Source organism: Ochotona princeps, chromosome X (assembly GCF_030435755.1).
Source record: "Ochotona princeps isolate mOchPri1 chromosome X, mOchPri1.hap1, whole genome shotgun sequence".
Lineage (NCBI taxonomy): Eukaryota > Metazoa > Chordata > Mammalia > Lagomorpha > Ochotonidae > Ochotona > Ochotona princeps.
In genome coordinates this window covers 11,692,585-11,980,942 of record NC_080865.1, presented here as the reverse complement: position 1 = coordinate 11,980,942, position 288,358 = coordinate 11,692,585, and the positions used below count along the sequence as shown (strand labels likewise).

At 40.8% G+C, this 288,358-nt stretch overlaps 1 protein-coding gene across 1 annotated transcript; it reads right to left on the bottom strand.

The window, feature by feature from the left end:
• Positions 1-62,286: 62,286 nt before the first annotated feature.
• EFHC2 (EF-hand domain containing 2) lies at positions 62,287-233,407 on the bottom strand. The gene is made up of 15 exons (XM_058658995.1): positions 233,254-233,407; positions 210,650-210,838; positions 169,420-169,570; positions 157,167-157,390; positions 153,473-153,724; positions 151,986-152,117; positions 151,457-151,595; positions 145,741-145,906; positions 139,715-139,857; positions 136,285-136,481; positions 133,184-133,314; positions 97,207-97,404; positions 94,832-94,924; positions 79,851-79,956; positions 62,287-62,745 (listed from the first exon to the last, which is right to left on the bottom strand). The coding sequence occupies exons 1-15, from the start codon at positions 233,293-233,295 to the stop codon at positions 62,647-62,649; spliced, it is 2,262 nt and encodes a 753-aa protein (XP_058514978.1). The 5' UTR covers positions 233,296-233,407; the 3' UTR covers positions 62,287-62,646.
• Positions 233,408-288,358: the final 54,951 nt, after the last annotated feature.

Genomic DNA, 288,358 nt, shown 5'->3' with positions numbered 1-288,358 from the left:
TCCCACTTTCCATAAAAATTTGCCTAGAGTAGGGTCTCTCAATTTCAGAGCCACTGTCATTTGGTGCTGGTTGGTTCTTATATGTGGGGCTTTCCTGTGTATTCCACAGAAGCAAGTATGCCCTGTATATCCTGTATAGTCCTGTATATCCTGGAGGAGCAAGATCACCTCTTGGCTGCAACTTGGGGCCAACTGAGTTGCCTGGACTTCCCCAACCCCAGAGCATCTGATTTGATGGGTCTGGGTCTCTTGGTTTTTCAATTCTCCCCCACAAGGTTTAATCTAAGATCTGTCCTCTAATTCTGACTGTGACAGGGTCCCCCCACGCAGATTTTATGTCTCATGCTTTATTGATCTGATAACGAGCACTGTTGCATCCATTTAGGGTCACGTGCTTGGTGTTGACATCAGGCCATGTACCCAGCACCTGACCTCTGATCAGCCTGCTTTAAGCTTCCAAGTCCGAACATTACCTTCCCTACCACTATCTTGTCATTGCTTTATCATTTCTTTCCCAAGGAAATTTACACAACAGACTCAGGCCAATGGGGGTTTTAAGAAAAAGATTTCTCCTTACAGCCATCTTGTAAGAGTGAAGGCCACACCCTGTAGTGCTTGCTTGGGTGTGTATAGCAGAAAGCGCTGAGAAGTAAGAACAAGGGAACAAGCCCACAGCTTTGTCACTTCTTTTCTTGAAATATTCTTGGGCTAGTCCTGAGATGTCAATATGCCGAAATAACCCGCATCCCTGATTCTACTTCTTTTAAGCAAAAATTCTCCTGAATGAATTAAAGCAAACACAATCTACTGTCCATACTCTCTGATCTAGTCTACTCCCTGGTTCAACTGTCAACAGTAAAACCAGGAACCACAAAAATGCACATCACTAGCACAATGGACACAGAGGCTTAAAAACACTCATGGAAAATAAAATTCAAAATTATAAATTTCAGCACAAAAATTTTTCAAACCTTTGCATGGGGGTATTTCCTCAAAAAGTTCACAGAAATACATATTTTGAAAAAAACTAGATATGGATTTCAAATTCTTTGCATCAAAATAATTCTACTTTCCATGAATGTTTTGAATGTTATATGTTTTGAACATATAAATATGTTGTGATGTACTGCCACAAAGGAATACTATACAACCATAAGAACAAATGATGTATAATTAAGCATGATATATTGATAAATTTAGTAGATACTGCCGGAAACAGACCAAAAAAGATGCACAGATGATTAAGTTTATGCACGTTTCTCCAAATGGGCAAAACTTATGGATACTGTTAAATGTCAGAACAGAAATGACCCTGGAGGGTGGGGAAAATGACTGGAGGACATGAAGGGACTTCTGGGATCGGCAAATCATGTTTTACTTCTTGATCAGGGCACTGATTACATAGACATGTTCAATTTTAAATCATTGACCAAACCATTCATTTATAATTTCTGTGCTTTCCTGTTTGTGCCTTATATTTAATAAAACATGCAAAACTAAAAAATTGCCTGGATCCTCAGTCTCAAGTTGGGATACTGGGGACCCTGACATATTGCTGCTGAATCAGGAAGTGGGTAAGTCCCAGAAAGCCCTTCTTGTCCTTGTCATCATCCTTTCCATGCCACTGTAGGCCTCTGTTCAGGTGCATAGGCGAAGAAGCAGCCTATTCAAGAGTGAGAGGAATTGGGTGTCCCATAGCCTGCCTTGTGGCACTGGTACAATTCCATTGACTACTGACTTCCCGAGACCATGTAGTCCAGTCCCAAAACTGAGCAGAGAGCTATGAGAGGTTTTCTTAATATCTATGTTGTTTACCCCCGAGTCAACAATCTAGCAACAGTGACAGAGTTAGGCTGTGTCTCAAGGGTAGGATCTACTGGTGTGGCCTTTTGGCATTCACCACCCCAGCACATCTGATTCCAAGCTGTCCACTGTGTCTATTAAGGGCTTTGGCTCATCTCGGAAGCTAATGCATTTTTCCCACAGACGTTCGATCCCCTTGTATCCATCCCAACATCTGGGTACTATTCTTAATCATGTGCAAGAGTGAACCAAGGTGTTTATTTTACTAGCAAAGTACACCTGCAGTCCAAATAGTGTATGCTAAGCAGCTGTTGATGACTCTAATTTAAGACCTGGGTGAGGAGTTAGAAATCCCAGGGGTTCATGCTTAAGCAAGAGGAATCCAAGACTTTCAAATTCAATAAATCTGGACAGTGTGGAGAAAAGAGAGACATCATTATAGACAGATAATAGTTTGAAATCTCAGCCAGTAATGATTGGGGAAGCAGATGTAAGCCAGGATGATTTTTATATGTTCCGATAGCCCCTGCCGGGTGGGAGATTAAATGAGCAAAAGGTCTGATTGGTAACCACATTTGGGCCACTGAGCAATTGCTGAGAGACAGAAGCAATCATAGGCCCTGAGCTTGCCAGAGGAAAGGAATGGGGTGAAACTGCTAAAGGCAATCTGTTTTGTCACATAGCTTTATGCACTCAGACATTCTAAAGCCCAGTTACATAATGCACCTCAGATGCTGTCCCCTGGGGTGAACATTGCCCCTCCCACTCCCTTCCTCTATGTACACCATCATTCAGCCAGTCATTCTGACATTCACAAAAAGGTGGGGTATTCTAAAAAATTTTATGTGTGAAGTGCTACAAATACAATAATGAAACAGAAGACATTTTCCCTCAAAGAGTTCATCATCAAGTTAGCCTTTTTGCTGACTGTTGTATAATAATCCACCATGAAACTTAGTATCCCAAATATTGGCATAGACATCTTACTGTGGGCTGATGTAACAAATGCAATAGATTGAGAGGTACAGCAACAGACATGTATTTTTTTTTCATGTTTGTGAGGCTGAGAAGTCCAAGACAAGGGTATTGGCGAATCTGGTTCTTGATGAGGGCTCTCTTTCCACTGTGTACTTACATAACCCTTCCTTGATGCACCTGCAGAACCGTTCTTACAGAGGCACAAATCCCATCATGAAAGTCCCACCTACATGATCTCATTTAAACCAGAGGCTCTATCTCTCTATCTTCAGATACCATCACATTTGTGGATAGGACTTCAATACAGGAATTTTGGAGATACAGTCTGTGACAGTGCCCAAATGGGTTGCAGTATCTACCACAGCTTAATGGCTTAAACAACAGAAGTTAATTTCCCCATAGTTTCAGAGGCTAGAAGTTCAAGGTCAGAGTATTGCCAGAATAGGTTTCTTTGGAATCTCTCTCTCTCTGACTTGTAAATCACCTGCTTCTCACTGCGTCGTTGCATAGTTGTCCCTTGATTTGTGTATGTTCTGTCTTCTATTAGTCTTTTATTATAAGGGTAGCACTGAGACTGGATTAGGGCCTACCCTAATGACTTCATTTTTAACTTAATTATCTCTTGAAAGTCTCTGCCTCAAAATACAGAGGTGCTGTGAATTGGGAATTCAACATGAATTTTGGAGGATATGTAGTTCAGCCTATAACTCAACCACCCTGGTTCTCTAGTGTTGAAGAGATTCTTCGGATGTGAAACTTTTGGTGCTAAACCAGGAAAAAACTTAGGCAGACCAGGACAAATTGATCACCCTAAGAGCAGCATTTATTTCGCTCACACATCTCAGCATGAACAAGACTCAGAGGAAACAACTTGTATCTGCTCTACCTATCATCAGCTCAAAGACCAGGTGCTGAATTCACCCCAGGATCACTTACTCACATACTTGGAGTTTGGTGCTGGAAAGACTGCAAGGGCTAGAAGCTGAGACAACTGGATCTCATTAGGTCTCTTTCATTATGTGGCCTCTCCATGTGTTGTCTTTGGCATACTGGCTTCTGGTGTTCAAACTTATTATAGGATGGCTCTAAGACCCCAAGACAGGTGTCCCAAGAACAAGATCCTGACAGAGGTTATACTGCCTTTCATGATCCCATGGTAGAGAGGCACATAGCAGCCTTTCTTTCACATTCTATGCATCCAGACTTGCCCATGTTCCAAATAGACTGCATCACTTGATGGGAAAAGGACAGAAACATGGGCCCAGAATTATTGTTACAGCTATTTCTAAAGAAGTTCTGTTCTTGGTAAGATACACATACATAAAATTTACCATCTTTATCATTTTTAAGTATATAGTTCAGTAGGACTAAATACATTCACATTGTTATACAACTGATGTCCAAAATGGTTCATCTTATAAAACTGAAATTCTAACTTCATTAAATACTAATTACCCATTTCCCCTCACCCACTTCGCCCACCTGCCCAGCCTCTGGAAACTAGCATTCCACTTTCCATCTTTATTAGTCTGGCCACTTTAGCCACCCATGTAGGTAGAGCCATTCCATATTTGTCCTTCTGTGACTGGTTAATTTGATTGAGCCTAATGTCATCAAAGTTCACCTATGTGGCAGCCTATCTTGTCACAATCTCCTTCTTTCTGAAATTTGAGTAAGATTTCATCATATGAAATAGTAATTTTCGACATAATCAACCACACTAGAGAAGAACAGAGACCAATCAACCTAGGTATATCACAATCAGTGATTACCATGGCCAGAATACAACAGGATGCTATGGGGGCACAAAGAACAGTAAAGAACTTCCTAGAAGAGATGATCAGCTTTATTTTTATGGTTTTTTTTTTTTTTTGGCCTACTTGAAAGGATATGAGAGAGAGAACAAAACCTTCCATTTACTAAGTTCACTTACCAACAGCCAGGAGAGCTGGTCAGGCCAAAGCCAACAGCAAAGAACTCGATTCAGGTTTCCTATGGGGGTGGCAAGGACGCAAGAATTTGAGCCATCCTCTGCTGCCTCCCAGGGCTTACATTATCAGGAAGCTGGATTAGAAGCAGAGTAGCTGGGACTAGAACAGACACTCTAATATGGCATGTGGGCAACACAAGTGGTGGCATACTATGCTGCATCCAACACCTGCCCCAAGTTGATAAGTTTTAGATAGGCAGGCTTTATGAACAACAACTTCCAGACAGAGTAAACAGAAGGCACCGGGCCCTGCTGGACAAGAACAAGCAAGGTGTTAGAACTGCTGTTCCAGTTGTACGCTGCTAAGCTCAAAGAGGTAGGTGTTACCAAAATGTCAGTGGTGCCCTACAGCAGCTCAAATACCCCAATCCCTGCCACACACACACAGGAAACCCTGATGAGGCTCCTAAATTTGATCTGGCCTAGCACTGTCTGTTCAGACTATTTGAGAAGAGAACCAGCAACTATGAGATTCCCACCCCTTGCCTTTCAAATAAATACATAATTTCTTACAAAATTCATTGAAAGACAGAATTAGGGCATAATTTGGGGGCAGATGTTTGGCACAGTGTGTAAGATACCAATTGGGGTCACTGCATCCCAAACTGAGGTGCCTAGGTTCAAGTCCTAACTCCACTCCTTGATCCTTCCTGCTCATGCATACCCTGGGAGACAGAATGTAATAGACCAAGTCTTTGGCTCCCCATCACCTGCGCTGAACACCTGGATTGAGTTCCAAGTTCTTGGCTACAGCCTGGTCCAGCCCTGGCTGTTGTGAGCATTTAGGGAGTTAGTCCATTAGTGGGCAATCTCTTTCCTTTGTCTCTACATTTCAAGTAAAAAGGGGGGGAGCTTTAAAGAGCTAATTTTATTTGCATCCAGCTTTTGAAATCCATACATTGTTTTTCCATAATATACATTGTCCATAAACTTTTTGAGAACCCCAAGTGACATGATTTCAAAATGTTTTTGAACCAAAATAAATGTATGTTTCAATTCTATTTTCTATGAACTTCTTGAAGTGTTCCTCAGACAATACTGAAGGCTGTGAAATTCATCCTGAAAACAGGGGTAACTGCAAAAAGGATAGCAAATTGAGAGGAAAAAAAAAACTAGAGGTCACTGTTATGCATGGAAATAAATGTGCCAATGTGGCCGGTGGGAGGAAAAGGGGTGTGTTGAATGGCTTTTGGTTCTTTTGTTTTAACTTCAGAGGGTCTCCTTGATTCAATAATTATCATCTGGAAGTCTCAAGAGGCCTGGTCCTAAAGTGAGATAAGAACAGGTTCACTCACCTTCCTCCTGAATCTTCCAGTCTTCAGAATCTCCTACCTGCCAGCTCTAAACCTACCTGGCATTTGCAGTCTGATCACAGGAGGCAGATGATGAATGTGTAAGCAAAGGGATGGATGGGGTAATTAAAGATGGAGATAATGCTCGGGGGAGGTGGTGTGGGGAATAAACCAGATGACTTGGGCCCATGTTGTGGCATAGCACTTTAAGCGGCTGCCTCCTAGGCTGACATCTCATATTGGCACTGATTTAAGACCTGACTGCTCCACTTTCAATCTAGTTCCCTAGTAACATGCTTGGGAAAGCAGTGGAAGATGACCCAAGTGCTTGGGCCTCTGTGGCCACTGGGAGACCTGGGTGGAATTCCAGGGCCCTGTCTTTGGCCTAGGCCAGCCCTGACCATCACAACCATTAGGGGAATGAACTAAGGGACAGAAGATATATCTCTCTCTCTCCCATCTGTCTATCTCCCCCTGTTTCTGTAACTCTGCCTCTCAAATCAATCATGAATTATTAGAAAAAAGCCAGGTGACATGGTAGAGAGAGCCTAGGGTGGGGGGTTGAGGGTGATGGGGACAGGCTCTCTAAGGAGGGCGCTTTTGGAGTGAGATGTCCATGACATGCAGATAGCAGCTAGGTGAATCTGAGAGCAGATTGTGGCAGGAGGAGTGCACTAGATGTGAAGCCCCTATGGTGGCAACAAGGTTGTACCATCCAGTATTAGTGAGTGTGGCTGAGGTGAATGTGAGAAGGGGGAAGAAGAGATGAATTGGGGAGCAGCCAGGAGCCTTGCAGGCCAGCAACTGAGATGAAATGGAGAGGAAGTCATAGGAGGGCTTTAGGAGGAACAGTGATACCCTCCAAGGTGTTAGAACTGCTGTTCCAGTTGTACACTGCTAAGCTCAAAGAGGTAGGTGTTACCAAAATGTCAGTGGTGCCCTAAAGCTTAAAGTCTTCCCCAGCCTGACTTGCTGCCTGGGTTCCTGGGCTAGTGACTCTGCCCTAGCGGCCAGGGTGGCCGGTGCCTGAGGAGCTCTGTGACATACTTCACAGAAACACATAGCAGCCTCATCTGCTCTTATGCTTCAGCCAGCTGCTGCTTGCCTGTCCTCAGGACTTTCCCAATTAACAATGAGGCAGGGGCTGCTGAGCTCACATGTGTGCAACTCCTAAGTGCGAAGAGTCAGTGTCTCCGGCTGGACTCTCCTTTCCTCCCCTGGCATAGCCGGTCTTGAGATATAGACCACATGTGGCTTCTCTGGCACCAGCCCTTGAACTGGAACAGTGACTTCCACTTGACACTGACTAGTGGCTTTCTCAATAACAAGCCTCTTATTGGCTCATCGGTCCTCCATGCCTCACTTCCTCCATCCTCACTCTAACTTTCAGAGCATGCAACCCCTCCAATATAACCATGAGATTTGCTTCAGGTTCTATTTTCTGCGGGACTACAAGGGAAAGGCAAGCATGTTCAGATTTACATGTGGGGAGAATGACTCTGAGATCTGAGTGAGAGGATGATTATGTACAGACAGCTGGGGAAGTTGGGAGAGACACATTCAGAGACTCCTGCACATGCCCATCTAGGAGACCCCTGAAATGAAGGGATGGCAGAGATGGAGAAGCGAATAGACACAGCTAACCAGAATGGCTAATGGACTGGATGGAGGCCAAGAGGGAAATCAAGGCTGAATCCTGGGTTTAGGTTTTGGGCAAATAACCACTGACAGTGGTTTTCTTCAAGAGGAAGAACACTGGAAATGGAAACGATTTGGAATATTTGTCTTTTAAATTTTCTTACAGTGCTATTTTAATTCTTTGAAAAGGGGAGAAAAAAAGAGATTTCCCCCATTCGCTGATTCATCCACCCCCCCCAAAAATGCCTGTAATACTCAAGAATATTTGTTCACCAAATATTTTTTGGAACATCCACGATGTGCTAGTGGAAGGGGTCTGAAATACTCTACAAGGGAATGCAGATTATTTTGAACTCAAGGCATCTGAGAATCAGCAGCTGCAGGAAGAGATTTTTTTCTGCACTTCCCTTATCTTTCTGGAAGCAGAACCTCCCAGAAGAATTTAATTGTCATAGATCCCCTCCCCCAGAGTTTCACAACCCAGGAAAATGGACTCCCATCACCAAAGAGCAGAAATCAGCACAGGTCAGAAAAAGAAATGATCGCATTTCCCATCTATTCTAGTAAGAGTCCATTTATTTTTTTTCCAAATTGCTTGTTCTCCCAAAAGCGTTCCTTTGTGCCTCCTCACTCCTTATTAAGAGGGTTAAGATGGTATGTAAGTCCAAACTCTAACACTTCTTTGAGTCATATTTCAGAACTCATGTGTGTGTGTATAATTAAATCTTGTTTTCTTTCTTGCTCATCTGTTGTCAGTTTAATTTGCAAGCCCCCACAAACTAACGTAAGAGAGCACAGAAAAAGGTTTTCCTCCTCCAGCCTTAGCTTGCTACATGCTTTGGATTCAGAGCTGAGAGGCCTAGCTCCTAAGGTGTGCAGCAATGACAATACTGTGTATCTGGGTGCAAGGGACCATGAACACAATCACGAGGGAAATGTCACATCTAGGGAGGGGATGAGGAGTCAGGGAGACAATCCAGAAGGATGAGATAAAGTTACTCAATAAAAGGAGCAGGGAAAAGATGACTCTGCTAGCAGATGCACATCTGTAAGAATACAAGAAGCCCTGGTCCTTGTAGTAGTTGACATGTTTGAGGTGAAGCTCAAAGGGAGGCGCCATAACAAACAGCTCCCAAGGCTGAGAGACAATAGCTAAGTAAACGGCTTTGCAAATAGTTTGCCCTTTAGCATGATGGTTAAGAGGGGGCACTGAGGGGGCTCGTCAAAAAACCTTATAAACATATGAGGGTACTTCCAAAAGGTTATGGGAAAAAATGGAATGAAAACATGTTTATTTGGTGTAAAAATTTGGGAGGGGGGAATCTAGGCAGATTTTTCATAATATTTTTGTGGACCTTTTTCAAGACCACCTCATACGCTTGAATTTCAAAGTGTTTTTACACAGTCCCTTCCTTCCCCTGTTTGGTGCTTTTGTGTGGGAGTTGCCCTCAGCCCCACTCACTCTCACTCCCATCCCCATTCCTGACCAAGTCCTGTTCATCATTCAAGGTTTTCAGTCTTTGTTGTTTCCTCCTGGCTGTAACTCCACCGTGGCCCCAGGTTGTCATTGACTGCCTCACCATGGTTACTCAGCAATAAGATGCCATCAGCTAGGTATGGTCTGGCCCTTCCTTTCCTCTACCCTGTCTCCTCCCCTCTCCTCATCTCATTCACATGCAAGTTCCTTAAGACCTGGATTTCCTCATTCAGATTAGTGACCAAGCCAAAGCCTGGAAGATGTAGAATATGCTCAGTAATTAGCTGAATTAAATGCTTTTGCAATGTGAGAGAGGATTGAAATCTCAGAGAAAAGACACAGACGGAGGAAACTTAGATTTTGCAGTCAGATGGGAGGAGGTAGCGAAGACTCAAGTTTGTTTCATTGATTGGGTGCAAGCTGGAACTTGATAGGTCAGGAACGGGAAATGGGAAGCCTTGATTAGAGAGGTTTAAGAACCTCCCTCATCTGCGCATGCTCAGGCCTAGATCTGGGTTCCATCTGCACACACACCGCCATTATTAAAGCCTGCAATGTGGAGACGTTCAGGAAAACAAAGGGGAGCAGAGCTAGAGGTGTTTGGACAGGCCAAGGACATCATCAGAGGCTATGCCTCCTGTGAACCTGAGTCAGGGGCATGGACCATGGTCTCTGAGTCCAATCACTCCTGTAGCATTTGAGCCCAGGAGTGCAGCACGCACTGCTGAGCTAGGGCTAGTGAAGCAGGCGGTTGCCCACACAGAGCCACTGGACCAAGACCACCGGCCTTCTTTCCACAGCATAAGAAATGGCACTCATTGAAAGGCTGGTATGGTTTACCAATGCAGACTTGGGCTGGCCCCCAACCCAAGGTCGCAGGGGGAAGGTGAAAGTTTCCGTGTCTTATTTTCTGCTATTGTTCCCTCTTACACGTATGGGATTTATTCTTTACAGGTTTAAATGTTACATTGAAAATAAACTAAAATGACCAAAATGTTTCATCGAACAATTCATAACAAAGATAAAAGCCACCTGCACTGGGGGAGGCAGCCACGGCCAACTCTAAATTGCTCTAGTGTTTGGAACTTCCTGAATGGAATTCTCAAGCGCTTTTCCAACAATTTGAAGAGCTCATCTGTCCAGGATTGATTAGAACTGTCCAAAACTAGGGTCACTATTTTTCAATCAAACAAAATAGTGGAGGGAAACAAAACTTCCTGGGAAGGCAGAAATGAAACTAAAACAAAACGAAATCACAGTTGTGTTCAAAGGATTCAAAGAACATGAAGTTCCCTTATGCTTGTACAGAAACCAGTATATAGACAAGGTTATTTCAAATAGTTAATGGGATAATGCAACTAAATGTAAATTCATCCTAGTGCAAAAATTTTGAAATTCATGTGCATATTTTTACAATCCACATCTCCACACGTGTGTGTATATATATGTATGTGTGTGGTTCTATGTATAGCACACATGCATATATATTTCCATTTATTCCACTATAGAATCTCAATCTATGATCATGATCCCTCAAAAAAAAAAAAGCAGCAGTGTAATGGAGGGACTTTTATGGTCATCTCTGCCGCTAGATTGACCTCATAAAATAATGCGAGTTATATACATGCATGTACACATAGGTCAGATTCTCAACTTACATAATTCTATGGGAATTCACACAGAGTTATATTGGTTATGAATTTGGCTTAAGTTTCTCCTATTATATAAATCCCATCAAGTAGCATGAGATGAGCTCCCCACACATCGCCACAAAGCTTCCCAGGCTGAGCATCTGGCCCATACAAAGCAGAATAATGTCCATCCAAACATCAGCTTGCATTTTATCTGGCCTTGCTTTTCAGAACATGATGAAAAGAGCAAATGTCTTTGGCTGTTGGAGCTCTCTGCATCAGTATGACACAGTCTGGGAAGCCCTAGACCCTCCATCCAGCCTGAAGGCTACTGTCCCAGCCTTAGTCTCTTTACCCATGAGTTGGGTGGGAGAGTCACCTGCCTCTTCCCTGTCACACTGAGCATTCTCTGCTGTTTGTTTATAAAAGTACAGTTTGTGACTAAGATGCCCAGGAAATAGGCATTAAGTGCTGGAGCCAGGCTTGGGTTGCCAGGGAACATGCATTTATTTGTTCGGTTATCAAGTGCCAGTACAGCTCATTGAATTTGTGCCAAAACATGCATTTTAAAACATGCTGTTCTCTTATTCATTATTTATAGAACATCACCTAGGGGCAGTATGTGCTACAAGCTAAAAATCTCATCTTGCATTTTACAGTTTATCAGAAACCCATTTCAGGGCAGAGGAGAAGGCAGAGGAAAGGAGGCAATAAAATGAGATTTCTGGAAAAAGCTAAAGGAACCTGTCTGGCGTGTTTTGTCTGGCCCAGCCATGCCCACAGGGTGACTAGATGATATTAATCTCCAAACACAAGGAGATTGGAGAGCAGCTGCTCTCTCTGGACACTCAGGACCCAAGAAGCAAAAACCGGCACTGCAGCAGGCAAGATTTAAGCTAGTTTGAAGGGAGAACTCCATTCACAAGGAATGTAATCAAATGAAATGGACAGCAGAGGAAAATATTTAGATGAGAAAAGGGTCGCGTGTGTCCCAAATCCAAGAGTAAAAAGTCCATTCGCCATTTCTTCAACCTTGAAGCAATAGGTTATTCCCGAGGGCAGGAACATGCCAGGAGACTATCCTGGCTCAATAAAGGTGTGTTCTCCAGGCAGAATGACATGTTACATCTGCAGCAGCATGAAATTTAATGATAGACAACTAGCTTTGAATGTCACACTTGGGCAAATTCTTAAGCTCTCCATGTCTGCTTAGGCACCCATGAAATGGGGCTTATCTCCTATTCAGCATACATTAAGCAGTGTCTTAGGGATGAGGATACATCCATGCATACCAGACACACACAAACACACACACATGCACACATACACAAGTCCTTCTCACTATAATGGAACAAGTATTCTTATTGCAGTAATAAAGAATAAATAAATAAATATACAGTATGTCAGATGTTATAAATGCTATCAGGATACATTAAGCAGAGAGGCAAGATAGGGTAAGAAAGTTTCCATTTTATTATTAATATTTTTTTAATTCAAGACTCAGAGAAAAAGACAGACTGACAGTGAACTCTCGCTAACTAGTTCATTACCCAAACACTCACAATGGTTAGGACTGAGCCAGAGATGGAGCCAGCAGTTGGAAACTCAGTCTGGGTCTCCCATGTGGCTGGCAAAAACCCAGTTACTTGGGCCCGGCGGCGTGGCCTAGCGGGTAAGGTCCTTGCCTTGAAAGCCCCGTGATCCCATATGGGCGCCGGTTCTAATCCCGGCAGCTCCACTTCCCATCCAGCTCCCTACTTGTGGCCTGGGAAAGCAGTTGAGGACGGCCCAATGCCTTGGGACACTGCACCCGCGTGGGAGGCCCGGAAGAGGTTCCAGGTTCCCGGCTTCGGACTGGCGCAGCACCGGCCCGTTGCGGCTCACTTGGGGAGTGAATCATTGGACGGAAGATCCTCCTCTCTGTCTCTCCTCCTCTCTGTATATCTGACTGTAATAAAAATGAATAAATCTTAAAAAAAAAAAAAAACCCAGTAACTTGGTTACTTGGGCCATCATTTTGACTTCCCAGGACCTGCACTGGCAGGAAGCTAGGTCAACAGTCAGTGCCAGGAATTGAATGCAGCCACTCCAACGTGGAACAGGGACCTCTTAAATCATTAGGCTGTTCACATGCTCAGAAGCTTGCCCTTGAAGGGCGAAGGGCAGTGAGTCATACAGTCAGATGACATCTTCTACAGAGAGATTTGAAGGAAATGAAAACATCAGCTAAGAGTTTGTCATGGGTTGAGTAATGCCTCCAAAAGGAAGTGTCCACATCCTAATCCCCTAGATGCAGCAAATGCGAATTCAGTTGATTAGATTAAGGCTCTCTACATGATCATCCTCAATTATCTAGGAGGGCCCTAAATCCAATGGCAAGATGGTCTTGTAACAGACAAAAGAGAAGGGCCTGGCACGAAGGATCAATTGGCTAATGTTCCACTTCAAAGCATGCCATCCCGTATGGGTACCCCTTCATATCTCAGCTACTCTACTTCCCATCCAGCCCCCTGCTTGTGGCCTGGGAAAGCAGTAGAGAACAGCCCAAAGCCTTGGGATCCTGCACCCATGTGGGAGACCTAGAAGAGGCTCTGGACTCCTGGCTCTTGGTTTCAGATTGACTCAGCTCTAGCCAACCCGGCCATTTGAGGAGTGGACCAGCAGACGGAAGATCTTTCTCTGTGTCTGTCCTCTCTGTAAATCTGCCATTCCAATGAAATTAAATAAAATTTTTTTAAAAAGAGAGAGACAGAAGAGAGACAGACTCAGAGGAGAAGACCACATGAAGGTAGAGAGATGGGAGTGATGTGGTCACAAGCCAAGGCATACCAGGAGCCACCTGAAGCTGCAAAAGGCAAAGAGAGTGCCTCCTAGAGCCATCAGAGGAAGCTCCTTGCCCTGAAACTCTTTGATTTCAGACCTCCAGCCTTCAGGAACCCAAGAGGGCCAATTCATCTTGCTTTAAGCTACCAAGCTCATGATAATTTGCTGTGGCAGTCCTCTGAGACTATTTCAGAGGGTATATAAGGGAAGACTTAAATGGAGAGAAGGTAGATTGCAAAGGCTCTGAGGCACATCCCTTCCCTGCCTGCTCGGGAATGAGCAAGGAGGCCTGTGCATGTGAGATGCAGGGAGTGATGGGCTTTCTGGGACAGGCAGCTGGAGTGGCATCCTCACACCTCATGTAAACCATGTGCCTAAATGAATATGCTGTTGCAAAATGGTGATGGCTTCGGCCAGCCTAATACAAATAGAAGTAGCAAGAGTCTGAATATGCTTCTGTATCATAAAGGCAACTGGATTTACAATGGACAGGACATGGAAATTTAAGATAAACGGGGCAGGGGGTCAAGGAGAACTCCAAGCATTACGGCCTAGATAATCAGAAAAATGGAGCTGCTGTGAACTGAGATGGGAAAGATTGTTGGTTGATGGGACAGGTTTGGAGAGAAAGATGCAGAGCCCAGTTTCATATAGGTTAAATTAAAGATGCTTATTAAGCATTCAGGTACAGATATCAGATGGTCAGAAATCAAACCAAAAGGGAGATGTCTAATTTGGAAATACAAATCTGGAAGAATTTTTAAGTTTAGTTTTAAGGTTACAAACCATTAGCTGTTTTCATTTTATAGTAAGAGTTTGGAAAAATGCACAGAATCATGTAACAATCACCACAATCATGATACAGATTTGTTGTATTATCTGAAAAAAATTTCCTCTTGTAATCCATCCCCCCCACTTCCCAAGCCTTTGGTAATTACTGATCTGTTCTCTGTCCATATAGTTTTGCCTTTTCCAAGATGTCAAATAAATACAATCATACAGTAAGTAGCATTTTGAATCTGGCTTCTCTCACTCAGCATAAAATATTTGACATGAATTGTCTTTTTGCTGTTATCCATAGTTGAATATTTTTTGGCTGAGTTATATTCCACAATAAGGCTCTACTGGACTCTGCTCAGCCATCTACTCAATGAAAGACATCTGGGTTGTCTCCATTGGCTAGCAATCATGATAAAGCTGGTATAAAACATCCAAACACGGGTTCTTATGTGAACAAAAGTTTTCAGTTTTCTTGGGTATCTATCTAGGAATGGGAAGGTTGGATCAGATGGTAAGTGTGTGCCCTGCTCGTCCAAAGTTACTATGCTGCTTTGTGTTTCCAACAGCAATGTCAAGTTTTTACACATTTCTTTGCCATTCTAGTATGGAGGGCCTTCAAAAAGTTCATGGAAATGCTTATGACAAACCAATCATGAGGTTAAAAATTATTCTACTTTAAAACAAACTTTGCTTTTCATTTAATTTGAATCCACAAACTTACTGAATTCTCTGTAGGTTGGTAGGAGTATCTGATTGTAGTTTTCATTTGTCTTTTCCTAATGAGTAATGATGTTGAGCATCTTTTCAGATGCTTATTTTCCATCCAAATAGCTTCTTTGGTGAAGTACCCATTCAAATCTTTATCCATTTTAAATTGGGTTATTTGCTTTTATTGTGGTGTTGATGATAGAAAGTTCTTTATAGAATCTGCTTAAATGTTTTTTGTCAGACATGTGATTTGTAAATACATTCTCCAAGCCTGTAGCTTGTCTTTTTATTCTTTTAAAAGTGTCTTAGGCAGAATTGGTGTTTTAAATTTTGGTGAATCCCAGTTTATCTTTTTTTGTTTGTTTGTTTGGTTTTCCTGTTACAGATCATATTTTTGGCAATGTAGCCAAAAAATCGTTGCTTAATTCAAGGTCACAAATATGTTCTCCTTTATCTTCCTGTGAAAGTATTATAGATTTAGATTTTACAATTAATCACCTTCAGTTTATCTTTGTGGGAGATACCATCTAGGCGCTTTTTTTTGGCACACAGGTATTGTCTTTGTTCAGGCTGCTATGATAAAATATAATAAGCTGAGTGACTTATACACCAGTGAAATTTATTTCTCACAGTCCAGGAGGCTGGAAAGTCCAAGACCAAGGTGCTAGCATCTTGAGTGTCTGCTGACATCTTGTTCCTCAAAGGCAGCACTTTCTCATTATGTTCTCGTCGAAGGGATGCCAAGTAGCATTATGAGACCTCTCTCTTTTTAAAAGCTTTTTATTTGAAATGGAAAGAGAAGGCCTGGTGATGACTCAATAGCTAAATCCTTGCCTTGCACGTGACAGAATCCCATAAGGGCACTGGTTCCTGTCCTAGCTGCTCCACTTCCCTTTGAGCTCCCTGCTTGTGGCCTGGGAAAGCAGCAGAGGACGGCCCAAGGCCTTGGGATCCTGCACCCACGTGGGAGACCCAGAAGACGCTCCTGGCTCCGGCTTTAGACTGGCTCAGCTCTGGCCACTGTAGACACCTGGGGCGAGAACCAGTTCATGGAAATGTTTCTTTGTGTCTCTTCTTCTCTATGTAAATAAAATGAAATTAAATGAAACCAAACGAAATAAAATAAAATAAAATAAAATAAAATAAAATAAAATAAAATAAAATAAAATAAAATAAAATAAAATAAAATAAAATGGGGGAGAGAGAAAGAGAGAGTTCTCCCATCCCTGATTCACTCCCCAGATGGCCAGGACTAGACCAGGCCAAAGCTAGGAGCCTGGAACTCCCATCCTGGTCTCTCAAGTAGGTGACAGAGGTCCAGGTTCATTAGCCATCTTCCACTGCCTTTCCAGTAGGGAAATGGGTCAGAAGGATTCTAACTAGCATGCCAATACGGGATGCTGGCGTCTTTTACAAGGACACTAAACCTATTAATGAGGTCTTATGACCTAGCCCCCCTCCCCCTCTGATACTGTCACCTTAAGGTTTCTATTTCAGCACAGAATTTCAGGGCACCACAAGCATTCAGATCATAGCCAGTATCCAATTATTCCAGCACCACTTGTTAAAGCTCACATATCTTTTTCAATTTCTGCCTTCTGTTTTTAAAAAGTCCTCTTTTCTCTTAGCTCTGCAAATCGAAAAATGTATATTTATCTATTTTTCTTTCTTTTTTATTTATTTTTATTGCAAAGTCAGATATATAGACAGGAGGAGAGACAGAGAGGAAGATTTTCTGCCTGATGATTCACTCCCCAAGTGACCGCAATGGCCGGAGCTGAGCCAATCTGAAGCCAGGAGCCAGGAGGTCCTCCGGGTCTCCCATGCGGGTGCAGGGTCCCAAGTCTTTGGACTGACCTCTACTGCTTTCCCAGGGCACAAGCAGGGAGCTGGATGGGAAGTGGAGCTGCCAGGATCAGAACCGGTGCCCATATGGGATCCCGGCACATTCACAGCGAGTGTGTTAGCTGCTAGATCACTGTGCCAGGCCCTATCTATTTTTTCAAGTGCTTTTTGCTTCTATCATCTCAATTCTGTTGCTGAACCCACTTAGTATTACTTCTATTTTTTAATTTTTGTTTTTCAGTCCCATTTGGCTCTTTTCTCACAGGTTCTGTTACTATCCTGAGAGCTTTTATCTTTTTTTATATGAACACTCATTTTTTATAACTTTTAGCTATATTGATATTGCCCACCCAAAATGTGTAGTTAGTTATCTTCTCATTCCTACTTTGAACTGTTTTTGTTTTTTTTTTTTTCATTTTGTGACACAGTTTCATAGGTTCTGGGATTCCCCCAACCCCAACTTCAGGCTCATCCCCCATGTTGGATGCTGAGCTTTTATCTTTTGATTCGTTTCAAAAATGTTTGCCCTGGGGTCATCATTGGAGCACAGTAGTTTGAGGGCAGGGGCGGGAGAGATACTGGCATCCCCTATCAGGAAGTTGATTCAAGTCCTTGCTACCATAATTCCAAAATCCAGCTACCTGCAAATGTGCTTGGAAAGCAGCAGGTGAGGGCCCAAGTATTAGAGTCCCTTCTGCCCATATGGGAGACCCAGATAGAGTTCTTGTTCCTGGCTTTGGCTACAGCCCTGGATGCTATAGGTTTTTGGGGTAGTGAATCAGAGGATGAAAGATCTTTCTCTGTGTGTCATTCTGTATTTCAAGTACATTATAAAAAAAAACCCTCAAGAATTCATTGAGGCAGACATTGTAGCATAGTAGGCTAAGTTAGTGCCTGAGATGTCAGCAGCAGCTCATATAGGTGCCAGTTCAAGACTCAGCTGCTCCACTTCTGTTCCACCTCCCTGCTAATGCACCTGGGAAAGCATCAGACAGTGGCTTAACACCATGGGTTCCTTTACTCATGTGGGAGACCTGAAAATAGTTCCTGGCTCCTGACTTCTGGCAAAGCCTTGGCCACACCAGCCATTTAAGATATGAACCAGTAGATGGAGGATTTCTTTCTGTGTGTCTCTCCCTCCCTCTCTGCATCTCTTTCAAATAAATAAATATGTCTTTAAAAAAATCTTCAACGGACACATAAAAATTACACATATTTATAGGATACTATGTGATTTTTTTTATTCTTTGTTTTTTTTATTAGAAGGCAAGAGTTATAGAAGGAAGCAAAGACAGAAAAACAAAGTCTTCCATCCACTGGCTCACTCCCCAAATGGCTACAACTAGAGCTGAGCCGATCTGAATCCAGGAGCCAGGAGCTTCTTTTGCGTCTCCTACATGGGTGCAGGGTCCCAAGGCTTTGGGCTATCCATCCTCTACTGCTTTCCCAGGTCATAAGCAGGAAGTTGGAATGGTAGTTGAGCAGCTGAGACATGAACCAGTGCCCATATGGGATGCCGTTGTCATAAGTGGAAGCTTAGCCTACTATAACACAGCACCAGCCCCATGATGATTATTTACTTAAGGATTTGTTTATTTACTTGAAGGGCAGTTACTGAGAGCATGTGAGAGAGGCAGAGAATGTTTCCATCCAGTAGTTCATTCCCCAAATGGCTTCAATAGCCTGCACTGGAGAAAACCAAAGCCAGAAGCCAGGAACTCCATCTGGATAGCTCACTTGAGCGGCAAAGGCCCAAGTATATGGATCATCTTCTGCTGCTTTCATAGGTGCACCAACAGGGAGCTGGACTGGAAGTGGAACAACTAGGAGTCAAACTCTCATGGGGTGGTGTCATTGTGGCAGCACAATGTTGGCTCCAGGTTTCAATACATGGAAGCATTGTGTAATGCCCAATCAGGGTTACAACAATCTATCTGCTGATACTTAGATATAGCCATCTCCACATTTAACAATTCTGCATGGTGAAAACATTCAAGATGTAGTCTTCTTGCTCATTTTTTTTTGTAGGTAAACATACAGTGCATTTCCATGATAGTCACATTACTGTGCAACAGAACCTCAGAATTTCTTACTCCTATCTAAGTGCAACTTAGCATCCACTAATTAATCTTCCCCCTCTTTTTCTACCTCCTTCACTTTCCAACATCTGACAACCACCATTATATTTTTAATTTCTTTGAGTTCATCTTTTTGTCAGACTGCATGAATGAGTGCGTTCATGTAGTACTGGGCTTTCTCTGTTTAGATGCTCTCACATAACATAATGTTCTTCAGGTCCATCTAAGTTGTTGTGAATGTCAAGCTTTCACCCATTTTTATGCTTGAATTGTATTCCATTGTGTATATGTAACACACTGCATTCACCAATGGATCATTAGGTTATTTCCACTTTCTGCCTAATGTGAGTAGTGCCACAATAAATATAGGAATGTAGATGTTTCTTTGACAGACTGATTTCATTTTCCTTAAATATCCGATAGTGGGATTTCTGAATCACTAACTGGGTAAATATTCTTTCTTTTCCTCACATCCTTACCAAAACTTATTCTTTTGTCTTATCCATAACAGCCAATCTAACTGAAGTGAGGTGATATCTCAGTATAATTTTGATTTCTGATTCTATGATTAGTGATATTGAGCATTTTGTATGCACCTGTATGTATTTAAGAAATGTTTCTTTAGGTCTATTGCCCATTTTAATTGGATTGTATGTGTGTGTCTGCTGTTAAGCTGTCTGAGTCACTCTTATATTCTTCATATTCACCTACTTGCCAGATATATGACTTGCAATATTTTCTCCCTCTCTGTAGGTTGTCTCTTCATGCTGATGATTGTTTTCTTTGCCATGCCACTCACTCATTTTAGATTGCATTCTGGAGGTATTGACTATTATGTGGTGAGACTGGGGCCTGCAAAATCCTCTTGGGAATGTCAGAAGATTTATTTGCGTTAGCAGGAAATCAGTATGGTTACGTTAGGACCACAAATTGTGTCTCACTTTCTGCGGGCAGCGGTTCACATGTCATTTCAGGATTGAATGCCATTGTTTGTATTGTCCAAGTCTGTATGGCACTTAGGAGTTTGTATGGGATTTGGGGTAAACCACTCTTGTCATAGCTCAGTTCTCTAAGACTTTACTGTGCATCTCCTGGTCCACACGGCTGGCTTGTGGTGAGTACGAGACTTGTGTCAGTGCATATACAGAATTAAGAGAATTCCTTTTCTAATTCCTTCCTTTCAGAATTTTCTCCTTACTCTCTGGCTCCCAAGGTCTCTTTTTTCCCAGTTTCTTTCAGTTTCAATCCAGGAAACTGGATTTTGCTGGCAGGTTTAACTCTCTCCTTCACTGCCCTATCAGACAGTTATGCATCACAGGAACTGTCCCTGGGATGAGGCAGGGATAGAAAAGAAAGGAAAAAGTGACAGGGATTTCCTCTAAACTCGTCATACACAGTTAGACCAGTCATGGAGACAAGTATTTTGTCCTTGAACAACCAGCGACATAGCACAGCAGTGTAGGTCTCCAACTGAGAATGACAGGACAGGACCAAAAAACAACAAAAAAAAATGTGTGTCAGGGTATTCCTGAACCATGTCTTTTCTATCGCATGCCAAAACAAACAAGTGGAGATTTCTACTGGAGTTTTGGATGTCCATTTCTGTGTCAAAATTCTGCGATTCAAACCACCAGGCCATATTCACACAAAGGCAGGAAATACAAGAGGAATGAAAGAAACAGTAATCCCACTGGTACTGGTACTGAAAGTGCTGGGAAGAGTGTGTGTGTGTGTCTGTGTGTGTGAATAAGATCTCCACCAAAGAAATGGGTCCAGATAGCAAAGAGAAGAGAAGGGCCGGCATTCTGGCATTCTGGCTTAAGCCGCCACCTATAATCCCAATATAGAGCACCAGTTTGAATTCTGGCTGCTCTACTTCTGATCCAGTTCCCTATCAATGCATTGGGAAGGTGGCAGAAGACAGCTCAAATACTCTGCCACCCACATGGGAGACCCAGATGCACTTTCAGTCTTCTCTCCTTGTTGTGGCCACTTGGCAAATAATTCAGCCAATGGAATGTCTCTCCCTCTTTTTCTGTGCCTTAAAAATATAGTTTTGAAAAAGAAGAGAAGAGATCCTAGGACTGAGGCCTGAAGTACTCCAACAATTGGAAGTCATGGAATTGATAAGGAGGAAGTAGAAGGAAAGATGGAATGAAAAAGGCACATTTATTTTGATGCAGAAATATTTTGAAGTGCATGCATGTGAGGGGTCCTTAGAAAACTTCTAGAAAATAAGCTTTATGAACAAACTACAAGTGGAAGTCAAAGTTGTTTCTTTTTTTTAACTAAAATAAAGTTGGGTTTTTACTCTATTTTTCCCCACACTTTTTGAAGCTCCCTCAGATTTGTGAAAACATTGGGTTCAGCTGACTGCTTCTTTCTTCTTTCTTGCTGACCAACTTAGCGTTGTTGCATAGCTGCTACTCTGGCCTTACTAATAAACCTCCTGAGGTTAGGGCTTGGACCTGAGGGTTCCTCTTTGTTCCCAGTTACACTGATTTCATTGGTTCCATAAGCAATTGCTTGGCTTCAGGAGTGTCTCCTAGCCCTGTGCATGACTTATTACTTGTTCTAAGGAAACACTCAGCTTGGCTACTTGCTTCACAGGTAGCAAGTCATCAGGAAAGCTTTGCATGTTTGAGTTGTTTCACAGTATGTCTGAAAAGATAATCTATTCTAGATTACGTCCAAGGAAATTTCCCATCTTGGTTTGATGACAAGAGTGAGCTGTTGAATTTCAGACAGCAAGGGAATGGAATATATAAAATGTACAAAGTAACATAAAATTAACTAATTTCGGTTGCTATAACTTGGTGGCTGAGGCATTATAAGGTGGTGGAAAGGGTACTGGGTAGCACTGTCTGGGGCTTCATTTCTGGCCCTCAGCATTTGGGTAGTTTGGATTGAGGTGATAAGTCACTTCCTTTCCCCCATTCTTCTAGTTTCTTCCCCCAAATTGAAAAGTAGAAGCTGACATGGATGATCTCTGAGCCCCTTTCCAACTCAGGGACTCATTCATTCAAAGACGCTGTGAATATAGAAAAGAAAGCTATCAAACTTGATGGTCATGGTTTTGGAGGTAGACAATCAATTTACTAAATTTCATGCCTTACATCCTCTCAATCCACAATCAGTTGAAGCTGGTTCCTATTTAATCCATTTTTCCTGCAATGTCCAATTTCTAGCCTGACCAAATGCAAGCAGTGCAATGATGATTTTAAAGGAATGGGCTCCTTTCCGCCGGTCTCTGTTCCATCAAGACATAATCACACTCCATATAGAGTCACCACCCTGAGAAACACCAGGTCTATGGCCTGAAAGATGACTTGTCAGCTTCTTTATATACCCTGATCCCATTTTCTGAAAGCTGTGTCAGAATGGTTCTGGTAAAAGCAAGATTCCTTCTGGGAGATGTTGTCCTTTTCAGAGGAAAAAAAATGAAATTTATAGTAAACCCATTTTCTGCTTTCTTTCCAGTCTTTATCAGCCTCACCTCTGGAGTGAAAATGAGCCTGGACACACTGAGCCATTACTGCAACTTATGAGCCGATTGTGTGGTTCACTGCTCCTTTACTGAAGTCAAGTGAGAAAAATCTAAGTGACCCTGCATTCGGTCGAAGATACTCCAAATGGCAGTTCCTCAATACTCACAGGAACACCCTGGGCAGCCCAGTGAGCCCTCTGCGTGACACAATGGCCACAGCTGCCTGTCCTTCAAGGACCCATCACACTTCCAGTCATTTTTTGGTTTCTCTGCAGCCATGTGGGGGTGCAATCATGTTTGGGAGCCCTGGGCTGCTGCGATCAATCACATTCCCCTAATGCCGGATGCAGGTTCATCCTTCAGCATTAATTTACTTCAGGCACTGATTATTATCATTTGCACACACGGAGAGACTGTGTTTATATTCCTAGGTGAGGAAAGGCAGAATCAAACATTTAAGTCTCCGGAACAAATGTCCTAAGGGCAGGGAAGCTTACAAGAAGAGTGGGGAAGGCATGGAGGTGAGAGGAAGGCTTGGGAACCGGCAGCGCACACACGTGTGGCTTGGCTAGAGACACAGGAAAGCAGCACACACCTTCAGTTCTCAGACACACTGCCTTGCTTTTCTGATTGCACAAACTCATTGCCAGTCTGAGACCTGGATTGTCAAAATGGCTGTATTTCTAACCAGGAATCTATAGGGGCATATGGTTTGTCTGTTATCCAAGGCCTCCTCCAGTGAATTGCTAAGCTCTAAGCTCCGCGAAGCCTTACTTGGCAACCTCGGATGACTGGGGTTGGTGGGTGGGGGTAGGGGGCAGGCTTCTGTCTGATTTTATCAAACGCCTGCATTCCCTAAAATTCCCTAGATTTGTCTTTGTCACACCGAGAATTAGAAAGATTCTGAGACATTCTTTTGTTTTTAAAGATGTATTTTATATTTTATTGGAAAGTCAGATATTCAGAGAGGAGGAGAGACAGAGAAGATCTGTCCACTGATTCACTCCTCTAGTGGTCACAATGGCCGGAGCTGCGCTGACCTGAAGCCAGGAGTCAGGAACCTCTTTCGGGTCTCCTGTATGACTGTAGGGTCCCAAGGTTTTGGGTCATCCTCGACTGCTTTCCAAGGCCACAAACAGGGAGCTGGATGGGAAGCGGAGCTGCCCATATCGGCTCCCAGCGCATTCAAGGTAAGGACTTTAGCCGCTAGGCTACTGTGCCAGGACCCTCAGACATTCTTATACACTAAAGAGGACACTCATACACATGCTGATAATGGCTTACCAGTCTGAAAATATGTTTGCTTGTGTTCTCAACACAGAATCTTGACTGTGTACTTGAAGTATTTCTAAGAGGGAAGAACCAAGTGTCAGTTTAGGGAGTTGTCTTAAGAGGGGGTCTATCGCAACTCCTTGACAGCCATTCCCAAACTCCTCTGGATAAAGCATCCTGGGAAATATGCTTATTGAGAAAAGAAATGGCCTGGTTAATATATTAGAAATGAATATACCTCTTAGGGGACCAATTTTGTGACAAGTATGTTGTTTGTAGAACTGGTTGGGGGTTGATACACCATGGCGGCCATTCACTTTCTCAGGTGCTAGTATATTCCCCATGAGAAAGTCTTCATCCACCGTTAGCCTCATCCCTAATGGCCTGTATTAATTTATAACTGAGGGGAATTGCAAAAATGCACTATGTTTCACAGAAGCAAAGCAAGTTTCAGCGACTCTTTTTAAAGTCCTAATAAATTAAGCTACAAAGAATGCCCATATTTATCTTGCATAATTTTTATAGTTATTGCTGCTATCTTTCTTATGTTAGCTTAATTAAGAAATGCCTTTGGGGAATTAACTTCTGTCGAAAAAAAATCCAGAATATTTTTTTAAAAAATAGCTTTGTTTAATTTCTGTGAATTAAAAGAGTTGAGGATATTAGCTAATTAGATGGTAGAGAGAAGGGACAAAGTCCAGCCTGGGAGGCTCATCTGAGTTCCAGCACGTTCCAGCCATGTGACCTGTGCATCACCTAGCTGCTTCTGGGCCTCAGATTGGGAGGGGGAGTAGGAATGACCCATCTCTAACGCCTTTTCCCTGATTCTTTTATCACCCTCGGGTTGATAACTAAGCAGTCAAGCTAATTGCTGTCAGATTTGTTCACGTCAATCAGGAAACTCATCACAATCACGAAAACCTGTTAGCTTTTAATGACTGAACTGGACAGGCTGCTTGCGATCCACATCTATCAGTCCGCAGTTGGTTGCCATGACAACCAGAAACATAGCTCGGCAAAAACCAAGGACTCGTGGAGACGAATGGACTTGACCAGAGGCTTTTCTGCTATGAGAGCATTAACAGCACTGAGCGAGCCCCATGGATTTATTCTCTCCAGGCCAGAGCCAACAGCTCTCCCATCGGTCTTTCTATCTGAAATGAGATTTTGCAATTATTTTATGACAGCTCTGTACATAATCTACAAAGCAGCCCTGGTTGACTTGAGAAGTTCCTCGGTGTAGCCAACCATAGCCTGCTTTTCTAAGTAATTATTTTCGTGTGGATAGAAAAAAAAATCATATGCTTAGTAAATTCTTGTGCCTGTACATTTTTAAAAAAAGATTTCTTTTATTTTTATTGGAAAGTTAGATATACAGAGAGGAGGAGAGACAGAGGGAAAGATGTTCTGTCCAATGATTCACTCCCCAAGTGAGCGCAACGGCCGGTGCTGCGCCAATCCAAAGCCAGGAGCCAGGAACTTCCTCCAGGTCTCCCACAAGGGTGCAGAGTTCCAAGGCTTTGTGCTGTCCTCAACTGCTTTCCCAGGCCACAAGCAGGGAGCTGGATGGGAAGTGGAGCAGCTGGGATTAGAACCGGCGCCCATATGGGATCCCGGCACATTCAAGGCGAGTGTGTTAGCTGCTAAGCCACGCCGCCGGGCCCATGCCTGTATATTTTTATTTTTCTGCTAGCCTTAAATGACATGGCAATAGCTCAGTCTGACTAGTTCAGAAAGACATTAAGATTTTGCCATCATAAAAGATTTGCTGGGCCCTGCACTTTAGCCTAATTGCTAAAGTCCTCACCTTTCATGTACCCACATGGATGCCAGTTCTTATCCCACCTGTTCCACTTCCCTTCTAGCTCCCTGCTCACAGCCTGAGAAGGCAGTGGAGGATGGCCTAAAGCCTTGGGACCCTGCACCCATGTGGGAGACCCGGAGGAGGTTCCTGACCCCTGGCTTCAGATTGGCTCAGCTCTGCCCATTGTGGCCACTTGGGGAGTGAATCAGTGGAGGGAAGATCTTTCTCTCTGTCTCTCCTTCTCTTTGTATATCTGCCTTTTCAATAAAAAAAAAAAAAGATTTGCTTTCTTGAGTTCCTCTTGAAAAGACATACTCTATACTTTTGTTTCCAAAGATAAATAATGCAGTCTTCATTCCAGTCACGTCTCCTCTTCAACAGGCCGCATTGCGCCAAGCAGGACACTGGCCACTGTCACTTATGGTAAATCACCAGACGATGGAGCCATCTTTGCCAGGCAGAAATATTTCCTCACCACTCTAGCTTTCTGTGACTGGTCGTGGGTTTTTTGCAGTTCCTGGCACAGGGAGAGCCTTTTCCGCCTCTGCCAGGTTTCTTTCAGACTTACTACAGCCTAGTTTCAACAAATCTGGCGCAGAAAGCAACCCACAAAACTACCTTTCCAATTGTGCCTTTTGGCCCAGAGAAAGTCCTCCAGTTTCCTGTGAAGGCCTCCATGAAAAGCCTTGTTGTTCCTGGTGTTGATGCCCCAGTGGGATAGATGGCTGCCAACTACGTCTCCCTCAGCCACCCCAGCCCTGGGCACTGTTGGAGCACTTGGAGTTCTCACAGTCCCACAAGCAGGCACTGAGATTCTAGGATGCTGTTGGACAAGGTTGAGGGGCATAATTATGGGATTCTGAAAGTCATGATTTAGAAAGACCCTGGTCAAGTGGACTCTAAAAATAAAAGGTTGTCAAACAAATAGCAAATACTAATGATATGGATTAGGTCTCAAACTGATTTGGGACTTCAGGCTACTTATGTGGAGATGTAAGTTTTACCTCCCTTCTCATATTCTGTCCCATCTGCTGTACACACACACGATGTTCCCTTTCCCAGGAAATAATTTCTTCTAAAAAAGATTGCCCATTTCATGGAGCTTTCATTTTCAGATTTACTGTGTTTCTCAGACTCTACACATAAGGCATGAGATCCTGATCTTTAAAGAGGAAGTAAGCTATTGGTGGTTCAAAAAAAGACATCAGATTGGGCCAGTGCTCCAAATTCTTAGGAGGGGGCTTTGTCTCTATCATAGAGAAACGCATGATGCACTAAATGTGATAAGTCCAGTGGGGGACTGAACCTCCCATGCAGGATGCCATGTCAGCATGAAGGTTCCTCCTCACTTCACCACTCCCCGGCCACGCTGTTCTAGCTACTGCTTCCAACGTGCTTGATAATGGCATGGGACACCTCAAACCAAAAATATTATGAAGCACACTTGGCATGCAGACCATATATGGCTCAGGGCTAAGAGAAAGAAGAAAAGCTCAGGCTTTTACAGTTTCTCATCACAGCTCTATTATAAGAGGACTTCAAAAAGTTCATGGAAAATGGAATGCAAAGGTTAACTTCAGTTAGCTATAAGAAAAAAAGTTCTGAAATACATGCAAACTTTTTTATAACACACATTTTTCCATGAACTCTGAAAGTGTGCTTTTAATTATTGTTATTATTTAATGATTATTTAATTTACATAATTTAATTTGTTATGATTTTTATTATTATTAATATTAATAATTTGATTATTGTTGATGATGATGATGATGATGATGATTAGGGAGAGAAAAAGAAATGGAGAGCAATCTTTCATCTGCTGATTCACTCTCCAAATGGCCACAGTGGCCAAAGCTGGACCAGGCCAAAACTAAGACCCCAGAACTAACTTCAGATCTCTTCAGGGTGGCAGGGACTCAAGCACTTGAACCATCACCTGCTGCCTCCCAGAGTGTATATTGCCATGAGCTTTTGAAAGACCCCTTACATAACCTGATATCCAAGCTTTCAGTTCTCCTCCACTCTTGAATTCAGCGGGTCTCAAATTTTACGGGGAGAAGTAACATAATCACCTGGAATGCCTGCATGCCTCCAGACTGTCTGATATAATGGGTCTAGAATAAAGATTAAGAATTATCATTGCTAAAACATTCTCAGGTCATTCTTATAGTCATGGCCTGGAGGCAATACTTTGAGACCCATTGCGCTAATGCAATCTTTTCTCTCTCTCTCTCTGTCTCTCTCTCTCTCTCCCTCTTTCTCTCTCTCTCTTTCCAGGATATTTCTCTAGTACAGGATTCTTCTCCAATGCCCACCGTGCAATCACCAGGAAATAAAGTCTCACCTCAACATGACATTTTGGGCCTCCAGAACATGGTCTCAGCTGATGTGCGCAGCTACAACATTGTTCATCCCATGTTCTAGCTCTTAGATTGGGGTTCCTCAACAACAATGGCTGAGGTAAAGATTTGAAGAGAAATGCCAGGAAACAGTAGTACGGAAGGTAACACATGATATAGGGAAGATGAGATGATGGCTGTTGACACGACAGGTTTAATCTTCTTGGAAGTCTCTGAAGGCTGTTCAGAGCCTATTTGAGAGGTATCCTGCCTGATACAGTGGGAAAGAGATCACAAGATTTCTCCACTGGTTTCTGCCAGTTGTTAGTTTAGGTCTATTTCTAGACCCATCACATCTAGTGTGCCTTAAAGGACAAATCTAGCATGCTCACCGAGCCAGAGAAAGCTTGCAGAGTCCCATGCACTCAAAGTAGGGAGCCTTCAGGACAGGATCCATGGAGATGGTGAGAACTAAAGGTATTTTGATAGTACATGCACAGTTCCCACTCCACCCTGCCCAATCTCTTCTCTTCATACTGAGTTTTTTCTCACGCCTGTTCTTCCACATAGCTGAAGTTCAGGCTATTTTCTCCTATGCTGGCTCAGTTGGGTTGATTCTTTGGAGCTTGAGCAGGGAACAGTTTGGGCTACCCAGATGTTCAGGTGACCAGATGAAGTCAAGGAGTCCAGGGGCAGTTGATGAATTGAAACTCCAGCCTCAAGAGGGCCCTTGGCTTTAGGGAAAGAAGTTGCAGAGTGCTAACAAAACAACTGAGGTGTCTCCATGCGCACTCTTCTGAGATAATCAATTTGGGGCAAGATATGAGCCCCTTTGCCTTCTTTGTAACAGTGGTGGTGACTTGCTCTGCCCTGCAGAGAAATGAACAGAACAAGAGCATCCTGGGTCCAAATGTGAAGCCTTAAGGAATGTTGACTGGCAAAGAAGGGCCTGCACATCCTTACAAAGCTAGTTCCTACTCCTAGACATCTTTCCAGGCTCCTGAAGATGGTCACTGCCACCGTACTCAGGTACTTAGGTGCAATGTGGCCATTTAAAATGCTGGTAGAATGCCCTCCCTTCTGTCTTTCCCTCTGACTTTGGGTCTAAGGAATTTGTAATCCCCTGAGAAGCCATGACATGGAGCACTAGAACTGGCAAGTTGAGCACGTCTCTGCCTTGATTTTCAGATAGACATCGTGCTATGCTTTTATGTTTACACAAGTTCAGGTTTAGGACTCTTCAAGTGATTCAGCACAGTGACTGTGTGTGCCATTGATCACTTGGGTAGGCAGCAAAGGTAGGAATAATAAGCAACTTCCATTGACTGTTACACGGTAACTTGACATTTCACCAAATAAAAATAAAATGTCTTCTCTTAAAAAAAAAATCCAAAACATTTTCCCAAGGAAGATTCTGACCCAAGCAGTCTTACGCTCATCAAATGTTACTGAGTGGTTGGTTTATATTCTTATTTTTTTAATCATCTTATCCCTTTTAATCATGGGTGAAGTGATATATGCATGAACTTTGCAAGGCATAAGAAAACATAATTTACTTGACATGATTTGGGGAGAGAAAAACTGAAATATATTAAACAACCCTCAACCACATTATTTAGAAAGAAGAAAATCAGAGACACTAATTGCCCATGATGGCTATTTATACAACACACCACTGGAGTGAAGGGATGCTGGCTGTTCTTGAAATAGGCAGTTTAAATTCAATCCAGAAGGCAACCAGTGGAGCCAGTAAAGACACATAATCTGGGAGGTGAGATGTTTTCTCGGTTAAAGTTCAGCTATTGAGGGTAAAGAAACAACATGGACAGAACCTAAGTCTACTTTAGAAACCTCAAGTCAAATTGCGGAGTAGGAGAAATTTGTTTCCTTTTCTAGTTCATTCTCCTGCTTGATGCCCTTCCTCAGATGCCCACCATCCAGCAGATGGTCCCTAAATATCCACGGCTCAACTGGCAGGGACTGTTTTTCCAAGATGGTGCTTTCTTTTCTCTGCATCAGCCAACACATGCCTGCTCTGTGCCTTAACCTTCAGGAGTTTTCTGTGTGATCAATTACCTACCAGCTGTAATATAATAAACATATCCCCATGACGGAGTCAGGCCTAATGGTGGAATAAGGAGAACTGATCAATTCTCTTTCTTAATCTGATATCACAAAGGAAGTTGCAATGTACTGTGTTTATGGTATGGTATTCAAATTTAGAGAATCCCTATTTACACAGAGAAACAGAGAAAGTCTACATTAGTGTTCTTTTTTTTTTTTTTAAAGATTTATTTATTTTTATTACAAAGTCAAATATACAGAGAGGAGGAGAGACAGAGAGGAAGATCTTCCATCCGATGGTTCACTCCCCAAGTGAGCGCAATGGCCGGTGCTACGCCAATCCGAAGCCAGGAGCCAGGAGGTCCTCCGGGTCTCCCACACGGGTGCAGGATCTCAAGGCTTTGGGCCGTCCTCAACTGCTTTCCCAGGCCACAAGCAGGGAGCTGGATGGGAAGTGGAGCTGCCGGGATTAGAACTGGTGCCCATATGGGATCCCAGGGCATTCACGGCGAGGACTTTAGCCGCTAGGCCACGCAGCCGGGCCCCATTTGTGTTCTTTCAAAATATAAGAAGGGGTGTTCAATGAACTGGGGGCAAAGTATGGATTAGGAAGAACAGTATGTACAGATTTCAAAATTTTTTGCACTAAGATATACTTAACCTTTTAAATATTTTTTTTCCCACAAACTATTGGAAATATTCTCATTCAGGCTAGCATGAATTTCTTCACTAAAAAGCCTGAAGGAGTTGACTCTGGACTTCCAGTTGTAATAAATTAGAAATATATTTTTATCTTTCCTTGGTGGAATGTCAGGTCTAGTTGACATTTCTCAAGTCATTCCTTTAGGCGACATAGCTGGAATGGCAGCAATCCCTCTAAGCCTTCAGGTGTCTTTGTTTGGACTCACTGCCAGCTGACATGAATTGTCATCAGAGTAAAAGATGGGTAGACACCATCACACAAAAGACAGCATGTTGTGTGTGCCAACAGTATGGAGGACTCACCCCAGGCTCTCCAGAATGGCACTGTGCCCACTTGAGTGTGATCCTCACACCAAAACATTGCACCCAAATATGTCACAATTAGTGTTGTCAGGTAGAATTACTTTAGAGGAGAGAATGGAAGCTAAGTTAAGCTGTGGGGCACCAGCAATCATTGCACTAGGCAAGGCCCTAAGGGATTTGCCTAGGTCTTAGTTTCGTTAATTGTCTCAAAATATGTATGATATCTATTAGGGGAGTACCTCATTGACAAAGCTCATGAAAATGGAATTTCAAAACAAGTTTATTTTACTGACAAAAACTTCTGAAATCAATGCATAACTTTTTCCCAACAGGCATTTTCCACGTGTTTCTTGAAGACCTCTCACATGCATGGAGTTCAAAAACATTTTATATCCAAATAAGCTTGTGTTTTCATTCCATTTCCACAACTTTTTAAAGGGACCTCATAAAATAGTTCAGTTCTCAAAGAGAAACCTCAGGAAGAAAAACTTCCTTGCTACCTAAGTAAGTGGTGCAAGCAAAACTGGCTCCAAGACCCAGTCCACCTTTCCAAAATCAATGCTTTGTCAAAATGTGGACCCAGATCAGCACTAGCACCATAGCCAGGTACTTGTTAAAAACACGTTCTCAGGTGCACGTCAGACCTTCTGGATGAGAAACTTAGAAAACCTCGGAAACTCAGCGGTTGGCATTCTAACAAAGCATCTCAGAGATGCCAATGCTCCTTGATCTGGCAGAACCAGGCAGGGACTTTCAACAGCGCGGGATGGTTGGGCTGGAATTTCTGCCAGCTCTGCATTGCTACTCCATCCTCTTGCCTGTCAATCTAGAACACCCACTTTCCCATGATGCACCTGTGTTTAATCTGGAACTGGGAAGGAGGAGATACCCCAATGGTGGTGAGGAAGTTAAACTATCTACGTGGAGGTGCCACGGAAATCCCAGAAAGCCTCACTCACACTAAGCTCTACCCAGTCTCCACCTTTTAGCTTATAAAAGAGATCGACAATATTAGAGATACCCTTCTTTTGTTCTTGATCATGCTTGGTAATTCTTCTTGTACCCCACCCTCCTAGGTAGCTGTCTGACCCACTCACGACTGGGGTAGGACTGCCCACACTCAGGTGTGAATGTGTGCTCACTCTCACTTTTAAATAAATATTACTCTCACCTGTGCACTATCTGTCTGCTTTGAGATCTTAGTTCTATGGGAGCAAGAAGCGAGAGAAAAGTTTAGATGCTTGGGACCATAACACACCTTACAGTTGAGAACCCTTGTCCCAGACCCTTTTGCCTCTCAGATCTCCCATGACCATACGCAGAGATGAACCGGCCACAGTCTAGCTCCTACCTTGAGTATTTCATCCTTACCAACTCAGACACCAGCCCACTCCTCTGAAGCCACCTATTCTCAGATAATCGCTTTTTCCTCTAAGCCTCAATACATGTCATTGTCTATATAATCCATTTGCCAATTTATCATGAATGTCTTATGACAGCTCTTCCACTGAGGCCTGAAACTGCTAGACCTTTGCAGTGATTCAATTTTCATATTTGTCTTCCACTGAACAGTAACTGACAAGAGGAGTTCAGAAAGCAACAAACTCCAGAAATATTAGCTTCCATGGTGAATGCATATATTAGAAGCTTTAGCAATCATTTTGTGTATCACAAGGATATTGGGATATTCTTTAATCTGGAGAGTGCTTATTAAATCAAATGCCAACAAATGAAAGTGGATCCTCTTGGAAACCACTAATATGCACATAGGCCATCTGAGGACCTTGCTGAAATACAGCTCCACTCTGGACATCTGAGGCAGAGCTCAAGAATCTAAATTGCTACCAGCTCCTAGGTGATACCCATATTGCCAGTCCACAGATCACACTCTGAGTAGCCTGGCAAGGATGACCATGATCTTAAAGGATCTGAGAACTGGGCCACAGAAAGAATGGCTGCAGAGAGAAGGCATAGGGAAGAGGGAGAAAGCTATGTGGCTATTTTTGTATATTTGTAGGTAAGGAACACAGTCACCCATAGTTGACCTGACAGCAGTGAGGAAAAGTGCTATTACGTTTATCGGACTTCAATTTCAACTCAATAGGGAAGATGTTCAAATAATTACAATTATCTCTACGGTGCGCAGGTTACTTTACAGGATCCCATACACATCCTCCACCTTTACGCTCCCAGCCCTAGAAATGTTACTGCAAGGGAGGGACAGTTGAACAGAGATACTGCAGGAGGGAATCCCACCTAAATGGGACAAATTAAATGAGACAAACTTAGGGCCAATTCAGAATCAAGACTTAAGTACAGGTCTTCCCTTCCCAACCGAGACCACACTCATTCTTTTAAAAACAGTATTGCTGCCTCAACTGCAAGAGATATATTGCAAGACTACAAGTGAAAGTCAGCAACCGTCACCATAAGCGAACCCCACATCTACTGTTTTCTTCCTATACACACATATCTGTTATACAATTTAACCTACCAATTGGGCAGACTAAGAGATTAACAACAGACAATAATGTTATAGAAGAATTACAACAGTAGAGTATAGTAAGCTATTTAAAATGTGGGTTGCTTATTTCTAGAATGTTCCAGGCAATGTCTTCAGACCACAGTTGGATGCATGGGGTCAAAATCACAGCAAGTGAAACTGTGGAGGATGGGGACCTACTGCAATGCTTCTGTCAGTGTTCCAGCTTACAAGAAATGTTACAGAGCAAAACAGGTTTGATGCCTGCTGCATACTAAGAGCAATCTGTGACATCAATATTTGGGGGGAGAGGGAGAGAAATAGATTTGATTTGAGAGGCTTACCAGCAAAGCACAAAGAAGGTGGAGTTCAAGTGTGTCTCCCTAAATAGGGAGTCTGGGACAGGTTTTTTTATGAATTAAGTGGGAGCAACTTCTGTGTAGATGCCACCATTAAGGAAAATTGTGATTGGAGGGACTCAGAACCAGGTCATTTATGGTTAGTTTAGTAAGATGGGTTTGGTCAATGGAGCCCTTCTTCCACAGGGCTTCAAATATTTCTTCTCTTTCCTCTGCAGGTTAAAGTCTATTTTTCCTTCCGAGCATGCCCAGCTTGCATGCGTTGCAGTTTTGCACTCTGTGTTCTCTCCATGCCTGCACAACTATTCTCAAATAGCTCTCCTAAGAAAACAGGAACTTGGAGAATCGACGATAGACCTCATTATTAATGCATAAGGTGGGGAAATTTCAGACTGGGAATGGGGAACTCCAACAAGAGGCTTTTGAATTTTAGAGAATCAAAAGGAAACCAGGGAAAAGAAGCAGTCTGATATCAAGTCAGAAACAGATTCAGAAGAAAATATCAATTTATGAAGAAGTAAAGGGCAAGTGAATTTAAAATCTTTAAAAAAAAAACCTCGGTGAGCTTGTCAAACCATTTCCTTTAAGCCCTTTTTAAAAAATGATTCACTTACATATTCATCTGAAAAATAGAGTGATAGTGGAGCCAGCACCATGGAGCAGTGAGTTAAGCCTCCATCTGTGGTGCTGCCATCCCACCCATATAGACTCCTGTTACAGCCGCAGATGCTCTACTTCTGATCACACTCTCTGCTAATACTCCTAGGAAAGCAGCGAAAGATGGCTAAGCCCTTGGGCCCCGGCATCCACGTGGGAGACCTGGAGGAAGCAATATGCTCCTGGTTTGGACGGGTCCAATTCCACCACTGCTATCATTTGGGGAGTGAGAATTCTCTCTCTCTTTTTCTGTAACTCTGTCTTCCAAATTAAAAACAAAAATAATCTTTTAAAAAAGAAAGCAAGAGAAAGTAGAGTAAAATATTGAGTGAAATCTTCCATTTGCTGGCTCATTTCACAGCCAGGCTTGGGCCAGATGAAAAGCAGGAGCCTGAAATTCCATCCAGCTCTCTCACTAGGTGGCAGGAACCCAAGTGCTGGGTGATTATCCATTGCTTCTCAGGTGCATTAGCAGGAAGCTGGCCAGACTTGATTGACATGCTAATATGGGTTACAAGCCTCCCAAGCAGTGGATCCACGCCTTTTTTTTAAACACATAATTTTAAATAGTTGAAATTTTTTCTGGGTATAGAATTTGAACTCCAATCTTTTTCCTTTACTACTTATATCCTTAGTCCTTAATAAACGAATTATAATGTATCTTTTAATAACTGTATCATATTACTTCCTTGTGTGTACTAAAATGTATTTAACCAGTCCCTTATTTGAGCACATTTTTGCTATTTCCATATATTCACCCTTTTACATAGTATTATAAAGATTTACTCAGTGCATAAATCTTGGTCAGCCTCTCTAATTATCCCTTAGATTGTCATACTAGAATATGAATATTTTAACATTCAAAATAGATCTTCCTTAATTGCTACTCAGTAAGACTACACTAATTTGCATTCTCACCAGAATAGAAGGTACAGATTCCTCATTTTTCTCAGCAATCATGGAATTGTCCACTTTTTAAAGTTGATGACAATGATTTCTTTTTTTCTTAATTTATTTTATTGTATTGTTGTTGACAATCTTTACATAGTTAATTACGGTTAAAAAAAAGGTTCAGGGGGTATAGGGAAGTGGGTAATACTATTATGTCCATATTGTTTCCATCATGTATCTGAGATAAAGGGGGATATTGAGGGAGAACCCCCACCCAGTTTCCCACCCACCCCAAGTCCCGGATGTGGGGCATGCCCTGAGATATGTGCTCAAGTGGTTTTAATAGTTCTCCAGTTATGAATCGCTGCCAGTTTCGCTCGATGAGGTCGTCCACTGATTGCTATGGTCCATCATAAAGTCTCCGTTTGCAATGACAATGATTTCATGGCAATATAATCTTGCAACACAGAGGCAACGGTTTCTTCCCCTTGTAAACTTCCCTCCCAACCCGAAGCCTTCCCCACTGTCTGCAATTCCTCCCTCTTATCCATAGCCAATATGACATCAATGCAAATAAGTCAGGCATTCTTTCCCGATTTTCTGGCTTTTTAGATCTAGCACACATTTTCCATGTGCTGCTAATAGTTGTAGGAGCAGAGCTTGAAGGTCCTTCCCTCTCAACCCCCTGGTTAGCAACTGTAAGAGCTCAATAAACCCTTGTATTTCAGATTCTTTGTTTCAAGAGTTTTGGTGTGTGTGCTGTAGTGCTTAAGATGCCACTTTGGATGCCAACATTCACAGCAGAGTACCTGCATTCAATTCCCAGCTCTGGCTCCTGACTGCAGCTTCTTGCTGATGCAGACCCTGGGAAGCAGGAGGTATTTGAGTTTCTGCCAACCACATGGGAGGAAGGCCTAGACGGAGAGCCACACAGCTGGCTTTGGATCCACACACCTGACTGTTGCAGGCACTTGGGACATAAACCAGCAGATGGAAAATCTACTCGTCTCTTTCTGTGCCTCACTTCTGTGGGCTAAGGAGTTTATTAGCGTTTGTTGAGCTAGGCAGGAACAGGTACTGGGCTTGTGGCTAAAAAACACCTAGACTAATTGGACTCATCTGTATCCAATATCCTGACTAAATTAGGATGTGGGGGGAAGAGTATATAAGGAGAGGTGAAGGAGCAATAAAGCGAGACTTCGCAGAGACTTCTACCATCACTGGTCTCCTGTCAGTGCTTCATCTCCAGACCCTCTCCCTGTCCACGATACTGGCTCTGCTGGCCGGAGCATCTCACTACCTTTCAAATAAATTAAAATTCATACTTTATCAATTATTAATATTTTGCTGTATTTCCTTTGACTCTGGTCCCTGTGTATCTATTTGTGTGTTTGTTTTGTTTTCTAAAACCACATCTTAGCTACAGTCATCTTGATACTTTTAATGTCACACAAAGGAAGGGCATTCTTAAATAAACAAAATAGTTGTTTTCATACAACACTGTTATCTAATAGTCAGTCTCTGTATAATCAAATTTCCCTATTATGCCTTCTACAGCTTTGTTTTTCTGAGCAACAGTGTAATCAAGGCTTACACGTTGTATTTAGTTATTGTGGCCCTTTAGTCACTTTATCTTTTTTCTTTAATGATACTGACATTTTTCATATTTTAGATGTTTGCTTACTCTGAGAATTTATTTTAGAATGTCTTGATATACATCTAAAATTTCATCTATTTCAGAGGCAGAGAGAACTCCCATCTACTGGTTGACCCCCTAAATGCTCACAGTAAACGGGGCTTAGGAAAGCTGAGAACTGGGAACCTGCTCTATGTCTTCTCTATGGGTCGCAGAGGCTCAACTGCCTGAGACATTTCTACTGTTCCCCAGTGTCTATATTAACAGGAAACTGCAATTGGGAGTAGAAATCTGACTCAAACCTAGGCCCTGATCTGGGATGCACGTGTGCCAATCAGCATATTAATTATTAGTTGCATATATAATTGGTGGATACAGTAAATTAATCCTAGGTGCATATATTGCTAAATGCCTGTCACTCATTTTTTCAAGAATCAGCTTAGTAGAAGCATAATTTACAGGGCATAATTGAATGAATATGGACAAACATATTGTCATGTAACTACTTTGCCGAATGTCTCTCCTGTCTTTCAGTTTTCTTAATCAGTTTTGAAGGATAAAAGTATAAATTTTGATTGAGTTCAATTTATTTAATTTTTGTGTTTCATGCTCACTAAATTTTTCTTCTGTATTATTTAATGTATTAATTCCATCCAGTGTGGATTTTTTGGTCTATGAAATACATTCTTCATCAAGTTCATGGTTTCTTCTTCCTTCTTAAATATATGGATATATTGATATATTGATATTAATGCTTTTAACATTACTGCTGGTTAATTTCATCATCATTGGTCATTTCTGGTTTCATCTCTAATGGGTGATTTTTGTCCTAATTATGTGACATCTTCTTGTTTTCATGTGTGCTTGAGAAGTGTTGACCGAATGCTGGACAGTTTGGATTTTGCTTTCTTGAGTGATGGATTTTCTTTTTTCTCAGTATTCCTTTAAATAGTATTGGATTTTATTTTGACATATCATTAGGTTCCTTAGAGTAATTTACAGCACTTTGAAGCTGTTTTTTTCTTTTTTTAATTTGTTAGGGTCACTTTAGCCTTATCACTAAAATGATAGCCAACTAAGGTCTCTACTGAAAGCTCCGCACCTGCCACAAGGTCTGTCCATTCTGGCTGGAGGAATTACAAGCTATTTCCAGTCCTTGAGGATCTCTGAAAACTCTTTGGCCTAGTTATTTCTAATGGTTGTTTGCCAGATTTTATTTTTTTCTCATTGATTTTTTTCTCACCCATCGGATCAGCAGTATTCAAGCAAGCGCTAGATCAGACCCCTCTGCAGATAACCTGTGCTCCCTCTCTGGGCTGCCCCCTTCTCCTCAAGATGCACTTCCACAATTTCCTGTCTCTTCTTGTTTAATTTTAGTTTATTTGGGATTCCCACCCCCCACAAACTCCCACCCCCCTGACAGGTTTTCCCCACTTTGCTACAATGGTATAGTCCTTCATAAGGAGCCGAGACTGATGGAACTGTGATTTCTTATGAATTTTCCTGCCTCTTTAGCCTCCCTGAACTTCAAACTTAGTCTTCTTAATTGGGTGAGATCAAAAGGCTGTCTTGCAGATTCCCTCTTCCTCAGGCATGGAAACTGCTGCTAGGCAGTCAGCTGGGACAATCATGAGCCTCAGGTCACTTGTCCGTTTTCTCAGGAATCATAGTTCTGCTCCGGTTACTGAGATCAGCATCTCAGCATCTGAATGCCATTGCGTCAGGAGTTTGCTCTTTGGTTTTTCAACCATTTAAGGTAAGAGGGTAATTCTAGATCTTGCTACTCCATAATCATCAAAAAAGTTGTAATCCTCTCACTAACTTTTATTGCTGCCGTTATAGACAACACCCTCAAATACACATTCAAGTCTGTTTTTTCTTTCATGGTTATGCATTTTCTCTTTATGTTATTGCCACACTGCTACAATTATTATTACTTTAAAATATGTGGAGGATGAGGCTGCTCATCAACTTTTGTGATATTTTAAAACTAGTTTTACATTTTACATTTCCAGATGCTTCAAAAATCATTTCGTTAAGTTCTTGCTTCAAATTATATTGGGATTTTTAATTCATATTATGTTAAACTTACACTTTAATTTAGAAAAAAATGTTATCTTAGCCATCTTCAAATCTCCTACTCCCAAACATAGTATTTTTCTCCATATATTCTCATTTTTCTTTCTTACTAATTTTTAAACATTTAAAACAATTATTTCTTTAAAGGCAGAGCAACAGGGAATGGGTGGAGAGGAAGGGAAAGAGAGAGATATCACATCCCCTTGCTCATTCCTCAGTCACAACAGCCAAGGCAGAGGCGGACAGAAGCCATTAGAGAAGCCTGGAACCTTCCACAATGAGTAGCAGCAGCCCAAGCATGGGCCGTATTCTGCTGCCTTGCCAGCTGCATTAGCAGGGAGACAGATGAGAGTGGGAACAGCTGGGACTCCAGTCAGTGCTCCCAGATATGTGATAGCATCAGAAGCAATAGCTTAACCATTACACCCGAACGCGAGTTCCCTGTGCAATTCTTTTGAGTAGATGTTTCATGTTTCATATTAATGGTCTTCCTACACGTTTCAAAGAGATTTTATTTTATTACCAAAGTGATTTTTTTCATTATATTTTCCAAACAGTAATTGCTGATTTACCAGGAAGCTATTACTTTCTATATACTTAGCCTGCATACGTAAGTTTTTTTGAATCGTAGCATCAATTTGCTTGAATTTTCTAGCTAAAGAAGACTTTCTTAAGATTTAAAAAAGAAGAATTGGGCCCAGCATGGTAGCCTAGTGGCTAAAAGTCCTTACCTTGCATGCGCTGGGATCTCATATGGGTGCCAGTTCATGTCCCGGCTGTCCCACTTCCCATCCAGCTCCCTGCTTGTGGCCTGGGAAAGCAGTCAAGGACGGCCCAAAGCCTTGGGACCCTGCACCCGCGTGGGAGACTCAGAAAAAGCTCCTGCCTTGTATTAGCGCAGTTCTGGCCATTGCAGCCACTTGGGGAGTGAACCAGCAGATGGAAGACCTTTCTGTTTGTGTCTCCTTCTCTCTGGAAGTCTGACTTTTCAGTAAAAATAAATATATCTTTAAAAAAAAATTATCAAAGTAATCTTATCAAATCTGAATGCACTAATTCTTTTTTTTTCTTTTTTTTAAGATTTATTTATTTGAAAGACATAGTGACAGAAAGGGAGAGAAAGAATAAAAGAAACCTTTCGTCTGCTAGTTCATTCTCTAAATGGACACAACAACCACGACTGGGCCAGGCTAAATCCAGGAGCCAGGAGCTCCATTGATATCTCACTTGTGGGTGTCAGGAGGCCAAGCACTTGGGCCATCGTTTGCTGCCTCCTAGATGCATGAATAGGGAACTGAATCAAGAGAGAACTGGCTGGGAATTGAACTAGTGTAACAATATGAAATGGGGGGCATTCTATAGCACCAGCCTAACCCACTTTGCCGTACTGCAGACACTCTTAGTACTAATTCTTATTTCTGTCACATGTTTTATGATCTCTGCCATAAATCACCATAAATCAAATCAAATAATTATGGGGTCCGTGCTGTCATTTAAGAATCATCGTTTCCCTGGCCAGGTTTGGTTGCGATAAAAACAGTGCAAAACACAAAATGCCAAGGTGAAATGGCCTGTGCCAGTAGGGAATGCAGCACCCAACCAGCACACCTCCCACTGGTTTAGGTGAGGGACGAGTGTGTGTTGGGCAGAGCCGGGAAGAGCTGCAATACTCATTGGTTCCAATGGAGGTTGGGGCTCAGAATAGAACCAACCCAGGGGTTACAACCACCAGCTGATTGGAGTGATGGACTGTGGTGGGTACTGTGCTTACTAGTAGTACATGTAGGAGCCTGGACTGGGAACACCTCAAAGTTTCTTTGGGGATTCCCCTGAACAAAATGGAGGAATCAAAACATTAACCAAGAAAAGATAGAAGATGGAGTAGATCAATCAACCACCTCAGCTATATGTTTGCAGTGAAAAACTGGACAAGGGGAAACTCTAAGATAGACTATGTCAATCAGTGGACTCTGCACCAGCCTCATCATACCTGGACTGTTGCTGATGATATGTTGGCGCTTCTAATTGATCGAGGTGACGCTCTGCTGGCTCTGCCCTCAACCCTGAGAGGGCCTCCCTAAGAGGCTGTTGAACTTGACTGGACAAGTGGGATGCTGGACTCTGTATGGTGTGAACTTTTAATTAGGGAATCTCAACGGAACTTGACCTGTGGTTATGCATCAAGGTGAAGGAATCCACCATGGGGGAAGGGTTTGGGGTGAAGGGGGAAGAATCCCAGTACCTATGAAATTGTGTCATGTAATGCAATGTAATTAATGAATAAATGAGTAGAAAAAAATGAATTTAGAAATAAATTTAGAAAAAGTAAAAAAAAAATCATCGTTTCTTTAAAGGTATAACATGAATACCTGTCATTGTTTCACTGTTAAGAATGACAACTATTAATCAAAATGAATCTTAATGTTACTAAGAAACCATTCAGATATTGCTACCTTTTACATGCTTTCATGAAAAACAAGGGGAGTTTATGTAAAAGAGTACTGGTTTTCAAGGTGAAATTCACGTACCTAATATGAGGGTACTTGAAGAAGTTCATGGAAACTGAATTTAAGAGGTCAGTTCATTTTGTCATAAAAATGTTTAAAATCTATGCATATAAAGGGTTCTTAAAAGTACATGAAGACGCATATCATTAAAAACTGTACTTCAACTTCAAAGTTTTTGTACCAAAATAAACTGATCTTTTAATTCTATTTCTACAAGCTTATAAATTACCCTGGTATCTTAATTGATTCTAAATATTAACTATTTTTATTGCTGTGATGGAATCCATTTGGTTACAGCAAGTTCTCTTTTAATACACTGTGCATTTAATTATATTTTAAGATATTGACATGCATATTTATAAGTGATATTGACTATCACTCTTTCACATATTTTTATCAAATCTAAAATGAATGCTATGCAATTTTGACAAAAAAAAAACTAAAGTAGCTTTCCATTTTTGCTGTGGGGGTTAGAGGGATAGACTGTGGAGCCGGATCGCCTAGTTTGAAGCCAACATTCACCACTTTATTAGCTGGATGATGCCAAGTAAGATACTTAACCTCCCCAGGCCTTACTTTGCTCAACTGTAACACAGTTCACAGCTGAAAATAATTGTAAGAGATTAAATGAATGAATATGTGTCCACAGTTTAGAATAATGCTTATTTAATGCAAAGTACCTAACAGATGAAGTGTTTTCTTAGTATTATTCTAAATCTAAGACATTCTGAAACTTCAAAAATGAGGGGGGGGGGCAATGTGGTGGCTCAACAGGCTAATCCTCCACCTTTCAGCACCAGCATCCCATATAGGTGCCAGTTCTAGTCCTGGCTGCTCCACTTTCAATCCAGTTTCTTGCTTATGGCCTGGGAAATCAGCAGAAGATGCCTCCCAAGTCCTTGGGACCTTGCACCCACGTGGCAGACCCAGAAGAAGCTTCTGGCTCTAGGCTTCGGATTGGAGCTCAGCTCCAACCACTACAGGCTTCTGGGGAGTGAGCCAGCAGATGAAAAATTTCTGTCTCTCCTTCTCTTTATAAATCTGCTTTCAAATTTTTTTTTTTTAAGCCTGTTATCTTGAAAGTTTGATCTGGCTCTATGAAATAGTGGATTGAACTAACCATTTACGATGCTCACATTCTATACTGAAATGCCAGTTTGAGCCCCAGCTGCTCTACTACTGCTCCAGCTCCCTGCTAATACACCTGGGGAGGCAGGAGAAGATGGCCCTAGTGCTTATGCCCTGAGTCCTTCGGGGGAGAGGCCAGGATGGAGTTCCTGGCTCCTGGCTTCAACTTGGCCCATTTTGGCTGTTGCAACTATTTGATGAGGATGGAAGATCAGCCCCCTGTCATTTTGTCTTTCAAATAAACAAAGCTGGTTTTTCTCAAAAAAAAAAAAAAAAAAAAGAAAGAAAGAAAGAAAGAAAAAGAAAATATTGGTCCAACGCTTTGCTGCTTTACCATTCATTTGGACATAATAATTTAAAATTTGGTGAAATTCCTGCTTCTATCTTCTGTTGCAAGTATGAGTTTCTATTCCATTGCATGCAGTTTACATGTCATAATATTTTGAGAATGACTCTGATTTTATTATAAAATCTTACTGTTTGCTGTTTCTGGTTTATTTGCAATTTTGAATCATGCTTTACTTTCTCCAGCTTTTGATAGTTTTTGGTCTGTGTCTAAATGCTTTACACTCTTCTAAAACTATAAATTTGTTTCTAAACACAACTTTGTTCATAGATCATAAATTCCATAAATATTTTTACAGTTTTATTGAAGTCTCACTGATACACAATAAACAACACTGCTTGTAATAATATTTGATGCCAGCATAAAATGTTAGCGTTCTTTGGAAATTCATGGAAATGGAATCAAATGGTATATATGCTTTTAAATCTGGCCTTCAAAAGCATTCATTCTATTATTATTTGAAAGGTAGAGTTATAGAGAGGAGGAAGAAGAGGAAGAAGAAAAAGAAGGAATGAGAGAAAGGGCGGAGAGAGGAAGAGGAAGAAAAAGAGAAGGAGAGGGGAGATCTTCCACCTGCTGATTCACTTTCCAAGTTGCCACAATGACCAGAGCTGGGCCAGTCTGAAACCAGGAGCCAGGAGCTTCATTCATGTCTCCCATGTGGGTGCAGAGGCTCAAGGACTTGAGCCATCATCCTCTGCTGTTTTCCCAGGCCATGAACAGAAGAAGTGGAGCATCCGGGACATGAGAAGTCACCTTTATGGGACACTTACACTGCAGAGTGAGGATTATCGTTCTATAACACCATGCCAGCTCTATCTGGATGTTTTTCTTCCAGTATATTCATTCACTTAATTGTGTGTGTGTGTGTGTGTGTGTGTGTGTGTGTGTGTGTGTGTTTATGAGAGAGAGAGAGAGGGAGAGAGAGAGCTTTCATTCACTGGTTTATTCCCCCAATACCTTCCAGTAGTAGTTACTTGAGCCACTAGTGCTGCATTCCAGGGTTCACATTAGCAGGGAGCTAGAGTTAGGAACCAGAGCCGGGAACCGAACCCAGGCACTACATTATAGGAAGTGAGTGTCTTAACCAGCAAGTTCAATACCTGCTCTTAATATTACAAAAAACTTCTAGTGTGTCCTTTATCCAGATATTCTATGAAAGTTTTATGGCTTTACATTTTATACTAAGTTCCATGATCCAATTATAAGTTAAATTTGTATCAAGCATGAAGTTTTAGTCAAAGTATTTTGGATTTTGTCTTTAGATTCAATTACTTCAATAATATATGTTGATAGGCAATCCTTCCTCCACTGATCACCTTAGTTATTCTAGTTCCATTTAAATCTGTTATGAATTTGGAAAAATTCATGTGTTCATTATATTGAGCCCTCCAGTCTATGGACAACAAATATGTTTGTTTTTAAAGATTTGTTTATTTTTATTGCAAAGTCAGATATGCAGAGAGAAGAGGAGGAGGAGAGAAAGATCTTCCATCCACTGATTCACTCCTCAGATGGCTTGCAACAGCCGGTGCTGCGCCAATCCGAAGCTGGGAGCCAGGAGCTCTTCCGTGACTCCCACACGGGTGCAGGGTCCCAAGGCATTGGGCCGTCCTCGACTGCTTTCCCAGGGAGCTGGGAGCTGGATGAGAAGTGGAGCTGCCGGGATTGGAATCGGTGACCATATGGGATCCCGGCGCGTGCAAGGGGAGGACTTTAACCGCTAGGCCACAGCGCCGGGTCCAACAAGTATGTATTTTTTAAAGATTTATTTAATTGGGCCCGGCGGCGTGGCCTAGCGGCTAAAGTCCTCGCCTTGAAAGCCCCGGGATCCCATATGGTCACCGATTCCAATCCCGGCAGCTCCACTTCTCATCCAGCTCCCTGCTTGTGGCCTGGGAAAGCAGTTGAGGACAGCCCAATGCATTGGGACCCTGCACCCTTGTGGGAGACCCGGAAGAGGTTCCTGGTTCCTGGCTTCGGATCGGCGCGCATCGGCCCGTTGCGGCTCACTTGGGGAGTGAATCATCGGACGGAAGATCTTCCTCTCTGTCTCTCCTCCTCTGTGTATATCTGGCTGTAATAAAATGAATAAAATCTTTAAAAAAAAAAAAGATTTATTTAATTTTATTGTAAAGTCATATATAGAGAGAGGAGGAGAGATGGAAAGGAAGATCTTCCATCCATTGATTCATTCCCCAAGCGGCCTCAATGGCCGGAGCTGCGCTTATCCGAAGCCAGGAGCCTGGAGCCCCTTCCAGGTCTCCCACGCCAGTGCAGATTCCCAAGGCTTTGGGCCATCCTCGACTGCTTTCCCAGGCCACAAGCAGGGAGCTGGATGGTGAGTGGGACTGCTGGGATTAGAACCAACACCCATATGGGATCCTGGCTCATGCAAAGCGAGGACATCAGCTGTTAGGCTACCGTGCTGGGCCCATGTATGTTTTTTTGGTGTGAAATTAACATAAAATAAAATCAGTTATTTCAGGGGCTGACATTGTGATGTAGCAGGTAAAGCTGCTCTCTATAACACCGGCATCCCAAAGGGACTCCAGTTCATGTCTGACTATTCCACCTCAAATTCAATGTGCTGTTAATGACCTAGGAAAGGAGCAGCAGATGCTTCAAGTGTTTGGGCCCCTGCACTCATATGGGAGACCTGGATAAAGCTCCTGGCTCCTGGCATCTGCATAGGCTCAGCTCTGGTCGTTGTGGCCATTTGGGAAGTAAACCAGGGGATGGAAGATCCCTTTCTTTCTCTCTCTTTCTCTCTCTCTCTCTCTCTCATTTCAAGTAAACAAATATATCTTAAAACACCATTTTAAAGAATAAAATTCAGTGGCATTTAGTACACTCATGTTGAATTGTGAACTATTGCTGTTATTTAGTTCCAAAACATTTTCGTTACTCTCTGTCCCAACACTAATCACACTCCATTCTTTCCTCTTTTTGCTTCCGTTCTTGATGATTTATTCTACATATTTAATACACATGTATAATCAAACAGTAAGCTATCTTATGCATCTGGTTTGTTTCGGTTAACATGTTTTTGGGATTCATGCACATTGTAACATTCACCTTGATGTTTGAATAATATTCCACTGATTATGTATACTATAATTTGTTTATAAATCTGCCTGTTGATGGACATTTAGATTATTTCTGTTTAACTGCTCTGAGTAATTCTGCTATAAAGATTTGTTTCTAAATATTTCAGTACCTGTTTTGCTTCCATTCTAGAAAAATATTTGCACTGAATTCTACATTTCAGTTTTTCTTTTTCAATACTTCAAAGATGTTGGTCCATTTGCTTCATTTTTTTCTGAGTAAAAATCTGCTGAAATCTTTTTGTTCTTCAGTGCATAAAATACCATTTCTTACTGTATCTTCTCTGTAGATGTTCACTCAGTATCTAATTTTTAAAATACTTGTTTACTTCTCTCTCCTTGCAAGACAGAGTATTGTCTGTGTGTGTGAGGGAGGGAAAGAGAGAGAGAAAGCTCCCATCATCCACTGGTTCACTCCTAAAATGCCCACAACAGCCAGGGCTTTGCAAGGCAGAAGCCAGAAAGTCAAAAGCCAGGGACTCCAACCAGGATTTTCATGTGGGTAGCGAGGCCAGAAACAGCTGGGCCACCATCTGCCGCCTCCCAGGATGCATCAAAATGAAGCTGGATTATAAGCAAATGCATTATGATATGGGATAACAGCATTCCAAGCGGCAGCTTAACCTATTGTGCAACAATGTCCACGGCTAATCTGAACCGTTTCAGATGCTTCTTAGTCGGTTGGAGGTCTGAGTCTTAGTTTGCTGTTTTTCATTTTTATTTTCTCAGACTCATACATTACTATTTTGAATAAAAATTGGACAATTTTTTATTGTGTTTCTTTTCCCTCTGCTCCTGTAATTCCTCTATTAGAATGCTTTAAGTTATCGCACAGCTCACCAGGCACTCTCCATTTTATTCTCAGTATTTCAACTCTCTGTGCTTCGCTTTGATTACTTTTGATTTCTATGTTTTCAAGTGTACTGGCCTTTCCTTCTTCAAAGCCTAGTCTTTCCATTAATCTCATTTGTTGTATTTTTTCATCTAACCTCAAACATTGCAGTTTTTAACAATAGATGATTGAAGTGGGTCTTTTCAAATCTTTCATGTCTCTTAATTTTTTGATCATTTGAAGCATTGTTACAATTCGTGTCATAACGGCTAACAACTTGTTGGATTGTCCTTATGCACTAATTATAACACCTATGTCAGTTCTGGATAAGTTTCTTTTTTTCCCAATTGTGAGTTAAAGTTTTCTTTCCTTTCTGTGAACCTTATACATTTTTTGCTGGATGCCAAATATTGTGAATTTTTTATTTTAGACTGATGGATGCATATGTATTCCTTTAAGTATCTGGAACACTTAGAACCAGTTTGACCCCTTTACATCTCACTTTCAAAACTTGTTACATAAGTATAATAGTAGTAGTAGTAGTAGTAGTAGTAGTAGTAGCAGTAGTAGTAATATTTCATACATAGTTAATTATTGCTCAAGCCTGGGACAAAAACCTGGGCACAGGCATTATTCTGACCTTTGTGTGGCTATCACGGACAGTTCCTTGTACTACTCAGGTGGTTCTTACCCCAGTCTCGGGCAGTATCCACACATTCGTGCCTTGCTGAATACTCAGCTACATACTTAAAGGGGTCCTCTCAGACCTTAAGAATTCTGCTCTATTCAGGTCTCTCTTCTCAATGGATCTGACCTGGGAACTCCATTTCCCTTCATAGTCTTGCACATTTGACTTCATCTCTTCTAGTTAGGGTATTCTTCATCATTGACCATCACCCCACAAAAGACCAATATGCCTGAGTGACAGACAGTGAATGAGGTGATCCCTGTGATTTCCCCAGTGAACAACCTAGACAAACTTTTGAAAGTACAGGGAAAAGGATCTTGGGCACAGCCTGCCTGGCAGCCTCTGTGAGTTAAATGGACAGAGAGGAAAGTCCAGGTGAGCCAAGAAGGGTGTTGGAGCAGAGATACACAGAGAGAATATCCAAAATCCATACAGATAACTACTTGAGAACTGAACAACATCTGAATGTGAGGGAAACATATGAGACAGAGGAAAGAGAAGGATACTGAAAAAACAGTCCTCAGAGTTCATACAAGGCCAAGAAGTGGTGCTTTCATTAGATTCAATGAATTGCTCTGGACCAGATGATCACAGATTAGTGGCTGAAAATAAGACTCATTTATTAGATCATCATTTTTATGTCAGAAGTCTGAATGTGGTGGGCTGGGTCCTCTGCTCAGAGGGATTCACAGGCTGATGTCAGGGTATGTAATGAGTAGGTCTCTTTTCTGCGAACTTAGGGGAAAAATCCACAACCAAGTTAATTCAAGTTGTCAGCAAGTCTTAGAGCCTTACCGTTGTAGGAGTGAGATAGCATGTCTACTTGCTGTCAATAGATGTTGCTCTCATCCTACAGGCTGGTCTCAGGTTCTTGCCATATAGCCTCTCTATCTTTAAACACAAGTTCTCCTGTCAGAAAGATCCTACTTCTTTTGAGGGACTCATTTGATTTGGTCAGACCATTCCAGTGTAATCGACCTTCCTCAACTTCAGTTGCACCATATAACTTAATCATTGTTCTTAACCACACTCAACAGAAAAGAAATTAGATAAAGGTCATTGGGGAATATTTCAGAATTCTGCCTAGCACAGTCTTGTTCTCTTTGGTCAGAGTTAGACTTCATCAACAGTGAAAAACTGGATGGAGTCAAATGAACGATTGGCTTCAGTACTGGGGAGAAATAAGCCCCAAACTAAAGGTTGCTCTGGTATTGGCTGACAAATCTCAAAAACATGATCTGAAAGACGGAAACTATTTCCCAGAAACTTAACTACACTGTAGACAAAAACTTAAAGCTGTTTGTAAGGACAGAAATATATTCAATGTTTTATAATGTAGCAGTCCAAATGTGTAGCATCTAATAACAAATTAACAAGCATGCAAAGAAGCAGGAAGATATTCCTCCTTACTGGGAGAAAAAGAAATCAATTACAACAGACTCAGAAATTGCATACTTACTAGGCCAGGACATTAAAATCATTTATCGTAACTTTACTACACAAATAAAAGAAGTTAGAGGGGGGAAATGAGCATGCTAAATAGAAGCAGGAAAAAAATAAGAAGATCCAAACCTAACATTGATGACAACAAAAGAGATAAAAAATACGATAAATGGCATTGATGTTCAAGCAGATACTGCAGCAGAAAAAAAAATTGAATAGTTGACTTCCAGACCTAGCAAAAAAGCAGGACCCAAAACGAGCCATGCAGAATGAAAAACAAAGAGTGAAAACAGGACGAAAAAAGTGTAAGCAAGTTTTGGGACAACTTTAAGCAGTCAAATACACTTGTATGTATAATGAGGGGCTCTAGGAGGGAAGATACAAGTGTGGGACGCAAAAAATCATTTAAAGAAAACATGACCAATTTTTCCCTCAGTTTTGTGAAAACTTTAAAACTAAAGACCCAAGGTCAATGAATCTCAAGCAAAAGAAAACTAGCCCAAGACTCATCATGTTTAAAAAACAGTGGCAAACAGAAAATGGTGAATTTAATCTAACAAAAAGCACACATTACAAATAGATGAGCAGGGCCCGACGGTGTGGCCTAACGGCTAAAGTCCTCGCCTTGAACGTGCTGGGATCCCATGTGGGCGCCGGTTCTAATCCCGGCTGCCCCACTTCCCATCCAGCTCCCTGCTTGTGGCCTGGGAAAGCAGTCAAGGACAGGACAAAGCCTTGGGACCCTGCACCTGTGTGGGAGACCAGGAAGAGGTTCCTGGATCCCGGCTTCGGATTGGCGCAGCACTGGCCATTGCGCTCACTTGGGGAGTGAATCATTGAGCGGAAGATCTTCCTCTCTGTCTCCCCTCCTCTCTGTATATCTGACTTTGCAATAAAAATAAAATAAATCTTTAAAAAAAACAAAATAGATGAGCAAAATAAGGCTGACAGATTTCTCGTCGAAGATAATGAAGCCAGAAGTGAGAAATACAACTCTTAAAATACAGAAAGAGAAAAGTCTCAATGTAAGCAAAACTTGAAAGCTGTGAAAATATCTTTCAAAAATGAAAGTGAAATAAAGACATTTTTAGAAACTTAAAAGGAAAGCAAAAGAATTAATCACCAGCTGACCCACACTCTAAGAAATGCTAAGGGAAGCCTTTAAGGCAGAAAGAAAATGATACCAGATGGAAATATGGATATGTAAGAATAAATGAAAAGCACAGAAAATGTAAATATATTGTGGGTTTGTTATTTATCTTGTTCAAAAGATGACCATTAAAATAGAAATGTAATGTGGTAGTTACGATATGTGTAAAAGTAATACAACAGTTGTAGAAAATTTAAGAGGGTAGAAACATGAAGATTACAACACTAACACATACCACCCCATTATTGGGAAGTAGATTGTGCTAAGTTCAACATGTATACTATAAATCCCTATAACTGACACAATAGTGATTTGTTTTTTAAATTTATCTTATTTATTTTATGGATAGACTAGCAGAGAAGAGGACACACACATGGACCCACACACACACAGAGAGACTTAGGGGAAGATCTTTCATCTACTAGTTCGCACCACAAATGCCTACAGTGGTCAAGGATGAATCAGGCTGAAGCCAGGAGCCAGGAGCTACTATGAGGTTCCCCACACAGGTGATAGGGGAACAAGCACTTGGACTGTTTTTTGTTGTCTTCCCAGGTGGATTATCAGGGAGCTGGATTGGAAGTGGAACAGACAGGGCTCAAACCTGCATCCCAGATCACAGGCAAAGGTTTAATATGAAAGGCCTCAAATTAATGACTAGCTTCTACTATCCATTCCTCCCAAAAAAATCCTAGAAACAAAAAAAACAAATTAAATCCAAAGTGAACAGAAGAAAGGAAATAATAACAATCAGAACAGAAATCAATAAAAAGGGAAAACAGAAAACCACTACCGTGCATTAATGAAAGTATGGACTGTTTCTTTGCAAAGATCAATAAAGTTGATGAGTTTCTAGCCAGCCTGATCCACAACAATAGAGAAGTTACCAATATCAGGAAAGGGAGAGATGACAATGGTAAATATTTTTCAAATAGTAAAAGGGTAAGAATTAAATATCGTGAACGTTAAGCTATTAAATTTGACAACCAAGATGAAACGTACACATTCCCTTCAAGACATAAACTACAAAGTTCATTGCAGAAGCATTGTATAAAATGAATAGCCCTTTACCTACAACTAATTTGAGGTTATAACTTAAAACAGTTTCCTACAAAGCAAACTGCAGGAGCAGATGGCTTCACTGTAATACCACCAAACAACGAAAGAAGGAATGTTAGCAATCTTACATCAACATTCCCTAAAATTGAAAAGGAAGAAAGATTTCCCAACTTATCCTATGAAGCCAGCATTACTAAGGAGCTATACTAGAGAAAGATAGAACAATAAAAGAACAAATCAGTATATTTCACAAATACAGGAGAAACAGTTTAAACACAATTTTAGCACACTGAATTTACATAAGGATTATGCATTATGACCCACTGGGGTTTAGGCCAGTAATGTACACACAATTGGCTTAACATTGAAGGATCAGTGTTGATGCGGTTGTTAAGCCCAGAAATTAATATGCTGGTCAAACAGCTAGGAATTTGACATTAGAACACTTAGGTTCTAGTCCCTTCCTGTTCTGAATTTCATCAGGTTCTGGGAGGTAGTGGTAATGGCTCAAGTAGTTGGATGCTTGCCACTCAGTGGGAAACCTGGATTGAGTTCCTGGTCCCTGTCCTTCATTTGTCACAACCCTGCCATTGTGGGCATCTGCTATGTGGAACAGCAGATAAGAGTTGTGCCTGTCTTTCTTTGTCCTTATTCTCACATCACTGTCTTTTGAATAAATAGAAAATAAACAGATGAAGTTTTACACTTGATCTTAGCCAAAGGTTGAGTGACCAGGTGTGACTGGGCTGCAAGACCCAACAGTAAGAACCAGAATGGGTATAGGCCAGTTGAGTAAGGCCACTGTTCCTGCCAGGACAAGACGTGGACAAAGCCAACCTGGGTCAAGGACCTACTGGTGTGCACGAGATCTTGCACTGGGAGGGGACCCAACAAAGGAAATTATTTCATAGGGACACAGTCCCTGCAGGTAAGCACAAGAACCAAGGCAAGGAGCAGCCCAGACCAGGCCAGGTTACAGTACCTGCCAGCATACTTGTAGGTCAGGTCTGGAGGCAGACCAGGTCGGGCCAGTTCAAAACATCTAATGGCAAATGTGAGAACCAGGACATGGTGCAGGAGGTGCCAGATCAGCATGCAACACCAGCTAGTTCACACTGGGTCTAGGACGAGGATCAGGCTGGGCTGGTATAGGCTACAACGCCCATCAGCAGGAGCTGGAAATGGGAGCAGGTGAGGTGAGCCATGCCAGCTTGGGGCCAGTGGATACCGTGTTCATAAGCCTCAAGGGTGTAAGATCCAGTGGGGCTCAGGTCACCTGACCCTGATCCTTGGACTTGCCCACAAGTGGAAAAGGCGAAGCAGTGGACGCAGACCCTGACACACATGGAGAATATGGTAGCTCATCTGGTACCATAGCAGAGGAAGGAGAACAAGAGCAAATTGGACAACTACCCCAACAAATGATGACAAAAATTTGGGTGAACGGAGACTATGGTCAATTATGTGAGCCAATGGATAATGGGGAGGGTTGCCTCACCCTTGGATCAGTGAAATTGGTAACATTTCAGAACTATCCAAACCACTTGATTAGAACCCTAGGTTATGTATCACATCGGGACCCTGGGTTGATATTGGGTGGCGGTTCTCCATCCCTGGATACTGGGTGTGGTGTCCCCCTTTATTTCTCCCCTTCCCCCAGAGACAAGAAGAAATAGAGAATTTGGAAACAATGATTTCACCCACTTTTCCCTAGCCCTTAATCCTTCCCCATCCTGATCTACCCTGTAATCATCCTCAAAAATAAAAATGAAAAAATGAAGGCTGAGAAGTGATAATAAATAAATTTTTTAAATGTTAGCAAAGTATTTGAGTGGATATTTCTCCAGAATAGTCAACAGAAAAACACACACAACATCAACAACTATTAGGGAAATGCAAACAATGAGTTACCAGTTCGTACCTACCAGGTTAGTCATAACAACCAAATGGAAGATACAGTATTGACCTCCCTGTACATTAGAACCATCACACATCGTTAGTGAAAAGGTGAGATGAAGTGGCTTAGCAATTATGTACAATGGTTTGGAAAGTGATATGTATCATAACCCAGAGGTAGGAAGAGAAAAGGAAATGATCCCTTTCCTGCCCATCAGATACACCAAAACACAGGTTAATAATGGAAATGCATGGCCAATTCATTTGATCACAGTTTTACACATTCAATGAAATATGGACAGACATGTAGAAATGCGATCTGTTAAAAGGTGGGTAAGCTAATGGTAAAGGACTGAGCAGGTTAATCTGGCAAAACCTATCTGTTCAGATTCTTTTCTGTACAGTGTTCCTTTCTTGCCAGCATAGAGCAGGAATCTTTCTGGCATGGGTCTTATGTACAATCAAATAGGGTAAGGTGACCGTCACCTCTACCCATGGTACCACCATCCTATTTGGGTACCAGTTTTGAGTCTTTCAATACACTTCAATGCACTTCTAATCCAGCGCTCTACTTAGGGTCTGAGAAAGCAGCAAAGGATGGTTCAAGTCCTTGGGCTCCTGTGGGAGACCTGGAAGAAGCTCCTGGCTCTTGGATTCAGATCAGCTCAGCTCCAGCCATTGTAGCCATTCGGGGAATGAACCAGCAGATGGAAGATCTTTCTCTCTGTCCCTCCTTATCTGTATAAATCTGCCTTTACAATAAAAAAACCTTTTTTTCAGAAAAAAATAAATCTTTAAAAAACAAGGTAGGTCAGAGAATTTCTTTATGTCAGCTTATACAGAAAGGCTGAAGAAAAGAATGTTTTAAAAAGCTCCATGGCTTGTTTTGGGGAGAAAAAGGGGTTCTAGTTTCTACAACAGAAAGCAGCTCATGAGGATGAGGAAATATAGAAGGGACGAATTGCAAAGCAGCAGGAGAAATTTGGGGATTGGGCAGGGGAAATGATAAATGTGTTCATTATCTTGGCTGAGGTGGTATATTAAGGGTCACACAGGCACACACACATCTATATAAACTTCTCAAGTTGCACACTCTCAATGTATTCAGTCAATACATAAATGTCAATAAAAATATCACTGTTAGTCATTGCCAGCCTTTATGAGCAACATCAATTCAACCTGGGCAGTATTAACCCAGCCTCACAATTTCCATCCATACTCTGAGGTATCTCAAGTATACAGTGCCAGCCCAGGCCACTCTGCTGATTCAGAACTGTCAGTCTAGCTCTCTAATCAACACTGCCACACATCTGGGCCACAGGGCCCTAATCCAGCATGCCCAAGGCCGAATTCTCAATACTCTTGCTTACCCTGATTATTCTCTGATGTATCAGAGTAAGACAGATGGTAATACCATCTACTTAGCTATCAAAATGATCTAATCATGATTATGTTTTTTTTCTCCACCCTAACATTTTTTTTCTTATAATTATTTATTATTTTACTTCATTAATTACATTGTATTATGTGACACAGTTACATAGGTACTTGGGTTCTCCCCACCCCTCCCCAAACCCTCCCACCATGGTGGATTCCTCCACCTTGTTGCATAACCACAGCTCAAGTTCAGTTGAGATTCACCCTAACATTCTTGATATGTTGTGAATGTCTCTACTTCTTCCCAGCCTCACCAACGTTCCCGTATTCCAAATCACCCATCATTTCCCTAGCAGCAGTCACTTCATCAGTCTTGTCACCAAAGTCACGCCTATCTCACACACATGCACACACACACACATTAGCCAAAGGTTTTTAAACATAAACGTGATTTTTTTCATTACCCAGGTTCAAATCTTTTCATAGCTTTTCCTTTCCTTAGCATGAAATTCAAACTTTTTAATGTGAATTATACACCCATGGTGGCCCCCATTCTTCTCCTGGTTCCCCTGTGCAATTTGTCACCTCTTGCCACTTCCCTTCCTCCTCTCCCTGCTTTGGTCATGGTTAAAATTGGGGGATATTCACAGTCGTCTTAAATAGCTTTTCAATGTCTACTCTGTATTCAATGGGTGGCGTCATGGCAACAATGGCGAGCAGTGGTAGTGCAGGAGGAAAAAGCAGGCAGAAATAATTTTATTAACATTCCTATTTCAGTCAGATGGTCTTATATAGGCAGAGTAGGAAGAAGGAAACACAAAGATGACTTTGGAAAGAACTATTTCTAAAGCAGAATGCATTTTTGTGTTTTTGCCAAGCCATCAGCCCCTGTAGATTTGAATATCATAGTGGGGTCACAACAAGCATTTCCTCTATTGTTGGCTTTACACAGATGCAAAGCGGTGCTCAGGAAGCTGAGAGATGGATGAATAGCTGGTTTGATGTATTTGAACCATTCACCACTTTGAGTTAAATGTGCATATTCTGTTCAAAATAGACAATGGGGAGGGGTGGTCCCCCTTCCCTCTCCAACTTGCTTAACATCAGGCCTCACTGCTTTAACTAATGAGTATTGAGAAGTAAAGGCTCCCACTGATTCCAGCATTCATTCTCTGCTTGCAAAGCCACTGTGGAGATTTTCATTGGCCACATTTTTTAGCTATTACCAGTTGCTTCCGAGCAGCAGTGCTGTCCATTGGATTCCTGTGTATACCACACACCAGCCATACAATGGGTTTGAAAGTCCCCATGCAAAGAATTCTACCGAGGATCAGGAGCAGATGCCAAAAATAAAAAATAAAAAAAGATGCACTTTCTGACCACTTGGAGACTAACAAAGTAACAAAGGTATCTCAGAACTCTGTGTCTTAGGGAACTTAATTCACCTTGAATGAAAATGTAGATTGAAATCCAACATATAAGCTGCTAAACGATGAACAGTGCAGTTGTTATGAAAGTCTCTTAAACTAATTGCACAGCCAGCATTATCTTTCATAATGATGTTTGTTCCATTATCACACTAGGTTTCTTATTTGCTAAATAGCCTCACTGATCTTGCCATAGTGGGCATTCCATTTTCACACATTATAACCTCTGGGGAGCTGAAAAGCACTATATTTTTTGAAGATGCTCAGTCAGCTTGAAAAGATCCGTTTTTGAAAAGGTCTTAAGCCTGCCTGCAACGTGAAGCAATTCAGTTTGTCCAAGCAAACATCATAGTAGAGGTGCTTCACTGGAATATATATTTTTGACATCCTTTGGAAGCCCATTTGTCTGAAAGATCACTGACGGGCCATTTTTGAATAGTGTTCAAAACTCACATATATTCATACAATGAGAATATCTGTACACTTAGAAATAAGATGCTTCATTATTTACTATCATATTTTGTGGAAAACCTTGTTATTTTTTAAAGATTATTGGGATGGCAAAATGACAGGGGCGGTATGGGGCAGGGATCTCTTTTACTCCCTAAAGGCTCACACTGGCTGGTCAGGACTGTGCCAGGCCAAAGACAAAAACCAGGAACTTCATTCAGGCCTCCAATGTGGGTGACGGGAATTCAAATATTTGGGCCACCATATGTTTCCCAGTGTGTGCATAGCAAGCTGGATTGGAAGTGTGGAGTAGACAGAACTTGAATCAGGAACTCCAATGCAGGATATGAATATCCCATGCAAGGCTTATCCTGCTCACCATATTGCCTGCCTAATAGTCCTCCTACTGTATCATTAAGACTGTAACTACTGGGCCTGTCACAATGGCTAAATGGTTAAATCCTAACATTGTAAGTGCTGAGATCTTATATGGGTACCAGCTCATGTCCCAGCTGCTCCACTTCCCATCCAGCTCCTGCTTGTGGTCTGGGAAAGCAGTGGAGGATGGCCCAAAGCCTTGGGACCCTGCAATCACATGGGAGATCAGAAAGAAGCTCCTGGCTCCTGGCATCAGATCAGTTCCGCTCTGGCCATTATGGCCATCTAAGGAGTGAGCAAGCCAATGAACATCTTTCTCGTCTCTCTTCTGACTTTTCAATACAGTAAATAAATATTTTTTAAAAAAATGACTGCAACTACTACAGTTACATAAAAATCATAGTGTGTGGAGGAAGGCGATGGAGAAAACAGAAAAAAGCTTATGATAAACCTCTACTTAAACATGAATACAAGTCAGTAAGGCAAGAGATTTTTAGTTAATTTTATCAGTGCTTCCCTATTTGAAAGGAGAGCTATTCACTTAATACATTTTTCTTAAATTTAAGAGGCAGAAAGAAAGAGATCATCCATCTGCTTGTTCAAACTTCAAATGTTCATACCCTTGATCGCTATGGCTAGACTCAACCAGGAACTCAACCCAGATTTTCCATGTGAGCAGCATTAGCCCAATTACTGCTGCCTGTCAGGTCTGCACCAGCTGGAAGTTGGAGTTGGGAGTTAACATTAATGTGGGCACTGTAACAACCAGACAACTGCCAAATTAAATGCCCATCCTAGAAGGGCAATTTTAATAAAACTCATAAGTAAGTTATCCATAAAGACTGGAAACTCTACAACTCAAGTAACCAAATTTGAAATCGGCATAGCAAACTTCACAAATCAATACCAAGAATGATATATTTGATGTTAAGTGAAACAAAAGCCATAATATTTCAACTTTGATGGCCAATGTCATCCTTGAGTTTAGGGGAATTCCAGTTTTGGGATGAATGTAACTGCCACCTTCACATAACTCCCAGACAACTGGAGTCCAGCTGGCCATTATAAATTCCCTAAAGAACACTGCATCACTGACTGACCAATCAAAGTAAGGTCACAAGTTCCACGGATCAACCAGGAACTTGGACATGAACTGACCATGCACCTCTCAGTCCCAGTTTCAATCTTTTTTTTGGGAGGGGGGGGAGGAGGTAATTTAAATAAAATTTTTTTTAATTGCATTGTATTATGTGACACAGTTTTATAGGTACTGGGATTACTCCACCCCCCCCCCTCTAACCCTCCCCCCATGGTGGATTCCTCCACCTTTTTGCATAACCACAGTTCAAGTTCAGTTGAGATTCCTTCATTGCAAGCACATACCAAGCATAGAGTCCAGCATCTTATTGTCCAGATAAGTTCAACGGCTTCTTGGGGAGAACATCTCTGGTCTGAAGGTAGAGCCAGCAGAGTATCATCCTGATCAATTAAAAGCCCCAACATAACATCAGCAAGTTTATAACGTTATGGAATTAATTGACATAGTATTGAGTAACCAATATGTTAAAAATAAATGCAAGTTCTTAACCACATCCTGTGACTACTTCATTGACATTTCAATTTTAGTTTATATACAACCAGGTTCTATACATCTTAAAATAGCTATAGATTACTGTTCAGCTGTCTTGTGTCTATTTTCATTATAATATTTAGCCTTTTATAGCATTGAAGCATAATTTTGCTGAACCTGGCTTTTTTTTTTTTTTTTCGGGTAGTCTAGACTGGCTTATAACTCTAACAAGACATATGTCAACAGTTTAGGTGCACAACAGTTTTAGGAGGGGTGTACAGAGAAATCCTCAATACCCTAGTGAGGAGTAACTAATATTTCACGTCTTCCTCACACCTTCTTCTAGGGTGATGGAAGATTTCTCCACTCTTCCACCCCCTTACGGAATAACCTAGGGTATTAAAAGTATATTAGGTTTTACAGTTCTTTGATGTAGATCATAAGCAGTCTGACTCACATTGATTGTTGGTTCATTGGTTACTTCACAATATCTGATTGCATGTGAGATAGGCTGTTTGAGGTTGAGATAATATTTTACAGGTACTATTTTTCATATTGACATCATTTCATTTTAAATTAAGGCAAACATGTGGTATTTAACCTTTTGGGATTGGCTCATTTCCCTTAATATTATGGTTTCCAGTTGGGCCCATTTGGCCACAAAGAACTGCATTTTGTTTTTTTTAATAGCTGAGTAGTATTCCATGGAGTAGATGAACCATAGCTTTCTTATCCAGTCTTCTGCTGATGGGCATTTTGGCTGCTTCCGGGTTTTTGCCCAGTTTCAATCTTTAAGAACTTTTGCCTTTAACTCCTCAGGAAACCTAGAAATTAAGGTTCCTAGCAGTATGGCCCATCGCTCTTCACTTTGTAATAAACACCTCCTTTCTTCCACCACCCTGATGTCAGTGGTCAGCTTTCTGCATGTTGAGCAAGTGAACACAATTTTAGGAGTTTTACAAGTTTTTCCAACTATTTCGAGGTGGTGTCAACAGAATGGAGGCAGAAAGGTCTTCCATCCACTGTTTGACCAATCACATGGGCACAACAACCAGGGCAAGGCTGCACTGAAGGGACCCAGGCACTCCACCTAGGTCTTCCATGTGGGTGGCAGCGGCCCAAGCATTTGGGCAATGTTCAGCCCAGCTGAAGATTTCCTGCAGCTTTTGCAGGCACATTAGCAGGCAGCTGTATTGGAACTGGTGAAGCAAATTTGAACCAGCTCTCTAATATGAATGTGCACACCTGCTAGATCCGTCAACCCCAAATTTTCTGAAGTGTCTTGATGGCATAAAGTAGGCAAACTGTTAACTACTGCAACACTTTAAAAAGTTAGTGTTGTGTATTTCCCTTCTGTTGTCTCAGATTTTAACCATTTTTAGTAAGCTCTGAAGTCAACCACTAGACAGATCCACATGGCTTTTCAGTTATACAAAACAAAACAAAACAAAACAAAAAAACAAACCATTGCCACCACCACCACCACCACCACCAACAACAAAAGCAAATGAAGGGGAAGTAAACACTGGAAATGAGTTTTCTGGTGACAACATCCATACTTCAAATTGATGACTCAGCAAAGCATTTAGTGTGAATTGCAACAGCTTCCAATCAGTTTTGTATGACAAGACATGCTCTGGTCTCTTTAATGACTATTTCGATCATTCTCCCACTTCTGAGAATTTTGAAAAACAGTTAGCTTAGAGGACAAAAGGTTTGCCTATGTTAACTTTCAGTTTACCCAGACTGCCAAAGGCAAGCACTTGTTTCTCCATCAAATTGAGAAAATGTTAGCAGCTAAAAATATGAGTATGTGCAAAGGTTGTGAAACTTTTCAAAATTATTACCCTGGAACAATGACAATAGTTGGGGATATTATTTTTTTTTTCAGAGGAAAAAGGACAGACAGAAATTCTAGCCCTCCTCCCAACCTCCCTCACACATCTGAATCACAGGGTTTATTTGAGCTGCAAACCAGAGTTATCTACCACTTGAAACCTAAGCAGAATGCATCAACATTTTGGGACCACCTGGGACCAACGGGGGCTGGGAGACTTCCAGATGAATTTGAAGACAACTCATTGATATTTACATAACACGAATAAATGTTTTTCCTAAGATAGCATTTCCCTCCAGTGTCTCGAGACCACCAGCAAAAGAGGGAGGTACAGAAATTCTATTACGGTAATAGTCTTTGTTTTTATGACTTTGGCATTTATTAACTAGTGGGAGCTGTTTACTGGGTCATAAACTTTACTAATGGGGATATTATCTCTATATTATAAATCTCCTGCAGCATATGACTTCATTGCAAAAAGAATAATTATTTAAAGGATCTGTATGGCTGCAATGTAGCACGTTTACCGGCATGATTCCTATAATGGCCATTTCATTGCTAATTGTAGGCTTGAGACAGGAACAGCCAGGGTAGTCATACACATCTACGCAAGAGAATGAGCAGCTGTCACCCCACAAACTTAGGAGTACTTTCATTGGTTTGCTGCTTGTCCTTTCCTCCTCCTACTTCTCAAATGAACTACATTACAAGCCTGTACAAGGGCTAAATTATCCACATGCTTAAGCTCTTGAGGGAAAGCCGACTGAAGAGCTGAATGGGTAAATGATAAATGTGTCAGCTTGAAAAGTTCCAGGAAAGTGCCATCCTTCTAAAAGCTTGCTCTCAGGAGAATGGAAAATCCAGAAGTGACAAAATGGCTTGGCATTGTCAGTTGTCTTAAAAAAAGAAGAAGAAAAGAAAGAAAGGAATGAAAAGGAAAAAGAAAAAAACTGGGACAGAAAAATCAAGTAGTCAAAACCAGGTTTCATGAGTAGAAGGCTCAAGTATAGAAATTAAGCATTCTGGTTGGCTGGAAAGCCCTATGGGGTTCATTTTAACAGTGGTATATACATATTAAATTGTCCTAGGTCTCTATGCAGAAATAGTTTATTGATTAACTTCAATATATAAAAAAGAAAGAGCTATTGTGAACCAAATCACTATGCTCGAGTGCCAAGAAGCCAGATCATTTCTAGGCAAGACGCTGTTCCAAGTATGAAGTGAAAAGATAATAAGACAAAAGGGGCTGTTGAGATGTCAGCAGCTCCATTTTCTTTCCTTAGAGCAGTCCCTGAAAGGTAATGGGCTAAGTCCCTAACTGATAGGATTCCATCGTCTCTGAGAATACCTGGGGAATGGACTTAGAATATACAGGCCTCAGAATTAAAGAATGGGGAGTTGGGATAGATTTTTTGCAGTGAATGCCCAGAGGTCGTGGCTATGCATCTTAATGAAATGTACACTATGTGAAAAGAGTGCTACTGAGGAAAAATAAAAACAGAACTGGAGAGATGCAAGGGAGAAAACGCTTCAGCTCTAGGAGGTTTCTACCTTTACTGTAGTGTGATGTGTACAAAATGGACCAGGAAAAAAAAGCACTCTAAGATTCATCAGCATTCATATAGACTTGAATATCTTAGACATATCTATTTTGGTCATGTTATAATTATATTCATATTAAAAAAATAATTACATTCATATAAATACATTCCTAAACTAAAAAGCTTACTTTAGACATCAAAAGAGCATTAAAGTCATAAACATCATCTCCCCAGTTTGTGTGTTTATCTGTGTGTGTTTTGGTGGGGGGTAGGTTCTTTTTCTTCCTATAAATTTATTAATTTAATAAAATAAATACTTTTACTCTAGAAATGATTTAAGATTGCTTTGATGAGGCAAGTTGCTATAAAATTATATAAATAATAAACATACAAAAAAGATTTTAAAGAATATTTAATAGAATCACAATTTACTGCTCTGATGTAATTTGTTTTTATATTGCTGGGTATGGCCATTAAGAGTCAATTTCTTTTTGTATTGTAGTGAATCAAATTATGCCGGATGGAAAATTATCATAAGATTTTTTGGTATTAATAAATCATATATAATAAAATATTCAACACTGAATGGCATTGTTAATAGTGCTGGCACATCAGCAATATAATAGGATGTTCTGAAAGACTAAAGTGACAAAAGAAGATTAATTGTGGTTTATGGATTTCCATTCAGCATGAATATGGCTTCTTTGTTTCTAGAATGAAATTATATCTATGAAAATTTACTCGGCAAAATTAGAGCAGTAAATGAAAGAGATGTGGCCAAAATGGCCATGATTATTCATCTAAGCCAAACACGTCCTTCAAAAAGGTTAAGTACTGAATGTATTTTGCAGGAATGGGTGATGGCATCCCGAACCAAATATCTTCACATACCTAAGGGACAAAAGATGGGCACAAATTAGAACCATATTTCAAGCACAGTTTTAAAAGTTAACAACATGTTGGTTCTTGTGTTCATATGAGATTCTAGCAAACACTATTTCCGAAGCAGAAATTTCTAATGTACATTTTCGAATCACAATGACTTTGTGGTAGCCTAGAATCTTGCTCAAGTTTTTGTTCATTCCCTGTATTAGAATTACACGCCCATACTCTCACCATCGACCTTGTAGAATCTCTCAAGGAACAGGAAAAATGTAGTTTCCTGTCCTTTTAATCTGGGATGAGGTCACATGATTTGCTTTGGCTTATGCACCCATAGCTCATATATCACAGATGGGAGCCATGACGTGCTGGTGTGATTTGGCTCGGCCTTCTGTGCCTCTGATGCTATCCCACAGGATGAACATGCTTCTGAAATGACGGAGATGGAGCAAACCAGGCCCAACTTGCAGCTTGGAACCAAACCTACTTGCATCCAGTCAAACTCAGCAATTTACAGGCCTATGAACAACAAAAATAAGTGTGTCTTGTTGTAGAACCACTGAACTCTTCAGAGTTGTTGGTTAGGGAGCATTATTGTAGTGATAGTGCCTCATTGACTTTAACGAAAGTGTATTATGGTTTCCTTATTTATTTTTATTTCTGAGGCAGAGGAAGCAGTACAGAAGAGAATGTTCAAATTGGGTGGCCTGAATCCCAGATGCAATAAATAGCTGAGGTTGAGCCAGGTGGAAACCAGCATCTAGGAACTCAATCTGAGTCTCTCACATGAGGGTGGTGGGACCCCAACTTCTTGAGTCATCACCTGCTGCCTTCCAAGTTACACATTAGCTGGGGGCTGGGATGACGAGTGGAGGCAGGAGTTGCACCTGGGCACTCTAATAAGGGATGAGGAGACCCCAACTGGCAGCTTAAACACCAGTCCAAAGGACAGCTCCAGTAACTCAATTTTTAAAATTCAAACTGGTAGCTATACTGGCTGCTTGGTTACTCTCTTCAATTAACCATTAACATAGCAACATCAGGAGACTCACAGCATGCTCTTGGGGGTAAGCTACTTTATACACACACACACACACACACAAAAAGAATACTTTAATGCGTTTGTGGATAAATGGAATTAAAACACAACGAGTATTTTATATCTAAGTATCTTCGTGAGTGTATAGGGCATCTTCAAAAAGGCCATGGAAAATGTAGATTATGAATATGTATACATGGGTTTCAAAGGTTTTGCCTGCAAATGAACTTATTTTTATCCTGTTTCTTCATAAACTTCTGAAGTACCCTCATATGCGTGTGCACACAATTTATGTAGTACACTCATATGTATATATACACATAGATGCACAAACTTCTACATATATGATACTAATAGTCAATTACTAAAAAGTCCATTACTGTGATTTCTTATAGTTCTATTGCCAAGGTTAATTATTTTATGTAAGTGGTTCTGTATCTTTATTTATGCTACATTAGCATCCAGAGTAACAAGATCAGAGAAATCCAGGGAAAGGCTCAAGCTGATTACACTATTTTTAGTTGGAATAAGAGGAGCAGGGGGTTTAAGTGGTGAACAGTGTCTCAGGCATAGGGAACAACAGAAGCAAAAGGCCTCAGTGGATGTTTGGTCTAGTGTTTTAGATACCTGTCTCATTCTCTGAAGTATCTGGTTTCAATTCCTAGTTCTGGTTCTTGATTCCAGCTCCCTGCTGCTACAGGCCCTAAGAGGCAGTGCTGGTGGCTCAAGCAGGGTTCCTGTCACCCATACAGGAGATACATACTGTGTTCTGGCTCTTGGCTTTGCCCCGACCAGGCCCACCCTGGCCATTGTGAACATTTGGGTATTAAATCAGTAGATGGGCGCTATCTCTTTCTCAGTGTCTCAAGTAGATTTTTTAAAATTAGATTTTATTGAAGATTTATTTTACTTGAAAGTCAGAGCTACAGAAAGAGAGAGAGAGAGAACATTCCATCCACTAAATGCTTGCAACTGCCAGAGCTGAGCTGATCCAAAGCTTGGAGCCAGGAGCTTCTTCTGGGTCTCTTATGAGACGGCAGGGGCCCAAGGACTTGGGCCAACCTCAGCTTCTTTCCCAGGCCACAAGTAGGGAGCTGGATGGAACACTGGAGCAGTCAGGACTTAAACTGGCTCCCATGTGGGATGCTGGCACTTCAGGTAGAGGATTACTATCAAATGCCCCTATGTCAGGCCACAAAGTATATATTTTAAAAACCTATCAAGAGAAAAAAAAAACTATCAAAAGGAAAGTAACCTAGGGTGGTTTAGCGCATATCACACAAGTGGCAGGACAGGTGGTTGGAAGACAAGCTGGTGCCACAATATGGGCCCTTCTGTGCCAGTTCATATTTCAGGCTATGATTGGGGCAAATCACTTGTCCAGAAGGATGACAAAAACCTGATTAGAAATTGAGTAGGTTTTATGTTGGCTGTAGGGAGAAGGAAATAGTCCAAGGAAATCAATTTGGAAGTGAGTGAGTATAATAATCCTGGGAGGCTGCTGGAAGTGGGCTGGAGAATGAGAATTACATCTAGAAAGCTTCTGCTGCAGGAGAGCACAGGATACCTAGAAGGTGACTGAGCTGAAATGATGATAAAAGATGGGGGGCAGAAGGCAACAGGTTGGACTGTGTTTCTGAGGTCTGGCGCGATGGTCAACTAGCTAATCTTACACTTCCAAGCACCAGCATCCCATATGGGTGCAAATTCATGTCCTGGCTGCTCCACTTCCCATCCAGCTCCCTGCTTGTGACCTAGGAAAGCAGTTGAGGAAGGACCAAGTCCTTGGGACCCTGTATCCATGTGAGAGACCTGGAAGAAGCTCCTGGCTTCAGATTGGCTTAGCTTCAGCCACTGTAGCCATGTGGGGAATGAACCAGCAGATGAAAAGTCTTTCTGTTTCTCCTTCTCTCTGTAAGTCCACCTTTCCAATGAAAATAAATAAATATTTAAAACAAGTCTGTCCCCCTAGTACTTCAGGATGTAACTGATCTGGAAGTCAGATGGCTGCAGATTTAATTAGGAAAGAAGAGGGATATGGGTGTACGCTTAGCAGAGGGCTCCCTGATCTGATCTGGCTGGAAGCATTCTAAGGAGACAGTTGCACGAAGACAGACACAGGAAGAATGCTGGCTGACAACAGAGATGGGATGGGTGCAGCTACAAATCAAGAAACGGTAGAAATGACTGGTAAGCCACCAGAAGCTGGAAGACCAAGGAGGGATTCCCACACAGGCTCCATGTGGAGTGCAGTTCTGGTTGACACCGCAAGTTCAGACTATAGCCTCTGGGAGCACAACATCATCAACTTCTGCTGTCTTATGTCCCCACAATTTGTGTCACCTCAATAGGACAGCCCTAGAGAACACCTACAGGAAAAAGTCTTCTAATAATTCTAAATGTAACAACAGCTGACACTGTCTGTATTAGTTTCTTAGGGTTATCATGACAATTACCACACTCTGGAGATGCTTAAAGCAACAGATATCATTTTATTCCCAAGCTTAGGAAGCCAAAAGTCCAAAATCAAAGCATAGGTAAAGTTGGTTTCTTCTGGAGGCCCTAGGATAATTAGTTCGACACCTTTCTCCTACCTTCTGGTGCTTGTTGGTAACCTTTCGAGTCCTTGGGTGCCACTCTGCCTGTCTTTATATGGTGTTCTCTGTCTTTACATGGTCTTCTTAAAAGGAGATCAACTATTGGATTTTCGCAAATTTACTTAGCCAAGTCCTTATCTCTAAATAAGCTTCCATTGTAAGGCATTGGGGTTTTGCAGATACAATATCTAACCCCATGTGGTATCATAAGCAAAATACAGAAAACAGGAAGAAGGTGAGTATTAACCTTTTACATTTGTAATGGGGACATAGGATCAGAAGGAGACGTTAATTTCAAATTCAGACATACATATTTTATTTCAGCCACCACTGAAACAGCAAACTGAAGACTCTGGTAAACATCTAGAAATGTTTCTGACTAGTACAGAACTACTGTCCAGAACTGAAGAAAGATGTGGAAATTATTGGAATATGCGTGATACATGAAGCTACGGCAATTGCTAACCCTGACAGCACCACGTACCAGCATTTCTAAAGCATAAAAACCCTAATTTAAGAGATAACTCAGGATGATGATGAACTATTTTTAGATTTTTCCAGTATTATGAGACTCAATGACCTAGTAGTAGTGGCAGTAGTAGTAGTTACAGCAACAAAGTTACTGGATGTTTACTATGTGAGAGCTATTATTTTAAACATTTTACATGTATTATTTAAGAGGTATAACATTATACCTATTACAGAGAATAAAATTAAGGCATAGGAAGGCTACATTTAAGCAACTTGTCTGAGGTCAGTCCACCAGTCAGTGAAGGGGCCTGGATGGCAACTCCAGTAACAGAGCTGTGTCTCTGCCAACCCCTCCCCAACCAACCCCCATCAAGTAGTGAGGTTGACCCATCATGTCTAGCTATATTTATTCCTTTTGGTTTCAACAAGAAAAAGTAAATAGAAAACAATGTGGCTGTTGAAGTGACACTCCTCTCTCAACAATGCTGCCTGGGCTTGGTTTTGTGGTGCAGAGCATTTAGCTGCCACTAGTAATGCCCAGCATATCATCTCAGAGTGCAGATTCAAGTCCCAATTGCTCTGCTTCTGATCCAGCTTCTTGTTAATAAGCCTAGGAAAGCAGCAGATCATCCAAGGGCTTGGATCCCTGCCACTTACATGGGAGACCAGGCTGCCTTTCCTGACCGCTGTCTCTGACCTGGACCAAATTGGTTGCTGCAGCTACGTGAAGGGTCAAACAGTGGATAGAATTTCTCTTTCCCTGTCTCTCCCTGTCATTATTTTAATCAATCAATCAATTAATTAAATACTAAAAAAAGAACTCTGTACGTGAAAAGTTAAATCCAACTACCAATGTGGATAAGAAAATGACCATTCAGATGAATGACAGCTAAACTGATTTAAAAATGTTTTTGTGCAGCACATATCATATGAAACTTAGTGAAATATTCTTCTGAATACCAAAATGCAGCAAACCATTATTCATACATTAAATAATACATTTTAATCAGCGAAGGTTAAGATAAAAAGTCAGGGCCCGGCGGCGTGGCCTAGCAGCTAAAGTCCTCGCTTTGAACACGCCGGGATCCCACATGGGCACCAGTTCTAATCCCGGGGGCTCCACTTCACATCCAGCTCCCTGCTTGTGGCCTGGGAAAGCAGTCGAGGACGGTGTGGGAGACCTGGAAGAAGTTCCTGGCTCCTGGCTTCGGATTGGCGCAGCACCGGCCGTTGCACTCACTTGGGGAGTGAATCATTGGACGCAAGATCTTCCTCTCTGTCTCTCCTCCTCTCTGTATATCTGACTTTGTAATAAAAATAAATAAAATCTTAAAAAAAAAGATAATTGTCATTCAACTCTACTATCCAACACACCCTCAAAAATCCATTATAAGGGGCAGGTGTTGTGGTGCAGTAGGGTAAGCCATAACTTGAGAACACAAGTGAACAAGGAATTGTGATTTGAATGTTAACAAAAGACAAAAAAAGCAGAAGAACTTACACTGGAATAATGACAACTTGAGAATTTGGAGATGAGAACAAAATCTATCAGTAAAAAACTTGAGCAAAATGAAACTGAAGTATATATATATATGTGTGTGTGTGTATATACACATAAATCATATATGATTTGAAAAGAAGGTTAATTCAAGATGAAAAAGCAACAATGGTCTGTTTCTTTAAGTCCTGCCCACTCTACAGCCCAAGGCTCTATATAGCTCTCCTGGCTACAATGGCCTCATTTGTGCTCTTTGTTCAGAATCAGTGCCACCTCCCTTGATGATTATTCCCTTTGTCACTGTTCAGGAAGCTCCAGGTGGAAGTGACTTTCCTGCCCAACCTCTTGATACCACAGATACATTCATAGTGCTGGAGAAATCCAGGATCCATCCATTGCCAGCTCTCAGTCTGAGGGAGATATCTGCAGGTACGAGTTTAAAACACACTAAGGAACCAAATTAAAGACCCAAAGCAGAGTAGGAAGCACCTTCAGAGGTGCAGGTGACAGGGGTGTAGGAGGTGGCTATCAATTAAGTAGAGGGGAAAGCACCTTCTTCATAATTTTGCCTATAATTGGATCTACCTAAAGGAATGTATAGCTAGTCTCTTCATAAAATGAAGAAGGTTTTGGTAATGTAAGAAATCTGTAGCACCACTGACCGCTATTACTATTATTATTATTATTACTACTACTACTACTACTACTATTACTACTAAATCTGTAAGTGTTCCATACATTATTGAATTGGTAGTGAAAATCTGGGAAATAAAACACTCTGACTTCACTGACCTTTTATTCGTTTTACACTATCAAAGGCAAAAAAAAAAATCAAGATCATGCAGCTTTCTGGTAGTGCATGAGTTTGGAGAGTGACTAACTGCACAGTAATTCTGCAATAGGAGTGCTCAGCCACAGAAGTCCATCCCTCTCATTCCAGAGGAAGACAAGCTGAACTGATATCTCTGTAAAACAGCACCCCCTTGCCATAAATGAAAGTTTAGAGTATTAGCTATTTATGTATCATGGGCTCTGCCGCAACCCCTTTTTTTCCTCTCACCCTTTCCACTTTGGCATGCATCAGCCTGACTTCTAGCCACCAGTCCCTGCATTCCTTTGCCTACTGGCTTCTTTCTCGTCACCCTCTGAAACCACTTTGGTTGCCCCTGCGGCAAGCCACAAGCAACAGGGAATTATTTCCTTTCCTGCATGGTAAGAGCAGTCCTCACCTAATGATTGATGGGGGTTGATGGGTGCATACCGAATACTACAGCTGCCTTGCACCTTGGGTGGGCTAACTCTGGTGGATACCTTGACCAATGGGTAACAGAGCTTCCCAGCTGCATTTAAGTTCCAGCCATCCACATTTATAACTGGTTTGATAATAATGCCTTTCAGTAGCCCCCTTTCCTTTCCCTTCTTCTTCCCTTCTCCACCTCTCTTCCTATTTAGACTCAAAACTTGTCCCCAACTTTGCTTCTAGAGGAAGTCACAGAAAGTATGAAATTTTGCATTTATAAAAACGAAAAACATTTCTAAGCAAGTCACAGGATAACTTGGAATGAAGCAAACTCCTGGCAAACCATGAATGGATCTGGAATCTCTAATGTGACTTGCAGGTAATTCAAGAGACATCACCCAAATCTCAGAACAAAATGCAACATAGCTGGCAGTACAAACAATATGTGCCATAGCACTTTTTGCAGGAAAGAAGGATAACAAACTGCAGAGTGAAACTCAATACTACAAAATAATACGAATATAAAAAATGGCTGGAAATCATTGTCTCCAAGAGGGTCTGGCCCCAAGACATCTCCAAGCTGGCTGACACTAGAGGCACTTAAGATGTCAAAGAGGTTGGCAATAATTTACTAGTTCATCAATGGGGGAAAGAAATGTAGCTGCCGATCTGTAAAATCACACACCCTTGAAATGGGAAGCAAAGATGGCATTGGATAAAACCTCAGTAAACAGCAGCTGCCCAGTGAGAATAGCAAAGCTGAGTGTGAGCTAATGTACCCTGGATTTATTTGCTTTGACATTTTAAAAAGGAAATTTAATTGGATTATGTCTCCTTCTAGTTTAAAAATTTCTACTGTAGTACTGGCCACCAGATGCATAAGGGGGAACGACTGGGAGCCAATTAAACTCCATGCTTCACTGAAACAAGGTTATTTTTATTCCTCCCAAGTGCAAGGCTGATAGAATCATGTTAGTAGTGATTTCACCATGTTACTCCCCTTCGCTTATTCTGAAAAGGATGTTTCTCCAGGAAATCTACTTTTTGTAGAAAAGTTCAGTAGTGCGTACAGAATAGAAACTGTGGTTTTCTTGGATTATCTCCCTTTTAATAAGGGTGACATGACCTTAGAAATAATCAAATTAGGCTGACAAAATCATAAAAGCAATTAAACTTCAGCAAATCAAATTGAATTTATTTTGGAGAAGAGGCTTTTACAAATGCTTTCTGAGATAATAAGGAGCATTCTGATAACATATGGAAACACTCACACATAAAACTGGAGATATGTATATATTCTTATTCTTTCTGTCTTTATGGAAATGTCAATACTACACAACTGCTTTCCTTTGCCCTAGATGACTTTTCAGTACAGTTGTTATCTGTGTGTGAATGTAACTAAAAGACAGGCACAGCTTAAAAACTTTTGCTTGGAACTGCAGACTGGGCAAGTAAGTTTTCAAGAAGAGATACATGTTTTGATCTTTGGTGATAGGTTTATGTGCACAATTCAAGCAGATGACATGCAATGTTTTAGGTCAGAATGGTTTCTGGAAGTATCATTTCCTACTAGGTTATTGCTCTGTGTTAGGCGATTGATATGCATTGACCAGTTACAGTTTAAATGTAATCAGAACAGTTAATCATCTTTTATTTCAACTGGTAAGTTCTATCACAAATATTAGAAGTAACTTTGCTTATTCGAAAACTTGTCATTAGCCTTTGAGTATACAATCCTCATATTTAGCAATACCTCTCTATCTCAACTGCCTATGTACAAACTGACAATGATCTTCATTCTTGCAAGACTGCTGGGACAATACAATTTCACAAGATGATCCAAACATTAAATACCCAAAGAGAGCCTCAACAATGGGAGTGTACCAAGATGTATCCCAAGGTGTACCCAACTGCCTGCTCCTTCCCACCATCAAAGCTATATATCATCCTGCTGTGCTGGAGAGTTTTAGTGCCAATTGCTAATGCTTTTGCAGTTATAGAGCTCATAAAACAAAGCCACATCCAGTTTTTCTCAGAAATGTCAAAAGATAAGACGCTAGTTGCACAGAACAAGTTATAAAGTTTATATGAGAACCCGATTTAGTGTTATTTTTAAAAATGTGACTTGTGAGATTAACCAGACAAGCTCTACACAGCGGGCCCCACTCTGCCAGTTTTACAGTTGCCATCTGTGAGCAAACACAACAGCATGGAAATGGGGCCTCTAGGCCATGGCAGTGCCAGGGCAACATGCTGAGATCATAGATAATTATATAATGGAGTGAGAGTTAAGTTACAACCTCAGAGGCACATCAGGGGCTGTCAAAGGGCCAGTGAGAGGGATGACCAAGGGAGCCCCCGAGAATCCAAGCATGATAGATGACAGTCAGTTTACACTCATCCATGTTGAAAAAAATATCTCCCACCAAAGAGAAGCAGGATTAATTCAATCTACATTAGGTATCCCATATTCTCCTTCAACTGTGCTTATTTGTTGTTGAACCTAGCTGCAACCACCTTAAATATCACTAATGGGGAGCCACATCTGAGTCCGGTGGGGATGGATCCTGACATCCAGCAGAAGGTGTCCCAGCAGCTTTAGTTTGGATCTACCTTTTTCTAAGATTTAATTATTATTTTTAAACACAGATCCACACAAACGCACATAGATAAAGAGAGGGAGGGGGAGAGAAAAAGAGGGAGAGAGATGGGAAGAGGGATTTTTTTTAGTTATTATTATTTTTTTATTAATTACATTGCATTATGTGGCACATTTTTATATGCACTGGGATTCCTCCCACCCCTCCCCAAACCCTCCCCCCATGTTGGATTGCTCCACCTTATTGCATTTCCACAGTTTAAATTCAGTTGAGATTCGGAAAGAGGGATTTTTGATTCACTAATTCATACTCCAAATAATAACAGGAGTGGGGACTGAGCCGAGTCAAAGCTAGGAGTCTGGAACTCCATCTGAGTAGGGTCACAAACACATGGGCCATTTTCTGCTGCTCTTACAGGTGCAGGGAGCTACACTGGAAGTGGAATGGGTGGGATTCAAACTAGCGTTCAGAAGAGATGCGGGTGTCACAGGCAGTGGCTTGGTATGCCCTAGTTAAGGGGCTTTTCCTCCTGAGCTCACATCTTCATTCTAGTTGCAAGTTAGGCTGGGTCAGTCTCCATTTGCCCCCACAATATCCATTCTCTTCCCCTTTCACTCTTCTCTCTCTACTCTGGAAGGGTGACCTTTTTGGTTGTCATCACTCCCTAAACTTCCTTGCTCTATGACTTTTGGGAAGATTCAACCAATGGAAACAGTGTCAGGAGATGGGAAAATAAGAATAAGAGATGAGAGTGGTTCTTTCACTTCCGGGCCAGGCCATGGTTTGGGAGTGGGGCAAACAAAGCACCTAACAAAGTGCCTCCCTGTTTGTCCAGTCTGCATGTCTCCCAACCTTGCTATTCTGAGTGCTCCACTCTCCAGCTTGGTTCCTGTGATCCTACTTAGTCCCCTTTCAACAGGCTCTTTTGCAAATCTATCTTTGTGACCCTTTTGAGCATGCTGTGTCCAAGTATACTTCAAAAAGTGTACTTCCAGATTCCGCATTACTGTGTTTTAGAGAGTTGACTTTTTAAGAAACCCCGATATGAATCCTGTGTCTTGTGCTCCAGATAACCCACCCTCTGACTGACTGAAGCCTGCAGTAATGTTCTTGATTTTTGGCCCCTCTCTGACCATCCCATTTACTACAATTAGGGTACATTGGGAAAGTTGCCCAAATTGCCATTCAAAACATTTATACTATTAACAATGATGTAGATCAAGTTGTAATTGAATCGGTAATGAGGCCTTCTTATGTTCATCCGCCAAGAGACGCTTTAGCAAAGAGATCCTGCTGAGTCTAACATTCAGCCCAGAAGTAAACACATGTGGATCCTGAGCGGTGCCCAGTGCCAGTAACTAGCAGAGAGCTGTCCATGGCATCTCTGTAACTTTAGCCAGAGCCTGTCTGGCTCACATCCTGGGGAATTGTGTAGCTTCTTAATCCCATGTCTACTTGGTCCTTGCTTCTACATGGGAACTCCACCTGTCATTCTGTTTTCAAAGGACTGTACTCTTACCACTTTACCCTCAGAACTAAGGCGTTTTCACAATCTAGTGGATCTTGCACTCAAGCTCAACACATGACTTTTGGTTATGGCAGATCCCCCAACTGTTGGATATCCTCCAAATTGTGAGAGGTCTTCTGTGAGCAACTGGGCTCTAAGATCCTACATATCCCATTGGAATTCACCACAGCCTTCGCTGGCATAACCACCCTGATCACTTCCTGTCATGAGTAGAAGTTCAAACAACAATGGAGGAGCAGGGCTGGGGAGGAAGCTGTGCTACACTGCCAGGCTCCTAGTTGACATCAAGACAACCAACAGGGGATTCCAGAATTCCTGCTTGCTCAGCTATGAGGTACCATCCACAATTCCCTTGAGGAACTTAGCAATCCCTTCATGGACTGCCACAGCTACAGAGATGTCTTCCCTGAAAAGATGTACACTGTCCCAGCCACAGGGATAAAGGCTATGCTAGCTCCAGGGATCCCTACGGATCATCTAAGGCTGCCTTTGGGACTGCACTGCAGCTCTACCTCTCCCTCTCCCCACTCTGGTTTCCTCCCCTTACCTTCCACCGGAGCTGATCCCAAGGATATGGAAGAATAAATGATCATGCATGTTAGACCCCAACAGCTTGCTGAAGAACCAAATATATGACAAGTTTAGACCCATAAGTGGCCGAGGGCATTAGTTAGTAACATTTAAACATGTTTACCTGGTTTGGTAGATTATAGACTTTTTGCTACTGATCCTATTATGGGCGGTATGCAACACTATGTTCAACTCATTCACACTCATTACTTTTCATGAGCTCACAGGCTCACTGATAACATTCCCCAGCTAGACTATATCCTCTTTATGCCTCAGTGACAAGTTTAGCTTTACCAGAGTCCTGTAGGCTCTGGAATCTGGTTATATTTTCACTATTGGCTAAATTGATCAGGTACCATATTATACCAAGTATTTGCAACTGGTTAAAAAGGAGTGACCTCTGACAAATACTCTCCTGCAGACTGAGACATTTTTACACTTGGCCAGAAGAACTGATAAGATACAATGAATGAAGTTCTTCTCATCAGAAATCAGTAATAATTGGAAGAGTCTATAATTGTTGAAGTACAGGTCCTTTCTGAAGTGATCTTCCCGGCCTAGAACTGTTCTAGCATTTACCAATAATGAGAGAATCACCCATCTTTGCCTTAGAAGGGACTACAGAGGGTCCAGCCTCCTGATGTGAGGGAGGGGAGGCATCTCCACTTTAGGCAGAATAAGAGTTTAGCTAACATTTAAGCCCTTACAATTGACAGGTAGTGTAATATACATATACAGACCCACTCAATACTTAACCCAAAAGGGATGGGGTACTACTCTTATCTCCATTGTATGAAATGCGGAAGCTTGAAAGGTTGAGTAACTCATACAATTAGTTGAACAATAGAGCTGCTGTTAGTTACATAACAAAGCCAGGGATTTAACTTCAGGGCCTACTGCTCTATGCTCCTCTCTAACACACCACTGCTAAGTAACTGTGCCAGGTGACAAAGCTAGGAAGTGAGGAAATGGGGAGGGGTGGCTACAGGGAAAGTGGATCACTGCCTTTCCCATGTAATGACTCCCCTTCTACTGTGGGTAATGATTGCTTTGCAGGTAGTGAAATCAACTCCATAGTTCACAAGCAACATTTTAAAAAGAGAAGGAGGTGGGCCGGGGGAGGGAGAAAACAAAAGGAAGAGAAAGGGAAAGAATCACTCCTACTGTATCACACAGTTTCAAGTGTTATTTTATGAAACTTTATTTTATGAAACACTATATGAGGGGGCTTCAAAACATTCATAAAAATGGAATTAAAAGATAATGTGCATTTCCACAAATTTTTCCAAACTCTCTCTTATGTGCATGCTGGGTTGTCAAAAGCAAAATGTTTTTTTACTATGTGTTATAGAAAAAAAAAAGATTTTCACTCAAACTCCATAGTCATCAGGAAAGTAAAAAAGTAGCAAGAGAACACAAATTTTCAGAAGTAAAAATGTTGCAACAACTTGAGAAATGACTAAATTACTGCAAATCCACTTTACAGCTATTGAAGAATAGTTTAGGACAACACATATTAAACTAGAAGAACTTCCCATAATATTGCAGATGAATCTGTAAGATATTTTTGCACAAAAACATGAAACAGCCAATGCGAAGGTAAATATTTGAGTGGTATATTTGATGGGACAGAATAGGAGAGAGATAAATAGAAAGAAAGGAAAATAACATCAGAGTCAGCTGCTATATAGTCAAAGCAAGTAGGAGTACCATTGAGAGTCCCAAAAGAAATAGAACATATGGAAACCATGAGAACATTGAATGAAAGGGTAGACTACCACATCTATCATTTTTTTATACCTAAAAACCCACAAGGATAAGACTTCGAAGGTTACTGGTTGGGAATCTGATAGTGGTTAAGATGCTACCTGGGGGCACTGGATGGGTTTGGACCACAGCTCCTCTCTCAATTCAGTTTTTTGCTAATGTGCACCCTGGGAGGCAGCGGTGATAGCTCAAGCAGCTGGGTCCCTGGCACCCAGGTGTAAGACTCAAACTGAGTTTTGGGATCCTGAATTTGACCTGGTCCCAATTATTATATTATATCTGGAGAGTGAACCAGCAGATGAAAGGAATCTGAATTAAATTTTAGCACACAAAAATGGAATCAAAAATTATTTAAATTAAAATATAGCATCAAGTGGTTCTTATGATGGCATTCTACATTTTAGTTAATTGAATCCAATAGCTTCAATAATAGTTATCCTAAAAGAAGATGCTTTTCTTTTATTCTTTCCAATAAAACAGACATGACTTAAAATGTACTCTCCCATCTCTAAAATAGGAGCAATACAAGTACTGATCTCTTAGGGTTACTGTGAGGATTAAGTGAGAATCTCTGAGATCTGAGACTCTGAGATCTCAAAAGGCAACTGGCTGTTGTTCCGGCAAACAACAAAAAAAAAAACTGGAATAGACAGAGAACAACAAGGAGGACTTGGAACTAGACAGGAAGCGATCAGTGGGGACTCGCACATACCTTACTAGGCAGGACACGAAATATAAACTACTCCTAACTAGGGTATGGAGGATTTCTCTGCACACCCCTCCCAACCGTGTTCTATGCCTCAGCAGGTGTCATATGCCTTGCTAAAGGGATAAGCTAGTTTAGACTATCCTAAGATCTGCTAAGTTCAGTAAAAATTATGTTTCAACACAATAAACTGCTAAGTACTGGAATGGAAATAGACATGACACAGCTGAATAGTGTCCTGTAGCTAATTTAAGGTAGAGGCCGGTTGTATGCGAACTATAATTGAAATGTTAATGAAGTAGTCACAGGATGTGGTTAAGAACTTGCATTGTCTAACGTATCAGTCACTCGTTAATTTAAGAGGATATGATGTTATGTAAAACATGTTATTTTATGTATATTATGTTATATGTTGTGTATAAACTAAAACTGAATTGACAATGAGGTGATCACAGAAGATGGTTAAGAAATTGCAATTGTTTTTAACATACTGGTTACTCAATACTATAACTATTAGTTACACAACGAAGTTAATTGTTGCTGAGGGTATGTTGGAGCCTTTAACTGATCGGGTTGATAATCTGATGGTTCTGCCCTCGGACCGGACAGGGTCTCCCCAGGAGGCTGAGGAACTAGACTGGACTATAAGATGTTGGACTCTATGTTTAGTTTATGCTTGCAAAGAGGGACTCTCAACTGTACTTGATCAGTGGATATACAACAAGGTGGAATATTCCACATGGGGGGAGGGCCAGGGAGGGGTGGGGTGATTCCCAGTTCCAACGAAACTGTATCACATAATACAATGTAATCAATGAATAAAAAAAAAAAGTAATAAAAAAAAGTTGTGACAAAAAAAAGGCAACTGGCACACAGTAAATGCATGGCTTGCTGTTACCAGGGTGGTGATGGGCCACAAAGAGCCTGCCAGTAGGTCACCTGTTTTGAGTCCCTCTCTCCATGCCACTCACCATTCAATCAGACAAGCTCCCTGTATTGCTCTCATCCTTCTCCTTTGTCAATGGCCTTCATGTTTGAAGCCAGTATTAATATCTTACCCTTACAGGTATATCTCCAGCCTCATCCTTCACCACACTTTCATTTCAGCCATATCCATCTCTCCTGGTTCTATGTGAGTGCCAGGCCTGTCCCATGTCCCAGAGAACTCTGTTGGCAATGCCCATGCCATAGCATGTCACTTTTTTTGCCTTGCCAATTTATACTACTCAGCACTGCAATGTCAAGGATCACTTCCCCTGACAATATTTCCTGTTCCCCTGGTCTGATTTACAAGCAGTTCCCTCTTTGTCCCATAGTAAGCCATGCAGGCTGTACCATGAGTATATTCCAAATTATCTATGTATTGATGCCTCCATTGGTATGAAGCCCCTCAAAAGTAACCAGAGTGATTTTCATCTTGGAACCTCATGACAGAGCAGAGAAGCTGATAGTTAATCCTGATTTGTCTGAGGATTAATTTTTATAAATGAATGAGGTAACTTAATGGACCCAAAGTCACCCAGATAAATAAGGTGTAGAGTCAGCTCTGTCTGACTGTAAAGGCCACCACTGTTCTCTACTCATCTGGAAATTCTAAGACTGCCCTTTATACTCCTGAGTAGCTGCAGGCCTGGGGGAACTCTGAGTTACTAGATCAGCTTAGGCCAGAATGAACTGGCAAGCAGAGGCTGGGAGGAATAAATGCCTCTTTTCTGGAACTATCAACCATATGACATTTGCTTTATCAAGGGACTTTCCCAAGAAAATCAATTTCTGGAGCATGTTAAAATACAAACAAACCACCACCCACCCACTCGCTCCTTAAAGACAACTGGTCCAAAGAGATCTTGGAGAATTCAGACAATTCCATAACGTTGAGAGCATCATCTGATCACATGAACTTTGTTTTCCATAACTGAGCATTTTTCTACTGACTTTTTACTTTAATTTAGCTCCGCTGTGAAATGCATGTCCACATGCTATTGTTTCATCCACAACAAACCTGTGTGCAAAGCCACAGCTACACTGGGGATTCTAGACACAGGACCACTTGAGATTTGGTATTGCGGCTTATGATGATATTGCCAGAATCCCTTGATAACAGTGTTTATGTCTATTTATAACTATAACCTATTATCCTATTTTCCATATAATTGGATGGGACTGAGATTAAAAAAAATTTTTAGCTGCATAAGAAAGGTTGTGCTCTTATAGAGCAGATGCTCCCTCAGCATGGAAAGTGAATTAGCCTTTAACACAAACACCCTCCAAAATGTTACACTTCTTTCAAAGAGCATTGGTGTTAGTATTTTGCATCGAAGAATACTTTTTAAAAAGATTCATTTATTTTTATTGGAAAGGGAGATTTTCAGAGAGAAGGAGAGACAGAGAAAGACTTTCCATCCACTGATTCACTTCCCAAATGGTGCAATGGCTGGGACAGCCAATCTGAAACCAGGAGCTTCCTCCAGGTCTCTCATGTAGGTTCAGGGAACCAAAACCTTGGACTAACCTCTGCTGCTTTCCCTTTCTCAGGGCATAAGCAAAACGCGGGATGGCAAGTGGAGCAGCCAGGACATGAAACAGTCATCACATGGGATGGCACTTGCAGCTAGAAAACTTGCTTGTTGAGCTACCAGAAGAACAATTTGAAAAAAAAAAAAGGCGGGGGGAGGATGCTCAAAATGCAAGGGAGGAGCTCAGATCATGGCACAACTGGTAAGTTTATACCTGTGACACAGAAATTCCATAAGGATGCCGGTTCAAGACCTAGCTGTTCTACTTCCAATTAAGCTCCCCTCTAATGGTCTGAGAAAAGCTGCAGAAGACAGCTGAAGTGCTTAGGCCCCTGCCACCCACATGAGAGACTTAGATGAAGCTTCTGGCTTCGTCTGGCCCAGCCATAGCCATTGAAGCCATGTGGGGAGTGAACCAGCAGATGGAAGTTCTCTCTCTCCTTGTCTCTCCTCCTCCCCCACTTCCTCTGTGAATATGTCTGTCTCCCCTCTCCCTTTAGCTCTTTCAATAAATAAATCTTTCGAAAGAAATGTTCAAGGAAGATAGCCATAGTTAGTTTGTAAGACTGGTAAAAACTTTACCTCTTTAAGAAATGATTCTGCTGTCAAATTAGGCATTGGAGTCAATCTCCAGTTTAGGATTGTGAAAAATGTCTTGTAATTTATTTGTTTGTCACTGTCTTCAAACCTGAAAATAAAATTAAAATATGTGAATTGATTCAATCTGTAGAATCCAGGACCAAAATGTCATTTAAATTTGACTGTGAAAATATATGATTATGGCTGGTTTGATAATGATAGTTTTGGAATTTCTTAATAGTTTACTACTTACTTCCGATTTTCCAGAAGGCAAATTTTTTGAGAGTGGCGATTCTGCCTATATAATTTGCTAAAATATCCCCCAGTAGGTAGATCAATACTGGCACTCAGCAGGTGTTCAATACATTAGTTGTCCAATTGCCAGAAAAACTATTTGCATATACCTCTCAGTATTTTTGTTAAGAACGTTTGAAGTCCTTTTCGTCTAATAGGTGATTTGACTTCTTAAACTGTGCTTTTTAAACTGCAAGTCTTTCAAATATTTAAGGCAAGCCTAGATTCAGTTTGTCTACTAGTGTATTCTAGAAACAATAAAGGCCATCTTTATCATTTACAACTTAGCCATTAAAAAGGGTTGGTGAGATACACATTTGCTGTCATGGCAATATGTTCTTGATATATTATTGAGTGGAAAGAAGGTTATGAAATAGCGTGGAGTGTTAGGATCCCACTTAAGGTTTGTATTTATATAAAGAGGCATAGAAAAAAAATCCAGCAACAACACACTTATATATTAAGAACAATTATTTCTGGGGAAAGAGATTATGACTGTTTCTTTTTATTCATAATTTTATTCACTGAATTATTGAAACTTATAACCAGAAACAATAATGTTTCATATTGAAAACAAAAATCAAATGATTATCCTGCACCATAAAGTTATAGGTCAGATATAATGAATCTTTGATCATGACTTCTTAATTATGGACACTGGCTCAAACTCACTCTCAGCCATAACAGAGTTTTGGACAATAAGATTCAATACTTTCAACATGATTGTTATAATCATTAAATGCAAAGTATTTCTTCGTTGAATGCCTTAATATCACATTCTGCCAATTTTAGCTACTGATCATGAAGGAAATTACAAAGGTGGCTACTAAGGCATTATTCCCAGCATCATACTCCAGGGGTCTGCCTTTAAAACAATAAAATCATAATGCATCAGAATGTTTTCCCTTTTTTCTTAAAGTATTAAGAAAATAATGGCTCATATTTGTAAACTAATAAAAATAGCAGCAATAAATCACATGTTACAAATTGAAATCACAAAGAGTTATCAGTCTAAACAAAGTAGAATAAACAGAGCGACTAGGAAAGGGGAAGAGGAATTCTATAATTCTTTTGTGTACATTTTCTTTGGCCAAGGACTCCAGGATTCAACTCTGATATGTTGCCCCCTACCACTGTTTACTGTTGGAATTTTGGCTCACTTGTCACTTCAGTTCCTTTAAAGGAATATGCTGTTTATGGAAATACTTGCAGCCAAAATGCAGGGTCATTATTTCTTTTATTTGTGTATGCTTTGGGATGGGGAGGGGGAAGAGTTAAAGCTCAATCAATTAAAGAGGTCTGGTAAGAAACTTTCCTTTAAAAAAGCTTAGAACCAAACAGGAAATGATCACCGTGGATCCACATATACCTTACTAGATAGGATGCAAAGATTAGTTACTCCTCACTAGGATATGGAAGATTTCTCTGCACACTCCTCCTAAAACTCTTCTGTATCTCAACTGTAGACAAAGGCCTGGTTAGATTTATAAGCCACTTTAAGACTATCCTAAAATCTACCAAGTTCAGCAAAATTATGTGTCAACACAATAAACAACTAAATACTAAAATGAAAACAGACACGAGACAGCTGAATAGTACCCTATTCGCCACTTTAAGGTGTATAGCAGCTGGTGTGAGTACAAACAAAAATGAAGGGTCAATGAAGTAGTCACAGGATGTGGTTAAGAACTTGCACTGATGGGCCCGGCGGCGTGGCCTAGCGGCTAAAGTCCTCACCTTGAAAGCCCCGGGATCCCATATGGGCACCGGTTCTAATCCCGGCAGCTCCACTTCCCATCCAGGTCCCTGCTTGTGGCCTGGGAAAGCAGTCGAGGACGGCCCAAAGATTTGGGACCCTGCACCCACGTGGGAGACCAGGAAGAGGTTCCAGGTTCCCGGCTTCAGATCGGCACAGCACCGGCCGTTGCGGCTCACTTGGGGAGTGAATCATCGGATGGAAGATCTTCCTCTCTGTCTCTCCTCCTCTCTGTATATCTGACTTTGTAATAAAATAAAAAAAAAAAAAAACTTGCACTGTTATAACGTATTGATTACTCAATACCATGTCAATTAATTCTATAATGTTGTAAATTGTTGTTGATGTTGTGCTGGGGCTTCTAATTGATCGGGACGATATTCTGCCAGCTCTACCTTCAGACCAGATAAGGTCTCCCTAGGAAACTGTTGAATTTATCTGGACAATAAGATGCTGGACTCTATGCTTCGTATATGATTGCAACGAAAGAATCTTGACTTAATTTGAACTGTAATACTGCAACTAGGTGGAGGAATCCAAGGGGGGGAGGGCACGGGGGAATCCCAGAGCCTATGAAACTGTCACATAATGCAACGTAATTAATAAAAAAAACAAAAGAAACTTTCCTTTAACATGGAGCCTTGAAGAAAGTTATTTTCTAATACTCTGAGTAAGAGCTGAGGTCAGAAGACTGAGATCATGCTGAGCCTTTGACTTGTATTCTCAGGAAAACCAAGACCCACTGAAATATGTTGTACAGAAAAGTTACAGGACTTGCAATGTTCTGAATGGTCATGCATCTCCATAATTCTACTCATAGGTTGAAAACTAATCACTGACCTGATGAGATTTGGGGGACAGGGTGCAACAAGCTATGGGTGATTAGATCCTGAAGGAAAAGATCCCAGAGAGCTCCCCTGCTTCTTCTGCTATGCAAGGATACAGCAAGAAGGTGCCATCTATGAACTAGGAAGCAGAGAGGCCTCATGAGACACTGAATGTCTAGGCACCTTGATCTTGTGCTTAACAGTATCCAGAGCTATGAGAAATTTCACTTGCCTACAAGCTACCACAGTATGGTGTGCCACTGCAGCAGAAAGGACTTTACATATTTATCATTCAGACACAGACAGGCAGAAGTGGTAAGGGCAATTAGCAGTCCCCTGCAGTAATCCGAATCATGGATAGAGGTGGCTTAGATGAGTGGGGTGGCAGCAGAGAGCAGTGAAAGGCAAATTTTGAATATACCTGTTTTTAAAGTTTTTATTATTTTTCTTGAAAGGCAGACAGATCAAGAGAAAACAGTGGTGGAGAGGGAGGGAAGAGGAGAGATAGAGATCACCCACCTATCTGCTGGTTCACTCCTCAAATGCTTACATCAGCTAGGGCTGGCTAGGATGAAGGCAGGAACCCAGAATTCAGCCCAGGCCTCTATGTGGGTGGCAGGAACCCAAGAACCTAACCCACCTCTTAGGACACACATCAGCAGGAAGCCAAAATAACAAAGGGAGCTGGAAGCTGAATGCAGGCACGCTGACATGGCATATGGACGTGCCAAGTTCCGTGCCAAGTTCCATCCCAATCGCTGTGCAAAGTATCTGCCTCAAGTTTGAATATATCTTGATCCTTAAAAGATTGTACATGGTGTATTTTGGAAAAAGAGAAGAGAGCAGAGGGCAGGAAAGAATTTACAATTTACAATGACTCCAAGGCTTTGCTTGATTCATCGGTAAGAAGCAGCTCTCCAGAGATGAGAAAGATTTCAAGGGCCATAAGCAGAAGGTATAATTCCAAATTCAAGTTTGTATACGCTGCATTTTCATGGGATATAAGCAACTGAGGCTATGAGTCTGAGATTCCAGCAAGAGGTCCATTTGAGGATATAAATATGGGAATCATTATCTGTACAGACTATGTTTAAAGACTGCGAGTCTTGATGAGATTACGAATGAAATAAATCGCTATGTCTATTTTTTTATTTTTATTTATTTTTCTTTTTTTGACTTTTTTTTATTAATTATTATGCATTATGTGACAGTTTCGTAGGCTCTGGGAATCCCCCCACCCCTCCCCACGCCCCTCCCCCCTGGTGGATTCCTCCACCTTGGTGCAGTATTACAGTTCAAATTCAATCAAGATTCTTTCCTTGCAAACATATACCAAACATAGAGTCCAGCTACTTATTGCCCAGATGGGTTGAACAGTTTCTTGGGGAGACCATTTCTGGTCCAAAGTTAGAGCTGGTAGAATATCATCCCAGTCAATTAAGAGTCCCAATATAACATTAACAGCAATTTGTAACATTATGGAATTGACATGGTTTTGCGTAACCAGTATGTTAAAAAAAAACAAAAAACAAGTTCTTAACCACAACCTATGATTTGCTCATTGACATTTCAATTTTAGTTTGTATACAGGACTGGCTGCTATATACCTTAAAATGGCTATAAGGTACCATTCAGCTGTCTCGTGTCTATTTCATTTTAGTATTTAGCCATTTGTTGTGTTGAAGTACAATTTTACTGATCTTGGCAGATTTTAGGATAATCTAGACTGGCTTGTAACTCTAACAAGACATTTGTCAACAATTAAGGTGCAGAACATTTTTTTTGGGGGGGGGGGTGTGCAGGAAAGTCCTCAACACCACGGTGAAGAGTGACTAATCTTCGTGTCCCACCCAGCGAGGTGTGAGCCAATCCATGCCAGCTCTTTCCTGTCAGATTCCAAGCTCTACTTTTTGTTGTTTGTTTATTTATTTTAGGTTTTTTTAGTTTGTATGATTGTTTGTTTGCTATGAGGGGGTTTTGGAGCGATCCTGATCAAATCTGGTAATTCATAGACAACAGATTCAAAGCGGCACTAAACAATAGTAAAACTACTATACCAATGCATGAGGGGGGAATCGGGTGCGATCCTGACAACCTCTTAACAGGAGGTCATGTGCGTGGAGCAGGGGGGCACTCCAGGGTGGAGCAGGTGGCAAGGAGAAAGCCTGGATCCCAACCATGAAGACTCCCAGACCTTCACCACAAACTATTAATACGAGCAACAAGGACTATATCCCAACTGCCAAGGAGGCCACAGGGAATTGGATGCCCTCGGAGGCCGAGTACTCTGAGGTCACCCACCCCCAACCGGAGCTTCCACAGGGGATGGAAGAAGTCCAAACACTACCGTGCAGAAACCAACGTCATCGGAAAGACAACCAGAAGCCCTGAGCGGTCCGCAGAAACAGAAGAACAATAAACGTCCTTCGGGACCAGGAAGGAGAGCTTTCTCTGGTCCGAGCCTGGCTCCACCTCTGGACCCCCACCCTCCCTTGCAATGACCATCAGGGTCACTATGTCTATTTTTACAGTGCAGAAATTTGTTAGAAAATGTACACCCTATCAGTTGCAGGAGGTAATTAATCCTAGAAGCTTCAGAAATGCCATATCCTGGTAATATGAGAGCCAGTGAAAAGCCTACCACATAGATCTAGAGTCACATCAGACTTTGCTTCTCAATATGATCCACTAAGCAGTCTCATGGGTTTAATCATCACATAGATCCATCCACTTCTCTCCATCTCCTTTACTATCCACTAATTCCAAGCCACTATCACCGATCATCTCAATTACAGCAATAGCTTCATATCTTGCCCTATGTAATCTTTTTTTTTAAGTTTATTTTATGCATTTGAAAGAAAGCCAGATTTTGAGAGGCAGAGAGAGAAAAACTTCCATCTGCTGGTTCATTTCCCAAATGCTTTCAATAGCCAGGGCTGGTCCAGCCAAAGTCAGGAGCCTAGAACTTCATCTGGGTCTCCCACACGGGTGGCAGGGACCAAGTATCTGGGCCATCTTCTGCTGCTTCCCTGGCACATTAGCACAGAGCTGGATCAGAAATGCAGTGGGCCCACCACAGTAGCCTAGTTGCTAAAGTCCTTGCCTTGCACACACCAGGATCCCGTATAGGTGCCGGTTCTAAATCTGGTGGCCCCACTTCCCATCCAGCTCCCTGCTTGTGGCCTGTGAAAGCAGTTGAGAACAGCCCAAACCCTTGGGACACTGCACCCATGTGGGAGACAGGCAAGAAGCTCCTGGCTTTCGATTGGCTTAGCTCTAGCTGCTGTGGCCATTTGGGGAGTGAACCAGTGGATGGAGGATCTTCCTCGCTGTCTCTCTCTTCATAAATCTGACCTGCCTTTCCAATAAAAACAAATAAATCTTTAAAAAAAATAAGAAGTGCAGTGCCCTGGGACTAGAAATAGAGCTAATTGGGAATGCCAGTGTCCCCAGCAGTAGCTTCACCCACTGTAGCACAATGCTGGCCTCTGTCAACTCTTTCTTGCCTTGCTGTAGACCAGTCTTTGCTTAAGTGATTTAAAACATAGGCCTGATTAATCACTTCCTTGTTTGCATTATTTTGGTGGTTTCCTAACCTGCTTAGAACAGAACCTAAATTGTTTATCAGGGTGTACAAAACTCAGCCTGTTAACCTCTTCTGAGAACTAATGTCTTGCTTACAATGTTTCAGTTACACTCATATTTTTTTTTTTTTTTTTTGGCTCCCTGATCACACCAAGAAAATTCCCCCCAAAACAAAGCACTCACATTTTCTGGTCTGCTATGGTTTGGATGTGGCTTGTTCCCCAAGAGTCAAATGGTTGGGAATTTGGTCCTCAGCGTGGTGATGATGGGACTTTGAAGAGATATGGTATAGCGGGAGGTTTCTTAGATCTCTGGGGTGCTACCCTAAGAAGGGATTACAAGAGCTGTCATTGGACCCTCCTTTGGTTCTTACAAGAGTGACTTGTTACCAGAGTGAGCCGAAGAACCAGGGTGTGTTTTTGTGAATGATGCTGCTACATATGATGTTGTCATTTCATATGGGTGCTGGTTTGTGTTCCGGCTGCTCCACTTTCAATCCTGCTCCTTGCTAATGCACTTGAGAAAGCAGTGGAAGACAGTCCTGGATGAACAATGTGGCTCTGCTGGCTCAGTCGTGGATGTTGTAGCTGACAGATGGAGGATTTCTCTCTTTCTTCCTTTCTCTGTAACTCTATCAAATCAATCTATCGATCTTCAAGTATAATTTAAAAATAGTGAGTTTAACCTCTGAATCATTTTCTTGTCTCCTGTCTTGGGATGTGATCTCTTCCTCCCATGTGTGCTCCTGGCACACTGTGGTGCCACCTGCCAAAAGGGCTTCTCCAGAACTGAGTGATACCAGCCCATGCCCTTGAAGCTCCATAACCATGTGCTAAATGAACTTCTTTTCTTTACAACATTACCTGGGCTCACATATTTTGTTATGGTAAAGAAAAGAGACTAATGTATATACAGTCCCTTTGTCTGGAAAGTCTCAACTTAAATGTAGTCTCCTTATAAAGATCTTCCTGAAGTTCCTCTTAGCCAAAGCCCTATGCTGAATTTCCATTTGTCCCAGATGATGACTTTGGAACTTACAGGAAAATCTCTGAATGTCATCATAGGCAAGTTGTATTACTGAGGTTTGTCACCACCTGCTCTGATGTCTACTCATGCTTACCTGGAACCTCCTAACTCCAGCCTTATTTCCTGGCCATCTCATGACATAACAGCCTTGACACATCTAACCATTTACATGTGTAAAAGGGTATTTGGGAATGATATTTCTGAATCAATTGATGTCAGGAAGGATCAAAAACTATAAATGAAAGTGTACAGGGCTCAGAAGTGATAATTTTCTTTTGAGGAAAAAAATGGAAGATTTATTTTCCCCAAATTCTAGAGCCAGGTTTAAGACCTAAGGTAATATGGCTTAGTTTTTCTTTTTTGTCTTATCTCAGAGGACTTAAGTGTATGTAGTAATTTCTGCTTCCGCACCAAAAAGTGGTATGCAAGGAGGAAAAGAACTAAGGATGTTTCAACTAAAAGCTATAAAACTAATTGTTGTTTCTATGAAAAATGATCATGATGGATCAATCACAAATACTTCTCCCCCTTTCTCCTGAAATTCTACCAAAATGATTGCAAAGAAATAAAAAACAGGCTTTAACCTACAATGACAGAGATAGCTAGAAAAAAAGACAACAGCAGAAAAGAGATCTCAAAATTTTCAGTAAGATGAAAAGATGAGGTAGAGCTGTAGAATGGAAGCTGTGCTCTTCCTACATGCTGGGGTTGGGGGGAACACTCAGAGACAACTCAATGTGACCCACAAAACTTCAGAACCTCAAAAACTGCAGGGCTTCAATAAAAGCAGTTGCCAAAAAAAGCAGGGATAACTTGTGGCACTGAAAACACTGCATCAAAATGGGAATAAAGGGCAACTGGAGCCCCAAGCATTCCCTGCACACTGTGTTCCTCTCTTGTTCTCCAGAGAAATTCAACTAATGAAGCTCAGTCTCGGGCAGATGAAATCCAGTGGAGTGCAGAGAAGTTTCTACACGAATTTTGAATACTCTCAGCCCCTATCCTTTTCCCTTCCTGTTTATGCTTAAACTCTGCCCCCTTCTCCTATTCCACCTTCCTCCTCCTACCCTAGCAGAATTCAGGATTCTTCTCTGAATGGTTCTAGAGAAATCTCCAGATTTCTAATGAAAAGTAAGGCCTCAGGAGCTGAAAATCAGTAAGATGTGATCTTCACTCCATCCCAAAGGGTCAAACATTAAAGACAGAAGCAAAAACAATGAAACAAAAAAGGAATGAGAGAAACAAAGACCATTCAAGGAATAGAGGGAAAGACATGAAAGGATGGAGATATATATATATTCTTGAAAAGAGAACAAGAGAACAGAAGACAGCAAAAAGGACCATCTGGACTAAAACTCTCCTCTTAGACAATTTTTTTAAAGGATAGTAATAAAAAAGATACAGTAAATTCATTGCAATATAAAACTGAAGAAATCTATTTGCAAATATATCAAAGAAAATGAGAAATTTGGGGAGATAAAATTATGCACATTTTAGAGGTCTATAATCGTGACAGAAATTCTCATAAATCAAAGTGGAAGGGATGAAATTATTAAAGAATTAATAGAAAACTCAGAAACAAAGGACAGAGTCTTCAAACTAAAACAGTCCATAAAATGTTTAGGCACACACCCCCCAACACACATATAGCCCTATCATGAACTTCTAGAATATCAAGGATAAACACCAGATCTTAACAATATCCAGAATGAACAACTAATAGTGGGAAATAGTACTAAGAAAATATTCTCAATCATCATAATGAAAAGTGAAGAGTATAAAAAAAATCGAGAGAGCAGCATGTATGCTGTTTAAATGCCTATAGAGGCTGCTAGAAGGTTTCAAGTAGCAGCTTTTTGCAAATGGATCTGAGAAGTCTGGAGGAGGTGCTCCAATGGAACAAACTTTTTCAGAAGGATTTGATCATACTTAATTATCAGTGTGTACAGGTTAGTATGTGTACAAACCAGATGGCCCCTGAAACATGCTTTCCCAGGCTGCAGCAAAGGAGTGCCATTCACAGGCAGCCCATCCATGAGGAGTTAGTCTCCTAGGGTTCTTCCCTGTTCCAAAATCCTACACACATAGCCTCCTCCTCTGGGCCTGCTGGGAGTGAGGTTTTTCAATGCATTATTTGCTAGTAGATACATTTGGTCTAGTATTCCTATGCTTGCTAGATGAGGTTAAAAAAGAGAACTAGGATACAAAGAAGTGCTCCGGTCCTAAAATTAGTACAGGTTGGAGGAGGAGGAGGAAGCAGAGGATGCATTTGAGAGCTGGAGAAAGATTGGGAAATCTAGAGAATGAGAACAAGAAACCAAATCAGCACCTCAGTTACCCTGAGGGCCATCTCTTCTGTCCTCCAACACCAAGGCCTCCTTCTGTCTCATGACTAGAGGTATCATTTCCCAAATTCTAGCCATGCTTTCCAAAAATGTTTTTTTCATAGCTCTGGATCATATGGAAAATAGAACTTCTTATTTCATGGTCATGCTATGCTCTCCATCAAAAATGTGATCTTGAGTCGCCACCTGAGTCCCCTACTTCACTTCTCTACAAATGACTTTTGGCTCTCACTAAAGCTCTGATTCATGGTCAAAGGATGAAAATTTGCCACTCTAGAAGAAATTTATTAAAAAAAAAAAAAAAGGGCTTTGAAGGCAATTCCAAAGAAGAACTTTCTATGGCAACATTGTTGGATTCTGTGCACAGCCTTCCAGGGTGACTGCCCTAAAGGGCAACACTAATTCTGGCTTTTAAGCATTTTTATGCTTGTTAAAAAGTCAGTCTCCTTGCTTTCAAGTCCCAGCTCACAGTGTTAAAGTGTTTTCCTAAAGCCTCCATAAATTCTTCTTTCCCTTTGATACTTGGGCAATCCACCATTTCCTTCACTACACAAACTTAAGAGATGTGTTTATGGAAGAAGGGGGAGGGAAAGGTGATTTCTCGGGTTCCTCTTGAGATAATAATGACCCCCAAGCAGGCTTTCCAATGCCTTGCTAGGTGGGAGTTCTTAGAAGTGAGTCTGATCTGACATTTGACTGATGTTCGGGCTCCCCCTCCCAAATATGATGAATGGCTTGCAAACTGCAGCAGCCATCCATCTCCTTGCCATGGGGAATAATGGCAAGCTGCTTTACTTCCACCCTCTAAAGAGGGAAAAGGCTCAGTGACAGCTGTATTTTGCTCAAGAGGAACCTGCTTGTCCTCTTGTTGCACAGGCCACCACATCACTCTGGAGAATGGGCTGGAAGGGAGGGAGGATAGCAAAGAGTCACTTTCGACTCCTTTACTTGTGTGTGGTGTCACTTCATTACCCAGTCAACTTCGGGGTGTGCCCAAAAAGACCCAACCAAAGTCTTCAAGGCCAGACACTTGGTAGAAGCAGTAGAGTTTCAGCTTACTGTGTGAGTTTGGTCACAAAAACTGATGCGAATGGTTAGTGAAACAGCACTGTACAAAGCTGCCCATGGATAACTGGCTATCTCAAAAGAGCCAGACATGGTCATTCCAACCATGAATTCAGCTCTGATGTCCTTGATGAGGTGGGTCATGGCTGCTGGGCACGGGTTGTACAGGTTTGGGATTTGCTTAAAAATTTATTCAGCCACAAATTACCTTATACTTAAAAAGGTAGAAAGTATACAGATGGGTGGCTATGTGTACACCACACAGGAAGGAGGAAGCAAGAAGGGAGAGAGAAACCAAGACAGAGAGGCACAGAGAAAAAGAGCATATCTCTGAAAACTTTGCCAATGAACCTAATTCCCATGGCTCAACACTTGCCTTTGAGCCTCAGTGCTAGGTATTGTTGGGTGAAGTCATATGAGTCTAAATCCTAGCCTCAAGGAGAGGCCAAGGGGCACGGCTGGGTAAAGCATAATGAGATGATTTTAAAACCCTGTTAATGTTTTCCATTTTAACCGATCTTTCTGGATGAGGCACCAGCTCTCTTGGGAGGCCAGTTCTAAGGCATTCCATAGAACCCAAAGTCAGCTATAAAAGACTGGCTTGAGGCAGGGCTGCTGGGGGGGAAAGAGTTGTGCTTGAATTTACAGCTATTCTAAGTCTAGATTCAGAAGGCCACACAGTTAAGGAAGAAGGCCACCTCTTTAGTCCTCAGATGCCCAAGGGACAATTTAGAATAGAATGATCCTAGAATTCACTCCAGCTCTCATGGGTTGAGAATTTTTTTTTTTGCTTCTTGTTACTGAGGAACATTTATATCCAAAGAAAGGCTCAGAGGGGTTGAGTAAATGTGCAAGGTCACATAGCCAGGAAACTGCAGTTAGATGCCAGAGCTGGGGCACACCAAGCCTAGGCTTTTGACCCCAGGCACAAGCTGAGTCTCTGAAGCTGCAGAAGTAACACACAGCCCTCCCCCTAGGACCTCAGATGGAAGCCAAGGCTTAGCATATCTTAGAGAGTTGTTGCTATAATTCCATCAGACTCCCGTTGGCCTGGAGCACACTCTTTAAGTGAGACTCTCTTCATACCATGACATTTGAGCTTATGAGATGGAGAATAATGTCTACCATCAATTAAAATGTACCTTTTAATATGCTCAAGAATTTACCAAAGGCCCTTAGTGCTATGTCAATACAAAGTGTCACTCCTATTATTAATGGGTAATAGCTATCATGACACAGAACATGCAAGTTTGGTGCCCTGTGCATTAGTGAAATGAATTTGTTTGGTAAGTAAGATGACCTCATACCAGCTCCCAGCACAGACTGACAGAAGCTAGAGTAACAGGGTTGCAAAAAGATTTTGAAGTCCTGATTCTAGCTTTGCTCATGCTGCTAAGAAAAAGACCTAGCTGAACTTCAAGAACAATGAGAATGGAGGAGGGGAATCACAGGAATAAAAGCATAGTCAGGAGGTGACAATCACTGGGTGAAAACAAAGTATCCAACCCTTTTAGTCATCTTCTTATTAATCTCCTAAGCTGGATTCACACAGCTCCACAGCTGCCCAGATCTATCCCAAGACAGGTAGAACTATCCCTGTGCACAGTGCGCGGCGAACAAAATCAACAAACTCCACGCCTGTCTCCCATGGGAGACTGCTAGACGTCAGAGGGGACTCTGGCTTGGCATGCCATGCAGAGGGCTGTGCAGAGCACGGCTCTGGTCAAGGCGCTGTAAAGCCCTGTGGAGTCTGTAGGGAACAATAAGAATGCAGCATTTAAATGTAAGTTGCAGGCTGATGGGTCCATTAGGAATTAGGGCAGTCTTTGAAAGGAATCTGCAGAGATGATGCAAAACACCAAGCATGTGACCCAAATCGTGGCAGGGCATATTGGAGGGAGAGGGGAATGGGAATGAGACATTTCTAATCTGATTAGTCTGAAGTTTCCCCCGAGTGTGGAGAAGGGTCACTGCACAATTAGAGGCAGAGTTAGACTGAACATAGTCTACAGAGCAGTGGAGAGGGCTGACCTCCTCCAAGCCGAGCTGGGATTGGAGGCGGATGTGTCCAGAGATTAAGGCAACTTTGAAGCAAGTTGTGGAATGGTCTGTTCACATTTAATATCAAATCGTAAAGGCCAAGACAAAAGAGTCTGCTGAGAGAATGAGAGGCTGGTGACTTGGTGGCCTCAGTGCTGGATGAGAAACATCTAGGTCCTCCAGAGGCCAGGCTCCCACATTACTGGACTTTCCAGGACAACTTGTCCTTAAGTCCATCCAGAGATAATCTAATAAACATCTGCAGCTTCCGGACTCGAAGACAGCTTAATGTGTGAAAGACATGTAGCTCCAACTGTCGAAAAACAAGGCTTCTACTAATCTAGGCAGACACAGGTTTTCTCCAGCTCTTTTCTAAGTCAGAGTATGTGGAGTATGGCCCCTTACTTAACCTTTTTTCCTATACTCAGCAGCCTAAATGTCCACAAAAGATATAATAAAACAAACAAAAAAGAGCTATTTAAAAATTAGAGAAATAAACCAAAAGGTTAATGTTGGAATAAAAAAGGAGAGATTTCACTGAGCCAGACTTTACATATTCTCTCTTTGGACCACCAGTAGGTATTCACCATTATCTTATTCCAGAGGTAAGGAATTCTGGCAAGTCAAACCAATTCACGAGATGACACAGCTAGGATGTGAATCAAAGACTAAAAGAAACCAAGTGAGTATGGTGTGCGTGTGTGTTAAACTGTCAAGAAGTGACAATCCTTTGTTACAGGTGGAAAAATCAAACAGCAGCATCTGTCTTCATCTGAACAGACCACAGGTCAAGGCACAACCTTACAAGGCAAAGCACAAAAGGAGAAACATAAACAACGAATGCTATGAGAGGCCTTAGCAGGAGAGGATCATTCCAACCATCCAGCTGGCAAATGAAAAAGGGCTCCAGCAGATGTGGTACCACTTGAAAATGGGTCTTGAAAGAAGAGCAAACTAATTGCAGGGAAAGAAAATTGGAAGCCATTACCTGCTGAAGAAATAAAGAAAATGCAAGAATGTGGGAAGATAGGAGATACTTGTGGGAAATGCGGGAAAAAAAAAAAAACACAAGAAAGAGGAACGGCAGTTTTGGGGATGTGCTAACTCTTTGGAGCACTCCTACCCCTAGACATGCCTAGTTCACTACAGGTTCTCAATACCAGGATGACCTACTTATCTCTCACACAGCTGGTAGGAAACAAAAGCAAACACAGTTAAAACACCTTTTCCTTTCTTCTTCCCTAAGCCCTATGATAGAGAAGCAGTTTCAAAGTCAAGGAGTTCTGTCTTCTCTTAGCGAATAAACTGCCACCACTGAAAGAAAGACCTTAAAATGCAGAGACCAGTGGCAGTAATACCAACACAGAGGCCCTGTAAGGGTCAAGAGAAATGTGGATCAGAAGAAGATAGTGGGACTGGACTGGGGAGAATGGATGTAAGCATGTGGAAGGAGGGAAAACTGTCAGGGCATTCTGATCCACAGACTATTTGTAGACACAATTCAAAACTGTTAGCAAGACAGGAATACATGAATGTACCCAATGCCATGGTCACAATGCCTAGCACATGTCTGACACATGTTAGAACGACCAAGATATGTAAGCCAGGCAAGCAGCTGGAGTAAAGCCATAGAGAGCAAAAACAGCGATTAAAGTCTGGGTAGCTAGGTGGGTGGTACCAGCAAGTCAAAAGATTAGGTCCAACACAAGTGATGTTTTAGAAAGAACTTCATTGTGTTCACCTTTTATGACACCATAGTCTCTAATAATTATTATTATGTAATTATTATTATATTAATTATGTATAATTGTTACATTAATAATATTAACATATTATTACTTGTTATTAGTAATAATAATTACTAATAAGCTCTCTAACATTCAAAAGCATGACTGATTTTTCCTTTGTAAGTTATATATGGAGGTAAGTCATGATATAATGAAAAGATTAAGTCAAAGACAATGACAGGTCAATGTAAAACCAGTGAGAATTCTCATAACAACAACATGCAAGGCAATTCCCATCAAGGGTGGAGTGCTCACTTACTTGGCCAGTAGGGATTCCAGAAGATCTCCCTTCAGTGGTAGCCTGGAGGCTTTGCACAGCCTCCTGATGTCTTTGGTAGGCAATACATGTTTTCTGCATTAAAACAAAATATAAAATTAATGGGCTTTTATATACCTACACTCTTTAGTAACACTTTCATGCCATTGGAAAGAAAAATACACCTGGGGCAGGCACTAAAAATGTGCACATGAAAATAAGGGCTAAAATTGCTATTGGAATTCACAGTAAAGAAAAACAGTCCTATTGTATTTCACCAACTTTTTCCATTTCCAAGATCACCAGATTCTATCCTTACCAAGAGGTCTTCCCATCAAGATCGAAATTCTTGGTTGGTGATAATACAGCCTATTAAGGCTGCAGCCACAAGTGTTGCTCTAAGTAATCGATCCGCATTCTTGACCATTGGTCAAAAACAGTTCTGATATCTGAAAACATCTCTTAATTTGACAGGCATCTAGAGCCTCCAACACAAGTATGATATGGCTTAAGGGTGTTTTTCTGGTCTTTTCTTTGGACCCAAACATTGTAACTTCGAAGTCTTAGCTATGGCCTTCAGATTCACTTTAATTCTGTGAGAAGCAAGTGGCTTTCTCTTAAGCAATCCAGCAATCAATTTTCTCAAGTATGCTGGGGGTGTGGAAGTGAATGTCCTTCCAGGCACCCCACATATTAGTACTAATTAGAAGGGAAGTGGGCTCTTTTCTTTGCAATGAGAACATCTGTGTTTAGAATCAAAGCTTGTTGGATAGGGTAGAACCCTAGGGTGTCTGATCAAGCTGGTCCATTGCTTCCAGGAAGTATCCTTTATTGAAGGAATGTCACTACCTAAGGAAGAGGCACTACCAGGGTGAAAGGCAGGACCAGGAGTCAAGTTCAGGTCATCTATTTTTTTAGGAGACTCAAGTAAGCTTAAGGACAGAAGCTGGGGCAGGCGCTTAGTAGGTACAATAACTAAGGTACCATGTGAGATGCTTGTAGCCCCTATTAGAGTGCCTGCATTCCAGTCCTGGGTACCCTGCTTCTGATTTTGGCTTCTTAGCAAGGCAGCAAGTGACTGGTGCCTTCCACCCATATGAGCCTGGATTGAAGTCCAGGTTCCTGCCTTTAGTCTGTCTCAGCCTCAGCTTTTGCAAGTCTTTGAGGAATAAATCATTCTGTGTCTTGGAAAAAAATAAATTTATAAAGAAAAAATACTAACTTAATAAAAACCCACATATAACGTATAGAAAAAACAAATTAGAAAAAAAATCATGTTCATTTTAAGATAAACTAAGTGTCCCTTCAAGGTATTTAAGGTATGTATATGACCAACCTGGATACAAGCTTCAAGTATGGGAATGAAAAAAAGATTACCAAGAAGAGAGGGCAGTGGTGTTCAGTAACAGGGGCAGAAGCAAGACGAGAACTAAGATTTCCTAACTCACCAGATGAAATCAGTAAATGTATACATCCCTCCACCCCACTGTCTCCCATCCCATTGTGTCGGGTCTGTAAGATGAATTCCAAAAGACATCAAACTGGTTATCTGCTGTATGTAACAACGGCTGAATGAAGTTCAACATGCACAGGATCGATGTGTTAGAAACAGATTATGCTAAGCTTCATTATTTCCAAGAATAATCTCAAGGAAATTCTATAGAGAATTTACTTGAAAATTTCCTGTTCTGTTAATTATAAAGGTCACATTAATAAATGTCCCAGATAACACTAAGATAACATGAGAGGACATCTCAGAGTTAAACCTTCTATCAACATGATTTACTATGTTTAAAATGCTTCTAGAAACAAGTGGAAAAAAATGCAATGGGGAAGCCTGTTCTTTTAAAGACATTGGGCTTCTTCTAGTCCATCAAGGATGCTTATCATCATTACAAAATATCTTTACTCAGATTCTCTCCAGAACATTTTAAGGTGGCTGTGCTAAACAATGGAGTACAATGAGAGAGGTCATTTTTTAAAAAGATTCACTTATTTTTACTGGAAAGGCAGATTTATACAGAGGAAGAAAAACAGAGAGAAAGGTCTTCCATCTGCTGGTTCATTCCTCAAGTGGCTGCAACAGCCAGAGCTTAGCTGATCTGAAGTCAGGAGCCAGGAGCTCTTCTGGGTCTCCCACACAGGTGCAGGGTCCCATCCTCCACTGCTTTCCCAGGCCATAAGCAGGGACCTGGATGGGAACTAGAGCAACTAGAACATGAACTGGTGCCTATATGGGACGCCCGTCCTATGCCACTGTGCCAGCCCCAAGGAGGTCAATTTTATTTCTGCCCTTTTTGATAACATTTAAGTTCCTTCATTATTCAAGGTTCTAGATACTTAATTTATAAATTAGAATCAATAAAACAAAAGCTTACTGTTCTCGATCTTCACACATACAACGTAAAATGAGCGTGTCAAAATTTTCATAGAGGCTTTTCTTGAGCCGGTCATGGGCCTTTGCTATTAAGATACTCAGTTGTGGACATGGTTCATCAGGCGCACGGTAGTGACGTGCAATGGTTATAATATCCTGCTCTGTGAGATTTTTGACATTCATATGTAACAGCAAGTCTCTGTAAAGGAAATGGGAAAACACAATAATATCTAAGACTATTTTACTTCTCTTTAAAAAGATCCAGACCACATTTTTCAAAACATTTTCTAACTCAGTGGAGGACAAGGGATCACTGTTCTTTAATTTCTCTACTTAATTTAGGAGCAGCAGGACGGTACCAATGCTAGAATGGAAAATCATCAGCATTACAGCTTTGAAATAAAGTGGTATTTCGCCTGGAGTCAAGCTTCAACCAGATAACAGCCTGCAATCACAACGTAAAATTTTAAAGTCGCTGAATGGTCAAAATAACTACCATTAAGCACATAACTTTACTGAATACCTGTTAATCTTGCTTACACAAAAAAAGTAACAGACTCAGGTGTCTGATTTCCCAAGGTACAAAATTTACAAATCCATACATTAGAAAGGCATTCTGGGGTTGCAAAAAACAATCATATATACTTCCATAGGAAAAAGTAAAATCTGGCATGCCCTGGCAATGGGAGAAAAATAAGGGGGTGGGGTGGAACTAAGTTAAAAGAGCTCTGTAAACGAACAGTTGCCTGAGTCCTTAGAAGGCAAATTACTCTGAGATTCTTTGGCAGAGTTAAAACCAAAACAACAACAATGTATTACCAACTGGGTCCCAAAGCCTAACAAATTAGCTGTATTGTTTTCAATATAGCCTCCATATGAAAGCAATAAACTATGCAGCATTCATTAGAAATAATTACATCAAAATGGTTGAACTACAAAATGTTTCAGTGGTTACATGGGTAAGCTTCTATTATCTGGAAAATCTACTTACTGGAAATTATTCGGTTCCCAAGAATCCTGAATAAATAAGGGAACACAAGGTTTTATTTGTCCTTTTACTATAAATTGGTCTATCAGAAAAAAATAGTTTTCAGTTATTTTAGATAATTCTGCTCATTATTATCATTTTAGAATTCTAGGTTGTTCTGTTCCAGCATTTCCTTATATTTTAGATGCTGATCTACCTGAAATAACTGCATTTCCCCTATCTTTACTTCTCAGGGTTCCTGGGTGCTTTGAAGAAAAGGGGATTTGAGCATTTTGTATTTTCCATGGAAAAAATAAGAAGGGCAAATTCAATAATAAAAAAAAACCCACCAGTTTAACAAGTGAGATTTTTCCAATCAATCAGTAATACTGGCAGGGAGCTGAGGGAATTGGAAACACTGTAAAAAGCACTACGGCCATCTGAACTTCTCAGAGTCCATAATGTACTGGGGCTTCCCACATGTACAGACAAGCTCTCAAAGCCAGGGGCAGGACTCCCCGAATGAACTGATTAGCAGACTCTGCCATTTGCTGGGGACTAGCCATGACTCAAGTCAGGTGCTGCCAGGTACTTCTGGCATGCATCATCTTATCTGAGCTTGGAGTTAGCTGTTGTTATTATCCCCCTCTGCAGATCACAACACTGACATACAGAAATGTTAAATGACCCACCCAGTATTGCAAAAGCCAGAATGCAAACCCATACCATTCGGCTCCAAAGTCCATGCTCCTGCATACTTCTCTCTCAGTCTCTTTCTCTCCCTCCTTCCTTCCTTCCTTCCATCCTTCCTCTTCTGTTGGAATGGAAGGTAGAGTGTTCAGATGGAGTGGGGCTCAGTCAGGAGAGCTTCCTAAAGGCAGTGGGGTTTTGGGCACCAGCTCTTTGGCACAATGGGCGAAGGCATCACTTATGATGCTGGTTTGAGTCTTGGCCGCTCTGCTTCTGATCCAGCTCTCTGCTAATGTGCCTGGGAAAGCACTGAAAGACATCCAAGTACTTGAACGCATACCACCCATGTGGGAGACCCTGATGCAGTTCCAGACTCCTGGCTCAGACCTAGCCCAAACCTAGCCATTGCAGCCATTTGGAGAATGAACCAGAAGATAAAAAATCTCTTTCACTCTCCCCCTCCTTCTCTATCACTCTGCTTTTCCAATAAATAAGTAAACTGTTTTTTAAAATGTAAATAATAATGAAGATGGTGAATTTTGAGCTGAATTTTTATTTATTTTGGAAGAGTCACACAGATAAAAATCTTCCACCCCATGGTTCAACAGCAAGGCTGGGCCAAAGTAAAGCCGGGAGCTTCATTAGGGTCTCTTAGATGTCAGGTGCCCAAACACTCTGGCCATCATTTGCTGCTTTGCCAGGCTAATAGCAGGAATTTGGATCAGAAGTCAGAACAACTGGGACACAAACAGGCCCCCATATGGAATGCTGGCGATGTGGGCAGCAGCTTGATGTGCTAGGCCACAACACCAGCTCCCTTCCAATGTTATGGTTTGAATGTATTCCCCCCAAAAGTTGATGTGCTAGAAATTTAAATCCCAAGACCACTAGTGATTAAATCTGGAGATGGGTTCTTTGGGAGGTCGTTAGGATTAGATGAGGTCATGAGAGTGAGGGCCTCATTACAACATTAGCGACTTTGTAGGAAGAGGAAGACAGATCTGAGATGATACCCATTCACTCTCACCATGCAATGGTATTTGCCATGTTATGATGCAGCAGAAAAGACAATACCAATGCTGGTGCCACACACTTGGATTCCCCAGTCCCTCGAACAATGAACCAAATAAATCATTGAGTCACCAGGTATGTCTGTCAAAGGCCTAAGTGACCATGGAGGAGCCGCTATAAGGGATGCCTCCGACTCCCTTACAACAGTGATCATGGAGCAGTCATAATCACATATACAACAGAACACTAGGCCGCCACAACAAATATGATGGCAAGGGGTATTTACTGGCATGCAAGATTTCTAGGCTGTGTAGAAATACTGCACAATCCTGGTAAAACTCAAGGCTGGAACAAATAGTACCAAAGCAGCAATTGCATTAATCCTGATTGTTGACATTTCAGCCTTTCATTTTTAGCATATTTTTACTTTTCTGAACTATTGTAATAATCAAATGTTATCTTCATTGTCAGGGAAAAAAAAAACATTTGAAAGTTTTTTCCATCAGAGAGTAGACCATGATCTGAAGAGGAGGAACAAGCAGCATACTCACAAGGACACAGAAAAAGAATTTGTGCAGCTGTAACAAGAATCTTTCCACATACTTCTAAGCTACTATAGCACTACCAGATCATAAAAGTTTATGCTCCTTTTCACTGGATAAACTGCAATCATCCTGGCGTCACTGCAGGGAAAATCTCTCTCTGCTGGGTAGTTGTATGCTCAAATTTTTAATAGCCCAGTATTCCACAGCTTTTCCTGGTTTGATGTGAGAGCGCCAAACAAGCTGCACCACACCTAAAATCACCATGCATGCTACAGGGTACCAGGGATTCCCAGAGCAGGTGCACATCTGTCTGATGTGCCCATACGAGGACAGCTCTCTCCATCAGGGAACTCAGCTGCAGAGTCTAAGCGTCACTTGGCAGACATATCACAACTATCGCCATTTTGTCCTGCCTTTGCTGCACGCACTTCTGCTGGAACTTGCTCTTTCTGTCAAATACTTTTAATCAAAAATCAAGAATATTTTGAAAAGTAGCACATTGCTTTTTCTTTTAAAAAATTGTGGAAAGTACACGCACAGCACAAAAATCACTTCTTGTGACATTGACTATTCAACAAGATATGCAGCTACCATCTCTGGCTTCAAAAATTTTCATCATTCCAGAGAAACCCCTTACTATCATGTAGCTACTTCATTTTCATGCCCCTCTACCCAGTCCTCCCCTCTGTCTGCAATCACTCAAGGGCTTCTTGTTTCTATAAATTTGTAAATTTGTCTACTCAAGATATTGCATATAAATGGAATAATTCATGATCTGGTATTTTGTGACTGGTCCATCTCAGAAACATGTTTTTAAGATCAACCCATGCGCCTATAAAACTGTGTCACATAATGCAATGTAATCAATAAAAAACAATTTAAAAAAGATTAGCCCATGCTATAAGCATGCTGTTATATTTCATTCCTTTTTGTGACAGAATACTCTGATGTATGAACACTGCACATTTTGTCATACATCTGTGCACTAACAGACGTCTGGGGTGTTACCACCTTTTGCCTATTGTGATTAGCACTACTGTGACCATTCATATGCAAGTCTTTGTCTGAGTACCTGTTTTTCATTCTTTTGAATTATATATAAAGAGTCATCAAAAACTTTTCCTAGAAAAATGAGTAGCAGTACTATAGAAACAAAACTATTCATGGAGCTCAATTTTTTAGCATCATAATAAACTTTCAATTCCATTCTGGCATGAACTTTTGAAGGTCTATGTCTGTCTAGGAGTGGAATTACTGGGGTGTACGTTGATTCTGCTTACTCTACTGGAAAACCACTTCACTGTTTTCTGCACATTGCACAGCAGCCACAAAAGCAGAGGTTCAATCTCCACTACACACAGCCCTTTCTTACCTACATTTGAAATAGGATTTGATACCCAATTTCTGGTGCAATCGTTTCAATGGGCATAAAACCCTAGGATATGGTTGTAAACATGTTGATGTTGTGTTTGGCAATTACCATCACTAACCTTGTGGACTCAAATGACAGGCGAGTTTTCCCTTTACCCATCCTTGCGTCACATTCCCAGCGCTAATATTTTATATGATAAAATATATTATCATGGTATTAGTTAATCTTATCAGACATGCTGCCATGATTTTCACTGTTTTGTAACTAAACTCATAAGACTGAAAAAGATGCCAAATTGCTCTGGGATACTGGGGCAACTATATAGAATTCTCAAACATGAAATGCCATAGAGCGTTATTGATAGAACTCCATTAAAGTCATCCAGTCAAGTAATGGTCAAAATTTCCCTTTAAAGCTCTGACTTTCAGAGTATTTTCCTACATGTTGAGTTGTGAAAGTCTAAGCAATGTCTTTCAAACAAACACCCAAAATTAGTTTCAGCATAAACAAGCAGTCACAGGCCTAAAGCTTAGGTTGTAAAGCACACAAGAAAATTGAGTTGAGCTTAAATTAAACTAAGCCGCAATTTTGATGACAATTAGGTGGCATCATTTGTCATATCTTCAATCTGATATTCATGAAATACAGTGTGTTTTCCTTCCTCTCATTAGAAGACGTGCACACCTGTTTACATCCCAGTCGCTCAGGCTCAGGCTTGCTCTTACAATTGTGCGCCCAAGTTACCCATAGAGATGTCACATGCCAGCATACTATATTGCTGGACTAGAGTGTTGCTAGATAGTAGAGGGTGGTAAGAGATGGCTGGAAAAAGACATGTCAGAGGAAGGAAAGATAGGCAGATACATCAAAGTGGGGCCAGCACAAATTCTGACCAACCATGTATTGCTGAAGGCTTAACCAGAGTTCAAAGTCAATTCAATCTCACTGGAGAACAATGCAATCACATGTGGCTACTTGAGCTGCCAACTTTGCACTATCAGAGAAATGAATTTATATATTTATAATATAACCAGTTGCTTCTGGGGTTGTGAAAAACAGTGGCCTTGCCAGGGATGCCAAGGAACACCAGAGAAAAGGGAAAAAAGATGAGTCATTGAAAGTCATCTAACTTCAGCCAAGGTCACAGACTTATCAATTGGTAGCTGGTATGTTGCAGTGGGAAAAGTGTGAGCTTCTGGATTACACAGCATGGATTAAAATTCTAGTCCAACCAGTTGTCTAGTAAATGGGAATGTGGTAAATTACTTAGCTTGTCTGATCGTTAATTCCTTACTTTCTCTGAGCCTTAATTCCTTTATCTGTGAAACTAGACAAGACCACTTGCGTCATAGCATTTTATTTTGCTGCAGGAGCCAGGATGATCCTGTTACACCATTAGTCAAACTATGTCATTTCCCTGTTCAAATCCTCTGAGGCCTTGCCATCTTTCTCCAAGTAGAGCTCTGCTATCTCTCAGAACTCATTCCTTAAGACGCTCCCCATGTTTACCTCTGTCCTTGCCTTGCTACACACTCCATGCTTTTCTCAGTCAACAGGTTCCACTTTCAAGGTTTTTGCTTTTGCTGTTTGTCCTAATTGGGATGGTCAGCTGTGGGGGTTCAGCCACTCTGAAAGTTTCCATGACTATCCTTTGTTAAAAGTGTGACTCTTCCCTCTCCAGCTCTGGCTTTCCCCAACTCCTGTTTCTACTTTCTTTTCCTCAGTGTTACTCATCACATTCCAACCTAGTCTCTAATTCAGTTACTTATTTTGTATTACCATCTTTCTCTCCCTCCCACCTGCACTAGCATGTAGGCTACACAGAGGACAGGACTATAGGCCTGTTTCTTCCCTGATGAATCTGCAGCACCTTAAATGGGCCCAAGCACATAGTCATCCCTCTACAGTGAACAGTTCACTAAATGCATGAGAAGTCAGCATCAAGTTAGCATGATATGAAAAGTGTACAGCATAGTGTTAGCAGCTCTGAATGCTCAGAAAGTGGCAGCCATTTGAATGTTGTCATCATTTCACAAAGGAGATAATTTCAACTTATAATAAAATGGAAGAGTGATTTCTCTCAAGCAGGTTTACCTTGGAGAAATATGAAATGTTTTTATTGACTCAGAAATCTTTGAAATTATCTGGAGAATGTAAAAGGAAAACTGTATGTTTGTTACAAATAGTCATATTCAGGAATATACTAGAAGTGATAAAGTAATAAGCTCCAGGTGTGCCTCTATTTATATATCAGATAAAACTGAAAAGCTCCACAAACATTTTCTAGAAATCAAATTAGATGACCTCTTCCACTATTACCCATAAAAATACGTTCCCTTCATTTTGGTCATTTTTAATTGCCAATGGCATCTAACATCTAAGCTTTAAATTCTTCTCATTTCTGTCAAGTTCATAATGACAAACAAACACACTAAACCCTGAACTAGATCCTTCTGAAAACTGCAGACTCTTTTTCAATATAAATAATTACTGTCAAATTGATTTGCTTTGTAAACTGAATTTTTGAAATATTTTTCCCAAGGAGAAGTACATCTGCATTGAGACTCACTGACCCTGGTTTCTTAGTTTCTTATTCCAAACAAATGTAAGCAACTTCTTGTTTTCTCTTTATTATTGCTCTAATCTTCATTTCACATCAAATACTACTGCTCTTCCTGTTTTGACATGTAGTGGAATGTACATGGTAATTTTAACTTATTTAGTTTGAAATTCAGTATGTCTTGGTGCACTCCACTTTGGGGCTGTTTAAGTAGAGCCAAACAAAATTAGATATTCCCACGCAATTAAGAGCAATTGCTGTACATTATATTAACAGTCTAGTTTTCATGGAGTTTTAACTTTAGAAATCCTTTTAAAAGTTCATCTATTAATTCTTCCACAATTTGGTACATTATATATTTAAATGAAATAAAGCAGTGATTTAAAATAGCAGATTTATTTGTCTGAAAGACAGAGTTAGAGAGAGAGAAAGATCTTTCATCTGTTGGTTCAGCCCCTAAATGGACACCATGGCCAGGGAAGCCACGAGTCTGAAACTTTATCCAGCTTTCCCACGTGGGTGCTGGGGTCCAAGACTTGGGCACATCTTTCACTGTTTCCCCAGGTACATTAGCAGGGAACTGGATTAGAAGTTGAACAGCTGGGATATAAACTGGGGCCCATAGGATGCCAGTGTTGTGGCCAGTAGCTTAACCAGTTGTGCCACAATGCTGGCCCTGTGATTTGTGTTTTTTTAAACCAGGTGCACATGGAGGATATGGCACCCCATTGGAACTTGCAGAGGACACTTGGTAACACAACAGAGGATGGAAGACAGAACAAATCGATCATCTACCCCAGCCATGTGTTGGCAGTCAAAATCTGGGCAAATGGAGTTTCTAAAGTGGACTGTGTCAGCCAGTGGATTCTGGAAAGATTTCACTATGCTTGGAATGGTGTGACTGGTAGCAACTTAGAACTGTTGAATTATCAAAAACACTTGGGCAGTGTCCTCGGATCATGCCCCATGTCAGACCCTGGGATGGGTGGGAGGCTGGGTGGAGCTTCTCCCTTTATCTCCCCCCTTACCCCAGATACAAAAAGAGAGAGAGACAGAGAGAATGTGGAAACAATGGTCTTACCCACTTTCCTGTAGCACTTGACCCTTTGTGCCCTAATCAACTATGTAAAGATTATCAAAATAAAATAATAATTAAAAAAATCAACATTTTTAATAGGAAACAAAGTCTCAATAATGATGGCTAACTTGTAATGTAAACAGAAAAGGACAAATATTCATTTTATTGCAACCAAAATTCTTAATTTTCAAGTTACTTTCCTTTTCATTAGCTCCCACTCTGTTTTCAGGTATCTTCTGCCTCCAAACAACCCTCCCTCCCACTTGTTTCGTTTTTTGTTTTCAATGGGTTCCGAATGGGTTGCCAGATATTTCAGAGGTCTACAAGGCCGTGCGTGTATGCTTATCAGGGGCCCTTAATGTGCATGCCACAGCTGAATACAGGATGCGAGACAGGGGTCTGGGCTCTCCAGTTGTTTATAATCAATTTAGTAATTCAAAACATACTCATATCAAATGATTATTAATACTATAAACAAATGTTTCATTCTGTTTGAATATACAGTTTAAAATATAAAACTTACTAGCATCATTCCATTATACAAGAAACTATAGAGAATTGGGATACTATATACAAGGGAAAAAAAGAAAAATCGTGCACACTTTCACCACCCAAATATGACCAAGTACATATCCTGGTACATTTCTTCACAACTCTCTTTTCTGTATGTGGGTGTTTGGTGGGTTTTTTTTCCCCTTAGTAACTGTGAACATATTTCCGAGTCTGCCCTTTTCTAACTCAACATTTCCATTGGATCACATATTCTAAAACCAAAATGCTAAATGGTAACTTCTGTTATTGGCTATTTCATCATTTTTTCCAAATTCTTATATGAATAATGTCAAAATGAATATTCACATAAGCAAACATATATTTTTGATGACTGCCTTTGGTAGTATTCTCTAGAGGTAGAGTAAAAGAGACCTTTTATCGGTTTATAAGATTTATTTATTTGGAAGACAGAATGATGGAAAGAGAGAAAGAATCCAATCATGTGGATCATCACTTGCGCTCTCCCATATACACTAGCAGGAAGTTAGCTCAGAAGCACTTGAACTAGGCACTCCAATATGGGATGTGGGTGTCCAAAGTGGGGATTGGGCCTGCTCTGTGTGCCGTAAGTGCCCCAGAAAAGGGCATCTTAAAGGATATTTGTACACGGTGTGAAGTTGCTTTTAACCTCCTGCCAGCAATGACGGAGAACCTACACTGGATTTTATTCTTTTTCAAAGCTTCCTGGGCAGGTATATAGCTTAGCAGTCAAAATGCCCATAGTCCCCTATCAAATTACCTGGGTTTTATACTGGGCAACAAGTCCTGCTTTTAGCTTCTGTTAGTGAAGACCAGGGGAGACAGCAATGATGGCTCAAGTAATTGGGTTCCTGTTACCCATGTGAGAAATCTTGACTGAGTTCCCAGCTCATCAGCCAGGTTGTTGTACGTATTTAGGTAGTGAACCAGTCATTGAGAGTGCTCTCTTTCTCTCTCCTTCTCAGATAAATTTTTTTAAAAAGGTGTTTCCCAATTCAACAGTAAAAATGATATCTCATTTTAATCAATATTGATTTGATGGGCAGGCATTGCGGCACACCAGGTTAAGCTGCCACTTGCAATGCCCACATTCCATATCAGACTTTTAGTTTAAGTCTTGGTTATTCTGCTTCCCACCCAGCTTCCTGTTAATGAGCAGATGAGGGCTCAAGTACTTGAGTTGCTGCCACCCATGTGGGAGAGGCAGATGGAGTTCCAGGCTCCTGGCTTTGGTCTGGTCCAGTCTGGGCTGTTGCCAACATTCCATCCACTGGTTAATTCCCTAAATGATGGCAATGGCCAGGACTGGACCTGGCTGAATGAAGCCATGAGCTAGGAACTTGATCCAGGTCTCACACATGGGCGTTAGGCCCAAGTACTTGGGCCATATTTTTCTGCTTTCCTAGGTGCATTAGCAGGGAGCTGTCTCTCCCCTTTAACTGCTAAGAAATTATATTTCTTCTGTTGTGTTCTGTCTGTGCATGCCCACTACCCACAAGTTCATTCACTCATTCATTCAACAAATACAGATTACTAATTCCAAGCCAGCTGTTAGAGAATAAGAGAACCAACCATATTTGGCCCCTAGTCTTTGATACAAGCATCCTAGAGTTAATTACACACCAGGAGGAAAACAAAGTTAACAAAAACAGAAAAATGGCTGCAATAAAGATATATCTAGAGACACACTCAGAGAAAATACTCCTCATCTACTCTGGTGTGTAGACGCACGTGTATGATGAAATCTAGGGAGGCTTCACAGTGATGGTGGTAGCTGAGCAAAGATGGAAAACAATTTGGCTCCCATAGAAGTGCGGGTTAAGGGGCTAAGTTGGGAGAAAAGGGAGAAAGAACTACATGCTTTAAAGACTGGAGGAGCAAGAAAATGGTGTATGTGGGGAACTACACAAATATGAATAACAAAATGCAACAGCACATGCTCAGTGTATGCCAGACTTTGAGCTCACTGCTCTGTGTTCATGAGCTCAGTTAATTCCCATAACAATTCTTTCAGCAGGAACTTCAATTCTCATTCTACTGATGAAGAATTAAAGTGCAGAGAGATTCAGAAAATTGCTCAATTTGAATTAAGATGTTCAGGGTTCCTAGGATGACTTCAACATAATAGAAAGAAAACAAGAGATAAAAGAGAGCTGGCAGGTGGGGCCCAATCATGAAAGGTACACATGTGGGTCATTCTAGGATACCCAGGTTTTCTTCTACTGGTGAAGGAATCCTTGAAAAGAGTGCTGGGTCAGAAATCAATGTGAGCAGATTAAACATCATAGCAGGTGGGTTGGCCAGTGAGGGTTTCTGGGATAAAGGGAAGCAGGGCAAAAAACTGGAGTGGAGGAGCATCAATGAGGGTTGAACATTCTTGGTTTAGACTGGAGCCTAGGTCTTTTATTGAGTGTGTAAGACACAAGAGAGTTTTGGTCAGCAGGAGAGATTACTTTTTCTACTGAGACAGACAGGAGGAATGCGAGGTAGCAGAAGTGGGGGGTATGAGGGAAGTTTGTGCCTCAGAATTTTTGCATTATCTGTTAACCTAGAGATGCGATATTCTGCCATGAATGAGAGGAAAATGGTAAGGTTAGAAGCTTAATAATGACAAAGGCCAAAACATCCATTGTGGAGAATGTGAAAGGGCATAACTAGGTCTAAATTCTATCCTCAACTGCTTCTTCACACTTCACTATTCACTGACATATCAATGGTCCAGCCTATCATTTATGCCTTAGACCTCCTGGTCCCCTCCTGGCCCTTTCCTTTCAACATATAGACATGTCCACACCTCTCCCAACTTAAAAGCCTAGTGAAATCTAACCCCCGAACACCTGCCCATCACAGTCATCCCAGCACTGTCCAGCAGCCTGACAGAACCTCTTCCACAGCAGCCTTGCAGCAACAAGGAGTCCCAGCAATGGTGAGTAACAACTGTCTGACCCTCCCTAGTCAGACAAGTATCTCTGGGATTCCTGGATATCTAAAAAGGAAGGGGAAGAGAAATCAAGAAGAATATATGAAAGATTCCCCCAGAAGAATGCCTGATAATATGGTGCTCAAGGAATTAAATGGGAGAAGTAAAGGAGGAGTGGTCATATCTCGAAAGTGAGCCCATGAAATATGTCAGCACAGTTCCAGAAATAGAAAATTTGCAGTTACAGCCACATCTCCCCTGTGACTTTTTTCCTTCCCTGTCATCTTATTAAGCATGTTCAGTTGTTCACATATTACTGCTGTTGCACTCTTTTGATATTTGTCTTTTGCATTAAAGGCTATATACCTGGTTTGATTTTAGATTCTGTATTTTAAACCTGTACTTGTCTAAGTATCAAAGATAAATGTAAAACATGTTTTTTGTCTCAGATGGAACATGAGGAATTCAGCCCTTACTTTCCTTATTCTCTCTTGAGAATTCCTAATTTTATCTGTGGTATAATACCATTGGCCTCTAAAATAATGTTTGAATTTTATATTCATATATATATATAATGTGTGCATGATACAAAGAAATTTAATGCTGATATAATTTCTTAAAAAAGATTTATTTGAATGACACAGAGAGAGAGAGAAAGAGAAAGACTGATCAATTTTCCATCTATTAGTTCACTGCCAAATGGGGTTGTGCCAGGCCAAAGCCAGGAACCAAGAACTCCATAGGGGTCTCCCATGTGGGTAGCAGAGACTAAAAGCACTTGAGCCATCCATCATCTGCTGCTTCCCAGGCACATTAGTGGGGACTTGGACTGGAATCAGAGTAGTTGGGACTTAAACAGGAACTCAAGGAGGAAGGCAGTCCAAGTGATGGCTTAGCCTAAAGTGCCACAATGCCCACTCCAAGTGCTTCAACTTTTTAAGATAAAATGCCCTCTTTATTTTTTTTTTAATTTTAGTCTATTTTCCTTCATATTATGGATTTAAGTTTTAAAGAAATATTTCACTTTGAACAATTTACTAAATTATATCAGCAGTCTTAAAATATTTAAAAACATGTCTACTGTCCAATATGTAAAAACAATTTTTCCTCAGTTTGTTTATCATCAAAGCACTGAAGTTATATTTCCTCCCTGTGAAACTTAATGCATTTTTTTAGGTCAGTGGTTCTACTGGTTTTTTTTGTTGTTGTTGTTGTATTTGTTTTTTTAAAATGTTATTATTAATTTCCATGATACGGTTTTATAAGTATAGAGATTTCCCCTTCCACCTTTCCTTTCTTTTTGTTCTCCTACCTCAACTATTTCCCCAATGTTCGTACAACTTTATAGTCCTTCAGCAATTGTCACAAGTCCATCCTTCTGCTACTTAAATATATAGTGCATTGTAGGTATAGGTAAAGCTGGAAAATCTAGTATCGTATTCTCAAGGTACATTTAAGTTTCATGGGTAGTCCTTCTTTTACTTGGGAGTAGAGACGCATATTGGTGGTCTGGTATCCTCAAGCTTCATTTTATGCTAAGTTATGCTCTAATACTACTATTTTATATGACAAGTTAAATGTTAACCAAGTTATTATTTAGAGTTCTCTTTTCACATATTTTGTTCCAACACAGTGAATTCTTTTGATTTTTGCATTTTTTACATACTAAAATTGTTTTTCACTACCACATTTTTTTTAATATACTTTCAATGGGGAGGTCAGGCAATGTTGTATCAGGCTAATCTTCCTTCTGTGAGGCCAGCATTCCATATGGACACCAGTCCATGTCCCAACTGCTCCAGTTCAGATACAGCTCACAGATAATGGCCTGGGAAAGCAACAGAGAATGGTTCACATTCTTGGGCTCCAGTACCCACAAAGGAGACCCAGAAGAAGCTTCTGGCTCCTGGCTTTGGGTCTGCTCATTCTGACTGTCATGGCCATTTGCGGAGTGAACCAGTGAATGAAAAGATTCCTATCTCTCTCTCTCTCTCTCTCCTTCTCTCTGTAAATCTGCCTTTCAAATAAAAATAACACATATTTTAAAATTACCTTTGAGAGCCTGACACGATGGCTCAATAGCTAAAGCCTCACCTTGTAAGTGCTGGGATTCCATATGGATACCGGTTTGTGTCCCAGCTACTCCACTTCCCATCCAGCTCCCTGCTTATAGCCTGGGAAAGCAGTGAAGGGCTCCTGGCTCAGCTCTGCCATTGCAACCATTTGGGGAGTGAACCAGAGGATGACAGACTTTTCTCTCTCTGAAAATCTGATCTGTCTTTTCAATAAAAATAAGTAAATCTTTTTAAAAGTTACCTTTGATTAGTCCCATTTATTAGTGCTTTTTCTACCCATTTCCATTCTCCTTTCTCTTTATTTTGGTTAAAGTGTGTATGTGTGTGTGTGTGTGTGTGTGTGTGTAGACATTTATTTATTTATTTGAAAGGGAAAATACGGGAGAGAAGTGCAGAGCCAGAGAAAGAGAGAGGGATTTCCTACCCACTGGTTCACTTTCAAAATGCTCACAAGTGCTGGGGCTGGGCCAGGCTGAAGCCTGGGGCCAGGAACTCCATCCAGGTCTCCCACATGGGTGGCAAAAATCTAAGCACTTGGCTATCATCTGTTATTTTTGAAGGTGCATTAGCAGGGAGCTGGATCAGAAGCAAAGCAGTGGCATTAAAATTGGCATTCCAATATGGATGTCAGCATCACATGTAGCAGCTTAACTTGCTACACCACAACACCTTTTTATTTTGCTTTATTTGGGGATGTTTTCAAAGATAGTCCTATGGTTTACTACTAAGTTTTCTGCTGTATCCAATCTGGTTGATGCCTCTGTTTAATTCTTAATTCAGAGAATATGTCTTCTAAGTTTTAACATAAAGTTCTTCCTGTTCTGGTACGTGTACTTCTAAAAATAGCCTGCCACTGCTGAGACTATGGTATCATTTTTGACCATAACATAACTAGTATTAAATAAACAGAAACTAATTTTTCATCCAATAAATGATTTTCAGAGTCTGCACGGGTTCTCCTATTTTGAGTAATTTTGCTACTTACATACAAGGTTACAAGGAGGTATTGAACTCAGCTTTCCCTTTGGTGTGTGCCTATGACTGACAACTTCTACAGGCTCTGTCACAGATGGGGCGTGTATGTGTGTGTGCACATGTGCACATGTAATCACAAATCACATGTGTGTATGGGGAGAGTGTTTAAGGAGAGGAGAGATACAACCATATGTGCCACAAATGTTTCAAGGCAATATGAAAAGAGGTCACATTAATTTGGGGTGGAGCACAGAAGACAAGATGTTATCTGGAGTGCAAGAAGCCACATTTGTGGTGAGGTTTTGGTAGGAAAAGAAGAGAAGCAGCACAACAAACCCTGGGAGAAGATTCACAATGCACTAACAAGAGGCATGCGCAAAGAGACTCCCCATGCATGGTGTCCCAGAGTTGGCTAGGTCACAATCAGACCCCTATGGCAGTGGCCCTTTTTCAGGGACCACTTGATCACAGAGAGGCATCAGGGAAGACTCTTGGTCTCATGCGCAGATTTATAAACTGTCATTAAGGTAACTGGCTCTCCCACATCAAGAAATACATTTTTTTTAAAAAGGAGGAACAAGAACTTCCTTACTGGAATGTGAAGTAGGAAAACTTCTTACACTTTCCCTGTGGCCTACTTTTGGAATGGTTTGAGGTCTTCTATGAAGAATTCTGAGCTTGGGAGAAGGTAGCGCTGGGCTGAGGATTAAATTACTTCCCTGAGTCAGAACCTGGGCAGAATACCCAAGTGTATCTGGACAGCAGCTGAAAAATTTTTAAACTTCGCAAAATCAGTAAGAAATCATTTTCAGGCCAGATAATATAATGAGAGCTTGGTGCTGGCTCCTTGTTTTAAACAGCTTTTTAAAATTCTGCATGATGACTACTAGTATGCAACCACAGACCATCAGTCCAAAAACAGAGGCTTTAAATGTAACAGAAAAAATTCATATGTTGATGGCCTCATCTGTATCCTAGATGGCTCTAAAGTGAAAAGTAAATATGCTCGTCTATCAAGCATTCCACCATATTTCTCCTGGTAAAATATAAAATAAAAATCAATGTGAATCCAGTAAGATGAAGCAGAATGGGAAAGCTCGCTGTCAGTCACAGTCCTGACTTCCTCCACTTTCTAGGGGCCAGCCACATTCCTTGCTCAGGCGAGAGTGACTCAGGAAGACGATGGCATGAGGTTTCTACTGGATCACAGAGTAAACACTCACAGACTCAATTTGCCCAGAGCTGAGTTGTTAGAATGATGACTAGCCACAACCACAGTCACAGTCACCTCATGTCTAAGCTGGCATGGTGGCAGCAGGCACCTACCAGTGTAGTCACCTCGGTGCTCTGGGGGCTGCAAGCTTTGCCAGGATCCTTTCTCCCCCTTCCATGGGATATCACATTACTGTCCTCAGCACCTCACCCTTCCTGTACCCATGGCCTTTCCTATGTGAATCTGTTGTTCAGTGCTCTAAAAGAGCATAATCTTTTTTTCCCATTAATTATTTTTATTTTTTGATTATTTTTACGTAGTTGATTAGGGTAATAAGGGTCAAGGGCTACAGGGAAGTGGGTGAGATCACCATTTCCACAGTCTCTCCCTTCCTGTATCTGGAGGAAGGTGGGGATAAGGAGAGAAGCCACACCCAGACTCCCAAATGCCTCTGCACCCTGGGATGGAGGACAGCCACTCAAGACCACCCCAGGGCCCCCGATGTGGGGCATGAACAGAGCGCCATCTTTTTTCTTGCTTCTTGACAATGGGGCCAGTCACAGGATTTGACTGGCCAGAGAACAGTATGAAAGTCAGGGCCAGTTCCGAACCTAGACATCAAGAGGTCTTCCATGGGGCTACTATGGTACAGTAGGATGAGCTACTGCTTGTGACTGCACCATCTCAATCAGAGTGCCGGTTCAAATCCCAGCCACTTTGCTTCTGGGTGGAACTCCCTGTTAATGCATCCACCACCCACGTAAGAGTCCAAACTACAGTTCCCATTTTCCCCAGCTTCAGCCTGGCCCAGCCCTAGCTATTGTGGCCATTTGGGAAGTGAAACAGCAGATGGAAGAACTCTCTCTCATTCCCTCTTTCTATTCCTTTGGCTTTCAAATAAAAGCAGTCTTCCACGTTCCTCATTCCTGCTTAATCATCTGCTATTTCCATGAGAATGGTATGCCCAGGATAGCCCACAGTTCCCTGGGGAAAGACAGACATGTACAACAGAGCTTCCTTGGGTAGGTCCAGGCCAGATCAAGTAAACCCTGGCCAACTCACACAACTGTGTGAGTGAAATAAGCACTTATTTTGTATGATACTCAGATAGTTGAGGTCACATCAAAGTTGTGACAATGGGGCACGTGTGTTAGCCTAGTGGCTACAAGTCCTCACCTTGCATGTGCCAGGATTCCATATGGGCACTGGCTCATGTCCCAGCTGCTCCACTTTCCATTTAGCTCCCTGCTTGTGATGTGGGAGAGCATTAGAGTATGGCCAAAGGCCTTGGGACCTTGCACCCACATGGGAGACACAGAACGGGCTCCTGGCTTCTGGCTTCAGATTGGCTCAGTTCTCACTGCTGCGGCCACTTGGGAGTGAATTACTTGGGGCAAGAACCAGCAGATAGAAGATCTTTCTGTCTTTCCCCTCTATAAATCTGACCTTCCAATAAAATTAAATAAATCTTTAAAAACAAAACAAATCAAAGTTGTTACAATGAATTACTGATCCACTTTCATAGGCCAGACCTTCTTACAGGAAGAGGTACCTTTGTATACCAGGTGAAGACAGACCTCGGGAAGTTAGATACTTGGTTCATGGGATAGCCCCTAGGAAAAATGTTTTGATTGAACTGTAAAACAAGTAGAATGCTATTATTTTCTTCTAAAGAATACTGACAAAATATTTAGCCTGGGTAGCTTTAGGGGCATGCTACCGAGACCACCACCTAGCTACCACAACGTTCTCTGAGTGGTTAGTGGAGAATGCCTTTCTTGGGTTCTACCTTTGGATTCCTTTTTCTAAGCAACCAGCTTCTTATTGCCCTCTGAATGCTATGAATCCCACCACTAGCCACAGTGTCCTAGGCTGTGCTGACCTGTAAGAGACTCACACCTAGCTCTGTGGCTGGCTGCTCTTAAACGTCCAGGACTTCACAGTCTATAAATACACTCTGTCAGCCAGACTGCAGGACCCACTGTTTTTTCCTACATTTTCTCTTATCTTTATTTGTATATACATTTAATGTTGTAGAAGTCTGCATCTTTGTAACTCTGAATTCATTTCTGAAACAAGGCAAAATAGAGACCAATACAAAAATACAGACAATGGTATATACCCAGGAACTATATATTTTTTGTGTGTCCTCCCAGTATTTCAGCCTCCATTCTAGAAAAAGCAGAATCAAGAAGAGCAAAGATCTCAAGGTTGGTGGAGATGGCCAGGGGGCCACTCAGGAATGGACATGGGCCTTCTAGACCCAGAGGTTTAAATTCAGTGTGGCCAATGGTGAAGGTAAGTGAATGGCTAATGGCATTTGTGTTTGGTGGCTTAGTGTACAGCATCTGTTAATTCACTGACTTCTCCCAGTAATCTCCTCAGTCTTATTTCACAGACAAAAAGCATGAGAAGACACTAGAAACAATGAATTGTCAACACAGTTAGTTTGAATCTAAATCTTCACTTACGGAAAAATTGCTGCATTTCCTGGTGCTTATCCCAGCTCTGAAACTTAACATGTGATCCTCAGTAGGTTCTTCAACCTTCCGGTTCCTCAATATTCTCAGATGCAAGATGGAAGTAACACTACAACCTACTTTGTAGGACAATTATTTGGGGGTGATAAGTTAATATGTAGAAAGTATATTGTGTGTCACATCTCACAAAGTACACAGCATGTGTCAGCTACTAGTAAATTAATCACTGATAAAATAAATTGGCCTTTATGGAAGAACGAAGCAATCATAAGTCTAAGAATGCCCTATCAATAGGAATCTAACTATTGAGTGAAAACTGAACCTGAACCAAGGGTATCACCTTTGTTTATTCATTCATTAATTTATTATTCAACATGTATGCATGTGAAAATAAAAAAGATACACCGGGTATTCTTACATGCAATGAGTTCAAGAAGACTGGGTTTACTGTGAACTGTGGTGGTCTAAGAACATGCTAAGAAACATAACCTGCATCACATCTTAGAGCCAAGTCAGAGAAAACTAAATAGCAAAGAGAGATTCTCTCCTAAACTTCATGAGAAGAGAATGACGCAGACAGGACAGCCCAGAACCAGCAGTGTAAGGCAACAGATGAGGTTAGCACTCCTGGAGGATGGCTCACTGATCTCTGAACCTCCATCTCTGACAAAGAGTAGGTGATACGATTATGCTTACCAGACAATCAATCAATAATAAATTTACATGATTCAATATTGTTCTGAGAAGCAAGCCTTCCACACTCAATACTTTCGGGGGCAAATATTTGTTTGAATGCAAAGCAGCCAGACAGGACCGGCATGAGTGTCATCATCCTCCTGCCTTCCAGTATTCTCCATTTTTTCCCAATCTTTACATAATTCTCCTTGTGAGGAACTACAAATTAACATTTACTTATTTTTCCTGTTTTAAACAACAAAATATGGAATCTAATTAAAGAAGAAAGCATGGGTGGTATACAGCAGGTCATTTATTAGCAACTCCATGGCCACAGAGCTGCCTTGCTTTTGTTCATAGAAACTTCATTTAGAAAACAGACCATTAAAGCACTGTATTTTAGATGAAATAGTTTCACTGTTAATAATTACCCACTCTCACAAGATTATAATCATGGAAAAAGAAATAAAATAAACACAATATAAATATAAACGTATATTTTAAAAAGCCTTTAAAAAAGACTTGGTCCTTTTTCCATTCTTTAAAAACATAAGAAATACTCTATCTGTTTTGGCACAACATACCATGGTTTATTTATTCTACAATGCCAAGAATTTTTTCTAACATCCCATAAAACAAGGTTATAAGAATGGATATGTTTCAAAAATAGAAAGAGAAAAGCCTGAGAGTGATTAAAATTTTAAATAGTAGAGCTGACTTTAACTAGACCTGTATATGATCACAGCCAAATTCATTTTCAGTATATGTGTTAATAATAATGTGATATTCACTAATAATAATGTGTCTAGTCAGTATTTCCTTCAATGTAATTTTAGAGATTCTTATGGCATGGTAGAGGGATTGTGTGTGGCAAAATGGCAGACTAGGCTTCAATTACGACTTAAAACTCCTGGCTGAGCTTCTAAAAAAAAAAATCAGAAATTTTCCCAAATACCAAGGCAAAGAAGTAGCTGACTGCTACAGATGAAGCTGTCCAAACTAATACGGAACAGCTGGGGAACATGGGGATCAAAGAGGTAAGCGCCTGGATTTCAACGTTCACCTAGGCATGAGATAGTCTCTGTCTGGGAAGGGGGTAGCACTTTAGGAACACCTATATATGAAATTTGTGCATAAATCTAGAACCGTAGAGCGGAAAGGCAAATTGATAAATGCTATCTATTGGCCAAGAGAAATGAAAATGAAACCTTCCTGTTTTACAAAAAAAAAAAAAAAAAAAAAAAAGCAGCTGCTATCCAATAGAACTCAGTTAATATTTTGCTCAATAACAACTGATAGTGTGAATTTACTTTGCCCATCTGTTATATAAAGACCCAAGACAGTAAATTAACACTAGGCTTGGTGCAATGGCTCAGTGGCTAAATCCTCATCTTGTACATGCTGAGATCTCTTATATGTACCAGTTCATGTCCCAACTGCTCCACTTCTCAGCCAGCTTCCTGCTTGCTGCTTAGGAAAGTAATAGAGGATGGCCCAAAGCCTTGGGATCCTACACCTGTGTGGGAGACCCAAAGGAAGTTCCTGGCTCCTGATTGGCTCAGTTCTGGCTGTTGTACCTTCTTGGGGAATGAATCAGTAGATGGAAGATCTTTCTTTCTGTATCTCTTTCTCTTTGTAAATCTGCCTTTCCAATAAAAAAATTTTTTTAAATCTTAAAAATAAAATTAAGACAAAACTCAGCCAATTGATACAGCAAGTTTTACTGCTAGATGTAAAAGTTAGTTGGTCAAAGTTTGAGGAAGTGTGATTTGCATAGTCTTAAAGTATGACCCTCAAGATATTAACTACAAAAGGATAAAAGGTAGATTTACAATGCAGAAACCTGGTAGACACTACCTTCAGTAAACAAGGTTAACATCCCCATAGTTGGAATTCCATACACATTGGAACATCATGATCCCTTTGATTTGATACATTAAAGGAGGACAAAACATTATTTTGGTGGTACTCTTGCCAAAAATTATAATTAGACATCAACCATGAGAACATCATACAAACTCAAGTTCAGGGACAGTCTGTAAAGTAACTGATCACCACCCCCCAAAAGTATTAAGGTCAAGAAAGGGAAGACAAGGCTTGAGGAACTGTTACAGACTTAGGAAGACTAAGAAGAAACAAAAACTAAAGGCAATGTAGGATCCTGGATACAATTCTAGAGCAGAAAATGACATTAGAAAACTTGGTGAAAGTGCAAAGTTTTAGTTTACAATTTGATTTTCTGGTTTTGCCAATTATACTAAGATACAATGTTAACATTAGGAAAAGCTGAGTGAAGGGTATGTGGGAACTCTCTTGTACTATTTTGGAAATTTTTCTGTAAGTCTACAATTAGTTCAAAATTAAAAGATTAAAAAAAAATGCTACTTGGTTGGCTGGCATTGCAATAAAGTGAATTAAGCTATCATTTGCAATGCCAGAATCCCATATGAATACTGACTGGCCTCCTGGGCACACCACCTCCAATGCAGCTCCCTGCTAATGCACCTTGGAAAAGAGCAGAAGATGTCCTTGCTACTTACAAGGGAGACCTGGATGGAGTTCCAGGCTCCTGGTTTCAGCCTGGCCAAGCCACAGCTCTTGCAGCTACTTGTGGGGTGAACAGTGGAGGAAGATCTCTCTCTCTCTCTCTTTTCCTCTCGCTCTTGGTCGGTGTGTCCCTCTATGCAACTCTGCCTCTTAAATAAATAATCTTAGAAAAAATTCAGAAAGGCCAATCCTAGCAATAAAGGAATTAGTGAAGTGGCAAAGTCCAATTAAGATGTACTCACAAAATATAAAAGGAAACAATTCACTATGAGTAGATTGATACGAAAAACGAATTTACATCCCATGAATGTGGGACAACAGACGATAATCAGTAACAGACCATGAAATTATTATGTTCATAAATAGTAAAGAGCTAAAATATGAAGAAGCCAGTACAGACTATACAGAAATGTAAAAGGCCACAACAACTAAACAAAAGTTAAGAAATTAGAAGGCGCTATCATTGAATCAATGACTGAGATGAGAGTTTCAAAGAAAATTTCAAGAAAACATCAGAGGGCAAAAAAAATGGAAAAGAATGAATGAGAAATTAAATGACACAGAGAAGAAATAACTTTGGAAGGACATAAACAAGTATCAAGAACAGACTAAGAGTTTCATAAGGAAAACAACAACAAAAACACATCGGACAAGAAAAGTTATTTGAAGAGATCTGGTCTCAGAATCATTTTGAAGCTGAACAATTACAATTATTCAAGACACATTGCAAACAAAATGGCAGCAAACCAAAAGCAAAGATAGGCAACCAGAGAGAAATAGGAACATGAGTACAAAGAAACAATTCCATTAACAGGAGATTCATCAACAATCACAATTGATGGTAAAGTCAACAATCTCTTCAAAAGGTCAAAGGAAAACAACTGCATATCTAAAATGATTTACCTATGTGAACTTCAAATGTAAGTGGAAAATAAATGCATTTCAGAAAATAAGTTTTATTTCCCAAATACCAAAGAATCAGTGTCTTGCACAAACCATGTTTCCTAACTAAATATAAGAAAAAAAAAAAAAAGAAAGCAAACATCATTCACATGTGGAAAGCTTAAAACAAACTTGTTTTTAATTCTTTTCTTTATCTGAGAAGTAGACAGAGAATGAGAAAGAGAAACAGAGAAGGCAAACTCCTATCTACTCACTCACTCCAACATTAGAGGCTGAACAAGGTCAAAGCCGGGAGCCAGGAACTCAACCCAGGTCTCCCATGCAGTATCAGGGAACGAACTACTTGAGTCATTACCTGCTGCCTCCCACAGTGCATTTTAGCAGGAAGCTGGAATCAAAGGTTGTGGGTATCCGAAGGGGCAGATTAAACATTGGGACAAATAGCTATCTCTTTTAACGAATTAGTATAAACCAATTTTCAAATAAATAGTAAAAAAAAAAGTGTCAGAAAATATTTATATACTAAATATAGTAAACATTCTTAATTCATTAAAGCTAAGTAGTACTTTCAGGGCAAATTAAAACATAAAGCACGTTTATTGGAAAAGAAGCATTTCTTAGCAAGACCAAAAAGCATTGAAGCAAATGTCCAACTCAAGAAGCTGAAAACAGACACAGTATAAAGAAGCACACAACAAAAATAAGAGTAGAAATCAACAGACTGCAAGGTTTAAAAAGAGGGTTAACAAATTCAAATGTGGTTCCTTTAAAAAATAAAATAAATTGATTTTATAAAAGGCCAAATCAACCATAATAGGGCTTAAAAAGATGAAAATCATAAAATAAGGCAAATGGAAACATTTCTAGAAACTATATAATCTTTAAAACCAATCAAGGAGAAACAGAAAGCTGAAATAAGATTTAATGCCCTTAGACAAAACGAGTGATTAGGTTAAAATCCATGCACTGAAGAAGGGTCTTATGGTTTTATAAACAACTTACACAAAATCGTCAAAGAACTGATAATATCTACCTTTTGTAAACTAAGAAACAGAGTGAACTTTCTAAAACTCATTTTATGAGGCTATTTTAAAACACTGATAACCAAAGTGGGCAAAGAAAGAAAAAGTGTATGCTTAACTTCCTTATGAAGAAAGAGGGGGAAGATGGACTCCCAATGAAACTGTTACATATATCTTGAAAATAGGATGCTGGACTCTCTGCCACTGGCCATGTCCACAATGACTGGTTTATGACTTTCTGAAGAACTATACTACTGCAATAGCATAGGGGAAACCAGTGTGTGTGGGGAGGTGATTTAGGGAGAGGGATAAGGGAAATCCAGAGCCTATGGAACTCTATCACAAAATAATAACAACAATAATAATAATGGAGAAAAATTAAAATAAGAGGTGAAAACCCTAAGTAAAATGCCTGCATCTACCAGAAACCTACATCATGCAAAGTATTAAAAATGAAATATCAGAAATATCTTGAAAGTCATAAAAAAGATTGAGACACCTCTTTTTACTACTTATCTTGCACATTGCACTATAGGCCCTAAACAATTTTAATAATTAAAAGAGAAAAAAATCACAAGGATTACAAAGGAAAAAGCAAATCTGTTATTATATGTAGTTTATATGCTTTGCTCCAAAATGAGAATCCAGACATTTTGAGAATTTAAGAGAAGATGAGATACACATAGAAAAATATTTTAAAATACCATTAATATATACCAGCAAAAACCCAACTACAAAAATAAAATTTTGAAGTAAAAAGACATTTATACAATAGGACTAAGACAATAAAGTAGCATAGAAATAAAATAAATTATATGTATGCATGAGAAGTTTTCATTTTATTATGACAGAAATAGTGCCTACAAATTAACTTGTAAATTCAACACAACTCCAGTCAAAACACAATTAGCCTTTTTCTAACAGCATCATACCCGGCTCAACTCAGGCGAAAGGAATAGCATTCTAACTATTCTTCCAAGTGGAAGGTACAGGCTCGCTCTTCTCCCTCCCTTTCACTCCCCTCCCTCTCCCTCCATCCCCCTCCAGCATGCCCTCTTAGACTGCATTCTCACTAGATGCATGACAAAGGGAGATATTTTCACAAAAGCAATTTCCAAGATATAGCACAGGATTTGCCCAGCCCTGTACATAAAGAACTGGGAAGCCTTGAATTTTGAGGCACTAAAGGACATCAAATTCCTTTCCTCAACCCAACAACCAAAAGTTAAAAACTTAGTTTCAGAACAGCTTATTTGCGGTATTTTACTGCCCTGGAATGGACTGGTGCATGCTGCTGTAGTTAATACTGCTGTTAAACAGCTTAAAACTTCAATTTTTCGGTGCTCATACATTCTGTGAGTCAGGAATTCAGAGTACAGAAGGATGTCTGGGGTTTCCATTTGAAAGATTATGTAACGGAGGGCTTGAATTATGCATGGCAAGGGCATATTTTTTTTCTCAAAGCTTGAGGTATTAGTATTTTATAATAGCCTTATAAAATGAGCTGCAATCTCAGCTGGGGCTGTCAATTGAATTACCACCTACACATGGTTTCTCCGTGTAATAGCCTGCTTCACAGCATGGCAGCTTCAAGGCAGTAGGACATCTTACAGGGTGGGTCAGGGCTCTGAGACAGCAAATGCCATAGCAAACACTGCAGAATCTGCATCTTTTCCGAACTAGCCTTGGAAATCACACGGCATTGCTCCTGTCACATTCTGTGAGTCAGAACCTGAGTCACAAGCTCACTTAAGATCCAAGTGGCGATGACATGGCCCCCATCTCTCAGTGAAAGGAGTGTCAAGTTCACATTAAAGATCAGCATTGAATGGGAGATACTTTTGCAGCCATTTTTTGAAAATATAATTCACCATAAGTGCATGACATAATAATAGTTTCCTTCAATTAACAAGATCACTGGCCTCTGGGATATATTTAATGATACTTCAATTCTCAAGAATGGGAGTATATCATATAAAAAAATTGTCACAAACTAAGAAATTGTTGCAAACTGTAAGATATGAGAAAATAGAAAAGAGCATCATTTCAATTTCCTTTGAAGGGAGAATTTCCAATTTTAATAGTCAAGACTGAACCATAGAATCAAAAGGAAAGCTATTTTAATTTAATATGAATTTTGATATCCTCTATTTTTTTCACATTTTATATAAAATTCCTTAACAAAAACTATTTCAAAATCAAATTTAAAAGCTGTGCAGTCTCTTTTTCTTTAACATATGTATCCTGGCCTATAAGAAATTCAAGGAAGTATTGTAAGATTGTAAGATAAACTTTGATCCTTTCCTTACACTAAACACAAAACTTAATTTGAGATAAGTTACAGGCTTTAAAAGCTAAAATCATAAAGCTATTAGAGAAAGGCATAGCAGAGTACCTTGGTGACTTTGAGGTAGCCAAAGGCTTCTTAAACAGATCACAGAAGGCAATAACCATAAAAGAAAAGCTTGACAGTTTGAACTTGGGAATATAAACTAGTACAACCACTTTAGTAAAAGGTCAGGCAGTTTATTAAAAAACTAAACACACCTACTCTATGACCCAGCAATTCTATGCCTAGGTATGTAACTAGGAGAAAGGAAAATATTTGTATAAGAATGTTCAAAGCAGGTTTATTCATTATTACCTAAAAACTGGAAACAACCCAAGCATCTATCCACAGAGAAATGAATTAACAAATGATGGTATATTTATACAATAGAATTCTACTCAGTAATACGAAGGAATGAATTACTGATATAGCCAATTGATATGAGAGAAATGTCAAAATCATACTGAATGAAAGAAGCCATGAAAGAATAAATACTGTATTGTTCCACTCATATGAAATTCTAAAACAGGAAAAAAAATCTACAGTGAAAAAAAATCAGAATAGTGGTTTTTTTCTGGTTGGTGGATGTAGGATCTGAGAGGGATGATGGTAACATTCTATGGCTTCACAAGGGTATGGGCTGCCCAGGTGTCTGCATTTGTCAAAATTCAGCAAATGTATACTGAAGGGTTCTGTATTTTATTGAACACAAATTTTAAACCAAAACAAAAACCTTAGTAAATAGGAAACATGATGAAGTATTCAAAGGGATTTATAAATATTCAGGGATGTATAAATGGAGAGACATATGATAAGGCAAAGAAATGTCTTCATGATGGACCGGTAGATATATGGATGTTCATTTAGCTCCCAAGCTTTCTGGATATTTTTAAATTTTCATGAAGTGTTGGGAGAAAACTAGTGGGTAAGATTTCATTAGTGACAAAATTTTGAAAATTATAAATACTCCATCTCAAAATTTACTTTAAAGGCAGCCTATAATAACAGCATTTTCAATAGATATATTAAAATTACTTGACTCAAAAAATTACTTGACTCTAATCAACAGACTAAAGCACCAAGTACAGGAACTCATGTTCTGCTTTATGATTCTAAGCCTTTTGATTCTGTTCAGAACATTCTGTCAGTATGCGCCATCAGCCCTTTCTGGAAACCAAACTAAAAAACAGGAAACACTGTTTATGAAAAAATGTTCAAGAAGCTCTTTTCTCAGGCTTTCTAGTTTTATTATCTGGGTCTTATTTTATTTTAGCTTTACTTATTTTTTTATAATTGCTCATTTAAAAAGGAATTAAAGAATCAGGCATACTCTATTATCAGCTTGCTAGGATTTCTCCAAAGATTTTTAATTTCTTGAAATATTTATATAAATATACATGTACACACAATATTTAGATTTTTCAAAGAAACAAAATCATGTTATCCATAATTCTGATCTTTGCTTTATCCTGAAAACAGGATGACATATGTATGGGAGTCATCAACAGTGCTCGCCAAAATTCCCTCTTCTGAGCGTAGGCATATGTGTTGTCACTAGTATTAGCCTGGAGTTTAAATGATATATATATTTCTTCCATGATGAAAATGTGTTGTGTTTGACTTCCCATCTTCTACATTCTCTTTCTCTCTGACAAAGTGACTAACAACATTCAACACTGTGGCTATTCTGTCGGCCTGATCCCTGCTACTATGAACAAAACCCCTAACTACAACAATGGATACAGAGTGAGCAACACATAAATAAAACTGTCTTTATTTAATTATCTGAGAATTTTGGGATTGTTCTTATTGCACAGCATTTGTTTCTAATGGCTAAAGTCTACTGCCTTAAATTAATGCAACAGATTGTACCCAATTATCCCCCTATTCTTGGACATTTCATGCTCCCAAATACCTGCTTTTACAAAGTTTGTTGCAGTACTGTGTATGCACCTGTATGTGTACACACACACATGCACACGTTTGTCCATTTCTCAAAATTTTTCCTGATAAAAAATTTATAGAGGTGCAATTATCAGGTAAAAGGAAAGACATTCAAATGCTGCCAATTGCCCTCCAAAGTACTAAACAAATTTAGACTTCTATCAACAGAAAATGGGAGGAACTCTTGATTCCATAGGCTCATCTGGAGTCAGTTTTTTTTAAATATTGCCAATATTTTACTGTCATTCAGCTTGCATCTCATTCATCATCTTATCATGGATTTATTGTGCTTATGGGCCCGGCACAAGAGCCTAGTGGTTAAATCTTCACCTTGTACATGCCAGGATCCCATATGGGTGCCGGTTCCTGTCCCAGTTTTTCCACTTCCTACCCACCTTCCTGTTTATGGTCTGGGAAAGCAGCAGAGGATGACCCAAAGCTTTGGGACCCTGCATCCATGTGAGATCCAAAGGAAGCTCCTGGCTCCTGGCTTCATATTGGCGCCACCTGGGCTGTTGTGGCCACTTGCAGAATGAACCAGCAGAAAGATCTGTCTTCTTCTCTCTGTAAATCTGCCTTCAATTAACAACAACAACAACAACAAATCTTCAAAAAAAAAAAAAAGACTACTTATATTTCTTCTCTGAGATGTTTGTTCTTGCCATTAACTCATTTTTGCTTGTTGGTTTTATGAGTTCCTCTTAAAACTTAATGCTAATCTTCTAGTTCTTAAACTGGTTGTAAATATTCTCTCTCAGCTTGTTCCCTGACTTTTGTTGATGATATAGATTGTTATGGAGAAATATAAAATTGTGTTGCACTCAATATAATATTCCTTTTAGGGTTTGGAAGCTATATCCTATTGCAAAATAAAAATATATAAAAATGTATCTAATAAATTCACTTATTAATAACCATTGTTTCATCACCGGGTTGAAACATCTGTACCATACACTAAACTCTTCACAAATGGATCTTTTATAGATGCTCTACTCCATTTCACTGACATTTTGGTTTAACTCCTCTACTAGAAAATGTTTTCAAGCATTTGTAAATTAATTAAATTTCTAATATCTAGACTTACTATTGTGGTTTTCTACATTTTCTTGGATATTTTCAATCCCTTATTCATCTCGATAAACCTTAATAATCAAAAAATAAAACAAACAAAAACAACCTAAGGAAGATTTCAAAGGAGGTCTGTCAAAATGCACCCTTAGATATTCACTTCCAACTTAAAATACATATTTCCCCAATAATTTAACACCAGGCTTATGAGCATCTTCATTAGTTATCACTGAGATTATAACAATGCATTTGGTTCAAAATAGAAAAAAATAAGATAATGCTAAAAAAAAAAAAAAACCCACAATGGGCCAATTTATCTTCTCTAGCCTTGGAAAACAAAGCCAAATCTGACAACAATAAAAACCTGCTTTGTAACTACAAGTAGAATTATTTTAAGTGTAAAGATAAATCTGACAGATGAGAAATTTACCATATAGTCTTCCCATTCTGAGATATCACAGCTTTAAAATTATGTTCATTTTAGTCTTACATATTTCCTTTCCAATTTATTCCCAAGTATTTAATAAATTTCTTGCTACAGTGAACAGTATCACCCTTTACAGAATATTTCCTAGTTGGCAGTCACTGATATAAAGTAAAACTATTGCTTTGTATGTATTTTCTTTTATTTAGCTACTTTCCTGAATACTCCTATTGGTTCTAACCATTTAAAAATGGATTCTTTTGGATTTTCTAGATACACAATCATAACTGGGTTCTAATTTAAAAATCAGTCCTGGGCCCGGCGGCGTGGCCTAGCTGCTGAAGTCCTCGCTTTGAACTCACCCCAGGATCCCTATGGGTGCTGGTTCTAATCCCGGTAGCTCTGCTTCCCATCCAGCTCCCTGCTTGTGGCCGGGGCAGGCAGTCAGGGACGGCTCAAAGCCTTGGGACCCTGCACCCGCGTGGGAGACTTGGAAAAAGTTCCTGGCTCCTGGCTTGGGATCGGCGCACACCGGCCATGGCGGCTCACTTGGGGAGTGAATCATCGGATGGAAGATCTTCCTATCTGTCTCTTCTCCTCTGTATATCTGACTTTCCAATAAAAATAAATAAATCTTTAAAAAAAAAATCAGTCTACAGTTCTATATGGTGCTATTTATACCATGATTCCTATATGCTTACTTCTATACTAAGTAACAAATTATAAGAATTTTATGACTGGAAAGAAATCTTAATGATCTAACACAAGGTTTACCTGCTGAACAACTTATCAGAGCAAGCAGGTAAGATACGTGGTATAAGACAATAAAGAACAGTGGATATTGGGAATATAGAGAACATGGAGGATATAAAGAAGGTAGCTCCCACTCACCCCAATCCAGAGTTGCCATGGGGAAACAAATACTTGGTTTCTACTTTCCAAGAGGTACCAAATAAACAGATTTTTGTTTTTAAACTCCTAATTTGCAAAACACTAAACAAAAAACACTTCAATTGCCAGCTTTCAATCTGTGAGCTTGCATCCAATCCAATATTTCCTTTAAGGCAATTAGAACTCAGAAAGGTTTGTCAGAGCTATAAATGTAGCCAAGTATAGAGGAGGACTTTGCTTGGTGGGTCAAAACAATGCTTTTCAAAGTACTAAAACTAGGTAGATGTTTTGCTTGGGTTGGTTACAAATGAAGAATTTAGTTCCTAATGTCAACATACATGTGTTTTCTCTGGCTCATGTTGGTTTGGGTTTGTTAGCCCTGCAATATTCAAGACAAATGAAAAAGGTTTCTTTTACTTAGTTTCTTTTCTCCCAGTTTTACTAAAGTAAAACTGACAAAAAATTATATGTATTTTATCATATACAACATGTTTTGATATATGTATGATTAAATCAAACTAATTAACATTCACCACCTTGCATGCTTATCATTTTTATAGTCAGATCATTTAACATCTGTCATAGCAATTTCAAGTATATAATACATTATCACGCTACACAAAATTAATTAAGTTACCATGCCGCACAAAAGCTCTCCAGAAGTTATTCATCCATTTGAAACTTCGTCAGAAGGCTACCTTTTAAATCACCCTTTTGTATTTGGGGAAATTCCTACATTATGTTCTCCACAATGACAATGCAGAATTCAGAACTCATTTCCCCAGCCTTCCTTGCAGTTAGAAACATGCAGATGACTCAGGCTACACCAATCAGGATAGTACACATACGACTAGGACTCAGGAGGAAATGGGCGAGAGAAACCAGGTTGTCATGGGCCACATACGGTGTCCAAAGGGGTTCAGGTTTTAAGTGAAGGGCATAAAATTGCTCAAAGTCGTGGTAGCAATGGCTGGCAAAAAACAGTTCTTGGCAGCAATGCCATGTATAGCAATGGATTGTGGGGGATGGCAGAGGTAACAGAGCTTATTTTCTCATCAGTCAAGTGCTACAGCCTACTTCTGGGCACTGATCCTAAAGCTCAGCCTCAAGCTTGTTTCTCCAGCCCTTCCGAAGACATTGTGAACCACTCAGGAGCCTTATAATAAACTCCTTTTCTGCTTAATTAGCCAGAAAGGGTTTTACTTTTTAAGGCTACACTTACCCAGCAATACAAACAACACCACTAACCAGTGAAAGGATTGAATCAAAGATCTCTACCTTTTTATTCCCAGACCAGTTTTCTACAACATCACATTATTTATATGTAATGCTTTTAGGGTGGCTCAAGTGCTGTTTTCAAAACCACATGGCGAGGTTTCCATATCACAGATATGCTATGAACGCTGTCAAAATATCTAACTAATTCATTATAAGGGCCTATATTTGAGTACTTCTGGCATTTATTTGCTTGTTTGTCTTTCTATTTGCTTATACTCAGAGTCAGGACTAGTGGCTTCCTTAAAAGATGTTAGATAGCTTATATTAAAAACATCAATAGCAATGTTCAAAGAGCAAAACAATATGAAGGGAAAGATAAATGTCCTAAATAAATCAGGATTATATCATTACATGTTGTAAGCACGAAGCTCACAATCGGCTTTCTTGAGTAAGAGGACAGTAACTGGGTAGATGACGTTGTTTCTTAACTTAGATTCACCAAGGGAAATATTTATTGTTTTCCATTTTCATGATCTCCAGGTTCTAAAAGAGTTTCTCCTCCAATCTCATTTATTAAAGGATATTTTGAACGGCTGCATCACAGATAGATGAATACCTTATTGAAATATTACAAACAAGATACAGATTGCAACTGCTATGGTCAATGACTTCAGGGTGCAATTATCAGAAAAAAGGTTTCGTTTTCTGAGTATCCACCGAGCTCCAGTCAGGGCACTAACAGCAGCCCTTTAAATACAGTAGAAATGTATTCCTCATAACATCTTACACAGTAAATATTACACGATCGCTGTTAAACAGAAGGAAAAAAAAAATTTAGCAACTTACTCAAGGCCACCAAAGTTGGTAAATGAGAGAGCTGAGATTTGGGCCTGCCAACTCCAAAACAAGTGATTTGATATATTCATATTATACTATCTCTCTCTGGGGGAATTAGAGTTTTACAAGTGAGAAGAGTTTTTAAGGTCCTAAATCTTACAAGGAATATATCACATGCATGTTTATGAGAGAGCTACTGGTCTCACAGTTGGTGATGGGATGGGAGGTCTATGAAAGAACTATGCAGTAGTAATTCACTGTGTTCATTGAAGGCTGATCCATTGAGTTCTAGAGAGATCTGGGAAAGATGCAAAGGTGAGCCAGACATGGGCCTTCTAAGAGTTTCCTCAGGTAAGGAGAAAAGATGAGTCACAAATTATCAACCAGCATATGCAAGTTACGTGAGGCCAGATGTCATTTCTGATGCACAGAACAAGATTCTGGGAGATAGCTGGAGTCAGGCTGACCATATCTTCTCAGATATTGCACTTCCCTGCTGCTGCAGCTGATGATACCAATGCTGTTGATGCCACTGCTACCAATGATTCAGAGTCCAAGGCCCACCTAGAGAAGCCCCCACCTTGCCTGTGTTCCCAAGCCCAGGAACGACTTAACCCTGTCAACCCAGTCCCTACTGAAATCTGCCCTTTCTTGAAGAATGGCCTTCTGCATTCCGTTAGGCAAGAAACTAGCAGCTCTCAAAAGTGAATCGACAGAACCTAGAAAATGTGGCCCAGGAAACAGGGGAAGCCTAGAAGCAGAACTGGTGACCTCCAAAAGGCCAAAGAAAAATGTTCCTTACACAAATGAAGAAAGAAAAACATTTCCTACTTTCTGTTTCCAGATGACCATCTGTCCTGCATCCCATCAGGTCTGTTTTGAGGTAAACAGCTCAGGGAGGCCAGCTTAGTAATCCATTATTAACCCTGTTACCAATTGTAGAAGCAGCGAATTAGCTCCATCCCTCAAGGTTTTCCTGAGAGGAGGGTACTCTGAAAGGACCAAGGAGAATGCCAGGGGCTTGGACCAATGTCTGATGCAGAAGGTCTAGATTTGAAAGTCTCAGGTATATGCCAAGAGGCCCAGTTACCTAAGCCAGACAGTGTCAAGGCCACACAGATGACACTCACACGCCCATGCTGCAATCTCACCTGTTTTCCTGTACCAACTCAATCCAGATTTGAAAAGGGAACATTTTTCAAGCATATTATAAATATACAGTGTAAGCATTTCAGATGTCAGAGCCTCCAAAGAACCTTAGAAACCAACATAAGGACAAAAGAGTGAAGTGCAGGTAGGCAGAGGGGTCCATGTTACTTGGCTAGTAAAGGTAAGCCTTAGCTTTTCCTGACTCAAGACACAGAGAGATGACTCTTCCCTGCTGCAGAGTAATCAATTATTTACTTGTTTGCTACATACTTTAAATGGAATGCTATTTGAGAAACAGGACCATTCATTAAATTATTCAACAAACATCTATTGTTCTTAGCAGCAGCTAAAAAACCGAAGGCAAGAAAGTAAAGTAGCAACTCTACAGGGACTATCAGTGGATAGTAGATACAAACCATTGCGCATACCTCTTGTCCCATAGTAAGTGCTGAATAAATGGCAGTCTCTATAAAAGTATTCCTCTAGTGAGGTAGAAATAAGATGAAATGTGCTAAGTGTTGTGAAAAATATCAACAAGGGACTAAGAATAACAGTGAGTGATCCACTTGAGACAAGGGTAGTCAGAGAAAGGGAACTCTTCTGAAGAGAGGACATCTGCAATGAGTCCTAGAGCGTACCCTGAAAAAGAAATACCAGTGAGGGCACTCCAGGCATAGCGGACTTTGTGCATGTAGGCTTGGTGTTGGGAAAGGGCTTGATGTGTTGGAGAAACAGGCAAAAGCCACCTAAGGATAGGGTTGACACTATTCTAGCAGAAATGTATACTGAGCTGTATCACTCAAGGCCCTGCTGGTTATGGTCAAATGTTTGGATCTTGTTTTTAAGGACCATGACAAGCAACGGAAGGGTTTCTCAAGATGGATGTAACGTGATTCTATTTTCATCTGAAGGCATTTCTGGGACAGCAAGTTTACTCTTTCAGCACCCAGCACACAGCTAAAGCCACTCCTCCAACCATCCAGGCTGGGGGCGGGGGGAAACCCCTTATTCCATTCTAACACTTTCTCCTTGGATCTCCTGCCTGGCCTAAATGCTCCCCCCACCAAAAAAAGCCCCATAAACTCACTGAAGTGTTGCCAACAGACTTTGCCAGAGAGTTGGGAGAACGGATGCTATTTTATTTTTATAAGAGGACACAAAATAACAAAACAAAGCCACTCCCTTGTCTCTGATTGAAATTTCTTGCTTTCTCTTCCACTACTTTCTGTTGGTCCACAGTGTGAGTTAATTATCTTTGCTCTTTACTCTGTCACCATTTCTTTCCCAAAACACCATGAGCATGTGTATATGACTATGCACAATAACGAACACTGTAAATTGTTATTGATCCCAGAAGGTTGAGAATTATAAATAAGGAAAATTTGTCCTCTGCCTACATTTCTTAAAAGAACCTTTTATGAGACACAAAAGGGTTTTGTTCAAACACGAAAGGAGCTCTCCGGACACTCGAGACCTCATGTTGGGCCCCAGGCCACCAGGTAGTGATGCAACAAAACTGCAGAACCAAAGCCAAAAAGACCTCCCTGCTGCCCCTGCCTGGGCTCCCTTCCTCATTTCTCAGCCCACATCTTGTCTGCATCAAGCTCAGTTTGCTCTATAGTTTTCAGCCACTATTGTTTTCAGCAGCCAGAATTCTCAGCCTACAGAGAAAGTCCCCTTTGTCCTCCATCCATGATTTAATTTACTTTCTCCTGAACGCTCCATTCACTCATTTTTGGGGCCAAGAGGTCTCACAATGGTACAAGACTCTGAATTTGAATATCCCTGTGTTTCTACTTTTTGGAAATTTGCCTAGCTCAGCCACTGGATAGTCCCAGAATTTGGTTTTACCTTAGAGAAAATCTTTATTACTCACAATTTCTTCCAACATTTCTAACTACTGTGACAGATTATCCCCTGGATTCCTATATTTTCATCTCTTTGATAATATGCTCATGTGTATATAAGTATGTTCATGGAAAGGTATATTATGAAAAGATTATCCACACATTTCAAACTTTCTGTACCAAATGAAACATCTTTTAATTCCATTTTCCATGAGCATTTTTGAAGTCCACCTGTACACACACACAGGTGTATACATGTACACACCCTTTTCACTGATAATCAGTAAAATTTGTGTTATTTTTCAAATTTGATAGCATTCCTAGGGATATGTCTCTGCTATACTCCCCAGCTTTTAGAAGGCTGCATTTAACTGCAACCACTGTTGTCTTTCTCTCTTAAATGTGCCACTGCTGGCAATCCCTGATCCTCCATTACCAAGATCCCCAAGACAGTGTGACCAACTGACTTCCTATGCTTTCGTCCTTCTGTTCCCACATATAAATGTTCATGTACGGAAATGCATCAAACTTACTAGAATATTAACAGCCTACACTTGCCCACCAAGTAATATGAATGCAAAGAAATGCCAATTACTAATAGAAAACATGTAAGCAATTAATGAGAAAGCACTAGGGAAAAAACTATTCCATGTGCTCTTTGGACAGTTTCAAGAGCAAGACAATATTGCTGGCAGACTACGGCTTACCTAAATGTATTAAACTCCACCACCTTTGTGTGATCAGAGTCAGCAGCTGCAAATACCTGCTTGATCTCTTTGGACCTCGGTTCTAGTTCTTTCATCTTTTTAAGAGCCAATTCAAGGTTGCTATAAGGAAACTAGAAGAGAGAAAGAAAAAGACAAATTTAAATATGTCTGAGATTTGAGGGACCCAAATCTTTCTCACAGCCAGCCAAAAGACCATGGTGGCTGGATATGTGTCTCCATACCGCAATGAGAAGACATGGCTAGCTTTAGATCATCTCAGTCAAGGTTTCAGGGCAATGATCGATATTAACATAGGTCTGAGAGGGCTTAAGGGACAGCAGGTGACAGAGATCAGAGACCAATCCTTGGGCTTCCACATCGACTCCTCCTTGTAACCCTTGGCCATTGGCTTGGTATGTTGAGGGACCATAGTAGAAATAATGAGGATTCCAAATTGCATCCATGAACCTCTGTTCTCTCTAGATCTTCACAATGGCATTCCTTGGAATTATTGGCCACTAGGTGATGCAATGATCAGAGCAAGGCTACCTTTCAAAGATCCACATAGGTGCTGTAATCCCTGTACAGCCCACTGTTCCTGTCTCCTACCCTGTGCTTACCTTTTAGATTTAGTAAGAATACTCCTTATTCAATCTGGGAAAGCATAATATTGTAAATAATTACAGCTAAGAGATCAAAAATGAGAAGATGAAATTTTTGACTAAAATGTTGATGGTAATTTTCTATAAAGCTCCCTCTCTTCCACCCGCAAATGATTCAGGTGGTTTGGCACCAACCGCAGCCCCCATTCCCTCTGGCTTTTTCTATTTCCTTTCATCTATTTCTATGATAGGTTCTATTAGCTCTTTTGAAAAGACTCTTCAAGCTGATATTAAAGTGTATATTAATCTTTCTCTGCATAGAATCGTATTGTTAAGAGTAGTCTCTTTAAAAAAACACACACATTTTCCACTTGGGATGCTGATACCAGATAATGTGCTACTCTGCTTTTATCAGTCTCAAAGGAGAAAAGCCCTTTATATGTTAAAACATGTATGTATTATATACAGATGCTCCTCAACTTCTGGCAGGATTATGTGCTCTAAACCCCACTTTAAGTTGAAAATGCACTTAATACAGCCAATCTAGCAAACATCCTGGTTTAGTAATCATGAGGCGACTGGGAGCTGTGTTCATTGTCTGCCCAGCCTAACAAGGAATATTTGATCGCACACAGCACTAGCCCAGGAACCAGTCCAAATTCGATATTCAAAGCCTCACTAGGTACTGAATGAGTACTGCTTTAGCACTGTCGTACCCAAAACAGTGTAAGCTCAGCCACCCTGAGGCCCATTGGTATATCTTGTATTAAGGTAAAGGTCCACCCTCTGGAAATAGAACCCAAATTGGTAATAATGTCCCACTGACCGAGCTTGCTATTGGACACATAAGCATAGCTGGTATTCACAGTAGCTCTAGGAAACAGGCACTGCTGTAACTTCCATTTCAACATGAGGAACTGAATATCCAAGAAGATACTGTGAACCCAGGTTTCCAAACCAGGCCCGTTGGTTTCCAGAATCTAACATCCAGATTACTAAGCTTCTTGTCTAGATTCAGTGTTTTCCAAAAAGTCGTTGGTTCGTGATTTTATGATAATGTGAATGCCTAACACTATAACTGGAGAGATGGGGTGGCAGCCACGAAGGCACTGTTCAGGCCCCCTTGTCAAGAGAGACCCTGCAGAGCACAGCATTGTTAGCTAACTGCCTCCACTGCCAGACCTTCCGGATGCACACAGAGTTCATGCACAGTGCCCTGCCAAGGCTGTACTCACTCCGGGCGGTTCCCACTCAATGGCTGAACACAAAGGCTGTGTGTGTGTGTGTGTGTGTGTGTGTGTGTGTGTGTGTGTGTGTGTGTTTGTGTGTGTGTGACAGAGAGAGAGAGAGAAAACACTAGAGCTGGACCACTCCTGCTTGACCTGGGACCTCTTTGATGGGCAAGCTGTGCTCTGGGTTTCCCTATCAACCTGGCCAGGGACTCTCAGAACTGGGCTGCCAGCTGAAGCTCTTCCCACTCCTCTCTTCCCCTCCTCTTTCCACAGGGATCAGATTTGCATCACATTCTGAAGACCTCCCAACCCTGAACTCTATGGGCCTCCTCAATCCTTTAGAAGCATTTTGCCCAATGCATCTCTTGTATATCCAGTTTTGTCTTAGCATCTGCCTCTGAGAGAATCCAAATGGATAGAGAAGATGTGCTATACACCAAGAGATTGATCTTAGAAGTTTAGTAACCTGAGTATTTTATAGATAGATGAGACTAAATTGGTGTTGTATGTATATAAATGTACCTAAGTAACATCACTTCCAGGTAGACTTCTAAAATAAATGCTTTCCAGATAGATTTTTCAATATTAGACAGTGACTGCCAAATATACATATCTGCACACCGAATGAGTCTACATTTAACATCAAGATTTTTATCAGTGTATTCTTTTTCCTGATCAGCATTGCTATAATAGCACTTTTAGTAACAGTGCCCATCTGCCATCCTGTTTTAGATTTTAAAAAATCTCTGAGCTCACTGCTGCTAGTCTCTCCTTAAGCTCTTACTTGGGCCTTCAGATGGGCACTCAGAGGAAGTTGCAGCCCCAGCAACTATCAGATTCCCTTGGGGTTCTGTTTGTTCAGGTCTCAGCCTTCTCTGTTGGCCTTTGCCAATTAACTGGGATGGCACAGTGTGTGACACCAGATTTTCTTCCCTTCTTGTAGTGGTTAAACTTCTTTTGAACACATTGTTAGTGTCAGCAGAAAAACCAGGAAACTTGATTCAGCTCTGGGCCTGCCTCCTGCCTGTGTCTGGAATCGGTGATGCTGAGCAGTGGAGAGTCCAGCATATAAACAGAATAGACAAGGACCTGGCCTCTGTGATGAGACCTGTGGCCAAGTTGCACGAATCCATTATTCATGCCCACATGTGTGAATGCACAATGTAAAACCAGTGGCAAGATGAACAAAAAAAAAGGCTCCAGAGAAAGAAAAACACACATTGCAGAAGGCTGGCGGGCAAGTCAAGATTATGCAAAGTAAATTTACCCTATCTGAATTCTTCTCCATGTACTTTAAGGTGAACTCATCAGCATTGAGCAACTTAAATAGGTAGCCATTCACATTCACTGTGACGCCAATATACAGCTCCTCAGACTTGATGTAAACTGATGGTTCACTTTTAAAGACTTCCTGTCCAGGCTTCTTAACACGACTTCTTTTCAAGAACATTCCACCAGTAAACCCTATAGAAAATGAGAAAAGTTCATGGGTAAGTTTATGCTTTAAATAAACAAACAGTATATGACTTGCCTTTGAAGTTACTTTATTCTCAAATACAGGTTATGCAACTTACCTGTGAAGTTAGCACACTTAAGGGAAGAATGAGAATAGTAGGTGAAAACATAAAATTTCTCAGGAAAGTGTGTTTAAGCAAACAATGGTATGGCATTCCTTTCTTTTCTTTTCTTTTCTCTCTCTTCCCCTAGCAATCCACTTAGCAAAAACCTGCTACACACGCCCTGCTATACAATAGCACACTGGGCATGTGGGACATCAGAAAGACTCATTTGGTGAGCATGCTTTGAACAGTGCCAGTTAGAAAATTCCTCACTTGTGCCTATTGTGACATACAAATTCAATGCAAGATGCTCCTCTTTATAATAAGGGATTACTTAAATTTTTGGAGATAACTATAGGAGGTCCCTTGATAAAATGTCTTCAATTATTTAATTCATGTCTCATTTTTCTTACTCCCAGAATTCTCAGTATTTGTTTTCCTGCAGACATTGTTTGTTTGTTTGTTTGTTTGTTTCTTGGTTTTTTTGTTTTTGTTTTTTGACCTCTTGGAAAACGATGAGCAAAGGCAGATGCGGTATCCCAGAATGTTCTGATTAGGACTGAAATCTACAAACCTGTGAACACAGAAGGATACCACAATGGGCTTCTGTAGTCAGGTTCAGCATACTCTTACCATCACATGCAGAAACCATAGGTGGTGCAGACTTAGGCCTTGAAACCAAATACAGCTGCATTGCTACCATGGCTCTGTCACTTACTTGCTGCAAAAATCTTAAGGAGTTATCTGATTTCTCTGAATGTTTATGAATTCTCATCAGTGAAATGGGAATAAATTGGGGAGTCGTGCATATGTTTACTCAGGTAGTTAAGACGCTGTTTCAGATACCCACATCCCATATCAGAGTGCCTGGTTCAACTCCTGGGTCTGCTCTGGATCAAATTTCCTGCTAACATTCACCCTGAAGGGCAGCACATTATGGCTCGAGTGAACCAGTGGATGGAAGCTTTCTATCTGTCTGTCTCTGTGCCTTTCTCTGTCTCTTAAAATGTGTGGGTGACACGAAAATATACTCAACTTGCTTGCTGTGAGGGATGTAACTGAAAGAAGGCTCCAGCTGCTGTGCTGTGAGATCCACCGTTGGGCATGTGCCAAGGCCATGTTGTTTCCCACAGGCTGCAGTCACCAAATGACTGAGCAAGGCAGAGATACTAAGGCCCATTCCTATAAGACAATGGCTCCTCCAACTAACAGCTTTGGCTTAAGTACTCCCCATCAGTCTTGTGAAAATGGCCAGACCCATACTGCAGTCTGATGGGTTTCCTGGCCTCCTCCGCTCCTTCCACATTGTCTCTCCAGCATTTACCCTAATGAATCTGTTGCACATTTGATTCTCTCTGGGATTTGCTTCTTTGAAAGACCTGTACTAACAAAAAATCTTATCTCAGCACATTTTTTATGAGGATAATGGTCAGCCATGGCTGCTACTATTACTTATAAGCTTGTAGTTGACTACTTTCATTTTATGCATGTTTCAGTTTGGTTAGCCATGTGTTCCTCATTCCGGACACACAGAGCTGATTTTTTGGCCATTACAAGCATGGTTTATATTCATTCCTGTTTAATTTCATATTTTAAGATTTCATCCACTATTCAAATCACTGTGGAACTTTAGTTGTACAAATTATTCCTTATTGACTGGCATGCTGAGTGGCTCCTACCAGCTCACAGGAGCTGACTGTTAAATTTTCAGAGATTCTGCAAGCCAGTTCTTAAACTGTTGGCTTCTGATTATTGGCCATCATTGGTGTGTTCACACCATGGAAATTGGCAAAAAGTACAAATTAGAACCTTTATTATTTTTTTCAAAGAGCCAGTTAACCAGAACATCACAGATAATTCTTCACAGATACTTTTTTCTTCAAAACAAATAAAAGTTCTAAATATGTTGAGGCAAAGAATGGAAACTGATAGTTCCATAATCTGGTAAGTCAATTGCTTTCCTCAGTAGTGGTCATGGTATCAGCACATAGCAGAGGGTATTTCAACCTTAACAGAGAGAAGGGACAGAGAAAGATGAATCCTAAAGAATAAATTTTTGAAAGATTTATTATTTATTTTTTCTTGAAAATCAGTGACACACAGAGAGAAAGATAGAAATCTTCTATCCATTATTTCATCCCCCAAATGGCCCCAAAGGCCAGAGCCAAACCAGTCCAAAGTTAGGAGCCAGGAACTTCTTCTGGGTCTCCCACTTGGGTGCAGGGGCCAAAGCCCTTGAGCCATCTGTTGTTGCTTTCCCAGGCCATTAAGCAGAGAGCTGGTTTGTAAGTGGAGCAAGAGGGACTAGAAGTCATGCCAAAATGGGATGATGGTGCCACAGGAAGAGGATTAGCCTGCTACATCACTGTGCAGATCCCTGCAGATTAAATTTGTATAACTGGGATTCCTGTCTTAGAGTCAAATGAAAATTTTGTAAGGAAGACTATCAAGAGTACAGACTTCCTCCGCACTTCCTGGGTATGAGAGTGGTAGTTGCCAAAGCATGATCTTGATACCCACAGAGATGCCTCAGAGGCCACAGAACAGGGGGGAATAGCAAAAATGAGGGAGCAACAGGTAAACTGCCACTTGGGACACTAGCATCCCCTATTAATTTCAGTGCTGGTTTGAGTACTCAAAGTGGTATTGAGTGCTGGTCTGAGTATCAGTACCCCTATTTTCAATCCAGCTTCCTGCTACTGCATCCTGGGAGACAGCAGATGAGGGTCTTAGTGCTCACGTTCTCGTTACCCACTTGGAAGAGCTGGTTACTAGAAGCTTCTGCACTGAACTTGGCCCAGCCCTGGGCTGTTAGGGGCATTTGGGCAGTGAACCAGTGGATGAAATATCAATCAGTTCCAACCCCCTCTGATACCACCTTGCAACTTAATGAAAATAAGCAAATAAATAAAACCAAACAACAACACAGAGATTTCCTCAGTCTCTCATCACTAATTTGATTATAACTGTTCCTTTTTCTTTTATCATTTCCCATTTAGGAAACCTTTGTAAAAAAGATCTCCACTGATTTAAAACAAGAAGGTCATTACCACACATCATCGATTTTATAAAATCAGATCATATTCCCATTTTAAACAGGAAGAGACAATCCAATGCTCTGAGAGTTGTATCTCTTACCTGAATTCCTCTCTAAAGGTTCAAACACTGAAATGGTGTCATCACCGAGATAATATGCAAGAACAAATATCCTATCATCTTCAGGAATTCTGTCTGTCTCTAGCTTTGCAAAAAACCGGAGTGTATTGCTTATGTTGCCATAGCTAAATGGAAGGGAAATGAGGGTTACATAAGTAGACAAGCAGATTTTCACATCATATGTAATTTTTAAAAACCTGGAAAAGGTATGCTACTGTTTAATATAGTGACATAAACTCTCCAAAGTAAAGAGTTTTACCATCTTTTCATGGTTCTAAATCTAAATGCAGACAGGTTTTTTTTTCTCAATATATTAAAATACCCCTTCTTCTTTACATATTCTGGATAACACACTGTAGAAATTCACCCAAAACAAATGTCATTAACACACTGCTCAAGCCAGGAAAATTAGCTGGTTGGTCTCAAGTCACATGGCTAATCAACAAGTACAGTAATTATGTCAGAGACAAGCACAAGTACCTACCTGTGTGGCCTAAACAATCCAGAGGACATGCACTATCTACACTAGGGGCCACCTTCCTGCCTCGTTATCTTCTGTCTCCAGCCCATCCAATGCCTTACTTGAGATCCCCAGAGTCCCCTTCTGAGCAAAAATTCACTTTTCCCTTTTGGATGCTACAATAAGTATTACAGATTTATTTATCTCTCTCTCTCTCTATTTGTCATAGCACTTATCACTGATATTCTGTAAGTAGTCACTGTGAGTCTATTTTTCAGAGACAAAGGACTTGTGTCTTATTATCTAATATCAAATACAAAAATTTGTATGCTGTAAACACATAACAAATGTTTATATAAAGTTGTTATAAGACCCATGTAGACTGGAATTTTCACTTAGAATTCTATGTATGAATAGTCTAGTAGGTTGAGATGCAGCAAATTCTAGAATGAGATGCTTTCAAAGTTGACTGCTTGGTTCCTGAGAAATTTACTCATGATTTGTCAGCAGGAGCATGTCTGCAGACATCAGCTAGTGAACAATGGACAACTAACAATAAACCTTTGGATATGTCTTTGACGATCAAAACCATTACCGCAGGGACCAACACTGTGGCACAGAGAATTAAGCCACTGTTTTTGTGACTCCAGCATCCTGTATGAGCTTCGACTGGAATCCCAGCTACTCCACTTCCAATCTAGCTCCCTGCTACAGAACCTGGGAAAGTAGCAGAAGATGGATCAAGTACTTGGGTCCCTGCCACCCACACGGGAGTCTTGGATCAAGATCCCAGCTCATGGCTTCAGCCTTGCCTAATGCTGGCCAATGTAGAAATCTGGGGAGTAAACAGCTGACGGAAGATCCCTCTCTTTCTCTGTGAATCTCAATTTCAAAATAAATAAGCCTTTAAAAAAATCTTTAGACAAGCAGCTCACAAAATTTATTGTGTATAAAATCACCTGGACAGCTTGTTAAGTGTATAGAATCCAGAATTCTACTCCCAGACCTCTGCATTCAGAGTAGCCTCTTACCTGAGCTTTACTTTCACCATTACCCTTCTATAGCTTATTCCCAACACTGCACTGGAGTTACTCTTTTTGCTTGTTTGTTTGTTATACTTCTTATTGTTACTATCATTTTATGATACAGTTCCATAGGCCCTGGGATCTCCCTTATACCCTCCCTAATTTCCCTCCCCCACCCAGTTCCCCTGTATTATTACTATAGTATAGTTCTTTATAAACAGTCATATGTCCATCATTGAGGACATGGACAATGGCAAAGAGTCCAGCATCCTACTGTCAAGATTTAGTTAACAGTTTTATTGGCAGTCTGTCTCTGATCTGGAAGTAGAGGTGCATGCTGCATTGTATCCTCACATCTGGATGGGATAGTCTCCATTACACAGTTACTATACATCCCCTTAAATGAAAAGCCACAATATAAAATCAACAACAGGAAGAAAAACAGAAATTTTCAATGCTATGATGTTAAATAACATGCTACTGGATATGTTAGTCCCCATGGAGTGAGTCTTTTAACATATAAATGAGGTCAAGTCACTTCTCTGCCTAAATCCCCAAGTAGATCCCCTTATCAAAGTCATAAGAATTCTCATGATAATCTATCAGGTTCTCTGTGTTTGCCCTCATTACCACTTGCTACAGTTTGGATGTGGTGTGCCTCCAAAAGTTTTATACATTAGAAGTTTAGGTCTCAGTGTGAAGAGGCAGTAGGACCTTTAAGATGGTGGATCTAGTAGGAGGCAATTAGATCATCCAGATACTGTCCTTGGGAGGGATTAAATTAATTCTCCAGCTAGTTTTTAAGGGAGTGTTGCAAAGGTGAGCATAACCTCTCCCCACTCTCTAGCTTTCCCTTACACACATGATGCCTCCATGATGTCCTCCACTGTGATGTAAGGAAGTCAAGGAGAATTCTCACAAGAGGCCAAAATAATGAGCCCACCCAATTTTGGACTTGCAAGCTTTAAAACTGTGGACTAGAGAAACCACTTTTCTTTATGCATTAGTGCAGCCTCAGATATTTTGTTACAATCACAGAAAATGGACCAACAAACACCTCTCACCCTACCTCTGTGTACTCTGCCCTATACTCATTTGCTCTATTTAGTGTTGCCCTCTTGGATGTTCTAGCACAATGCCAACCATGGTTCTTGCTCAGGGCCAATACACGGACTGTGCCTTCTACCAATAACGTATTTCCTCTCCTCAGTAGGATACATCCAAACCACACTATTTAAATCACAACTATGAACGGTTCACAGCCCCATATTCCCTTCTTCTCCTTACAGCATCTTAAAATACATTTTTTATTTTCCCCATGGTGCTTAACATCTTCTATATACTATACAATATACTTGCATATTACCTTTATCATTTATTGTCTCCCCCCTGCAATTATAACCTGAGTTATATTAGGAAAGACTGGTCTGTCTTATTCATGGATTTATCCCAGGCACACAGCAGGTGGACAGCAAATATTGTTGACTAAGAAACAAATGGTTCACTCCAGGCTATGCATCTACTAAGAAACCTCAAAAACATCTAGAGATATAGAGTCTTGCAGTTGGACAACACATGAATGCCTATTTTTACTGATGGGAAGATATTTTAAAAGGGAATAAATGACTGAAAGAGACAGCAGATGGACATTACCTGAAGCCAATGATATATTAAGACCAAATTATGAATATATGGATTTTATACAGCTGTGAATAGAACATGTGCAGGATAATAACTTTCATTGCAGGCAATCATCCATCTCCTCTATCCATCAGTAACAACTGGATTAGTGAATGTGTATTCTATTTACTGTCCTCATTTATTTATCCATTCTTTCTCTTATTACACAAAATATTTATTGGGTCCCAAGTATAGTGGCCAGTATTGCTCAAACATCAAGGGAAGCAATAAATTCCTCACAGAGCTTTTGGTCTCAGGGAGCCTGCAAATTACATAACTGAAGAACAACTGTGAACTGTAATAAAGTACCAAATTTGTGGCAAGGAGGATGACTTCCAGCAGTCAGATTTCATTGGCTTCAAACCCTAGTTTCATAAAAGTCAGTTGTGTGGGCCTGCGTAAGTTGCATAGCCTCTCTGAGCCACGTTCCCTAGTTTCTTGATGTGAAGACTAGATGTAACATAATTTACTTTCCAAGATTGCTTTGAGAATTAGATGACATCAAGTGTTATCAAGTAGTTAACATATAGTAACCAATAACTGCTTATTACTAGCAGTAATCCTATTGTTAGAGGAATGGGCAGCAGAGTATTACAACCACACGGAGAATGAAATAACTAATTCAGTCTGATTAAGTGAGGTTCTTGAAAGTCAGACGAGACAATCTGCCTGCCGGATCATCACAATAATGCTTACCCAGACAACACAGATCTTCACACCTGTCAGAAAACATCATGGTCAATCAGCATTAACTTCATCACAACTTTAGTACCCTGTGAATTTTTTGGATAGCAATATACACAATCACCTGTTGTGGACAACTTTGTGTCTCATCTCACCATTTTCTTACTTGTATTAGCAAACTATTATTTGAGTGCTTTTTGAGATTATCTTCCTTAGACTCTCACAGTTTTAAAACCTTGGGTTAGTCAAACTCAAGTATATATCTCCTGCTGAATGCATGAGTTACTATGGAAACAAGGACACTGTGTAGTAGGAGTTTGAGGGAAGCATATTCCTGACATAGAACCACCAATTGGACAAAAAGAAATGATTTCTGCCTGTACCACCATCCTTCAGCCCCAACCAGCATAGCAAGAATACAGAGCATTATCTGCAGGCAGTTTTCTAGGGGTAGGTTTACATAATTTAGACAGAGTAAGTCAAGTGCCCACAAAGAGCTGCTCTCTCCTGGGTTTCAGAAGCAACACCCTGGATAATATTTCATCTTGTTTACTTATAAGAGAACTTCCCTTTCCTTTCACAATAGGGATATTCTTCCGGCACACCTCCTTCTGGTGGCTGCCCTGAAAAACAGCATATAAGTATAAAAGAGTGTCTATCAAAAGTCCTACCCTTGGAACCTCACTGTGAACAGTTATCAAGAAGACAGGATGAAGCAGAAGTTCATGTCATTCTGACACAATTAAAATCAGTGGTTCTCAAAATCTGATATGCCTCAGAATCCCCCAGCAGGGTGGAAGATGGAGGGGTTGGGAGAAGTTCCGAGAAAACAGAATGCTGGATCCCCTCACAGAGCTTCTGTCTCGGTGGGTCTGGGAGATGGGGCATAAGAATTAGTATTTATAACAAGTATGGGGTCTGCACTTAGAATGCATCAATCCCAAAACTTACAAAAATTCCAAGAGTCTTCAGATTACTTCTCAAAGGAGGACTCATACCATGCCAAGGCAGACTCTGAGACATCCTGTACAATTCTTAGTAAGAGATTTTCGCTATTTTTTCCAGATATCGCACAACTATTTTTCTCTTTCTTTCAAATGTCCTACAACAGTTTGACATCATTCAACTGGTCAAATGCATAATGCTGTCTTTCCCTTCTCCTTCCCTTAGTTTTAGTACACATTCCCTTTATCGTATTTCTCTAGACGATCTCCTTACCTGTTATTTCCCTCACTTAGGACTGCAATTTTCAGTCCACATCCTATTCAAGCATCTCTAACATTTCTCTACCACTTTTTTTTGCTCCAACTTCTTCATGCAGAGTTAGGTCTCCTTGCAAATTAAAAAAAAATATTTATGGACATTACCCATATTCTCTATGCATGGGGAAGATTCATTTTCCTCGTGTATTCATTAGCACACTTTTGAAGTCCATCCTCTGAAAGCATACTCACACATGAGGGTAATTTATGGATAATGAACTCAACTGAACTACTCAAATGAAAACATTAACTGCCAAATAACATTCTGAAAAACTTACAAATCTCTGAAAGTTCTATAGCAGAGGTGGCAAGCCACAGTTCAGGAGGCCAAATCCAGCTAGTTACCTGTGCTTGTAAGTAAGAATGGTTTTTACATTTTTAAGTAGCTGAAAAAAAACAAATAATATTTTTGGATATGGTAAAAATTATATGAAATTCAAAGATCAGTATCCCTAAGACAAGTTTTATTAGAACACAGTTACATATGTGTTTACATTCTGTCTGTGGCTGGTTTCATGCCACAGCAGCAGATCTGAGTGGTTATGACAGGTTCCGTATGGCCCACAAAGCCAGTAGTATTTATAGTCTGACCCTTTAAGGGAAAGACTGCTGACCCTTTCCTCATTATCAGTTCCAAGGACCATCTTAAGGAGATGGACAAATAAAGAGACAACATGGACTGACGATGGTATGGGTCCTTTGGATAATACATGAAAATAAGTTCTCAATAAGGACCTGTTAAGATTAGCATGTTAATCAACTTAAATAAAAACTGTAACATGTTACAGGACTAGGGATCAGATGAGCTGTGTGACATCTGTTTCATCACAAGGACTATGTTATAAACCCCATCACATCTGTGAAAGATCAGACTAGAATACTGGTTCCCTCAAGCACCTGTCTCCTTCCATTGACTTCAAGAAGTTCTTCCGAGGAGGTGTTGGTATGAGACCTATGCAAGAACGGAGCGAATCCTCTTCAGAACCAAAGCCGGTGTAAGGTGGATATTTCCTCTCTATTTTTGGAGCAGGGGGAGGCTTGCATGAAACCGAAGCAAACTCTTCTGTAACAAAACAAAGGCAAACAAAACATCAATATTTTTTTGACCTGATTAGGGCTGCTTTGAAAGGCTTGTTATGATTTCAAGATGAACATGGAGACCTTTGTAGACTATTTTAAACTCTTTCAAACAAAACATGGTGAAAGACTGTGAGAATAGGCTTCAATCATGTTTACAAAAACCACAAAACTCACTTAATAATCACCATTGGTTCAAAAGAAAAAAGAATCTATGTCAAATAAGTAAACATTTACCTTTTGTCATAACATTCCTATTTCTGAATATTTTTTGTTCTCTGATTTTTCCAAAGGTCTGAAAATTCCAGCTTGAAACTTTATGGCACCCATTCCTATTTTAACCTGTAACTTAGCCCTCACCTATCTTCAGTCAACATTCACGAATACAATTCTTTTCCAAACAAGACTGACTCCTGTTTATTTTACCTTTCACCTTCTCCATATGCCATCTTGTCTTCTTTATGTATTTTTAACCCCTTCTTTACCTCCCACTTAATTCTAGACCATGAATCTTAAACATCCAGTTCAAAAACAAACACAAAAACAAAACTTCTTTCTTTTTATGAACCACTGTTAGAGTCTGTTCTTGCTACTACCACTCAAGACAGGACTGCAACTATACACAAATATGACAGAGCAGAGTAAAACAAAACAAAAACAAGAAAATAAACAAAAAACTTTGAAAATTGCCAACTGCCAAGTTGCTCAAAGGCAGTGAGTGGCAAGCAGTCAATACTAATCATTTTATTTATTTCCTTGCTATCAGTGAGGACGAAGACATGGAAAAGAGAGCTGGGGACATATTTACAATGCCCGAGGAGCGTTTATGTACTTATTTGTGAGGCTGTACAATCTCTGGGAAGCAGCTATGCTTTCAGGAGCAAATAACACAATGACCAGATCCTGTTTGCCCCACCACAAATGACAAAGAAGATAGATCTTTCCTAAAACCTAATTAATCCCAAAGAATTCACTTTCTGCTTCTGATTTCTATTGAATTCCTGACTCCTGGCCTAAGACTTAGCTGTTGCAGGGATTTGGGGAGTGAACCAGCAGATAAGAACTCTGTGTGTGTGTGTGTGTGTGTGTGTGTGTGTGTCTACTTCTCAAGTAAATTTAAAAAATGTTTTAAAAAAGCATTTCGCAGTGACTCAATGAAAAGGAGCAGCTTGCTGGTACAAAAGTAACTTAAGAGCCTCTCTTACTGCTATTCTTCTATTGATTAAAGAAAAATCTTGGTAATACAAAAGAAAGTTTAAATTTTGAAATTAGGTAGAATTGAGTGGGCTCCATCACTGCTCACTATGCCATCAAACACGTCACTATTTTGTACTTTCTTTTTTTCAGATGGAATACCATAGAGATGGCGGGAGAGCTATTTGATTATTAGAAAATTGGGGCATGAACAGTTTCCTACACCAGGGAACATATGCATACAACTCAACACACTAACCTAAGCAGTCTAACCACAGAGGACTCATATTGAATCCCAAAGTAATTAAGAATGTATTCCATACCTCCTCCCCAAATTACAGGTTTTAGAACGGAGTGTTCGTAACAGATTTAAGTAACAAAAGAACTAATTTAGAGCTTTCCTCTGCAGCCACAGTGCCATCTAGTGTATAAAAGCTGAGAACTATTCCATTTCATCATGCCTGTCTTTCATAACACCACAAACGTCTTGTTGAAACCCTGACTCAAGATCCAACTTTAAACTGCATTTTTTTTCTGAGAAACTCCTATATATTCACAGAGCGCTGGACTCACACTTGAATGACAAATTTCCCGTAATACTGCATATTTCAGGTGTTAGGAATATTTGTTGAATAAATGAAAAATTAGAAATTTTGGCACAAAGCATTTTCCAGATATCTTCTTAAACTGGTGCTCCACTAGATCTTGAGGCATTTCTTTCAAAATAGCCTGATTGTTCTAATTCCAAGCGATTTGTAAAAGTATATATACTGAATGCCTACGCATGACTGACTATATTTAAAAAAAATGTAGAGATGATTAATCTCAAAAATCAGGCTTAATGCTCCCTCAAGGTGATTTTCTATTCACCATCTCAGTTGGAAGCATTACTGAGAAAAGCCTTCAGTTACTTCAAAGTTCATCTCTTATGTGCTAGTAATCCAGATATGAATTCAGATAGATATAAACCCAAAGCTTATATAATTTTGGAGAAGCTCTTCAAGACAAATAATGCCAAATTAAGACTAAATTAGGCCAGGACCTTGGATTGGAACTACCCAAAAGGTTAGCTTCAAGGTCCAAATCCACCTCTATCTACATTCAATGCTCAGGTCACAAGGTTTTAATGAAATATTTCTTTCAATGTCAAGTAATTAGTGAATGATGTATTAGAACCACAAAATCCTTAAGAATCCTTCATATTAAATAAAGAGGAAGCCACATGCTATGGGCCAGTAGACAAGCTGAGACAGGGGTATGGTCAGGCTACCTTTACTGAAGGGTCACACTGGGCTATAATGTTAAAAACAAAATCTATGTGATCACCTTCTCCTTAAAATTTCTAAACACACAGAAGAACCTTATCTTTTTAGAAGTCAGACTGAGTTTTGCACAGGGGTAAAAATGTCTCAAAAAATATCAAAACTTCTTTTTTAAAGATTGATTTTATTATAATAATTATTGTTTTTATTGGAAAGTCAGATATACAGAGAGAAAAAGAGAGAGGAAAATCTTCCATCTACTGATTCACTCCCCAAGTGGCAACAACGGCCAGAGCTGTACTGATCTGAAGCCAGGAGCCAGGAGTTTCATCCGGGTCTCCCACACAGGTACAGGACCCCAAGGCTTTGGGTTATCCTCAACTGCTTTCCTATGCCACAAGCTGAGAGCTTGATGGGAAGCGGGGCTGCCAGGATTAGAACCGGCACCCATATGGAATCCTGGCACATGCAAGGCGAGGAATTTAGCTGCTAGGCTACCTGCGCCAGACCCTATCAAACCTTCTTCATCTACATAGACAGAAAGGTACACCAAATCTTCAATCTGCATTTTAAATTCAACTGCTAGGGAGGACTCTAGCTGTGTTGCTGGTATTTTCTCTGCTCCTTCCTTTATGCTGCACAGTAGACACACCCAGGTTTTCTACAGACTACAACTATTGACAAGGGAGGAAACGCAACCACGGCTAACAATACCACAGTGGTTGATGACACTTTAGTCCTGGTTTGGGTTGCAAGGATACGAAAACATATTATATAAAATCTGGTCAGTCTTTAATTTTCTAGGACCAAATGAATTATAAGTAAAGTCAAAGTGCCCAAGATTACCAAATTCAACAAATATTAGGAACAGTAATTTAATCCTATCAAGAAACAGGAAAAGTTAAGGTAAAGATTATCAGAGAATGTGGATTCATTCCCCTCACCCTATCATAAGGTCTACTACTTAGTTACATTAAGAATACTGTTGTAATTCAAGAAATGCTGTGTATCTGTTAGATGGGGTATTCTAACACATTATGGGGAAATAAAATAAGTTTGTGTGACTATGAAATGCATTGGAATGCACTTGCTAATTTTCTCTTCAAATGCATAATCTCATGTTGCATCACCTTTAAAGGCAAAAAATACTTTCCTTAATACATCTGCAGCATGAACAAAAGAAGAACATAGAAACAAACAGCACCAGGACTCAGCTGAAATGGATCACAGAGGATGCCTGGGTCAGGGTTCTGGAGTGGGCTAGGAGATTTACACTGCATCAGAAAATTCTCTGTAAAAGCCCCTAACATACTAATAAAATCTGTTTCCTTAAATGCAAAATTTCAGTTTTCAAAATTAAGCAGACAAACATCAACCAAAATTTGAACTTATATTCAAGAAATTTTGTGTTTTGAAACCTCCACCACATGGTTCCTATTTAGATGATCTGTCAATCTTTCATCACATTCTTTATTATTAAGGTAATCTTCAGATCCAAGTTGTGGTTTTCAATTTATTCTGAAGTCTGCTGATTCTGAATGAACATCTGTATTTATTAAAAACAAACTTTTCTGCCCAACAACCTAAGGGCAACTAGCAGCTTCTCCACAGCAGCTGCCACCTGTACATTCCCGGCTATCTCTTGTGCTGTCTCCAAAGCAAATATGTCCAATTGCATCCACTAAAGGGAACCAATTAAGCCCCTGTAGGGCCCATACATGTAGACTAATCTGACATGCAAATACAGGGAAACAAATTTCCTTAAGGAAGTCAAGAGTGAAATCTAACTTTTTCTTTCCAATCCTTTTGTGAGCTTTGTGTTCCTCAAATGCTTGGTTTCCTGCCACCCACATGGAACACATGGATGGATGGAGTTCCTGGCTCCTGGCCTCAATCTGGCCCAGCCCTAACTGTTGTGGGCATTTGAGGAGTGAACAAACTGATGAAAGAGCTCTCTGCCTCTTCCTTTGTCACTTTGCCTTTCTAGAAGATAAAATCAAGTGTTTTTTGAGGATCAGGGTTTGTATATTAGGTTTCACTTACTCCCAGAATCCTGGTACAGTAGATCTCAGTTCACCTTCTACCCTAGAAACTTCTCACACAACACAATCTCCTAAATCTACTTAAAATGCCTTATTTATTATACTGAGTGCTTAATAAACAGCTGGTTTTCAGGTTGACATAAAGTAACCTGACTGGAATGGAACTAACACCAAGAAAAGATAAGTTGGAAACCTGGTTGAACATCATGAGGAAAAGTTGAAAAGAAATTGGCCCAAAGCAATTCTCAAGATAAACCAAGTAAGTACATTAATCATGGTAAGCAAGAATTAAACAAAGAGCATTTGCGTTTCCATTTCAATTGTCTAACCAAAGTATTTATCCCCTATCACAGGTGAGGCAGAGGACACAAAGGGAAAGGGGAAGGCCCTGGAATCAGGCAGACAAACTGAACTATTAATTCATGCTTTGCTCACTGTATGACCTGGGACAAATAAGCCCCTTTAGAAAAGCCTGTTTTTGGACCCGGCATGGTGGCCTAGCAGCTAAAGTCCTCGCCTTGAACGCACCAGGATTCCATATGGATGCCGGTTCTAATCCCGCCAGCTCCACTTCCCATCCAGCTTCCTGCTTGTGGCCTGGGAAAGCAGTAGAGGATGGCCCAAAGCCTTGGGACCCTGCAGCCGCGTGGGAGACCCAGAAGAGCTCCTGGTTCCCGGCTTCAGATTGGCGTAGCATTGGCCGTTGTACTCACTTGGGGAGTGAATCAATAGATGGAAGATCTTCCTCTCTGTCTCTCCTCCTCTCTGTACATCTGCCTTTCCAATAAAAATAAATAAATCTTTTTTTAAAAAAAAGAAAAGCCTGCTTTTTCAGCTCTAAAATGAGGATAATGGACCTACTCTTAAAGAATTATTGTTAGGAATACATAAGACAAACAGTGCCTGGAAGAACGAATGTACACAATCAATGGTACCCATTATGAGCTTAGCATTTGAAACTCAAGAGTAAAATCTTGACTGGAGAATACAGAACTGAAGTTTTACAGTATTTTACAAACAGCTATATGTATCACTTACCAATTCCATATTTAGTTCTATAATAAAACTTCGTAAATTCATCACAATCACAAAGAAGCACATTCCTTCCCCACACATTGATGGTAGATCCTACAATCAGGTCAGAATCTTTGTAAAACTCTTGGTCTACTTTTGCTGGCTAAAAAAACAAATAGAAAAAAACAAATATAGCATTGGCACCATTTGTATTCTAAACAAATATAGAATTAGGTACAAAGAAAAAATTGTAAAAGTTCAATGATGTCATTTAAAATTCAATTTATAAATTCAATCAAAGGATAACCAGTTTATATTAGTATTTTAAAGCATTGTTTTAGCACCATGGTACTTGAAAAACCAATGCAATGCATGCATTACATATTCTCTAAAGTACGGCTATTGTTGATAAATAGCAGTGCAATGAATCTATTCATGCATTCATTCATTTCATTTACAATAACACAAGGGAAGAATATGTAACTTGCCCAACAGTTCAGGTTCCAGGGACGTCCCACAGGAAACAGTAATCAAATCAAGCAATGCTCCTCACCTGGCACTTATCCATTATGTAACCAGGACCTCGGTTGTTCAACAAGTTACTTATCTCTGACAAGTTACCATACATGTTGAGAACTATCCGATCTGTGATCTGGCCTGGTTGACAGACTCCAGGTGGGCCAAACTGGAAGACACAATCAAAAATAAGGTATAGCCAGATGTCTCTAAACACAAAGCTGATGTCATCCAGGGGCACACATGGGAGACACACACTGCACAGTTCTATCCAGTCCAGAGGAAGACACACAGTTTAATTACCTTTTCCTGCAGCACCACACCACTGGTGCACTAGCCGACATTCCAGGCATCCTTCAAGGCCTTAATGAGGCACCATTTTTCCCCCTCAAACCCTCCGGTTCGCCAGCTATCCAACTACTCATTTCTCTGCCAACTCAGCATCCACATACTGAAGACTGTTCCCTATTTCCCCAGTCTGAACCCCTCGGTAGTTACTTCTTGTGGTCCTCAACAGTCATCTTTTCTCATCATTATGTTATCAACTTCCATAAAAGAAATCATAACCTTTTGATATCTGTTTTCTGTTTAGCACCCTACCTGATTGTGAGCTCAGTAAATAATCTTTTGGCTGACAGAGATAATACGGCAAGGTACAAAGGGCAACAGACTATGGTCAGTGGCTAACAGAAACTGTGGCTAGGGGCAAGTCAGGGCCTATTCATATATATATAAACTGACAGTGATCCATTTGCCATATACTGATGAGAAATGAACCATCCATGACATGAGTGACATACAGAGGAAGTTCAAATATGTGAAGTTAGGATTTGAAAGCCATGTAACAGAATAGTACCTTCAGACTCAAATTCTTTCTTTACCACTTATCAGCTACAGGACTTGGGGCCACCCATCTTCTTAGAACTTCAATTTCTTTGTTTAATTACTGTATTTATTACTCGTCACTTCTTACAAGGATATTGTGTAAAGGAATGCCTAGCCTCATTATATCTCTAGTCCATTTTCTTCCTCACTGCAACTCCAGAGCCGGCACACAGTTGGCATTCAACAAATATTTGTTGAATAAATAAACACAATGAAGCAATTGATGTCCAGCTACACAGCAAGTATCAGGTGTGTCATAATTATTTTATAGTCTATTTTTTCAAAACCCTTCTAAAAACAGGTTTCCCTGCCCTCTGCTCCTGGCTTCCTGCTATGCATAATCCAGAAGTCTTCCAAGGACACAGTCTGGCTGCCCTGCCTTCAAGAGCTACAGCAGGGCTGCCAGTAGTTTCCTCAGGAAACCGGAGGCAGCTTCCATGAGAACCCAATGGTCAGCTGCCATTTACATCAGCAGTGAACATTTCCATCATCTTGTCAGAAGTGTTAAGAATTCAATTTAAAAATACCTTATCTAAATAAGAAATAAAACCAAGCAAGAACCAGGCAACACCCCAGAAGCGTGACTTGAGTTTTAGCCCACAAGCCAATTCAGAAAGTGGCTCTGTGTCCACTGCTCACCTTGGGTAGCTTATTCCTTCGGAGGAACAAGTTCGAACAATCCCGGTTTGGGTTACGGGGTGACACCTCTCTGATTTCAATGGTATCATCAGTCAGGAAGTAATGCAGGACAAGTTCTTTACGGTCCCCAAACATTGATTCTGTGTCATCCCACAGGCAGAAGAAATGCAAAACTCTCTTATCATTCAGGAGGAACTGTCTCAGAGTGTCATAGGGCTCATAGGGACGTAAGGGCTGCATGCATTCCACCGTCTGCAAATGAAGCAAATGTTCAAAGTTGAAGGTTTTGCATCCTCACTTGTGAGATGCAAGCAATCAACTGACAAAGATATATTCTTTATAAACTATTCTGTGACTTTTAAACATTTTCAACTATATATATGTATTTGTATATACACATGCACATTTATATTTTAATCTTAAAATACAAATACTAGCAAACTTGTCACATTACACAGTATGTTAATATACTTAATCATACTTGTGCAATATTTTGAAAACTGACTTTTCTCAAAGGCTCAAAAATCTTGTTTAACAACAGACAAAATTAATCTATAGTGATAGAAAGTAGGGCAGTAATTGTTTCTGTGTAGAAATACTAAACAGAAACAGTGACAATGGTGCTTTCTAGAGTGACAGAATGACAGAAATATTTTATATTACAACTTTACAAATTTGCCAAAACCTGATGATCTTTACATTTAAGATTTGCAAACTTGGGCCTATCATGATAGCTCAATTCCTGGCACAAAAGAATCAGACTCACAGCTGACCTCTCAGAGGAAACTCTACAGGCCAGATTCTAAAAGGAAAAAAAATGTTAGCCCAGAATAACATACCCAGCAAAGTTTTCCTTTGTTTTTGAAAATGAAATAAATTTTCCCACAGTTAAAAAAAAAAAGCTCAAAGAATACACCTCATCCAGACCTGCCCTACAAATGATAAAGATGTTCTCTTGACAGAGGAAAGAAATAGCACCCATCAAAACCAAATGCAAATGTGAAGAGCATCCCAGTAAGATGACAACAGAAGACTAAATCAAACAATCAACAACTCAGTGCTAAAATAATTACAGGACCAAATTATCACCTATTTATATTAACCTTGAATGTAAAATGGCTTAAATTCAATCAAATATCATAGATTAGTACACTGGATCAAAAAACAAAACCCATCTATCTATTGCCTACAGGAGACATATCTCACCAACAAAGATCAGCACAAACTATATCTTATGAATTTTGATGTTTTGTTTTTAGTTTCATTTCTTCAAAACAGTTATTTTTCTAAATTCTAAACTGATGCACAGGTCATACAGTAGCATCATTTTCTCCAATAAGGTTCTTGATTTTCTTCTTCATTTCTTCAGTGACACATTAATCATTCGGTAGCATGTTATTTAACTTCATAGTGTTATAAATTTGTATTTTTCTTCCTGTTGTTGATTATGTTTTGTGGCTTTTCATTTAAGGGTAATGTAATGTATACTAACTGTGTAATGGAGACTATCATATGTACCAGCATGTTATTTAACTTCATGGCATTGTAAATTTCTATTTTACTTCCTGTTGTTGATTTTATATTGTGGTTTTTTTGTTTAAGGGGATGTATAGTAACAGTGTAATGGAGACTATCCCATACGGATGTGAGGATACAATGCAGTATGCATCTCTACTTCCAGACAAATATGGACTCCCAATGAAACTATTAACTATATCTTGACAATAGCACGCTGGACTCTTTGCCATTGTCCATGCCCACAATGATGGACTTATGACTTATTATGATGGACTATACTATTGTAATAACATAGGGAAAATCAGTGAGGGGGGGAGAGAACTTGGGGAAGGGAATAAGGGAAATTCCCAGAGCCTATGGAACTATATCATAAAATAATCATAATCATAATTATAATCAGTAGAGGGGCAAAAAATCTTTGGTATTTATTCTCGATTCCTGGCACAAAGAACTTTCTTTTCTCAATGAACTTATGAGGTCCCATAGTGCTCTCTGCAATTTCACATTTCACAAAGGTAGAGAATGACTATGGCAGTACGCAAAGGGTGCTTACTCATATGCATCTCTTTCCTTCAGCAATTCTCTGCTTGTTCTGAAGACTGTATTTATCTGCATTCTTTCAGCCAGGACCTTTGAAAATATTAAATTAAGCTACCCCCCCAAAAAAATCTCTTTGCACACTGATTTACAGGCATTCCACCTTATATATTCTAGGATCAACACATATGTTCCTCAAGAGAATTACATGCCTACAACATTAAAGAATAATTCTGCTGAGGTTATAGGAGGCAGGAATAGGTAAGTGTTCCTACAAGCAACTTTTAACAAGAGATTGAATCAGATTCAAAGGAGAATTTCATTCTAAATTTTATGTTATATCCCTTGTTTTTAAAGATCTATTTATTTTTATTGGAAAGGCAGAGATACACAGAAAGATCTTCCATCCACTGATTCACTCTCCAAGTGGCTGCAACAGTCGGGAGCTGAGCAGATCTCAAGCCAGGAGACACAAGCTTCTTCCGGGTCTCTCAAGGCCCATCCACGACTGCTTTCCCAGGCCACAAACAGGGAGCTGGAAGGGAAGTAAGGCAGCCAGAAGACCAAGTAGCACCCATATTGCATACTGGTGCTTACAGGCAGATGATTATCCAGTTGAGTCATCATGCCAGTCCCATACCATTTTTCCATAAGAAAAATGCCATGAATCTGACAAAATTAATCTGTGTGGGTAGAAATAAGAATAGTGATCGTTCCTCAGGGTGGAAAGAGATTAGGAAAATGCTTGAGAAGATTTCTGGGAGGATGGAAATGAACTACATCTTGATTTGGACAGAGGTTATATAGGTGCCTGCATTTGTTAAGACCCATCCAACTGCATACTTAATTTTACATACTTAGATATTGAGGTTTAAACAAATGAACAGCAACAGTGAAAACCAGGCTAAGAATCAGGAGAGCTACATTCCAGTCTCAGGAAAGAGATTGGATAGGTTTGTGACCTTCATCTTACACTTCCCACTTAGTGCATTCAGATTCTTCCAGAAAACATAAATTTTTGTTCAAGGGATAGTTTTTTTTAAAAAAAGCTTTACAAATCTAATAATAATAATAATAATAATAATAATAATAATAATGCCTATTTCCTACACTAACTAGGGTCAGACTTTGAAGGTAAGTATCCTTAAATTCATAGCCCTCTTCAATCTTCCAGAACATCTCAGCATCCAATGGTACCAAGAGAGGAGCTGAGAATCCTGAGGAGGAATGAAGAAGGAATACCCAAGACTTGGTTCATAAAAGCACTAGTACAGAAGCAAAGACCTTCCCATAGTGAGGCAATCAAAACAAGAAAAGACAAGTCAAGAAGAATTATAATTCCAGTGACCATAATGTCAACTGTGGTCTTACCAAAATTGTTCCACCTAAGCTGCTCACAGAAGATTCCTATTACCTGGAATGAAGACTTATGGAAAAAATTGGAAAGCAGAGGACAGCAACAAAGTTACTCCTGCTATTAGTGCAACACTGGGCCTTCTCTACAGTTCAAATTAGAACAGGACAATTTCTCAGGAATTATAGTTTCAACAGCTCTTTGATATTTGCATCAGGAATACCAAAAGCCTTGACTCTTCAAAGAGATTCTCTTTCAGAAGATGCAAACCCATTGACTTCTTACCTCTTTCCGTGTCCTTATGTAAGGATCTTCTGGACATTGTCCTGGAGGATTTAATTTGATTCCCACTTTTTTCAAAAAGTTTCCAGTGAATGAATCACAGTTATAAATCTTGAATTTCCAGCCATAGAAGACAATTTCTATGTTGATGTTAAAATGGTATACAGTATAAAACTGATCATCATTAGGAGGTGGGAGTGGGATCCGATGACGCCGGAAAAAGACCCCTGTCACGTGAAATAAAATACAAATTGTTTTAGGAGAGAAGCACTGAGCTTAGAGAAATAAAGTTTTCTGTAATGAATTATTAGCATTCCGGTCTTTCTTCTCAGAGGGAGGTATTATCTTGGACTGGACCCTAAGCATTTCTGCCCTTGTTTTGGAAGACACAAAACCAGCATTTTCCAAAGTCAAAAGCAAACCCACACATTGCTCCAGAAGGAGTCTATCTTCACCTTCCAAGGTTGTTTGCTATATAAACATCTTTGAAGAGACAGTCTAAAACAAAAAGCAGTCAGTGCTTCTGCTTACAAGATGTACAGATGTGCAAGATATCCATGGAGAACTAACTCTCACTCTCTCTCTCTCTCTCTCTCTCTCAACATCTGCAACTGATTTAGGCCTGAGAATCTACTCCAAGAACAAAGAGAACAGGGTGGCAGAGCAAACTGAGGATCTAACAATTCAATAAAAACTGGCTTATGTGAACTGTCTGGAGATATTTTAATATGAAGATGTCAACTTATCTTCTTTGCCTTTTATAAAGCACTAAGAAACTCTTTCCCAAAGTCTAGAAATGCTTACAAATTATTCATTTCTTATTCATTAAAGAACATTTAATGAATATCTGTAGGTGCCAGGAATTGTGCTGGGCTCTGTTCCATTATTATTCTACTTATCTTTTCACTTTGCTGAGAAGAAATTAATTAAAATCACTGTCATCTTCTTTTCTTTGCAGCAATTTTTAATTACTTGGTACATTAAACTAAAATAATAAAACTACAAAATTAGAACTGATATAGAATATTTTTAAATGTACTACATAAAAGATGATATAATTTTACTGCAAAAATTATACTTCAATTAGCCCTTAATTCTTCCCACTGAAAACAGTATGCAAATTATTTAATCACTCAAGATCAAACATTTAGGACAAACTGCATACTTGAACATCTACAAAATTATGGGCATCTCAGGTATTTTCAAGAACCATTATATATCTCTTTAAAAATACTTATATTGCCACAGTTTTTGAAATACATAAGATTTCTTCAACAGTCAGGAGTTTCTTCAAAAACCCCATCTATTTCATGTTTGTAATTCATTATGAAAATTCAAATAAGCAAATTAGCGCTGATTTTTGTTCAGTCAGATTTTGAATAGGCTTCCTATATTTTTCTAGCTGTGAGAATTGGCCCACCCACTGGGTTTTTAAATAATAATAATCATAATCATCGCCATAGCCCTAGGACAGATTTTCATTTACATTTTTTCATTTAATCCTCAACAATCCCATGAGATAGATAATACATGAAATATGAATATTCCATTTGCCGATGACGAAAATAAAGCTCAGAGTGATTAAGCATCATGCTCAAGGTCATGCCCTAACAAATGACAGAAAAAGATCATGAACTTAGGTTTTCAGTCTCTAAGTAAATACTACCACTTTATTTTTTGTTTGTTGCCAAATTTTCTACTTCTTCCTGTTTCTGGGGAAAGGGGGGAAGATAAGAGAGAAGCCGTACACAGCCTTCTCTGACCACCCCAGTACCCAGGGATGGGGAACAGCCACCCAATATTAACCCAGGGTCCCTATGTGGTATATGCTCCAAGGGTTCTGCACAAGTGGTTTGGATAGCTTTGAAATGCTCTCAATCTTGCTGATCCAAGGATGAGGAAACCCTTCCAATGTCCATTGGCTGACAAAATCAACCTTAAGAGTCTCCATTCGCTCAGATATTTGCTGTCATCTTTAAGCTGGGATAGTTTCAATTTGTTCTGTTCTCCTTCTTCTGCTATGGTACCAGATGTCCTCTGCAGGCCCCAATGGACTGCCATATGCTCCATGTGCATCTGGGCATACTGTCCCCTGCTCCATCTTTTCCACTAAGGAAGATCTGTTCTTACAGGCAGGCCCAAGGACCCAGGCCAGGTGACCTGGGTTGCACCGGAACCCCCATCCTTGGGCTCATGGACATGGTGTTCATAATGCAGGTGGGCTCAAAGACCTGATCTGGGCCCCACTGGACTACCCACCTCTGGGGCTCACATAGCTGGCACCCACTGTGCAGGGGACCCAAGGACTTGGACCACACAACCCAGGCCCTGCTGGGCCCCTTGCTCCTTGGGATCACAAACTTGGCACCCACTGCACAGGTGGGCCCAGAGACTCTGGCCAGGTGACCCAGGCTCTGCTGGATACCCCACCTCTGGGGCTCACAGATCCAGCACCCACTGCCCCCAGACTAGTATGGCTCGTCTCACCTGCGCATCTACCAACACACTGTACACCCTGGCTCGGTCCAACCTGCTCCCAGTTCCAACTGCTACTGGTGGGTGCTACAGCCTAGCCTGGATCAATCAGCCTTCTGTCTTGGTCCCTGAGCTGGCCACCACTTGCCATAGTTTGCACTGATTACATCACATGAATTAAGTGAAAGCAAAGAAGAGCCACATGCCAAACATGACAGAAATGGGTAGTAGAGCCACCCATCACTCTGAAAAGCAAAGGGGGAGAGTGTAGCAGGGAGGGAAGAAGAAAAGAGAAAGAGAGAGAGAGAGAGATTGAGAAACAGAGCTGCTCTCCCAAAAGAACAGTTTCTAGGCTCTAAAGGCAAATTTGCAGGGAAGGCCCACTTGCTGGCTGCAGCAAGCCACCCTGCTTGCTTAATGGTTTCTCCCAGGAACCTGTGTTTTTCAGACCCTTACACTTATTTGAGTCCCTACACTTCTTCCACTAGATGCTTCTCAGAAAGGGTCCCATGAACTTTGTGATAACACAAATCCTGACCATCTAATAGATTAGAAAGGGAGGTCTATCCTCTCTTTAGTGAGAAAACATTGCTAAAAATTCTCCAGTGTCACAACTGCCATGTTAGCCAGAAAGCCAATGTAAGCCGTCTGAAATGTGCAGCTACACGTGAGAGCTTTCAATTGCATATTTGTGGAACCTCTCAACTATGTCCTTTGGGGTTGAAACTTCTACTGATTGGAATTTGTGTGTTATAGTCTTCCTTGATGAGTGGCACCAATTCTACCAGCAGGAGCGTATTCTGAAATATCAAAGAAATGGGCAAGATGTCATGTCTTTGGCACACACTGAAGAGTGGTTGAGGTCATCAAGGTAGACAAATAAACCTAACGTGACAAAATGTAAAAACAACAAAGGCATCACAACTGCCCTCTTAAAGTTCCAGATGTTATCTTCTTCACTATTCCACATAAACAGCGAGGATACATGTCTATATATTGGGTACCAGTTTGCAAGCTTTTCCTCCATTTTCATATTTCACATTTCTCTTCCTTTTTAAAGCCCTTCCAGCTGATCTGCAAGCTTTAACTTTCTAAAAGTTCCCTGCAGTTTGCAGCTAAGAGGCCACATATTCATTTATGTTTAATGTGTTTTCATGTCATTCAGTTAGATTTGCCTAAGATCTTTCCTTATCTTACTAAGTTTAGTTTTATGGGGAATTTGCCTTCCAGAATTTTGGCTCTAATGTCTTACTTCATTTAATTGTAAGCATGCTTGTTTCAAGGAAACAAGGCTGTACATCCAGGGTACAAGCCAAGTCCAAATGTATGTATTTCTGATGTGAATTAATAATATACAACTAGAACTGCCCCTTGCTATTATATCTGCTAAATCTGTATCATAAAAATAGTAAGAGCTTTTAGCATGATTAGATATGATAGAACCATCCTTTCTCTTTTGTTCACTCTATTTTTCCACAAAAATGACTATTCCAGTTTTCTTTTTCTAAAATGTCACCTATGGCGTGCTGTTTTCAAAAGATTTTTATATGAATATATAGATACAAATATAGATAACTCTCCCTTGCAGGGTAAGAATAAAGATCTGAAACTCTGACCAAACTAACAACAACCTTATGCATCTCCCCCTTGGTAATTAAACAAGCACTGAAATGAGAGCTGGTAGGTGCCTTCATTTTTTCTTGCACTGCCAGCTTCCTAACTAGTTTTCCTTACACAGCTTATGACATGCTCCAAAATATTTGTTATACTTTGGGTATGGTTTGAGAATCCCACAAATCTTCACATGTTGACATTAAACCCTGCAATGTAAGGCACTGAAGGGGTAGAAACTGAACCCAACCCTGCTGTTTAGAGGTGAAACCTATAGAAAATGGTTAGGATTAGGTAAGATCCCAAATGGCCCTATAAGAGGGAGAGGTCAGACAACACATATGGTCATTTCTCTTGTCATCTGACTTCAATGCCTACAATTTCTGCCAGCAAGAAGACAGTCACCAGATGAGGCCTGTAATTCCAGAATGAGTTACAATAAATTTCTTTAATTAGAATTTTTTTATTTGCAAGACAGAAAGAGAGCACTCATCTGCTGACTCACTCCCTAAATGCCCAAGAGCTAGAATATCAACCCGTGTGGGGGGCCACTACAATCTGCTTCATCCCAGGTTGCATATTAGCAAGAACCTGGAATCAGCAACAAAGTCAGGAGCTGGACTCACACTCCAATCAACATGGGATGCAGACATCCCAAATCACGTCTTAACCACCACAAACACCTACTAACAAGCTTCTTTTCTTTATAAAGTACCTTGCCTCTGGTATTTCCTTATAATAATGAAAAACTAACTTCATCTCAACTCCTTGCCAAATAGATCCCACCATTTATCCTACTATGTACCTTTTAATTCCTGCCCTTTCCTTCCATCACTACTTTTATAAACCCTGAGGAACAACTAAAATTCCGTCTTATCTAATGAATACCAACTTTCCTTCCTCTGAACCCTCAAGTACCTGGCATCACCTAGGATGCACAAACAGTATTACAGACACTGCCAAGCATTTTCACTTTGCTTTTTAAAGATTTATTTATTTGAAAAGCAAAGTTAAAGAAACAGGGAGAGCTCTTCTATCTACTGGTCCACTTCCCAAAGGACTGTAACCAAGCCGAAGCCAGGAACCTGGAAACTCTATCGAGGTCTCCCATGTAGGTGTCAGAACACAAAATAATTGGGCCATCCTCTGCCACTTGCCCTTACATGTTAGGCAGGGATCTTATGAAAGCACAGTAGCTATGATTCAAACTGGCACTCTGATGCGGGATGCCCAGCATTTCAGGCAGCAGCTTAAGTTGTTCCACTACAATGCCGATCCCTTTTTGTTTTTCACTCATCCCATCTTTCCTTCCTTCTTTTGATCCTCCCTTTCTCTGTCCCACAAATATTTATTGAGTAGCAACCATACACCAAGTAACTATCCTTACAGACTAATGATTCACCTCAACACTTCAATTTTACACTGTTCCATTCAGTGACAGTTCTTTCCCAAATGTTCAACCTCTGGGGTTGCCAGATTTAGCAAACAGAAATACTGAATGCCCAGTTAAATCTTAGTTCCAGATAAACAATAAAATTTTAATATGAGTATTTCTTATGCAATATTTGTAATTATACAAAATTATACATAATTATACAAAAAACTTGTTTGTTGGTTATCTGAAATTCAAATCCAAGTGGACATCTTCTATTTTTTCTGGCAATCATATTCCTCCTCTATTTCATGGGATATAGTACTCACTTTGAGTATATATCCAATATAAATGAATAGGACACGAATGAGTGACTTTTACATTGTGATTACATTTGTTTGACTCAGCCAGAATTATCTTAGAGTATAGAAAAAAATAAGAAATACTATCCTACTGAAGGGCCAAAACAAATCATTAGAATAAATCAGTGTTTTTGATCAGGGATGTGCTAAGAACCACGTGGAAGCCAGTTCTTGAACCCAGGCCTACTGAGTCAAAATAAATAAACAAATAAAAATTCTAAGACAGGCAAGGAGATTCCGGCAAGCAATGCTGAGAAGAGATGATACTAGACCATCAAAGTACATTTCTAACCAGTATCTTTGGTTTTTTAAAATATGGATTCATTTGGACTTAGCAGTTGGACTTGACCAATAATTCTTCTGTTAGACGATCAGTAGTAAATGTAATGGGTTAACCACTGACATTCTTGTCTTGATGTAACACTACTTTAACTTCATTCTACCAGAAAAGCAACAGATTCTATAAATATGACATATATAACCCAAAAGACAATGATATCCTGGCAAGAAATGAAAACAAGCCTTGACCTGCAACAGAGACTTGCTTTACTCACAACACAAAACTTCTTTGCCAACAAGAATTCATAAATATTAAAAATAAGTTGTTCTGACAGAAGCTGCATATAACTGAGTGCTTGTTTTGGTATCATGCTGAAGGATGCCTGTTTTGTTTCTCATTAATTTTACTCTCCTCTATATTAAAAAAAATTACATCATGGTGGAGGCAACTAAATGGGGGACAGACTATTTCATTCGGTTGCGCTAATTTCTTAATGTCCAGTTCCATAAAAATGCAAAAGCAAACAACCTCCCAGTTTATTGGAAAAATATCCAAAGTGTATAGAAATGGCATCAACACCATTAGTACACAGCATCTACATTTGACTCCTAGTCTCTTACCAAGACCCTGAAAAGGAAATCAGGCTGCAGCCATTCAAGACGCAGCTGAAAAGAAAACTATCTGCCCTGTCCCACTGAGGGTGCAAGCACTGGCTCAATCGACTTGTTTTCTTCCTCCTCATCACTTAATTGGGGAAAGCTTGAAGCCAGCATTTAAATGATTTTTCTAATTATCTGCGATGCAAACAGACATTCCTTAATCATCATCATATTAAATATTTCAAGAGAGATGGCAGCTTCTCTCTAAACAAAACCTCAAGGCGGAGCGGTTATTGGTGTTGGCTTTCTGCAGGATTTGCTACAGCTCTCCAGGTTTCTCCACGCAAACAACTCAATTTTGCACAATTACTGGGAATTCTGTACACAAGCCTGGAACTGTGTCTGAAATATCCTGATCAGGGTGAGCCAATGGGAAATTTGGCAATTTTCCTAAGACTTTAAAATTGCCTTTCACTAGTTCTTTTTCTCCTGAGTTTTTATGAATAGTATTGCTTCTTCCTTAACTAGAAATGGTTTTCAGATATGTCACTTATATTGCATCTTCCATGTGCCTTTGTCAGACTTGAAATCAAGACACAGAGAACTAAAGCTTTATGAAGAACCTTTACCAGATCTATATAGAGCTTGCAATTTATATTTCTTCTTAGATGGTTTATAAAACTAAGATGCTCAGGGAGCTACAGGAATATGAGCTTTCACTTAAAAAAGTAGTAAAACAAAAACATAATCCCAGTCACTTATATATGTTCTGGATGTTTTGCTACCTGCAGTCCATCATTTGCACAAGTGTGGTATCATGGTGGGGAAAGCCATCAGAAAGTAAGTAAAGCCTGGGCATATGTTTGCCACAGCAGATAAGACATTGCATGGAATGCCTATATCCCATATTGTAGTGTGCCTTGGTTCAAGTCCCAGCGCCACTTCCCATTCCATCTTCCTGCCAATGTGTACCTTGGGAGATAGCAGGTGGTACCCCAAGTAGATATGTCCTTGCCACCAATGTTAGAGACCTAGACTGAGTTTCAGGCTCCTGGCTTTGGACTGCCTCAGTCATGGCTGCTACAGGCATTTGGGGTGCAAACCAATACATACATTCATTCTCTCTGTCTGTATGTCTCTGTCTCTCTCTCCCTCTTTCCCTCTCTCTCTCTCTCTCTCTTTCTGTGTGTGTGTGTGTGTTTATGCTTGCCTGCGTGCCTTTTCAAGTGAAATGAAAGCTGAAGGATAAAAAAGTAAAGCAGCTAAGTGAAAACATATAGAAAAATTATTTGTGCTTAACAAATGTTGTCACTTGCCTAATCAAACACTTAAGTAAATAAAACAGAAGTTTGTAAAAATCAAAACTTAAAAATTTCCTCTTTCTGCTCACAAATAACTTTTCAGTTCCTCTTTCTTGCTTTGAACACTGCCTTGTCTATGAGGCTGAAGAATCTTTTCTTTTCACAGAACAAAATGTTAGAAAGTTTGTAAAAACCTTTTTTCAAATGTGCACCCTGGAAGGCAGCAGATGATGGCTCAAGGCATTTCCCCAAAGATTTCCCATTAATCCCTAAATCTCCAAACAAAATGAATAAAATCTCCAAATAAAATGCAGTGGAGAGTCAGAAGACAAAGAATAATGGGGTCAGTTCATGTCACTTTCTCAAATCAATCCACTCTCTCCCTCCACTAGGAAAATCAAGCAGAAACACTGAGTCAAACCCTCTTGTTTCCACCAATACAGCCTGACTCTGGTCACGAGATAGATCATCGTGATTCTTATTCCACACTCCTAGTCTGACTTTTGCCATTAAAACATATTCCTAGATGCCATCTGCCTGGTAAGCATTCCCATACACATGTTCCAAAACCCCTGAAAAGGCCTCATGTTGTAAATCCACATCTTGCTTCTTTTGCATTGCTCCTGGGCACTATAATACAGCATGCTCTCAACCACAGACTTCTGAGGCAATTGACTAGAATATGAAAATGAAGCAAATTACTTTCCCAAGCCTATATCCTTTTCTGTAAAACCTAACTATGGCAGAACCTGTTTTACATTATTGTTGGAGAATTAAATAAGATAACGTTAACATTTTATCATTAGACACTCCTCTTTTTCAATATGTTTAATTTCTGGCAGAAGCCTATTAATTCTACCAACCAAGTATCTATCAAACATTTCCTCTATTTTCTTTTACCACCATGATTGTTCTGGTTTGGACACTCAACATTTCTAGCCTGAACAACTGCAAAACTTGTGGACTAGTCACTTTGTCCTTTTTTCTCCAATCTGTTGGCATTAAAGCTCCATGAGACAGGAGTATAGTGGATCTTACACCTTTTGTCCATTTCCCCCAAATGCAGCAAAGTGCCTGGCACAAACCATGCATTCAGCAAATACATCCTGGCAATGCTGACTGGCTGCCAATTCATGATTTCAAGTACCAGTCACAATAAAGCCACACTGTAAAGAAAAATCTCAATTTCATAAGCACTACAGGAAGTCCTGTGCACGCTGAATAAGGTTGCATGACAACCTCATTCTCAAATGTCACTGGTCCTCAAATTTCTGTTTCTTCCCCCTTGAATTCATTGTGGTATATCCACATGGAGGCATTTGGCCTAGATAAGCAGTAAGAAAAAGTTTATTCAACATATATAGAATTAATAAGATGTGTTAATTGTAACAAGGTAGTAGGCAGGGTATGTTCAACAGAAAGAAATGGATGGAAAAACCAACGGATAACTAATTTTCAGTATGCATTAAATATACATGAAGCACCTGGGACCTAAATATTCATGATACACTAAATATGCAAGAGGCACTAAATATTCATGAGTAGTCGGTATTCATGGGGCCTTCATTTGGCCACTCATTCATTGGTGACACCCATTCTGGTCCCATGTGTCCTCTGTGCAAGAAACACAAACAAAGCCCATGACTATTCAGCAGGCTTGTTGGCAAGCTACAAGTGTGGCCAGGGGTACTCGTCCCTGCATTTGTGATACACCAAATGCATGCCTTTAGCTGGAGGCCCCTCTGTCTGTGGTTCTCCTTGCTTGAACCTCCATTCTGGTCTCTAAATCACATTATTAGTAGGCAAGGCTGGTGAAGCAAAAAGAGACAGGACCATTGCCTACCTCAGCATTGAGGCAGTTTGGTCCAAAGTGTATAAACCTACCCCAACTCTTGCTATGCATCTCCCCTTGTATTTCACATTATTTTAATGTATTGTATGGCTTCATGCATTTTAATTTAGTCCATGAGCCTTCCATTCTGTGGCCTCTGGGAAAGTCTGCATATATGCTTCTTAGAGACCACATCACATCAAAACAACACCGCATGTAACACTGGCCATTGCACAGAGAAAAAATTATAGGAGGAGCAGGAACCTAAGCAGAAGACAATATTAAGTAGCTATTTCATTCCTCTATTCAAGAGATGAGGGTGGCTTGGGTTGAGATGGTAGTAAAGACATGGACAGATCCAGGTTATATTTTGCTAGAAGAATCAAGAACAGTGATGGTAGGTATGAGTAAATGAAGACAGTAAAGTGAATGGAGAATATAGTCAGAGAAAGAATTTAGCCTGAGATACTAGAAGTTCAGTACTCTAAAAACATCAACAGTACACCCAAGAATTATGGATGCTCCCGCCTGGGCAGAACCTTTGAAGCATGTGCCACTGTGACCCTGGGTTGATACTGGGTGGCCCTTCCCCATCCTCGGGTACTGGGATGGTGGGAAGGCCAGATATGGCTCATCCCCCTACCTCCTCCCTCTCTCCAGAAATGGGAAGAAGAAACAGAAAAGCTTGGAAACAATGATCACACCCATTTCTCCCTAACCCTAGATTTTTCCTACTCTGATTGATTATGTAAACACCATCTGAAATTTTTAAAAAAATTATGAATGCTCAGGGAATAAAGGACCTTGAAGGGTCATTTACAACAATTGCTCCATTCCCCTACTATATCTGTACCAAACTGTCAGTGAAAAACAATGCTTTACCTTCTCCCAGGGTCATCCATCTAAAAAATCTGTTTCTCTTCTCTTCTACTCACATACAAGATCAATCCCTTTCTGCAATCCTATCCAAAACCACCTACTACAATTCCTGGTAGCTCTATGTGAGAAATTTTCATCTTCCAACTGATCCTGCATTCTGATTCTTAAGTACCATCTTATGGATATAGATAGCAAAGGCACCCTCTGGCTCTAACTAGCCCCCTTAAGCCCCTGCCAATATTTATCAGGCATACTTGAGTCTTTAAGGTACGAATATCCCTTTTCATTATCCTGTCTTGAACATGACAAAATTTCAGTCTTTTCTCCATCATTGTTGCTGTCTCCTGAAGGCATCTAGAATTCAGTATTGCCCAGAAGGAAGGATCCACAACACAAGCAGAAGAAACAGGGCCAGCTCCCTTGATCTCTGTCATACTCTATTAATTAATAGCTTTGCATTCACTTTTCTGTGGTACATCACAGTTAACTTTTATCTGGGGCTAAAGTGGAAGATGGGGAAAGGTGAGTGGGGTCTACAGTGTGAAGGAACAAGGAGCCTCTGCTGAGGCCTACCCGCATCTGTTGCTAGCACGTGTGAGGATGTGGTAGTGGAAATCAGTCTCAGTAAATGAAGAAAGAGGAGCAGACACCAACTAGATGCAGCAGTGGAAAATAGTTTTTTCCCCTAACAGTGTTGTAAAAGAACTAATGTAGAAACAGTGAAGAGACCAAAGAATTTCAAGCAAACACATGTTTCTTTGAAATGTATACACACCCAAGAGTTTACTTACACAAGCATACTTCAAAAACTTCACGGAAAAGGAAGTTAAACATATTTAACTTGGTACCAAAAATTTTGAAACAGATACATAACAAGGGGTCTTCAAAAAGCCCATGAAAAAAATGTGTATTATGGAAAGACTATGAAATCCTTCCAAAAACTTTTGGTACCAAAATAAACTTATTTTTTAATTCTATTGTTCAACAAAATTTAAAGTGTGAAAGGCAGAGAAACAGACAGATGGATAGACAGAAACAAAAATCTCCTATCTGCTAGTTCACTCACCAAATGTCCACATGGGTGGTCCTGGGCTGGGGCTAGGAACTGGAAAATCAGTCTATGTCTCCAGTTGTGGGCAAACAGAAACTCAACTATTGGGACCATTATCACTGCCTTACAGGGTCTAGATCAGCAACCAGCTAGAATCAGGAGTCAGAGTCAGGAATCAAACCCAGGCACTTTGGTATGGATGTCGTAACCACAAAACTAAATGCCCATACCCACCACAAACTTTTTTCATATTCCCATGCTACAGCAGTACCCGAAAAGACATAGTATGCCACACAGGAGTGAGAGCAATTGCCAAGGTTGAGAGGTGGAAAGACAGCAAGAACATAAGTCACCACCACCAGTAACTGCATGCTAACAGCACTGACAATAAGGCGGATACCTGAGCAGTAGCACTGGTCTTTCATGAAGCTAGAAAGGATATATAAAAGCAAGAGTTCAATGAGAAATGACCATAATTCTGATTTAAATAAATACCTTGAAGCATTCCACTATTTTTCACTTTTGGTTCATTGACTTGGATTGTGTCATCTTCAGGGTAGAAGTAGATTTTAAAGTATCTTATTATGTAGTTTTCATGGCTTCTATCAACCACTTCATTTTCCCAGTAGGCATCAAAACATAATACCTGTTAAAATCATAATTAGAAACTAAGAAATAAAAAAGGAATTCAGCAAACTTAAAATCAATACAGCTCTTCTGTGTATATTTTTTGCTAAAGCAAAGAGTTGAGGGAAAGCACTAAGAGAATGAATATACAATTAAGGTTACAGTACATAAAGATTATCTTATACTTTCATCACCATCTGGTTAGAACAAGGAAATGATATTCAAGCAATAAATCCATCATTCAGCTGTACCATAAACAGAACCAGAGTCTGTCTTAGGATTTTCATAGTGGGATTCTAAATGCATGTGTTAAAGAGAAAATATTCTTTCTCATATAAAGAATGTAAATTTTTTCATTTTTTCCATTAAAAAATAACACAAACTACTTTGGTTTGGGGATAAAATTATCCTGACTCTTGGTCCTCCTGATAGCTTAAATTGATGCAATTAAAACAGGCAGAGCTGAAATTCTTTCAGTGCATGGAGACCCTGCCCACACATCTTCAAGGACCATGAAGAGCAAAGCTCAACATAAGACTCTGGCTCAGGCTACTCTGCATGTGTGTGGAGGGGGACTATAAAAATGGGTAAGACAGGTGAGTTCTAAAGAAGTTCTGGTTAAAAAAAATCACAAGAGAGTAAAAAAAAAAGTAATTGAAAATTCCTTCATCATTTTGGGAAACTCTTCCTCTCAGAGTAAGACACAGCACATTTTTCTCCCACGTTGAAGCAGATGACAACCTGCCTCCTCAGATGAAAAATTGTTATAATTACTTTATACTTATGTACCATGTTATAGAAGTTTTATCTTCAATCAATGCAGTCAATCACTCCGCTGACAAAATGAAGAGACATCATAATTGAAGGCAACTGTGGGAAGAGTAGATTTGGGCTACCATTTCAAATTTGACCTGGGGACATAGGCTCGTTGAGACACCCATTAAAGTATTCCCCTTCCCTCTCAATTCTGCTAAGGTTTTACTTTCTTGCATTATATTTAAAGGTTTACTTATTTGTTTGAAAGGAAGAGATGAGAGAGACAGGGAGAATTTTTCATTTTGGTTCATGTTCCAAACTGCCACAACAGCCATCCCTGGGCCAGGCTGAACCCAGGATTCAGGAATTCCACTTTGGTCTTCCACACAGGAGGAAGGTTCTCAAGCACTTGGGCCATCAGCTTAAACCTTCCCAGGCACATAAGCAGGAGGCTGAATCAGAAATGGAGCAGCTGGGACTCTTTGCTATGTGATGCTAACTACCCTAATGATGTTAAGTTTTACTGGTGATATTATCATATTCAAAATATTACACGGTGGCATCATTTTCCCCAAGAGAATTTTGGTGTTTCCTTTTTGTCACTCATGCGCTGGTTACTCAGTAGTGTGTTTTTTTCATGGTGCTGTAATTTGTTGTTGTTGTGGCTGTTCTAACTCATACCAGTTGCTGACCTTGTTTCATGGCTTCTCAATTATGGAAATGTATAGTGATGGAGTACTGGGATCTATCATATACAGATGTGTGGGTATAATGGAATACGCATCCTTGCTTCTAGACGAAAGATGGATTCCCAATGAAACTGTTGGACATGTGTAGACAATGGAATGACGGACTGTCTGACATTGTTTGTACCAGCAATGTCGGGGTACACTTAAACAAGAGACTGATAGAATTATGATTCCATATGAAGGACTACACCATTGTAGTAAAATGGGGAAAATCTCTTGGGGGTGGGAGTTTGTGGGGGGAATCCCAGCTTATATGAAATTGTACCACATAATTCAAAATTCAAAATAATAATACATTAAAAAACAAAATATACAGATCAATCACAAATATTGACCAGGCACTGTCCTTACAGGAACTAGTTCTAAGAATCTGCTGAACCAGGGGATATATACCTTTTACAACGGTCGTAAGCTTACCTACTTTCCTGGGTGATTCATTTTGCCCTAATTCGAATTAGATTGGCTGAATCCCACAGCTAGAATACTGTTACATTTGTATTGAATGAGCATTTCAGGCAAGATGCCACACAATGGGCATGATGGTTTCTGGGATGATAAAAATATTTTGGAAGTAGAGGTGATGATTGCACAAAAGTGTGAAGGCATTAAATGTCACTGAATTGTACACTTTAAAATATCTAATGGTTAATTTTGTTATGTGAATTTCACCTCAATTTAAAAAAATTAAGTGGGGCTTGGTTTTTGGTTCGGCTGGCTTAGCTGTCACATATGAAAACATCTCACAGGATCATGGGTTCGAGTCCCAGCTGCTCCACTTATGATCCAGCTCCTTGATAATGCACCTGGGAAAAGAGCGGAAGCTATCCCAGATATTGAGGCCACTGCCATCCATGTGGAAGATCTATATGAAGTTTCAGGCGCCTGGCTTTGGCATGGCCTATCTCTGGCCACTGTAGTCATCTGGGGGGTGAACCAGTAGAAAGAAGATATCGCTCTGTTCTCTCTCTCTCTTTCTCTCTCTCTCTCTCTCTCTCTCTCTTGCTCTCTTCCTCCCTCCCTCCCTCCTACTCTGTCTTTCAGATAAAAATTTGATTTAAGAAAATTTAAGGGCCTGGCATGGTAGCCTAGCAGCTAAACTCCTCACCTTGAATGTGCCAGGATCCCATATGGGTGCCGGTTCTAATCCCTGCAGCTCAGCTTTCCATCCAGCTCCCTGCTTGTGGCCTGGGAAAGCAGCTGAGGACAGCCCAAAGCCTTGGGACCCTGCACCCTTGTAGGAGACCTGAAAGAGCTCCTGGCTCCTGGCTTCAGATCGATGCAACTCTGGTCACTGTGGTCACTGAAGAGTGAATCATCAGACAGAAGATCCTCCTCTCTGTCTCTCCTCCTCTCTGTGTATCTGACTTTGCAATAAAAACAAATCTTAAAAAAAAAGAAAAAAATTTAAAAGATTTTGAATTACATTAGATTCCTTAAAATGGTGGGTTTTATGTTAATTACATATCTTTTTTTAAGTAGAGATAAAGATGTTGGAATGCTTAAAAGGACAGAGAGCTGGAACTTCACTGAGCTTTTACTCTAAGAAGTATACAATCGGAGATCTTCTGTTTTCTATTTATAATCAGAAGAAAGTATGGAGAGAATATTCATAGCTGTCATCTACTCTTACTGTGTTGAATGCTACTGGTAGAAATTTATAGATGAAAAAAAAAAGAAAGAAATTTATAGATGGTTCAAATGGCATAGGTTAGTTGATAACAACTGTCACATACAAAGGAACTTTGAAAATTTCAGGGTCAGCATTTAGCCTATGGGTTTAAGACACCAGTTAAAATACCCACAGGTCATATCAGAATATCTGGGTTTCACAGCCAGCTCCGGGTCCTGACTCCAGCTTCCTGCTAATGCAAACCCTGGGAGGCCGCCATACATACAGGAGAGCTGAACTGAAATCCTGGCCCTGGGCTTTGGCCTGGACCAGAACAGCCTATTGGGAACACTGGAGAGGAAACCAGTAGAATGGAAGTTCCCACCTTCTCCCTACCATCTGCCTGCCAAACAAACATATTTTTTAAGTTTCTAAACAAATTTACTAGGGTAAAACTCAAAATACTTTACCCCAAAATAAATTTATTTTACCTCCATTTGCCACAAACTTATTGAAGCAGCCTTATATGCAATCATTAAGTACTTATCAATTAAATGAACCATTAAAAAAGAAAACATACTAAGTAGAAAAAAGAAAACAAAAAAAGCATTTCAGAATGGGCTTTTATATGTGTATAAGAATGATAAATTATTTCATGTTCTGGTCCCATGAGACCACAGGGCTGCTGAATTCCAGCATGAAAGATATATAGCGTGTTAGATAGAAAGAGAAGGAAAAAAGAGAAAGTTATATGACAAAATAGAATGTGAGGGGAGAGACATCAAATAGATTAGAAGTGATCTCACAAAGATAAATCTCTTTGCAATGAAACTCGATGTATCAGAAAATCTAGAAAAAAATGAATCTAAAGTAAAAACTGTTAGAAATGAAATTTTATACAAATGCAATTATGGTACAAGGTTTTGTGATCGTTATGACAGGCAGAGACTAGATGAATAGGGTCCTAGAGAATGTAACAGGCTGCAGTTTTTTGAAAACAATATAAATGTTATTTGGTAGGGTTGTGATCTTCAGTTCCCCACAGGTCTCCCCAGTTCCTACAGCATTTACTACACAAGCTCACCTGCCTGATAGTAAAGGCATTGAGAGTCTTGATCCTAGCCTAAAGGATATAAAATCTGAAACCAATTAGCTTTAAATAATGGGTACAGGAATTTTCTCACTATAAAGAAAAAATGTTAAAGGTTAATATTTCTGAATTCAGGATCTTACACTTAAAGCCAAAAGAAACTCAAAGCAGTCAGGAGTACATTTTGATTGGCAAGCAGTTATAACATGACACATGGTGCAGATTCAGCTTTGAAGGGAAGCAGTTAACTCTATTTTCATGCCAATTGAGTTATTTCCTTTGAGTTGCACTGCTCCAAACAGCTGCATTTTAACATTAATTTGGATTCCTAATTTTCTCCTAAAACATTTTTTAAAATCATTGCCAGTACACCACTGACACAAAAAATTAATTATGTATAAATCATAAGGCAAAAGCCTAATTTCTCAGAACAAATCACACAATTTTTGAAGATGGGAGGCTGGTGAGGCCAATGTATGATTCATAAAGACTATTACTCAGAAATCAAACATCTAAGCGTCAAAAATTCACAGCTGAATTTCTAGAGAAACTGTTAAGAAAGATACAAAACCAGCAATGTTCAATGTGGTTTGGCCTCTTATAAAGAGGTCAGTATCACAATCTAAGTTTAAAATGCTTAGGCTGTATTTTATGAAAAAGCCCACACTTAAATTGTGAACTACTAAAGAAGGAATACATTGATAAGGATAAATGCATGCCCTTATAGATTAGTTAATAAACAACAAAATATTAATATGTAAAACGATGCTGTTCATTTTTCCTGCAAAAAACTGTTATTAAATCATGGGTGTCTCTCTTCAATATGAAGTTTTACAATCAAGGAAATAAAGTTATAATAAATGTGTCACAGATTAATCATAAGCTTGTATATACATCATGCTGGTATATTTAAAGACTTACCATGTTAATTCACAAAACTCATACTAAACCGATATACAAGTTGCAGTCACTAATCACAAAAACTAAAAATGTATGATGTATAATGTATTTATATACAAAGACTGTCATTCCCAATATATAGCCAAAAATAAATTTAACACTACAAAAAGTAGTATATAATAAAATTTAAAGCCAAGACTGTCACTCCCAATATACAGCCAAAAATAAATTTAAAACTACAAAAAATAAGTATATAATAAAATTTAAAGCCACACAAACCTATAGGGTATAGGTAAAACTGGGGCAAATTTAAAGGACTTAAAGTATTATACAAAAGAATTTAGAGCTCAGGAGAGATAATTGCTAATAGTGATTAGCTGTACATTATTAGCTGTACATCATTAGCTAAACATTGAAACCTTTTAAAAAACTGATTAGGCCTCAAAAGAGGAATGGACAAAAAAACTGTGGTACATCTACTCCATGGAATACTACTCAGTCACTAAAAAGAATGAAATTCTGTCATTTGCAACCAAATGGCTCCACCTAGAGACCATTATTTTCAGTGAACTAAATCAATCCCCACAAAAAAGGCATATATTCTCTCTGATACAAGGCAACCTTCATGCAAAATATAAAATCAATAGCCTTTTCAATGTTGCTTTTGCTGCATCTCATGATTTTAATATTTTTGTTACTTTCATTTCTTCAAAATGGTTTCTCTCATTAAATTCTTCACTGAATCACAGTCATACAATAGCATTGTTTTCTCCAAGAAAGTTTTTTTTATTTCTTTTTCATTTCTTGTGCAACACACTGGTCATTCAGTAGCATATTATTTAACTTCATGGCATTGTAAATTTTTTAACTTTATTCCTGTTGATTTTGTTTTATGACTTTTCATTTAAGGCAATGCATAAAAACTGTGTAATAGAGACTATCATATCCAGAAGTGAAGGTACAATGTATTATGCATCTCTACTTCCAAATTGAAGATGGACTACCAATGAAATTTTTAACTGTATCTTGACAATAGGATGCAGGACTCTCTGCCATTATCCATACCCACAATGTCAGGATACACTTAAATTGCAGAATGATGGATTTATGATTGCATATGAAGGACTACACTATTGTAATAATATAGGGAAATCAGCATAGGGGGAGGAAAGTCGAGGAGGGGATAAGGGAAATCCCAGAGCTTATGGAATTGTAACATAAAATAATAAATGTAGTATTAAAAAACTGACTATACCTAAGACAAGATAAATTAAATCAAATTCTCAGGTGGGGGTTATTACTTTTGAAAAGTTACTGATGGATTCAGGACATAATGCCAAGCTGAGAAAACAGCAGAAACAGTGTTGTTGTCCCTAGGAAACGTTCCCTTGGACCTCCTCCCTTTCCCGGAGACCCTCACATGACACCTGCCCTGTCCTATACCCAGACAGAAGAATGTTACACAGAGACATGGAATCTGAACAAACAGGTCTTGCTAAATTCCCTCTAATTTATTATCATTATGCCATACACAATCATACTTCCCAATCATACTTCTGTTGGAGTCTTCATGTCTAGAAACTTTCATTTGTATACTTTTCTCTTGGTATCTGCCTTTTGTTATCGAGTTCTTGGCCATGAGCCATGAGATGGGTAAGGAAAAGATGGTACTTTCCCCTCCCCACATTTTTACCGGGTAATTCTGAAATTAGCCAACATTTAGCATCAGTGAACAAAAAAGCAAATTTGAGAGGCCAACAAGCTAAAAAATATCTGGGGCCAACAAGCAGGTAAAGCTGCCACCTGCCATGCCAGCATCCCATGCAGGTGCTGTTTTCTGTGACTGTGAGAATCCTGTAGTTGTATGATAGGGTTATGGTGTGGCTAGGTTTTTGGGCAATCATCGGGTCTGGCTCCAGAGGATCAGAGGCTCCTGATGCTGGGGAGGCTCTTCTGGAAGGGTTCTGTAATTACAATAAGGAGGGCATATATCCTCTGTGCAGTTAGTATGTCTAAGGAGTTGGTGCAGGCTCTGTGGCATCACCCTGGGCAGTTGGATTGCCTTGGCAGAGAGGGGCTGGGGCTGGGAACATAGCAGCTGGCATGATCATACCCTATCCCTGCTGATGATAAAGAACATATACCATGTCCAACTTGGGTGACACTCTGAACTCTTGCTCCAGCCTCAGACACTGGCAGGAATTTCCATCCAGCACGCGCCTCAGGATATCCACTGAAGGAGCAGGCATTGCACTAGGCCACAGAGGCGCATGTCAAAGAACAAAGCAAATGCTTGCACAAACACCAAATAAATGTAGAAATATGAGGAACATGAACAAAGACAAGAATCTGATTCCTTAAAAGGAATGCAATACTTCAATATTATAATGTGAAGACATGATGACATTCCTGATAAGGAATCCAAAAGAATGATCACAAGATTATTCAGATACACAGAGAAGCAAATATGTGAGTTAAAGAAATCATCACGAATAAGAAACAGCTGGGAATTAGAGATATTAAAGGAAAATAAACCTGAAATATTAGAAGTGAATACTTTAACATGTCAAATAAAAAACAGAGTGGGTATCTTTAGCAACAAACCGATGAGGCAGAAGAAAAAAATATCTGAGCTAGAAGACAAATTTTTAGAATTATCTTAGGATGAAAAACATTTTAAAATACTGAAAAAATGTTCAAGGTTTATGGGATACCATCAAATAACCAATCACCAAGAATTAGGAGTTCCTGAAAGTGTGCAAAGACAGAAGGAAGTAAAAGACCTCATCAGTGAAATAACTGCAGGAAACTTCCCTACTTTTGAGAAAGATATGGACATCCAAGTACAAGAAGCACTTGTACTCCTAATAGACATGATCAGAAAAGCTCTTCAATAACACACCTTATACCTAAACTTACAAAAGCAAAACACAGAGAACATCTTAAAATTTCAAGGGAAATAGCAGATTGCTTTTAAAGGATCTCAAGCTATATTTACAGCTGATTTCTAATCAGAAACCCTACAGGCTAGAAGGGACTAAAGAAATACAATCCTGAAAGAAAGAACAGTCAACCCATAATAGTGTACCTAGTGAAGCTCTCACAAAAAAAGGTTAAAGAAAAAGAAAGTGTTACACAGAGAAACAGAGAAAGATAATCAGAATCAAGAAAGAATGTGAAGGCAGAAAATCTAATAAAGGTATAAAGGAAAGTCAAAACAGAAAATAGTAATGTTTATGGGAAAATGACAGGACCAAGTTACTATTCATCAAAGATCACACTGAATGTATGTAGCCTGAATTCTCCAACTAAAAGATACAGACTCACTGAATGGATTAGAAAATAAGACCCATACTCATTCTGCATACAGAATTCAGTAGTCCATAACAGTAATTTTAGAAGCCCTCTACACAAAAAAGCAGTTTTTTCTTCACAAATGCAAACATACTGGCAAATTCAGAAATAGAAACAAATATAAAATGAGCCCACATTTCCTACCACATACTCAATTTGAACTCCAAGAGTGGGACGAAACTTTGGTATAGTGGTTAAAACATCACTCGGGCTCGATCCCCAACTGTAGCTTCCTGGTAAGGCATACTCTGGGGCTAGCAGATGATGGCTCAAGCAGTTGCATTCCACATGGGAGACCCAGAATGAGTTCCTGGCTCCTGGCTCCTGGCTTCTGCCTGGCCCAATACTAGCTATATATGGGTATTTGCAGATTGAACTAGTCGTGGCTGAGAGCTCTCTGTCTTTGCCTTTGTTCCTCCCCTCCCCCTGCATCCCTCTCTCTAATTAAAAAAAAAAATAATTAAAAAGAAATTCAAAGATAATTTCTTAACAAGATTACAAAGCAGCTGCTTTAAAACCAACAGCCAATGGGGGCCCATTGCAGTAACCTAGTGGCTAAAGTTTTTGCCTGCATGCGCTGGGAACCCATGTGGGTGCCAGTTCATATCCCAGCTGAAGCTCCTGGCTCCTGGCTTCGGATTGGTTCAGCTTCAGCCACTGTGGCCACTTGGGGAACGAACCAGCAGATGGCAGATCCTTCACTCTGTCTCCTGTTCTCTCTGACTTCCCAAGAAAAACAAATAAATCTTTAAAAAAAGCACACACACACAGCCTAACTATCCAACATTATGTTTAATTAATTATGTATCTAACATGATCAGAAACAGAACAATAACTGCTGCTACCAGTAACACTATTTAGGATCATTTTTAGAAGTTCTAAACCATATAAAATATGAAAATATGATCAAGAAACAAATCAAGGCTGCCATTGTGGGAATATAACAGCACAGGCCTTGATTGAAAAATGAATTAAAAATAGATTTCGATATACCCACAACTAAATCAAAAATATTATTTTGTATTAGAAAGAGCTAGCTAGAAAATATAGTGTGGTGATGCTGAGGTGACAATGCAGTATGCTGAACCACTGCTTGTGACACCAGCATCCCAAATCAGGAATTGTTATTATTTCCATATTGTTATTATTACCATATAAACTCCAATTTGCAACCCAGCTATTCCACTTCCAGTGGAGCTCCCAGCTAATCCATTTGGGAAAGCAGTGGAAAGTAGCCCAAGTGCCTGAGCCCATGTACTCACAGGGAAGACCCTCATGGAGTTCCAGACTGCTGGCTGGGACATGGACCAGCCAGAGCTACTGAGTTCATCAGGAAAGGGAACCAGTGAATGGAATTCATGCATCTCTCTTCCTCTCTCTCTCTTCTCCTTCATCTCTGTCTCCCTAACACTGCCTTTCAAATAAGCAAATAAATTTTTTTATAAATAATAATATAGTGCAGATAAAAGTCTGTTCACAATTGAATAAAAATTACAATATACTTAAAATCTTAAATCTTTATGACTCAGATAAAAATCTGAAAATACTTCTTAGAGGATATAGTAGATTAACAGCACAGGTGAAATACATTCTAAATAAGCAGACCAAAATTACATTTCATATGGATTCTATAAAAGGTCTACATTTGGAAGGCAGAGCTACAGAGAGAGAGCAAGAGACAAATCTTGCATCCCCTGACTCACCCTTCCAAATGGACCACAACAGCTAGGTCTGCCACAGGAAAGGCAGAGGTCCAAGTACTTGGGCCATCCTCAGCTACATTTCCAGCTATATCAATACTTCTGGGCAGAAGTGGAGTAGCCAGGACTCCAATTAGCACACTGCTACGAGATGCCAGCATGGTGGGCAACAGGATAGTGACTTAATCAACTGTGACACAACATTGGCTCCACATGTGAGCATTTCATCAGTGTTTTGTAATTGCCTAAAAAAATAAATTCTAAATCCACCTGATAAACAAGTCTACCAATTAAAAGTAATTGCACAACTTAAGGGTAATGAAGGGGAAAACATGTTAGGGAGGGAGGGTGGGTAGAGTGGGACAGATCATTAAGCTCCTAAACGTGTATTGCAGCACATGTGAAATTTGTCCATTTCATATAAATAAGTTTTTTAAAACGTTACATAACAAAAGCAAAAAGTCCCGCACTGGAAAAATAGCTGTGTATATGCCCACCTAAAATAAACTATAACCCAAAATAAATACCAGATGGATTATCAGTTTATAATAAATCAACCCTTTTCAGTCTCAAAAAAAAGTAAGTGTAGGAAAAACTGAAGAGGAGAATAACATTATCATTTAGCAAAGCAAGAAAAATTATGAAAAAACTGTTTTGACTACAAACAACAAATTCAATATACTAAAATATAAACAATATACTAATAATTTAATAAATATGACAAATGTATTTGCTACTATCTCTAATTTTTAACATATCTTAAAAAGAGAAATGAGAAAAGTGCAGAAACAAAATTCATGAGCTGTAAAAATAAAAGGAAAATGCTTAATATAAGAAATGATCAGATAAAGAAAACTGCAGTGAAGCATCAGGTTTGTTTGTGTTTCCCCCATTAAATGGACCATTCATCATGGGTGAGATTGTAAATCTGCGTAATTGTTCTGGGGCAATGTTGCAGTACACTCTGAGGAACCATTTAAACTAAATACTAGTAAAGAAAAACCCTAGACGGAACGGTGGAATTGAAGAGAACGAAAGGCTTTGGCGAAGGCACTAGAACAATGTCTTTGAAAAACTTTGCGGCAATAAGAAAGCTACTTATCATGCATAGCAATGTTTGCGACAGTAAGGGAAATGCAGAAGACATGGGCTAGCATTAAGCGAAAGTAGCACGGGAATGAAAAGGGTTATATGCCACAGTTGTAACTGTTCTTTGAAGGCTATAAACTGCATTTAAAAAGAGAACTATGCTCTCTGAAAGAAAAAAAATAATGACTGCAGTAGAGGAGAAACAAACCACAATGAACATGGCAGCACAAACAGCAGCGGTTCAAGTCGGGCCGCCTAGAGGAGGAAAGGCAGTAGCAGCTGAGAATAAAGGATGGAAGTGGATGCGATTGGCTAGCTTGGAGGTGTTGGCCTGATGGTGGGGAGGGTATAAAGGTGAAGACATGCTCTTCGGGGAGGAGAGGGTTCCAGCTTGGTTCCAGGTTGACAGGTGAGGAAACCGGGCAATGAAGTCTGGATGGGCGGCATCAATCCAACAGTGTTGGGCCCTTCCCTGGCTTTTAGATCAACTTTGAGGATCAGGGCCCTAGGCTAGTAGTTCACCCCACGGATGCCAGACATGTTATCCCAAAAGCATCTTGTAGTCACCTCAAGGGTTTGAAAATGAACAAACGAGCTGTGTCAAACCGGAAGCATTTTGATATGGGGAAGTGCCCTGATGAACAGAAAGTAGCCCCCCCAAGTACGTAGTGTGTGCGTCATATGTGCGAGGTGTGCGTGGCGTACGTGGTGTGTGGAGTATAAAAGGCGTGACTGGCAGCAGCATAGCTGTGGCGATCTCGGAAGCACACCGAGGGCTTGGACACGGTACCGAGCTTTCCAGTGAATCCTGGATTGTTGTGGCTTTCTCAAAGCACTTTGTAATTGTAGACTTTTGAGTCTATGAAAAATTAATAGCTAGGAGAAAAACCCATCGGATAGAAAACTAATAGCTGAAAGAAGAAAAGGAGTACGTGAGGGCCCTCTGCGGCACCAGCCGCAGAGCGGTTTCAGGCCTCGGCCCGCGTCGCGATCTGTGGGGCCCGGTAAGGCCTCAGCCCACGTCGCGGTCCGTGGGGTCTCTCGAGGCCTCGGCCCGCATGGTGATCTGTGGGGCCCAGTGAGGACTCAGCCCACGTCACGGTCCGTGGGGTCTCTCGAGGCCACGGCCCCGCATGGTGATCTGTGGGGCCCGGTGAGGACTCAGCCCACGCCGCGGTCCGCGGAGTCTCTCAAGGCCCCGGGACCATCCGCGGAGCCTGGTGAGGCCTCGGCCCGCGTTGTGATTGGTGACGCGGTGTGAGGCGGTGCCAGCTGTGGAGTGACGGAGAGGCGTGGAGTGACGGAGAGGAGCGGAGCACCTCTGAGAGAACATCAAGTACCACAAGCGTGGCAATTAGGTAAGAGCCCTTCCGGTACACAACTGCCCCGGAGCTAGCTCGGTGGCGGGCTTCGTAAGGGACCAGGAACCGCAAAGTGCTCATTTGGGGTGGTACACTGAGGTTCTCCCTGGGTTTATTTCTCCACGGAATCTCCTTCCTTCCTCCTATTCCTCAGGCTGAGGTGTGCATAGGGCCACCTCCCATGGCTACCTGCTTGGGAGCACTTCGGGTTCTTTTCGTTCCTGTGATTCCCTGTGTGCTCTGCCAGCTTGGGTTTTTTTTTTTTTTTTTCCAGCCTATTTGTAAAAGAAATGGCTTCCCCAGATGACTTCAACAACCTAAAAGATAACTCACCACACAGTTCAGATAACTCCATGAACTCTAAATTTGCAGCTGAGGAACAAAATGATACTGATGTCCCAACCATTTTTCTGAAAAGCAGGGACAAACATAAAAAGTCAAGTTCTTCCGTGCATTATAAAAAGGCCCTTCATGGCATCCCGGAAAATCCAGAGCCTCAAGAAATGGGTGCGATTGCCCCTAGTGTAAAACCAATCAGACAATATAAATGTCCAGGCAAAGAAAGATCAGCCAAGCAGGTCGCCTCTGTTCCTCAGAGAGGCAAAAGACCAGCCCTACCGACTAGTGGCTTCAGTGAGAAAAAGTCAGTGATTACAGAAAGGCATGAAAAACCCAGGGAGCTGGGTACACGAAAGGAAGCTGTTTCTGGAGAATGCTCTAATCCCCTACGATTTGGGGATGACAGTGATTCGCATTCAGTAAAGCAAAAAGCTGTAAAAGAGGTGGTGTCTGGGTACCCCTCTCCATCACGCGCATATTCTGATGAGGAAGAGCTCTCCTCCTTTAAGAAATTCTCTAGGATGTCACTCTCACAGCCTGCCTTAAACAATCGCCATGATAGGTATAGTAGTACTTGGAATGACTCCCCCAGCCGTGGCACTGGCAATAGCAGGTTCTCTCGCTCTCCCATCACCAGCTGCAGCAGCAGCAGCAACACCTACCGGGCTGGGTGGAGCAAGGGGAAGTTCGCAGGTATTTACTCCTTTGACTACAATAGCAGATATCCAAATGTGGCACAAGAAGACAGAAATTCGAATTTACATTCATTTGATGTGTTCAGAAATATGAAAGCAAAGACTAGAGTAGATCCAGAGGAGACCTTTTCATATCCTGGTGAAAGGCGAGCACTCAGCTTCCAGCCAGAGAAGCCCCTGCAGCCATCCCTGGAGAAGGGGTTGGGTTTCATTGACACCCATTGTCATTTGGACATGCTCTACTCCAAGTTGTCTTTCAAAGGGACCTTTAGTAAGTTCAGAAAAATCTATAGTCACACCTTCCCTAAAGAATTTCAAGGCTGCCTCACTGATTTCTGTGATCCTCGCACCTTAAGAGATGGCCTTTGGGAGGAGCTATTGGAAGATGATCTGGTTTGGGGGGCCTTTGGCTGTCACCCTCATTTTGCCCGTTACTACAATACAAATCAAGAAAGAGATATTTTGCAAGCCTTACGACATCCCAAGGCCAAAGCATTTGGAGAGATGGGCTTGGATTACTCCCACAAGTGTACCTCGTCTGTCTCAGAGCAGTACACAGTATTTCAGCGACAACTTCAGCTAGCTGTGCCTCTAAATATGCCATTGGTGATTCACTGCCGAAATGCTGATGATGACCTGCTGGCGATCATGAAAAAATATGTGCCCCGCGATTACAAGATCCATAGGCATTGCTTCACTGGCCACTATTCACTCATTGAGCCCCAGCTGAAGCACTTCACCAACATGTATGTGGGCTTCACAGCTGTCATCACCTACGACTCTGCGTGGGAGGTCCGAGAAGCTGTGAGAAAAATCCCATTGGACAGAATTGTTGTGGAAACTGATGCTCCCTATTTTCTCCCGCACAAGGTTCCCAAAAGCATTTGTAAGTTTTCCCACCCAGGCCTGGCACTGCATACAGTGAAAGAGATTGCCAGAATCAAACAAGAGCCACCCTCCAGCGTCTTGGCCGCCTTGCGGGAGAATACCAGTCACCTTTACAATCTTTAAACTGGAGAACACATAGCCTGCAGTCTAACATATCCTTGACCTAGGTCACAAGCAAAGTTTAAATCTAGTTTCTCTTAAAACACCCTCATAAAACATCCACATAAGACTTCTACTACTGTCTGGTAGGATGGCACATGTTGGGATGGGAGAAAGGCTGGGGGAACTGCTCTTGATATTATTGAAAAATTTTTTCCCTCCCAGCCACAATGTGACAGGCTGTTCAGTACAGAATGTTCAATATACTGAGCTGGAAGTACAAATCTCTGTTTTCTGCAGCCTATTTTTAAGCAGTTGGTGAAGTTACCTTGTTACTTTTTTCCTTAGGGAAAAAAGAAAATTTTTAAAGTGATGTTGAATTTTAAAAATGACCTAGATAATTGGTTCTACTTATTCACAAAATGCATTTGTTGTCAGAAATCCTATAACTCATATGGTTTGTTAAATTCATAAATTCAGTGACTGTTAGACCTTCAATTTCTTATTTCTAAAGATAAACCAGCACTTCATTGAAAAGGAAAGCAACTTAAATAAATAGAAATTAGATAATTAATACTCATGACATGCAAAGGGGGCTTTGGAGTTTAAGAGTACTGAGACAAACCCATTGCCTTAAGTCTAAACTAAATTTGTCTTAATCCTAAAGCTCTTCGGATAACAAGTATACAGTAGTAGCAATGGGTCACTTAAATTGTTTTGGTTCTTAACAAAACCCAAATATATGCCATTTAGAATTATTGTTCAAAACTTAACTCTGTGAGCTGAAATATACACCTAACTCAAGGAGTCCCAATACTTGATGGGGCATGTCCTTCTAGAAAATAGACTCTCTTTCACCCATGAAAACTGAACCAATGAAAACAGGCCTAGAATACTCCAGACTTCTCTAAGTTCCCTTTGTCATTTATCTGGATTAGAACAGTACCTGGAAGAGCCCAGGCTGTAACCAAAGACTTCTCAAAATAACTATCATATTCACAGCACTCCTGTCTAATTTAGAATCCAGGGAAAAGATTAAAGGTTCTTACACTCTATTATTAGATATCTCTAATAAGAAATAAGCCTTACTATTACAATAATATAGGGGATATCAGTGGGGAGTAGGGGAACTGGCGGGGGTGAGGCAAATCCCTGAGCCTATGGAACTACATTATAAAATAAATGAAAAAAAAATAGATGAAAAAAAAAAGCCTTACTAGGAACTTCAAAGCTCTTGCTTTTTTTTTTTCTTTTTTCAGGGCTGCCCAGATTAGAATTGGCCCCCGTATGGGATCCCGGTGTGTGCAAGGTGAAGACTTTAGCTGCTAGGCTACCATGCCGGGCCCAAAAGTTCTTACTTTATATAAAACTGGTTATATCAGATTTCTCCTTAACTAAGAGTCCAGTTTTTAGAGAAGAGGGTGTCAGAAAGCTATAGTGTTTACTTAACAAAGTAAGTTAATACAATGTGAAATACGTGATTTACTTTCTCAAAACAAAATCTTCGAAATCTAACCCAAGGATTTGAGCTAAGAAACTTCTTTAGTTCATGTGCACTTTAAATAGACATTGTTTAAAATCTGTGCCTCAGTTGGAGGGGCCCTGAGCTTTCTAAAACAGTGTGGTAGCAAAGAGGGTGTCATGAACATACATTTTGTGAAAATGCTGTTGTACAAAGTTATACTAAGTTCTACATGTTGTTTTTTTGATTTCAGGATCTCACATGTTCTTTGATATGCTAACATGCATTGTGAATATCTGAGAAGGCATTTCTCAGTTTCTTAGAGATTAATATGAGGTACAACCACAGAATTCTCTGAAAACACCTGCTCTGAAAAGGATACCTCACTTACATTCTTTTAATGGCCTCCCTTACATTTAGTACATGTCTCCACTCACCGAAATTCTCACTATGTAAGTTCTGCAAGTGATCACAATACCATTTATCTGTCTAGCAAAGTAATATTGCCAGCTGGAATTTTACAAATGGATATGAATGAACTATTGCCTTTAGGACACATTTAACAAGATAAGCACAGCATATGGCATATTACAGAAACTAATTTCCCTTTCCAAGAAAATATCTTTTAATGGGGGACAATGCTTTTTTACACTGCTTCTCTCTTCCTACATTTTTAATGGCAAATGTATAACCTTTCCATAATTCAGCTTTATTTTTTTAAGAATGGGAATGAACAACATAGTCCTTGTTAAGTGTTAAATGACCAGGTTGACCTAAATCAAAACACAATCATTTATGTTGCTTAGTCCATGAATGCAGTAAGGAATGATATTTCATCTACTCATGCTACTAGTAAAGCAAATTTTGCAATAGAAATATAGAAATGTGCAAGATTTGGAGCACTTTAGTTTACTCTTTCAGGGACTGTGTACTAAAAGCCAAAGAATTATATCTTTTTTTAAAAAACACCACTTAACTATGCATGGGACTTGTATCTACTTTCCAGTTCTGGAGGCCTCAGAGCACCATGAATGCAGCTGGCAATCTCGAGATTCAATTTGTTTTTAGTGGCCCCTAGGCCACTAGTTAGCCCAGAGTCACAGGTCTCTCAGGCACATTCATGAGCTCTCTGAACCTTAGGAAGTCCTTTCAGGGCTCATCAATATTTTACTTCACTTACATTTTCGAAAGGTAGCTATTTCTATCTTTTAAGCTTAAAAGGAACAAACGCAGCCTACTTAGTCTTGGGAGATAGGAGGAATTTTGATTTTTTCTAGTTGGTCTGTTCAAAATTCTTAGCTATTATAGAATTTTTTAAATAAATAAAGAGCACAAAGAAGAAGCAAATGGTCATAGCAGCTTTTTCTCTATTATTTCTATTGGTTTTGTGCAATTTCAGCAATGTGTTCCTTGAGTTAGTTTCAATAATTTTTACTACAGTGGTCAGGTCATTTCTTGACAGCATTAAAGTGTACATTTTTAGTCCCCTTTATGATACTTATAAATGACATTGTATTTTTGTTTTCCTAAGCAAAGAGGCTAGAGGCTTAGTAATTCTGTTGTTTCAAGTAATCAACTATTAACTGTTTGTCCTTGTTCAACTATTAACTGCTTGTCCTTGTTCAAAAGTGTTGCTTACTGGTATAAAATACCATGCTTTTAAATTATTCCTTTTTTTCCTTTTTCGAAGGAAATTATCTCACTGTAATTCTATGGGGAAATACTTGACCATTGAACATATCTATACCATACACAATTATGATAAAAGAATTATTAAAAAAATTCCTCTCATTCTTCAATTATTTTTATTTTTGAAATTTTCAATTGGTTTTTAACTGCTTCAGTAAATTTGATAAAATTCTAGGAATAATAATATTTCGTTATTCCTAATGTATCTTATTGTGCTTTTTATGATATCTTAATTTAAATGCTTATTTTTAATTTAGGGGGAAAGAACAAAACATCCCATGCCATAAGTTTGTACCTATAATTATATATATATATATATTTGTATATATATATTCATCAAACTGATATTTACTTTTCAGATTTCAAAAAATACAGATGTCTGACAAAAATATGCAAGTAGAAACAAAGTGTGTAACATTTCTCTTACTTACAATTTATGGTAATTATTTGCATAATTGTGATCCCAGAGATATGTTTAACATATATTCTTTGAAATAACTCATGTTTATCTTATTATAAAAGAAATTCACATCTGTACTTACTGAAGATTTATATACCACAAAATTCCACCACCAACTGTTAATGTTATGGTGTATTATTACTTACACTTTTTTTCCAAAAAAATTAGCTAAAAATCACAAAGTATGTACATTTATTAAGCAGAGTAAATAGAAGAACTTTTACAGGTCCTGAAAGGTGATATATACACACACTCTTGACTAAGAAAGATCTTAAATGTGTTTACTTAAATTTCTTTTAAAAATGTCAATTCATGTATTAATTTTAAATATCAATATCAACTGAAACTCAAGGAAAGTTACCTTTTTCTATTCCCATCTTGTTTATCTTTCAATAAAATACTTAAAATGTTTACATTGTTTTGTACATTATTTATTATTTGCCTATTCCACATTTCTTTACACTTCTCATAAGCATTTCTTCTATTTCATGATTTCTCCTATTGACTGAACTGTTTAATTCGCTTTTAGTTCTTAATTGGTTGGAGTATATGCCTTTAATCAACCTTCTCAGGAAAAGTTTATGGATGGCATAGGTGCAATGAATTACATAACTGAGATCATCTTTTTGTTGCTTTCATTAATTAACAATACCTTTGCTAAACCTAGAAATTCTGAATAAATAGTGCCCCCCAAAAAGGTATTGTTGCATCATCTTCTGGCATTTAACACTATGAAGAAGTATGAGGTAAACTTCTTTGGGAGTTTATTTTCTCTGTCCCAATTATTGGCAATTTCTTTGCTCTATCCTTGAGATTATTATAAAATTTCCCTGGATGTGTCTCATTGACCCTTTTTGTCATTTTTTTTGATATAGAAAAAGTATTTAATCTGCACATTTTGTCTTTCTATAGCCCGGAAAATTGGTTTGGCTTTTATCATTATCTTACAGAATATGTGGTAAATTTACTTGCTTTTATTCTAGCTTTTAATTCTTTAATTTTTTTTAAGATTTATTTATTTATTTAGAAAGTAGAGTGGTAGGGAGGACAAGGGAGAAGGAGACAGAGAACTTTTGTCTGCTGTTTTTACTACCCAAGTGGGTCTAATAGCTGGGGCTGAGCCAAGCAGAAAAGCCAGGAGCTGAGAACTCCATCCAAGCCTCACACATGGGTGACAGGGACCCCAAAAACTTGCACTATCTTTCATGGCTTTTCCAGTGGCATTACCAAGGATTCAGACACAAAGTAAAGCAGCCAGAATTTGAACTGGCATTCATTTGGGTGCTGGTGATGGAGGTGATAACGTAAGTCACTAAACCACAATGTTGTCACTAAGCTTCTAATTCTTCAGTGACATTACCACCATATTAGAGCTTCATATTCTCGTCAACCTTTCACGATCTCATTGCTCGTATATCTCACTTTTTACCCTTCTTTTTAGAAGATTTTTTTCAAGTTTGTCTTTCCCATTTCAAATCCCATATGACCAAATTTTAATTCTTTTTCTTTACATATTAGTTTCCTCAATTTTTTTAAATTCTTTTATTTTGGCAATCTTTACATAGTTGAATTGCTGCCAATGTCACAATTCCAATTGCAATGAAATCTATTCAGAATCCACTAGCTGACATAGTCATGGTTGGGGTTCTGAGATCAGCAGTTCAGTTGGAGGGATCTCCAAAGAAACTTGGTCTGAGATGATCTCAGACCTGATTCTTGTGTGTGCTTGCCAGTACAGGGTCCAGCACAGTCTGTCACCCCAATCAGCTTATGCATATGCTGGCCGTTGCAATTGCTGGGTCACTTCTATTTCCAGTCCTGTCTTCCACGCAAACCGATGGGTGTTGTAGTCCAGCCCGATCCTGCCCACTTCATATTTGGCCCTAATGCAAACCAGTGGGAGCTGCAGCCTAGTTTGGATGACTCCCAATAAGCTCCACCAGGCCTGCCCCCTACCCTGGTTCCCATGCTTGCCAGTATGTACCGCAGACTTGTTCAATCTGTCCCACATCCCATTTAGCTCTTATACACGTCAATGGGCACTGAAGCCTAGTTCAACCCAACCTGCCCTATTACCAGCCCACACAATACTGGCAGATGCTGTTCTGTCTAGCCATCCCTGCCCCGATCCTGGTTTTCATTCTCTCCAGTGGGAATGGTAACTCAAGAGGGAGGTGCCCACTGTTTCCTCCTAGGCCACTCCCACTCCCGGGTTATGCACTCTCCAGGTGGTTCTGCGGTTTAACTTGACAGAATTAGTGCCCAGTGCCAGCCTCTGCCAGCTGATGCTGCAGCAAAGCCAAACCAACCTTCACCCACTCTGATTTATGCCTGCACCAGTAAGAACATTCAGCCCAGCTTGGCTTTTCCCTGATCTAGCTCACATGAGGCGCACAGGTGTTGTAGCCCTGCCTGGTCTGGTCTGCCCCCATCCCAGCTCATGCTCTCCAGTGAGAGTGGTTGTCCAGCAAGGGAGCCCTCTACATTCACCCTGGCTTTGCCCACTCCCTCGATGGTTCTCACGTGTGCTGGATGGGCGCTGCGGCCCAGTCTAACACAGCCCACTTCACCTTGGCATTTGCCAATAGGCGTTGTAGCCTGACCTGGCCCAGTCCACCCCCAATTCCAGCTGACACTGGTGAGATTTACAGCCTAGCCCAGCCCAGCAGGTATCCAATCCCAGCCGTAATGTGCACTAGTATGTGTTACGACCATACCTGGCCCAACCAGACTCTGTCCTGGTGCTTGGATTCACCAGCGGGTGATGTGAACTGGGTCAGCCTGGTATGCCCCCGACCTATGCCAAATATATGCCAGTGGGTACACCTTTCCCTGGCCTGGTCTGGGCTGCTCCCTATCGTGGTTCTTGCACTCACCTGCAGGGGCTGTGTCCTGTCAGAGGAGTTGCCCAAGCTCCTCCATCAGAACCTCTCCCATTGCCAGATCTCGCGCATACCGGTGGGTACATGAGCCAGCCCTACTTAGTCCACCTCCTGTCCTAGCAGGAACAGTGGCATTTCCTGACTGACCTTCAACCCATTCTGGTTCTTACTGTTGGATGTTTCAGCACAGCCAAGGCTCGTCCATATCCAGACACAGCTCACACATGGCTCAAGAGGGGCAGAAACCTTGCCTAGTTCATCCTACATCTACCCAGGTTCTCCAGAGCACCAGATGGTGCTGGAGTCTAGCCCAGCCTGGTGCATCCAGTCCCAGTCCACACTTGTGCCAAGGGAGACTGCAGCCATGCACACACCAGAATGCAGCCCTCACACTCACCAGTGGGAACCCCGACCCAGTTAGGGTGTCTTCTTAGCTCCCCAACCAAGCCTATTCCCAGCCCTAAATTACATGCGTGCCAGTGGTTGCTCTGACCCAGCTTGGCATAGTCCCTCACCTGTCCTGGCCTTTGCCTTCGAAGGTGTGTCCTCATATACCTGGCTCATGCAGACCAGTCAATGTAAGAGCCTAGTTCAACATGACCTGTGCTCCATCCTGATTTCTGTTCTTCCTTGTGAGTTTAGGTTTGCTCGGCTCTGCCCAGTCCACCCTCTTCCAGTTGCAGCTCGGCCCACCCCACATCCTGTTTTAGAATGCACTTTTGGGTGCTTCTGCCTTGAGCTGCCCAGACTGTTGTCAGTTCCTTTACCCATAAGTGATGGCAGGTTCCATGGTCACATCAAGCTCAGCCCATCACCACCTCAACTCGCGAGCTAACCAGCAGGACTTGTATTTCCACAGGGTTGTGCCCACACTTCCCCAAGAGAATCTACCCCCAGATCTGGTTCTCTCTCATGTTGGTTAGTATCTTGACCCTGCCATGTGTAACCCATCCCTTGTTCCACCAGTCAGTCAGTTACTGGTACCTAGCTCTGCCAGCCAGGCCCCCAGCCATAGCTTTCGTGTGGACTGGTGTGTGGCAGTCAGTGATGCTCAATGCTAACAGCCCATCTCAGGATTCCCATGTGGGTTGGTGAATCAGTCTGACCCAAATAGAACTTATGGGCTCTCCCCTCCAAACCCTCAGATCTCAGTCCCCAGACTTGCAAGCAAGTTCCGTGACCCCATCACTAGGAATCACACAGAATTCATCCCTCACCTACACTCACACTTGCCTTATTCCTGGATGTCCCTAGGCAGCAATTAAATACCCTAAAGGCCCTAGAGCTCACCGCCAGGCGGCAAGCAGGTAGAGCCTGGTGCAAAACAGGCACACTGGCCGCCCAAAGCATAGGACTTGGTCACCGTGTGGCGACGGTGCCCATGGGTCAAGCCCCAGGATTTGAGTCCGACCTGACTCAGGTACTTTCCACAAGCAGGCCACTACCACTGCAGAGGGCTGCTATCACCTGAGTTGCCAAGGTCAAACTCCCACCTCCTAGTTTCCTGCTGCCACAAGGTGGTGGTTGCAGGGCAGAGTCAGAGGCTTAAATCCCGTCCCAGGATTTCCTCATGGTGTACTCACCAGGGGGGGAGAAATCTCTCTCCAGCCTCCCAGCTGCCAGGACTCGGTCACCACATGGCGACGGTGCCCATGGGCCGAGTCCTGGGCATTGGGTCCGACCTGGCTCGGTACTCTCCACAAGCGGGTTGCCACCACTGCAGAGGGCTGCTGTCACCCGAGCCACAAAGGTCGAACCAGTTTCCTCAAATTTCTTCAACAAGTTTGCTTTGCCTTCTTGCCTACAGTCCCATTCAACAGTCTTCTAAGTTTTTTCTTTGTACTATATTGTCCCTCCTAGTTCTTCAGTTCGTTTTCACTGCTTTGATTTATATACCATCTGTACTCAACTGAAAGCACAAAGCACACTGTTATAAAAAAAACTCATTTTCTTATAGAAAATACTTTTGAAAGCACTATTTTTCTTCCTCTGCTCCTTGAATATTATATTCTTCATTTATATTGCAGAATATGTTCAGAAACCTTGTGTCAAACTTCTTCATTAATTCTTGAACAAACAGCAATCTGTCTAGGCTGGTGTTTTCCCTGCAAAGTAAGGTGTATGGGTTCTCTTTCACTGCTTCATCATCCATCTAAGTTCTTAGATCCCTCCTATCAGTGAGAGATTGGTTGATAAAAACTCATACATAGCACACTAAGAAAAGCAGGGAAGAAGCTGGGGCCATAGTTCCCAACAGGGAAAACTTAATATTTTTATCACATAACGTTAAAAAGAAAACTCTATTTTTAAAGATGTATTTCTTTGGGGCTGGTGTGGTAGGCAAGTGATTCCTCTACCTGTGACACCAATACCCCATATGGATGTTGATTCATGTCCTGGCTGCTCCACTTCTGATCCAGCTCCCTACTAATGGCCTGAGAAAGCAATGGAGGATAGTAAAAGCCCCTGGCTTTTACACTAATGTAAGAAAACTGGGAGAAGCTTCTGGCTCCCAAGTTCAGACAGGCCAAGGTCTGACCAAAGCAATCATGTGGGGAGTACACCAGCAGATGCAAGATACCAGTCTCTCCCTCTCTCTGTAATCCTGACTTACAAGTAAAAGAAATAAATCTTACATAACTTGATTAAAAGTTCATTTATTTGAAAGGCAAAGTAACAAAAAGACAGAGAGAGAGAGAGAGAGAGTAAAAGATTTTCCATCTGCTGATCACTGTCCAAATGGCTGCAGCGGCCAGGGCTCCACCAGGCTGAAGCCAGGAGCCAGGTCTCCAACATGAATGAGTACAGGGGCCAAGCATTTGGGTCAATTTCTTATGCTTTCCCAGGTACATTAATCAGCACATTAGCAGACCAACAGGACTTAAATGGGCACTCTGATAGGGCATACTGGTATCACAAGCAGATGCTCCATCACCAGCATCCCGTATGAATGCTGGTTCAAGCCCTGGCTGCTTCACAATTCCAGCCCTTCCACATAAATATTTTATTAGTTGACTTGACTTCCATACCAGCAACAGAGTGGCCAGTCCCGTGGCCAGTCCTTTGTGTGACACTAACTGTTGCATCAAAGAAAGGTCCAAATACAGGGTCTGCTTTGATGTCAGTGTGACTATTCCTGGGCCTTCTTTTTTTTTTAACTTTTTTTAAAAATATATTTTTACTTTGAATTTTGAATTGTGAGGTACAATTTTGTATAGGCTGGGATTCCCACCCCCCAAAATCCCACCCCCGTCAGATTTTTCCCATTTTGTTATAATAGTGTAGTCCTTCATTAGCAATCATAATTCCATCAGTCTCTTATTTAAGTGTACCCTGACATTGTTGGTACAGACAATTTATTTCTATTGCAAACTCAGATTTACAGAGAGGAGGAGAGACAGAGTGGAAAATCTTCTGTCTGATGATTCACTCCCCAAGTGACCACAACAGCCGGAGCTGATCCGATCAGAAGCCAGGAGCCAGGAGCTTCCTCCAGGTCTCCCACGTGGGTGCAGAGTCCCAAGGCTTTGGCCTGTCCTCTATTTCTTTCTCAGGCCACAAGCAGGGAGCTGGATGGGAAGCAGGGCTGCAGGGATTAGAACTGGTGCCCATATGGGATCCCAACACATTCAAGGTGAGGACTTTGGCCGCTAGGCTACCATGCTGGGCTCCTATTCCTGAGTCTTCTAATGACACTTGTTTTTCTAATATGCAGAGATGAAGACAGATCTTCTATCTACTGGTTCACTCTCCAAATGTCCGCAACAGCCAGGGATGGGCTAGGTGGAAGCCTGGAGCTCAAAACTCAATTCAGATCTCCACCATAGGTGGCAGAGAGCCAGTTGCTGAGCCATTATCTGCTATTTCCCAGAATGCACACTAGGAGGAAGCAGGGATTAGCAGCAGAGCCAGGGCTTGAACCCAGGTATCTTGATACGGGATGCAACCATCCTATGTGACATCTTTGTGCCAAATGCCAGCCTCTCCAAAAGTAACTATTAGTTCTTCAATTCTTGTAGAAGTAAACCAAATAAAAGCCCCCATAGGTTGTTCTAAACCCCACTCAATTATTGCTATCTCAGGAAGTGAAATTACAAGTTCATTTTGGAATATTCCTTTCATACCCTCCCATCTGTGCTATACCACGTAGAAATCATCCAAAAGTTTGTACAAGATGGAATCCCTCCCTAGCCTCCAACACATGAAGTTTTTTCATATTTTTAAATTTTGCAGTCATTTCAATTGGGATTGTGGAGGTGGGAGCCCATCTAAAAAGCAATGCTTAAGTTATAATCTCATCTCAAATTCTCTTTTCTTTCTTCTTCTTTTTTTTAATAAATTTGTGTTCCTATGGATACTATGTTTGAATAGGCATATCTTATTTTAAGAAAACTCAAGCTATACAAACCTGCATCTTAGATTGTTGAAGTAAGAAATGAACAACACAGGTAAGTTTGGTAAGTGAATAGCAAAAAAAAAAAAAAAAAAAAAAGGTTATAGAGCAATGATTTCCAGAAGATTTTTCATATTACAAAGATAGTATAAGTCTCTACAACTCTGGTTCAAGTTTTAATGATTAATTTGATAGATTCAAATGAAATGACCTGTATGAGCAGCAAGCATAAGCATTAATGAAATGTGTTTTTAGTTGCTGCTTCTAGAGAGCTGATTTTACGATACATAAAAAAAGAAAAAAGAGAAATGACTAGAATGTTAGAATATCGTTCTTGCAACTTTATCACTACTGAACTATACAACTGGTACATACTGCTTAAACTCGTTCTCTGGTCAACCTTTTGGCAAACATTAGAAAATGAGCACTTGCTAACTAGAATATACTGCCACACTATTTAAAGATTAAGAAAATGATATATATAACAGCATATACATAACAGTATATATAACAGCTTGGGGGGAAAATGAATATATAAAAATAGTGAATCATATATAAAACAGTGTAGGATGCAAAGCTGGAAGCTTAAAAGTACTGTCAAAATCATATCTAAAATAGCCTCTTCACATCCCTATGGAGTCTATTGAGCAAGGCAATTAAAAACACTTGATATTACTAAGAGTTGAGGTTCAGATCTACTGTTTCAAATCAGAATTTCTGGGAAAGTGACACTAGAACTAGATGAAGGGGGTCCCTCTATCCAATAGAAAGCAAATCGTTCTATTATAGAGTTTCATAAACTGAATAAAGAAACCTGACATATTCAATATAGAAGGCAAAATCTATGTGTGTGTGTGTGTGTATATATATATATATATATACATATATATATATATATATATATATATATATATATATATATACATATACACAAGTACTTCAAAAAAATCAGGGAGGAGCAGGTGTTGTGGTACATGGGATTACACTACCTTCTGAACACCAGTACCTAATTTCAGAGTGCCTAGGGTCGAGTCCTGCCTCTGCTTCGAAACCAGTTCCCTACTAATGCACCTGGGAGGGGGGCACTTGGGTTCCTGCTCACATTGATGTTGGAGATCCAGATGGAATTTCTGGCCCAGTCTTGGATATTGCAGGCATTTGAGGATTTTTTTTTTTTTTAGATTTATTTATTATAAAGGCAGGTCTAAGGAGAAAAGGAGGGACAAAGATCTTCCATCTGCCAGTTCATCCGCCAATGCTACAATGGCCAGAGCTGAGCCAATCTGAAGCCAGGAACCAGGAGCCTGTTCAGGGTATCCCACATGTGTACAGGGTCCCAAGGCTTTGAGTCATCCTGCTCTGCTTTCCCAAACCACAAGAAGGAAGTTGGAAAGGAGGTAGAACAGTTGGGACACAAACCAGCACACTCACATGGGATGTCAGTTCTGCAAGGCCAATTGAACCATCACACCGCACCCCCCATTTGAGGATTTGAGTAAATAAGTGGATAAAAGATGTCTCTATCTCTCCTTCTCTATCATTCTGCCTTTCAAATAAGTAAAAACATTAAATAAGCTCACAGAAAATTCCTGTTACAAAAAACATGATTTCAGGGAGTTTTTGCGCTAAAATCATCTTTTAATAATACAATATTTCCACTGAGTTGAAATATTTTATGTACTTAAGTTTTACACACACACACACACACAGAGGAAATATGAGAATCAGAGAAAAACTACTCCATGCCATCATTTTGAGTTATTTTTAATACATTAAAATATTTATTTTTAAAAGGCTGGATTCCACCCAAAAGTAGAATCAGAAGAAAGATACTTGAAACAAATCCTTTTTATATTCTGTAATATTAACTTCCAACAAGTACATCAACAGCTTAGACTACAAAATGGATACTTCATAATGAAAGGCTCTTTACTAAAGCAAAACACTATAAAATATAATACATAATACAAACTAATCCAATTACAGGATACCTGCTAAATGCAAAGCTCTATGTTCTCTCAGTTTAGTGCTCAATACGACACTCTCCAGGTACAAGGATTATTTAGCCAGGTAGGAGAGGAAAGACTCTATGCAAATAACTACAGGGTGTGGTATATCCAAATAATTATAAAGTATTAGAGATGAAGGTAAAATCCATTAGCAAAGACTCAATTGTTTAAAAAAATCCACTTGGGCATGTACATATTACAGACTTTCTATCACAGATTAGGCCCTGTGCTAGGCTCCAAGAATTCAATGCTAATTAAAAAAACAGCCAGGACACAGGAAAGTAGCAGTAGTTATGAAAATGTTCCAAAAGGAGGAAATAATGCTGAACTGTACTACAGCATCAAGAGTGGAGGTAACATCTGAAATGGGCCTTCCATGTGCCAAAGGATAGAAGAAATAGACAAGTAGAGAAAGGGCTTTCTCTACAGATGGATCAGCAGGTCCAAAGTCACAGGAACATGGGAGTGTTTGATACAGAGTGTACCTTGAGCAGTTATGTATGGCTAAAAGACAAATGTGGAGGAGAGAGCACAGACAAGAGTGGAAATTAAGAGCAAAAAAACTGATAATCCCTAGGCTATGCAAGGGAAGTCAAAAGATTTCAAGCATTTTAAAAAGTGAACTCTATAGAGGAATGGGCAATTGAGAAAGGGAATCAGACAGAAGGCAAGGATGCCAGTGAAGAGCTGACTCTCGGGTTAAAGGTCCCAAATCAAGATGGCAACAGTGGCCTCTGAGAGGCGACTAACTAAAGGGAGATTCCAGAGGGAAATGAGAGAAGACTTAGGTCAATTGATTGGTGATAGAAGGTAATGGTAATTCCCTTATGTGCTACAATATAAAAAATATAATTCAGCGAGCCAAAATGTAAATGTAACTCAAGTAATGAATCAGAGTGGCCCAGTCTCTGTATATTCAATGGAAAGGCCCAACAACTGATAGCAATTGAAAACCCTGTCTCATGTTTACTCAGACCTCTGGAGAAAATCTTCATGCCACCTAATTCATGTTCTGCATCTACATATCTCCCCTCCAAAGGACGCTTTTCCTCTTTTTAATTTTTGGAAGTTTCACATTTCACCATCTCCAACTCCTATGGTAGCTGCTCTTCTCTCTCCCTCTCTCCAGTGCCTGCTTCTCCCTTCTTTATATCCCCCTCTCTTGTTTACAGCCCCCAAAGCCCAAGAATCCATATAAAAAAATCAGAAGACTCCCCTAAACTGGTAGAAGGCAGGGGGAGTGAACTAATTTTTGTTCAGTAAACTAGTATTGCAAAAATGAGAAAGCTATAAACACACATTAATAACAATTCCTATACACATCAGTAGGAACTAAATTTTCAGTTTTTGCTGATGTAACAGCCAACTAGACTAGAATCGAAAACACAGTTCGGGTTTATTTCTTGGTACTCAAACATAAATGCTCTGGAACACTAGATGAAAAGATCAACATGTTAGACTCATATGGTTGGAATGATCTGTCCTCTCATTCATTTATGAGTTTAATCCTGAGTCATGTCAATGGCACTTAGAAGTAAGGCTTGGGGAAAAGAATAAGATTAGACAAGGTCATTAATGCGGTGACCCCATCACTGAATCCTGATGGAGGAGACACATGTGTTCTCTGTCTCCATGTAATGCCAAGAAGGCCATCATCAGATGTGGATCCCTCCACCTGCTATCTCCAAAGTCATAACCTCCTTTCTTCATAAAGTAACCTGGGTCAGGTACTTTGTTACAGCAAATATAATTTAAGTGTTAGTATAATCCTAAAAACATATATTTTTAAATATACTTATTCTATTTATTTGAAAGGCAGAGGGGCAAATAGAGGTCTCCTGTGCACTGGTTCACTTCCTATATGCAATAGTCAGGGCTGGGCCAGGCCAAACCTGGAGCCAGGAATTCAATCCAGGACTCCCACATGGCTGACAAAGACTCAGCTACTTGATAAATCACCTGCTACCTCACAGGGTGTGTATTAGCAGGAGGCTGCAGTGAAGAATAGAGCAGGGGGTTATGTTAATATAGGATGCAGGTATCCCAAGCAGCAGCTTAAGCACTAGGCCAAATGCCTATTTCAGATTTCTTTCTTTAAGTCAAATGGAGAGGAAAGAATACGGAGGACTGCAAAGGAAGTAAAATTTCAATTAAACGTGCATCTATTGAAAATTTTAAAACCTAAGTGACCATGTGGTAAAATCTGTGAGTACTTGCACAAGGTCTAAATATAAACACAATTGCAGTAGTCTAGCAAAAATGATATACAGGGGAACAACTGGAAAGAGCAATGCACTGACACCTTACTGGTTGCATTTTAGAACTCACTGGTCTCAGTGGCAGCATCTCCAATCTTATTCTGGAATATGGCAGAATTATGCCAAAGAAAAGTGCAAGAATTCTGCAACACATGGTCCCAGCTTACAACTTCACTTTCCCCAGTAACATTATCCTACCTTTTCCCTGTAAGGAAATATGCCAAACCTTGAACAAAGGATGAGAGTTAATTTTCATGACTGCTCCAAGCTGGGCATCATTATCTTTCTGCTGCTCAGTTTCCTTATCTGTCAAGTGAGAATAATGCACCCAGTGAGACCAGGAGAGGCTGAAAACATAGCCAAGATGGAACCAGCATGTGGCCTGATATTTCGTACACTGGTTGGGATACCCATGTCAGATACCAGACAGAGTGCCTGGCTTGGGTGCCCACACCCCAGTTCTTCATTCCAGCATCATACTAAAGGGGGCCCTGAGAGGTAGTGGTGATAACTCAAATACTTGAGTTCCTGTCACCCACATGGGAAACCTAGGATGCATTCCTGGCTCCTGGTTTCATCCATAGCCCAGCACCTGACCATTGTGGGAGGTTAGTCAGTGGAGGATGGAAATCTCTCTGTCTCAGACATACATACACACACACACACACACACACACACACACACACACACATTTTTCAAGTTTTTTTTGAGATTTATTTGAAAATCAAAGTTATGGTCAAAGAGAAACAGACACAGATTTCCATCTGCTAGTTCACTCCACATATGTTCATAATGGCTGGTATTGAGTCAGGCCAAAGCCAGGAAGCTTCTTCAGGCTTCCCACGTGGATGCAGGACCCGCCAGAACCTGGGCCCTCTGCTGCTTTTCCCAGGCCATCAGCAGAGAGCTGAATCAGAAATAAAGCAGCTGGAACAAGAACCAGTGCACACATGGGTGGCTTTACCCACTATATCACAACACTGGCCCCAATTTTTTTTTAATTAACACTTTGTGGCATGTAAATTATACCTCAATAAAGCTGATTTTAAAAATTGATGATTACCTAAAGGAAGTTGATACAAATCAAGATTCAAACAATGAATTCCTAAAGGAATACAGTTTTCCTGACTCCTGATTGTAGTGATCATTATATAAATCTACACACTAATAAAATTACACAAAACAATAAACTAAGGGGGTGGGAATGAATGCAGTAAAAACTGGTAAATGAAAGCAAAGCTTGCACTCTACTTAGCAGCATTATATCAATGTTAATTTCCTATTTTCCATAATGTGCTATGGTTATATATAATGATATTGGAGCAAGTTGGGGAGGAAGGTACACAGTAAGTTTGTATTGTTTTTGTGACATCTTGTAAGTCCAAAATTACCTCAGCAGTATTTTTTTAAAAGGAACACAAATTAAATGGTCAGAATCCATGCTAATCCCCATCATCAGTATTACAAAGTAACGAGTTTGTCATAGGGCAGAATCCTGCAAATATAAAATCAGGGAAGTTAAATATTTTTTATGTTTCAAATAAACCTGCAGCTGCTTTAAATTCAGAGAGCAAAGTACATTAAGTAATCATGATTCCTGTAGATTACAATTTCAGAACAAACTATGAATCAGCCTGAATTTTAAGTCAACAAATCGAATAGTAACTAACAGTTTCTAATTCATAAACTAAAATGTCTGTTACAAATGACAAAGATTTTTTTGGTTTAAAAAATCAGTGTGCCCGGAAGGAAGTCATCTGTAAGCCAAGGAAAGAGGCCTTAAGAGAAAGCAACTCTGCCAGGCATCTGAATCTTGAACTTCGGCCTCCAGAACAATGAGAAAAAAAAAAATCCATTGTTTAAGAGACCCACTCTGTTTTGCAACACTACATACTGACATGTTAAGCTATAATTGATATGCCATAAAATCTACCTTTTGCAAACAATTAGTCCAATGACTTTTGTTAATTTTTTCAAGATTTATTTATTTAAATATATGATGGGAACAGTGACCAGGAGACAGAGAGAGTAATGAGACAGACAGAAAGGGGGGAGAATCTTCCATTCTCTGCTTCACTCCCCCAAATGCATACAATAGCTGGGGCTGGGACACATGGAAGACAGGGCCTGGAACTCCAATCTGGCTGAGAAACAGAGCAGCCAGGACTCAAATGTGGGTTTTAGCATGCCAGTGTCACAAACAGTGGCTTCCCCTGCTGCACTGCAACACCAGCATCCAATTTAGAACATTCTAGCACTACCCTTGAAGTCTCCTCTCCTACCATCAGCCCAAGTAACTAATGATCTACTTTCTCTTATATATTTGCCTTTTCTAGGATTTCATATAGACAGTCATACAACATGGAATCTCATGTGTCTGACTTTTTTAGTAGGTTTTTGAAGTGCATCCATGGTATAACACACATCAATAGTTCTTTTCATTACTGAATACTATTCATTGTGTGAATGTACTCTGTTCGGCTTATTCATTATCAGTGAATGAACATGTTGGTGTTCCCCAATTCTATTATGAACAATGACACTAGAAACATTCACACATAAGTTTGCTTGTTTTTTTTTTAATTATTAATTACGTTGCATTATGTGACACAGTTTCATAGACTCTGGGATTCCCCATCCCCTCCCAGGCCCTCCCCCCCATGGTGGATTCCTCCACCTGTTGCAGTCTTACAGTTCAAATTAAGTCGAGATTCTTTCGTTGCAAACATATACCAAGCATAGAGTCCAGCATCTTATTGTCCAGATAAATTCAACAGTTTCTTGGGGAGACCCTCAAAAAATATTTTTTATTTACTTGAAAGCTAGAGTGACAGAGAGACAGAGAGATATAGAGAGACAGATCTCCTTTCATTCCCTGGTTTACCTCCTAAATGGACCCAATAGTCAGGGCTGTGCCAGGAGCTTCTTCTAGGTCTCCCAAACGGGTATGGGGGCCAAAGCACTTATATGTACACTGCTTTCCCAAGCCATAAGCAGGGAGCATGATCAGAAGTGGTGCAGTCAGGACTCAAACCAGTGTCCATACTGGATGCCACCAGCACCTCAAGCAGAAGCTTAACTTGCTAAGCCACAACACCAACGCTATACACGCCAAGTTTTTGTGTGAGCATATGTGTGCTTTCATTTCTCTTAGATGCATAAGCATGAAATGATTGAATCATGTAATAAATAAGGGTTTAACTTAGTTTAAGAAGTTAACAAAATATCAAAATATCTTTTAAAATGGCAGTACTGGGGCCAGCATGATGTCACAATTGGTTAAGCCATCATTTGTGATACCAGCATCCCTTATCACAGCCATTTCAATTCCCGCCTGCTTCATGTAGGATCCAGCTCCCTCCTGACGCACGTGGGAAAGCAGCAGAGGGTGGCCCATACCCTTTGGTCCCTGCACCTGCGTGGGAGGCTGGAATGTATTTCCTAGCTCCTGGCTTTGGCCTGGCCCTGACCGGGCAGTTGCAGCCATTTGGAGACTGAACCAGCAGATCGAAGATCTCTTTTTATGTCACTCTGCCTTTCAAATAAACAAATATTTCCTTTAAAACACCAGTGCTATTTTCTATTCCTACTAGGAATGTATGAAAGTTCCCGTTACTTCATATCCTCAGCGACACATCGTCCTGCCAATCTTCTTTAAATTACAACCATTCTAACAGAAGAGCGGCGGTATGTGCTTAACTTCAATCAACAAGGCGATTTGAACCTTAGCCTACTGAGAGTCAACATGCTTACTGATGAAAACTTGGAACCAGAGAGTAGGGCTTTGTATTTTTGTTTAATAGCTGAATTTTAGGTTTTAGAGAAGAAAGGAGGAAGAGCTCTCCCTGGTTTAGTAAAAAAAAAATATTCATTTATGAATCACATCCCTTTTATTTAAAGCATTTAGCCCAGATTTTAAGACTGTTTTTTTAAGAAAAATTAAATTTTTTTAAATTTCAAAACAATGAAGCAACTTAAATTGTATGATGAAATTAGAAATACTGGCACTTCAATGTAAATTTAATGATAAATTTTGTGTTTTGCTCTTATTGATAAAAGTAGAACATATAGTTGGGAACATGAGACATGGCATGCTTGATTTCAGGCATATCTTCCAATTTCCTTCCTAAACCTAAGTAGCCATAGACACAATTGTGATGTAAAGCATGGGTTTAAAGCATCAATATTTAACGATTACTCTTTTTTATTTTTATTGGAAAGGCAAATATACAGAAAGAAAGATCTTCAATCCACTGGTTCACTCCCTAAATGGCCACAACAACCAATCTGAAGCCAGGAGCCAGGAGGTTCTTTGAGTTTCTCATGTGGATGGGTACAGGCTTCCAGGCTATAGGCCCATCCTCTACTACTTTCCCAGGCCACAAGCAGGGAGCTGAATGAGAGGTAAAGCACCTGGGACACGAACCGGCACCTATACGGGACACCAGCACTTGCAGGTAGAGGATTAACCAATTGTGCCATTGTGCCAGACCCTGCAAATGCTTTCTAAATTACATTTATTGGTATCTTATGAAATGGTGCTATGAAGAGTCAAATCATCTGAAAAGTATATAAGTCTATGAAAAGTTCCCATTTCAAATTTTGGAAATGATTTAAACGTATAATATCTAACACATTTTCTAAGTATTTTAAAAAGTCTGAGTTTTATTTTCATCTATTCTGATTATATGTTATAACACTTCTAATTGGCTTTAGGCAAAGTTTCAAGAATCTGTTTTGTATATTTTTCTTTACTAATTGTATAAAACCCTAATGCACTTGATTGCTCCTTAATCCCCTGCAGGAAGTTTTTAAAGTTTGGCAGGTTCTGTGTGAGAAGAGCTGTCCCTGGCGTCCAGGAGTCAGCCTTTCTGCTACCAGCAGCTGTGTTTCGTACTGCTACAACCTGGCCGGGCACCCACAGCTAGGATTTGGTATTTTCCTGTTAAACAACAATAATTTTAAAAATTTCCAACATGGAGACAAATCCACTCAGTGATCATGGTGGCCTGCCAAGACCACTCCATAACTGCTTGTGAACACACACCTCAAAAAACTATAGCCCAAGCCACGCAACGCCAAACACCTCCCTCTCCTGGTTCATAGGAGTGATGCCAGGTCCTCTCTCAGACACAGCCGTAGTCTGCTCTCTCTGTAAATGCAGTTTAAGGTAGCCAGTCATAAAAGGCAACCCCTGCTTCCTGATAACACTCAATGCAGAGTAAAGCCTCCTTAAGCCCTCCCCCAAACCACCTAACACAAGCCCCAACCCTTTAATAAGTCTTTCAAACACCTGCTTCCTTAGCCATCCCATTCAGGGTATGTTTACCCTCAATGCCAGGGTAATAATCCTACTTGTTCAATTAGAAACAAAAGGTAACCCAAGAGATCAAATTATCTTTATATTGCTCAAAGCACAGGGGTTTACACAGTATTACACAATCAGCTCACTACAACCTCAGTGTGAATTAATGCAAAGTTACTAAAATTCTAATTCTCTGGCCAGCAGTTCTGACTGTAATTATTATGTTTACAATAGTGGAAAAACTGAAATACTATTTTTAAAATGGATGCCTTCTCCCAAAACATCAACCTTTATCAGGGCACTTGCAATAACAGAGTCATTTGTGAAACAGCAAGCAAATTAGGGTAACTAGCAGCCATTGACAAATGAAAATAAATGAGAGCATAATTGCAGAGTCTATATAAATGTGCTTAACATTCAGATAAAAGTCACATAAAAACATTGAATCATCAGAATATTTCTGACTATTGCAACAGTTGATAAAAGCTGCTTATGACAGGCCATATATGACAACAATTACAATAAATCACAAACTGCTAAATGACAATTTTCAGTTAATAATAAAGCAGTAGGTAATTGGTACAATTAGAAATTGCTCTAGGCCAGGAGATCCAGAGTCTAGGCTCATTCCTAATATGAACAAGTTGGATGTGACTTTCCCAGGCCACAAGCAGGGAGCTGAATGAGAGGTAAAGCACCTGGGACACGAACCGGCACCTATATGGGACACCAGCACTTGCAGGCAGAGAATTAACCAATTGAGCCATTGTGTCAGGCCCTGCAAATGCATTTTAAATTACACATGTTGGTGTCTTATGAAACGGTGCTATGAAGAGTCAAATCATCTGAAAAGTATATAAGTCTATGAAAAGTTCCCATTTCAAATTTTGGAAATGATTTAAAGATATAATATCTATCACATTTTTTAAGTATTTTTAAAAGTTTGTGTTTTATTTTTATCTGTTCTGATTGTTTCATATACTCTGATGTGCTCTGGTTGTTGTGGCCATTTGAGGAGTGAACCAGTGGATGATACACATACAAAAGGGCCTCAGAAATCACCTCCCCCAGCCCCATTATGTATGTACAGGGAAACTGGCTCAAATAAGTAAAATAATGAGACTGCAATTATACAGAGAGTTCTTATGACAAGAACCAGTGTCGCCAACCCAGCCCCTGTTGCACTTCCCTCTGCCAGTGAATGATTCCTCCTTTGAAGGCAATGCCCTGTAGGTTTAGTTCTTACTCCGGGAGGCACTAGTGGGATGATGACTAGAAGTAACAGGTGTGAGTGGCTTGGGCGGTGTTAGTGTCCTGTGTTCATACGCAATTACAGAGTGGCCTTGTTTTTGTCTCGAGCTTTCACAGCCTACTTTTATTTACATGGTACAGGGAAATCACTCATCTTTGGGGGATGGATAATCAAGCAAAACAATATTAATAATAATTTCTTCGCAGCTTGTGTATCTTTCCCAGATGTCAGGGGTTTTAAGCAAGCAGTACTGTGTTCTTCAATGGGAATATCACTGGCATTTGAAGCAGGACAGTCCTTCCCAGTGTGAGGTTACCTTCCCCATGTTGTAGGTTGTGTAATAACCTACAACATACCAAAACACAAAAATGTACAATAAAGATGGGATTGGTGGACCCATCACAATGGGTCAATTCACTAATCCTCTCCCTGCAAACACAGGGATCCCATATGGGTGCTGGTTCATGTCCTGGCTGCTCCGCTTCCCATTCAACTCCCTGATTATGGCCAGGGAAAGCAGCACAGGATGGTCCAAAGCTTTGGACCCTGCACCTGTGTGGGGAACCTGGAGAAAGCTCCTGGCTCCTGGCTCCTGGCTTCAGATTGGCTCAGCTCTGGCTATTGTGGCCATTTGAGGAGTGAACCAGCAACTGGGACATCTTTCTCTCCCTTTCTCTGTAAACCTGCCTTCCCACCATAAATAAATAAATCTTAAAGAAAAAATGGATTTGGTATCAGCAAGTTTTCCTTTGGCTTCAGACTCCAATATCTCATGCAACATCATTACTGTTCCCGTTTTTATGTAAAATGCTTAGATTTTGCTCACTGTGATTTTTTGCATCACTTTTGATTTTTAAGACACTTTACTAAAATACTATTTAACTTGATGAGTGAGGTTGTGGGAGCTCCTTAAGTTCTGTATCAATACAAGTGCCTCACTCACCTGACCCAAGTCTGACTCTCTTCCTACTTCTTGAGACAATCCAAAACAGCTACCATACATTTCCAAATTCCTCCCGCAAGTTGAAAACCATCAAAATTGGGCTTGATTTTTCTCACCTAATAAATCTAGAGACAGCCCTACTCCAATGGTGCCTCCATAAGGTCAACAGGCACCTACCTTCCCATTAGCTATACTTCTCTGGCCAAGAAATTATCTACTAGTTCCAGACAGGAAAACAGAGTGCAAAGGGCAGGCAAATTCCGTCAGTGGAACCTAATTATTTTCATTAGAAAAGCAGTAACTTTCCTAAAAGCCCCTCCCAACTCACCCTTCACACAGCTATTACTGGCCAAAAGTGTCACTTGGCCCACCTAGCTACAAGGAGCCTGGTGAGGCAAATACTTTCAAGCAGACCCATTTCCAGCCTGAATAAAACTGGTTCCTGTCTGAAACAATGCAAGAAGGAATGAAGAAATGATAAACAATGAAAAGTGTTCACTCTGGGGGCTGTGCATGACAACAAATGCTGGATCTTTCTGGCACAAATAGCATTTTCTCTGCTTATTATGTAATGGTCTATTGTAGCAGAGCTTTTTTTGTTTGCTTGTTTTTGATGATCACTTTTGGAATCAGGAATAAAAACTGGAACATTCTTCTTAGTTTGGTTCCACAGAGGCAGAGTCTGAGACAGAGATTTAGGCACACGTGATTTCGTATAGGCACAATTTTGGGACAAATCTATGAGGCAGTGAGGGGAACAGCAAAGGAAAGGTCAAGTTTAGCCTGGGCTTCATGCAGGAGGTGCTTGCAGTCTGAATTACAGGACACAGTCTAGCCTTAAAAGCAAAGAAATCAACCATTTACCCTTTAGAAATCAGTCACTGGCTTCCTTAGGAGGAAGGGCCAGTGTAACCCCCCAGGTGTCTCCAGAAAAGGCACCTACCATGAGCCAATAGCAAGTCTTCGGAAAGAACCGCAGTGTGAAGCGTTTGTCAGAGCATTTGCCATAGCTGGAAGGTGGCAGCACCACGCCCATTGTAGAATTGCCAGGGCCCTCAGAGCATCTACTGATTTTTAAGACACTGTCCAAGTATTACCTTTAGTGTCACCTTAGATGTATCACTAGGATTAGAAACTATTGCTATGAGTTAAAAATGTCTATTAAGAAAAATTATTAGTAGGTGATTTGTTTTTGCTGAATCAGTAATGTAGATAACACTTTTTAATTTGCTCTAGGTATTAACCAAGATCTAGTCTGCAGTTCACAGTCTCATCAGAGCACGCAAATATGATGGAGCATTAGTGTCTCTTTTAAAGCTTGATGAGTATTTAATTGAAGTTGACCAACAAAATAACTGAATGAATTATGGTGCATCTACTTAGACTTGAAATGAATAAGCTCTTCATTTCTTCAGGTAGTCTGATAATAAAATCATTCAAAATTCATGAACTATTCCAGACAATTTTATAAGTAATCATAAAGGGCTATGAAGTAGATTTAAGGCACATACTAAATATGGAGAAAACAGGAAATAAAATGAATCTTCAACTTTAAATGCAAGAGGATATTTGGATATATTGTGACCTACCTTATTTATTCAGTAGTAGATTAAAATATTGTCAATACTCTCTTTTTGGTATAAGAGACAAAAGCAGAACCTTTGCTTTGGTCCTAACAAATTAAATATCCTTGAAAATCAAGAATGACAGAAAACCACAGATAATCTACTCCAGTCAGTGAGCCTAGAAATTGTGTTTGAGCTCTGGGTTCAGCACTGAGCCAGACATGCAAAATAATCAGAAAAGGAGAAATATTGGTTCTTGCTGAAAGTCAACACGGTTTCCTGGGAAAGAGGCCTCCCTGTGGCTTTTTAGATCTCTGTGTGTCAGAACTGGACATCATGCTCAATTACATGCTCAATTTAATCTACCCCAACAGATAACACAAGGATGTTTCACTTCTAGAGTATCTGAGGGCATTTTATTTGGAATTAAAGTACTTCCAACAAATCCGTCAAAAACTGTTTAAACCACCTGGTAAATGTAGCATACTATGGTTTGGAGTCTTTGTCCAGTCCTAAAGTATTTTTTTCTAAGTTATTTCTTAATTATAGGATCTAAAACAATCTAACAATAACTTCTTTTTAGAGAACAGAACATGAGGCTGAGACATAGTGTCTGATAAACACAGCGTATCCATATATCCTTCTTTATGGGAGATAACTGGTCAATTTTTTGTCTTTACTGTCAGCCCATTTTTTAGACACTCAAATACATTACATTTCTCAACTATCAATATGCATGTTGATACACACAATAACAAATTCAGATGCTTGCCTAACAATAGCATCTCTTCCCTTCACTTACATAGTTTCTGCCATTTCACCCTTCAGTCCTTAGGGATAGAAAATTGGTATTTTTCCATTTCTATTTAATGGCACACCCAGAACCAAACAAGAGTATCGAGTGGCAACTCACTAAAACAAAAGTGACAGTCTGACCAAACAGACCCTTAGTGTCTATATGAGAACAGATGATCTTGTCTAGAGAAAAGGAGAGAACGTTGACAAGCATTTGCCAAGAAAGATGAACATTTGGTGTCCTACAGCCAATATGCCTGAGCAGAAATGGCACAGCAAGAATAACATTATTTTTATACTGTATGTTTAAGAGAATTCTGGTTTTGAATTTATCTTTTCGCCTAGGATGGCCAGGTAGGGTTCACCCTTGGTCAAAAGATTGAAACCTTCAGTTAGAGAGTGGGCAGTTGGCCCAGTGACTAATATGCCACCTGGAAAACCTGCATCTCATAGAGTACCTGGGCTTGAGCCTTGGAACTCTGTTACCAATTCCAGCTTCCTGTTAATGTGAGCCCTGGGAAAGAGTAAGAAATGGCTCAAATGTTTGAGACCCCACCATTCATGCGAAATACCAGGACTGAGCTCCAGGCTCCCAGCCTCAGGTTGGCCCAGTCATTGGGGACATTTGGAGAGATGAAAGATTTCTGCCTGCCTGCCCCTACTTCCTCTCTCCCTATGTCCCTCACTATTACCACCCCCTCCCCATTTCTTTGTCTCTTAATAAGTTAAAATTAATTTAAAATAGTTAATTTAATAATTTTTAAACATTTCAGTTAGGAGGGATACATTCAAGAGATCTACTGTATGATGATTATAGCTAATAACAGTATATATTGCCAAGAGAGATTTTAGGTATTCTCACTACACACACACACACGCACAAACCAAGTGAGATAATGCATATGTTAAGTAGCTTGACTTTGCCATTCTACAATGTATACATATTCCAAATATTCCAAAACAGCATGTTGAATACCATAAATATACATGGAACCCTCAGTATCTGAGGGGAATTAGCTGCAAGACACCCGCCATGGATACAAAAATCCACAGATGTACAAGTTCTTTATACAAAATGGTAATAACCTATGCATTCTCCCATATTTTGTAAAGCACCCCTAGGTTAGTTATAATATGTAATGCAATGTAAATGCTATGTAAATAGTTGGTACACTGCATTGTTTAAGGAATAATGACAAGAAAAAAATGTCTGCATGTATTCAAGACAAATGCAACTTTTCTTCAAGTATTTTCAGTCAAAAGTTGACTGAATCCACGGTTACAGAACCCAAGAACACAGCCATCAATTTTTGTCAATTACAAGGAAAAAGAGGGAGAAACACTAAAAACTACAGGCAACAAGTATAAAAAAGGCACAAGGAACTCTTATCATCTCAAATCTACTTAGTATATTGGAAACATTTAACACTGCATTTCTTCCAATATCACGACTTACCTGTTTATCAAAAGCTGCCCAGGATGGTTCATTGCTTCCGTCTCCTTTAGGATAAGCAGTGTATTTAGGCTTCAGCTTCTGAAGACGACGTGAGTCTCCACCTAATCCAGGTGTTGCTTCACTGAGCAGCAGAGGAACATTGTTGCAAAAGTCCCAATGGTGGGTTTTGTGGAATTTCTCCTTTCCCACCTAGGTACAACATAAAATGATCAGAGTTACTCTTTATCACTTTTTTTTAAAGATTTTATTATTGTTGGAAAGCCGGATATACAGAGAGGAGGAGAGACAGAGAGGAAGATCTTCCATCCGATGTTTCACTCCCCAAGTGAGCCGCAACGGGCCGGTACGCGCCGATCCGATGCCAGGAACCTGGAACCTCTTCCGGGTCTCCCACTCGGGTGCAGGGTCCCAAAGCTTTGGGCCGTCCTCAACTGCTTTCCCAGGCCACAAGCAGGGAGCTGGATGGGAAGTGGAGCTGCCGGGATTAGAACCGGCACCCATATGGGATCGCGGGGCTTTCAAGGCGAGGACTTTAGCCGCTAGGCCACGCCGCTGTGCCCCTTTATCACATTTTCCTATGATTTATCTTTCCCATCCCCAAATGCCATGTACAGTGGCAAATAATTGGGATCAATCTTCACCCATAAAGCTGTTACTGCATTTCAACATCAATTTATGCTAACGAACTCAAAACTTTGGAAAGCAGGAAGAATAAACTTCATGCTCCATGCTATTTAAAACATTTAAAAATAGCCATTACTGCAAGTGAACATTTAGAACATTAGCTTGCTAATTAGTCTTTCCCACTTATTTGCCAAGAATGCAAACTGAAATACAAAAAAATAAAAAGAAAACTTTTACTTAAGAGTAAAACTGTAACTCTATTCAACTGAAATCTTAACATTTCACCAAAACAGAGAATAAAATCTTCTCCTCATTAAAATAAATATAATAGGGAATTCTTCACAATTGACATTCCCCTTTAAACTATGAAACCTTGCCTCCCATCTTTCCTGGGGGGTCTTGACAGGAAGAGAAAGCACAGCTGCTTCTGCCTCTGGGAGGAAAGAGATGGCAACACCTAGCAAGGTGAAAAGGCACAGAAGAGCGGACTTCAAAAAATGGAATGCAAAGATCAGTTTATTCCGGTGAAAAAAAAACAAATTGAAGCCCATCCCTAATTTTCTTCCTAAGCCATATTTTCATGATCTTTTTAAGTCTAACAACCCAGGGCACAAGGAGCTAGATCAGTATTTGTTACAGTAGTGTTTCTAAGAATGAGAAACTGGAAACAATGCAGATGTCTGCTAACAGTGGAAAAGGCACATCAACTGTGCTGTCTCTATAGATGGACTGTTAATACGTAAGTGTAAAATTACATGTATTGATAAAGGTAAATCTCAAAAAAAATAAAGGTCAAGCAAAAGAAAATAGGCAGTAGCAGGGCAAATAAAATTAGATAATTCCAAAAACTTAAAAAAAATCAGGAATATTAGTGCATGGCTATTTTTCTGATAAGCAGCAACTTCAAGATTATATAACAGGCAGATCAGCTGATTCACAATAGAATAATATAGTCTATAATGAATATCTATTCTCCCTACTGCCCTGCATAACAGACATTTCAGATACAACTGATCTCACTCCACCCCCCTCAGAGTTCATAGCTTACTCTTCACCAAAAGCTAAATTCTGAGTTTGCTGTTTTAAAGTTAACATTTTGCTAAAGACTAAACAGAGCCAGGGCAACCGCCTTTGCCAAACATCATGACTTGGCAGGGCAGTTTGATGGAAGGGTCCAAAAGACCTCATTTTCTTTTGTGGGGAACCTGAAGAATGGGAAAAGGCCTGAATAGCCCTGGCTGGGGAAGCACAGCCGTAACAATTGTCCTGGGCAGAAAGCAGCCCAGCTATAAAGGTAAGAAGGCAGGGGTGGCGTTCAAGACACTGAATCTTGTTTTAAACAGGTAGTATAAGGGATCACTGTGGCCACAATATAAAGAACTGAGCAGATTGTCATAGTCCAAGCAAGATCATAATGGCCTAGACCAGGTAAATAGATGTGCAAATAGTAGTGATGATAAAAGTATGCATGTATTTTGAAGAAATAAAAAGAAACAATTCATTGATGGATTAGATGTATAGTGTGGGGCGGGAAGAGAGTTGTTAATGATTTCCAATGTTTTGACCTAAGCAACTGAAAGAATGGAGTTTTGGGTCCTAGGATGTGCAACAGTGGGAGAGAATTCTGATGAGAATTTTGGCACTAGGAGGCAGACTTGGAAGCTCAGAATTCCATCTAGAACATGTAATTCTCGAGATACCAGTCAAACAAACAAGTAGAAAGTTTGACAGCAGACGGATATGTCAGTTTGAATTCAGGAAAGGTAAGGATGGATATAAAAATTTCAAAAACATCAATGAAGATAAATGTTCAAGTCTATAATACTGATCTAATAGTGCAGATAAGTACAAGAATGAGACTTAAAATATCCCAATGTTAAGAAATCATGGCTATTGGACAGAATTAGCAAAGGAGACTGCAAAGAAATAGCTGGTGAGATAGGAAGAAAACAAAGAGGGGTTAGTGTCATGGAAAATAAGAAAGCATTTGAAGACCTATGGTCTGCTTACCTATAACAAACACTACTGAAGCTTCAGACTTGATCCCTGAGCAACACAGAGGTTAGTGACCCTGACAAGCATGGGTTTGACAGTCACAGGGACAGAAATATCTTGTGAACCATATGGCTCTTTGAATAGCTCTGGGTAGGAATGGCAAGTCAAACTCTTGAGTTTGTCGTATTTATAATTCTCTTAAAATAACCCAAGCTCAGAAAATTATAAGAAATAAATATAAGAAGGTCTAAACATTATCTTCTCTTGAAGTCTCTTCTGACGGCTAGAGGCAGAACATTCTGTTCCTGCACAGATCTTCAAATAAACTCTTGACAGTGACTTAGCCTTTAACAATTTATTTACTCGCTGGTTATCCCCTGACTGCTGCCCCAGCTATATAACCGAGACCAGACACAGTGCTCAGAACATCCTACACTTACACAAATATATATCTGTTAAACAACAGATGAGACTCTGAAAAATGTACTAGTGGTACTGACAGAAACAAGGGAACTCAAAATATTCATTCTGATCATTTATTCAACAAAGGAGCTCCATCTGTTTGCCCGTAATTCCTACAGTCATCACTCTACTTGGCATACTATATTATAGTGATCTGTTGATAACCTTGTATTTGATACTAGACTTACACTTCCTGAGAATGTTGACTATAGGGCCTGGCACACAGTACATGTTCAGTTAAGGATCTGGTGAATCGCTAGAACACACACTGGATTAGCTCCAAGTAATCAGATATAATCACCTGGTCTATAATCCATACTGTCTGACTTAGACCCTTTTAATAAAATATATTCACTTGGAATTCTGGGAAACTGAGAATGGAACCAGGGAGTTATGGCATAAACTTGGAACCAGGAAGGGTAGAGGAAGAGATGTGGTATAGGAAGCCTGACATTCCCCTTCTAGCTTTGCCATTTATGGGCCATGCGATTCTACAGCAGTTATTTTATTTATCTAGAAGCCTCTGGCTTTGCCCTCTCTATACTAAAAATAATGATAGATGTTTCATACAGCAATCATTAGCACTGAAGGGAACAGGTGAGTGTACCTGACGGTATTCATTATTTTCTTAAGGATAACATCATGCAATTGGCTTTTACAGAGAACTGAACTGGAGCGCCAATACAAAAGGACCAAGTACTATTTATCCCCTTAGTAACCAATATGAGAGCTAATATTTCCTCTCTCATAAGCAGATTTTATAGAACATTTCTATAATTAATTTAGTGAACATTTTATATGATTTAATTTTCTATATCTAAGTCATTTTGTAAAACTGTCTCCCCTTCATGACGTTATGGATCATAATAATATTTGTTGAATGAATATGCATGCATTATCTCACTTCTGTTCCTCAGGCAAAAGTCACTTTTAACACTGTTTTTTCTTAGTTCTGTGAAAGCAGGACCAGTTTGTCTAATTTTTCATTCAATATCTAGCACACAACCTGACAGCTACATAGTCAATAATTCTTGAACTTACCCACACCATCAGTCATTTTGAAGATTAATTTTTTTGGCAACCCACTATAGCAAATGGCAGATTTTATGCATATGGATTTGGGCTACAAAAATGCAAAGAATTATCCTATGGAGTAGCAGAAGTCACAGACAAATTCACACAGCACTGCGGTCTTACAGTGAGCCTTAAAGAATGCACTGAGTTTGTCTGAGCCAAGTCAAACAAAAGATATCAGAACATGTTGAAGGACTGGAACTAGACCCAGCTAGATCCACCAGCATTAGAAACTAAAGCTGGAAAAGTTGATGAGGAAATCAACCCATAGCAAACCTTAAACAGCAAAATCAAATACTTGAATTACATGTTACGAGGTGCCTCATTTCTGCTATTTCTTATTTTGAAGAACATTTCCTTCCTTCTTTCTTCCTTTCTTTCAACAGGTAAAGAGACAGACAGCTAAAGAGTGCTCCCATCTGCTGATACACTCCCCTAAATGCCCACAAAGGTCCTTTAGGAGGTGAACCAGCAGGTGGAAGGTGAATCACTCTCTCTTTTCCTCTCTGCCTTTCAAAAATTAAACAAACATGTAAAATAAAGCATGTATTAAATGGTCTATGTGTCTTAAAACAAGGAGTCTTCAAACGGTTTCAGAAAACGTGCCTTATCTTTTCACTTCATTTTTTCCATGAGCTTTTTTGAAATACTCATATTTCCTAATTCCTTGCTGAATAAGCCAAATTTAATCTTTTTAAAGAATATTCTGAACATGAAAGAAATGATTACTAAAACCTCCCTACAATTCTTGGCTTCTGAGTCATGAATTCACACATTCAAAGTAACAACAACAACAAAAAAAAACTCTTTAAAAGGTCAGTAATGCCAATTTGCATTGTTACTCTAATCAGCAGAACATACAAAATTCCATGTTTGCTCTATTGAAGCATTCACCTAAAATATTGAATTCAAAATTTCATATTATAAATGAATTGCTTATGGCTTTAATTGATACAACAGTTCATATGGCACCTATTAAAAATATGGTGCTCCCCAATACACACACACACCACACACAGAGTATACAAACTTGAAATCTCCCTTTATATCTTCTAGGATCACAAAGACAACTGCCCATTGCACTAATGACTGTGACGTGGGGCGCAGGGTCTGTCCCAGGAAATTAAACAGAAATATTAGCAAATGATAAACATAGACATAAACTACCCCCAAATCAATGCTCCCTGGCATCTCAATTTCCTGGTTCCCATTGTTCTTATGATATTGTGGTTGTAAAAGGCATCAGTTTCTCATTGGTTCACATTACATTAACAGCTGTATCACCACCCTTCCTTTACTTCTTAGTTTCATCACATATTTGAATTGATTAATGAATAATCAGCAAGTTGTCAGAGCCACTAGAGAAACCATACGCTAATTCCAACTCAGAAACGGGCTACAGATAATAGCAGCCAGCTTTGTTGATTCATTGGTCACCTCCCTGTCAGAGCTCTAGCATCCCAGAGTCTCTTGTTACTTTAGGCTGCCTCGCAAAATCTGACAACCAAAGGCAAAGGCAAGTAGAGGAAGACAAGGAGCTTGGGAAGGACCCAACAGCTCACTGGGATCACCATGCCTAGAAACCCACCTGTGCAGATGCAAAATGTAATTCCTGTTACCATAACAGCTAACAACTTTAGCTCTATTCTAAACATTTTAGAAGCATTAATCTCTTAATCCTCAAAGAAAATCTCTGAGTATGTGCTATCATTATCCTCATTTTGATTCTGAGACACACAGAGTTGAAGTCATTTTCCTAAGGTCATTCCATTTAACTGGTGAATCCAAGTGTGCAACCTCGTCCTCTAACGGTTGCACCTCACATTCTTCCTACTCTTAGAGAAAAGTAACAGACTTCCCCTGTTGAAGCCATCAGGGTTGAGCTTCTACTTTTGTTTTGGACAAATCTAATAGCAAAACTGACTTCTTGGGACTTGAAATGGAACAAAGAAATCAGAGCATTTGGATCTAGACTCAATGCCTTAAGAAGCAGAGCAAGGATTAGAAGACACATCCGCAGAAACACATCTATAGCTACCAGTTGTTACTGGAAAGTTGGAGATCAAAGACAGTTGTCATCTGGTATTTCAATACATATTAACACCATTTATTTTTTATTAAATTTATTCATTAATTACATTGTGTTGTAATTACACAGAATCTGGGATTCTCTCCCCACCCTCCCCCCATGGTGGGTTCCTCCACCTTGTTGCATAACCATAGTTCAAGTTCAGTTGAAATTCCCTCTTTGCAAGTATATGCCAAGCATAGAGTCCAACATCTTATAGTCCAGTCAAGTCCAACTACTTATTGGGAAGACCCTCTGGTCTGAGGGCAGAGTCAGCAGAGTATCATCCCGGTCAAATAAAAGCACTAACATACCATCTGCAACAATTAACATCGTTATGGAATTAATTGACATGGTATTGAGCAGTCAACATGTTAAAAATAAATGCGATTTCTTAACCACTTTCTAACACCATTTATTTTTCCAATTAGTTTTTGAGGTTAATATGAAATTTAGGATCAAATTATCTAAAGCTATCTCCTTAGATAACTCTTCCTGCTGAGGCCAGAGACTCTTCCACTTCTATTTCATAAAGAATAAAATGAGTTTTTATTCTTCCCTATCATATTTATTTCATGAATTTGTTTTCTCTTCTCTGTCCTTTGAGGGAAAAGAAGTCATTCAACAGATACTGTGAACCTCCCAGAGAAAATAACAACACAACTGACAGCAGCTAGTGGGATTTTAGGGCTCCAGACCTTAAGAGTGAGAAGGCTATCATTTCTTGCTAATAAAGTTAAATCATCCAAAAAGTAACTCCAAAAGTGAAAAAAAAATTCACACCACAGAAAACCTCAAACAATTTTCAAGCCAATTTTCCTCTCTTTCCAAACTTAACTTTGGAAAAACATTGTACTTGTAATTCAGAGTCATCAATGTAATACAAGATTGATTTTATACATTTAAAAACTATTCAAATCAGTAGAGTAGAAAATAAAATGGAAATCAATAAGACCTAGAGAGATGTGCTGAACTTCCCCACAACACTTGTTTTTTTTTTTTTGTTTTTTGTTTTTTTAATTAAATTTATTCATTAATTACATTGTGTTGTAATTACATAGAATCGGGGATTCTCCCCCCACCCAACACTTGTTTTTTTTTCTCTAAATAATTCAACTCAAGTTGCCAATCAATAAAGATAATTCTAAAACCTTCCTCTAAAGCCAGTTAAAATCACGGGCTCATAGTAAATCCATTGCCAAATTCCTTCTCCTTTGCTGCTCTCCACTTAAAAATTCCAGGAAGAACTCACTACTACATTCATTTCCTCAGCCTCTTTTTCAGAAGCTTTTGGGATTACAGTAAAACTTCTTTGTCCTTTTGAGGCCAGAGATAGACAGAGATGATGCTACCCCTACTTAAACTCTTCTTGCCTTCAGAGGTATACATGATGACTGGAGCTACAGCAGCTACATCAGGATGGTGGGCAGGACAGTGGGGAGGACTGCAGAGATGTCACCTGAAATACACTGAGCTTCCAAATATCTGCTAGCAGTCACCTACCTCCATACTTCCCGTTTTGTGGGGGAAAAATGAATCCTTACTTACTTAAGCCTCTGTTGTTCAGGTATTCCATTACTTAGAGCAGAAAACCCAGCTAGTGCATGCAATCTGCAAGGGCTGTTCATTAGAGTTGCTTTCTTTTTTTTAACAACATAAGAATTAAGTGATGTAAAGGGTAATTTTATTTACACTTGGGAAAAATAAAGACAAAGAACCATCTTGACAAAGAAAAATCTAGTGGAAGGAGTCACTGCCCTGATAATTAAATTTACTATAAAGCTACAGAAATTCAATTGATCAACCAGATCCATGGAACAAAATAGTTAAACTAGAAGAGACACACCTAAATGTATACTCAACGGTTTTACAGAGATACAAAGACAATTCAATGGAAGGAGAGCCTTTCCAAGGGATGGTGCCAGAGCAGTTGGGCATCTAGAGATCTGAAAATCATGACCTAAACACACACCTTATACAAAAATTAACCTGAAATGGATCACAGATTTTAAAATAAAATAAAGCATGAGACTATAAAACATTTATTAAAACAATAAGAATCACAGAAAAAATCTTTAGGATCTAGATCTAGGCACAGAGTTTTCAGTCTTGCCAAATACATCATTAGGAAAGCCAAGAATTTGTTTAGCCTTCAACTGGTCTAGCGGGTCACTGCCACAGTTGATACTGTCAGGTGGAATTTGAGTATCCTGGGGCCTGAGTATAAAGGATTTAAAATACTCAGCTCTCGGGCCAGGCATGTGAACCGGAACCTCCACTCCATTGGACGCTTTTGGCAAAAGGGTGGGGAGCGCAGCCTGGCCCAACTGCTTTAAAAGCAGCCAGCATCATCTTAGCTCGGGTGGCCAGTGCATCTATCAGCGCTGGGCTCCGCCCACTGGCCACCCGCCCACAAACTCTAGGGACTTGGGGTTGAGGAATTACTGCCTAGGGACATTCATGGATAAGGCCATTGTACACATAGGTGAGGAATGAACCCTGAGAGACACCCAACAGGACTACTGTACTTGCAGGTAAGCAAGGGGACTGAGACCTGGTGATTTGGAGGGGAGAGACTGGAGGATCTGTATGGGTCAGACTGATTATCAACCCATATGGGAGTCCTGAAATGGGCTTGTTAGTGCAGAACATTGCTGACCGCTACATGCCAGACCACACAAAAGCTAGGGCTAGGGGCCTGTCTAGCAGTGCTAGATCCCAGTACCTGACTGAGTGTCAGAAGAGGGGACAGGTCACATTAGGCAGGGCCATGACACTAACCAGAACACCAGAGAACCAGGTCCAGGGGTAGCTTCTGCAGGGGACAAGTGGGCCTACCCTGTGGTATAATACAAGCCCTGCTGGTTAGCTCAAGAGATGGGTTGAACTAGGTGTGATCATGGAATCTACCAACACTCAACAAGTACTAGAGCTGAGAATAGGCTGGAGAGGCCCAGGATACAGCACCTGCATGTGCATCCTAAAACAGGATGTGAGGCAGACCAGGTCGCAACAGCCACCAGCTCATATAAAGGCCAAGATGGAGGGGCAAGCTATGCCGGGGAAAGGGCCTAGCACCTGCTATCACATGTAAGATCTGGGTCTGGGAGTGGACCAAGTGGGGGAACCTGGGAAACTCCTTCTGGTGGGTCATAACTCCCTCTTGGTGGGTCATAACTCCCTCTTGGTGGGCCATAACTCCCTCTGGTGGGTCATAACTCCCTCTGGTCCAGGCCTGGGGGTAGGGTAAGTTGGGCATGGTAACTCCAGCCATTGGTTAATGGGTGGGTTGGTTTTGGAAGCAGGCATACTGGGCAGGGCCAAGTGAACCTTAACCCACCGGCAAGTGCAGAAATCAGGCTAGAACACAGGTCATGCGGGCTAGGCTGCCACACCTGCTGGTTTGCATGAGCCAAGGATGGGAACAGACTGAGTAAGGCCAGGTGCCAACACCTGCCAGTGAGAGTTCGAACTAGGGGCAGGCCAGGTCAGGCCAGGCTGCAGCAGCCAAGACAAAGGCTAAGACAGGTGAGGAGAGCAACCACTGGCACATGTAAGACCTATGGCTTGGAACAAGCCTGGTCAAGGAGCTAAGGGGACACCCTGGCTGGGCTGTAGTTCCACTGAGCAGATGTGAGGGACAGAGGAGGGGCTACTGTCTGGTCTGGACATGGCTGCAGTGTCCCTCGGCACAAATGTGGACTGGGTCTGGGATGCACCAGACTGGTCACACAAAGCACTCCTTGGTGCTTGTGAGAACCAGAGTAGGTATAGGACAAGCTGGGCTAGGTATCTGCCCCTGCTAAGCCATGTGTGAGCTGTCTGGGTGTGGGCCAGGCTTGGTTGGGTTATAACACCCAACAGTAAAAACTGGAATGGGTGAGGGCTGGTCAGGAAAGGCCACTATTCCTCTTAGGACAGGAGGTGGACCAAGTAGGGCTGGCCCATGGGCATAAGATCTAGCATTGGGAAAGTTTCTGATGGAGCAGCTTGGAGAACTCTTCTGTTGGGACATAGTCCCTGCAGGTAAGAACAAGAACCAAGACAAGGAACAGTCTAGAGCAGGCCAAGTAATGATACCCAATGGCATGTATTTGGCTCAGGTCGAGGGCAAACCAGGCTGGGCCAGTTCATATCACTGGGCTGGGCTGGGCTAAGCTGTAGTCCCCACCAGCATGAGCTGGAATTGGAGGATGGCCAGGCCAGGCCAGGCTGTAACACCCACTGTCAAATGTGGAGGTGAGGCAGGTCATACCAGACTGGGCCGCAGCACCCAACCAGCACAAGTGAAACCTCTCAGGGAGGGGCTGAACACAGTAGGAGGGTTGCGTGGGGGCTCCCCTGCTGTACCACCACTCCCACTGGATAGCATGAGACTGCGATGGAGGCAGACCAGGCCGGGCATGGCCACAATACCTGTTGCCCTGCATGTAAGCTGAATCAGGGGAAAGCCAGGCTGGGTTGACTGTTCCTACAGGTGCATATACAAACCAGAGTGGGTGTGGGTTGGTTGGGCTTTGCCAAAGCTTCAGCTGGCAGATGCTGGCCCCGGAGGCAAATTCTGTCAAGTTAAACTGCAGACCCACGTGGAGAGCGCAAAATCCAGGAGTGAGAGTGTGCCCCTTAGGGAAATAGTGGCACTGCCCTCTTGAGTTGCCACTCTGGTGAGCATGAGAACCAGGTCTAGGGCAGCATGGCTACACAGAGAGTGGCACCTGCCAGCAGGTGTATGGGCTGGATAGTGGGGTTAGTTTGGTTGAACCGGGCTTCAGTGCCTACTGACATGTATGAGAGCTGAACAGGATGGGGATAGATTGAACCAGTCTACTGTACATACTGGCAAGCACGGGAACCGGGCAGAGAACAGGCCTAGTGGAGGTTATTGTGGGTCACTCTGAGGGCCGAGTGTACAGTGGGCAGGATCAGGATGGATTCCAACACTCATTGATTTGCATAAAAGACAGGGCTGGAGACAGAACTGACCCAGCAATTGCAACTATCAGTGTGTGCATCAGACTGTGTCAGACCCTGTTTGGCAAACACACACAAGAATAAGATCTGAGATCACCTCAGATGAAGTCTTTGTGGGGATCCTCCCAACTGAATCAATGGACTCAGAGCCCAACCATGGAGAAAATTGTAGGCTCAATGGTCTGATGGTGGAGTGCATGTGTCAGACCTAGGTTTCCTCAGTGGCTTAGACGGAGCAGTAGACAGCATATCCAGGTACACATGGGGAATATGGCAGTACATTGGAGCCTGCAGAGAACACCTGGTACCAGAACAGAGGACGGAGGACAGAACAAACTGATCAACTACCGCAACCAAGTGTTGGCAGTAAATATCTGGGCAAATGAAGACTCTAAGGTGAACTATGTTAACTTTTTCATGTCAAGAATTATGTCAAGATTTCATCGTGCTTGGAGTGGCAAGATCAGCAGTAATTCAGAACTGTGAAACTATCTTGAGCAGGACCCTTGGAGCTCGCCCCACACTGGGGACTCTGGCATGGCGTCAGGTGGCTGTCCTCAATCCCAGGGTACAGAGGCATTTGGGAGGCTGGATGTGGCTTCTCCTCTTGTCTCCCCCACTACCCCAGAGGCAGGAGGGAAAAAAAAGAATGTGGAAATAATGGTCTCACCCACTTATAGCCCTTGACCCTTTGCACCTGATCATCTATGTAAAAATCATCAAAAATTAAAATTTTTAAAAATTACTCAGTTCTCACTTTATTTTGTTTTAAGGAATCCCATTCTCCAAGAAGTTTGCTCTGTACCTTCAGGAACAGAATAAACATCCCAGGAAATGGCCCAAAAATTTCTTTACTTTTATACTATCAGCATGTCTGGAATCCTATTTGTCCTGCCTGATGTATACAAACAGAAAAATCTGCTGCTTTTGGAAAAAAAAAAAACTAAACTGAAGAGAGAAATGCCCCTCAGCACAGCACAATGGGCCACAGGGAGGCTTTGAGTCACAACTTGCATTGTGACATCTTCATGCTGCCCTGGTCCCTTAGTATAAGCCATACACCCTAACAGCCTTATAGCTTATATAAGCCACTAAATCAAATGACTTTCTTCTTTATATTCACTGTTGCTAAAATAAGAATTATTTTATTACACAGCAGCAGTGGAAGACATAAGCGAGGGGCAAATTTCAGAGAAGAATCTCCCTGGTAGGTTTTAACCACAGTTGCTGCAAGTGACAAATAGAGATCTACGAAGGGCTCGCCTTGTATAAGTCACTGAGAACATAGGGCAACCCAAAAAAGCAATCAAATGGTTTTGCAGTCAGCTGAGGACTGTCATGATCACACATAAAGAACGCAGAAATACAACCAGGGAAATAAGGTCACAAATGAAGGGTTTGAACAATAAAAGCTTTCAGGGTTAGGGAGAGAGATGGTGCTACGGTTTCAATATATTCCCCTATAATTTATTGTGTTAGAAATGCAATCCCCAAAGTTACATGCTTACATTTTATTTGGAGTCAGGGCTTTGGAGAGGTAATCAGGTTTAGATGAGACTCTGGGGCAGGGCCACCACACTGGCCTTAGTGGCTTTCTAAGAAGACAAGTCTGAGAGTGTGCTGCTCTTTCCAGCCATGCGATGCCTTTCACCATATCAGGAAGCAGCAAGGTCTTCACCAGATGTTAGTGCCCTACTCTTGGACTTCATGGACTCCAGAACTGTGAACAAAATAAACCTCTATTCTCTACATAGCAACAGGAAGGGCTAAGTATGATGGTTCTTGCTGAGCCTGAAAGCTGAGCCTGAAATCAAGTCCCCAAAGAGTACCTTGAATGAAGATGCTAGATATCAACAGGTCCATTTCCCAGCCTTCCTCCCTTAGCCTCAAGTTGTCCTTACCCCGCCTTTTGGAAGCACTGAAGCTAACTCACTGAACTGAGGCGGTGGGAAAGCCGACCCAGTAAGTTTCTAATCACCAGACTTAGGAGGTCGTTTGCTTTTCCAGTAGATATTACCACAATGACCTGTATAGTCTCATGTGATTTTATTTAGGGGAGTTCCATGTCTGGGCAGAGAAATTACAGGCCCAGGGCAGAAAATAGTGAAGCCCATTTGGCCATCTCAAAAATTCCCTGAGAAATACAGCAGTGCTAGTCAACTTGGAACTTAGATACAAGCCAAACACATTAACTGGACCAAATAACCATCATGACTCCAATCAGCCCTTATCACCTGGCCAGAGGTCAACAAGCAATGCCCCTATTCTTTGATTCCCTTATTCCCAGCTCCCCCTTTCTAGCCTCATTCAAATGCAGAATGGTAGTTCTAGAGATGTAAATCAAGTACCTCCTTCTTTGTTGACAGATTAAACTTTCCTTTGTTTTCAAACCTTGCCCACATTATTTTGACTCAGCACCACTGGCAAGGACTGAACTTTCAGTAATAAGATGATCAAGTAAAGTTTTAATGAGGAAGGGGAATCACAACCAAATTTTCAGAGAAGCCTAGAATCTAAATGGGATAGAGAGACATGAGAATGCTGTTAGGGAGGGGGACAAATAAAATGATTGAATGGGAAAGCCCAGAGTGATTCAAAGAATGGGAAGTAAGCATGCTAGTTTAACCAGAATGTTAGGCTTGGTGTTCTCCACTATGGAAAAGAAGATTTGGGGCCCTTGGCTTAGGTGTTAGTATGCTGCTTAGGATGCCTGCATCCCACATCAGAGTTACCTGGGTTTCAACCCAGCTCCAGCTAACCTCAGTTTCCTGCTAATTCAGATCCTGAGAGGCAGCAGTGACTGTTGAAGTAATCGGGTTCTTGCCACTCCTGGGGAGAGACCTGGATTGAATCTGCAGTGCCTCCCTTCAATAATCACAGCAGGCTTTCAGGGGAGTGAACCAGCAGACAGGAGCACTTGCATGTGCTCTTTCATTCTCTCTCTCTAATGCTGTTAGAATCTTTCTTTTTATAAGATTTATTTATTTTTATTGGAAAGTCAGATTTACAGAGAGAAGGAGACACACAGAGCTGGATGGGTAGTGGAGCAACGGGGACACAAACCAGCGCCCATATGGAATCCTGGTGAATGCAAGGTGAGGACTTAGCCACTAAGCTACCACACCAGGCCCTGGAATCTTTTTAAGATTTATTTTAATTGAAAGGAAGAGTGACACACAGAGAGAAACAGAGAGAAATCTTCCATCTGCTAGTTCACTCTGCAAATGCCTGCAATGTTCAGTCCATGCCAGGCCAAAGCCAGTAGCCTAGAACTCTGTTCAGGTCTCCTTTGTGGATGACAGAAGCCCAAGCGCACTAGAGACAACTTCTGCAGCCTTCACGGGTACATTAGCAGGCAGTTGGATTAGCAGCAGAGCAGCCAGGACTCCAACCAGGCATTCTAATATGAAATGCTAGAGTCACAAGCAGAAGCTTGTCCATCTGCACCATAAGGCCAGTCTCTATTGTTGGAATCTTTATGATATCCTCATGTGTTACTTACATAACACAACAATTAAGATTTATTTACTATCTGAGAGGCCGACTCACAGAGAGGAAGAGAGAGGAAGTGAGGAACGGAGAGATAGGAAAGAGTATCTTTTATCTGCTTATTCACTCCCCAAATGGTGACAATGGCCAGGGTTGAGCCAGGCTGAAGCCAAGAGCCTAGAACTACACCCGAGTTTCCTACATGGGTGCTGAGGCGCAAGCACTTGAGCCATCTTCCATTGTTTTTCCTGGTGCATTAGCAGGGAGCTTGACTGGAAGCAGAGCAGCAGGGACTTGAACCAGCGCTCCAATTAGATACCAATGTTGCAGGTAGCAGTTGAACCCACTGTGCCATTAAGCTGGCCCCAACAAAAGATTTAAAAAAAAATAGAATACTACAGCTGAAGAAAGTACAGTACTGATTCTGTAGCTAGGGTGGTACATGACATTTATTGGTCTTCAACAGTCATTATTAACCTCCTCTTGCATTTTCATTTTCCAAAAAAAGGCCAAAACATCATCAAGCACCCTTGGAGCAAAGGATAGCTACGTGGCTTGACTGTAACACACAAGCTGGAAGGAGGGAACCTACTGCAGGGTTCCTGGGAACAAACATATTGTTTTCTGATAGAAGAAGAGCCATGTCCTCTTCCTCTGTCCTATTTGTTAGGAACAATGTTGAGTAGTGGTGATCACTGAAATGAAGGCAACCATTTTGCAATGATGAGGTCATTAGCCTCACAAAGGAAAGCTAATATTCCAGAGATGACAGAACACAAAGATAAAAAGGGTCCCTTATAACATTCATCAGCTACTGTCTAAACCTGAAATTGCTATGAATGTACAGTGCTCCAGGTTAGGTGCTTGATTCCTAAATAGGCAAAGTGACTCTAATTTCCGAACTTCAAATTTACATATAGGAATGCCAAGGAAATAGCATGTCCTTCTGTAGGCATGCACAGCAGTTTCAGAAAGTGATCTAACCTGAGAAACATTCACTTTTGAAGGCATGTTAATAAATACTGGAAATGAAGGGACAGAATTCCATTTGTTTAAGAGAGAGTTCTCATCTGCTAGTTCACTCACCAAAAACAGTAACTTGGTAACGGGTGGAAGACCAAAACTAGGACTTGTGAACTCAATGCAAGCCTCCCACAGGTGTGGCAGCAACCCAATCACTTGAGACATTATCACTGATTCCTGGGGTTGCATTAGTAGGAAGCTGGGTTCGGGGTTGGAGTGGTGCATGGGACCCAGGCACTCTGATGTGTTCGAAATATGGATATCTTAACTAGCATGTTAACTGCTAGACACTGAGTTGGTAACTATAACTGCCAGCCATCATGGAATGAAATCAAACCTCAGCAATTTGGCAATACATTTCCAATGGAATATACCATAAAACAAACAGCAAAAAAGTCTTAAACTATTTTTATGACTCAATTTGTTAATACCATAGATATTACACATATGGCAAGATAAATCAAGAATTATGCTAAAGCCCCTGTGAATCAAAGTGTTCAGTATAAGTAACACATAAATATAAAATCAAAAAAGTTAAATAAAATCCCTATAATCCTTAATATTCACTGCAAATGTTTTAACTCATGTAGTAGTTTACCTTTAAAACTAGACACATGTTTTCTAGTCTTGTTTTTCTTTAAAGGCGTATTTTAGTAATGTGAAAGGCAGAGTTACAGAAAGAGGGAGAAACAGAGAGATCTTCCATCTGCTGATTCACACCCTAAATAGACCAATGGCAAAACTAGGACCCAGAATTTTCTTCCAGGTCTCCCACTTGGGTGCAGGAGCCCAAATACTTGGTATAAGGAGTTATTCGAATATCCCACCCTGGACCCGGCCCCATTTCATCCTCCTCACAGCTCACGAAATTAGCGCCAGTCCAGCCGTCCATCAATCAGTTGTAACCTGACATTTCACCCGAGAATCCCACCCCCAATCTCCCAGCCCCTTTCCCAACTCTGCCCGCTTACCAATCATTCTTAGGCAATCACCTGTGACAGTCTCAGGCACCAATCCCCTGGGGCCTGCCCTCAATCCCTCCCAATCCCCGCCCCCCCACACCTTGTGGGCTCACCTGAATGGCTTAAAGGCCCCCAGGTGCTCGTGCTCTCTCTCTCTCTTCTCCTTCCACCCCCCACCTTCCTCCCCCTCCCGCCCCCCCCTTCCTGCCCCACTAGAATAAACCTCCTAAAATACCTCATTGCATCTGGTGTTTCCGGCTCATGGTAAAGAACCAGGCTGCGGGAATCAGTTGCGTGTAATAAGGTAACAATTAGAACTTCACCTGTTTTGAGTGTACCCTCGCTACCCTACGAGGCTCCTGCCAGTGCATGCAGCCATTCGACCAGCCTGCCCCCAGCCCTGGCCTTCACATGCTCAGGCGCAGTGCTGCATAATCTTACCGTGGAGTGCTATTGAGCCTTAAAAGGAAGGAAATTCTGACACTTGTAACAACATGAAGATTTTATACTAAGTGAACTAACCACAAAAGGAAGACATTGTATAATTGCACTCAGATGATATACTACTCAGAGTATTTAAACTCACAAAGGGACAGGGAACCTGGGGGATTATTGTTCAGTGAATACAGAATTTCAGTTCTGGAGGACAAAAGACATAGAGGTGAATGATGACCATGGTTATACAATAAAAACTGAGTGTGCTTCATGTCCATGAACTTAAAAATGGTAGAATTTAATGCAAAATAAAGCAATAACAGTAAAATGAAGTAATATTGATTATATGAACATGTGTACTGTGTGAAATTCATCAAACTCAGAAGTACACTTAAACTCATGCACAGTTCTGCTTCAATGAAAGAATGACTTATTAAGAACTAGAACAGAATAGAAAACGTCACAGTACATTGCCTGTAATGAAGGCAATTTGGTTTTGGTGTGTGTGCGTGTATATGTGAAATTTTGTCCCAGTTAAATATATCTGTACTGAATCATAATGTAACATATATTTCAGATTGAAATAAAACTGCATTGTACTGGTAAAAAAAAAATAATAAGTAAATAAATAAAAAGAACTTCACCTGTTTTAAATAACTAACACTTGGGATGTGCTCAGCTACTTTCCCATACGCATTAGCAGGAAGCTGGATCAGAAGTAGAGCAGCCAGTGCTGCAAGCAGTGGACTAACCCACTACACCATAGTGCCAGCCCACCCTCTAGCCTTGTTTTAAGCAAAGTCAAGACACATACTAGGAGAAAGTATTGTACGCTCACAAATCCAACCATGGACTTCCATCTAGAAATTTTTAAAATGCCTCAAGACTCAGCAGGAAACAACTCCATAAAAGACAGGACCTGACAATCCCCCAAAGGAGTTATAGTATGGCAAATAAGCAGATGAAAAGATGTTCAGCATCATAGCCAGCAGGGAAATAATCAAAGTCAAATCAAGATGCAACACTCTTGTACACCTACTAAAATGGCTAATCCAAGACACTGATCAAACCAGTGGCTCACAAGGATTCAGAATCGCAATTCTCATTCACTGCTGGTGAGAATGCGAAGTGGCACACCACCTCAGACAGACAGTTGGGCAACTTCTTATGACATTAAGCATAAGATTTACTGCACGGCCAGTTCCAAACATCCTATCAGAGTCAGTTATCCCACCTGTCATAGGAAAGCACTGAATATTACTCACTGTTTGTAACTTTTTACTCCCGAGAGCGAAACTTTCTTATTTAACAGACACTCAGCTGAAAATGAAATCAATGGATGCTTATCTCAAGTTTTTCCCAGAATTCAGCAATGTACGTGACAAAATGACTACAGCTCCCCCTCCATGACTACAACAGCCAGAGCTGCACTGATCCGAAGCCAGGAGCCCAGAACTTCTTCCAGCTCTCCCACACAAGTGCAGGATTCCAAGGCTTTGAGCCATCCTCTTCTGCTTTTCCAGGGCACAAGCAGGGAGCTCAATGGGAAGTGGAAACCCAAAACATGAACCAGTGCCCATACGGAATCCTGGTGGTTGCAAGGCGATCACTTTAGCCACTAGGCTACTTGCACTGGGCCCAAATTTGTCTTTTTTTTTTTTAAAGATCTATTCATTTTATTACAAAGTCAGATATACAGAGAGGAGGAGAGACAGAGAGGAAGATCCTCCGTCCGATGATTCACTCCCCAAGTGAGCCGCAATGGCCGGTGCGTGCCGATCCGAAGCTGGGAACCAGGAACCTCCTCCAGGTCTCCCACGCGGGTGCAGGGTCCCAATGCACTGGGCCGTCCTCAACTGCTTTCCCAGGCCACAAGCAGGGAGCTGGATGGGAAGTGGAGCTGCCGGGACCAGAACTGGCGCCCATATGGGATCCCGGGGCGTTCAGGGCGAGGACTTAAGCCGCTAGGCCACGCCGCCGGGCCCCCAAATTTGTCTTTTAAATTCATTTTTCCACAAACTTCTCAATGTATCTTCTATTTTAGAAATAACTGCTTCCACTAAGGTCAGAAAGATAACTTCCCATGTTATCTTCTAGAAAACTTGTCGTTCTTATGTTTCACGTTTAGATGTAATTAGACGAGATGGGGCGCACTGTGTCTAAGCCTGTGTGTGTGTTTGAAAAGAGGTAGGAATTAGATGTTTTTTCCTATATGGATATTCAGTAGGCTCGGGATCATTTTTGGCAAACGCGACTGTCCACTTCTCTGAAGTGTCACCTTTGTCATAAATCAAGCATGCAATTATGGATACCTCTGCTGATAGTCTCATGAATACAGTTAAAGCAAAATTATTTATTTATTTATCATTTTGTCCTGGGGGAGGAAAGAACCAGAGAGCGATAATACACTTATTAGATACCCTGGACTACTGAGTAACAAATCGATATGTATTTATTAAATGTTTCCGTGTGTACCCAAACCAGGTAACTATATGTTTAAAAATTGTTGCACTAGCTTTGTTGGAAAATATGTTAAGTGTTACAATACACATAGCTATTATTCTTACTGTTTTTCCTAAGCTAAGACGTTCTCTGGCCTGGAACGACCAGAAAGCAGTTATGTGACCCTATCCATTGCTTTGACTGACCCTTGCTGAATTAAATTATTAAGTGAAAAAGTATGGCCTCCTATAGATAACATACTTACTCTTTGGGTTTAAAATTGTAACAGGAGCTGACTTTCACTGCTTTGTCATGGAAGCTAAAGAACTTGACTCTCCCTGACTTAACTATCAGTCATGAGCCGTAGACTGATTGCAGCACACAGCCAGTGATGTGCAACCTGAAATTTTGGGTTTGAGCTACAACAAGTATGTGCCTTCTAAAATGGGAACATTTGTATCACTGATGATGTTAAAACTCTTTTGCTATGCATCTATTGAAAACCTTAGGGAAAGGTCATAGTTGAATTCCAGACACATGGTGTCTTTACCCAGCAACTTGTGTGCTGGATTGGCACTGAGCTAAGAGTCTCGGGCATCCCTTCTGCAGCCTTCTGGACAGATGGTTGCGTTGCTGAGCTAAATCTCATTCTTACCAATAGCGAGGAGCTTGGCTGTCTCTGCTTTGGATGAAGTTACCTTGCTACCACCTTAAGTGACTGTGCTGTGAATAGCCTACATAATTTCTTATGAAGCAAAAGCTCCTTCAGAAACACAAATTCTAATTCACAGAAGTACAATAAGGTAGGAAATGAATGAATCATGGCAATAGTATTTAAAAAGAAGGGAAAAAAAGATAAATGGAGCTCCTGGATCCTGGTTTTAGCTTGGCCCAGACCCTGACTGTTTGATGCAGATGGAAAACATTATTCTTGTCTTCGTGTTTCTCTGTCACTTTGCTATCCAAATAAATACATCTTTAAAAAAGAAAAAAAAAGGTACAAAAATATTTGAATAGAATGAAATTAAAAGTGAGAGTGTGCTTTGCTCAGGAGGAGTGTATTTTGTCTCATGAACTTTTCCTTGAACTGTTGTCTGCACGCACCTGTGAAATGCTGCTTTGCTCTGCTTGCAGTCAGCATTTGAGAATCACTCAGAGCCACCTCTATGGCTGCTTACTTCAGTGGTTGTTCTTTTTCTCTAACATCAAATCAACTTCTTCCAAGGCCTAGTTTCAGGTGGAACTCAGCTGACTAGGGGATAAAACCAGGAACTGGGGCCCAGCATGACAGCCTAGTGGCTAAATTCTCAACTTTCACATGCCAGGATCCCATATGAGCACTGGTTTGTATCCCAGCAGCTCCACTTCCCATCCAGCTGCCTGCTTGAGGCCTGGGAAAGCAGCAGAGGATGGCTCAAAGCCTTGGGACCCTGCACTTGCATGGGAGACCCGGAGAAGCTCCTGGCACCTGGCTTCTCATCGACTCAGCTCTAGCCGTTGGGGCCACTTCAGGAGTGAACCAGCAGAAGGAAGATCTTTGCTTCTGTATCTGCTTCTCTGTTTAAATCTGACTTTGCAATAAAAACAAAACAAACCCACAAAAACCAGGAACTCAATCCAGGTCTCCTATGTAGGTGGGAGGAATGCACTTTCCCGAGCCATTCCTGCTACCTCTCCAGGTCCATGTTGGCTGGAAGCCAAAGTCAGGAGTTGGGTGGGTATGGGAACCAGGAATTTTGACATTGTACATGGAAGTCTTAATCACACATCTCTGAATTTTTTTTTAATTTGATGTGAAATTAAGAATATGTAAAATGGGGACTGGTGTGATGTCTCAACAGGTCAATCCTCCACCTTCACGTACTGGGGTCCTATGTGGGCGCCGGTTCTAATCCTGGTAGCCCCACTTCCCATCCAGCTCCCTGCTTGTGGCCTGGGAAAGCAGTGGAGGACGGCCCAAAACCTTGAGACCCTGCACCCGCGTGGGAGACCCAGAAGAAGTTCCCGGCTCCTGGCTTTGGATCAGCACAGCTCTGGCCGTTGCAGCCACTTGGGTAGTGAATCATTGGAAGGAAGATCTTCCTCTCTGTCTCTCCTCTCTGTATATCTGACTTTCCAATAAAAATAAATAAATCTTTAAAAGAGAGAGAGAGAGAGAGAATACCCAAATGGCTGCCAAACACAGCAAACAAGCTCAATTTCATTAGCAATTGGAGAAGTACAGATGAAAAACATAAAAAGTGGAAAAGGCATTTAGTAAAACAGCAAAGATGCCACTTGTTCCACCTGCATCCCACATCAGACCACGAGAGTCAAGTCCCAGCTTTGGCTCCTGATTCCAGCTTCCTGATAATGCATGCCCTGAGAAGCAGACAGCGATGGCGCAAGTGGCTGAGCCACTGGCACTCACCTGGGAAAGCAAAATGACTTCCGTTCCTTGCTTGGGCCAGGCCCTGTTACTGTGGACACTTTCCTTCTGCCGTTCAGGGGGTTAGGTGACACTGTAGCCTAATTGGCTCCACTTCCTACTCAGCTCCCTGCTAATGCACCTGGGGAAGCAGGTGGGCCCCAGCCACCCACGTGGGAAACCTGGCCCACCTGGCTTCAGCCTGTCCCGCTGCTGGCCGTTGGAGCTATTCAAAGTGGTTCAGCAGATGGAGAAGCTCTCTCCTTGTCTCTGTCTCCCCCCAACCGCCTTCTTTCAAATAAGTAAATTTTTAAAGTGCTCAACTCAAAATAAGTATGTAAAGCGACCAAAACCCAGCATTCGCGACTCCCTCAAACGTCAGCCTCAACCATTATTACGGTTATCACATCATTAGTTATCCTTCGAGCCTCCCGCCATCTCCAAGCCTTCTCCTTATGAAACTGTCCAAGAAGTTCCCACAAGCGATTAGGGAGGAAGGAGGAAACCTCTGTAAAGTTTGGTTCACGTGGTACACAACCCGCAAAACCACAGGCAGCTGGGGGAAGGGCCTCAGGAGGCCGCCTCTCTCCTCCTTTGCCTGGAACCCCAAACTCGGACTAGACCTTCGACCTCGAACTTCCAGGCTACTCACATCGCGGTTGAAGTTGTTTCCCGGTAGCGCCGGCAAGGCCATCGTTCCTCAGCTTGGGAGGGTCAGAGGGTCAGAGAGGCGAGGCCACCGCCTTGAACGGCCTCGCGCCGCCGCGCTGTTTAGCCCCCCTCCCGTCTCGTTACCTAGAGACGGGCGGGAGGCGGGGCCAGGGCGGAAGGCGGGGCTAGAGTGGGCATGGGGCTCGGACGCAGGGGCGGGGCCAGGCCGGAACCTTCGCGAGTGCACCTCCGGCCCCGCCCCCGTGGCCGCTCTAGCCACAGCCCCCACAAATGTGTGCAAATGTGTGCTCCACACTACGCGGCGTGCACGCTCAGGGACGCGCGAACGACTCCCGCCCCCTCCGCTTCCTGCTTTTAACCCGTTTGCATGGTTTAACCGTGGACTTGCACTCCAGTTCTTGGCACAAAGGTTGTTTTAATTGGCCGTTTGAGCACCAGCTTACAGAGGAAGTCGAGAAAATAAATACGATATCCCCCTGCGCTGGGATGTAACACAAGTTGATGTTATGTGTATTGACATTTTTGTTGTGCAACAAAAGGAAATGAAGCTAAAGGCGCCTACAGCCTCCACAAAAACCCTTCCAGAGATCACCTCGGCTTTCTTCTGTCCTTCCTGTCTCCCTGTTTATACTGGAATCAAGCGTTTGTAAGATCCAGTCAGGAATGACCAGGGACAGGGTCGGGTAGCCCCAAATGTGACCACTGACTCTCCATAATTCACCCAAAGCCCAGCCCAGGAGCCCCCTCAGCACTTCCCCCAAACACTTAGAGCTAATCCCTCCCTCAGCCCACAGCAGCTGGCTTTCAGTGTCCACTTCCAGCTCCGTTTTGGACCCACTATTTCTTAACCGATTTTCTTCTTCAAACACACACACACACACACACACAATCTAATTGATCTCGCCTCAGAGCCAGGCTTTTTTTAATTCCCGATGCAACTATTATGGTAGTGCTGCAGCATTACCCTTCCACAGACATCTGAGATCCAATTTCTTACCCTGGTCTAAAGAGCCTTTGTCGGGGGGGCACCGATCATCCTCCCCCCGCCCTTTTTGTTTTAAAAGATTTATTTATTTTTTCTGCAAAGGCAGATTTACAGAGAGGAGAAACAGAGAGAGGCATGGATCTTCTAGATACTGCTTCACTCCCCAGATGGCCTCAACAGCCAGAGCTGAGCTGATCCAAAGCCAGGAGCTTCTTCCAGGTCTCCCACCAGATGCAGGGTCTCAAGGCTTTGGGCCAACCTCTACTGCTTTCCCAGGCCAGGAGCAGGGAGCTGGATGGGAAATAGAGCAGCCGTTACACGAACCAGGGCCCATATGGGATCCTGGCACTTGCAGGGGAAGGATTATCCCACTACACCATGGTGCTGGACTCTACTATTCCTTTCTTTGCCCCCACCTCTGAAAAAGCACTGGCAGTTTTCAAATCAGGCTTTGTTGTTCTTCCGCTTTGGGCTTTTGTTAATGACACCGTGTGCTAGAAACATCTCTCCTTGTCATCTTTTGAAAGGCAAGAATTAAAGATCTTCCATCAGCTGGTTTGTTCCCCATATTACCCTATTAGTGGCGGCTTGGCTAGGCTGAAGTCAGGAGCCAGGAACTCCGTCTGGGTCTCCCACGTGGATGGCAGGGGCCCAATCACTTGGGCCATCTTCCAGTGATTTTGCACGCACATCAATGGGGAGCTGGACCAGAAGCAGACTAGCAGGGACAGGAAACAGCATCCCAGAGGCTTACTCCCATGCAACCACAAAACCAGATCTCTTCTTATCTTTTCATTTATTGTTCCTGTTTTTCAAGGCCAGATGCAGTGTGAGGAGAAGGGCCTAAAAGGTTTGGCCATTTCCGGGAAATGTTTCTTCACCTTCTTCCTGCCCACTCCTCCATCTATACCAGGTGTCCCTGTCTAATTGAGGCTTGCACTGTGCTACAATTGTAACCTTGTGTTTACTTGCTGCTTCTCTTTAAAAACCCCACAAATTCCTCTCCTGGCAGGGACTGAAGCTCCCTTTTTAAATTCATCAACAATATCCCTTGTTGTTTTCTCTGTTTACAGATTTCTTTAAGGAAGTTTTTATTTGTTTGTTTGTTTTCTCCACACCTTGATACACAGAAATAGAAGTCATTCATTCTCAATGCATTTTACGATTATACCACCAATTGTTTACCCACTTGCTGTCAGTGATGGCAATGGCAATGTTTCCAATTTTGCAATAATTATAACAGTACTACATTGGAAGACCTTCAGTCTTGACTTGTTCCTTTGGAAATTTTCTAGGTCACATCCTTATGGATTAATTTTTGAGGAATGCATGCCCTCCCAGAGCGATGAATCAGAAAGTCCCCCTCTTCAAATTGTATAATACTGGGCAATCATCTGAGGAAGTGTGAAATGATATGCTGGTGTTATTTTGTTTCTAATTCCTAGCACTGCTGGCTCCATTTGTTTGCTGTCTTTTTATGTGATTTGTCTATTTATATCATTTGATAATTTTTATTAATAAGATATTCTGTGTCCTAAATTTATTTGGGATTTGCATTGTGATATAGTAGATAAAGCCTTCGGCATCTTGTTTGGCCACTTGGTAAGTATTCTATAATGTTGCTTTGTTTTTTCCCTTTCATTCAAGAGTTCAACAAAATGTTTTCATGCTTTTAGTCAGAGGAGACTTTGGGATATTTTTACACTTATTTTTTAATTCTGATTTTGTCTTACAATAGGAAAGAATTGCAACATTTCTATTGCACACATCTAACCAATACTTTCTGATGTAATCTATGACCAAATTTTAAAAAAAGATTTGTTATTCAGAAAGCAGAACTACAAAGAGAAAAAAAGAGGCTACATTCACAATTCAGTCTCTAAACGGCTGCATGGGCCTGGGCCTGGGCCATAGGGCCAGGCTGGGGCTTAGAACTCCATGTAGATCTCCCACACAGGTACAGGGGCCCAAGCCCTTGTACCATCTTGCACTGCCTTTCTAGGTGCTGTAGCAGGAAGCTGGATCCAAAGTGGAGCAGCTGGGATCTGAACAAGCACTACAATGTGGGATGCTGGAGTCTCAGGTTCTGAACTTCAGTACGGATCAATGAGGTCTGTTTCATGGATTATGTCATTTATTTTCCTTATGTCCTTCCTTAAATTTCTGCTACCTGATCTGTTTCGCACTGGAAATGGTCTGTACATCTCCTACTAAGGACTAGTACAAAGACTCAAGCTCTGCCTGCAAGGGCCAGCCTCCCATACAGGCGTTGGTTTGTGCCCCTGCTGCTCCACTTCTGATCCAGCTCCCTGCTTATGGCCTAGGAAAGCAATGGAAGATGGCCTAAAACCTTTCTGAAAATTGAAATCTTCCTTTTCATAATCAAGTTAAACATATTCATACTTATTGTTAAGACTTATTTGTTAAGACTTATTTTTATCTCAAATCCAACATATAATCTTATGATTACACTTTGTACACCATTACCATGTGCATTGTATATATTTATTGTTTCTTTTTCCTTAATATGTGTTTTCTTTGCTTTAATCTTCCCTAGGTTAGGTATTTAGGAAGGCTTGTATTTTTATTCTAGTCTTTATCTTCGTACTTTAAATGTTTTTAAAATATATGATATGAACAAAACAGTTGCCTTCTATATCAGTGGGATCCATATCTGTGGATTCAGCCAACTATAATGGAAAATATTGGGGAGAAAACTGCATCTGTACTGAACATGTACAAAAACTTTTTCCTTGTCATTATTCCCTAAGCAAGATGTATAGTAGAACAACTATTAGCATAGTATTTACATTTATTAGTTCATAAGTAATCAAGAAGTAATTTGAGTATATAGGAGGATGCATGAAAGTTCTATACTACTACCACCTAATTTGTATAAGAGCCACGAGCTCCTGTAGATTTTGATATATTCAGGGGATCCTGGAAGCAACAACTAGAATACTAAATTTAAAATAAATATAGCTAATAAATTAAAATTTTTAATTTCAATAAACACAATTCTAATTTCTAGAAATATCATTTCTCCTCTTTCAATTTTTTGTCTTTCTTAAAATAAAATCATACTCTTTACTTAAAATTTCTCCTGCTGTTTTTGAAAGATTTTTATTTATTTTACTTAAAAGGCAGAGGGACAAGAGAGAGAGCAGAAAGACAGAGGTTTTTCACCCATTGGTTTACTTTCCAAATGGCTTCAAGAGCCAGGTCTAAAGCTGACTGAATCCAAAAGCCAGGAGTTCCACCCAGGCCTTTTGAGCCATGATTTGCTGCCTCCCAGGAACATTGGCAGGAAGCTGGATCAGAAGCGGAAGCGGGAAGAGATCTCAGGCACTCCAGTACGGGTGCGGAAGTCCCAAGGGGCAACTGAACCCGCTGTGCCACAACACTCATGCCTCCCTTATCATTTCAATCGTTTTGACATACTTAACCTAGAGTTCATAACCAATAATGTTAATCACATGTTCTTGGACCCTCACTTTCTGATGTTGACTGATGCTCCTTCATGGTGGGTAGTCTCCTTGCGGGTTTATAAATGTTTATGGTAACTTTGTCTAAGTGACAGCTCTTAGAGCAAGGACTGGCACCTTCTCATTCTACAACAGGTATTCTAATATTTCATCACTTACATTCACTAAATACCACATTCCCAGCCACACTCCACACATAGAGGCCTTCTATGTGTGCCTACTGTGCCTTCCACAGTGAAAGTATTTTTCCAGAGAAATACTTCTAATCACAATGATTTTCTTATGAAAGTAATGGAAGAAAATATCTTAAATTCAGATCATCTGCAATATCTAGGACTTGAGGCTGCCACACAGCCACACCTGGCACCCCCTTGGGACACATGGATGTGTTCACCTTTGCACTTCGCTGTGTGCTTTCTGCATTCTGTTAGCCTCCCTATTCATAGAGTTCTAAATTTACAGGTTCAATTATTTTTCATTGCATCTACTCTGATGGGTTATGAACTCCTACACTCACTGGAATAAAATCATGGTTGTGGACACAGTGAACACTTCTAACCACCCCAGATCAGAGATTCTCAGTCTTTTATAAGTAGAAAATTCATGAGTTCTTCCTTCAGTTTCCTTGCATGACACATATCTTCCCATTTCACGTCCCCTGAACATCTGAAATAGCATATAGCTCCTTTAGAAATAAATTTCAACCAAACTGGCTTCAAGAATTGCAAGACACCGCTGAAATAACTGAAGACACCTTGAGGCATGTCAAGACCAGCCCTGGGAAGTTACTGATTTCAAAGAGTCTGTGTTACACATCCATGTATGAAGGAAACACTGGGGAGGCTCACACGGTCACCACTTCTGAGCAAGCTCACACTGGCCTAGAAGCAAGGAAATATTTGCCCAGTTGGAGAATTTCTTTTGAGAAATGAGGTCATCTCGCTACAAGAGCCTTGCTACCAGATGCAGCAGGAGGGAATGCCTTTGACCATGTTTCAAACAGACTTCCTTTTCTCCTCCCAGGAAGCCTTACCTGTCAATTCTCCCTTACCCTGATGGCCTCTTAAACATCCCGCTCCATTCCTCCCAGCTCCTGCAAGATGACCCTTTTCATTATTTTGAGCTTACTTTGGTTATATCCACCTTTCAAGTTCCCATGCTGAGCATTTAAAGAACTAGCATCAATCTTTCATACACAAACAGTAGAAAAGAAAGAAGCACTTCAAGGAGGTTTAGGCTTTTTCTTTCTCTTTTTTTTAAGAGAAAAGAGGGAGGAAGAATGAGAAATTTATTTTATTTCTTTTAAAGATTAACTTTATTTATTTGAAAGGTGGAGTTACAGAGAGAGAAGGGGAGAAAGAAATCTTCCATCTGCTGGTTCATTCCCCAAATACAAAGCCAAGGGCTGCCAGGAGCTTCTTCTGGGTCTTCCACATGGATACAAGGGCCCATCCTCTGCTGCTTTCCCAAGCACATTAGCAAGGAGCTCAGTCAGAAGTGGAGCAGCAAGGATTTGAAATGGTGTTCATAATGGGTGCCAGTATCATAGATGTTAGCTTAACCCACTATGCCACAGTGCTGGCCCTAGGAAAATGCTTCTTGACCAATTCCATGAGTCCAGTATTACTTTGATATTGAAACTAAGGAAATCGCAAAGAAAGAAAACTACAGACCAGTATCTCTTATTGATGGAGACAGAGGCCTTCACAAAATACTAGCAAATTAAATCAACTAACAAAGGGTTATATACCATGATGTAGTGGGATTTTCTCCAGGAATGCAAAATTTGTTCAGCATCTGAAAAACAATGTATCACACCGCTAATATAATAAAGAACAAAAAAACCATCTAACCATTTGAAGTGACAGGCATTGGCATGATTGGTAAGTCACCATGTGGGACACTTGCATTTCATATTGCTGTTGTATCTGGGTTCGCATCTTGACTCCTCCACTTCTGATTCAACTTTCTACTAATACATCTGGGGATACAGTGAATGCAGGCTCAAGTGCTTCAGGTCCCTGATACCCATGGGAAGATCTGGATTGACTTCCAAGCTCCTGGCTCCCAGGTGAATTGAAACAGCTCAGAGACCTACATGTAACAACTAAAACTACCACACACATAAAAGAAAACACAGGACTCAATCTCGTTGATCTTAGTGCAGGCAATAGTTTGTCAAATATAATGCCAAAATCACCAGTAAAAAAGAAAAACACAGCAGTTAGAATTCATCAAAACTAAAGACTTCTGTGCTTCAAAAGGAATTTTTGGTTATCATCAATAAGTGAAAACATATCTTCAAATCATTGGAGAATTATTTACCAACCATATACCTAACAAACAATAAAATGGTAACTAGAATCTGCATGTAAAAGCTCATAATTCAGAACAGCATCTGTAAGAAATAAATGAATAACCCAAATTTTAAATGAACAAAGGATTTGTATATTTTCCCAAAGAAGATAAAGAAATAACCACTAGGCAAAACTTCTCAACATTGTGAGTGACTAGAGAAGCATAAGTCAAAACCACTTTGTAATGACTAGGATAGCTTTATATACATATAATACATATTATATACATTTGGAAAAAAAAGAGGAAAATCACAAATGTTGTCAAGGATACAGGGAAACTGGCAACCTCATTCATTTTACTGGTAGAAACGTAAAATATTTCAACTGCTTTAGTAAACCATCTGGTAGTTCCTAAAAAATGTAAGCACTTGGTTAGCCAGTGACCCAACAATTACAACTTTCAGTGTATACTAAATAGAAGTGAAAACACGTGTCTGAAGATAGGCATCGGCCTAGCAGTTAAGATACGTGGGTCTGCCATCAGTGCTTAGGCATGATGCCCTCCTTTGGCTTCTGATTCCAGCTTCCTGTAGATCCTAGGAGGCAGCAGTGATGACTCAAGTGACCGAACTGCTGCCACCCACATGGCAGACCTAGATTGCAGACTCCCAGCATCTGCCTGGACTAAGCCCAGCTATTGAGCAAATCTAGGTAGTAAAGAGTCTGGCATGATAGCCTAGTGGCTAAATCCTTACTTTGTACACCCAGGAGCCCATATGGGCACCAGTTTGTGTCCCGGCTGCTCCACTTGCCATCCAGTTCCCTGCTTGTAGCCTGGGAAAGTAGTAGAGCATGGCCCAAAGCCTTGGAACCCTACACCTGTGTGGGAGACCCAGAGGAAGGTCCTAGCTCCTGGCTTCAGATTGGCTCAACTCCCAGCTCTTGCAGCTACTTGGGCAGTGAATCAGTGGACAGAAGATCTTTTTCTCTGTTTCTCCTTCTCTCTGTATATCTCTCTGTATATAGCCTTTCTAATACAAATATTTTAAGGTAGGTAGTAAAAAATTAAACATGTATTTGTATAAAAGCTTGTTCAGAAAAGTTCCTAGCAGCGTTATTCATAATAGTCAAGAGGTGAAAATATCCCAAATGTCTGTCAGTTGATGAATGGATGAGAAAACTGGAATATGTGTACAGTAAAACATTCAGCCATGAAATGAAATGAATTGCTGCATGCTGCAGAACCTTGAAAACATTAGTGAAAGAAGCGAGGCACAAAAAGCCATGTACTACATGATTCTGTTCATACGGATTGTCCAGAATCAGCAAGTCTATAGAAAGCAAGTTTATCAGCAAGTGAATGACAAGGACTGGTGACAGGAGACCTGGGAAGTAGCTGCTAATGAGCTTCTTTAAGGGGTAATGAAAATGTTCTGGAATAGATGGCAGTTACCACATAACTTTGAGAACACACGAAAACCCACAGAGCTGTACACTTTAAAAGGTGAACATCGAGGCTTGTCATGGTGCAGTAGGATAAGCTTCTGCCAGAATCCCCTATGGATACCAGCCTCATGTCCCAGCTGCTCCACTTCTGACCCAGCTCCCTAGAAATGAGCCTGGGAAAGCAGCTGAGGGTGGCCCATGTCCTTATGCCCCTGTCACTGAGTGGGAGTCCCAGATGGAATTCCTGACTTCTGGATTCTCACCCAACCCAGTGCTGCTCATTGCTGCCATTTGGGGAGTAAATCAGTGAGTGGAAAAGTCTCTCTCCCACTTTCTTTCTTTCTGTCCCTGCCCCTCCCTCTCTCTCTGCATCACTCTGCCTTGCAAATAAGTATGTTTCTTAAAAAGGGAGAATTTTATGGCATATGACTTTTACCTCAGTAAAGTTGATAATACACTTTTTAGCTACTTCTAAGTTACAGTAAATTTTAAAACCATTCCTTCAGTTGCACATGTGGCCTGCCACTACTCTGGACAACACAGACAAAAGTATTTTGGCGATCAAAGAAAATATTAGTGAAAATTTCTGACCTAGCTCTAACTACCAGATATGAAAGAAATCACCAGCCATTTAAGAATTCACCAGCTTGAAGAAATCACCAGCCATTGCTTATCAACAAGCAGGTGCTATAGTGCTTTAGGTTAAGCTTCTGCTTGGGACGCCCACATCCCAATTGGTAGATTATTATGAGATCCAGCCACTCTGCTTCTGATCCAGCTTCTTGCTAATGCATCCTGTGTAACAGCAGGCGATGGCTCAAATGCTTGAATTCCTGCCAACCACCTGAGAGACATGGATGGAATTCTGGCTCCTGGGTTCGGCCTGGATTAACCGCAGTCATTGCAGACGCTTGAGAAGTGAACCAGCAGATGGAAACTCTCTTTCTCTGTCTCTTAGTGGTTCTGTTTTTCAAATAGTTGAAAATAAAATCTTTCTTTTCTGTAAAAAAAAGAGCTATAGCAAGCACCTACAATGTACAGGCCTATTGAATTCTTAATTGAAAAACCATAAAACAAAGTTCAGAAATTAGAGAAATTGTAAATACTGACTGAATATTTTACTTTATTAAAGAATATAGTTGGGCCCAACATGATGGCTCAATGGCTAAATCCTTACCTAGTAAGTGCTGGGATTTATATGGGCAACAGTTTGTATCCCAGCTGCTGCACTTCCCATCCAACTCCCCCACTTATGGCCTGGAAAGCAGTCGAGGAAGGCCCAAAGCCTTGGGACCCTGCACCCACCTGAAAGATCCAGAGAAGCTCCTGAATCTGCAAGATGTGTCTTTCCAATGGAAACAAAAAATAAGTTTTTCAAAAAGTGTTGTTTAACATTTTGTCCTTTACATTTGAGACATGGGGAGTTAGAGGGAGCAAAGCGCCTACAACCCACTCGTTCACTACCCACATGTCCGTAGCCAGATTTTTTTTTAGCTCTTAATCTCATTGTGTTTCATCTTGGGAAATTTCCTGAGATGAGGTATATCTTCCAAATCACCGACTTTGCTTTCAAATGAATACAATTGTTTAAATTGTCCTTTGGACTATTAATATTAATGTGACAATTGCCATTTCTACAACTAATTTTTCAACTATATCTCATCTCTCTTTGTGACATAGTGTCCTTTCTCAAACTTTCATTTATTTCTTTAAAAAGTTGTTTTAAGGTGGAGGAAACAAGATGGTGGAATAGGGTAAGGACACGCTTAAACAGATGGAGAATCATTAACCAGGGTAGAGAGGGCACATTCCAGAAAATAGGAGAGAACAGGAAGAAGGCAGAGGGGCACCTGGAGAATGAAGGAAACGGGAAAGCAGTGGAGACAATGGTGTGGTATTACAGTGACCAAAAACCTCATTGGCAGTTAGTGAGTGGCAATCTGAGCTCCACCGTGACCAGAACTCCACCGCAGCCACGTGGGAAGGGGAGTAGACCAGGAACTCAGCAGGTGAACTCAGGCAAAGAACTGCCCATCTTGCTGATTTGTTTGATTTGACCAGGAGAAGAGAGACAGCAAAAATCCCAAACAGGAGGTACAGGAACAAGCTGGATTTCATAACCCAGATCCCCACCAGAGCTGCATCAGGTGCCAATTTGTGTAGGGAGGCAAAGGGTATGGGACAAGACTGTGTATGCATTAAGGTGAGCGTGAACTCATTTCTCGCTCAGTGCATTGCACCCATATGGCATCCCACAGAATCCAGCCAAAATAGGTCCAGGTAGACCCCAGACCTAACAGCCAGCATATCCAGAGCTCCACCAGTGGTACATCAGAAGCCATTTTATACAGTGTGGTAAGGACCGGAAGGACAATAGCCAGTTGTGCATGCACTGAGCTGGGAGCAGTCAGCAGGTTCCAGCAAGATCAGCACCAACAACCTAGTTATTTAGGATACCTGGTATCTCCATAGACCTGGGAACTGCTCAAACCAGAAGTGGAAGAAAGGTTGTACAGACAATAGTGCAGCCACAGCACCAGATTACAGGAGGTAGAGATTGGTGAGCAAGGAGTTGGGGCTATGGAGATCATTGTGGAAGTCTAATATAAGAACCCACATCAGAAACTGCTGGAGGGAGTGGTACAAGTGACTGCAAACAAAGAATCAGGTACCAATCATAATAAGTAAAATTGAAATGTAGACCTGTGGTGACACAGTTTAGAAACCTGCCCCAAGGAGAAGACTCTGCTAACCAGAAGTACAATGACCAAGAGCAAAAGAAGAGACAGAGGCACAATGAATATTACTGAAGACTCCCCTGCAAAGGAGCAAAAGCCTTTGCCAACCTCGGAGCTAGTTGTGGAATATACCAAGGAAATGGGGGCAACAGAATTCAGAAAACTCATTATAAAGCTTATTATCAGTAACAAGAAGCACATATAGAAGTTGAAGGAATTTAAGGAATATGTCACACTGAAACAAAATCAAGCAGAATTATTGGAAATGGAGACGTAACAGAGCAAATAAAAATTCAGTGGAAACTCTTGATAACAGAGTGAATGAAGCAGAACAAAGAATCTCAGAATGGGAAGATATTTCTTGTCACAATGGGGAAACAATCAAAAAGCTGGAAGAAGAACTGAGTCATAATTTTAAAAAGTATTCAAGAATTAAGAGACACTATTAAAAGGCCAAAAGTAAGAGTTATGACAGTTCCATAACATGTAGAAAGAGCAGCTGGGCTTAAATTGTATTTAATGAAAAAAAGTATTTAATGAACTAATAAAAGAATATTTCCCTAACCTACAGAAAAAATTGGGAATCAAAATCCAGGAGGGGCACAGAACTCCCAAGAGGGTTGAGTAAAAGCAATCTTCACCACAACACACGATCGTCAAGCTTTCTTCAATTGAGCATGAGAAAAAGATCCTTAAATGTACTCGTGGAAAAAAATCAACTGACATATAAAGGAATGCCAATTAAACTCACAGGAGATTTCTCACAGGAAACTCTACAGGCCAGAAAAGAATGGAGCAACATATTCCAGATTCTAAAAGCAAAAAATTGTCAGCCAGTATAACATACCCAGAAAACTTTCCTTTGAAAATGAATTAAAACTCTTCCACAGTAAAATTAAAAGAATTTGCCTCATCCAAACTTACCCTACAAATGATACTTAAAGATGTTCTCTTGACAGAGAGGAGGAATAGCACCCACCAAAACCAAAGGCAAATGAGAAGAACATCACAGTAAAGTCACAACCGAAGACTAAATCAATGAACAACCCATAGCTAAATGACAGGACCAAATTACCACCCATTCATTTTAACCCTGAATGTAAATGGCTTAAACTCATCCACCAAATTCATAGATTAGTCGACTGGATTAAAAAACAAAACCCATCTATTTGTTGCCTATAGGAAACATATCTCACCAACAAAAATCAGCGGAAACTATATTGCATGGGATTTTGATGTTTTTGTTTTTTATTTTTTATTTTATCACAAGCATTTTTTTCTCATTAAATTCTTCACTGACTCATAGGTGATACAGTAGTATCATTTCCTCCAATAAGGTTCTTGATTTTCTTTTTTCATTTCTTAAACAACACATTAATCATTCAGTAGCATGTTATTTAACTTCATGGCATTGTGAATTTCTATTTTTGTTCCTGTTTTTGATTTTGTTTTGTGGCTTTTCATTTAAGGGGAATGTACAGTAACTGTGTAATGGAGACTATCATATCCAGATGTGAGGATACAATGCAGTATGCATCTCTACTTCCAGATCAAAGATCGACTCTCAATGAAACTGTTAAATATGTCTGGACAACACAATGCTGGACTCTCTGCCATTGTCCATGCCCACAATGATGGACTTATGACTGTTTATGAAGGACTATACTATTGTAATAACGTAGAGGAAATCAGTGTGTGGGAGGAGATTTGGGGAGGGGGTAAGGGAAATCCCAGTGTACATGGAGCTGTATCACAAAATAATAACAATACTTTTAAAAATGGAAAAAAAAGAGATAGTTTTAAGACCAATACCATGGCACAGTAGGTTAAGCCTCTGATGGCAGCGCCAGCATCCCATATCGGTGCCTATTCTAGTCCTGGTTGCTCCATTTCCCATCCAGCTCCCTGCTTGTGGCTTGGGAAAACAGAAGTGGATGGCCCAAGTTTTGGGGATCCTGAACCTGCATGGAAAATTCAAAAGAATCTCCTAGCTCCTGGCTTTGGACTGAACAATCTGACCATTGCAAACATCTGGGGAGTGAACCAGCAGATGGAAGATCTCTCTGTCTCTCCTTCTCATTTTGTAAATATTTTTCAAATAAAAACAAATACATCTTTAAAAAAAAAAGATAATTTTTTACCTATTAATTTTAGTCTCAATTTTTTATATAAAGAGATTTTATTTATATTGGAAAGTCAGATTTACAGACAAAAGGAGAAACAGATCTTCTATCTGCTGGTTCACTCCCCAAGTAGCTGCAATGTCTGGAGCTGAGCCTATCTGAAGCCAGGAGCCAGGAGCCTCTTCCAAATCTCCCAGGTGGGTGCAGGGTCCCAAGGCTTTGGGCCCTCCTCTTCTGCCTTCCCAGGCCAAAAGCAGGGAGCTGGAAGGGAAGTGGAGCATTGGGGACACAAACTGGCACCTGTATGGGATCCCAGCACATGCAACATAAGGATTTTTGTCACTGAGGCATCACGCTGGTCCCTACTCGTCATTTCTGATATAGTTCTCAGATTTCTATTTCTGCTGACAAGAAAAAAAATCAAAAGCAATGAGCACCATGGTCTTTAATCTGGTGACCAAGAAGCAAGGTGGGTATCAGCCAGCCTGTTCCCTACTATTTTCTCTGATGGAGCCTGCCAGTAAATGCAGATGAAATAATTTTTTTAAATTGCACAATCCAAACCCTGTTATTTTTATTTTTTTTCCTTTTCAACTTCTGCCAAAGTTTTTAGAGCACAAGAAATGAAAAACTTCTATAAAGTTATAGTCCATATAATTATGCTCTGGATAATTTTTCCTGGAGAACTTTTATAAAACTTACAGGAAAAAAATTTTTTTCATTGCAGCTTTGACACAAGAACCATTCAGAGAACTTCATGGAAAAATGTGTTGTGTAAAACTGCCTGCCATGAATTTTAAAATCTATATGTCAAGATAAACATATTTGTAAAACTTTATTTTTCATAAACTTTTTGAATGCTATACATAAGTAACATTCTCTCAGCCTCTGATCTTTCTGGACCTAATACAAAATTCTAAAATAAAGTGGCATTGTTGAAGTGTGTGTTATGTACCTGTTATAATGCCAAGAGCTTTTTAAAATATAATAAATGTATTTCATTTTTGATGAGGTGTACATAGTTGAGAATGATGCATGTCCATGTGGAAGACCAATTAGTGTTGGGAAGGGGTCGAGGAATAGGGGAACGTGGACGAGACAAGTGCCTCTAACCTCCTTTTTTCTTCCTGTATCTGGGGAAGTGGGGAGAGAAGGGGAGAGGGCTACTCCCAGCAGTCCAACTGCATCGGTACCCAGGAATGGGGGAAGGCCCCCCGATGTCACCCCAGGGTCCCCGATGTGGAGCGTGTTCCAAGGGTACTGCTTAAGTGGTTTTGATCGTTCTGAGATGCTGTTGATTTCATTGCTCCAAGGATGAGGAAATCCTTCCAAGGTTCACTGGCTGACTTAGTCCACCATAGACTCTCTACTTGTTCAGATATTCACTGTCGAATCTTGGCCAGGAGTGCTGTCCAATTTGTTCTGTCTTCCATAATACTAGATGTCCTCTGCAGGCCTCGATGAACTGGTTGTCATGCCCCCATTTGCATCGGGCATGCTGTTTGCTGGAAAGGTTTCAACAACTGAGGAGGCCCAGTTCTGACCCATTCACTCCACGGTCAGACCACAGACCCTGTGATTTTCTCCATGGTTGGAGTCCTGAGTCCCATGATTCAGTTGGGAGGGACCCCCAAAAAGACCTCACTAGAGGTGAACCCAAACCTGACTCCTGTGTGTGCTAGCCAGTGCGGGGTCTGGTTTAGTCCATCACCCACATCAGCCTACACACACACTGGTGGTTCACCTGGTCAGTTCTGTCCCAGCCCCCTCTCATACACAAACCAATGAATGCTGAGACCCAGCCCATCCTAGCCCACCACACACTTGTCCCTCATGCACACCAGTGGGAACTGTAGTCTAGTTGGGGCCACCCCCAGTAACCCTCACCAGGTCTGTCTCCAGCCCTGGTACCTGTGCATGCCGGTGTGTGCAAGACTGGTCCAGTCCATCCCACATCACATTCAACTCTCGTACACATCAATAGGTGTTAGAGCTTAGCTCAGCCTGACCAACCCCACTATCCAGCCCACACTCATGCTGGCAGATACTACTGTCTGTCCACCCAGGCCCAACCTCAGCCCTGGCTCACATGCTTGTTGGTGGGAGCTGTAGCCTATCAAAGGGGTGCCCATAATTTCCCTACTAGGCCCACTCTTAGCCCCGGGTCTTGTAGTTTCCAGGTGGTTCTGTGGCCTAGCTTGATAGGACTTACCCTTCCTCCCCAAGTCCCAACACCTGCTGGCTCATGCTGCGGTAAAGCCCAACCAGCCTGCACTTATTCTGGCTCATCCATGCACGCTTGTATATGGTTGCTTAGCCCAGCCTGGTTCTCCCCCTAACCCAGCTCACATGTAGGCCAGTGGCTGTTGTAGCCCTGCCCAGCCTTGTCTGCCCCATTCCCAGCTCTCACAAACACCAACAGGAGCAGTGGTCCAGCAGGGGAGTTCCATGTAGCCCCCTACCAAACTCCTCCCTCAATCCCCACTGCCTAATATTTACGTGCGTTGTGGGTGCTGCTGTCCAGTCAGGCATGTCCTGCCTCACCTCAGTATTCACCAGCATGTGTTGTAGCCTGTCCCGGTCCTAACTGTCCCTAGTCCCAGCTCATGGTGGTGGGTGCTACAGCTTAGCCCTGCCTGGACAGCTCCAAGCCCTGGCCCTTATGTGAACTGGCTGGTGCTGTGGCCCAACCTAGCCTGTTTTGCACCCCATCCTGATTCTCACATCTGCCAGTAGGTGTTATGAACTGCCTCAGCCTGACCCACCCCTAGACCTGACCTACATCCATGCACGTGGGTACTGTAACCTGACCTGGTCTGGGCTGCTCCCAGACGGTTCTTGCACTCATCTGCAGGGACTGCATCCTTACAGGAGTTCCCCAAGCTCCTCTATCAGGTCACCTCCAGGTATTAGATCTTGTGCACACAGGTGGGTTCTTGGCATAGCCTGACATAGCTGACTTCTTGTCCTGTCAGGTACAACAGCCTTGCCCGACCAGCCTATACCCATTCTGGCTCTTACTATTAAATGCTACAGCCCTGTCCTGCATGGCCCACCCCTAGACCCAGCTCTCACATGGTTCAGTGGGTGCTGAAACCTAGCCCTGCCTATCCTACTTCCAGTCTGGCACCTGCAAACACCAGTGGGGGCTGGAGCCTATCCCAGCCTGGCATATCTCAGATACAGTCCACACCCATGCCAAGGGATGCTACAGCCATGTCTAGCCCAGTTCGCTACCCCTATTCCAGTTCTCACACTCACTAATGGGAACTGCAACACAACTGTGGTGTCCACTTAGCTCCCCAGCCAGGCTCACTCCCAGCACAGATTTTGCACATTCCTATGGTTGCTCTTACCCAGCCTGGCATATCCCATCACCCAGTTTGGCCTTTGCCATCAGATGCTGCAGCCTGGACTGGCACACCCCCAATCCTCGGCTCTCATGTAAACCAATAGGTGTGGTAGCCTAGCCTAGCCCATCATGGCCTGTACCTCATCTTGACTCCTATGCATGCCAGTGCACTACAGTTTGGCCTAACCCTGCCCAGTCTGTCCCTGAGACAACCCACACACCTGCTGACAACTGAAGCAGCAGCCCTGCCCAGCCTGACCACTGACCGCTGACCACAGCTACAGCCCACCAGTGGAGTTACTCCTAAACCCAGATCTCATATGTGCCAGTGGATGTTAGGCTCTTACCCAGCATATTCTGCTCCCCAGTGTCAGCTTTCATGTGTGCTGGTGGACGTTGTGACCTACCTGCCCCACACTCAATTTTTGGGTGTGCTTAAGAATACCACAGCCTGGACCAGGAAGGTCTGCTCCTAACCCATGAGTGTTAGTAAGTTCCATAGTCATGACTAGCTTGGCCATTCACCCTTCCAGTCCTTGAGCAAACCAGCTGATATGGCTGTCCCACAGGGATGAGCCCACAAATTCCCCACAAAATTTGTCCCCAGGGCCCAGCGTGATAACGTAGCAGTTAAGGTCCTCGTCTTGAATGTCAAAAGACAACCATCCAGAAACATGAGGATTATTCTAGAGTTCTTTTACTTTCCCCAGCACTTATATACCAATTATCCATTTCTCTGTCGCTGCTGTAGTTCAGGCCTTCATCATCTTTTTTGTAGATCTTAAATTTACTTATTCATTTGAAAGTCGAGTTGGGGTCGGTGAGACACACACACACACACACACACACACACAGAAAGAGAGAGAGAGAGAGAAAAGGAGAGAGAGAGATCTTCCAGCTGCTGGTTCACTCCCTGAATGGCCTCAAAAGCCAGGGATGTGTCAGGCCAAAGCCACGAGTCAGGAATTTTATCTGGATCACTCACATGGGCAGAAGGAGCCCAAACACCTAGGCCATCTTCACTGCTTCTCCCCAGGCAACCAGTAGTGAGCTGGATCGGAGGTGGCTATGTTTTAACCTTGCCTCTTTTCTGCAGATCTTTGTAAAACTCCCAATTGGGCTTAGCTTCTAGTATTGCCAACCATCTATCAACACCCAGAAGGATTTAATATAGTGCCAGATTTGACCTTGTCACTTTTTTTTTTCACTACCTTTCCGAGATACCTCAGTTCCTACTGAATTTTCTAGCCTGGCTTAGTTGTCTTGGAGCAGGGAGGTAAATGTTTTAGAGCTGGTCTTTGGATGACTCTTCAGCATCTTCCCATACTGCTAATCATTACTGACCAGCAAGGAGCTTGCAGGGGACCACACAAAAATTTCCTGTCTTAAAACCTTTTATTTCTGAAGAGTAGAGATACAGAGATCTTAAATTTACCAGTTCACTCCCCAGATGCCTGTAACAGTCAGGACTGGATCATTCCAGGAGCCAGGAGCCAGGAGCCTTGATTTCATTCTGGGACTCACACATGGTGGCAAGGACCCTTATACTTAAGCCATAATCTGAGGCCTCCCAGAGTTTGCATTAGCAAGAATCTGAAATTGGAAGCAAAGCTGGACTTGGACGCAGGCATTTCTGTATGAGATGTGAGTGTTCCAAGTGACATGTTAACTGGTGAGCCAAACGCCCACCCTGTCTCTAAGCCTTCGCTCTTACCATCTCCTCTCCCTTTGCCGCCCGACCTCCCTCCAGGTCATTTACTTATTTGTCTTCCTTGTCATGTGAATCCTTCCTCCAAAAGGGCTCCCCTCTGTTCTCATTGTTCTCCTGTGCATATTGCTGGCATCTATATTTGTATTTTTCTCAATCCTACTGAGCTGAAAGCACCTTAAGGCTAGAAACTCCATCTTCCTTACTGTTGCATATAGAGTAGAAGCTCAAACAGTGATTATGATTTGAACCGAATTAGAAACAGAGTCAAATTTTTCAAAGCAAATGATAACATATTCATTCTATAAATATGAGAAATGTTCCTTATTTTTTTTGTCTGAAAAGTGAATATAACAAAATACAAAGAAAAATGCAAATGTCCCCAGAGTCCCAGCATGCGAAACCAGCCAACATTGACACAGCCACAGAACCCAACAGTCTAGCTGCCCTGAAACAGTTTCATGAGAATGGAATTGGACTAGGCATACTATATCTAATACAACATATTAAATTTAATATGACTTTAATTTTACTTGAGAAAAAAGACCCTGAAATGAATCTTCAGGAATTTTCAGAACCATCTATGAATGTCTCTTCACCATAAGCAATATTAGTGAGCTTTTAAAAGTAATTCAAACTCCCAGGCAAATAAATGATGCACATTTGGCTGAATACTCAGTGACTTCAATTACAGAACAGCTTTGGGATTGGTTAGAGTGTTCCCAAGAGGATAGAAAAGTTTTTCACTCAGAAACAAAATGGATTGAGTTAAGCAATAGGGAGCTCAAAACAATTATTATTAAAGAGTCTCACTGTTTTTTGAACTTTGCAAAATTGGCTTTCATTACTTTCACTCTTGGCTCAATAAAAAAGGCTTTTAAACGGGATCTTTTCAGAATTTCATAAGCTCCTTAAAAGTGATGCAAATATTTCTTAAATCCTGAAATAAGCTCTCCCTTGCTTTCTGATGTGCCCATCCGTAAGAGATTGATTCAAATCAATGAAATTTAGCAGATGCACCTAAGTGAAGGGTTATTTAGTGGACACCTACATAATATGACTGAGAGCCACAGCTCCTGCATTCAAGGAACTTAACAATGTGTTGACTCATTCCTTAAATGTCTTTTCAAAAAAGATAATAATGTGCCTGACATTGCATGGTCACTGATATTTACATCACATTATCCCTCCCTCTGATGCCCCTTTGCAAGAGATAGTTGGGGGCCCTGTGTGATAGCTCAATTGGCTAATCCTCCTATTTGCAAGCACCAGCATCCCAAATAGGCACCAGTTCATATCCCAGCTGCTCCACTCCCATCCATCCCCCTGTTTATGGCCTTGGAAAGCAGTGGAGGATAGTCCAAGGCCTTTGCACCCTGCGCACATGTGGGAGACCCAAAGAAGCTCCTGACTCCTGACTTCAGATCAACTCAGCTTCATCTGTTGCGGCCATTCGGGAAGTGAACCAACAGATGGAAGATCTTTCTCTCTGTCTCTCGTCTCTGTAAATCTGCCTTTCCAATAAAAAGCAATAAATTAAAAAAAAAAAAGAATAGATAAGTGTTCTGTGCTCGTTCTTCCCTTAGCACCACGCACATGGGCAGGATTGCACCATTCTCTGTTTGACCTTTCTCTCCCCACTGTGGCCCCATAGGAATTCGTAGGGCAAGGCAAAGCCTTGGACATCTTTGTACTGATAACATAGAGCAGTGTTTGGCCTTAAACATTTGATGAATTAAAAAGTGAATGAATCGAGAGATAGATGAGTGAATGGATGAACATTGAAAAATGACCTTAAAGGATGAATGTACTTATAAATAGGTAAAGATGGTGGAAGAAGCATTCCAGGGAAAAGTAAAACCCAGAAACTCATTCAGGGAATACAAGAAGAGTGAGGGATCAGCACAGAATAAACCTGAGGGAAATTACTACGATAGAACAGAGAAGAAACAAGGGCTATTTGAGATGAATGTGAAACACACACACACAATGAAAAACACTGTCAGGGCTAAGAAATGGACCGGATTTTGAAAATAAAAGAGGGACTGGCACACAGCCTAGAGGCTAAAGTCCTTGCCTTGTACACACCGGGATCCCATATGGGCACCGGTTCTAGTCCTGGCAGCCCTGCTTCCCATTCAGCTCCCTGCTTTTGGCCTGGGAAAGCAGTTGCGGACAGCCCAAAGCCTTGGGACCCTGCACCCATGTGGGAGACCTGGAGGAAGTTCCTGGCTCCTGGCTTCGGATCAGTTCAGCTCTAGCCATTGCAGCCATTTAGGGAGTGACTCACCAGATGGAAGATCTTCCTCTCTGTCTCTCCTCCTCTCTGTATATCTGACTTTGCAATAAAAACATATAAATCTTAGAAAAAAATAAAAGGAAAAGACCAAAAGACAGCTTAGAGTTGGTGTTGAATGCTACCATCAGACAACGGTAGAGAGCTGAAATAAGAGTCAGACAAGTCACAAGAGGCCTACATCTAGGACCCAGGTTATCAAAGCTTTGCAGTGGCCTGACCTCACAATTTCAAAGTGGATGCAGGGTTTTCAGTAAAAGGATATTGAGATTTTTAAGGAATTCACAAGAAACTGTTCAGTTCTCGGTTCTTCCAGACCTTAAACAGAAGTATTCTTCTTTGTACATGCTTTCTAGAAGGTTATTGGAGCAGCAACAGTTAGGAGACTGGATTTGGGAGCCAGGCTGTCTGAATTTCTATCCTAGTCTCTGCCTTCATGAACTATGTGATCCTTAATTGTTTGTTTAATCTTTTTTTTTCCAAAAAAAAAGAGGAATTTTTTTATTTTTATTTGAAAGGCAGATTTGCAGAAAGGAGAAACATAGAGGTCTCCCATCCTCTGGGTCAATCCCCAAATGGCCGTAATGGCTGGAGTTGAGCTGATCCAAAGCCAGGAGCCAAGAATCTGCTCTGGGTCTCCCATGTGGGTGCAGGGTCCCAAGGACTTCAGTCATCCTCTGCTTCTTTCCCAGGCCATAAGTAGGGAGCTGATTTGGAAGTAGAGCAGCTGGGACTAGAACTGGCACCCATATGAGATGCTGGTACTGCAAGTGGAGGATTAGGCTACTAAGCCACCATGCCAAGCCCTGTTTCAGCTGTTATACCTCACTTTCCTCATCTTTGAAATGGGAATAATCATACCAATATACTAATCTGAATATTAAATAGTAAATACTTGGTGTCAAGATCGGAATGTACCCCCATAGTTCATGTTTTGGAAACTTAATCTCCAAGGTCAAAAGATAAGACTTTTAAATTAAGTAAGAACGCTATGCTTTCATAAATAGATTAATGCTGATAGAGCCAGAGTGGCTTTATCATGGTGAGAGCTGGTATGTAACAAAAGCAAGCTTGGCCCTGTCCTGATCACTCTCTCTCTTTCTCAACACAACAAAAGGTCTTCACCAGATGCCAGGCCCTTGGCTGTGGACTTTTCAGCCCCGGCACTGTAAGTAATAAACCTCCTTTCTTTCGAAATTTCCCACCCTGTGGTATTCTATCATAGCAACACAAAGCATACTAAAACACTTGGTACTTGTTACCAGTCTTGTTTTCCAAGCAAGGGACTAGTGAGAAAAGATTCCTATGGAAGGAAGAATTACTTTTAAGGGGTGGGAGGTGGGGGAAAAGCCATGGAAGAAAAGAGAGAAAGAGCAGAAGAATCAGACAGTGGTTAACAGAATACAGTGCCCTAGGAAGCAAGGAAAGAAAAAGTCTCAAGAACCAGGAAGAGAACAGCTACAGGCCCTTCGGAGAATGGAAGGAAAAAAGACCACTGTGTTTAGGGAGAGGCAAGTCCTTGCCTCTCTGTAGGCAATCAGCATCAGTGGCCTATATTGCTTTCCTGTGATCTGCTTTGCTTTGGAGGAGTACACTGTTTGTCCTTTGTCTGCTCCTCTGTGATTGTATTTGGTCAGATTCTGGAAAGATGAACTATTGTGTCATGAGATAATGTCTGGCTCCTCAGCCAGACCTCAAAGAATGATTCTCAACTTTCAGTGTTCAAAATGCCGGCACTTTCATTTTTACACAGCAATGATAACATAAGCCCACAATGATGATAATGGTAATGATTAATCATTAATTAATCATAGCCAAGAGCAATACAGTGCTTTACACTTTTTGGAAAAATTTCAAAATCCTTCCATTATACCTTCGAGCACAGTTAATAAAAGCTCCCCCCAACACAGATCTAACCTACGAATTGAGCTGATGACTAGTGATTCCTTTACTATTCTGCGATGATGCAGTTCAGAACCTACTATCCCCAAATATGGCAGCTTAACAGAATGTATATTATGAATTAAAGAAATTTGAGAAGTGGCAGGTGTAGGAAGGGCTCCCTGCTCTCCTCTTTCTCCTGTGAAGCAGGTCTAAGACCTTCAGGTGAGTAGAACTGTTCCTGAACCCAGAGGGAAGGAGCAGCCTGAGCTCCAAAGACAGGAGGATGCTGGGAGGATCCAGTAGAACAGGCCCTGCTATTAGCTCCGGTTTACTAACCTCAGCCCACATGCCTTTGTCCTATCACCTCCCTAACGGTTTGCCACCCTTTATCATGCCTAGTATAGAAGCACTTAGGCTTAAGCATTTCTTCTGGTCTTCAGTTGCTTATGAAGGCGTTTGTGTCACATAAAAATTATGCAAAATGGATCTGCATGACTTATGTCATTTTAATTTTCAGATTGATCCAGGGATTCTTCTTTTTAAATTTTTTATTTATTTTCCATTTACATGAAAGACAGACTCACAGAGAGACAGAGAGACCTTCCATCCACTGGTTCACAACTCATATGCCTACAATAGACATAGCTTGGCTGGTTCGTAGCTGGGAACCAAGAACTCAATTAGGGTCTCTCATGTGGGTATCAGGGACCCAGGTACTTCAGTCATCACCTGTTGCCTCCTTCAGGCTGCATGAAGAGGAAGCTGGATCAGAAGCAGAACAGGGCCTCAAACCAGGCACTCTGATGCAAGATGCAGGTGGTCCAAACACCATGCTAACAACTGCAAACTCCCATTTTGCCCTTTATTCCCCCAATCCTAAGGATCTAAGAGGGCCAAGAACAAGTTTTACCTCCCCTGCAACGAACAACTATTTCTGGGCACTGCTTTGAGTCCCGTGCTAGGGTATGATCTGGGAATTGGAAAGTGGTTATACTCAGTCTTGAACTTCAAACTTCAGGAGAGATAGCTTTAATGTACCATGATCATTCTACAGAAGATGTGACGCAAAATACAGTGAGAAAATGGGAAAAGGAGGGACCCTCTTAGCCTGGGGTTATTTTAAAGGCTGCACTGAGATGGTAACATTTCAATGAAATCTTAAAGGCTGAGTATAGATTCACCAGGTGGTAAAAAGACAAAAAGAGGGAGTCTCAGCCGTTCCTCTTTTAGAAAGTGAGTCAGGTGTCAACATTGAAATAGAATCTTCCTAAAGGGCTGCACGTGCGTGCAAACTTTTCCGTTAAATTAGTTCCAATACTCAGATGTTTAAAGCTTCCATAGGACTGGTTGCTTTATTTGTTGTTGGGCAGAGGGGACTTCAATTGGCTTGATTTGTAGAACCAAATATGTAATGAGGATATGTTTAAATTTTGATTTATTTTTTATGATGAGCAAGCTCTGATTTGACTGAATATTTTGTAGCACATCAAAAGAGAAAGACATACTGGAAGAGGATATGAAAGTATCAGGTAAGAATCATTTTGGGGTAACATCATGAAAATATACAAATCTGGCCTCTGAGGATTTTGGAGGGTCCCAAAGACTACACCCCAATTCCAAAAGTTGGCTAGGAAAGACCCACAGGTTGCAGAATACGGTTGCACTAATGGCTGAGAATTACTACAGTGTAAGGATGCAAAACATATTCAGTCAAAGGCAAAGCCGTATGTGGTGAGTGCAGGACCAGCAGCAAGTCTCTAAGTCTTCAGCATTGGAGCCATGGCGAATGTGCTGAATTCTCCTAGCTGAGCCACACATGTGCAATGTTTCCTACCAGGGAACCTCACTGGGCACAGCAGCCGGAGATTTTACTGGATGCTGGTCCCACAGGCACCCCCTGCCAAGTGCCCACATTCCAGACCCCAGAACAGAAGCAGGAAGTCAATAGAAGCCATGTGCATCAACAGTTTAAGCACACTGAGTCCCTCTTCACAGTTCCAGAACTGGAGGGAAGCCACCTGAAAGTCAAGTTCACAGATACTAGCAAAGAACCAACCTGGTAAGCAGGCCTTTCCAAAAGCAGGCACTTAGGCATCCTACATTAGTTCTTTTCTACACATGAGTACCTTTGTTCTCACCTCACGAAGTGTGCCATGACTTGTGGTTCGGTGGGTTAAGTTGCCACTGAATGGCCACACTCCATCAGAGCGCTGGTTCAAGCCCTGGTTATTCCTTTCAATCCCGCTTCCTGTTAATGCATCCTGAGAGTCAGCATGTGATGACTCAAGGGCTTGAGCCCCTGCCACCTGTAGGAGGGATTCAGATGGAGTTTTGAGCTCCTGGTTTCAATTTGGAGCAGCCCTGGCTTTGGAGGGGTCTGGGAGGGTAATAGAAGATGGAAGATTTCTCTCTGCCTCAGTTCTCTTTCTGTCATTCTTTCAAGTGGATGTAAAAGTGAAGTAAAAGCCTGTTAGTGAGATAAATCAACCTATATTTGGGCTTTGAGGGTTTGTATGTGCATGTGTAAAGCGTGTGTGTGTTTGTGCTTAAAATAGTCATCATAAGTGAAACAGCCGAGCCATGTTGAGTTACAGGTGCCTGTCTGGAGCCTTTCCTTTAAGGCTAATGTATTTTGAAGCTTTTACCCAGATGAGTAGTTATAAGAAAGTGTTGTGGCCTACTGTCAGTGTTCTATTTTAAAATCATTTCCCAGCCATTAGAATCTGCTTCCGTTGCTCTTAACATCAGTTGTCTGTATGTAGGTACTCAGTGGAAGAAAAAAAAAATATACATATAAAGATCACTCGAAACAACACTCCTCCCTCACTTCAGGCACTTTCCTTTCTGGAAAGTCCACACCTCATCTCTTGTGTGTGGAACAGCAGTGACATTTTTAGGTGTGAGTGTGCTTGTGGGTCTGATTCTTACATCTTTTTCTTTGCTGTGCAGAGGATGGGTCTGTAACACATAATTCTGTATAAAGCAAGTTCAAAGCTTCCAGGCAAGGGAATAGTTCAAATCTGTGGTAATCTCATCTTATCCTGATAAGATTTTTGCTTCTTGAGAATTCTTCATTGCCATCTGGAACCCAGCTCTTATAGACCAATTACTCTCAGCTTTTAGCACTAGAAGATCATTTTACACACTGACCTTCATGTACATGCTCTTTTTCAAATTCTTATCCTCCTCAAATTTATTTTAATGCATTTGTTTTTAACTTTTTCATGGTCCAAATGTTTAACATCTATCATATGCCTTCTAAGTATTAGGGTTTCAAATTATAAAGAAAACAAGATCATCACCTTAGAATTTTAAGAGGAAAAATCAAACAGGTTAAAAACAATACAAGCATCTATGAAAAAACCAGGTACATGGGACATGGAATCAGCAGAGATGACATAGTTTAGGTGGATCAGAGGAGATTTTAGATGTATGAATTAGTTTTAGAATACATTCTGTTTTGCAACTTGCATTTTCCACCCAACTATGTACCATTGAGTTTATTTCATGTTGTTTTGTAAAGATTGACCTCATTATGTCTAACCAAAGAAACTGAATTCTATAGTTGGGCTACACTGCACAATTAACCAGTTCCCTGATGGATTGTTACATTATTATCATCAGTGTTATTAGAAAGTGCTGCGAGTCCCATCCTTTGTGCATTTATTTTTGACTGAACGCACAATATTTCTGCATAATAGAACCCTTCCAGTAAAATCAAGTGTGCATATTTTAAAATTTCATAAGTCATAGTGGGTATTTCTCCTATCTAGCATTTTCCATTTGGGTGAGGGAGAGCTGCTACTCTGCATGGCCTGGAAAATTTGAGGAAACCAATCGTGCCTGCTCTCCCCCGTTCTGACATAACCACTGCCACCAGACCCTGGGGCATAGGGAGAATGGGAGAAGTGATACCGGATGGTCCCTGTGTGATTCATGTTCTGGGCTTTCCTCTCTGGAGGCTGATTGCTTTGGCTCTTCTAATTAGGATGTTGGTGCTCTGAGCTAATTCACTTTGCACTGGAGAGTCAGCTTGGCCATGATCCTTGAGAGAGAAAGGGTTCCTTTAGTATTCATAGGTCCTGAATTCTCTAAGAAACTACTCTTGTTTCCCCAGAGTCAACATTGCTTATTGAACACCTGCTGGCTCAAAGGAGTGGCAGGGCCGTGGTCACCCTGAGGCCACAGAGAGGAAGTGCCTGGGGAATTTGCTAATTCTTGCTCAGGCCTCCAGACAAAAAAACCCTATTTTAAACTTTCACAGCAAGGTCAGGTAGACTTCCTCTGCCTCACTTTCTTCCTGGTTCCAGAATCCAAACAATCTCCCTGAAAACTCATCAATAAGAATGTCAATTTAAAAAAAAAAAAAAAGCAAACAGAAATGGCAATAGACACAATAGTGCAATTGTTCTCAATAGCCCAGAAACCTGAGATTGGCTCCAAAAGGCAAAAAGACTGCTGATCTCTTTACCAACTTTCAAATGAACAATTTAATCCTCTAACTTTCCTGAAAGAGAAAGTTTAACCTCAAGGGCTTACACACTTTGCTAGAATTCAAAGGCTTAAGATTTAAAAGAAAGGACTAAACATTAGAAACTGAGATTAATTGTCTCAAAATAGGGGGAAATGAAATATCTTTAAATAACTTCCAAGCCTAGAAACCACAATGCTATGGGAGAGGATGAACAGCTACTCTGCTCTCACCACTAAATCCCAGAGACAGAGATTTGACCCACACAGAAAGGCAGGTTTGGGCCCGGCAGCGTGGCGTAGTGGCTGAAGTCCTCACCTTGAACACACCGGGATCCCATATGGGTGCCGGTTCTAATCCCGGCAGCTCCACTTCCCATCCAGCTCCCTGCTTGTGGCCTGGGAAAGCAGTTGAGGACAGCCCAAAGCTCTGGGACCCTGCACCACGTGGGAGACCTGGAAGAAGCTCCTGGCTTTGGATTAGCTCAGCTCCGGCCATTGCAGCCACTTGCAAAGTGAACCAGCAGATGGAAGATCTTTCTCTGTGTCTCTCCTTCTCTTTGTAAATCTGTCTTTCCAATAAAAAATAACTAAATACAAAAAATAAAAGTCATTAAGTTGTCCACTTTATAATTGAATAATTTAGTTGAAGATTAAGAAGTTGAATTTTTGTTAGGAAGAAAATTAGCTCTTGTGGGGGGAGGGGGACCGGGGAGGGACCATGGGGAGGGGCACAGGTAACTCTAGAGCCTATGGAATTGTATCATAAAACAAAATTAAATATTTTAAATGAAAAAAAAAGAAAATTAGCTCTTTAGGTGCCTGCCTTAATTCCTCAATTTTAGTAAGTCACATAATCACCTGTGGTGTTTACAAGGGTACAAAGGCACAAGTGTATTTTTAAAAGCTCACGGAAAACACAATTAGAATATGAGCTTCTTTGGATACAAAAATTATTGACATAGTGTATGTCGATGATGGAAAAACTTATGCATGGATTTTAACTTTGTTTTACATCAGAATAAACTCATTCCATGCTCTCTGGATGCTTTTGGAAATATTCCCAAAATTTGGATTTGCATATTCAAATACTAGAACCCTTAGACTGTTCTTCCAATCAAATTATAGATTAGAAGACCAATTTGCTTTTCTGGAAGTGTCCTAATGTCTAGGTCTTAAAAGTAGCTGCGATGGGTTCAAGTGGACCCTGCCATCTTGTCACTGAGCCCTATTCCTCCTTGCCTTCTTTCAGAACAATTTTCTCTTACTAAAATAGGAGTGTTGACCAAACTAACAGTAACAGCTTATCAACTTTTAACTTTGAGGCTCAGTGCAAAGAAATGCTACCTTTCAATAATTCATTTTAGAATTTCACCCTTTTGGTAAAATATTCAGTGTGATTTAGGATGCAAATCCCCTCTGGGATTTGACAATTTTGCAGGCCTCTGATTTACTTATGTGCTCAGGAATGGAAAGACCTGGAAAAAACTTGACACTAGAATTTATATTGGAGAATACAATCGTAGCTAAGGTTTTAATGACACCTGCTAATTGCTAAGAGACCTGAATGTTATTCAACATACAGACTACATGGCTGGAACACAACGTCTAGAGGAATTAACACGCACACCCTGACCCCTCTGGTAAGATTTGTCTGAAAAAATCAAATTGCTGGTTGTGGTGCCAAAAAAAAGTGTGAAATCCACACAGGTTTTTTTTTTTTTTTTTTGTAATACCATTTTCCATGAATTGTCTGATGTTCCTATGTATGGACTTTGAATTTTCTTTTGCATCAAAATAAGCTTGGCATTTAATTCCATTTTCTATGAATTTTTTGAAGTCCCCTTGCTTTTTGTTTATTTATTTTTTAAATGAAAGCTAGGGAAGGATCTATCTATCTATCTATAAGGATTTATTTATTTGGAAAGGCAGATATACAGAAAGAAGGTCCACTCCTCAAGATACCACTATGGCCAGAGTTGCACTGATCCGAAGCCAGGAGCCAGGAGCTTCTTCTGGGTCTCCCACACAGGTGCAGGGTCCCAAGGCTTCGGGCTGTCCTCAACTGCTTTCCTAGGCCACAAGCAGGGAGCTGGATGGGAAACAAGCTGTATGGGAAACAAGCAGGGAGTTGGATGGGGCCGCTGGGATTAGAACCTGTGCCTGTATGAAATCCCAGCATGTTCAAGGCGAAGACTTTGGCCCCTACACTATCATGCTGGGCCCTGTTTTTTTTTTTTTTTTTTAATCTCCCTACAGATGGTATACTTCTGATAAGAAACTTTGATTTAAAAAAAAGAGTAACACCACTGTTGCCTCTCTGAACAACACATGGGCCTCCTCCCTAGGTGAGGGGATGTCTGAATTTCTTGCCCCTCTCATAAGGGGCTGGTCCTATATTATATATTATCATTAATATAGGTTAATTAAGAAGGTAGAAACTTAGTCTGAACAAGGTGATCAGTACCACATAAGGTTCTATGCTGAATGCCAAATGAGCCGGCACTGTGGCCAGGGTCATGGCTACCCTACCACCAGTGCACATCAGCCTGACCTCTGCTTCTGGCACTCTCATTTCTCAGGCTAAGGGTGGTCCATGGCCACCAGAGTTAGCTATGTTGGACCAGGAAGTTCAGGTTCCTCTACCCCCAGGAGTCTTCAGTCCAGTGACAGATAAGGTAAAACATCTAGCTTCCTTATCTCTTGCTTTGGTTTGGAAGATGATTTCTCCCCCATGAACTCCCACAGGGGTTTAAGTTCCAAAATCATATATCAGTGGGACTAACAAGGTGTAAGTTGAATCCAACTACCGATTTAGAGGCAAAGCCTTTGGGAACTGCTTAGAGTCATATTATGAGAACAAAGGCCTCATAACCAAATCCTGGGCGTGGTCTAAGCATTCTGCATCTTGCTGTGCCAAACCTAGGGTCTCTACCCACAAGAGGACCATCACCAAATGAGATCCCTAGACTTGGCCCCTCTAGAGCCATATGTGTAAGTGTCTTTTCTTTTGTCACAGTGAGGAAAAACAGACTGCTACGTTCCTCAGGGAACCTAATCAGGTCCAAAGTTCCCCTGCAGAACTGAGCCCCAATTACGTGTCGAGGCAACTTGCTCATCAATGGACCGTGCCATGCTTCCCTTGTCTTCCCTGGCTCACTTCTCACTTTCCCACTTCCTTCGCAGTGTTTCCTGATGGCACTTCCCAAATAAACTATTATTACGGGGCTTCCAAGAATTGATGGAAAATCCCCATTCCATTTTTGCTGTGAACTTTTTGAAGTGCCCTCATATCTGCTTCTAAATCTGTCTCAAAATTGCTTCTAGAAGAACCCAAATGAAAACCCAGACATGGAGGGAGAAGGAGATGAGGAGAACAGTTCATACCCTCCCCCACTACACACACACAAGTTTATAAAAAAAAAAAGTAACACCAGGGCAGAAGGGGTAAGCACAGGCTTAGCAGAAGGCAGGAGTCTCATCTCTGATAGTTTCTATGCTAATTCTGTGACTTTAGCAGGGTTCTATCCAATCACTGAGTTTCCATTTACTCACTGTAAGGCCCCAACACATACAAATGTAGTTTTTTTCAAAGATTCATTTTATTTTTATTTGAAAAACAGAGTTACAAAGAGAAGGACAGAGATATTCTCTATCTGCTGGTTCACTCCCCAAATGGCCACAACGGCCAGAGCTGGGCTGACTCAGAGCCAAGAGCCTGGACCTTCCTCTGGAAATCCCATGTGGATGCAGAGTCCTAGCACCTGGGCCATCCTCTGCTGCTTTCCCAGGTCATAAGCAGGGAGCTGGATTGGAAGTGGAGCAGTTGAGACATGAACCGGTGTCCATATGGGACGCTGGTGCAACTTATACAATTATTGTATTAAACTATACGAGAGATTAAAAAGAGCTCAGAACATGTGATGATCTCATTTGATCCCTAGAGTACCCAGGACCTGCATTTTACCTGCGGTCACGGTAGAGTTAGTTATCTACATTTATTGCTCCAGTATTATTGCTTTTGCTCTCTTAAAATAGTTTCTTTCCTTAAAATTTGTATTTATTTATTTGAAGGCAAAAGGAAAGAGAGAGAGAGAGAGAGAGAGAGAGAGAGAGAGAGAGAGAGAAATCTTCTGACTACTGGTTCATTCCCCAAATACCGACAACAAATGAGAGTTGACTCAGGGTGAGGCCAGGAGCCAGGAATTCCACTCAGCTCTCCCAAGTGGGTGTCAGTAGTCTCAGTACTTGAGCCATCCTCTGCTGCCTCCAAGGTGCATTAACAGGAAGCTGGATCAGAAGTGAAGGAGTCAGGGCAAGCCTGTGGCTGAATAGGTTAATCCTCCTCTTGCAAGGCCAGCATCTCAAATGGGTGCCCGTTCATGTCCTGGCTGCTCCATTTCCCATACAGCTCTCTGCCTGTGGCCTGGCAAAGCAGTGAAGGATGGCCCAAAGACTGGGGAACCTTCATCCACAAGGGAGACCAGGAGAAAGCTCTTGGCTCTGGGCTTCATATTGGTTCAGCTCCAGTCTTTGCAGCCATTTGGGGAATGAACCAGTCCATGCAGGGTTTTCCCCTGTTTCTCCTTCTCTCTGTAAATCTGCCTTTCAAATAAGAATAAATATATCTTTAAAAAAACAAACAACAAGTAATGGAGATAAGTATTGCATACTCAGGTGCTGTGATGTGGGGTGCTGGCATACTAAATGCTGGCTTACCCAGCTGTGCCCGAGGCCTGTCCCTCCCTTGTTTTCATGGTAGCGTTACCATCCACCTCCCTTAAGGAATAAACAATAAAGATATTTTGAATTGGCAATGCACGTTATGTTATTTTACTTTCATTCATTTTCATTTAAAGATATGGTCCCTTTTCCAATCAGAATTTTTATATAAACTGTATCCACTTTCTTCTGGTTATGTTGCCTAGGATTTATAGATCAAATAAATCCTCCTCCACGTTAGCACCTTTCAGTAGCAACAGACTGAAGCCGTTGCTGCTGCTTCTCCCTCATTTCACGCTTTAAACCACCAAATCCCCTTCAAACCCACTGTGTGGGAGGACAGAATGCCATTAAGCCCCTAAAACTCCATCAGTGACATCTCCGCATACACCTTGCACAGCTCCTCATTCTTTCCTCCCTTTTTTTTTTTTTTACAATTATCTCCATGCCTCTCCTCTAGTTTTCAGAGAAAATGAATATTCTAGGTGAGCAGCAGCACCAGATGAAAAGAAGTCTTCAAGTCTTAGGCTTGCAGTCTCTTTAAAACACAGGCAAGCTCAGGCACCTTGAGCCCTCTTATGTTTCTTGGCTTCCTTCCATCTGTGATTGGAGGTATTTCAATCCTTCGGCAAAATGTCCACAAAACTAAAGATTGCCTTTAATGTGGAGGCAGTTCTTTCTTTCCCTTGCAATCCCAAGCCTGACAGTTGAGAAGCCTCACACAGACACACACACACACACGCAAACACGTGGAAGCCCGGTTGCATGAGACTCTCACGGGCAGTCTCCCACCAAGCTGCATCCCAGATTCGGTTTCTTGCCCCAATTAAGGAAACACAGGAGACAAAATAGCACTTCTTTTTAAATGAAGCTTCCTGGCTTCCCTTACAGATTACCTTGATCAAAGCTGTTTGAACATTTTCCTGCGCTGCCAGGGGTGGGGAGAAAACATGGCCTGCTGAAAACCTCCAAGGGAAACAGCAGCAGCGTGCATGGGAATGGCTGAAGTTCCTGCCGAAAAGAAAGACTCCAACGTCTGTCAGCTTTCTAGCAGGACGTGAAGAGCATGATTCAAAGCAGAAGTTTCATGGTTGTAACCCTTTTTATTCATTCTGATTTTATCGGTGTTTCCTATGTGATTTCTCTACTTCTGTTTAATCATTCGTCACTTCTTCCACTTCAAAAGATGAGAGTTGGAGTTACACACACACACACACACACACACACACACACACACACAAAACGAATCTTTAGATTCACTTGCCAGATGGCTGCAGTGGTTGTGGCTGGGCCAGGTCAAAGCCAGGAGCCAGGAGTTTTATCTGGTCTCCCACGTGGGTACAGAGACTCAAGACTTGGCTCATCTTCTGTTGCTTTTCCCAGGCTATTAGCTGGGAGCTAGATAGGAAGCAAAGCAGCCGGGACTTGAACTTGTGCCCACATGGGATGCTGGTCTTCTGTCTAGTTGGAGACTTTAACTGCTACACCACAATGCCAGCCCTTCCTTAGATATCTTTTAAAACATTTCTAAATGTGTTCATTTGAAAGGCAGAGAGATACACAAACACACACAGTGCTCTTGTTCACAGTTTCATTTCCAAAACACTCATCACTGACTGAAAGAGGGAACCAGCATCTCAATCTGACTGTCCCACATGGATGATGAGCACACAACTGTTTGAGCCACCACCTGCTGCCTCTCATGGTGTACAGTATCAGAAAACTGAGATCTAGAGCAGGGCTGAGATATGAACCCACGAATCCGGATATGGGATGTGGGTGTCCCAAATGATGTCTTAAACACTGGGCCAAGGTCTGTCCTTATTGCTTATTCTGATTCTTGCTGTTTTTAATTATTCTTTTTTCTTTTTTATATTTTTAAAGATTTTCTTTTGTTTTGTTTTAATCCCAGAGAGAGAGAGAGAGAGACAGAGAGAGAGAGAATCTCCATCCACTAATTTACTCCCCCAGATGACCATAGCAGCTTAGGCTAGGCCACACTGAACTCAGGAGCTTCACCTGAGCCTCCTCATATGTGTGCAGGTCCCAGACACTTGGATCATTATCTGCTTCTTTCCCAGGTGTATTAACAAGGTAGCTGAATCAAAAGTATGGAATAGCTGAGATTCGAACCAGCCACTCTAATATGAGGTGCTGGGGTTCCAAACAGTACTTTTACTTGCTGTGCCACAATACCTACTATCCATATCTCAATTTTAAAAGAAATATTTTAGGGTCCTTGTGCAATGACTCGGTGGCTAAATCTTCACTTTCCAAGCACCAGGATCCCATATGTACACCCGTTTGTGAACCAGCTGCTCCACTTTTCATCCAGCTCCCTACTTGTTGTCTGGGAAAGCAGTAGGGGATACCCCAGGGCCTCGGGACCCTGCATCCAGGTGGGAGACCTGGAGAAATTGTCTGGCTCCAGACTTCAAATAGGCTCAGTTTCACCGTTGTGGCCACTTAGCAAGTGAGCCAGCATATGGAAGATCTTTGTCTCTCCTCTCTGTAAATTTGCTTTTCCATAAAAATAAATAAATCTTTAGAAAAAAAAGAAATATTTTAAATAAGGGGAAAAATGGGGGCTGCATTGTGCCATGGTGGGTCAAGTTGCCAGCTGTAACGCCCCTTGAACATAGGCTGCTCTGCTTCTGAGCCAACTTCCTGCTAATGTGCAATCGGAGGCACCAATCTCTCATTCTTTCTTCCTGTCACTCTTTCAAATAAATAAAATACATCTTTAAAAAAGAAAATAAATCAATCCTAGTACTTACCTATGACCTGTGTAAATGTATGATCTGACTACTTAAAGGTAGTTTTTTTTTTTTAAGAAGACTGAAACTTAATCATAACCCCTCCTCAAAGGGTCAGGTAACTAAATCACTATTTCTGAAGTTGTTTTTCCAGACTTTTGGCTTAAGTTGGTTTCAGCTTGGCTGAAGCTTATCAGCCCAGCTGTGCATGCACAAAAAAGATTGTAATCTGCTGATGACACCAGAACCAAAGCTGTCTGCTTTCTGTGCTGCCTCCACCTCCAGAACCACAAATTGAGGAATAAATGGAAACAAAAAGGCAAACAGCTGTACGAAGCAAGGGGTTAGAAAAATTCCAGCATACATTGTGATGACTCTTCTTCACATCAACCATACTGTTTTTCCTAAAGACTATTTATTTGAAAGCCAGAGTGGTAAAGAGAGGAGCGAGACTGACCGAGAGAGAAAATGAAACTTCTGTCTACGGGTTTACTTTGTAAATGGCTGCAGCAGCTGAGGAAGGGATTGCAGGATTGCAGACCTAAGTATACTTAGGTATAGTTAGAAAGGAAGTAGATTCAAGTGCGGCAGCCAGGACTGGAACAGGCACTCCTTTATTTTTTAAAAAAATATTTTCTTTTTAATGTTAGTTGCATAATTGAGAGGGATGTATGCCCATGTGGGTCTCTGATTAGGGTGGGGATAGTCAGGTATGGAGGAAAGTGGGTGGGTGGGACAAATGTTCCAATTCCCCTTCTTTTTTTTTTTCTTCTGTGTCTGCAGGTGGGGAGAGGGAGGAGGCTGCTCCCATGCTGTCAAACTACTAATGGGGGATGGCACTTGAGGACGCCTTAAAGACACTGATGTGGGGAAGAATGTTCCAAGAATATCACTTGAGTGGTTTTGATAGTTCTGCTAAGTTGTTGCTTTTATTGCTCCAGAGTTGAAAAAAATCTTTCCAAGGTCTGTTGGTTGACAGAGTCCACCTTAGTGCATCCACAGCCCCAGGCACATGCTGCAAAGTTTAGCCAAGAGGATTTTTTCAACTTATTCTGCTCTTCCTCCTCTGACAAGGCACTTGACGCACCCTGCTGGCCTAGAAGAGCCAGCTGTCATGTTCCCTGTTTGCAACATGACATGCTGTCCACTGCACAGGCATCAGCAACTGAGGAATCCCAGTTCTGATACATGCATTCCAAGGTCAAACTACACATCCTGTGAATTTTCCTTGTGGACAGGGCGTAAGTCCAGTGGTCCAGTTGGGAAGTCCTCCCAAGAAAGCTGTCCTGGGGTGATCTCAGACTTGACTTGTGTGTGCTAACTAGTGCATGGTCAAGTTTATTCTATCACCTGCACCACCAAGTGCATATATTGGTGTATACCACTGCCTAATTAGTTCTGCCACAGCCCCATACTACACAGAACCAACAGGTGCAATGGTCCAGTCCAGCCAGTCCTCCACAAACACGGTCCTCATGTGTAACAGGTGCCATGGCACAGTTGACCTTCAATAATGCCCAGCATGCCCCCCCATCGCAGTTTTTCCTCATGCCTCTGCTGTGGCCTAGCCCAGTCTGTCCAATATCCCATCCAGCTCTCATGTACCCCCATGGATGCTGTGACTCAGCCTGCCCACACACTGTCCCTCTTCCCCCAACCCAGTACTCACATAGTCGAAGGGTGCCACTGCCTTGTCTAGCCTGGCCCTCCTCCAGCCCTATTTCTCATGCTCATAAATGATAGGTAGCCTAGCAGGCATGCTCCGAGCCCTGGATCTTGTGCCTGCCATAGGGTATTAAGATCAAGTCTTACATGATTTGCACCCAGTCCTGGCACTTGCCAGCTAGTACTGCAGTCTAGTTTGGCTGGTCCACACCCATTCTAGCTCTCATGCATGCCAAAAGTTGTGGCAGCCTTGCCCAGCTTCAAACAACCCCAGCCCCAGCTCTCAGCTCACCATGGAAGCAGTGGCCCAGTAGAGGAATGCTGGAGGTTCCCTTACTAGGCTGCCTCCAATCCTAACTCTTGCATGTGCCAGTGCATACTGTGGCCCAGTCTGAGCTAGTCTGCCCCCAGTCTCGGCATTCAGCAGCAGGTGCTGCAAGCCTGGTTCAGCCCAGCCATCCCCAGTCCAGCTCTTGCCAGCAGGTACGGTAGCCTAGCACAGCCTAGCCCACTTCCAGCCCCAGCCCTCATGTAAACTGGTGGATGTTGTGGTCTGTCAGGGCCCTACCTGTACCCTGTCTTGGCTCTCACTCTCATGCCAGGGTGTGCTGTGGACTGGCTTAAAAACGGACACTCATTGTATAAGATGCAGGCATTGCAAGCAGTTAACCTGTTGTGCCATAATGTCAGCAAGAAAGTGAATTTTACAAGAAGAAAACAACTTACAGAATTGAATCTAAGAAAGCAGTTCAAAGAGTTTTTGGAGAATGGAATTAAAAGATGTTTATTTTTGGTGCAAAAAAAAATTCAGATCAATGGATCCATCTATGGCTTTTCATTTAAGGGAATGTATGGCAACTGTGTAATAGATGCTATCATAGCCAGATGTAAAGACACAATGCAGTAGGCATCTCTACTTCCAAAGCAAAGATGGACTCCAAATGAAACTGCTAAATATATCTTGAAAATAGGATGCTCTGCCATTGTCTGTATGCACAATGTCAGAATACACTTAAATGGAAGAATGATGGACTTAGGACTATTTATGAAGGACTGTAGTATTATATTATTATAGGGAAAATCAGTGGGGGGCAGGAAAGGGAATTTGGAAAGGAAGTAAGGGAAATCCTAGAGCCTATGAGAAAAAGGTTTAAATAAATAAATAAATAGACAAGCATATAAAAAAGAGCAAAATCTACAACACCATGAAGTTAAATAATGTTCTACTTAATGACCAATGTGTCATTGAAGAAATAAAAAAGAAAATAAAAAACATTATTGGAGAAGATGAAGCTACTGCATGACCTATAGGTCAGTGAAGAATTTAGTAAAAGAAACCATTTTGAAGAAATAAAAATAAAAATAAACAAAATAAATTTTATTTTCATTTCTTCAAAATAAGCTTATCTTTTAACTCCATTCTCCACAAACTCTTTGAAGTGCCCCCAAATTCTCTCTCCTCATTTTCCCTAATTCATAATAAATGTATCTTTGGGAGACAATCTTAATTTTTCCAAAATACAGGAATGCTTGGTTGTCTAGCTCAATTCTTTTGAAGAAAGGTGGGGTTGTAGTTGATGCTTATGTGTGTACACAGTGTCTAGAGCTCACATTATTGCTGGGTTTATTAACAGATTTCTTTATTTTTTAGCCAGTTTGAGCCTTCTTTCTGCTATTTGCCATTAGAAATAATCTGCTGATAAAACTTGTTATCTACTATGCATATAAATTGTTTTAGATCATCTTTTATTCACATATATCCACAATCATTTTTGCAATCATTTTGGCAACCAAGTGTTTTCAAAATATATCACATACCATTGATTATGTTAGCAACATAATAATAGTATTTCAATCAAGACTAACCACAAGCCTAAATTCACAGGATTTGATAAAATTTGCCAAACTAGTCATTTATTCAGTCAGTAAGCAGTTGTTGAGAGCCTACTATACATCAAGCATTAAATAATGTTAAGTCCATTGCACCCTCATTCTGCCCCTTTAAATTACATTTGAGTACAAAGGAAATAGGGCAATCTGTAATTATGCCTATATTCATTACAAACTACTGCACAAATATTTGGCTCATAACTATGAGTTAAATGGTATGACATTTCTGTGAGAAAATTAATTACTTGAACATGTGTTGTATAAAATATGTCAGATCATTTATTTGGATGTTGTAGATTGCACATTAATTTTTTAACCAGAGAAAACACATGCGAAATAAGCATGAAATGCACACTCTATACATTGTAAATGTCATGTAATGCCCAAGGGCTTTTTGCAAGTGCACAATTTTTTCTGGATGAGAAGAGTGATATCTGAAAGATGACAAGAGTACAGAGCTGAGGAAGGGAGTCATTTTGCAATGAGCTCTTGCATTTGGAGGTTGCACCTCTTGATAACATGTCTGTATCTAAAGACTGTTTCTTACAAATAACTGTGTGTAAAGAATGAGTAGATTGATCATTTCAGACACAAACTGTCGCCCAGAATAGTTTGGAATTCTAACTGCATTGGACCACAAAATGGATTGATGGCGAGATGCAAGTACTTACATTCCAATGCTTTTTGTTTCAACAATTTTGAAGGAGAAAAATCCATATACAAAATCTAAAAGTTCAAGATTGTAATAAATGCCACTTGAGATACACATATAACTATAATAAATGGTGGGGCAATATGACTAAATTTTAAAAAAAGAAACAGAATGAATAAGGTCAGATACATACAGAACCAAAATGAAGCCTGTACTGTTTACCAAGATCCAAGAAATAACTCAATAGAAGTAGAGGAAACCTCCCTGGAGGAGCAGATGGGCTTCATGTTGGCTGCTCCTGAAGGAATATGCCTAGTCAGGCAGGCATATGGCAGAACCTTATCCATATTAACAAAGGTGCAAGCCACCAGTGGCACCCACCACAACAGTTACCCATTTTGGAGTAGATTCTCATTATATAATCTTTGGCTTTGGGGCTAAATATTCATCCTGTAATACACCTAAGCTCATTTAGTTATAATGTCTAATGGCAAATTTCTATTCAAAAAATGATGTTTGTCCTTCAAGCCACAGAGCTTACAAATGGCCTAATTTATTTTTGCTTTTCTTAGATGTAGTACAAACATTGTCTTGACTGAAAGTATCTAATTTAATATCTTTGCATTGAGATTGAACTTTCTCACAGGGCACAGATTGTACTTGTTTGGTTGGATTAAGTCTTTTCTGGGTGTGAATGGGCCTTGTCACAGTGGCAGGGCCCAGGGTTTGTCCACCCACAGTAACATTCTGAAAGCCTGTGGGGATTTTGCTTTCTGAAGCAAAAACAAGAATCTTCTATGTGGATTTGGGCACAGCCCATGGTGTGAATGACTTTACATGAGTGGAGGTCACAGTATTGATATTACAACTTTCTAAAAAGCATATGGATGACATGGAAGGGAGGGATGTATAAGGAAATGTCCTACTTACTGAATCTGACACCTAGAGTGGATAATTTTTTAGCACATGTATCTCTATGTGAGAAAAATATAATAATTGTTGTTTTTGTGTGTGTGCATTCCACTCATCAGAGATAAAGGGAGAGAGAGAGACAGACAAGCAGACAGAGAGACAGAGATTGAGAGACAGAGAGCAAGAGCTCCCATTCACTCTCCAAATGCCTGCAATGGCTGGACTGGCCCGTGTTGAAGCTGGAAACCAGGAACTCCATCTAGGTCTCCAGTCTGAATGGCAGGACCCCAAGTAGGTGGGCCATCATCTGCTGTATTAGTATGAAGCTGGATGAAAAACAGAGTAGCTAAAACTCAAACTAACACTCCCTCTCCTTTCTTTAGTTTTCAAATAAACACATTAATGATAAAAGAAAATACATTTCAACTTTGATAATCGCTAAGATCTAAATGTGCCATTTTTAAAGATCTATTTACACATATTTAAAAGGAGAATCACAGAGATATTTCCCATCCATTGGTCCACCCCCTTGACTGAGCTTGACTTGGATCTTTCAGGTGATCTTCCCAGTTGCCTTCCCAGAGCATAAGCAAGGAGCTGGATTGGAAGTGGAGCAGCCGGGACATGAACCAGTGCTCATAAGGGATACCAGTGTTGCAGGTGGTGGCTTTACCTGCCATGCCCCAAAATGCCTGCCCCTGAATGTTTGTTTCACTTCAAAAAAATTCCTGATCCCCAGTGTGAGGGGATCAAGACGTGGAAGCTTTGAGGGTGACTGGATCATGAGGAATGTGTATCATTACAAAGAGAAGCCTAGGGAGCTTCTAGCTCCTTCCACCAGGTGAGGACACAAGCAGAAGGTGCTACTTGTCAGTGTCTCATCATACACGGAATGTGCCAGCACTTTGATCTTGGACTTTCCAGCCTCCAGATTGAAACACAATGCATTTCTGTTGTTTTTAAGCTACCCAGCCTATGGTATTTTATTACAAAAGTCCAAATGGACTAAGACCACATACCACTGAAGTGCACTAAATTACACAAAACTCTTCACCATTGCAGTTTGTACTTTTTGTCCCTGCTTTAGATTTTCTTTTTAAAGAAAGTGATTTTTATTAGTTTTTTCTTTAAGGATATGAAATAAAACAGGATTCAGTGGCTGCTGCTTCCTTTTTTTTCTTAGCAGCTAACAACAAATTTTAAACATTCTTGATTCTTCTCACGATAACAGAAAAAATAGGGAGATAGAGAATATTGGGGGAACATTTTCACTGTGGGATAAAATGCTATTATGTTTTTTTAATTAATTAATTTATTTATTTTATGGCACAGTTCCAAAGGCTCTGGGCTTTCCTCTCCCTCTCTCTCAAGAACCACTTCTCCCACTGATTTTTTTCTATTTAATACAATAGTATAATCCTTCAAAAATAGTCACAAGTCCATCATTCTGCTATTTAAGTGTATCCTAACATTGTAGGTGTGGAGAATGGCAGAGTCCAGCATCATATTGTCAAGAGTTTCATTGGGTATCCGTCTTTGATTTCGAAGTAGAAATGCATACACATTCTAAACAGTAGCAGAATGATAGAAGGAGCCAGCTCATGTTCTGTTGTTTCTTGTCTACAATTACTGTATTGGTATTACTTCTACCCCGCTGTCGAACTTACACCATCACAGTAATCAGTGACAGCTGCTGTGCCCACACTAGCTCTAATGATTTTCAACCATCACGAACTTAATCTCTAAACACACATGTACCTGAGTCCACATGTTGTGGGGGTTGAGTAGTTCTCCAAACTGACATGAACTACAATACTTGTAAAAAAATAAATAAATAGTAACACTGAGCCCAATTTAAGCCCTTAACATGCTGTTACAAGACAATTATAAACAGAGGATTTTTTAAAAGATTTGAAGCATGTGCTGTGCAATGTAGCCATGAGCCACTTGTGACTGTAAGGAGAACGACATGCCAGATTCCAAACACTTTTTATGGGAAAAATGTATAAAATACCTCAATAATAATCTATATTGTTTACATGCTCAAATGATAGTAATTTTGATACTGTAAGCTAGATGAAGCAAATTGCTAAGATTAACATATTTTTTTTTACTTTTCAAAATATGTTCCTAGGCAATTTAAAATAACATGTGCTTTGCATTATAAAAGTGTATTTCATAAAGTTCATGGGAAATGGAGTTACAAGATAAGCTTATTTTGAAAGAAAATTTTAGTAAATTGCAGTTCTTCATAAAATACGTTTTTCATGAATTTTTGAAGACCTCAGTATACATGGTTCCAGAATTTTTCACAAAAAGGTATCTTTAAAACTTGTTTTATTTAAAATAAATAAATAGAGTGAAAAGAGAGAGAGAGAGAGAATCTTCCATCCCCTAGTTCACTCCCCAAATAGCCACTATGGCTGGGTTGGGTCAGGTAGAAGCCAGGAGCCTGGAACTCCATCCAAGTTTCATACGTGCTAGCAGGGGCCCAAACACTTGGGCTATCTTTCATTGCTTTCCAAGGCGCATTAGCAGGGAGTTGAAGTGGAGCGGAACAGCTGGAACTTGAACCAGCACCCATTTTGGATGCTTGTGTTCCATGTGGCACCTTAACCCTAGAGAGTCACAATGCTGCCTCCAAGACACATCTCTTAAATCCATTTTCCATGAAAATTTTTGAATATTGTTGTGTTTCCACTGGACAGTGGTGCTATAAATCAACAAGAGACTTGAAGAGAAGGGAGGTGTGTGGGTATTTTATCACTCACAAGGCTTAAATTGGGAGTGTAAAGTAAAAATTGAAAGTCAATGGAATTTTAGTTACCTTTAATATTATTTTAAAATTTCCAACACATATTAGATCTGCTTGTTATTTGCCCTTGAGACCCAATGCCCAATTCCTCACTTGATACACCACTTCTTAGTGTATTTGGTGTTAGTGTAGCAAAATATCAAGGACTAAGTACATTGCCCAGAACAGATGACTTTGGCTCATGGTTTTTGAAGCTGAGAAGCTCAAGATTTGATGGGGACCTCATGATGCATCATTGCCTGGTGGAGGGCATCATATGATAGCAATGCAAGGGAGAACAGTAAGTGGTATGTGGGCAAGAGGCTAACACTTGGCATGCAGTTACTTTCCCTCAATTCACTTTCATATTGACTGATCAAGTCCTGTGAAACCAAATCCACTGCTGTGTGATGGGCGTTAAATCCTTCTGGGATTGGCACTCCCCTGGCTTAATTACTTCCCGCAAGGACCTTCTTCTTAAAGATTGCACCACTTCAACACCACCATATTGAAGACCAAGTTATCAGCTCATAAGCTGACATACGTCAATCTATGTGTGTACAAATCAACAGAGCTGTGAAGCAAAGATTAATACAACCAAAAGGAGGAGTAGGAAAATCTGTAACAGTTATAGTTGGAGATTTCAGTACTCAATGAACAACTAGTAAAATGTTTAGGTGAACAATTAACAGTGATATACAAGAGTTTAACATACCATCAAACCAATATGATCTAAACAATGATCATAGAAAGTTCTATTCAATAACAGCAGAATATACTTTCTTTTAAAGTGCCCATGAGATGTAGAACAAAATAATCCATGTCCTGGACTATAAAACAAATGTTAAAAAGTTAAAGGAGTTTGGGTCTGGTGCGGTGTCCTAACGGCTAAACTCCTCGCCTTGAACACACCTGGATCCCATATGGGTGCCAGCTCTAATCCCATCAGCTCCACTTCCCATCCAGCTCCCTGCTTGTGGCCTGGGAAAGCAGTCAAGGACGGCCCAAAGCCTTGAAACTGCACCCGTGTGGGAGACCTGAAAGAAGTTCCTGGATCCTGGCTTCAGATTGACGTAGCACCGGCCGTTGCAGTCACCTGGGAAGTGAATCATTGGATGGAAGATCTTCCTCTCTGTCTCTCCTCCTCTCTGTATATTTGACTTTGCAATAAAAAAATAAACAAATCTTTAAAAAAAATTTAAAGGAGTTGAAGTCACAGAGTATATATACTCTGACCACCAAAAAAATAATCAAACTAGAAACCAATAAAGGATAAAAAGAACATATGCAAACAAATAAAAAAAACAGAAGAGCATACATATTTTGAAATTCTCTACGGGTCAAAGAAAAAGTCTCAAAAGAAGCATAAAAATGAATTGAATGAAAATATACATATCATCACCAAACTTTATGAGATGCCACTAAATCTGTTACAGAGAAGGACATTTTTACATTGGAATGAAATCTTTGCTTTAGAAAAGTGGAAAGGTCTCAAATGAGTCACCTAATCTCTACAAGAAACTACATGAAGAACAGCAAAACAAATCTAAAAATGAGGCAGAGCAATAAAAATAAGAGCAGGAAGAGATGAAATTGAAAACAGTAAAGCAATAGAGAAAAATCAATGAGCAGAGAGTTATCTTCGAAAAGAGCAATAAAATTAATACATCTCTAGCAAGACTGACAAGGAACAAGCAAGAAGGAATGAGTAACTAATAGCATAAATGAAACACGGTATCACTTAGATTCTGCAGACATTAAAGGGATAATAAGAGAATACTATGAATAGCCCTACAAGAATTGGATGAAATGGGCTAAAGCCTTAAAAATCACAAATTAGCATAACCTGCCCAATATGAGGTAGATTGTTTAAGTATCCCGATAATTATTGTACAGACTGAATCTGTACCTTCATGTCTGTCAGGAAAGCAATCCGCAGGCTCATGTGATTTGTACCAAAAGCAAATTCCAGGTGAATTCTAACATTTCTAAGAGAATCAAGAGCAGCAGGTCTTTGGTGAGTAGTGAAGATATCCACCCCCATGTCCTGCATAGAACCTGGGTTTGATGCTCCCTTCTGGCTCCTGACTCCAGCTTCCTGTTGAAGCACATCCTGGGAGGCAGCAGGTGATGACTTAGGTTGTTAAGTTCCTGCTGTTTACATGGAAGACCTAGATTGAGTTCCCAGCTCCTGGCTTCAACTGTTGTAGTCATCTGGAGAGTGAATCAAAAGATGGGAGATCGCTTTGTGTCTGTCTATCTCTCTGTCCATCTCTCCGCTTTCAAAAAAAAAAAAAATCAATGACATGTTAAAATGTTTCTTTCAGAATGGTTTTAAGTTTACAAAACACAAATGGTGAAATAGTACAGAGAATATTCACATATTGCACACTCAACTTCCCTGTCATTAGCATCTTACACTGATGTATGTCAGCGGCAACAAACCACACCCAGGCTCCCCTGTTATTAATCGCTCATATGCCATAGTTACCAGTGAATGTACTCTGGTTTTCCCTTTTGTTTTTTTTTTTTCCCCAATCCGAACTTCCTCTACTCCTCCTCCACCCTCCCAGCCTCTAGTAATCAACATTCTGTATTCAGACTGGGGATTTTCCCCTCCACTCTCACAGCTGAGAGAACACACTGTATTTGTCTTCTGATGTCTGTGTCTGGCTTATTTCATTCCACATGATGCCCTCCAGTTACACCAATTTTGCTGCAAATGACATGATTTCATTCTTTCTATGATTAAATAATATTCCATTGAGTATATATACAACATCTTTTCCAAAAAATATAACAAGAAATATTCCCCCAACTGATTTTGTGATATCAGTGTTACCCCAAGAGCAAAACTATAAAGAATGCAAACCTGTAGATTAATAACCCTCATGATTACAAGCACGGAAGTACTTAACAAAATATTAGCAAACGTAACTGAGCAACATCTAAAAAGAATTACTCATTATGGATTTATTCTACAGATAACAAAGTTGGTCCTATAAACACAAGGGAAATAAAATCAGTAGGTAGAAATTTTCAGACCCAAGTGGTTTTGCAGTCAGATTTTACCAGAGATTCAAGGAAGAAATGTTTCCAATACTGTAAAAATTCTTCCAGGGAATTAAAAAGAACCTCTTAAACTCTCCAACTTTCATGAGGCTAGTACTACCTTGACAGTAAACACAGACAAGAAAAGTACAACGGACAGCACAATCTCTCTCACCATCACAGATTTGAAAAACCCTACCCAAAATGTATGTTGACTGAATCCAGCAATGCACAGAACAGATAAACACTGCAATAAAGTTATGCTTTATTCTAGGAAGGCAAAGTAAAATTAATTTTAGAAAGTCCATTATTTTTGTTCACCAATATAGACAGAAAAAATATCTTAACAGTTATGGTCAAAGCATTTAGTGTAATCATTGCCTGTTTGGAAAAGAAAATGGCTAAAATCTGGAACTGGAAGATAACCTTTTAAAAGTTCCAAATTCTGACTCATATATAGATGTTAAAGAAGTTGATCCCATAGAATTAAAGAGTAGGATGGTGGTTAATAGAGGATAGGCAGATTAGAGGAGGACAGAAAAAGGTTGGTAACAAGTACAGAAATACAAATGGATGGGAGGAAAAAGCTCTAGTATAGCACAGGAAAGTGATTATGGTTGACAATAATTTAGTGTATTTCAACCTAGCTAGAAAAAAAAAAGATTCTGAATATTCCCAGAACAAAGAAATGTTAGATATTTGAGGTGATGAATATCCTAATTACCTGATTTGATCATTACATATTATACAAATGTATCAAAAAATTCACACTGTATCCCATAAATATGCACAATTATTATGTTTCAATTAAGAGACTTTGTGGGTTGGTATGGTGTTGTAATGGGGTTAAGCTGCTGCCTGCAATGCCAACATCTCTAATTTGAGAGTCACTTTGGGTCCTGGCTACTCTGTTTCCAATCCAATTCCCTGCCAATGCACCTGAGAAATCAGCAAAACATATCTCCAGTACCTGGGTGCCCTAACACCCATATGGACAACCCAGGTGCAGTGTCTAGCTCCTGGTTCCAGCCTGGTTCAACTCCAACCATTGAAGGCACTCAGAGAATGAAATCACTGGATGGGAAACTTACGTCTCTATCTTCTTTCTGTGTCACTCTATTTCTTAAATAAACAGGTAAAGAAATCTTCAAAAATGTTAAGTACCTTGGAAAAAATAGGACCATTGGGTTAGATATTTCTTGAGTGCATTTTATAAGAGTTTAAGATACCTGCGTGTAGTTTTTGCAGAGCATACAGTTCCTCTGAACTTTTCGAAGACCCTTCGTAAGTGTGGACTTCAAAATATTTCACACAAAAATCATTATTTTCGTTCTATTTCTCATGAGCTTTTTGAAGCACCATGATAGAATGAGCAGTCAAGGGAATGATCCCTTAAGAAGGAGCTGTGGTGTGGACATGGTTTCGGCGCTCCACAGAAGTCCACATGTTAGTCTTGGTCCCCAGTGTGGCTTTGTTAAGAGGTATGGCCCTACCATGCTTGCTTATTTTTGGTAGTACTTATCTAATGTAGCACCTTTTAGCATGATGTAAAATATTTCTTTTGACTTCTGTTCACTGTTTGAGTTTCCTAGAATGGAAACAGAGCTTATATCCTTGTTTTTCTTCCGCTGCTACTGTGAGCATCTGGAACCATGTCCGGCATGATTCTTCAGAGATACCTGTTTCATGAATCAGATGAATTAAATCTATGAAGGTGAGAGCTTGTGGCTGATGGGATCTTAGTCCAGTCTTGTGCAGAAATCTATGTGAAAGAGAAAGACAGAAACAGCAAAAACAGCATGCTTCACACTGATAGGGTCTAGGGTCTAGTTTTTCTTCCTGTCCTCCAGAAACCAGCTACACCTCTGCCCTCCTGGGATATGCTGCAGGAATCAATAAATCTGCTCCCCGACTCTGATTTTTTCTTTTCTTTTTTCTTTCTTTCTTTTTTTTTTTTTTTTTTGCTTTAGGTAGTTGGCTCAAGGCAAGTTTCTGTTGTTCCCAATCACAAGAGCTCTAACGCATGGATGATCTTTGCATAGACATATACAAGACAAATTCTCTTTCTTGGCCAAGCAAAAGGTCCTGATCCACAGGTTCAGCTGCAGTTCTGCTTCGTTTTCCATGCTCAGCTTGTTCTGGTTTGGCAGTTGTAATTGATTCTACACTGCTGTTACCACATTTGCGGTTATTGGAGATCTCTGTGCTCATCAACCTCAGGCAGAGCACAATGTGAAAGCCAGAGAGGGTGTGCTGCCTCCTGCCTTCTGATCCGTCCCATCCAGCCCTCTAACCACCCACACCCCCAAACACCTGATCTGTAAGCACTCACCTATTTGCTGGTGTTATCCCAGCTCCCCTATCTACCACAATTACCAGTAGCTTTATCCTGGATATCTGCAGTGGCATAGCATCTCATAAGGGCACTGGTTCAAGTCCTGACTGCCCCACTTTCAATCTAACTCCCTGATAATGCCCTGGGAAGACAATGGGAGATGACCCAATGCTTTCACCCCCTGAACCCACATGGGAGGATCTGGGAAAAGCTCCTGGATCCCAGCTCAGGCAGGCCCACCTCTGGCTACTGTGGCCATTTGCAGAGTGAATCAGCAGATGGAAGATCTCTGTCTCTCTCTGTAACTCCAGTTTTCAAGTAAAATAAAATAAATCTTAAAAAGGAAAGGAACAAAAAAGAATAAAGAAACCAAGCATCTTGTGACACATCAAGAATACTGTCATGACTCACCAGGGTGTCCCAATCTACCAGTTGGCAAATGGTAATTCAAAAATGTACTATATATGCTCTTCATTTTCCAAAATAGTCAGCCAGTCAAATGGAAAAAGAATTAAGAGATTTTAATAAACCTACTTATTCTGTTTAAAAGTTGAATAAATATACATGCTCTTTTCGTAGGCCTACTTAAATTTATTTATTCATTCATTTATTTAATTTGAAAGACAGAGAGACTGAAAGAGATAGAGATCTTTCATTCACTGGTTCAGCCAATTGCTCACAATAGCAGACTGGGAGACCCAATTCAGATCTCTTCTCTGTTAGCAAGGACTCAACTGTTTAAGCCTTTCCATGATACTTCCCAGGGTAAACACCAGCAGGAAACAAGGATTGGAAGCAGAGCTAGCGTTCAAAGCCAGATATGGGATGAAAGTATTCCAAGAGGGCCTCCCAAGTAGCATCTTAACTGCGGCATTCAACATCTGCCCAAACAGGCCTGTTTTGTAACTTGTAAAGCAGTAGAATGGCATACTCATTTGCCAGCACTTTCAGGAAAAGATCAATATTGTTATCCCATTATTCCTTTGCAATTGTGAACTGCATCTTGCAAGGTTTGAACCAAACATTGTGAGGTGTCAGGCCCTGAAGAAGCTCCCTGGCTGGAAAGAGAGACAGACAGACACAAGTAAACACATACATAATAATAGGGTGCCAAAGACACAGTAGGCACAGAATATTTTGCAGATACTATAGAGAAAAACCTTGTTTTGAGAAGTACCAATAAAGCATCTTGGAAGACATCATGACTAGAGCTTTACCTTAAAGGGTGAATCACAGTTAACTCAACAAAGTATGGGAACGGCATTGTGATAAAAGAGGCAGCATGTACAAAGTTATGGGGACTACACACTCTTTAGTGCTTCTGGGTATAAAGGGAAGGCAAGAAGGACAGAAGGCCAGGAGAGCGGAGTACAGGGATAGGGCATAAGAAGATGTGTCAATGCTGGAGACATACCTTCTAGATCCTTCTGTAACACAGAACCTGGTTCTGCTCCCACAGGAGTGCTGTGACTCAACAATCCTCAACTGTCATCCCCTTCTGGATCCATCCTAGCTACAGAAAACCACCTATCTTAAATCATATCACCCTGGAAAAAGTTCCACATGCAGTGACTGACTAGAGCAAGGATATGAAGGGCTGCTCACCTTGGCCTAACTGAGGACAATCTTGAAGGGTGATCTAGCTTCAGAGCTACCTGGAGTGTAGGCCAAAGCTGCCTTTAGACCTGCATCATAGCTGCCTTTCTCTCTACTCTGGCCACTTCTACTTCTTTCTCCTGCCTCCCACAGGTATTTATCCCCAGGGCTTTCCTCAAAAAACAGCCTGAATCCATTTCTCAGGAAAATCACCCTAGGATATGGGCCATCAATATATGTCTAAAACCTTGAACTTTGAGCATTGCTGGGGTTTTAAATAATTTCTTTTTCAATACCACAGCATTATCACAATGTGTTCTCCCTGTAGATGATGCTGCCAGGCCCCAGGGCCACCCTTTCACTTATCCTAGCAATCACAACCAAGAGGCGCTTCATAAGAGAGAAGTTCAACCCACTCTTCATTTCTCCAGTAAAACTGACTACAGTATGTCTAAGGAGTTAAAAGTTTCATTTTTTCAAGGATTTACTTATTTGAAAGTTGAAGTTATAGGGAGAAAGGGAGAGAGAGAGAGATTCTTTCCATCTGCTGGTTTACTCCCCAAGTGTTCATGAAAGCTGTGCTAAGCCAGGCCAAAGTCAGGAGCCAGGAGCTTCATCCAGGTCTCCCACATGGGTGCAGGGGTACAAGCACTTGTGCCATCCTCTGCTATTTTCCCAAGATCATTAGCAGGGAACTGAATCAAAAGTGGAGCAACCAGGACATGACCCATTGCTCATATAGGATATCAGTATCACTGGCAGCAGCTTTATCTGCTGTCACAACATTGGCCCTGGAATTTTCCTTTTTACGGAACTTGACCCATGGCTCTGCCACACTCATCATCTTATCCATTCAAGAAAGGTGTCTTGATAGGAGTGGGCCTTTAGCCTAGTGTTGGAAATTCCTGCCTCCAATATCATAGTACTTAGATTTAATCCTTGGTTCCAGCTCCTATTTGCTTCTGTTCATACAGACCTTGGAAGGCAACAATGGTGGCCCAAAAAAACTGGGTGTCTGCCACCCACGTGGAAACCTGAATTGGCTTCCTGACTCCTAACTTTGGTCCTAGCCAGGTAGCCAGTGAGAACATTTGGGGAGGAAACCAGTGGATAGATTTTTGTCTGTTTCCTTCTATGATAAGGAAAGGAAAAAAAGAAAATAAGGGAGGAAGGTAGGAAAAGACAGACAGACTACAGCACTATGCTAACTTGGTTACATCTTGCCTCAGTGTCAACCTTTTAAGATTGTTTTAGAATTCTCTGCTACGTGCATAAAGAATTAGACTAAGATAAACTTGAGTCATTAGAATGGTGTGCACCATTTGCCTTGGAATTGCTTAGCTGTTATCTGAATCCAAATACCCTAAGCGCACCTTTGTTTGCAGTTTGCTTTCCCATATGGTGCTTGCAGAGAGACAAGGCCAGCCGGAGGGCTGCCAGAACTCTGCAGTTAGAGTTGCTACTGAGAATCTATAAATAGTCATTCCAAACTCCCTTATTTGTGGGATGCATTTATGAATTATGGGAAAAATGGAAATTCTCAATTCCAAAAACAACCTGGGAAATTTTTGCCTCAAAATGGCATTCAGTTCAACACATTAAATTTTTGTGCTGAACACTATGTGAGTACAAAGATAAGCATGCCATATTCCAACTTTTCCAAAGCCCAGAAGCAGATGAGACAAACAAAAGACTGATAGGATCAATAAAGATATAAGAAATGACAAAAGGAAAGAAGAAAGTGTGGGATGATCTTGAATTTGGGTAACTGCTGTGTGTCAAGCACTTTCTTTGTATTATCTCATTCTTTATAGCTCACAATAAACCTATTCCTGACATTTTTAAAGATTTATTTATTTGAATGGCAGAGTTACAGAGAGATCTGCAGAGAGAGAGAGAGAGAGAGAGAGAGAGAGAATCTTCCATCCACTGGGGCACTCCCAAATGGCCACAACAGAAAGGGGCAGGGTAAGACTGAAGCCAGGAGCCAGGAATGCCATCCAGGTCTCACACATGAGCTCAGAGGCACAAGCACTTGTACCATCTTCTGCTGCTTTCCCAGTTGTATCAGCAGGGAGGTGGATGGGAAGTGAAGCGGCTGGGACTCAGAGCAGTACTCACATGGGATGCCTCTTTTGGTTGAGGAGAGAGGCTAAGTTTTTGTCACATGGCTAAAATGTGGAAGAGGGGTCCCAGACTACTGGATTCCAACACGCATGCTATTTCTGGGTCAGGCTGTCAGCTTCCACAGCGCCATGCTGGAAGGATAAGACCACTGCTCACAAGTGCTTGAAGGGAGAGTGAGGCCTCTGAGCAGAAGATTCAAGGCAAATCCTATGGTAGAAAGGACGTCTCAGTGAGGCCAGAGAGCAGGGATCAAGTTTAATCAGCAAAGGATCATAGGGAGGGCATTCTGGGTGGAGGACCTGCGGAATGAGTTTTATGTTAAGTGCCCTTCCTCCAAGCAGCTGAAGTTTGATCTTCAAAAATTGTGCAATGGAAGCTCCTTGGGAATCCACTCTGGTTGGGGCAGGATCGGGCAGGAGAGACTAGGATTTTGCAGAGAATGGTATTGGGGTTGGATACAGTTACACACATACACTCACAGACACAGGTTCAGCCAATCCCATCAGTTAATCTTAAGTTGGGACAACTTTACAGCGTCAAGAGGGACGTTATGGATCTTGGGTAAGGTAATTTTCTGCAGCCAGAGAAATTCTCTGAGGGCGACTCATAGGAAAGCCATCATTCACCAGTATTCTCAGCAGTTGGGCGCATGAGTATCTCGGTCCTGAAGAGAAAATTCTGGGTGACTTGCCACCAAGTCCACTGTAGTTCCCTGAGCTGTGAGGCAGATGTGATCAAATATGCAAGTGCAAGAGTAAGGAAAAGGATGAGGTTGTCATGTTGGGAGAGGTTGCTCGTTGAATGTGTTTGGTTAGATAAGGAGAAAGGTCATTAATTTGTGTAAATCAAGGTCATAGCTAGAAGTTACACCATCATGAAGCATGGGGTATAATATGAGATTGAGAGCAATCTACAAGAATAGCTAGTTGGTGTTGACTCCACGATCAAGGTGAAAACTGAATAGAGGAGGAGTCAACAGGTAGCAGCACTGGCAATGGGAAGAAAGGAAAACCAAAGTATTGAGGACACACCAACACTACAGACATGGTATGTCCTACTAAAGACCTAGGAGATTGAAAGCCATTTCACAGAATACTAAACTTCTCAATGTAAATTCCATCTTGATAGGGATTTTTGCTGTTTTTCCCACATCTAGAACAATGCCTAGCAAATAGCAGGTGTTTGTACCAGTCAGCTTTTGCTGTGATCATGTTGAGTCACAAAACTCCCCAAATGCCGATGACTTACAGCTACAAATATTTATTTTTTATACATAGCTTCATAGCCAATTATAACAACTCTGCTCCAGGCTGTGGGTTCAGGTCTGCTCCACATGTCTTCCTGTGCCAGGAACCCTCCTGAAGAACATGGCAAACAGATTTTTCATTTAGTGGTGGGAAGGGGCCCAACAAGGCTAGCAGGATGTGTGATGTTTCTAAAAGCTTCTTCTAGGATCTGGCACACAGATGCTTCCACCAGCCCCATTCCATTGGCCTAATCAAGTCCTACAAGCAAGCTGCAGATCAGTGGGCTAAGGGATACATTCTTCTGCTAGGAAGCTGGCGAAATTAGAGCTGATACTTGTTGAGCAACAATAAAACCCATAGTGGTGCTCAATAAATATTTGTTCATTGGTTGTATAAATAAATACACATGTATATGATATGGAAAAGCCCCAAGCAAAACCCATCAAGTCAAAAGGCAAGTTGCAAAGCACTGCATATACTATGATCCAAATTATAAACACTCACACCAAAAATAAAACATACACTGATATATGCACATATTTTTTCATAAATACATAGAGAAAGGGCTGAAAGTTTATACACCAAGCAGTTAGCCATATAACTTCTGGAATGAGGAGTTAAGATTGGGTGGGAATCAAAGGAAACATTTGCTTTTATATCATTTGAAATTTTTTATAAGAAGATATTTATGCTTGTATAATTGTTTTAAGCTATTGTATAAAAGAAGAATAAAACAGTAAAATAAAATGAGGCAATGGCCATTGTAAAGCTCCTCACATGGTCCAAATTGGAAAAATGTCAAAAGAGCAATTTGGAGGAAGGAAGTTAATGTCATGCTAAGAGTGACAAATTAATAACAAAATGTGCCCTAACTCTTATAATTGTTCAGTTACTGCTCTGACATTTAAAACATATTACAACCTTTATGGTAAGTGCCTTTATCTAGCATATGAAATTATTATGGAATTACTTTGACAGTATCTTCCACTTACATTTTGTAAAAAGGAACATTTACTTAACCCGTGTCATGCACCTAGTACATACTCGGTATTTGTTGCACTTAACAAGCAAAAATTCCAGGGAGTTTATTAACAGTTTAACTCACTTCCAGTTCACATAGAACTATCAGGTCTTCTAAATGAAAAATAGTATCCTGTAAATTATATTCTTCAATAAGCTATGGTATAAAATAAATTGTCCATCTACCTTTCCAGCCCTTCCTCTAGATCCCAGTGCTTTACCAGCACAGTCATGAATAGAACCTATCTGAAACTTTATCAAGTAAAATCTTAGAATTTCCTACCCAGGCAGTGATGGTCACTATTCAGAATGAATATTTCAGCAGCCACTAAAAGGATGGAAAAGTTTGATGGCTAACAGGGATACGGCTTTTGACCTAGCAGTTAAGACATCAACTGAGATGCCTGAGTGCCATAGTGAAGAGCCTGGATTTAAGTTCTGGTTCCATTCTTGACTCTAAGTTCCCACTAATGCACACCTTAGAAGGCAGTGGTGATGTCTGAAGTGGTTGGATTCCTGCCACTCATATAAGGTCATTCATTGAATTCCTGGCTTCCAGCTTCAGCCCATGGCTATTTTGGGTATTTGGGAGTGAATCAGTAGATAGGAACACACACACACACACACACACACACACACACACACACGAGTCCCTCTGTCTCAAGTAATAAAACAAAATAAATAAATAAATGTTACTGACTTGTGGTACAAATGGAAGGTCACGACTTATGAAAATATCAGTTTAGCTGATTTTAGAACTGGGTCAGTACATCAGAGTAAACCCTCTCCTTAATGGTACTCAGGGACTCTGCAAAAACTCTCCTTATCAATAGATCAATATCTCATCAAAGATTTCATTCCAGTGCTGCCTTGTGGTTATTAGAGGTGTCCCCAATCACCAACCGATCTTGATTTCCCCTTGTATTAGTGAAGATATATTCTTTTTTTTTAAAGATTTATTTTATTTTTATTACAAAGTCAGATATACTGAGAGGAGGAGAGACAGAGAGGAAGTGGAGCTGCCGGGATTAGAACCAGCAGCCATATGGGATCAAGGTGAGGACCTTAGCCACTAGGCCACGCTGCCGAGCCCAAGATATATTCTTTCAATTGGAAGATCTGGAAATTTAAAACTCAATGTAAGCGCAAAAATGTCAGTGATTTTCTCATCCCTCAACCAAATACAATGGCCAGGGGAATGAAATGTGATGATTGTCCAAGATTGGGGTTTTTCATCTTCCTAAAGGATGAGGTCTACCTCCAAAACATCCTAGGCTGAGAAAGGGCAGAGTTAATAAAGTAGAAAAGAAGCCTGGATGCCAATGAGGAAAATAATAACCACCACCATAATCATGGATGTTCATGATATCCAAATTTGTGGTTGAAATTGTTGATCTTACTCCCTCACCAGCTCAGAGTCACACTCAGTGATTAGCAGAACATCAACATCAATGACTTGTACAACGATAACTTTTTGATTCTTTCCACAGAGTAAAGGAAAAAAACACATTAAACAAGGGATGTGGAAATACGC

Excerpts from the sequence above, each read along its gene's own strand:
- EFHC2 (XM_058658995.1), bottom strand. The coding sequence starts at position 233,295 with ATGGCCTTGCCGGCGCTACCGGGAAACAACTTCAACCGCGAT. Across the intron at positions 97,405-133,183 it reads GTGGAGTTTAATACATTTAG|AGACTTGCTGTTACATATGA; the intron begins GTAAGCCGTAGT and ends TTTCCTTTACAG. Across the intron at positions 94,925-97,206 it reads ATGTGTGAAGATCGAGAACA|AAAACATGTATTGCCTACCA; the intron begins GTAAGCTTTTGT and ends GTTTTAATGCAG.